The sequence below is a fragment of the Pelmatolapia mariae genome, linkage group LG10_11, assembly GCF_036321145.2.
Source record: "Pelmatolapia mariae isolate MD_Pm_ZW linkage group LG10_11, Pm_UMD_F_2, whole genome shotgun sequence".
Lineage (NCBI taxonomy): Eukaryota > Metazoa > Chordata > Actinopteri > Cichliformes > Cichlidae > Pelmatolapia > Pelmatolapia mariae.
Window position 1 is genome coordinate 19,469,075 of NC_086236.1, and position 255,376 is coordinate 19,724,450.

At 38.8% G+C, this 255,376-nt stretch overlaps 1 protein-coding gene across 2 annotated transcripts; it reads left to right on the forward strand.

Moving 5' to 3' along the window:
• Positions 1 to 33,466: 33,466 nt before the first annotated feature.
• Positions 33,467 to 232,931, forward strand: cadm2a (cell adhesion molecule 2a). 2 transcript variants are annotated; one of them, XM_063485532.1, is made up of 10 exons: positions 33,467 to 33,933; positions 167,184 to 167,210; positions 181,111 to 181,260; positions 195,235 to 195,387; positions 198,425 to 198,562; positions 210,072 to 210,233; positions 211,451 to 211,541; positions 211,658 to 211,836; positions 230,566 to 230,688; positions 232,522 to 232,931. In XM_063485532.1, the coding sequence occupies exons 1-10, from the start codon at positions 33,873 to 33,875 to the stop codon at positions 232,638 to 232,640; spliced, it is 1,203 nt and encodes a 400-aa protein (XP_063341602.1). In that variant the 5' UTR covers positions 33,467 to 33,872; the 3' UTR covers positions 232,641 to 232,931. The 2 variants fall into 2 exon arrangements, with proteins under 2 accessions (XP_063341602.1, XP_063341604.1); XM_063485534.1 differs by lacking the exon at positions 167,184 to 167,210.
• Positions 232,932 to 255,376: the final 22,445 nt, after the last annotated feature.

Here is a 255,376-nt window from a genome sequence, read left to right on the forward strand (position 1 = left end):
AGAGCATTGACTATAACCTACATTTTAAATAGGTCGATTCATCCCACCATTTACAGAAACAGAAAGAACCATTTGTCCAATTCGCCCTGCAAATGACTGAGATAAAAATAAAGCAATCTATATTCTCAGCTGATTACCTATTTTAACTAGCCTACTTCATGCACCCTATTACAAGATATTGTGATGCAATTACAAGATCAGTATGACAAAGTACCTGAGCACGTATTATTAATCAATTTAAACACATACAAAACAAGAAGAACCTTGAAATGAATGATACGCATGCAACAGGAACCTTCTTATTGCTTCTCATCTTTTCTCTTTTTTTATCATATAGGCTTTTCTTCAATATATGCCAAATTACACTGTTTATTTTTTTAGTGTACGCTCTACAATATTTTAGATTACTCTTCACGGTGGAATTAAAGGCAACGTTTTCTATGCGCTCTTCTCACTGAATTCTCCATAACTCAACCTTTTTTGCTGTGCATCAAATTCTAATCAGGTAAGCATCTGCTTAGGATTCACTAAACAACCTTTCATATTTACGCTGGGAAAAAAAATTAAAGCTTTCTAGGATATTGCTCATTTTCTCCTTCTGCTGTTTGGGATAAGGGCTATGATTTATTCATTTCTAACCATTTTGGGCTCTAGATGGTATTCAGAGTCAGTTTTCCCTTTTAATCAATGTTGAGATAAGCAGAAGTTGCATTTTGTAATTTATAGCGCTATCCCTGCATAACTCTATCTAATGTTTCTGTGCATGAGTGTGAGTATGAGCATGTGTACGAGTGTGATGCATGCGTCTTTGTTTTTGAGAGAAAGAAAAAGGCATAAATCCTGGCTTTTACCTGCTTAATATTTTTTGTCTACTTGTTTACATGTGAATCAACATGCATGTCAGAGTCCTCACATTCATGCACATTATTATCTATGTCAAAGCTGATGATATCAGGTATTGGTTGAGGCGGTGAAATTAAATTATAGCCAGAAGAGTATGTAGATGAGATATTGTAATGCATGCCTAAGGTTGTGGAGAGCTGGATGATTAAACAGCTTTAAAAATAGCATACCACCCGAGAAGGGACCAACAGTCAAACACACACACAAACAGATTGATGAGTAAAAATAAACCCAGACACTCTTTCAGTTTGATGTCATGATGTCACATGGCTATATGAAATTTTCAGAGTCTTAACATGTTGCATAAGAAAGCTACATCTTGCTGCCTCAGCCTGGAGTTGTGTTTTGACGTTCCCATTAAATCCTTCAAGTGTATGATGTGCTTGTACTCGGGCTCGTGGGTTGTGTTTTTATACCAAAATCTTTTTGACAGAGGCTCTTAATTGTCCCCAGGCCCGGCTCATCTTGTCTGTGACTACATTATTCCACTTGAGATAAAACTAATAAAGAGGCAGGATTTCAATTTTATCTGAATTTTTACTGACCTTTTCATCTATTTCTACATGTGTGAAGCATGACTGGTCTTTAGATACACACTTTGTAAAACAGATGCTAGCCTGAGAATTTTTGAGTGATCGTAAACAAAATTACGCGTGTATGAGTGCAAGTGACTGGAAGTTTGTCTGCAGTGAGATTAGATTAATAGACTTTTTAAATTCATATTTTAAAAACAAAAACCCTTCCAAACAGCACAGAGGCATTACTTCCTATTAGGCTGCAGTGTGTGTGTCGTGCTTGCATATGTTCACTGCCTATGGGGAGTTCCTTGCTAAAGCCTCAGTTTATGCTAAAGGGAGCATATCGTTCTTCAAACCCTGCAAAGGAAGAATAACCCACAACACACAGAATGTGATGTATTCACCATGAAAGGCAAAGCTTTGTGTTTCTCCACCTTCCTTCCTTAATTATTTAAATTGAAAGAAACAAAAAAACTGTTTTTTGTTAACATCATGGAAGATAACTAAACATATTCTTTAATTAAAAACATGAAAAATGAGAAACCACTAAGGCTTAAGAAGAAAACAACATGAGCAAAAGGGTGAATAAAATCAAAAATACTACATATTAATTTCATGTGACTTTTTAGTTCAATGTTCTTTTTACACTTTCTTGATTTTCTACACAGTTGGGTATTTTGAACTTGTTAATCTGGGGATTAGAATTTCTGATTTTATCAACAGCAGGCACAATAACCCCACATGGGTTGAGGCAGATTTATTCAGGACTCTGTAGTGACTATGGATCTGTAGTAGCATAGGGACAAGCCAGTCTGGCCTAAATTAAATTTGAACACAATACCCTCTGGTTTGGCATAATTACAAATGTTTCACACTAAATAATGAAGCGGACTGCAATGCTAATTCCACGGGAATGACAGAGCAGCAATACTAGGACAAAAAAAGACATTTCCCGTGTTCTTTGATTACAAAACAGACGCTCTCAGGTGTGATGATGGGCTGAGTAGTCTAGAATCTGAGAGAGATGACAGCTGACTGTTTATCTCCGAGTCAGGTGCTTTTTCCACAAGTGGAAGAGGTGTAAGATTTTTTTAGGGGAAAATCGCACTCATCCTCATAACATTGTAGAGTTAAAGATATACATTGCTGTTTCTTCATGCACCACAAAAGAACTTAAAATAGCACATTTGGAAAATTTATATATACTTAAAGAAAAAAATGGTGAAACATACTGTGCATTCATCAAAAAGTAATTTAAAGGAGATGACTAACATGCAGAGAACAATTTAACTACATTTGTGTTATTCCCAAAGGAGAATCCTGTGAAGATGCACCAATGGTGCTTCTGGACAAGTCACAGAAAAAGGAAGCATTTAAAATAACTTTCCTTATATTATTGAGATAGAAAAAATTACAATGAGAAAAGTAATAAAATAGGAGAAAACCATCCATAAAAACTCTCTTAAAAGATCAACATGCAGTATTGTTCTAGCTCGGATAAAAAAAAAAAAAAAAAGCTTTTTGTAGTATTGAGGAACATCGACTTGCATATTCCCATCAGTAGCCACAAACAGAGGAAGAAAAAAACAGGACACATTTTATTAAACTGTGAACATATAATGTTTTTGTATTCATATATATATATATATATATATATATATATATATATATATATATATATATATATATATATATATATATATATATATACATACATATATATATACATCGGAGATCTCTGTCCAGAAGAGCGCAGTCCTGGGAACAGCTAAGATACTGCGCAGGACCCTCAAGCTCCCAGGCCTCTGGTAGAGGACCTGAGCTTGAAGGATAAACCGCCCGCAGGGGCGAGATTGGTGTTTTTTTTATATATATATATAATACTGTTTGTCTATATAAAAAATACGGTTTGTCTTGCATATTTTGATTTCTTTCAGTACATCCATGTAAATACAGCGAGTCGGGATTCATCAGCAAGGGGGAAAAAATGTAAACGAAGGAAAAATGACAAATGAATGGACAGATCTAACACCTTAACCTAAGTCCAAAGAAACATGCAGCTTTGTCTTAAAACTCAACACTGGGTGAGAGAACAGAATTTAAAATGACTAACAATTCAATAAGGGGAGATCACTTTGAATAACTGAGCATCATAGAGATAGAGAGTAATGTATTTGGTGATTAGACTCCAATGATTCATCATGCAAGAATCCCATCGGTGATAGGATTCCGAACAAAACCCCCTAGAGTCTAGATACCGGTGGTGGGGGTGGTGAAGGTGAAGACTGAGGCTTGGATGGAGCTCTGACTTAGATGTCTGTCAGGTGGAGAAGGGGAGGAGGTGGGTTTCATGAATGACGAAGAGCACAGATTTAAACCACACAAAGCAGAGGCTGATTGGCTCGAAGAAGGCAGGCAAGAAGATGATTGGACTAGAATAACGATGTAGAGTAACAAGTAACGATTACTGAGATTGACAGCGTGTGAAATCGCTAGTGATGTAAAGAACAGTAAGGCAGCATAACACCCAGGAAAACAGGCAGATGAGTGATTACATATAACGCTTCAGAACTTATTGGCCAAACTTGTGCATGTCAGTTATGTACTATTCTCAGAGGTATTGAATGTCCCCAAATTAATTTATCTGTTCTGACTCTCTCATCCCTAGTGTGCGTGAAAATAAGCTCACCAAACACCTGTCAGAGGAGTCGGCTCTACCTGTTGTGCTTCATTTTGAACAGCAGGAACAGAATGGCATCTTATTTTCTTTGTTTGTTATTTTCTTAAAGGAAATAGTGAACTACATACATATCTGGATATATTTAATAGTATTCATTATTTAGATAAAATGCTGTATTTCATTCTGAGTGACTGAATCAGTGTCCACATCTTTAGTATTTAACGTTTGTCTCATGGAACACTGAGTAAAACAAATTATACTGAGGTCAGAGTAACATTTGTTTACTTTACTTTCACACACTAACTTTCACATAATCTTACAAAAGTTTTTAATGAAATTAAATACAATTTGTTTGAATTGGGCTGAAATAAGACTCCTTTACTGAACAATATCCCAATAATTAGCTTTGTGTTAATATCCTAAAGTGTGACATGTTGACTATTGGTAAAGTGCATTTCCAGGAGGGATGTGCAACACTAACACACTCTCCAATCATGACCCATTGATCGTTTTAGGCACACTGAGTACAACAAAAGAAAGAGAAAGTTACTCAAACTGCACCCAATCAACCATTTAAACCCTTGACATTAAAATACTTTGCATGTCAACAAGCATCTAGTGCCACAAACAAAAAGGATGAATTTTCAGTCAAGAGGAGACAGCATAGCAAAGGTCTGAGAGCCGATTAAAAACCTCAAACTCTGAGCCAAATAGGTTTGATATCTCGTGCTCAGGAGCACTGGGTTGTGTATTTACCAATCACTGTGCTGCTTGTTTTGTTGAATGTGCTGTCAGAATCCACAAGCTACGACTGAGCAGAGCCTAATGATCTTCAGCAGTCCCAGTTCATTTTGGGTTGAAGTGATACATGAAAATTATTGCAGTGTTTACTTGTACAAATTTACTAAACCTCTCTTCCACACTCCTATCAATTTACACCAAGGCAGCTTAGCGCAGGCTACCTCAAGCATGGCTGGCAACATACAACACAATGCAGTCAATCCTGCACAAAAAGGCAGCTGGGAACTGTGCACACACATAAACTCACCACAGAATATGGCATAAAACTAGGCTTACATAGCAATAAAAATGGAGACATTCATGCTGTACTCTGTACTGAATTTTTTTTTATTTCTCAAGTTATTACATTGGCCTACGTTTATTTAAGTGACACATCAGTAATTACTGCACCTCGATGTTGCGCCCCTGAATTTTAATTCCTACCCTGTCATGTAAATTTGATTTACCATATACCTATAGATTGAAGCGTTTATAGGTTTCCTGCTGTTTCCATTTTACCAGTTAGGCCTATTCACATAAGTATGTGCAAATAGTATGCTGCTCTTATAATGGCAATGGTAATTTTATTTTTATTCTAGGTAAACTCAATGTGCTTAACACAGGAGATAACAACATAAAAACTCATATAGGTTCACAATATTTTAAGGAGCTAAAAACAGGTAACTAAAACGACAACAACAACAAAAAGTAGCTGTAAGCTGTGTAGCAGCTTGGGTTACTCTAACACTAAAGAAACAATAAGGTCAAGTAAGCCTAAAGAACTGTGTCTCTCTCTGTTCATTTTGAATCAGTAAGTCACTGGTTCCCATTGTGGAAAGGGTTCAAACATGTGATGATTAAAGAAAAATAGCTGTCGGGGTGGCAACAATAAGAGAGTTCTGCTCAGCTTCTGTTACAAGCTGTGCAACAGTGGGGTGGCGATCTATCTCAGCTAGAATCTCTAGAAAAGTGTGTAGAAGCCACTGGGGGACTGATTGTGTTACCTTGCTGTGTGTTCCTAGTAATTTGATTGTGGTGGGTCTTTGGTAGCACCTCTAACAGGCTGGGATGGCAGCCAGGTGTGCGAAGTGATGAGCTGCCAACCAAGACTCTGGTGAGTCCCTCCTTCCATTTCCACATGTTTGGATGCTGTGCTCAGAGATATATATTAGACGTATTTGAGTATCCCAGTTGCATCTCTCTCCTGACCTAGTAAACTACATGTGTGTTACTCTTGTTGGTACATGCAGGATATAAAGCATCAAACATCAACTCATTTTACCACTGATGGCATCCTTTCTTTCTCTGCATTATATGGAAACTGCTGCTCATCAAACCCCACACTTAGAGTCTTAGCGTTTTAGGCTTTCATGTAGACTTATTTTTTTTGCTGGCAGACTGCTTGTTCTGTGTTTGCATTCACCATTTGTGGGCCAAAATATTATTCCTTCATGGCATTACAGGGCTGTGATAAATAAAAAACAACATAAGCCACTAAAACTCAGCTGGTCTACATTTATCAAGACACCTCCATCAGTAGTAATTATTTTTATACAACATCTTATAGTGGCATTCCCTTTTAAATTAAGCATTTATTGTAGTCAGATACTGACTTGGGTACAGTTGCATATAACAAAAATCAGGGAGCAATTTAAGAAAAAAGATTGTTGATGGCATTTTGTTATTTTAATTTTAAATGAAAAATGTTTAGGATAATGTTAGATTGCTGCTGTCAGTGTGACTTTAAAAGGGTAATTAAACACTTAATATAAACAAGTTTGGATGTTAAACATAACAGGTGAATTTATAAATATATATGTATGTATATATTTTAATATCTTTATTTAAAATTGCATTTACTTGTGCAGTCTCTGTCTGTTCTTTCCTCTTGCAATCAAACAAAAATCAAATGGTGAAATGTTATTTTAAGCACCATTTAGACAACTTTTGTACTTAATATTTAAATCATCCCAAAATGCCACTGGACAAAAAACAAAAATAACAGGCAGCATATTTTCAAGTCTTGGAGACAAACTCCCATGTACAACATCAGGGAGTATGATGGTTTGTGATGGACTGACCTTTTCACATAGGACTGTTGTGCCCCTATGTATCAAATGCAAAAAGCCTAAAAGCTGCAACCATAACATTTCTTCAGAGCTCTCTTAAACATCGCAGATAGGGTCCCAACGCATGACTGCAGTTTAATGAATGAAATATTTGCAAAGAGTAGTATAAGGTAAGATAAGAATTTGAAAATCTGTGGTGGAGTACTTTTTGCTGCTTTGCGGTAAACTAAAAAAATAAATAAAAAATAAAAATAAAAAATAAAAAAAGCACATTCAGGGTCTTAGTCAGCGTTACAGGTCTGCAAACACCAAGTGGAAAATTCACTTCTGACTTGTGTACTACAGGGTATTTCTATTTGTAGCTAATTTTGTAGAAATAAAAATTAAGATTTTACAATTTTATATTTTTATTATGCACCATTGTGCCCCTCGGACTAAGATGGTTTTGTTGTATTTGTGTTTGTCTTTTCTCAGTACTTGTTGTAATCTTTTCAATGATTTTATCTTGCTCTGTATGTACACATCAGTCTGTTTCCAAGCGCAGCAGAAACACTGTAAAACGTGAAGAAAAACTCAATGCAATGATCATTTAAATTAAAGTGCAAAAACAACATAAATGGTTAAACTTTAAACTTTGTTCTTTAAAAAGAAAATATTTTGTACAATTCAGTGCCAGCAAGATGGTTCAAAAGACTTAGATCTGGGAACAACAAGAGATTTGAAAAGTTATGCAACTGAAATAAATAATTAAAAAAGGAAAAATAAAACCCACACCCAATTAGATAATAGAATACTGGGAATAAAAAGCATCTTTACCAAGGCTGTACTAAAATACTGAGGTGCTAAACTGGTCTTTCTGAGGTTCAGACCTGTCTCCTATTGAAACCTTTGCACTTGGCGTTATGGAATAAAAAATACAACAAAGGAGGACCCAAACTGCTGAGCAGAGCGATGTCAAAAGAAGACGTGATGCAATACAGTAGTAAACATGCCCTGTCTACACTCTGAAATATGTTCTGGGATCAAATGCAAAACAGATTTTAAAAAAATAACAGTTTCAAAACTTTTTTTAAAATTAAAATTTTGCGTAGCAACCCATTTAAATCTTTTTTTTTAATGAGTCTCGGTGTTTTGTTTTGAGTGTTAATGCAAATGCATTAAAATGCTGTATCTTTCAAACTGCATCTTTGTTTGGAAGGATAAATAAAGATGCTGTTATTTGGTGTCATCATCCTAATATTGTGGTCATTACTTTCAGTGTGCTATAGATAAGCAAATGTGTTACAAACTGCCTCCACACACCTGCCTGTACAATTCCCACCATAATTACTGCTGAGGTTTATGAGTGTGTGTGTGTGTGCAAGCATATCCACAGAGTTTGTGTGTGTGTGTGTGTGTGTGTGTGTGTGTGTGTGTGTGTGTGTGTGTGTGTGTGTGTGTGTGTGTGTGTGCACGCATATATACAGTATGTAGGCCTATATATCTGTGTTGGTGCATTCAACTGTTTCATAGCAGATGGCCACTAAGTTGCAGGATTTATAACTAAGACATGGCATTTTGGGAGACTTGAGTAAGGCAGGAAGACGAGAGATCTGTTTATGTCTTTAATGCACATGCATCCTTATGTGTTTGCCTGCTTTTTGTATGTAGTTTCATTTGTTCTGCCTTCTGACCCCATGAGCATGACAGTGAATATTTGTACAGTAGTCCCAGCATCGCATTTTAGCTTGTGTAAATGTGTGCGTATTTCTAAATAGGAATCTCATCCTCTCTATCTTCCCCTACCTTTAATGCCTTCTTGGCTGAGTCACAGCCTCCTTTCATTAGCCAGTGGCCACAGCAGCTACAGTGGGTTTTTTTTTCTTTCCGATCTGCTCAGTTCAACAAGGAAGCTTAGCAACATAGTGGGGAATAGATGTGAAGCACAAAAAAAGGTGAAGATAAGAGAAGGATGGCTGAGCTCGATTCAGGATGGGGTAGGGACAGGCGATCTCTGAGAGCCGACAAGTGAAATGGGGCAAAGAGGGTAAGAATAGGTGAGGAGAGATAAACGGGTGGTGCGTGAGAGGAATTGGTCGATAGTAATAGACTGCATAAGACGAGCATGTGCTAGTGAAGAAAATATGGCTAACAGTATGGACCGTGTGAGGAAACATCACACCTCCATCTGAAAGGTGACATTGATATATGATTTCGACGTCATGTTGTTGGAACCTCTTCATTATTCTCTTCAGTTTCTGCCTCTTTATTTTGTCCCACTTGTCATGTTAGACTATTATCTGCCACTGCCTTCTCTCTTTTCCTTTCTCTTGCTATGAGGCTGCTTCTATCACTAACAGTATATTAAAGTGCAGTGTATTATGTCTGCCATTATCTCTGTTACAGTAACTGCCTGTCTACTGATAACAGTAATCAATTACATCTCTGTTCACTGTGGCATTGCGCACTTACTTTATGTAACACAGTCCTCATCTCTGCACTTTTTTGGTCATTTGTTCAAACCTCTCGCCTAACTCATTATTCTTTCTGAATCCTACTTCACTTCTTTAATTCATCCGAAATATGATGATCTCATCTTTTTTATCGATCTCAGTCCCTAAAGTTCGACCCCGTAATAAAATGTCTGCTGTATTAATTGTATCGCATGACTTTTTGCTGTTGACCCCACCCTATTGTGTATGCACTCAAATTAGAATTATATTAAAATATATATTGTTAACTGGATAAACCCATCATGGTTTAGTTCATTAAGATCTTTTCCCCTATAAGATGTATAATTACAACATTCACAAAAAAATGGAACATTTAAAAAAAATGACTGTCATGACTGGAATGACTGGATTAAATGCTTGAACAGTAATACCTGCATGGTCTGGTTTGGATGATGTAATAGTACATGTTTTTATACTAACCTGAGCTAACCTTTCATACTAACAACACCAGTCAGCAGTGTTCCAGAAGTTGTCCTCTTTAAGACAAAATGTGCTAATATATGGATTTTAATGTGCTAATTCAAAATATAACAATAAAAATAGCTAATTAGCTATCATTTCCAGGATATTAATTTTTGTTGTTGTTTTGTATTTACAAAACAAGCTGTAATCATAAACTTTGAGCTTGTGTGTTCTAATTTTTTTATAGTCACTTACTTCATAATGTAATAGTTTAAAAATTCACACACTATAATTTAAGATCACAACAGGATTACTCCACCTCAATTCACAAATGAGGAATTAATTTATTTGAATCCCAGCTTGCCAGGCCAGGTGAAGCTGTGTTGCGGTATTATGACATGTAGATATTCTGGTTTCATCAGTTTGTCTTGCCTGTCTATGGGTGTCTCCAAGCTTATTTAATCATTTATCAATGTGCCCCAGCAACAGAGGTAGTGCAGTGGTTATATGCATTTCACTCATGCAAGTCCTATGAGTTACTTTAGTTACTTTAAACAACATACTGTGAAAAAAGGAATTAAAAAATATTAGTTGTATCATATATTAATATTAATATAAATATGTAACTTTACAGCGTTACAGATTTCCTGCTATTGGGAAAGTCAAATCCAAGGTCAAACAGGTGAAAAGGTCAAATAGAGATAATCTAATATTTGAAATTTGATAGTTACAGTTCATACTTGATACAACTAGAATTCATCAGATTTAACAAAATTGGTTATATACATAAACATTTATCCTCCAATTTAATAAGATTTTTATTCATTTTGTTTTGGAAGCAACTCTCTTCTTTCTGGTATAGAAAAGTGCAAAAAGTCTCTCCAACTCCAACAAGATTCAAAATGTTAGTGTTCACAGGGCAATTACCAAATGGCATCATGTCACTCCTATTCTGGCTTATCTACACTCTCTACAATTTTTTTAAATTATTGTGGACATTTTAAGCTCACTATTAAAGGATGCTGTAGTCTAGAACTAAGATGCACATGAGAAATGTTGTCTGGTGACCATCCTGTAGTCAGAAGGATGGACACATTGTGACTTTCTTCAAGTCACTTCTAGAAACACAATTCATAAACTCCCTCTCTCTCTCTCTCTCCCTCTTTAGTTTTTCATGTGTATTTTTCTGTTGTGATTGTTGACAGCTTGTGTTTTTTTATTTTCTTTGCAATGTTTTCTCTGTCTCAGCTTTTTTTCCCCATTTTATTCTATTTTATTTCTGGCCTTTTGTTTGATTTTCTGTTTGAATTCATTATTGTCTGTCAAAGCACAATGAGAACTGTGTTTGTAGGCGCTATATACATAAATAACGTTACCGGCTATATACATAAACAAAGTTTTCAGCACTTTATTTGTTTTAAATGAACTTACCAATACAGTTATTATCGCAATGTTGACATGGCATTGGTGCAGTAATAATGTCTGGCCTGCACTAATGGAAAGAGAGATTTCCAGACCACTGAATCTGTCTACAGAGAAGGTGCATTTGCCTGGGCCAGAGAGCAGGACAGGAGAAACTTTGGCTAATCAACTATGATATTTTAAAGAGCCACAACTTGTTTGTTTTTGGCAACTCAGTGCACGACTATTAAATGACAAAAGGTGAAATATGCTGAACTTTTTTTTCTTCTTCTTCTTCTTTTTCTTTCTTGGCGTTGCTTCATTATGGGAACTTTAGTTAAAACAAGATGTCGCTTATGTAACTGTGTCAAATTAAAATGACTTTAAATTCCAGCAAAAAGTTATCTGGTGATTGCTTATGGAAAACCAATTCCCAAATTGCTAATAGGGAACTAAAGTGAAAACAAATTCAGACTGATGCTGAAAATAAAGTGTAATGAGGTTATTGTTCTTTCTGATAAGAGACAAAGATAAAGTAGCATTACCAACATATAATATCCATCAAATAATTCTTGATTTTTCCCTTAGCTGGTTTCTATTTTTCAGGTAACTACTGCTAAATTAAAAGCATGATAAAGCCATGAACATTGTTGTGCCTAATATATCATGATTACATTTCATATAAAGATAAATAAATACTGATTATCATTGCTCCCAATAATTAACAAGAAGACATGAACATGATATATATTGCTCTTGTATTAAAGCATGCACGACTAATGCTGACTCATATACATTCCTGGCTGTTCCTGAGGTTTTAAATTAATTGCTTGATGCTTTTTCATCAAGTATGGATTCATGATAATTTATGCATCTTTGCTAATGTTTGCTTTTTCAAAAAAAAAACAAACAAACTGCAAGCTTTGATTACTGCCACTGCTGCTTTCACTTCAAAAATACATCAGGTCTTGAAAAAGCGCTGCCTTCACCTAAGACCCCTCTGTAGGCTGTGAGTCTAGTTTCACCTATACTGGAACTGAGTATTGTCGCTCTCCACTCCTTGCTGATTTGCACTTGAGTGGGGAGAGACAAGGTCAGAGGTAGCAGCTATCAAACATTAATGCTGCGAATATTCTACATTTTACACACTGTAATAAACTATTCTATGTGAAGTGTCTGACTGGAATAAGATATTTGTAAAAACCATGCCATAGTACCTATGCACAGACACTGAAATAGAATAGAAAACTGGCCCTTACCAATGTTCTGCTTCCTTCACACGTGAAATATTTCACATTTGTTTTTTTCTTAGTAATTTAAGTGTCTGGCGATGTCTCAGCATGACCTCTTTATCTGGAAAATTGGGAATATTTATTATATAGAATTGGGTAATAGCTTTAATGGGTAGGCAGTTAAGATGCAGATTATTTCTTAATTTTAGCATATTATCCTGAGTCACTGTTGATGGTCTAAAACTCATTTCAATTCATAGATGATTTGAAAGTGACATTGGTGTACCTTTGCACTTAAGTATGCTGGAGGATATTTGTATATTTGGTATTAGAAATGTTCATACTACATTGGGAAGCCTATTATATAAGAAAAATTAGCAACCCTATAATATACATTACTGTAATATACAGTAGGCATATTTTACTAGCTCCTGATTTAAAAATCAGCATGAATCACAATATTTGATCTGCTCTGACCAGATCTGGATGAGACAAAAAAATAGCACTTATTTCTTTGCATTTATTGTTAGACAGTTGAGCATAACATGACATCATTTTATTCATAATGTGGGATGCCAGATTTAGACTCGAAGGCAGTGAAGCTGTGATACACTTTCACAAAGAGTTAAGGTACAGCAACCTCTAATTTCACGCTGATTTGTACTGACCCATTGCTTGATTTGCCTTTGCCCACAAGGCCAAACATTGCAAACCTTACTAATAATGAAACTCCAAAGGGATGCTAATGACTGTGTAATATAAACAAGGAAGCAGAATTCAGTATAATCTCCTGTAAGTGTAAGATTGGAAAACCTATGACTTTATCAGCTCCTCGTAGTAATATCCAAATAGACTGTGCAGCCGAACACGATGGATGTTAATTCATCTTAAAGAACTTTAAATCAATCATAACCTCAAAAAAAGATTGATGTCACTGATTTCATTGAACTTTGTTTTTGGTCATTTACTTAAACTCTGATTTGTATAAAAGAATTTGTCCCCTTAATTCTTCTTTTTGCAGCAGCCGAACACCCTCATTGCCTAAAATTTTCTCTCTCTGTGTGTGTGTGTGTGTGTGTGTGTGTGTGTGTGTGTGTGTGTGTGTGTGTGTGTGTGTGTGTGTGTGTGTGTGTTAGTTAATAGCACAGTGAGGGCCTGTAAACTCAGTGAGCCTGATGGCCAGAAAGTTTGTCAGCACCCAGGAACCCTTTAAGCCCATGATCATCTGGACCTCTGTCATAAACCCAAGGTTTATAGCAAATTCGGGCCCAGACATGCTCACTGACACCTTACTCTTAAAAAATAATAGAAGCAATTTGATGAAACAGTAAAGCTGAAGGATCCTGCAAGGAGACTTTTGCTTCAAAGGGTGCTCCCTTTAAATGGGAAGTAGTTGTAGTAACATGTTGGAAAATTCCACCTTATGTGATTTCCATTTGTAATGTTATTATCGCTGTGTGAGATCACAAACTTTAAAGCATGCTCTGGATCCAGAGACAGAAAACCCATTGCAACAACAAACCCATCAGCTTTCTAAAGCTGTCACTGTCCAGTGAAAACCACAAAATATCAAAAATTAAACCAAAAGACTACATTTTCTTTATTTTATTTTATTCACTGTCTTTCAAATTTTTTTAGAGCCGGCTTGGTGTTTCTTCTGTTTTTACTTGATTCCCATCCATCATTTTTCTTTAGTAAACCTGAAACGTGTTTCATAGAAGTAAGAGTTCATTTTTGATGTATCACATTGCTAAACCTCACAGTGAAGATCGTGTTCAAAATCGAATAAAAATGCAAGCTGCTGTGTAGCTGACACTTGTCTCTGGTGTTATTCTGCAGTAAAATGTCACATTCACTCCATAACAAAATGCAAAACAGTGACAAATAATAAATTAATTCTCCTGACACCACTTAGGAGCACTGGGGAAGCAGAAAAATATGGATGATCTGCTGCACATTAATTTGGTAAAAGATGAATAGTATTTCTAATAGCAGTGTCAGGTATGATGTTACCTCTTGGAACTAGTGTGCATGAGTTACTTTTAATATGCTAATTATAACAATACAATCAGTAGTAGACGTACTACGGTTTTGTAACCCTTCCCTTTCATTCTTGCTGCTATCCTTCTGTGCACTGTCCATTGCTTTGGATGGGTGATCCAAATATTCTGTCTCACTCTCTCTAAAAAAAAAAGCATATTAAATAAGTTAGTACAACTTCCACAGTGCTCTAGTTGCCTAGATCTAACCACCAGCATCAGTGTAACAGTTCACAAACCCATAAAAAGCTTTTGACTATGAAAAAGCCAACTATTACACTTTACCCACAATGAATTTTGAGAAATAAATATATAAAAACAAAAAGGTTGAACAAGCAGTTTTAGTTTCAAGATTCAGTGACTTGACCTACTGTACAAACATGCCAATGAAACAAGTACCACAGCAGTTACCAAAAGCCTTAATACATAAAGCAGAAGTCTGAAAGTGTCCTGCTTATGTTGCATTAGCTTGATAGATTATTAAAAGATAAAGAAACAACCAAAAGAAAAAAAGGCAATGGCTCATAATAAATAGATAAAATCACAAGTGAGTTAAAAGTTGCTGACAAAGAAATTCATATACATCACTACAATAAGATTTATAAATCATACAAAGGCACCCACAAGCAATTGCTTGCCATGTTTAAACATTGGCAAAGACTGTCACAACACCCTCACAGCAGTCCCAGAAGTTCAAAGCTGTTGCCTCTTTACTTTGTCATAAATGCTGCTCAGAAATTTGTCTCCTTTGCACAGTTCTTTTGTCTCTAGGCTCTTTAAAAACAGTGCTGCTGGGGATTAAATGAAGTAAGCCACAAATAATGACCTCAGACCATCATTGTTATAGTGCAATGTGACACAACTGAATAGATGCAGAGTCTGACCTGTGAAGGTTAATACCTATTGTTGACAGCAGATCAGTCTTGCAAGTTCATGGTGAGAAAGAAGGCAATGTGCCACTAATAAAGCGCCATTCTTACTTGCTTAGTTGGCCTGCAGTTCATTTAAATTTAGAATGTGTCTAAACAGGAACAACAGCAATAACACAGACGCAAACGGTAGCTGGAAATCTGCACATAAAAAAGTCTTTATAGCGTCCATTGTATGGGATTTTTAAGTGCTAAATGGAAAAAAGATGGAATTTGTGGCTAAGATCATCAAGAGTCATGTAAGCTACCAAACCAGGCTACAACTTCAACACGCAAAGAAGTATAATTTAGCAAATGAACCAGTGTGATGCTTCCAACCAGAGTTGGAGCTAATAAAAACCTCTTGACTACTACAGAGTTTGCCTCAAGAATGAAGACTAATTACACCCTTTTTCTGAAGGTTTTTATCCAGTGTGATAAGGGCATTACAAATATAACAATAGGAGGATAGTTTATCATCCGCTCTCACAACTGCTACTGATTAAAACCAGGCTTATAACTGCCATGATCCACAGCGTTTGTTGTTCTTTGCAGTTTTCTGGCTATTTTTGTGGGAATGTCTGGTTGGTTTTTCATTCTTATTCTTGAGCTTTAGTTTTGATTGTTACTGTTGGCTAAGTCTCATTATTGTTGGTTTCTGTGATTACTGTTATAATTGTTATTCTGCTTTGAATTCATTCATGCTTTCGTATTTATTAGCTTAGCCTCCCTAGTGTCTCCTGTATCTTGTTGTTAAGTCCTCCTCTCTGTTCAGCATTTCCCTGTTGAATTACTTCCTGTTTCATTTTGCTGGTTTCCTGTCTCATGTGTTTTGCTGTTAGTTATATTTCTCCCCAGTCATTGTTTTAATTAGTTGCAGCCATATCTCATTGTCCTCCTGCGTCCACTTCCTTTGATCACCTCTTGTGTGAGTATTTAAGCCCTCTCTTGTGCTTCCTCTGTGTTCCCGAGGACTTTGGTTTTGTATTTTGCTGCCCATTGGGCTTTACGTTTTTGTTTGTTTGTTTATTTTTTTGTTTGTTTGTTTGTTTGGTTGGTTGGTTGGTTGGGTTTTGAACCTGATAAAACATTTTATCCTGCCTGTCTTTGAGACTTGTGTTTTGTTCCTAAACCTGCATCCAATGACAGCTGCTGCATGGTAAAACATAGCCATGACCATGCTTGGGTTAATATGATTATGACTATAACATATTATTTTATAATATGCATAACTAGCACATGCAGTAGTTGGGTACATGCATTGCATAACACCTTAGCACAGGTGACTCAGCAAGACTTAGAGTTCAGCTTTTTGAATAAGAAATGTATCACGTTAAATGTCTTTTCTCCTCCTTCTGTTGTATTAGCTGAGAATTTTCCTAAATTGGCAGTGTGTTATAACTAGACCAGATCAATACTCCAGCTGTCCATATGAATCAGAACACAAAGCACAGGGCTGGCAATACCACACAGATCTTTGTTTTATATGTTAAAACTGTGTTATTGTCAGCTGAATGCCTGAATGTGTGTGATTAGCTACAGATACAAGCATGTATTTTTATTTCTTTTTTTCTTTTTTTTTACTAAAACTGTGTTTCAGTAAAGACACTAAACATCGGCTTGTGTGACTTTCTGTGAATAACCAAAACATTTTAAAGTCACTTGTAATGCAAGGACACCTTTGTATATGGAGTGGCCAGGGGGATTGAACCGCTAACCTGGCAAATCTCTTTTATTACAAGAAGGGCTGCGTGTATCCATTGTGCAAATCCCATCCTTTAGTTTTCAGTGAATGTACGTTTTTGCTTCTGCAGACAGACGGGATGCTTAGTCTGAGTTGGTCATTCCAAGAGTAGGTCAAGTGCCATGTAGTGCCCCTCTTCTCCCTGATTCTGATCACAGCACTTAAAAACAAAATTGGTTTCTGACAAGAACAGGCTTTTGCGGGATTTTTGGGGTATATGAAATCTTCAGACATCCAAAAATCCTGGGTATCACTTTTATCAAGTGTGATGAGCTGGCTGTCAGTTTTTCCCAAAGGAGCTAACGTTGAAACAATACCTGTCATTTAGGTTAGCCAACATTTTCTCTTGATTTCTTGTGAATAGTCTCTCTCTGTCTCTCTCTCTTTCTCTCTCTCTGTCTGGCTCTCTGAGCTAGCGCACACACATGCACACATGTACACATAGAGAAATGCGAGGGCTGTGGCCCATGGGGATATTTTTCTTTTGGCTGAGGGATCAGAAGGATGCGGAGCTGTGAATGCTTCACTCCGCTCTCCTCTAGTGTGTGCACTCGCTCACACTGTGTTGGGAATTAATGACATCTCTGTGGCCCATCAACAGCGCAAAACTCATGGGGAGAAAACATAAGAGATGGAGTTTGGAGGGAGCAGCTACGGAAGAAGAAAATGGCAGATAAACCTGGCACTTTATGTTGAATTTTCTGACCAGTACTGCAGCAAAAGAGGTGATAAAGTACTTGAGAGCAATAGGAATGATGAAAAAAAGAACAATAAGTTAGTGCTGAGTCAGATTGGTGATATTGCAGGAAGAGGTAATTTCATTTTGGCTTTCCACCAGAGACTTGCAAGAAGAAGAAAAAAATCAAGCTTTTACACTTTATGCCCTTTCCTTTTACCTTCTTACATTCATGCTGAGGTACATTGTTTTACTGAGTAATCTCATTCTCAAGTACACACAAATACAGTGTGTGTACCTGAGACAACATACACGTTGAAGTAAGAAAACACAGGAAATGTAGATGGGATTAAAATAGAAGTGAAAAAGTTAGAGCGATTGGGAGGGATTAAGGAAATGTTGTCACAAAGACTTTTAACCTTAGAATTTCTGTAGCTCAAGTGAGATATCAAGTTTCAGGACATTAACTGCCCTGACTGTCTGTTGTCCTATATTAATGTTTTCTCTGTTTTCCCCATTTGTAGTGGCTCCAATTCCCAATTTAATATTGGCAAGCTGTTGGGCACAGTAACTAAAAATGCTGCTGACAGCACGTTCAGTCTCAGCAGACAAAATCAGGCAAGGTAGCTCTCCTGAGTTACCCCATCTACGACATTTTTTGTTGTATTTCCGCACTTGTGGACATTTAGCAGCACAGCACCTGTCCCTGTATGAAACCAAGCATAACTGTCTGAAATTTTACATGTAGTTCCCTTTTGCTATCCTCCTCCTCTTTTTACAGTGTCCTTAAACCCCTGACAGACTCAAGCTCCCTTTACATACACACTGAGTCAAGTATAACAAATTGTGGCTTTTTGATGCCACTTATAACATGTTAAATTCAATTTTTAGTTTAAATTTGCTCTTAAATGTGCATGTGCCATAGCAGTGATAGAGTTTTTTGGGACACGGCAGTAAGCCATCGATTGCCTTTATGAGAAAGCCGAGCAGTGCTTGTGGCACCTTCCAAACATGGCCCCAGATGGTGGCAAATCCTTCCCATGATGTTCACCAGACCTTCTGGCACAAAGCCTCGGCCTTCCCATTCATGCTATCACATTCTTTTCTTACTCCCCTTGATGTTTAAGGGACAATAGGGTCTTTTTTTAACCTACTGGGTCACTCTCAATTATTCTGAGTGGATCACTCTATCAAAGGTAAGCCCCCCCCCCCGCTCGCTGATGTTGCCTGATGTCCAGTCATTTTCTTCACTTCCTGCTCAGCCTGTGCACCCATCATAATTAATTCATTATAGATGTTATGTTTTTATGTCTAATGCAAAAAAGGAATGGATATTGGTAAGAGTAGGTGTATTTATTTGTTTTTTAATTATCCATTATTGTCCACTATCTTATTGCTATATGATCACTAATTAAGGAAAAAATGACACGTTGTTTATGCATTATAAATAGATATGTGGCAGAAATTCTTTTATGAGGATTTTCCTTGGCTCAGATCAATACTGGCTTGGACCACACTGTGCATTTACAGAATATGAAAAGTGAGGATTAAGCTTGTATTTTGTCTGCTTAATAACAACTCTTTCTTTTTCTCTTTCTCTTTCTTTGACTGAGATGCTGTGGATGTCAGCCTTCTCAATTTATTTGAGTCTATGTATTACCTTGTGACTATCTCAGTGATTGTGTGGCATGCTGCTCAGCAGATTAAAAAAAAAACACTTATTTTGTAGTTGCAGAATGGCGCATCATAAAAATCAGGCTTTTATGTCCATCAGCATGAACAATCATTTAAAATGAAAGCTGTTGGCGGACACTGACACAGATATTGGCTTACAGACAGACACTCCATTACTATTGGCAGTAAATGTAGGAAGAGGGGAGGCATTCCCGCATAACTGAAAAGAAGTTCCCTCTGACATAATTTGTATACATATGATAAAACTGGTACCTTTATGATGCTTCATTTCTGTGGACACTGACAAAACAGGCACATGTCCACCAACTTACCGCATATAAAAATGCAGACAAGCATCTGACTATCTCACCAAAACACATCTATCTCCAACCATCCATTCTGTTAAACTCTTATCCAGTGTAGGGTCACAGGGGGACTGGACACATCTTATCTAACACTTCAGGTTGCACTAGATTAAAAGGGAGGCTTTTCTCAAACTCAGAGCTGATTGAACTAACTCTGATCAGCTGTCTGGGAAGCAATGTTGGCATTGCAAAACTCCCAAGTTTGTTGAATCTGCTTTTTTGTAATGACTTCATATTAATGTAGAAGCACAATCTGGTCATTTTTCAACAGAAGATATTTGGAATGATTCTTTTTGAGTTATATTCTTGATAATAGGTTGACAAAACCAGTGGAAAATGCTTCCTTTTCAGCTTTCCAGCAATGCCAACTACAAGGAACTGACATATATAATGATAATGTAAGTAGGCATGTTCAGTCAGCAGAGTAAAGGGAGTTTATTATGAGCAAAGTTTAAGCTCAACCTTTTATAAACTTTTTTTTTTTTTTTTTTTTTACTAGATAAGCTTCTAGTCTGAGTTATATCTAATAACAACCTGCAGTGATTTGTTATACCAAATGCCAATACTTTGCTCCAGTGTCCTCCCATGTGCCTCCATTACTGACTTGAACAAATCCTTGGCTTATTTGGGTGCGTTAGACACACTGAGTCAACATTTTCTGTTCATTTTCTCTAGGTCCACCGTCTTGAGTAAGATTGATTACATAATTGACTTGTGGTCACCTTAAGTACTAGAATTACCCTGGACTGCTGACTTTAGCTTGCTCTCCCCAGAATTTATGCCATCAACATTCATGGCCAACTTACTCGGCTTAGATAGCCTATAGGTTTCCATTAGTCCATTTCCACATTTACTGAAAGTGACATCTCTGTAGTTTGAAGTGGTTGTAGTTTTCTTAGTATGCCATCATGGTTAGAATAGATTCTCCTTAAAGTAGAGACGGTAAATAAAGATGATTATTTACTGATTCTTTATCACTGTTTGTAAAAGAAATACTAACAAACACAAATCACTGCGAACTAAAAGACGACCACTGACAAATATATAAAGGATTTTTCTAATCATCTTAAAGATCAACCTGACAAAGGTATTGTAATTAAAAAAGATTAATTAATTAATGAGATCAATCCAATAATTAACTGTGCTATACATCCATCCATAAGTTTTACAATAGAGGTAAAAATGGGAATTCTTGCTCACTATAAAAGCAGTGATAAAATATTTAAGATGTGTATTATTAAATCAAAACTCGACTTGTAATAACAAGACATGCAAATGTTCCCATGTTGGAAAGTAATATTTCATATCAAAGCGCTGAAAGGCTGAATTTTACCAAATACTTCAGTGTTCAATCACTTCACTGTTATCAAACAGTGTTATTAATGCAGTTTTTGTTGAGGAAGATGAGTTCTGGAGCACAGCAGGGCAGAGATCAGCAGTGTATTTGCACTAATGGGGTGATAACACCCACACAGGAAAGCACTGGCATCTTTAAGTGACAGCTCCTGCTGTCTGTTTTAGTGCTTACTGGTCTGAAGAGGTCACTGAATCCGTTTTGGATAGATCTGGCTTCCTCAGCAGGCCGTGTAGGCAGCTAGTTTGGTGCGGACCAGCTGGCTGTAATTCAACAAGATAAACAAAGAATGGCTCAGTACAATCCTAATCAATAGCTACAGAGCTGTTTTAATGAATTAGCAAGCAGAAGGAAGAATGAATTAAAACAGCAAATTGCAAAACAAGAGTTGTTGGCATTCATAGATATACGGGTTGGAAGAAAAACACAAAGCAGACGCAAGTGTGCTGCAAAAAAAAAAAAAGGAAAATCTTGAAGCCTTTAGAAATTTAAATTTTGATTAATGGGAAAATGGAAGTGCCGTGACACTGCTGCAAGAAATGATCCCTTTTTAACTTGACAGCACATTTCTTGGGAAAAAAAATAACATGAGATTAAATGGGAGTTTTAAGAGGCGTTGAGCGTAAATTCTTTAGGGAATGACAACTGTTCCGATACACTAGATGATTCAGCTGACGGTGAGGTTTGCTTTTTGACTCCAGGTTTTGGTGACCTGACATCGATCCTCCATCTTCAAGCTATTAGATATATAAGCACATTCTCCTTCCTTGATGTATGAACATCAAATGAAATCCGATCAAATCAGAATCCAGTATTTGCCACATTTTTCTGCTCGGTGTGCATTTAGTCAACAAAACATACAATAAAAGAATCTAGTTTATATCCTCAAATGTAAACAAACGATCTTCTTTTTAAAGCTACTTTTTCCTTTTTATTATTGTGCCTAGAAAATCAAATCTGAAAGAAGCTGTCATGCCGTCTCTCGAGACTTATTATCAGTGGGTTAATATCTGATGACCTGATGTTTCTATGGGCCTGTTTTTCACTGACATTGAAACACATTTCTGCTGACTGATGAACAACAGATATATCCAATTATTTTTGAAATTAAAGCAGTAGTCAGCTCTTCAGTGAGTGTTTACACCAGTGCTGAATCACAGAGCTTTCTTCTGTAACAGAGGATTTAAGTGAATCAGCTGCCAACCATAGCTAATTACTATTCAGTTGCCACTTACAGATGTGTGCAAAGGTTTCTGCACCCTCTGGGCAAATTACATGTAGTATCATCATTTATTTGCAGGCTGAAATGCGTCGCTCACAGCCTTTTCCACAGACTAATGATAATTAACTCAGCTTAAGTGAAGGTATCAGAAAGTAGCGTTCTTAAAATGCTGTTCTAAGAGTGGTACCTTAAATAAGCTCAAACTGCTATAATGAAAAACACTAGCTTGTTGTGGCCACAGGGTTAACAGAGAAGAGAGAAGTTTATGCATTTTCAAGGTCATTCCTACACAGTAAATGTGGACACTGACTTGTCAACATTTTTATGGGTTCTAGGGCTGAGCAAGCTTTACATATCAGCTGGCAAAGACAGTCTGACAACAGGTAAGAAATTATAGATTTAAATTGTTTGCTTTAAGTTTTAAGAGCTCATAGAACTCTATGCAGTCTTGTGAAAAACTAAGTTTCTAACCACGTTTCAGCAGCGTTAAAACCACTTTTAGCAAAAATACTTTAATCTTTTTCTGCATTCCTTTATCAGTCTCTCACATTGCTGTGAAGGAATTTTTCCTCATTTTTCTTTGCAGTGTTACTTCAGTTCATTGAGGTTTGTGATCATTTGTTTATGCACAGCTCTTTTAAGGCACCACCACAGCATTTCAATCAGGTTGAGGTCTGGAATTTGACTGGAGCGTTGCAACACTTTGATTATTTTGTTATTCAGCCATTCTGTTGTACATTTGCTGCTGTGTTTGGGTTCACTGTCCTGTTGCATGACCAGACTTCTTCCTAAGCTTTAGCTGTCAGACAGATGTCCTCCCATTTTGCTCTAGAACACTTTGGTATACAGAGGAGTTCATGGTTGGTGCAAAGACTGCAAGGTGAGCAGGTCCTGTGACTTCAAAACAAGCCCACATCGTCTACCAGCGTGCTTGACAGCTGGTATGAAGTATTTGTGCTGACATGCTATGCTTGCTTTTCATGACATGTGATGCTGTGTATTATGACCAAATTTCCACTTTGGTCTCATCCATCCAAAGAACACTGTTGCAGAGGTTTTGTGATTTGGTTAGAAGCAACTTTGCAAACCTAGGCCTTGCTGCCAAGTTTTTTTCAGAGCAAACATTTCCAAATGAGCCACACTTGCTCGGTTTTTGTTTTTTTCTGATTGTACTGTCTTTAACATTTAACCTGATAACATTTAACCTAACTAATATCTGTAGAGTCGGAGATGTAGCTCTTGAGTTTTATGCAGTTTCTCTGAGTATTGTAAAGTCTGACGTTGAGGGGAATCTACTGAGCCACTCCTGTGAAGACCGTGGCATCATGGTAACACAGGGAATGCTCCTGACCTCTAAACTCCCAAAACAGCTGCTTTTATGAAGGTGGTTACACTTACTGATTATCAATTAATCAAGAACATTTGATTAGCAGCACCTGGCTCCTACTTATCCCCTTAATTCCTATGGAAGTACTAATGATGCACTTAGTTTTTTAGAGGACTGTGAAAACTTTATAATTCACATGTCTCTAGGTAATAATACCAGACAGGGAGATATAAATGCAGATATTAGTAAATGTCCATCTCTTTCAACAGAGCAAAAAGAACATCCAACATAACCTTGTTAAAGTGAGTCATCAGTGAATTAGTAGTGTACAAAGACTGTTCTGTCCTAAAAAAAAAGAAATGTTCATATGTGAAGCAACAAAGATGATCAGAATTTCCAGCATAATAAAAAATGGTAACAGATTTTCTGATTCTTTGATTCTTTGATTGATACATTTGTATTATCTTGTTTTCTGCGGCACAATTGCAAAGATTGTGTATACTTTATAAGTGGACGCATCTAAATAGGGGAGTAAAACATCTGGATCGGTAGTTTTCTTACATCTTCCAGCAATAACTAAAACACACACAGACGCGCCCTCTTACACATACACACACATCTGTACATCTGTATAAGCTACAAGCTGAATTGCTCTCCACATAGAACTTCCTTTTGGCAAAATATATGAAGGTGACATTCAGGAGTGAAGGTAATTTAGACAAGATAGCACATTTAGCCAAGAATTTAGCAGATTGTACACACAGCTTCAACCCTGCAAGCAAAAAATAAATAAAATAAAATCCAACTTTGCTTGTAATTTTTGTCCTTTACTATGTGAAGAAACGGAAATAGATGAGTTGCCAAATTATCCATTTTCTTACATTTAGCTCTGTAGCTGTAGATCCAAATGGATTAAAACACGAAATATGATGAGAGTGAAGTTTGGAAAATGGTATCTGCTAATTAGTCACATACACCCCTGGGCTTTGATAATGTGTGAACATTTGTATGCTAGTTTGTATCCACATCTAGCCAGGTTTGGGTTCCAGGTTCCACATTTTTAGACTAAAGGCACATCTTACAATCAATGTTTAGTCCTTTATAAAATCTTTCACTTCTCGCCTTTCCCGTCATTTAAAGGGGGGTCTTTCAACTTAAAAAATAAAGGCCCGTTTTATGAAGATAAAATTTTCAATCAGGTGTGCATTTTAAATAAAGTTAACTCTAATTAATTTTCTCTAAAGAATAAAGACCTGGTTTATTTTATTTTTGTCCACATTACAGCTTCTTTTATGTGCGAAGCTGATAAATTCTCACTTTCAGCCTTTTATTTTCACCTTCCTCCTTTCTAAATGTCAGTGCCGCCAGATCACTGTGCCGTCGTTCCACCTCTGAACACCCAAACGGAATTGAGGGGAGCCAAGAGGAACCGGAACAATTTGGCTTGATAGCACACCCTCTGCTCAACATTGCTAAGCGACCACCGTGAACTCAATTTCGTGAGCCTTCCCTTACCTAGAGGCTAGAGCAAGTGAGGGAGAGTGTGGATGTGTATGCTTTTGTGTGTCTGTGTGTGTATTGAAGACCCAGCTCTCAAGTGAATCATCCCAAAATCTGTGCAAGTTCTGGTCTGTTGGGTTTTTGGTCTGCACTTGGTCGGTGTATGTTCATGTGTGTATAGTACTTGTGTGCAACTTTGCGTGCATGTGGCATTTGTGTGGTTCTGCATGACTGAGAGGTCTCTGCTGGCCCAACTAGATACCTCAGCTGCAGACAGTCACACTCATATTACAAATAAATGGCAAATGATGGAGCACATTACTCTCTCTCTCTCTCTCTCTCTCTCTGTGTGTGTGTGTGTGTGTGTGTGTGTGTGTGTGTGTGTGTGTGTGTGTGTGTGTGTGTGTGTGTGTGTGTGTGTGTGTGTGTGTGTGTGTGTGTGTGTGTGCGCTCAATATGTACTGAAGACCTTCTCAAGTGAATTGTCCAAAAATCTGTTTAAATTCTGAGAGAGCGAGTTTTCATAGAACTAATTTTATTTACTATGTGAATGTGCATATTTTATATCTCCATATAGCACAATGCACCAAATGGTTATTTCTGTTAATGTAAATGCTGTAACTTTTCATGGTATTAAATTCAGAATTTTCCTTTTTAGCTGCCTTAATCATCTTTTTCTGCCACCATCACAGAGTGTTGCTGGAAAATTGAAGCACTAGGAGCCTCTTTCTAGCACTTGATCTTAGTTTTACTCCCACTGATTTGGCATCACGAGCACTGCTTAGCTGAATATGGCAATCAAACACGGAAATGTAACTTAAATGGACTGGCTAATAATTTATCACTGACTGCCAAGAAACAGTTGGTGTATTCAGCTCTGGCTACCTCCCCCTAGACCGGTGCTGGATCTGACTGAATCAGATGATGTATTGTGTACAAGTGCATAGACAGACGTACAGGCAGGGAGAAAAAGAAGACATGGGAAGACAGACAGAGGCTGAAACAAAAATAAGAATCTTGGCTTTTATTTAGACTTTCTCCTTCAACACTCATTCTGTGCAAATGAGATGGAAAAGTGCTGCAAAGCTTTGTAGTCTTTTAATATAACTGAAAACAGTTTAAAATATGCTACAGTGTTATAGCTAAACTTGGCATCATTTCCACAATGTTGGCCAACAGAGTTAAACTACCTTCTTACTGCAATCAAATTTGAATATTCAAGAAAAAAAAATAGTGTGTGCGTGTGTGTGTTTTTGGAGGGGGGTTGAGGGCGTCGTTGTCTTTGAAATAACTATGCAATGCTGAACTACTAGCAAGACATAATGTGACATTTCACAGGCAACAAAACATGCCTTTTTTGACCTTTAGAAGTTTACATTTATCAATCAAAATGATACATGCACACAAACACACATAAAGCCTTTCTGCTTTTTGTATGGCACGCATGTTGCACTTCAACAAGTTTAGATTCAAAACAGTGTTTTGCTCCTGCAATACAATTTGGAAAATGGATTATCATTATGACATTTGGATAGCCAAACAATAATTGATAATATCACATGTAAAATATAGAAAATGTGCTGTGCATGAGGACATGAGGGGTGACTTGAGCCACCCCCCATGTCCTCATATTTTTCTTCCAAGGAGTCTGACTTTTAAATAAAATTTTTTATGGTTTTTCAGCAACAGTTTTCTGGGCTTTTTCTTTTCTTGTTGACTGTTTTTTCACTCTTTTTCTGTCCAGTGCTTGTAACTGATGATTTTCAGAGGAAGTACTTTTTTCTTTCTTTTTTTTTATTAAGCCACTTAACACTGACCCATGAATCGTTCAAGTATTAAAAAGACACCTAACTCAAGAGATGAACCAGTGTTGTCTCTATAAATAACGTACCACTTAGTCAGGATTTTAAAGAAAACTATTGTAAGAATTTTAAATTGTATCTTTAGGAATTAAAGTAAATGTATTTGAAAGGCATGTCCTTAAGAAAGACAGGCACGTCACTTTATCCATCTACTGTTCACTGAAGTCAGAAATGGTCTCAGTGGAAGACTGACTGTCAAGAAGCCATTTTTTTAAAAAGGCAAACAGGGAGTAAAGACTGAGGTGTGTGATATTAGAAGGTTTTTACATATTTAAAGCAATTAACATATAAATACTGAAGGTTGTTTCATGGATCAGGAAAGCAGTTCAAAAGAGAAGTGTAGTGCATAAAATAAAAGAGATATTCTATTGATACTTGGTATTGTAACGTACAGTATTAAAGATAAGTAATAATGATTAGTCCATTCATTCTTTATGGTACAGGATTGTAAGGAGAACAATATAGTGGTGCTGTGTTTTATTATGATGATCTGTCTGTGTGTGTAAAGATGCTGCAGGTAAATAACACATTGCCCTAGAGCCCCCAGAGTAGATGCTCTGTTCCTGAATATGCCCACATAGTAGCTCAAAGAAACAAAACTTTATTTCCTGTCTCAGTGCCTCGTATCCACTACAAATCAAATAGTAATACACAAAGAACTGTCAACTACAAGTAAATACACATACATACAATAGATCCTCTGAAGAATCTGAGTTTGAGACTGAATATTATGCAGGCGGGGCATCTATCTGGTCGTTTATACCTTTGAATGGATGTGGAATGCTGCCATTCTCATTAACAAGAGGGCAGTCCCTATCGTCTTTGTATGCAGAGTTTGGTCTAGGAACACTTTCCGAGTGAGTGGTACTGAAACAATTGGTGTGCCACTCTAATCTCAACACTGCTGCTGAGCTTTGGATCTGGTTGTATTTGGCAGACAGTCTCCCCTTGTGGTGTGGCAGCCTGCAATAGCTCTGCTCTTTGTGGCACTTCACGGTTGCCAAAATCGGAAGAAAAGGTCATTTATACTGCCGACACAGTGGGAGAAAAACACTCAGGTGTCTGCAAGAGAAGCAGGCTCCATGCTGAAGTTATACATCCATTCTGCAAAGTAGCAACTGTGCTGTAAAGTCTTTTCAGTTACTGGTGCACTCTGCATCTACATATAATTTTCCTTCCCCTCAGTTTCCTGTCTGTGCCGTAGCAGAACTTTTCACAGTGCTTTTCGCCTCCTACTCTGTCGGATGGATTTCACTTCGCAGTTTTGACATGTATAGCAAGTATACAGTATTTGTGTTGGCAGGCATTCTATTCTAAATTGCATATATTACCAGCTTAACACAATATTACTACTAATAATGTGATGAGATCCTGCAGTATTTAAATAGCTGTGATTTAGAATGAATTAGCGATTTCATGCTACAGGGTATTCCAGATTACTGAAGTACCAGGCTGTACTTTTTGCTCGAATTAGACAGTGAAAAGCAGGCAGACGGAAGCTGAAAAATGGATTGCAGGGGAGTGCTGCAGAAAAAGAGTGTGCTCCAAGCCCCTTAAGTCCTGGCAATAACATCAGCACAGTTCCAGATGTCACATCACGAGTCCAAAGAGTATCAAGAAAACACAACATGTAATTTTCAAAACTTACCAAGAGTAGTTGCATCTCTGTGTTTTAATTGAGTTTTGCAACTAAAATGAAAAACTGAGTTCATTATTAATCAGTAAATATGCATACATTTACATGTCATTTCTGTTTATGGTAAACATCCAGTTTTCTGTCAAGGATGTGGAATAGTTTAGGGTTTTTTTTTTCAGCTTTACTTACTTATTTATTTCAGTTTTGTTATTGTGAGTGGCTTTGACAAAGTAGGTCATTCATTTGAATATGCAGGCACATGGACACATGGCTGAAAGAAAATTTCAATATAAAAGGTGAGGTGATTTATGTGGTGCCCCGCCTTGTTCCATCCAAGCCAAAGTGCTAGGCCCTCAGCTAGCTTGGCAACATGTGTCAGCCTACATTAGGTGGACCAGTGAACAATAGTCTCAGCCAGGAGCAGGTGGTTGTGACTTGAAACTCTGAGAGGAGGGTGTGCACTAATGGCAATGTGTGTATGTGTGTGTGTGTGTGTGTGTGTGTGTGTGTGTGTGTGTGTGTGTGTGTGTGTGTGTGTGTGTGTGTGTGTGTGTGTGTGTGTGACAGAGAGAGAGAGAGAGAGAGAGAGAGAGAGTGAGAGAGAAAGAGAGGAAGCAGAGAGAGAGAGAGTGGTCTATCTGCCATCTGGAGCGCTGAGACAATCCCAGGTGAGGCGGAAACTTGAATGTGCTGTTTCTATCAGTTCACTGACTGGCCACTCTCCTGGATCCAAATGCTTTTTAGAGGAGACCCCCCTGGTTTCTTTGCTATGCCTCTAGTGATGACACACACCAATTCTGAGAGTGTGAAATGAGCCATTACCAGGTGTGCTGCAGCTCCTCTTAAAGTGGACTGACCCAAAAGAAGATCAGCAGGCCAAGTCAAGTCCAATTTACTCGTAGAACATTTTTCACAAGCTGATTGAAATATTTTACAGTAAATAAGGGGGGAAAACATGCAGTGTGTGTGTTTGTGTGTCTGTGTGTGTTTGTGTGTGTGTATGAGCAGGCAAGCAAAAGCTGTCTTGAAAGAAAGCTTACAGCAGAATAACATTTAAGGTCATTTTTAGCCATCTCAGCTCACTGATTATCAGTAAAGCGTAGAACGAGTTTGAAATCAAAAATTTGATGTCATTTTTAAATTACTGCAAATTTGTCACACTCGTGCACGCCATTCGCCCCAAATAATGAAAAGAATTCAGCAATAGAGATGGATTGTCATGTAGCACTTGCAGAGTTTACCTCGTCTTGTCTGTTAGCAGATAACACTTCCTGCTATGCAGCTTTAGATGTGTGATTGAAATTATGCTGAGTTGTTATTAGTATGAAAAGGCAACTTTGAATAAGCAAAGCTAATTTTATAAATAATGCATAGGGCACATTTATAATCAAGCTAAAGATGCAATCTAAGGGAGCAGCACTGTGCCTTTACCTCAGAACTGTGTCATGAAAAAATTAGGCATACTGTTTCAAAGTATGTGACTGACAAATTATTACATAAAACATTTGTTCCATAACTAATTTTGTTTTGCAATCACACCATATGCACTATCCAAACAGCAACTCCCTAATAGCTGCTGCATCAAACGTTTGATTGCAGAGCTTCTGGTTTCTATTCTATGATTAGTTTTATGATGCTTGAAATTGATTTATGTGTAGAGATCAGTGTTGTTTTGTGCACTTTATCCATTACATTCTTTTGATAGTTTCACAGTGGCCATATAGCCAAGTGGTAATATGCTCAAAGTGCTTCATGTTGCCATGGCATTTTAAAAGACTTGCTCGTTTTAATGTTCTTCGTATCTTCATATGGAATAACAAAGCAGTCGGTAGCCCTTTCTCAAAATGAGAACTCCTCGAGTTGCTCAGCAGGTTCAATTAATTTCCATATACAGTCCAGCAGGCTCTGTGTTTCAGCACTGTCAGGGTGAAATAAGCGATACCAAATGAAAGTACCAGGCTTCAGCTTTCTCGATACAGAAAGATATATGAGACAGGGTGTTTGCACTTTAAGACTTTTAAAACTAATCAGCCAGATACAGATGAACTCAAACAAAATCACCATGTGTGGTGCTTTGTAGAAGGACACAGTGACTACTTCTGATTTATTAATATCACCAAGCTGCACTTTGTTTAGTTTTTGCCTTGCAAACAGTTTTCTGCTTATACGCCAGGTCTGTCTTCTTATGTCTCCCAGGTCACAGACTTAGATTTCTAGCGACCTCATTTTCAACCTGTTAGTTTTACACTATTTTTGATATCTCGCATTTATTTTTAGCTTTTCTTATTAATATTATCTTTGCTTGCATTTTTACTTGTTGCCAGCCAACAGCTCCACCTTAATCTACATGAAGCCCCAGTCAATCATCAGCAACAGCTGCCTAAGAAATACATTTTACTATTACTACAATGTGTTGAGTAGTTTTGAATACTTGCAAATTGGCCACTGTGTTTAAAAAGCTGTCTTACATATAGCTAGTTACACATTAAATCAAACCATTGTTTTTTATTACCTTTGCCATGGGGGTCATGTTTGTGGTGGTGATTGTGTGTGTTTTATCATTATGTCTGTAAACTCAATAGCTCGAAAAGCTTTCACTGAATTCTGATAAAACTTTGTAGGGGTGTAGAGTAGGCTTACATCCATCAAGGTCTTCAAAGCCAATGTAATAATTTCGTGGTCAAAAACTGACATAAAGCCTTATAACTACAAGTGCATATTGTCAACATATAGAAAGTAGCATATAAATATTTAAAATATCATGCCATATTCAAGTTCTCCTTCAAGGTTACTAGATTGATCTGGAGGTCAAAGTGATAATAATGCTATATAAAGCTAGATAATACGTTTTTAGACTGACAAGAACACATAGGCATGGGATGTTATGAATTTGTTATGTACATTACAGTAACAGGTTATAACTGATGAAATAACAATATGAAAACATATACAATGTTCTAGCAATGTCTTTGTTTGTCTGTTTGTTTTCTTTTTCTTGGAAAACAAAATAAACTTGTGATTAAAAACTTTTTTTCACTTGATATTTAACACATTTAAACAAATTTTACTGAAAAATGAAATGAGTGCTACATATGTACTATGGCCATGTAAATAAATATAATAATAACAAAATTAAACTCAAAATTGTATGAGGTACATTCAAATGGAGACTTTTTTTCTGCACTACAAACTTCTTGTATGTTTAAAACAAATAAACAAAGAAAACATGATGACCATATACAAATTAAAATACTATTTCTTTAAAAGTAAATACCACTCCAAGAGGTATCTGCTGAAGCACAGAAGCTAAAGGGCAATAGATACGTCATATGGTCCTACCAGTACGCAAAAGCCTGTTTAGTGATAAACAATCCTAATTAATTTCTGTGTTACTTATACCAGACAGTATGGTTGTGACCTAACCGTCCAAATTCAGTTTCTCAGACCACCCTTTCAATATACAAGACTACATTAAAATGTGACGATCATACATGATTCATACTTCACATACCTCAGCCATGAGTCCTCAGTCCCGACATGTCAGTCTCACCATCACCTCGTATTGTGGGACCTGCTCTTTCCTTTCCTGTTTCAGCCTTAACTGCTTTTTCTATCTGTGTCCCTCATACCTATATGCTGCCTTGTCCCCTCACATCCCACTTAACCTCACCATCCGTCTGATTGTCCCCTGCAAGACAATCTTCAAAGCTCAGGTATTTGTCAACCCTAATACTTCACAGTTCTCTAACCTTGATCATCACCATCAACCGCGCGGAAAGAGATGAAACGTGTACGTGAGTTACCCAGTTCGTGCAGAAGGGCAGCTCACGCTCAGGAGCGTGTCAACACGCACCTTCTGTGTTTTGAATTCAGAGTCCATTCCACGAGTACACTGTAAAAAATGATCGGTCTGTGTCGATTAGGCAGTGCCCAGTAGCAGCATCCCGGAAACAATGCATTTCACGCCACACTTCAGAGGCTGAAATCACAGATCCCACTCAAACAGCTGAATCGTTTTACGAGTTCTGCAGTGGTTGATTCAGATTGTTTACAGGGAAATTTAAATAAGAATTCATTTACGAATTTCCCAGTGTTTCCGCCCCTTATGCTTCCTTCGTCCCAGCTTTATTATTCAAACTGTATTGGTCATCATCACTCATCACTCATGCAATGTATTCGTTTTACTTATAAGAGGCACAACTGCAGAGTTGCACAATTTTCAAACGTATGTTTATAGAGTGGTGTGTGACAGCGTACTTGCATATGGGTTATCTAGCTCTTTTTATTGTTCATATAATAAAACACACACACAAAAGAATTCTGCTACTGAGCGAGAGCATTCCAGGTCACCACGAAACAGCTGCCTTCAGACATTTGCAGAGATTAGTATCACTGACTCGACAAGCTTTGTCCACTTTCCTGTGCGGGGGGGAGGGGGATTAACTCATCTCACTGACCTTCCTTCTGCTGAGACTGAATCATATTTTAACAGTGAATGTCTAAAACCTTGTTGAAAGCGATATTTCTTGCAGTATGCATCGCGCACGCGCATGGCACACGCAAACGCACAGACGCTCTCCCCTCCAGCTTCCCTCCCCCGCGGGTCGTTCTGATTGGTTCACCTTTCATGTCCGTCAGAACCGTGTGGGCGGGACTCAAACAATCCACTCGTGTTCCCTTCGCTGTGGACTGTACGCCACAGCAGACCAAGAGCGGGGCAGACAGTAGTAAGGCAACGGCATTCATCCTGTGACCGGAGGACAACTCTTCTTGGTTCCTGAGGTTTTCGGTTCCTGTTCAGAGGACCGGAAACTAACTCTACACCTTACAGGCGGTGCATTCGTGAAAGAACACCCAAAATATTGTTTTTGATGACCGAGACTTTTTACGTATTCCAAAGCAAGACAGACTGCGGGTCGGGAAGTCGGTTTGCATTAACCCCGTTCCCCGTCTCCAAGAGACGCACAAAAGGCACACTCCCAAGTCTACCTGGATAAGCTGACAAAGCCGTCCGGTCCGGTAACAGATCCAGAATTGGAGAGGAGAAATAAGCGCGGAAAGACGGGAGCAAGACAAGGGGAAGACAGGATGAAACTCAAGAGTCATTTGATTTTCACCCTCTACACTATTTATGGGATTCTTCTTAAAGGTGAGCCTGGGACGGGTGGTGCGTACGTGCGTGAGTTGTCTATGTGCGTGATGTGTATACGCGCATGTTCCAGGCCAACAGCAGGGCAGGATAAACCCTCTCCGTTACACACACACACTCACAGATAGAGCTTCTCATTCACATGTGCTATACGTGTCTCTGTGCCTGCGCGTACACTGTATACGTGTGTTGAATGGATGCGCGTTTGTCTGAAAACGATAGGCAGCTAGAGAAGAAAGCGTGCCCTGTAACAGTCAGGTTGGTTGTTAATCTTCGGGAATTAGAATATCCTATTTTCATAAATGTATGCACTGGGCACGGGTCCTCAACCCAAGCGCGAAAGCCTAAAGTCATCTGTGTCTTTATGTTGATGTTGTGTCCTGTGCGTGATTGGTTGTCCCAAAAAAAAAAAAAGGAAAAAAAGACACACCTCAAAATGATCACAATAACCGTCCCCCGCGGTTGTTTTTGACTTGCAGCACTTAAATGAGTGCCGGAGACACTGGCAGCTTTTTACGCACCGAACAGTTTGGCACTGCTGGTTACGGCAGCTTTAGAAGCTCTTTCACATGCGGAGCTTTTCGTTTGCTGAGTGCATTTCCCTGTTTTAATTCATGATTGAGACTTATGTTTAGTCTGCTCTGTAGAGATATCTGCGTTTTTGCGCACGGTCAGCTCGGGCGGATTGTGCATAAGTAACGATTTAAGGAAGCCTCGATTGACGACCACACGTACATGGGTTGATATGGGATTGACAGAGTTCTTATGTTAAATTTTCAAAAGTTTTCATTCCGAAATGATTGCTCATAATCTTAATGTCCTTCACTCAGATTAAGCCTCACAGTGCCAATATAAAATATATTGTACGATTAATTTCCGATTTCAGTTGAGTCTTAAAGGTGTCTGATTTCAAAATATTCTGTTATTTCAACCTTATTTATTTTTGACAACTATAAACAGCTTGCAGCTGTGTTTAGGCATCAGATAATCCAACTGTAAACACATGAGTAAGGTGACATTGGGGGTCAAGGTCAACTGCTTTTACTAGGAATGCAACATTGGCAAATACTAGAATACAAAAGTAATCCAAACAAAGTGGCACTATATGTAATTTTTCAGTTTTTGTTTTGACATGTTAACTTCTTTTAAATGGAGACACACATAAATGTCCATAGATCCGATGGCAAATGCCATCTTTGATGTTATGATTATTAAATGTTTGTCGCTTTGGAATGTATATAAAAGAAAAAAAAATGAAAATGTGTTGTTGTGGTATTTTAGACTCTGATTTTGAGAATGCACATCATACTGAAACCACTGAAAACCTGATGCAAATTCTACTGTACATTTCCGCATCATTTTTACATAAATTCTCTGTAACCTCTATATTAAGCACTGGATGGCCTTCAGCCCTTTAGGCATCCAAATTGACGTTATAGTATTCCTATTTATGTACAAAGTAAAAGAGGGAACACAGGTTCTTGAGATTCTGGAATGGACCGGCAGGAGGGGGCATGAATTTACTTTGACACAACTGTTAGTCTCTCAGCAGGGCCACGTTTGCTCCACAAACCTTTTAGTCCACTTCACCCCCCCCCCCCCCCCCCCCCCCCCCCCGTTTCAAATGATATCATGATGTATTTAAAGAACTGCGTGGCAAATGTATCAACATGAAAGGCAAAATTAGCGACATCTTGACTTGAGGAAAAAGAGAAATCTCAAATAAGAGAGCATTTGTGCTTGATTCCCTTGATCATTTGTTGTTGTCTCTTTGAAGTGCACGTGTGTGTGTGTGCATAAGAGCGAAATGAGAGAGAGCAGTCCTTTCTTAATAACCGCATGATTAGAGCAATTCTTGACTTAATGAATGGGTTTGTAATAAGGTATCTTAGGGTATATCTGACAGCTTCCATTGCAGGATTTACTGATGTTCCAGAGCCTTTCTTTTTCCTGCTCATTCTCTTAAGGCTGGCATGCTCTGTGAGAATGTGTGCATTTGATTATGGGTATGTGTGTTTGCATATATTCCTATAAATGCGTGCCCTATGTTTATAGCTTATGTTTGAAGAGGCCTAAGCAAAGCCATAAGCATTCCGCCAACAGCAGAGCTCGTTGCATGTGTGGCTCCCCACCACACACACACTCACATGAGGCTCTTTCCCTCTCGTCCTAACCCTGAAGAGGATAATGCTAGGCTGCTTGATTTGAACAGTCATCTCTGGGTGCAAGGCCTATTATTGCATAGGTTTCACACAGCAGGCAGTTCAGCCTCCACCTGAATGAAGTCTATCAAGCCGAAGACATATCCGCGCGCTCCGTAAATGACAGCTGTTTCAGCCCCTCTGGCCTCGAGCCAGCTGGCATCAAGAGATCCCGAGACTCTAAATTTCTGTCACTGACGAGACCTGCGCCACATATAGCGCGAACGCGAAGTGTTGTGATGGAGGTCGTTGTTTACCAACAGCCCGAGTTGTTAGCATATTATTCTGTGTGTTTCATGTGCCCATGCCGTAGCCAGAGAAAACAGCCTGTTATGCAAATGGGTCTCTTACGTAAGAGCTCAGGGCTGAGCAGCAGGCGAGGGGAGATAGAGGCAGCGAGTGACAGAGAAACAGGGAGATGTTCTAGAATAGAGGAGTTGATGTAAGAGTAATGTGGGAGCAGAGGTGTGGAGGAGGAATGTGCAATCTCCTCAACTAAAGTGTGTGATATGTGCGCTGGTTGTTGTTTGCTGTTTGGATGCTTGTTTATCTTTGCTGCTCTGTCTGTTTCTTGTCGCTTTGCCTGCCTGGCAGTCTGTCTGTTTTGAACTCTGATCTTGCTACCCTAAATACAGACCCCCGCTGAGGGATGTGTTTATCCCTGCAGTGAGTCTAAGCTGCTGAAGACTGACCCTCCATCCCTCTGTACTTCCGTCCATCCCTCCCTCTCTTCATCCTCCCATCCTGGTGTGGAGCTTTGTACCACAGCAGCGTGGGAAAGCTTCTGATAACAAGCAGCCTTGTGTGTGTGTTTGCAGAGCCACTGATTACACGGGAGAAACAAGATTTCTGTCTTTCGTGCTCACTTGCACTTTCCCTCCCACTTCTGTGTGTGTGCGTGTGTTTTCACGGTCATGCTTTGACGCAAACCACATGTGGTGTACTCCCGTACCTTTTACCCGGGCTATGAAGCTTTGGTACTGAGAACACTCAGTCTAGCAACACTGGCACTATGTGCATTGCATAGTACACACACACACTTGGAGCTCCACTGTGGATTCATTGCTGCTCTGCCAAGGGATTTCCCATGATCAAAGCCAGTCTTTTGTTAGTCCAGGTGTTAAAAAAGTTAAAACAGAAAGGAGGAGGAGGCTGGAGGGGAACATAGTAAGATTCAGAGCTTACACGCTCTTCATGGCAGAGCAGAGATGTGCCACTCCAGAACTACTCCAGAAAAAAAAAAGCAAAACTATTGTGATCCTGCCACCTGTTCCAACTGTTTCCATATCACTAAACCAGTGCATGTGGACAGGTTTTGCTTGGGAATACAAAGCTATGATAAGTTAAATACAGAGACTCTTTTGCTGTATTTAAACACAGGGATAAAATGAGGCAAGAAGAGGCAGGAGGCCAAGCATTGTTAAGCTTAATACACATGTTGTCGCAGATGGCAGAGATTCAGAGGTGGCAAAAACACATGTAGTAAGACACATGGGCGAAATAAAATGTTTTTATGCAAATATCCTCCAGTGTGTAGAGTGCTAGCCAATAGCTCAGTTACTAAACCAGTCTGTGGAAATCTCTGAGGCATTTATATGAGCCTGCAAAATAGGATGCACCCACACCGAGTGACGCAGCAGAGACACCAATGCCAGGCGGACTGAGTGTCATTGTTAAACCACACAACTTCAGCAGTGTTTGTTATATAGAGGACTTTATCAAGCTGAAATTCCACTCAAAATTCCAAAAATAAAATGAACTGATTTTTTTTTTAAAGTTGTGGAATTCTTTCTGTCATGATGAAAACTGTAGAAAACATTGCCAAATTAGTATGTGCCCATTGCTAAGTATCTCCAGATATGAAGTGGTGGCATGACTCATCCTGCCTGTAGGATGGACTGGCTGTGGTTCCAGAGGTAGAACAGAGTGTCTGTGATTTAAAGTGTCCTTGGGCAAGATGCCGCACCTCAAACCTTAGTGTGTGTCTGTGTGTGTGTGAAGTAGAAAGCCCTGTATGTATTAAATGTATTGATGTGCATGAGAAAGTAGTAAATGTGGCTTATGTATGATGTGCTTTTAATGCAGCTAGAAAAGCGGTATATAAATGCCATTTACCTTTCACTGCATGTCTAAACACAGTGACACATGTGCCGACCGCTGATGTTTTTTATGTACGTACAATGCTTCCAGGTCGACCCATTTTGCAGGTAAACACAAATCAAATAGCTTTAAAGCAGACACGCAGCTTGTTGAATTCTATAATGCAGGGTTTTACAAATCCTGCTGACTATCACCTGAAATATAGAAATAGTCTTGAATGATTTTCTGTCTGATACTGTGGTCTTTTTAATCACTGCACATTTCAAGTGTAAATGTTTTTAAAAAAAAAAACCTTTGCAGTTATGCTGCCAGGCAGAAGTTCAAGAGCACATCATATTTAGAAGTAGTATAAGTGGTATTTTAATTTTAATAAATAGTATATTAGATTAACCCAGTTGATAGACGTTTTCGAGTAGATTCATATGCTCATGATGCTGTTAGAGAACTGAAACACAGAAAGTGCCAAACAAACCTCTTTCCCCACAAATAAACATCTTTGTAGTGAATCCGTGTAGAATAAATGTAGATTTGTATTTTGGCGTCAGGGCTGTGTTTCGTATCTCTTAAGCAAAGTGTAATTTAAAGGCAGCCCAAAGCGTGAGAAGGGAGAGATCAAATGCAGCTTTCCGTGGAGAATGGTGAAAATACAAGCCCACAGGTGGATTTGGCTGCAGCAGCGGCATCAGCAGACAGCAAGTTTGCACCCTAAATAGACCTCCCGGTAGGAGAAATAAGTGTGCAAGCTCAGCTAACATATCAGCTGATGGGGCTTTTCTTCAAAGTTAAAATGCTGCTTTTTATGTGTACAAGTAAGAAGATGAACTAAAGTGCTTGTGTCAATGTATGACGTTCATCAGCCTGCTCTGACCACAGCACCGATTCAGTATGATGCGTCATTCTCATAAAGGTACTTAAGGCTAGCTGTTTCATTCCATCTAGTAGGCAGACCTCTGTGTTTAGCTGCTTTTAGTTTGAGTCTGACTACAGAGAGCAGATATCATCTCACCCTGAAAATTAATCACACGCGCACCCATCAGGAAGGAGACAGACAGCGTTATTGGGTGTTAGTGTGTCTGTGTGTACGCATGCTTGCATATGTGATGTCTGTATTAGCAGTGAATTCCAAAGGATTAGCGAGTAGCTAATCTGAAGCTCCAGTCTTTGACAAACCATGTGTTACTAATCTCAAACACTATGGAATAAAGAGACACAAACACAATCACCTTTTGGATTAAAGCTCTCCCTACAGAGGGTGTTGCAGGGAGAGTGTCTTTTCACTTTTGCTCAAAACAGTACAAGAACATTCAGAGTGAAAAGTAAAGGAGAAATGAAAGAAAACTAAAGATAGCTGCATTATTTTCTGCTTCTTTATTTTCTTTCTTAATCTCACACACATACAAAGACCTTACAGAATCGAACGGGCTGATTTGATGTGCTTTCAGTTTAACCTACTGTGCTCTTCAGGTTATCATAGGGTGTCCTGTCTGAGAACTCTGAGCCTTGATAAGTTCTTTTTATTTTATTCCATGTGCTCTTTCATCTGACAGCTTCTTTTCCCACAATTCACAGAGGGCCAGAGTCTGTGTAAGAGTGTAAGAGTGATTTCCTTCTTCTCAACTTTGCCTACTTATATGTCGTGCCCCGACGGTGTTATTTGTTTGTGGACTCTGTTCCTAACAGACAAAATAATTTGGCCAGCAAAGTTAGCCCATATTATGTACAGAAAGATACTCACAGAGCCATATTTTCTGTATACAGTAAATAAACATGTACAAATGTGAAAACAAAAACCCGGCAGTGTGGAGGAAAAAAAACAAAAACAAAACCTGCCAAATCTCTTGTTTTCATGGTCTGCATTTGCTCTGATAATATTGACCCAACGTGGGATGCAGCTTCAAAATCTTGGCTTTTTTTCCCACTTTATTGCTGCTCTTTTGGTGGCAAAGATTCATCTTTCCCTGTCCGCGTGCACACATATTTGTTTTCATCAAATCTGAGTTGTCAGGAAGAGTTTACAGGCAAAAACGGCAAAACATTTTGGAAGCAGACCAAAACACAATAGAGTAGAGAGCGAGAGAGAGATGCAACTTCAGGCCTAAAGATTTGAGGCCGTTTTTCTAAATTCTTTTTTGTCTTCTTGTATAGTCTGGTCAAAACAGGAAATGAACCCGTATCCGTGGAGAATCCCACAGGTGCACTCACAATCTCTGCTTCTGTTTCATAAAGCAACCCCTAAAATGGCTCGCATCCCTTTTTGCATTTCCTCCTAATGATGATTCTACATTTTTTTTAATGGATGGCAGCACTTTATCATTTCTCATTGCTATAATTTACTTTTAAATCAGCGTTAAAATGCAGCTGCAGTAGTGGCAGCTGCATAAAACTTTCCGTGCGTATACTTCATTTTAATTTAATGGTTCTTTTATATTCTGCAAAACACCAATTTGGTCCTTAACTGCTTAACTTGTGCATATACATTAACAATATGGAAGTATTACATGATACTAATTGAAAAGCAGGATTTACGACATCCACAAATGCACAACTATGCACTTGTTTTACCATTATGGTCTCAAAGGAAAGCTAAAGCTAATTGAAATATAATTCCCCAAAGACACATGTTCATGTTAATTGACGCTATGTGCGCCTCTATTTGTGTGTGCGCGCACTTGAGTGTGTATGTTTTTTGTATTCGTCTTATCGCCAGAAGTCACTTTCTAGTCCCTTGTCTAATCATCAGCTGGAGGGTCTCCTCACATCTTAATTTAGTCTACGGGAGCTATTAAGCACCCTTTTGCATGATCACCATTCATAAACACATCTAATGTAGCAAAGTTATTCACTTAGAATCTCCTGATGTTGGCTCAGACTCAGATCAAATCGGTATTTTCACCGTAAATCACCGTAACTCAGTTTTTACCAAATTGTTATTTCAGGACTTTAGATCTGAGAACAAGTGGAGGACTGTGTGTAATTGTGTGCATGGGTTTCTGTGTGTGTGCATGTGTGTGAAACTGGAGATTATATTTAAAGGCTGTAATTCAGTGATTACTTTTGAGAGCTACAAGTGTGAAATTTCATCCGGTTAAAAAGATTTTACACCATAAGCCCATACACCTGTTTACAGACACACAATTACACAAAACACACACACACACCATCAACATCAATTGTAAAAAGATGTAAAGTGGGCCTTTGTAAGAAGACTTTTCTTCGTTGCACTTGGTACACTTCTATCTTGATATGTGTAAATGTTGACATTCGAATATCCTTGTATGCTCGTATAGGCTCTCTGTGTATACACAGGCCGCACTGTATGACATCTTGAGATCAGCTGGGGTCTGTGTCATATACGTTTTTATAGCAGTATGGATCCAGCTTGTGAGTATTTCAAAATCTTATGTGGCTTCTAAGTTTAGACTCTGGCCGCTCTGTGTGTAGAAATTGCTCCAGGCCTGTTGTACAGGGGAGGGAAGATGGAGTCAAGTGAGACAATTTATAACAGTTAAAAACCAAATGAACTGAGACCCTTGGCTTGGGTGAGCGAGCGGCAGCATACATAATGTGCCTTAGGGATTTCTTCTCCGCACACATTGTGCTATGCAGTGTTGCGAGTGTGCGTGTGTATGTGTGTGTGTGTCCAAGCTAGCAAACACATAGCACACAGAAACACACACCCCTCTCTGCCATCTGTCTCTGTTTGCCACAATGCAAATCCATTATATGCTACACAACATTATTCCCCCCATCCTAAGTGGCACACACCCCTAAGCTTACTTCCACTATGCTCCTCGGTGGAACAGTGACAATTTGCTACCACATACACATCTTTGTTAAAGATGCTGTGGCATGTTTCCAGCTGGATTTTAATACATATTTTCATGCTCCATTTAAATTTTTTCGTAACTTCGAGTTTAGCATTGAAGCGCTGAGATTTTACAAGCCTGTTTGCTTGTTCCTGCTGCCTCATGTGGAAATTAGTGTGGTGATTTATTTTTTTTATTTCCAATTGGTCCCTTTCGAACCATCGCTGGACCCTAATAATCCTGCTTCATCCAGTTATTAATTTTTGCATTTTGGCAGACAGACTGAACTCAAGCACATGCACAGACACACACACACACGGCATGAATCTGGGTAAGGCTTGGCTCAGTAGTTTTATAGCTAACTCATCTCCAGTTCTAATCAAAAAGCTTCCCCAGCCCTGAACCTCCTGCTGAGGAAACAAAGAAGTTATTATGTTTTTAAATGGTCTCCAATTACGGGTAATTTCACCGCCTATCTTAAAGCTATTTGCTTTTCTCTCACTTTGCTCCGGTTGGGTTGAGCAAGCATTGTGCTTTGCAAAAACAACGAGCAGACAAGTTCGACATACAGCAGATGCATTCTTTTGGAAAGCAGAGCGGTCCCCTTTTTTTGCAGCCCTTTCCCGGCTCTGCTCATCTCTTATCATGAGAAATGGCAAACACAGTCAACTCAATTCCTTCTTTATCTTCCTCGTTATTGTTTGGCTCACAGAACTCTCAATTACCCTGTCCATCTCTTATACAGTCAAAAGCTCCCACTGGCTGAAGCTGGTAAATATTCTCACGTAGTTAGAATCTAGTGAGTCTCATTTGCGAGTGATGTTAATATACATATAAACATGTACACATGCTGTGCTTGAAACAATTTTCAAACAGTGTAATCTAATCAGTTAGCAGCCTGGTGCTGCATTTTTATGTTTGAATAATTTTATGTTGCTGCACAGAGCCGTGCTGACAGTTTCAAATGTTAAACGGTGCCCCACCTGGGGAGTGAATTTGGTTTTGATGGATTTGGGTTTCATTTGTGCGTTGGGATTCTGGCAGTTTTCTTCTATTTTTAGTTTTTATGACGTTTCAATGATAGAGGCACTCTTCAGCAGAAATTTTGTCAATGCAAGCATTTGATTAGTACGTTGCACTCGCATTTTCTGACCATTTCACATCCAAATAAATTCTATATTTGCAGAAACTGAACTACACCGCACAGGCAAACAATTAAAACTATGAATCACAGGTAGCCAGCAGTTTCTGACGCAAACTCTCAGCTTTGCTATTAAACCCATTTATCCATGGTAACTGTTTGCTTTACAAGACACTGAACGTGTTTAGCAATATTCCTTTTTTGAAAGTATATTTTCTTCTTTTCTTACTGCTTCCTTAGCTTCCACTCTAAATTCGTACTATGGCTAAAATCCTAGACTCGTTTTCCCCACATGCAAATGCTGCTGTATGTGTATCCAGTTCAAATGGACCAGCTAATGCTAATCTCTGCTAATCCTCTGAGAAGCACCCTCAGAACAACATTATCATGCTACTCTGTAGCTGAGATGGATAGTGGGAGAGAGGGGACAAAAATGGTGAATGGAGACATAAGCGGGGTAAATATTAAAACCTTAACAGATGACTCACACACACAGACACACACGCCAATTCTCACGCCAGTGGTCACCTGACTGTGTCCGCCTTTGCACAGATGCACACACACAAAGAGAGAGAGAGAGAGAGAGAGGAAAATCTCTAGGTGCTGTAGTATTAATGAAGCAGTGTTAACCACAGTTATACTGAGGAGGTAAGGGGTAGCCTACTGTCCAGGACTAAGTGGTGATCCTAAGCCTTTGCCTTAATGCACTGACCACTCTAATCCTGACCTCATAAAAAATTCTGAGCCTCTAAACGACAAGAAGCCATATCTTTAGACTGTATTAGTTCCTTGACACAGGTGATCATAGTTTAGCTTGCTTGGGAGGAAGCCTTTAATCCTAGTACCACCTTTTAACCTCATCGGCATTATGTTTGTAAAACTGAAGTCCCTTAGAGTTACATTTGAATACGATAGCAACTTACTTAGCTAAGGCGATTCTCAGAAATGTACACTGTATGAATAGTACAGTGTACATAGATTTTTATATTGGTTGTGTTTTTATTGAGATTTACATGCTCGTGCCCGTATGGGATTGCGTTATTTTCGAGCCTTTAATCAAAAGCTGCAGTTTTGATACGTTTTCCTGACGTCAGTGCCTGTGCTTTCTTTGATGTAATCTTATGTCCCACGTAATGTAGCTCTGCTTGTAAGTAAAATGAAACTGATAAGTCAAAGATAGTCATGGAATTGATTAATTGCAGTCTTGCACTTGTACTTCTCTAGCGCTGCTCATTCGCACACTTCTCACACATTTGGGTTCATGATGTTTACGAGGAGACATTGCAGCATGTATAGGCATGTCCCTCCCACAGATAGCAAATATGACATTTAAAATCAACGCCACTTTTCCAGTTTAAATTAAGTGAAATGCTGAAATCACTGACATTATGGTACATTATTTCTATGCGTGGCACAGCACAGCAAGGCGCTGTTTGAAACAAAAATATCATATCATCCTCGGGAAGAAAAAAAAATTAAGCAAGACGTATCAGAGACTAGGGCTGAATTAACTCGAAGCAAGTAGACATTTACTTGTTAATTTGTATTAAATTAGGCCTTTTAAAGTATGACACTACACCAAACAGAATGATTGCTTGGACCGCTTGCATTGCTTTCATCCCTTTCCAGCTCGATTCTCAAAATTAGCAGCATAACTCCTGAAGTAGCAGCTCTCCTGATATCCAGTGGGTACTTATCATTCAAAGGAGGCCACCTCGATAAAAGAGATAACAAGAAAGCAGAACCGAGGAGGAAGGCACAAGCAAAGACAGCAGAAAATTCACCAGGGGAAGGTGATGGGTTGTTTTGAGATGCTATGCAAGTATTTGTTGTGCCTGTGGCTTGGCTGGTGTTCTGTATGACATGCTATTGGCCACTGCTGTGTCAACACTGTCTTTAGGTCTCACTATGATAAGATGACATAAGACAGGAATGGGGGTTACAGCAAAACACTGTGAGTGCCTGTGACACAAAATGGGTGGAGGGTGAGGGAATGTGAGAATTCGGAGGATGTGGTGGTAACAGGATGGATGAGGGGAGAATAGAGGAATTCCCAGTGCAGTGGGGGGGAAAAAATAAGAGAGCCCCAAAAAAAGAACAGCAGCCACGCATGAAATATTCAGGAAATGAGACTTGACACATCTTCAGACTTGTCCTCAAACACCTAAACTCAGGCACAACATCTCACAAACGCAAGTGGTATTCACAAAGAGTTTGACACATTTATTATATATCACAATGAAGAAATGGAGCCTCACAGGGTCTGTATCACTTTTGCCTTGTGAATGCAGAAAAAAAAAGGTTGGATTTTCTATTTAAGTTTCAGTAATGCATAAAATAAAGCACACATATAGCATATAGATTCTGATGTCAGTCATTCTTATATCTTTATGAAACATGCAGACCCCCGAATGTGAAAGCTGCTGGGTTGCCCTCCAGTTAGTAATGCAGCAATGCAAATGTGTTTCAGTCTAGAAAGAAAGTTGTGTCACATGTTTTCACTTCACTACTTTGTCTCTCTCTTTTTGCGTCTCCTTCCGCTCTTCTCCCGTCTCTCTCCCACTCTCCTCCCGTCTCTCTCCCGCTCTCCTATCTCCATTTCTCTCTCCTATCTGGATGTTTCGTTTCTCTCTTACCCCCGACACCACTCTCTCCAGTGTCACCCTTGGCTTTCATCTTGCCAGGGCGCTTCCTTTATAAGAATACTCCAATTGGCTGACAAGCGCCCTTGTCAGACACCATTCATTGCACTTGCGTAGATATGAAAAGTGTTTTAACAAGCACCGCTGAGTTTTGCAGTGTAGTGGAAACTGCATACCAATGGCAATGCAGATCCTGTGACCAAATTAAAGAAGCTGTGAAGTTTGGAAAAATTTATGTTGATGTCCTTGTCAGACATTAAAGTTTTACTGCAGCACCCACAAGGTGGTGACTAACTACAGTTGATTTTGTTTTGCTGTTATCCGTAGGTAATTTGGACAGCAGTGAACTGGATTCTGAGCACATTTTGTGAATTTGATTTACCAGAGACAGAGGTGGCAATTAAATTTTATTCTTAAAAAAGTGCACTCAATCACGGCTATCACAGAAGTGACTTCCACTGGATATTTATATACTGTGGCACATAGTGTATAATTAGGTGTGTTAATAGTTAATAATCATTAATAATTAATAGTTATTTTAAGACTTTCTTTCTCATTTATAATCTCCATAGACTGCTGTCTGGAGACTGGTTGACAAAAGCAAAAGAGCAAGGTACAGCAGCCATTTATTCAGCAAGTGACATCTGGACAGTTGAGTAAGAGGCATACCCATCTGATTAGTGATTCTACTTTAATTGGGCCTTTTTGATAGATTCACAGCTATTAAACCTGGGAGGACAAAAAGAGGTAAAAATAACAAAAAGGTGTTCCTAACAACAAATTTGAAGCTCTCAGATTATTTTTGTCGCATCTTGATGTTGCGCCTTGTAGGTAGTCGCCTGTCCACTTGTCTTGTGGTAGTCATCTTGTGGCTGCAGACCAGTTTTGTTTTTTCTTTTGTTTTTTGTAGCACCCATACTCACCAGAGTCAGGCCAAGTTTACTATTTAGGGATGTTTCAGGTTTCTCAGAACTAATGTGTGCCCATGTTATAGTATTGTTTCATCTGTGATTATAGACTGTGTGTTTAGTCTTAGGTGGTTGCTAGGCAACGCAATGGCGCCATAATATGTCAAGCATATTGAATGTTTTGTGGATATACATTAAATTTGATTGCTATTGAAATGATGCAAATGCTTTTTGATGGTGATATCAGAGCATGATGCTACAAATGGGTCATTTTAGCGCTGGTAGGTGGTTGCTAGGCAACACGATGAGACAATATCTGATTTAGATGAGAACCTTCATGGACCTAAGATGTACCTGTGTGCCAAGTTTGCTGTTAGTCTCAAATTATGTGTAACAGTATGAGTAGAGCAGCCCAGTGAAAATCTGGGCAGCTGTTGGAAATGACGATACAGACGCCAGTGTTTTGGTACCAGTGTTTTGTTGAGAGAATGATCCATTCCTTCATTAAAACACTGAACTCATTAATGTTTTTATGCTCTTTCACTTAGAAGTTATTTATCTGTGATGTTTGAATTTGTGAATATCTTTCCAACTGTAACTATGTCCTAAGTATGTGCACAGAATATTCGCAATAGTTTGTGCACAAACTGTCAAGGTTTGCACTGGCACACCGTGTGGAGGGAGGAAGAGGATCCAGATGCAGACACTTGGAACAAAACTATAATTTAACAAAAGGCAAGCCGTTTATTTGTGGCTGGGAAAAGATACAAAACAAAAGGTGGATGCACACTGAGGCAAAACTAACTAGAAATAAACTTGGAAAAACTAAATGCTAAACATAAGAGACAAAGAACAAAACCTTGGACATGATAAAAAACCTGACCATGAAAAACCCTGGAAACATGGAGGCATGGAAACATGACGAAAACTCAACAGACGACCTGGCAAGGATTGAGTGAAAACACACAGACTAAATGCACACAGGAGATGATCAGGGGAAGTGGAAACAAATGGGGAAACAGCTGATTAGAATGAACATAATGACGCCACAAGGGAAGTGAAACTAAACACAATGAACATGGGATGGACCTCTTCAAAATAAAACAGGAAACATAATGAGACGCAGACATTGACAACACGAGCTTGACAACATAAGACATGCGGACATGAAACACATGAAGGGCAAAATACAGGGGTGAAGACACAAGGGGAATCTAATAAACAATAAACTATAACAGGGCAACATAGGCAAAATAGAAATGAACTTAGCTAATGAACTTAAACATAAACCGTAAACATCAAAATATATTAAAACTCAAAACGCTGGGTCAAATGACCCAGGATCATGACACAAACTAATCCAAACATAATAATCAGCTAGTAAAAAGTGACCTTGATGTATATATTTGTCCCCTGTTAGTACAGTTTATTTTTTCTTTTTCTTTTTTTTAAATTATAACTATAATATCCTTGTTTAGCAGGATTATGTGATAGACAAACATTTTGTTTTGGCTCAAACCCATTTTCTGATCCTAAAAGAGTTATTTACCTCTACTATAACAGGTAGAGTTAGAATGAATAGGACACACCCACATACACGTGTTTACTTTGAATATTTGCAGCATTGTAGTGTAGTGTACTAAAAACATATTAAATAACACTTGCTGATTTATACAGTAAACAGAGCAAAATATTATTCATATTTTAGTTTCCTCAGAATAGCCTCTGATTGCCTTGAGCACTCTTTTTCAGACTAACGGCGATATCTTAAACAGCTGCAGGAGGTCTCTAACATAAATTGATTGAGTGACTAACCTTTTTTACTTTCTGCACAAGTTCACAGCAAGTCTTCAACAATCAGATAGGCATTAGCAGGATAAAATGGTACTTCACAGCTGTAAAGGTCTGCTATATCATTATGTTATTTCTGTTCTATTTTGGTTCACTGTCCTGGTCAAAATACGTAAGTGGAACTCTGTGTCCTTAAAGTAGCTTGATCTTTTGCAGCCATCCTACAGCAAAGAAACAAAAACACTGGCTGAAAAGAAGGGGATGACATCATGAGTGTTCTACATTGACCACATAATGATATAAGCCACAAGGATACTGTCTCTGAAAATAGATAGAGGGTTTGCTTTATAGACCATGACATATAATTTTCTTTGTTCTGAGGTATACATGCAGTGCTCTGTTTCTGTCAGAATGTACCCAGGCTGTACTGATGTAACTGTTACACTACAAAGCTATGTTCTCCAGGTTTCATTTTGTGTCCTTTACACTTGTGTTCTCTATCTGATTATCCCTGGATAAAGCAAGACTTGAGCTTTAAATCTGCACAAGGCCAGTTCAGCTGCGTAAAGGTTATGTGCATCCAAATAATTTCATAAGGCTTAGATAATTTACAGCTAGGCATTTTTGTGTCTTGCACTGCACAATATGCATATAGCCTATAAACACCAATTGTATTTAAAGCTTTCTAAAATAACTTTTGGATTTTGGCTTCTACCTAGATTTTAAATATATCATTGGCATTAATGAATTTGACTTAAAATATGATAAGAAGATGAAGGAGTTGAGAAATCTAATTAGTTCAAAATTTATAGTTGGAGCACCAAAAGGCACCCAACAGTGTGGAAAATTCATGAATGCATTTCAGATTACCTTATACCACATTAAATGAAATGACACATTCTTCTTAAAGACAGAAAGCTGTTTATCTAGTCAATAAAATGATGCAAGTTGGGCACGTCATTGCTTGTTTTGATATGGTTACGGTTTGATTTGAATGCTGCTAATTGTAGAGGAACAAAATAATAATAAACATGACATCTGAGCAACTATTGACTCAAATGTGCTGTTACCTTGTAGTGACAAAAAAAAAAAAGCATTACATGTTTAGTTCCCATTCATTGGCTTTTGAGCATGCATTCTACTAACTAATCCGTATACATATTTCTTCATTTTAAATTAGTGACCAATGAGCCAGGGACTGGAATTAGCCAATTTTCAGTGATCGTGTCCGGGACTGGTGACCGACAGGTCAGTGACCCATATATCAAATTAGGAGCCTGTCCATTCATGTGCAACATGCACACTCATAGACATGACATGACATTCTAACATGTCATTAGCATTGCAGCTCCTCACTGTGAGTGAAGACACAAAGTTCACCAAAGTAAACCGCCGACCACAGTGAACATTCCTGCAACAATAAACCTTTTCAGACATTTAAATCACCCTCACCCAGCTGAACACAGACTTCTTAAACAAGCTAACAAAGGAAAAGGAAAAGTGGTTAAAGGTACAGCTACCCATAACTCGGAGCTAGCCACAAGCCAGCAGCCTCGGTATAAGCAAAGCTTCAAATCAGTTAGTAGAATAATTATGGAGATGAGAAAAGAGAAGATTGCTGATGTCTTGTTAACTGGTGAATTGATAACGATTTTTATATAAATCTGTTGTGCCTGCTTTTATTTAGTAAGGTAAAATATGTCAGGTAAACACAGGTGGGTGTACGGCAACTCATTTTCAGTTAATAATTTTTTAGTTGAGCCCTCTTTCATTAGTTGTTTTGATGACAGTAAATATTATTATTATTATTATTATTATTATTATTATTATTATTATTTATTACATAGGAAAGTAGAGACCAGACAGGAAAGCATATTGTGGCATGTAATCATCAGCTCATACCGGAAGCTAAACTGACACCTGGAAATTCTGAAGTTTAATAACTTCTTTTTTTAATTTTTTATTATGAAAAACACATTTTTCAAAAAGTTTAGCATTGGAGAAAAAATATTTTTGTTTGTATATATGTCAGAAAGAAAATCAAACGTGGCAAAAATTAGTAAAGGCCACAGTAAATGTCACACAGGAAAAAAAAATCAGAAATCATAATCAGGAGAGAAAATTGCCCTTTTTAAAATCTCAGTTTTAAATGTGTAAAGCTCTCGATCAGTTTATCTGGACTTTTTATGTAATGGCCATTGAATGGAAAAGTTGTATTTAAAGTGGTGACACTGCGTCAGATTTTTAACACATACACTGATGTAGTCACAGCTATCAAGAAACGAAGAGGGATTCTTCATCTTTCTAACGTAACGCCTCTTCCTGTCTGTCTCACTGTGTACGTCTGCTTCCTTTTGCCATGTCTCCTGGCAGGGCAACATGACTTGTTTACAGTCTCTGTAGTGACAACAAAATGAAATCACATTTCCCATCAGTCAGTGGGCTAATTGAGGCTAGCTCTTCCATTAGTTGTCTGCTCACATCTGCTTTGTAGGGAGATAGACCGATCAATGCTCAGCCAGAGCTGAAAACTTGGCACGCACAGACACACACACACACACACACACACACACGTGTATTTACACATAGCTAAAACTATATGACTTGCAGGTGCAATCATTTTGCATCATTTTCTGTTTCCCAGACACACTTCCATGTTTTACTTGTGTAATTTCCATTTAACCAACCTTTTTATGTGCAAATGTTTTGCATGCAATCCAAGCGGAAAAGTACTTTCACTGCTGCATCGGGCTCAGGAAAAGAAGGTGATACAAGGATAATACTTTCACTGCTCTGAAAGTTTGTATCAGAGAATGGGAGAGTTGAGCAGCTCGTCCTCCATCTTTTGTGGTATAAGAAGGAATCTGGCTGTTCCCACAGTCTTGGCAAATTCTGCCTTCCCAAATCCTTTTTCTCAGTAATTCTGTTGTCCTGCCAACGGTGAGTGAAAGCGCAGAAGTGCATTATGGACTGGTCATGCATGAGTAACGAGGGGCCCCTCTGATTGTGTGTGTGTGTGTGTGTGTGTGTGTGTGTGTGTGTGTGTGTGTGTGTGTGTGTGTGTGTGTGTGTGTGTGCGTGCCCTGGGCTTCATCTACTTTTCAATCTCACATAAACCCCGCTATTATAGAGTGGCCATAAGTGGTCTTTTGCTCCTACAGTACACAGCTTACTAGAACCCCTCCAGGGAAAACAATGGAAGATAACATACATCCCTGGATTGATTAGAAACTTGCTTTTGCAGTTCACACCCACATCGTCCCTTAGCCCCTTGCTCCTTATCCAACCACCCGCTCCCACCCACTACCACATTGCTATGCATCATACATTTGTAGCAGGTTGTGAAGTGGTTGCCGCGAGCTTCTTTCACAATTGACGAATCAATCCAAGGAAAACGTGACTTTGTTAGTAAAGATGAAACCGTGACAACTTTTAACATACCGCAAGCGATCATTTTGCCCAGTTCGAAATCAGTGTTGTGAAGATTCTGTGGATACAATAGTCCGGTCTGTGCTGATCAGATTGTCAGACTGATTTTCGGCATTTTGTATTTGTCTTTAAATCACATCTGTTTTAGTCTAGTGTGCCTTGGCCAAAGCTTTTGAAAGCTGTACAATGTTTGGTTTTTAATAGATCACTTCTGCCAGTGCAGCAGAGAATAGTCATCAGCAGAGGCATGTGCTGCCAACATCTGATTCAGCCATATACATATATTTTTATAACCATAACAGAATTTATAACTGAATTAATGTATACCCTTATATTTAATGGCATTTTCATATGCATTATGCAGATGCTAGAAATAGCTTTCCTTTTTAACATTTCGTTAACCCACTTTAAAAAAAATTCTCATATATATACACATTTTTTTTAGCTTACTATTGCTGCTGGGATATTTCAAAAAACACAACAATTAAAAACCACTTGTGAATTATACTTATATACATATTACTCACTAAACACATATAATTCTTGCTCTCAGTTGCTGGTGTCTTTCTGATCTCAACCCATGTCAGTGTTTCAGCCACATGCAGGTCAGATGTAATCAGCGTGGATCTCACACGCCCACAGGTGGACACCTTTGACCAAGGTCACGTGTAACATGTTTGGCATGCTGTGGTGTATTTGCTGATGTGGCATCGCACTCTTTTCACCCTCCTTTCCTTTGTTCTTACAGAGCAGTGCTTGTGTGTGTGTGTGTGTGTGTGTGTGTGTGTGTGTGTGTGTGTGTGTGTGTGTGTGTGTGTGTGTGCGCGTGCATGTATGCAAGTGCTCAGACATGTCATTCTCCCTTGCTACGGGCACAGTTGTGGTTTGGAGGCTGATATTGTTTGGCTTTCTTTTAGTCACATTCTATTTTTGTTGTGCCTCAAATGCAGCATGACTCCAAGCCTACGGCACAGTATAGTGCAAAGTAACCGAACGCCAGTGCACAGGATTTGTGTTATATCTTTGTTTATGTTTGTTTATGTGCCTATATCGCCAATCAGTGAAAGCACTGTCACACAAGATGTATAAATAAATAATACCCGCAAATACTTAATGGATTTGAAAGGATCTTTTCTCTTCTTTGTGACTGCCTCATGTGTGAGTGTCCTCTTAAGTGCTTCCTTATGTGAAATTTACTGGTGAATGGTTAGATATTAACCAGTAGCGACAGAGACAGAAGCCTCTTTGAGGCTCTGGATTTGCTGTTTTCCTCAGCCTCTTGGCGCACTGTTAGCCAGAGCCAAAGTGGTTCTGCAGGGTCAGCTTTGGACCTCTGACAGGCTGACGAACGGAGTGCTGTCTGTAAGGGCCCAGGCCTGTTAAGTGATGAGAGACTACCTCCCCCTCATGCTGTCCTGGCTGTAAAGCATCAACCCTCTCTTCCAGGCACCCCGAGGTCTCTGTTTAAAATCCATAAAAAAATGTACAGTCTGTTTGAGAATTAGTTTTTTGGTTTTTTTGTTTTTACTTTGTGACTTGTGCTTGTATACCCTGTGTATTGTAATAATGGATTGAATTAAATGATCCAATGCATATTCGCTTGTATTTGTTAGAAAAACACAGCGAAGCAGACATATTAGAGTGTGTGTGGGCTGTGCTCACATGGTGTTGTCCTGTATCTAGTGCAGTAGCCCAGGAGCTAGATTTATTCCCACAGAGCCATTTTGAGCAGGCATAGCTGTGCAGAATTGTTTCGATGCTGGAAGACTGGGAGAAACCCTAAATTCCCTTTATCTGTCACTGTTGGTCATTATTTGATTATTTGCCAGCTGTTTCCTATTTGCACCAATAAACGCCCACAGATGCACATACGCAGGTTGCTGGTACTGGATAACCCTGTTTGTAGGAACCAGCATTGTATATTAAATTGGCAGCTTTTATGGACATTTCATGGAATTTTCTTCTTCTTCTTTTTTTAACAATAGCTACAGACAGCAAGTAACATGCCCTATATGTTGGAGCCAGGTAAGAAATGAAGTGGAGGCCAGGGTGTCTAGCACAAGTAAAACAATCCCTGCTAATAGAATAGCATTACTATGGTTGTCAATATATATGAGAGTTTTTTGGAAAATGCATGTAATTTTTCACCTAGCCTATTTATCAAGGTTTTTAAAGCCCAAGCGAGGCTTTGAATAGGATGCTCTGTTTGTGAAATTTGGGGGTGACGCCAGTGTTTAAAATACCAGTTTGGCAAATAGCCATTACTTGCGTATTTCTGTCTTTTATTCCCCATGTTGTAAGAGGGAAACACAGTAAGTCGTATCATGAGTAGAAAATCAATCATATAAAGTCTTTGCACTCAATCCCAGAAATAAGGAGTGATGGGACACAACAGACTGGTGACTGCCATCTTAGTTGCAAGTATGGCAAATACTGGCTTATACCATATGTGCACAGCCCTAGTTTTGAAAACCAAAAGATGCTATAAATCAATCCTTTTCATTTCTTTTAAAAATAATCAGTCTCTCTGAACTACTTATTCTCTACTCCCTTTCTGTCTTTGTTTTGATTTCACTCACTCTGTGTCCTTGTGGTTGGAAACCGTGGATTGCATAGACATTGCACAGACAGCTCCAGATTTCATTAGAAAAGCATCCACAACAGCATTTTATAATGACATCTCCACCACTATTGTGCTGTTTTATATCCTGTGTGTGTGTGCTTGTGCACAATTTCTTTCTCTAATGCTGGCTGATGAACGAGTATTTTAAAACCCTTACATTATAATTTAAAAACTCAACTCCATTGTTTATACGTGTGGTTTAAATATAATCACCTAACCATTAATGTTTAGAAAACAAGGCATATATTTCTTTCCCCTAGGAGCTTTAAATACATTGTAATTTAAGTCCTAATTATCTGGTACATAACAAATATCTCCTAGAGTATTTCTCAATTTACCTTTCACTCATTTTATTCATGTACCAAAGAAACGACACCAGAAACTGTGTGTTTATATAAAGATCAGAACACGCTGGACACAAATTTAGATGCAGTCATTCTTTTATCGGTACCCTACTGTGTCTCCATTCGATCCCTGACCAGAAAGAAAAACACTGAACCAAAAGCAAGATTATACAATAAAAACATTAACATTCATGCTCCCTGTCCCATAGGACTCACCACTGCAGTGCACTGCTAGTGCCCTGACTTTTCAGAACTACAAATCTTACTTCAGATGCTTCAAATCCAAAACGGCTCTTACTGTTAAGGCAGAGCACAAGACAGGTACACATCACCGGCAAAAATAAAAATAAAATGCATTTTCAGTAACAGATTAGAGAAACACGGTCAGAGATATTTTTTCTCACAGATTTACTAAAACTCAAATAGAAATTTCATACTATTTTAGAGCAATAACCCCTGTTGTGTGCTTTTACGTGTCTATAAAAAACGATCTGGTGAAACAACAGCAATGATGGATGGCTACTGATTCTTTTTAAGTTGTCTTCTTTGTAGTTTGTCTTATTTTTATTTGATTTTTTTTCTCTTTTTCACATATGTCACTTTGGGTTTTATGAGTTGGAGAACAGAAATTTTCCACAAACCAGTGGTAACCGAGACAGGTTGGCTTCCTCCCCCCCCCCCCCCCTTTATAGTAGTAAAATTAAATGAAAGTGAGATTCAAATGTGTTTATTTACTTGCTAAAGTAAACCTAGAATTTGAAAATATTCAAAAATAAATATAGTCTCACACATTAGGGAATGTTGTCCATTAATCACATAGTTGGTGGTTTTATCCCTGTCTCCTCCTACCCACATATCGAAGTGTCCTTAGGCAAGATGCTGAAACACAAATTGCATGGTTAGCCAAGTGCCATTCATGCTAGTTTAGTGACATCCATGAGAGTGTGTGGGAATAAAAAGCAAGATGAAAAGTGCTTTGCCTAAAAGGGATATGTCATATAAATGAAATCTGAAATGAAAAATGAAACATAAGCATCAAACATGAAAATTTTAAAATGGAAAAAAGTTTGTTTGAGGAAAAATCAAATCACTGGAGTGTGTGTGTGTGTGTGTGTGTGTGTGTGTGTGTGTGTGTGTGTGTGTGTGTGTGTGTGTGTGTGTGTGTGTGTGTGTGTTTGTTTGTGTGTGTTTACATTTATTGTGCATGCTCATGCTTTGGAGTGTCATTAATCAAATGGAGTATTATTGTTTTCAGCATCTCGCCCAAGTCTACACATTACCATTTTAATGACATTACTCTCCTATTAATCTGCTTACCACACAGCCAGTGGTGCAACTTATAAAACTATCAAAGAAGTACTTTGATAAAAAACAGAAGAAAAAAACAAGGCCATAAAGAGCGAGGGAACAGTAATTAAAAAGCCACTCTAATGAAAGAAACCTCATAAACAAGAAATAGGAGGAAAAGAATGGCAGAAAAAGTGCATATTCTGCAGTCTTGAATTAGATATGTGACAAATAAATGGAAGGCCTTTACAGCAGAGAAACACTTTGGTGTGTGGCGACACAAAGTCATACTCAGTGCCTCTAGCCATACCCGCTGCAATTTCAACTTATTAGAGCTTTCCCCAGAGCCTAATCAGATAACTAAATTAAAACTGCCATCAACATCTTGCAATCTAGATCCAGGGGCTTTTAAAAGTGTTTCCAAACGTTTTTAATGTCTTAAATTTAACTGTGCTACTTTTCTGCTTTCTCAAGCATCCAAGTATGAAGTGAAGATGTGGTCCCGTTGCTAGAATATGAAAAGATTTTTTCCTTTTTCGCCCGATGAGGTGATTAACATTGTTCACCAGGTCTAATGAATCTGTGAAATTCATTTACATGGGGTGACTTACAGACGACTTCCAGGCATCTACAGCAGTGAAAGGCAAGTAAGGCCCACTTGGACACTGAACCTCTTAAATCTTACATGCTTAATTTTCATCACTTATTAGCTTGTAGAAATATGATGTGCATACTTTTATACATTTGATAGAATAGAATATATGATGTAAAGACAGGGCTTCAGTTTAGCCAACCCAAAATGATGTGAACAGATGTTGCAAGATGGGACTGTAAAAAGGTTGTGTAGCAGTAAACACAAGTCACCTGCTCTTAAACAAAAGGCTGAGTATTTCCCTGTTTGTGACACAGAGCTGAAAAGAGACGAAGCTTTGCTCTTTCTCAAAAGCAAACAGGAGTTGGGTGTTTGGGATGAAAAACCTAAAACTAAGGATGTTCACGTCTTAACCTTTTACAGTTTGAAAAAAATGTCTATTAAGAGATCAAAGATACTGAATATCAAAAGAACAGCTCACACATGCAGTGTGATTGACATGCAGTACTGTGCAAAGTCATCCATCCAACATTCAAAGTTTTTCTTTGGACATTTGCTGCTTTTTCACTCATTTTCAATCCAGGCCTTTTATAGTAAACCGACTGGTTCTAATATAGCACTAGGGTTGGTATTTAGACTGGAGCAGAAGGGGTTAAACCACCAACCATCTGATTAGTAGAGGACCTGCTTTACCACCTGAGCTACAGCCGCCCAGCTTCTGACCAATTTTACAGAAATGTATTTTTATTTGTTAAGCCATTTAAAACTTAGCTATCTAGTTCGGAGGATGAACCAGTGTTGTTTCTGCACATATCAGACAATTTAGTAAAGAAACAATTTTAAACTCATTTTTAGCCTCTTTGTTACTAGCAGCCTGGTAAAATGCACAATTTTAGCAGTTTTTTGTTGAATCTTTGAGAAATGTAAAAGGTAACATATTCTGAAAGACAATAATATATATATATATATATATATATATATATATATATATATATATATATATATATATATATATATATATATAATTTTATTTTTTTTACCAACAAAGTAATGTCCAGAGAGCTAGTAGTCACAAACTTGGCATATCTCGATATAGTGTGAAATGTGTACAGAAAAAAAGAAGAGCAGAAAAAAAGAAATGGCAGGCCTAAAAAAAAAAAATTTAAGTAGATGAACAGCGTTTGAAAGCTATGTCCTACATGGTACTGTACCCATGTGCACCAGAAATGTTGTGATGCTCTCAAATGGTAGACATATCTTGGTATACAGTAATAGCAGGTGTAACTATTACAGCCAATATTTTTTATTTAATTGTTCTGGACTCCCAAAAATGTAACATTTTACACCACAGCGCTACCAAAACCTTTTTCAGATTGAGTTTTCACCCAGAAAGAATACAACAATTTGCTTCCTGTTCCAAAAACAGGAAGCAAGATCTGCTAAGTTGATTGTGATATTTCACTGTTTTGTGTTGTAAATGTGTCGGGCTGTTTAATTTTCCCTTCTATCTGGATAATTAGTCCTCTCTTTGTGGCACTTTCATCATCAGTTCTCTCACAGGAACATTGTGTCATTATGTCGCTTGTTCTTCTATTACAGGTTGGTGATGCAGGAATTAAAGCTTATCTGCTGTAAAGATGTTCCGATCAGACTTTTAATCGGTGATATTTATTGCTTTAAGAATTGGTCAGACCAGCGACAACACTGGACTCAGCATCTTTAACATCTCTAATTCTCTAAAATCTCCAGCCTATGGTGGCTTGGTGGCTCTGATCAGAATTAGTTGGTGGTATCATCTTCTAAATTTCTTGAGTCAGATCATTTAATCTTAACTTGGAGAATTCAATGCCAAAACACCATCAATTACAGATTACATAACATAACATAATTGTTTTTTTTATTAAAAGCTGATCTAAAAAAAAAATCCACATTTATTATTTGATCAGTTTCAGCATTAAAAGACCTCGCTTGTTTGAACTCTGGTTAAAACTGGTATTGATGTAGACATAATTATTAAGTGGAACTTTTGCTAATAGATAAGGATGAGGGAGAGAGAAGTTTTGCCAGGGGGGTGTAAGCGAAATAGAATGCATGTGAGATAGTGGATGTAAAAAAGCGACTGCATGAATGGTTGACATAGGTCCAGATAATATAGGGGAAAATGAATGTAATGTGTGGAGGTGTCAGGCTGTAATGAAAAGTGTCTCATTTTCATTTGAGCTGACCAATATGACAAGATAAACAGAGTAATAGTAACAGGAGCTGTGGCTACTGAATATCAGTGGTTAGACATGTGCAGCCAGCCTGACTGTAAATCACATACAGCCATTTGACTCCTCTCATCCTCTCTCTCTCTCTCTCTCTCTGACTCAATTTCCTCACTTTCATTTAGTCTCGCCACATCTTTACTCTGCATCGTTATTTTCACAGCAAATATGTGCAAGCCTCAGCTTTGGTAGATGCATAGATGGTGTGACTGAAAGAGGATTCCTAAAAGTCGCATCCCAGCAGCCCAAATATGCTGTCCAAGAAAAGGTCTTATTGGCTTATCTTGTGCTGAGAAGACCCATTCACATAATCCTTAAGCAGCTAGAATCCAGAACATCCATCCTTGTCAGCCATTGTTCTGTTCAGGAAAACTCTCCCTGTGTGTGTGTGTTTCCCTGAAAGCATGGCACATAGTATGTGTAAGTAGTGTTGCCTACCTGTGCATGGCTGCATGTATCATTGTTTGCTGTGCACCAACAATGCTATGTTTAGTTTTTTGTTTGTTTTTTTTTGCCTTTGTTTCACTTTGAAAACTAGTAATAATAATAGTCCTTTAAGCGACAAAGCGGGGAGAGAAGCGTATGTATTTTTAAAAAAATTATTGTTCATTGTCAAATTACCAAAAGAAAATTGAGCCTGTTGTTGTCAGTAATCTAACTATTCTCATTTCAAAAACAGAGCGCAGTGACTGGGATGGTGACAAGACGGCACATTACCAGTCATTTTGTGCATGTTGGATCACAGGACCATGTTCACATTGGGATGTGCCTGCAGTCAAGGGGCAAACTTCACATGGTACACTAGATAAAGTTGTGAACCCTTAATTGGGAATTATGCAGCACATCAGAACTGACCAATGTTGTTGTTGTCAGGGTAGAGCTTGATTTTTTTCCCTTTTTTTTTGGTGTGTGTGTGTGTTTGAGTGGACTGGGAAGTGGGAGGGGGGGCAGTTCCCTTAGCAACCTGACCAGGGTCAAAATGTCATGCTGTTTCACTGGCTGAGTGTGCTGCCATATGCAAATAAGGCCTGTGCCAGCCTTCAAACATTAGCATTAGTGGGCATTTGCATAATATCAACTTTTGCCGGTGGGAAAGTAGGGCATAAGAGAGAGAGAGTGAGAGCAGGCTGAAAGAATTTGGAATTGAAAAGAAAGAGTGGAAATCTTTAACAAAACACAGAAGGGGTATGAGGTGGCCTTTTCCTGCAAACAGCCATTCAGGACAAATGTGTCTCAGCCCTGAGAGTGCTCTATGTGTTAACAAGGTTGATACGCGCTAACTCTGTCATATTTGACATGATGTGCACAAACAAGGGCAGAATCTTATGTTTTCAATGTAAATTGGGGAATTTTTAGAAGAGAAGTAAAACAATACAGTTTGTGCTTCACTTTTGTGTTTGTTTGTTTTGTTCAGTTGTGTGTGTGTGTGTCTGTGTGTTGTTTATAACATGGATTTGTCTTCAATCAGCTTCCCCCAAACAAAGCCATTCTCCAGAGATCAAAGAGCCTGCCTCTAACTAGCTTACTTGTGGATCAGGTGTTGAGATTCCAGCGTGCACCGCGGATTGCATTCTCTCTGTTGCTCTGGCAGTTTTTTTTTTCTGTCTGCGTTGCAACATTGCAGCCTACGGTCTCTAGTGCAAATGTTGGCACAAAAGGACAACAATTTGCATAATTCCCAGCTTTTTATAATTACGTGCACATTTATTAATGATTGTTGGTACTAATAGAAAAAAAGGAAATGCGCCGATTAAAATGTATAAGCTTAAAAAAAAAAAAAATATATATATACGTTTTAACCTCAGAGTATATTAGGGTACCTTCGAGTACACTGCAAGATTATATTTGGTATAAATGACATTCATTGCAGCATAGTATCAGTGACCAGCTATTTTTAAACTATACATCTCAGCTCTCAATTTCACACCAACAAACACTGTACATATTACCTTGTGTATATTCTTGCATTTGTGTGTGTGTGTATGTGTGTCCCAGCCAACTCCGAGGATACTTGTTAGGCACAGATAAATGTCTGATGCTCCCTCGGGCTCGCTTTTAGCTCGCAGAGCGTAGTTTTTCACAGTGATTGGATATCGACAGAGGCATCATGCTCTATAAGTAGACCATATACACTTTCACTTTGACAAATAATTCACCTATGCAAGCACATGGGATAGTATAATGCATGGCTGTCAGACTATTTAAACTTCATCATATATACAAAGCAGTGCGCGTCACAAGAGATAAGGTTAGACTTGGCTGTATAAATTTTGCAAATGTGTTTAACATGCTGGAAAAAATTAGGTTACAATCTTCGTGTAATCATTCTTCACTGTTTTCCCTCCTCGTTTCTCATCCTATTCCTTGCTGCCACTTTCCTCACTCATTCATTCATCACTTCGGCAAAGGAAGTGATTTCCCGTACGCAACACATTTTATTTTAAAGATGAATCTGCTTGAACATGTTCCCCTGAAGGTGCCAGGGAGGAGTCTGCAACCAGCAGCTTTTCCCGACACTCACCCACTCCCCAAACCCTTTTCACTGTTTTCTGATCGCTCTTCTGCTTCTTATCAACTGCGGCCTCCTCATTTTTTTTGTTCTCTTACTCATATCTTATGTTTGCATTCTGAAACTGCCTGCTGTGAAAGCTTAGAAGAAATCTCCTACTAGACACACACATACAGTGCACTCAGTTAGAAAGGAAAAGCAGTTACAAACTTACTGACAAAAAAGGGCGTGCACAGACGAGAAGTAGAAGAAGGGATTAGATCTAATTTTCTTTTACTCTTCCAGGGAGAACTGTGCTTTCAACCTACAGCAGATCAATAAAGTAAAGTTTTTTGAACAACTGTATCTGTCATCTAATGTTTACATACTATATTTGTTATAGTTCTGGCATAACATATCTGAGGAACTGGAGGTAAATTATTATGTTCTTAGTGTTATGCAGTTACTACACTAAGAAACACTTTATGTCTGCTACCCTTTAATAAAAATGCTCAAACATTTTATAGCCGAAAAGAGTGAAAGTAAACGTTCAGGGGTCCCTGCCATTTTAATTGGCAAGCCCATTTATGGAAACAAAATGTGATGCTGCAAGAGATGGAAAAAAGCTAGTTCTTTACTAATGGTTTGATAGCTGCTACTGCTTCCATCTAGGCCAAGTCCATTATGAATTAACCCTTTTAACAAACACAGATCCATTATACAGTTATAACATTTTTTTCTACTACAAGAAAAGTACTGAGGCAACTGTATTTATCCGGTGCTCTTTGTGTTTCTGCAAGATTAAGTAAAAACGACATAGTTCATGTTCCAAATTGTGAAACCTGGTTTTAGAGCATATTCTCTGTAAAAGATGGATGTAGCTACTGTAGCATCCCCTTTGATTGTCATTTTTAAAATTACATTGTGTCTTGTATTTCCTCTTCACTCTCTCTATTAATGACTCAATGTTAAATATACTATATGGACAAAAGTACTGGGTGAATCCTCTTAATCTTTGAATTTAGGTCCTTTCAGTCCTGTGACACAGGCGTGTGAAATCAAGCACCCAGTTGTGCCTTTACAAACATTCGTTAAAAAGAAAAATTGTAATTAAAAAATTATTACTGAATTCAAGCATGGTGCTGTAAAAAGCCACCACCACTGCCATAGCAAGTCATTTTCTTTTTCTTCTGTAAGTGGTATTGAAGCAAAGTGGAAGTGTCACGAAGTAGCACGCCATGTAACGTTATAGAAAGGGTCAGCGAGTGCAGAGTGTGTAAAAGTTGTCAACAATCTGCTCACTGCAGACGTCCAAACCTCCTCTGGCATTAACATCAGAACAATAACTGTGTGCCGGGAGCTTCATGGCATGGGTTTCTATGTATGTGTAATGTGTAGGTGACTTAATACTTTTGATCATGTATTTAGTAGTGGCTTAGTTTTAACAGTACCTAATTTGATTTGCTTTGTATTTATATTAGGAAATTGTTTCTAATATACAGACAAAGCTGTAAATCTTATATACCAGTAACTGAAGTTCTCAATTATGTATGTTATCCAGAGGTTTGTGTGCCATACTTAATTGAAAACAGAGGTGTAACCATTGTGTGGGCACTGAGGAGTATTATCACACTACATACCTAAATACCCTTACTGTTTATGTGGTCTGCTACAAACCATATTCCCAAAAAGTGAAGATATCCTGTATGAAATGTAATTAATACAAACTCATAAACCCATATTTGAATTACAGTAAAACGTGGAAAGCATAAATATTTGCATAAATAGCAAAAATATTCAAACTGAGATTTTAATGACAATATCTACCAATTAGGATTCTAATCTGCCAAATAGGATTCTAGCTGCTCAGCAGTCTTGGATCTTCTTTGCTGCATTTTGTGTTTTGTGTTGTTTCAAGATGCACTAAAAATTTTTAATTGGTGAAAGGTCTGCAGCAGGATTGCTGTTGTAATAGCTGCAATGTGTGGTTTGTTGTTGTCTTGCTGAAATATGCAGCGCCTTTGCTAAAAAAGACGTCATCTGTATGAGAGCATATGTTGCTCTAAAACCTATACATACCTTGAGCGTTGATGGTGCCTTTCCAGATGTGCAAGCTACCTATTTTTTAACTGAGCATAATAAGCTGGATGGTCTCTCGTCTCTTTAATCCAGAGGGTGCAGTGTTCATGTTTTCCAAGAAGAATTTCAAATTTTGATTGGTGTGAACCCACAATAGTTTTTCTACTTTGCCTCAGTCAATTAAATTGACTGAATTGACTTTGGCTCAGTGAAGACTGCATTTCTGCATCATGTTCATGTATGTCTTGTTCTCTGTATGATAGAGCTCTAACCTGCCTTTGTAGATGGCACAGTGAACTGTGTACACAGACAATGATTTCTGGAACTGTTCCTGAGCCCATGCAGTGATTTCTGTAAAAGAATCATGCCTGTTTTTAATGCAGTGCTGTCTGAGGGCCCAAAGATCAGGGGCATCCAATATTGATTTTCGTCCTTGTCCCTTGCGCACAGAGATTAACCAATTAACACAGAGATTGCCAATTAAACTGATTAGTTGCAAAATGTTCCTTCAGCTGTTTCTGTTTTATGCCACTTATTTTTCGATCCTTTTGTTGCCCCCTATCCCAACTGTTTTGAAACATTTTGCTGTCATCATTACTCAACATTGTAGAATCATTTTCAATGCCTTACCACGTAAAGGCCCCAAAATCACAGGCATCCAGATTTTCAGCCTTGTCCTCTCTGCACATAGATTTCTTCAGATTCTGTGTAATGATGTTTTGTACTGTAGATAATAAAATTTAGAATTCAGAATTTTTAGAATTTCTTCAGAATTTTAAATTAAGAAACGTTATTCTGAAATGTTTCCACAATTTGTAGACACAGTCTTTTTGCAGTCCTTCTATACACGATCCTATTACTGACCTGTTGTGGTTCAACCTAATTATTACCATTTACTTTTCCAGCCATTTGTTGCTCCTGTCGAAACTTTCAACCTTCAAATAATCTAATATTTTTGATGAAATGGCAAAACGTCTCAGTTTGTAAATAAAATTTACATTTATGTGATTTGCAATCATTGCATTACATTATTATTTACATTTTACAGTGCCCTCTTTGACACTTTTTGAAATTGGGGTTGTATGTGACATTATAATAGTACTGCTGGTGGTAATTTCACATATCTTGAAAGTCATTTTTTTCCCTGCTAACCAGTAAAAAAGAGAAAAACAGAAAAAATGCAACATTCAAGATGTTTAAATATACACACACAAAAACTGCTCTGTTAGAACAAAGGGACAGGGGTGAAAAGAGTGCAATGCAACATCAGCAAATACACCCCAGCATGCCAAATATGTTACACGTGACCTTGGTCAAAGGTGTGCACCTGTGGGCGTGTGAGATCCACGCTGATTATATCTGACCTGCATGGGGCTGACACACTGACGTGGGTCGAGTTCAGAAAGACACCAGCAGCTGAGAGCAAGAATTATATGTGTTTGGTGAGTAATATGTGAAAAAACAAAGTATAATAAGTACATAAAAACCACTGTACAGTACACCTAACAAAAAAATAACAAAAATTATATATTGTGATGTGATTGAGACACGGCGGGTCCACAGATTGGTGTTTAGAGCCATCTTTATTATACATCACACCACATTCCACACCACAACAACCCCAATTCCCCATGTTTTAACACGCCGGGCGTGATTACGGATGCCGTGCAGGTGCGTCACCTGCATGGCACCGCAGTCCACGCCCCACCATATATATATTATAATATAATAAACAGATTTGACTAAACTTGTGATGAAGCTGAGGGCTCTATTCACCATCTGTACAACATCTGATTTAAATGTCGAACTGTGATTTGGAGTGCGACATCTCACTTGTTGGAAAAGTACAGATTGTGATTCGCTCTTAAGTCGTGACCAGTCCTGTCGGGAATAATAGTGATGAACAAAGTTATCCCGCATGCAAAAAATATTTCAAGATGCTTCTGCGTGAAGCAGTAGATATTTAAAATTCTTAAACAAAAGGCTGCCATAAGCTGTGGGGAAGACACAATCATTATTTCTAAGTGTCATTAACAGCCCCTCACAGATATTGTGTCGCGCAGTTTCTGTGATGTTTATGGCCCAAAATTGGGCCTAAAATATGGGAAAAAAATGTCATGTTTGCCGGTTTTTTTTCTCGTAACGGTTTATTTATTTATTTTTGCCTCTCATCTGTCTTCTCACTTCTCTGGCACCTTGCTTGGCATGAAACAAAGTTTTTCTTTACAAATATAAATAGAAAATAAATACGGCATTGCAAGATAGGTCCACTGACAGGGTAAGTAATGGATGAAAATATTTTCATCTTTTACACATTTCCAAATATCACACATTTTCTACTATATATTGAGGAGGACAAATTGGTATTTTAAGTAAAAGACCGAACCACGCAACCCCAGCCTGCTGAAGAAAGTGTGGTAAAGCTCTGGTTTGCATCTCTTTTAATTGCATTTATCAACATTGCATTCTATACTTCTTGGTTTCTTAGTAATGCACAATCAGCTTTAGGCAGCGTTTCAGATGAATGTCATGACTGGGGCTAATTTTTAAGATCATGCAACCCATCGTGTAACCCAAATGTAACTGTCATAATCCTGAGTGTGTGTGTCTGTGTGTGTGTGTGCACTGTACAGTACATGGGTGTATGTGTTACAGAGAATCGTTTAATCCCATATAGCATGCCACATATTTTGACAGGGGCTGTCCCCGCCCACAGCTTTGATTTTGTGCGAGAAAAGATAATTATTTCACCTTTCACTTGAAATTCATTATCAGAGGGAGAGGAAGAGACAGGTAAATGACAGGTAATTGCTTTTCAGAGTCAACACCATTCTTTCTCCAATATACCAGAGCAAGCGGGGAGATGTGAGGAATTGAAAAAGACCAGGTGAGAGAAGCGAGACAGAGACAGAGTGGGAGGAATGAGAAGGAAGGGCTAATTTCCATAATGAAAAGGTAATAATTTGTGGTGTTAGTGTTAGTTTCAGTCTAGTGTCTATGGCATGTCAGCTCCTTGCTCGAGGTCATTGTGTGGTACCACTCATGCATACTAAACCCACATGGCCTGTCCCTTCTCAAGAATGTCAGTTTCACCTTCCCTCTTGCGTATCATCTTTCTGAATCCATCAGCTCCCACTTTTCTTTTCCCACGTTTCCTTTTTTTTCATGTATTTTTCAGGCATTTCCTGCAATCCAGAATAGTAAAAAACAAAGAAATTGAAAAAAAAACCCACACAAATGAATTATATCCACTTGTACAATCCTACAAAGGCCACAAACTTTATTTCATGCAGCACTTCCTCTGACTCTCATTTTGGGACATTGATATGTGTCTTATTTCTCTTCTTACTTACACATAAACTCACAAAAACCACAATCCCTCAACCTAGCTACATGAATGATTTAGAAGCATGCACACTGACTATCTGCCACCTGCCTTGGGCTCTGCTCAGGCCCACCTAGCGGCTGCTGGCCCTGCATGTTAATGCCCAGCGGATAGGGACTTGCATGTTAACATGAAGCGGGACTCTAAGCGAGTTGACAGACTGACAGGGAGCAGACACTGTACACTATTGCTACTGCTTAAAAGAGTTGGAAGTTGGAATATCAAGAAAGCTCTACCTTGAAGTTGTTTTCACCTATGGCCACTGACGCATTCAGCAGAACTTACAGATGCAATGATTGAGCTTTTGGACACATGTTGGATTGCTATGGGCTTCCAGTGAATCCCCGAGGCGTTTAGACTGAATCTATTGTAAAGTGGTATGGAAATGTCAAGTTAGAGCAATGATAGCAAGTATTCTAATCATAGTCAGGGAGGTTTTGTTCTATTTTTACTACAGTGGTCCTTTTTAACAAATGCTTTAGGGAAGGACTGCCGATGATGGGTACTGTTGCTATGTGACTAATGGAACCATATTTGAAATGCACTTCCCTTTTTCTAGATAAGACTTTGCTTGTTTTTACTCCAAGCGCTGTAAACCATCTGATCACATGCTAAACTGTCAGTGCTGTTATGACTAAACAGGGTACAGTTTCTGCTGTAAACAGAAACGAGAGGTTCTTTGTGTTGGGTCACACATAGCATCAGTGAATCACAGATGAAGCCTAGGGACCATATTGCAATGGCCTTTGAGGTAGTTCTCACTACAGTAAGTGTCTCCACATTTAGCCACGATAACACACAATCACACACTCAGATAGCTACCAGCTATGCTATCACAGCTGGTAAATATCCCTGTTTGGTTTACATGTTTATATCTGTTTTGCATATGGCTTAAAAATGCTGAACAATGAATATAAACGACTGTACAACAGGGCAAATGGTGGCACATTTTTGTGGCTGTTTAAATGATTTTTTTTATAGGTTGAAAAGGCCGTAGGTCTGTGACTGCTGTACACTTCACACTGTAAAGAAAGCTGACACCATCAAGTCTTACAGTACTGATGTTGAATAGCATGATGGCCTTGGTGATTAAAAAGTAAGTCGTCCATTCGGTCAAAAAAAAAAAAGGTTTTAGAGAACCCATTCACTCTGCAAATGTTGTACCTAGCTTCTTCCAGTAAATTACGTAAATAGAGTGATTTAAGCCATTTTAAATCAGCTTACAATGCTTCTTATTGCACATGATTGTAAATTGCAAATTAATTATCTAATCTGGGAGTCTGAGAGGATAATGAGCTTTTCAGCCTTAAATAATCTTCTACCAGATTCTTACCAGCATATACTTTAAAACTTTTTATTTATGTAATTTTTGGAGTGGAATTGTTCTTTGTCTTGATTTCCATACCCAGTCAGTTTCTGTGTAGCAAGTGTCTCAGCTTAGGCAGCAAAGGAAGGTAATTGAAATTCATTATATGTGTATGGTCACTTTCTCCCCATTAATTTTTGTTTCCAACTCACTTGCTTTTCTAAATAGACTCCATTCTTTCTCAATATAAAAACATGTGCTTGAAGAATTTTAATGTCTAACTTGCAGCCAATTTTAAGAGGTTGAATACATCACAGGTTTGGAGAAGACTGTTCCTGAATTTTAATTGGCATTTTTATTAATCAAGCTGACATAATTCAAAAGGGTTTGTTGAATTTGCATCAGAATCTGCCATTCTCTGTGATAAATGTGTATTTGGTTATCCACTGCTCAAGCACAATATGATCTGTTTATATTTTGGTTATAACTGATATGCAAGGAAAAAAAAATCTGTGTAAAACCGAGTGCTGGGCCAGTTTTAGTTTTAAGGCCTAGAATACCTCAGTGCTAGGAAATGTGGAAACCCGGCCCACTTTTTAAGGTGTTGCTATTTGATTTATGCATGTATGTGTTCTCTAGGTGAGATTTTGGTCTCTGCGTAACTGTGTAACAGGATTAACCCAGCTGGGTTGCATATCTCTTTCCACTATCTCCCACTGGCAATGCAGAGTGCATCAAGCTGAGGAGGCTGTCAGTGGGTGGGCGACATATTCTCCACAACTAGAGGGGGATTTTATAGAGTTTGGCAACCGGCACAATAGGATACAGGGAGGCAGCTCCCCTTCTATCCACCTCCCTTCACCGTCTGGGCTTGTCACTACTAAAAGGGGAACAAAGGCGAGAGCAGCTAAGGGATTTGATTGTTCTTGTTTGGAGGAGAAATGTGTTGTCTGCATGTTGGTAGCATTTTCAGCAACATCCTAAACATGGGTTTATGCTAAAGGTGTACAGGGAGTTGGATGGCTCATCTTCCAGATAGTCAACTCCTAGATATTCTCTGTGGTGAATGTGGGTATGAAATAGGTTGTCTCTCACTGTATGTTAAAGCAGACAGGCACCACTGCTTATTCAGACAGAGGCCCAGCCCACTCTCTCTCAAATGAACACACAACACTTTGTGATGGACTACTCTGCAAATTGTATATGCAAGCAGTCTGTAAATAGGAAATGACTGCAGACGGCATCCACACAGTCCGACTTCCACACCGGATGATAATAATGAATGATTTTTAAAAATCAAAGGGTTAACGGGTGGAGAGGAAGTGTGGTGTAAGTAATCAGGCAAGAGGAAACCTGAGACACAGAGAAAATTAAAGCACCTACGCCATAGTTGGCTCTGTTGAGGTGGAGGCCTTTTTCCTGGAATCCAATGAAGTGGACATTAGTGCGTTGGAGCACCATGGTGGTCACAAGCCATTTCAGTTTGAGCTGTTGATTCCAGCCCTAGTCATGCTCAAAGCCAGAGCTCTCTGAGCTGGGGCAATGCAAGTGCTGCCATCTGCAACCATCACTAAGCCATATTTGGATCTGAAGAGGAAGAATGCACTCCAACCATCAAAATCAGTCTGATCCGTTGCTCCAAAATCGAAAAAGTGCAGTTATAAAAAAAAAAAATTGTACAAACTTGTGCTAAGAATAACTCTGTCAGGGTATTGTAAAAGTGCAAAAAGTTCAAAATGATTGCATATAATGTTATCACTGGCCTGTAAAAGCAGTGGCCTGCGTATATACATTTTCAAACCCTGAAAGGCAGAAAAGCTTTAAAAGAAATCTCAATATTGTCATCATTATGAATGCATTATTTCACAATTCCATCATTATTCATTTTCATCCCAAAAAACACAAGCAGTAATTCTTTAAAAAGATGTCTTTGTGTAATCTTTTTGGCTCTTAGCTGGACAAAAAAAAAGACTTTTAATTGGCTCATGGGAATACAGAAGCTGAAGTATTAATAGTAATAACAGTGTGTTAGTTGCAGCCATACACTACATGCACGGCAATGTGTGAGGCCATTGCCTGGGAAGATCAGAGATATCCCCTTTATCACATATTCCTTTAAGCAGAATATGTGAAATGCTGTGGCATCCAGGAGCATAACATTTTGCCTTATATGACAACCATTTTTTCTTTACATAACTAGGTTGGGAGCATGTGCACATCAGTCTGAATAAAAAAAAAACTTACAGTGTTTTTCTGTTGCCAACTGAGGCATGTATAAATATTCTACTTGTAACAATAAGCGGAGGAGACAGAGGTTGAGAGTGTGCCTCTCCTCTCCTCTCCTTTCCTCTCCTCTCCTCAGCTGAGGCCTATTGTAGTTTGCACAAGTGATGTTCAGACATTGCAGGGAAAGAGCTATTGTCTCTGTCTAAAAACAAATATGCCTTTTTATAAACTTTTAGCGCAAAGAAAGGGGCAAAAATAACTGTGCCGTATATACCATCATACATATAATGTCCTATATTGTTTGTTTCTAAACATTCAACACAGTTGGACTTTGCTTGTGATCATTATTCTAACCCCTTGTTCCTCTCAGACACTCTGTAGAAGATTCCGGTCTGTGGTACATCAGCTCCCTCAAGTCCGTAAAGTGTTGGTAACAGTTATGTTGATGATTATCACGACTTGATCATTGTGGCTGAGTAGTGACGGACATTGACTATTCCTTTGAGCGTTTAAAAGCCTGCGCATATGGCCACGCTGAAGTCATCCTAGTGTGTGGTGCAATGGTTACAAATTAATGGCTACGAGTGATGTTAAAGCAGGCTGAGTGACTCTTGTTGGACATGGGGATTTGAAAGCCAGCATGTTGTCTCCAGTGGTGGATGCGTTCAAAGCTCACTAGCTGCAGGCTTTACCTCTCCACAGGGAACTTTATGGAGGAAAACACACAGACATACACCACTGAGCATTTTTAACAAAAATATTTTGCACTTTGTAATACACACAATCCACTCTGTTATGCTGAATTATAACATTTATGCGGTTGCTTGCTTGGGGTAACATCTTGAACATGCTGTGTTGGTCAAAGTTTTTAGCGTGCATAAAACAGTTTAAAACTGTTTTTTTTCCCCCTTGTGCACATATACCACATCACAAGCTGTGTACAACATACAGTCTAGTTCCAATTAACAGCAGTGACTCAGTATAAAACTGTGAAAGGGTGGGTACCTTAATGTTAGAGGCAATCTTATTATGTGCGTGTGGATCCAGCGTTGTGCTGGGAGTTGGGTAATCATCCTGCCAGTTGGTGGACAGACAGAGTGGCTTGCAGGCCACTCAGGGGACACCAGACACTTTGCCTCCCCTGTGTCAGTGATGAGGGACAGAGAACACCACAGGAGGCCAGCTGACACATGGGTCACTCCGAGAGAGTCTGAACCTCATCTGGCCTCTTTGTTTCACTTGCCAGTCCTTAATGCTCCCCCTAGACATGCCGGGAATGCCATTTCTATGAAGTGCTGTGTTGCAGTAAGCCAGGCTTTCGTTCTAAAACTTGATATACATTAATGTTGACAGCTCATGCAATACTTGGGCACATCGTCTACTTAATAGGCGGGGGTCTACATTATAGGATCCCTTATATTGTGTTTGATAAATAAGGGCTTTTTGTTTGTGTTGATGCTCTCATTGATTGCAATGTAGAACTGTATCTCCTGGGATAACTGGCATTGAACTGCAACTATGCATATATTTCATGTGTTGAAATGGGCCTTGAGTAAAAGACAGCCCATAATAATAGCATCCTTGGCAGAGTTGAACCTGCGAGTTGTTGATGGCACATCATCACTAGCAACAGCTCTCTTTTTTTTTTTTCACATGCAGTTCCAAACATTTACTGCCTCAAACCTATGTTATTGTGTTAATCATGGATGAAACAGTGATGCTAAAAAGAGGTGCAGTTGATTGGAGCAGATGTGACATGTTTGTCAAATGACCTACTTCTGTCCCTATTACGAATTAAAATTGTATGATGGTGACTGGAGCGACTAATGAATGTTACATGTGGGGGTGGGGCCAAGTGTGCTAGTGGAGAGGGAAAACAAAGGTTACACGGGAGTAAGTGTGCATTTAGGTGTATGTGCATGCAGTGCCTATGTGGTTAAATAATACATTGGGGTTCATGTACCATATAGAGATTGCATTAATGTTGCGAATCAGCACAAACGCAAACAGGCATACTGACCAACGGGCCACCCCCAGAGCCTGAGTGTTAATGGCTCTTTAATTGGTTGAGTGTTTGCAGGGAGGTAGCTTTAGACAGATGTTATCTGGCCCTACTCTCTGTAGGAGGTGAGAGCGGGGCTCTAATGGTCTGCGCATATGGAACCGATATATGGACCTGGGGTGGAGACACAACCTGCTGATCTGGCCCTTTAGCTACTTAGCTTCTGAATTAGGGTGTGTGGGAAGAAAGTTGACTGAAGGAAGATTAATTTCCACATTTTGCACCAGGCCCTGTTGTGCCAACATCAGCAAACTGCATGTCCACTGCTTGTAGTAACAGTACGTTTGCCCTTATGGACAAACACGGGCTTTGAGTGGGATGCAGTTTTTTTGATAAATGGACACTGGCTTCACTCAGGAAAAGTTGTTTGTCTGTCTTGGCCCCAACTCTTGTTTCTCTTTCTTAGTGAATCCTTTCCCCCCATCTTCCCCCTCTTTGTCTCCTTCTTTTCTCTCCATCTTTTTGGCTCCTCTGGCTCAGCGAGGCACAACTGTGTGTCGTGAGAGATCATATCCTCTTGACCTTGCTCCAGAACTTCTGATATATTTCATCTTTTCATCGATTTTTCTACTCTCTGCCATTTTTTTTTATCGCCCACCCCCTCCCTTCCGTTGCCATTTTTCTTCCTCTCCACAAAATCATTTTCATCTCTCATCCCATACAAACATACTAACAGAATTTCTATTAGTCAGAGAAAAAGAATGGAAAAAGCAAGAGAGTAAGGGATGGTACAAGATTGCATTTTCCATCAGAGTGAACTTTGAGAAAATGTCCACAAACAAATAGAAAAATACAGGTATGCTAGAGGAGTAAAGATGAGAAAAGAGGTGGAAGGGAAAATCAATATACTCATGTGCATGCATGTGTGCGCACACACACACACACACACTCACACACACATAGACAATAAGGTGTGTTTTTAAGGTTAGGTGCTACGTACAACACAGCCATTTACCCCCATACGATAACAGCAGCACTTGACTTGAAGCTTTCTCTAAACACTTCAGTGTCACTACCTGTGAGATGGGAAAAAAGACACAAAGCAAGTTCTTTTACCAACTGACTTTTTGACCTTGATAACCCCCGCTAATGTGTTTTGACTAACACAGTGTGTCCCATTAGCATCCATGCTGTTGGGGGGGCCACAAGATCAGCCACCGTATGGTGTTATGGTCAGGGTTCAGGGTTATTGTTACGCAGGCGGCGCAGCCATCGTGTTTACTGTCGATGGAGATGACTTGGCTCATGACCCGCTGCCCTGTTGCATATGGGTCCTCCCAGTGAAATGGCTCTGTCGTTCTGAGCATCCATCCTGAGCTGTCATTCAAATGTTTTCATCAGCTCTCATTGCTGTGCTTTATGGCTTGTTTGGGATGAGTAATGAGGAAAAAAACAAACCAAAAAACAAAACATGGGATGAAGGACGACGAAACAAGAGACGTCTCACAGAGGAATACAATGGCCAGGCTATTTCCTGTCAAATCATTTCATCCTTCTCCTTCATTGCTTAATTGACAAACAGAAATGCACATCCCTGCAGTGAACAGCTCCCAAAGAGCAGTACCTTGAATGAGTCAACTTTTCTGGGGAGGAAAGTACAGACTAGCAACAGCAAGAACAGACTCCCAATTGATTTGTCAGCGCAGTTCAAAACAGGCTTATGTAATATCTTCCTCCATCTTTTTCACTCTTATAAACGTTCTCTCGATTTAACCATCAACAAAATTTGGTTTGTGTGTTTGCACTTGCAAGTGCTTATATAATCAGATGAACTCATGCACTGCCAGATATGCTTATTATTAATGAGACAGAGATTTGGACTGTTATCTGTATTAATAATGTTTCCATTAAGTTAAAATTAAAATCTTGTGCTTACATAATTCACTGTCATTATTTTCTAACCAAAATGTTTTCATTGTGCCCCCTCCCCCCCCCCCCCCCCCCCCCTTTTTTTTTGTCTGCTGGCTGTGTTTGTTTTCCTGCAACCAACAATGACAGTGGGGTCAGCTCGGTGTCAGTCTGTCATTAATTTTACACAGTCCCCATTTAAGTATATGGCCAAACATTAACAGGCAGGTTGAGTTTTTGAGGGAGGGTTTTGTTCTTTTTTTTCTCTTTGTCTGTCTGTTTCACAGCCTTGTCTTTGTGTCCCTCTGCAGAATGCTTAGCATACTTCCCAGTCTTTTCTTCTAACTGTTTATCAGGTCCCCTCATGGTCGGTGTAGGTACTTGGCCAATCCTGTAAAGTGTCTACAGTAAAAAAAAAAAAACAAATAAAAAAAAAAAATTAATTAATTAATATTGTGTCATATTCTTTTTATGCCTTGTATACCCTTTTAATGATCTTATTATAATGTAATTCAGATTAGTTTTAATTTGTTTCATCTAAAAGACCGTGTGAAGCAAATTAACATAAATTCCAGTGAAATTTTTTTTTTCTTTAGCTGTGTTATCTTCTGTTTAGTCAGTCCCATATCAGAAAGTTGTGTAGCCCTGTTTAAATAGGGAGAGACAACAGAGGAGAGAGTAGAGGTTTTCCTTTTCTGATACGATAAGGGAGAGGGAATGTTTTGACTGCAGGCTACATGTGGCAGCGAAAATAGCCGAGATACAGCATATCAGAAAAAATATCTCACAATATCTGAATACTTTTCAGGCAAAAGCTGATCATCAGTGTTTGTGCATTTTATCTGAGACTCTTGCAGAGGTACTGCAGCAACACTTCAACAGTTTTCAGCGGATGTCTACATTAATTCTGCTGTTGCTGATGACAAATTGATACATTGTCTGTTCACCAAGCAAGTCTTATGTGTTTATTAGACCAATTAAAGCTAAGAGGAGATATATTGACTAAATTGCACTGAAAATTTCAGCTGCCAACTTACCTTCATAAATGTAATTTTGTTTCATCATAATGAAACAGTTCAGCTATATCTAAGCTGTTCTGGTACATGTGCTTGGTTGTATTTGCTCGATTTAATGGTTTCATAATATTTTAGTATTTGATATGCCTACCTTTTCCAGTCAAGGTTGACACAAAACCTCAAAATCTGTGTTAATTGGCATGATTTAATGTTTTTCAGAAATGCTTGGCTTTCTCAGTTTTCACGCACTCCTTCGTTGGACTTGTATGTTTTCATTATAACATTAGTATAATGTATAGTATAGTGTCCGATTATGAGTTGCACCTTAATAGTTGATGTGTTATGACTGTTTTTACTTGAAGAAGACAAGAAGATGTGTGGTTTATTTTGGTTTTGTTTTCCAATGGGATAATTTTTTAATTTTCCATCATTACAGATCCTTCCCTATCACAGGAAGTAGAAAACTGTGTTTACTTAAACTAAAACTTTAGTTTTCTATTGAATAATGGTCAGTGGGGTACACTCCTGAGCTGGATTCAAAGTAAAATAAAGTCAGTCATGTTGTAGAGATATTATGATAAATATTAAGCTAAACTAGAATTTAAATTGAAATACAACATGGAAATTTGCTTGTATTTATTTCTGCAGATCATACAGTACTGTACCTCACTTTGACACTCTAAGTGTTTGCACCATTTTGTACTTCCTATGGGAATTCTTTCTCGTGCATCGCTTTCTCTGTATCAGGTCCACGGCCTTGCCTAACCCTGTCTATCTCATCAGAGAGAGTGGGGGAAGCATGACCTCTGTGTATTTTCATGGTTGACTGGAAAAAACCTGAGTCTACCAGTCCCAGTGGAGAAGGAGAGGATTGTAGAGTGCAGGCTATGACATTCTTTTCCCTGTGTGCTCATGGTTGGCCTCTTGTGGACAATCAGTTCCAAAGCTGACATTTACGCACAACTTGCTCTGCTCAGAGAGGGAGAGGAAAAAAAAGCTGAAGTGAGTGGGTGTGTGGGGAAAGAAATCTGACTTGCATTAAGTTACATCTTAAGTTTAAGAAAAGATCAAAAAGTCTTTCGCCGAGTAATGGCACGTACAAGGTTTTCTACTAAAAAATCTATTTCTGTGTATGACTGTGTTATGTACAGCTGTCACATGGGATACTATGGACTCATTGTGGGCAGTGGTGCTTTAACATTCTCCAGTTCTTACAGCATTTAAAACTGTTTTTCATGTACATTCTATCTATTTTTATTAATCTAGTGAAGACCGAAGTGTTTTTATGTGTACTTCTCCTCACTTTTACTGCCTACAATCCCAGCATGTCTTCATGAGGATAGATGAGTGGTTGTGGAACGTGAGCGTATTCTGACTGGGCTCGTAAATGCATCACAATGATTTAAGTACAAATGTGTTTATGTTTACAGGCAGTGTTAAAATGCAGTGTCTTCACAGGAAACTGTGCTGCATTTAGACTTTTCACACTGTTAACTGCTCAGAGTGCCTAACTGCCTTTTACACACTTTATTGTGTAATGGTGTTTCTTCCTGGCTCTGATCCCACTCTCCCTCTGCTTGTCTCTTCCTCCCTTAGGTGAGTACCAGGATCCCGGATGCATGTGTCATAGCCACGAGAAGGACTGGCTTGCTCGTCACAGTATGCGGTCTTGTTATATTAAGCTCTCTGTGCTTCTTAAATCCTCGCTGTAAATTTACTGTGATTCTTGATGGCATCTACACTTCCTTGAGAAATGGCTGATTATAGTTGCGGGGCGCTACAATAGATAATCATTAGCCATATGCACTGTGCACTGGCATCGTTCAAGATTTAGAGTGCTGTCCATGGTGCTGAAAACAAATCTATTGCTGCCAATACATTTGTGCTCAGTTGTGTAATAGGTCTATTGTGTGTGCAAGAATCTGTGGGAGCATGTGGCAGTGTGTACCCGTCCATCTTTACAGCATTTGTGTGTGTGTGTGTGTGTGTGTGTGTATGTACTGGTATGTGAGCGTGGCTCCATTATCTTTGCGTCTGAACAGTTTTCCCGTCCCATGCATCATCCACCCCCGTCTGTCTCCATGTCAGCCCTGATAACAGCTCCTATTGCCCACAGAGATGACTAATCAATAACACACAACCATGGGAACAACAGCTTGCTCTCCACACAGACATGTAAGTGCGCACACACAAAGCGGAAGTATTGGCTCACTGTCCGCAAACATTGCATTGACTGCTGTAAGCTGACAAAGAATCTGTTGTTTTCTGATTTCGGGATATCTGGAATGCTCACACTTCCACAACACCACCCACTGCTACCAACACTGCTCCCGCAGCTAAACCACACCTTCACATAAAAAATGCAGAAAGTGTGTGCCCACACACCCACACACACGCGCACACATTCCCGCACGCAGACACACAATTTGTCAAAAGACCCAGAGTCGGTGATGCTTTATCAGCCTTTATCACTGTGTGGTTGAGGATGTTTCTTCTTACAAAGAATCTTCAGTTTCCTTCTGCTTGCATCACTATTGGTTCTCTTCCCTTCTTATCTATTCATGTTCCCCACTTTAATGCTCTTCCAGTACAAGGCCTGTCAACCTCCGTAGAAGCGAAATCAGGGCTTCGGCTGAGTGAAACTGCTTACTGATTTTACTTGATTCAATGCCCCTCACCTTCAATGAGTATCTCAGTCAGCCTCAAAGGAATAACATAGGACAGATGACAATAAATGCATAAAAGCCTTGAAAGGCACTGGCAGAGCACCGTTCGTCCTTCCACTTTCTTTTTTATTCTATTTTCTTCCACCTGTCAGTGTGTTGTAATGCCCATAGACAGACTGGCCTGTTTAAAACCTTGTCTTCTGTCCTGCTCCCCCCACCCCGAGGTGCCATTCTGACCCAATAACTCCTTCATTCCTCTCTCATGCTTCATTCACTCCTCTTGCTGCTTCTCCTCCCCCCCATGCTCCTCTCAGTCTCTCACTGTTGCTTACTCTCTCTCCCTCCGGTGGCCAGAATGCTGTAATTGAGTTTTTTATTCAAGTCAATTAAAAGTGCAGGCCCAGTCGGAGACAAAACAAGTCTGCACAGTTGCTTTTTTCCTCCGGCTGCCTCATTTTTTATTCAGTCCACTCTTTATATCACTCAGTAGCTAAGAAAGCACGGGGTGTGTACTTTCATTTCATATGTGTCATTAAACTGTTTTGACATTGTTTACAATGTAATTTATCTTTCTGTATGACGCCTCCCCTTCTCCCAAAAGAAATCCTATTTAAATGGTAATTCAAACTTCCATTAAGTTGGGGCCTTTGTGAATGCCATACAGAAGTTGCTCTATTCCTCCCTTCTGCCTCAGCAGCCATCTGAGGCATGATTGTTTACTCCCAAAAAGCCAAATATTCATCAAACTGAAACACCAGCAATGTTGTCTTCAGTTGATAATGCTTTCCTGTTCACATTTAGCATCATATTTTCTTTAGCCACTGAAGTGATGAATGATGGTGCCAAGTTCATAGGGATCATCTGAGATGATAGAGCGTCATAACTGTGTGTCATCTGCCGAGGCATAATAACTTTGTAATCAGAGGGAAGGTTCACCAAGGTTTGAATGAGCTGGTCCACTTCAGACTCCGAGTCGAGTATTGGGTGCAAATTGATATGCAGATGTTGACACGAACCGCGCCGCATATCACAACTTAAATAATTTCTCTCCCTCATTTACTGAATTGTAATTGTGCAACGCGGAGATAGTGAAAGTGAAGGTAATGCTTTTCATATGCAAATGAGGAATGAAATGAGAGATTTGCAGCATTCATTAAAGAAAAGCAAGGAGATTTATGGTGGCTGTGCGGCTAATTTTCTTTAAATGCTTTAATCAGCGAACCGTTTGGAAGGCACAACTCTGAAATGGAACTTGTCCTCTTTATAACCACATGCATGCATGCTTACACACACGTGCACTGCTTGCAGTGTATTCTTGTTTTAGTGACGTAGTGGCGAGGTTGACGTAAAAAGCTATTAACACTTTATAATAACTATCATTAATAAATCGTAAATTGATGGGCAATTAAGCTTTATTTCACAGTTTTTTTTTTACTGTTAACAAGCAATTAAATTATAAATGATGATGTTTACTAAGTGGTTAATAATTAGTTTAAGAACATTGCTTATTTTTAATACTTAAACTGAAGGGAATTTGTAAATGAAGAAGAACATTTCAAATTGTTAATATAAACCGTTACCAGACATATTTGTATCCAATTTCCAGGTGAACTGTCCATCAGCTGATTTAAAAGCAATTCAGTCGGACAACTCACTTTTTAAATGATTTATGCAAGTGGAATTTAGGTGGTCTGGTATCCATGCTATGACCCTGTCACTCCCTGCAAATATCATACATATAGAAATCAGTGATGAGCCAGTATCTCCCCAGAGGCTACAGGTGGATGCCAGGATAATGGAAGGGTTGAAACAGCAGGCAGCAATGCAGGGCAGCATGACACTGATATGTCAGAGTGAGAGATGGGAAATTTTGAAGCCTAAATAGACCACCAAATTGGGAAGTTGTGTATGACGTGAAGAGAGCGCAGCATGTTTCATGTGTATGACGCAGTTCAGCTCGAGTTGAGAGCCTCAGATAACGACGTTTCATTAGGAAACAAAATTTAATATATTCTCTCTATTTCTTTAAAAGCTATTTGATTTTGAATAGAGGCATATTCTATTAAAAGTTGAAGTCATACTATTTTTTCCTCACGTCAATCAAGAGGATGCAGATTCTAAGGGTTTTTCTTTCACTGAATTATTTTCTGCCATGAGGGTTTTTGACATTTCTGATGCTCAGATATTCCTGTTATGATGCCCAAACCTGTAACAGCCTTCTGTACCAATCTGTGATCACCGGTGAAGGTATTAAATTGATATTTGAGAACAATAACATGACATGATGGATGTGAGAGGAAAACCTTTTTTTTTTTTAAACCATAATCAGTTTTATCAGAACAAACTTGCTGGAATGGGGGGAAATGATGATTTGATCATCTGCTGAATTTCTAAGTTTGCTCACTTACAAAGAAATGAACAGTCTCTAGTATTCATAGTACTTTCATCTTAGCGTGCCCATGTGGCACACAGACTCCAATCAATCAATCAGTTTATAACAAATCCTTCTGATCTCAACTCGTTATACGTATAAAGCAAACATGTCCACAGAATCACTTTCTTCCAACCTCTCCACCACCACGGACAAAACCAAAGAGCCACCAGAGGACACCAGGGACAAGATTATAAACCCATACACAGCTGGAATGAGCTACAAGACCATCAGCAAGATGTTTGGTGAGAAAGTGACAACTGTTGGTGCAATTAGTAGCCTAGCTAGTCTCTAGACCTCAATCCAATAGAAAATCGGTTTAGAGAGGTGAAACTTCGGGTTGCCAAGCAGCAACCAGGAAACCTAAATGATTTAGAGAGTTTAGAGGAGGAGCTGGGCCAAAATCCCTCCTGCAATGTGTGCAAACCTGATGACCAACTACAAGAAACATCTTACTGCTTCTTCACCAAGTACAAAGTCAGCTTTTGCTTTGGGATCAAAGACTTGGTTCACTCAGTGACATTCAAGTCAATTTAAAACTTTTATGTATTGCGTGGGTTGTTTTTTTTCCTGGATTTTTGGTTAATATTCTGTCTCTCTACATTAAAATGAAACTACCACAAAATTAGTTAATTTCTTAACTTATAAATTCAGCAGAGGATCAAATAATTATTTTCCCCACAGTATTTACGCATGACCATAGGCATTACATTACAAATGAGGGTAGTTTAAAAATTTTTTGGCTGTGTTTCTTTGTTGTAATGAAAACTAATTTTGACTTTTGAGTAGAGCTGGGCGATAGAACGATAACGATATGTATTGCGAAATAACTTTTTCTCGATAGAAAAATGAAACTATTGCAATAGACCTCATCTCTCTCTCTTCCTGTCTTAAAAAAAAAAAAACAGCCAATCCAAATTAAGTAGCGCAAAGCCGAACCAATCACAGCCGCAGCGTCACGTCACGTGACTTGTTACGTACAGCACAAGTGCCAAGCCGCACATGTGTATTTGTTTGGGAAGCAGCCAGCCGCCGTGCCGGCCAGGTAATGGAGAAAGTGAGTGTGCCCCTAGAGAAAAATCAACCGAGAGCTTGGGTGACCAGGTTACCGAAGAGAACACAGATGACGGTTCCAATTCCGGAGAGATTGTCGAAAGGAAGGGCCAGAGAAGTTCCGTAGACTGAAAGCGCTAATTCGTCATCGAAAATAACCAGGAGAATCCCTGCGAAGCAGCAACAGTCAATTGAGTCGGCTTTCTCCAGCGTCTTACCATATGACAAAAAAGCTAAGAGACATAGCGACATAACGAATGCCATAGCCTACTGTCTTGCTAAAGACATGCTACCAATAAACACGGTTGAAAATGAAGGATTCAAGCAGCTAATTGAGGTAATAGCTAAGCTATACAACAAGGAGAGATTGAGAATTTCCTTTTAGTTCTCAGTTTATTTGATATTGACAAAAGTTAGTCAATTTTGTCTGTTCTTCTGTAAAACAAACTAAGATTTATTTTTAGAATTAATATTTTGTTTCTAAGTGGAATTGACAATTTAGTAGTCTGTTTTGTTTGTTCTATTTTGAAACTTAAATGCTTTAGCGGCTACCTTTTGTGTAGTTTGTAATATTTGCCTTTATTTATCTGAAACTGAAGTCTCATGATCCTTAAGTACATCTGCCCTGTTGAACTTATTATGGGAAATAAATATTTAAATCAAAACAAGCTGCTGATTATTTCACATTTTACTTGTGAGTAACGGCACTTTTAAATCTTACAAATATAGTTATTTGGCTTATATCGTGATATATATCGTTATCGCCTGAAATGAAAAAAACATATCGTGATATGAAAAAATCTTATATCGCCCAGCTCTGCTTTTGAGGTATTCTTCACTTATCTGTATGACCGTGTGGGAAAGTGAACCATTTGACTGTTTCACTTATAGATGATTTACAGAGGTAAACCCAGTTTAGCATGGTGTGTGAACATTTACAGCTGTGGTCTGTGTGCTCTTTGTTAGCTGCCCCACAGCTAACACAGCTGTTGGCCTTTTCACAGCTATTGGCCTTTTCGTTATTTACAGTAGTTTTGCAAGGAAGCAGGGTAAATACCATGAAAAACTGAGGGAAGATAATTGACGTTGTCTGTACGCTGCAGAGGAGTATGTGTCTATTCAATCAATACCTGTATAAATACTGACTTAAATGATTCAGCTGTAAGAAATGGGGTTAATAGCATGTGGTGCAGCCTTAACTGGAGCTGGCTGTGAGATCATTTTGAGCTAACAAAATGTATTTTGAGAGCACAAATCAACTAGTGTTGCCTCCTTTTTTCATGAGTAAAATTCATAACCTTTAGATGGTAGGGCAGCTGGTCTAGTTTGAAATTATTTCTTGTATTTGGCAGATTAGAGAGAACGTCTTTTTGATTAAAATGGTAAACCTTTTTCCTGTCTTGTTGTCACACACGCACATCGGCAATACAGCATTTATCTCAGGTAGCTGGTTTTTGATGTACCTGATGATGTGGAGCTTCTGGTTCTCAGGGTACTCATTTGTAAGATGGTACATTCAAATTAGGTTTTGATTGCAAGCCAAAAATATGTTCTAGCACAAAAGGTTTTTACATTACGTCCTGTTTAATGCTAAATACCCTTGCACTCATTTTAATTGCTCTGGATGAGAACATCAGCAAAATAATAATAATGTTTATGGGCACATTTTCTTCCCAACAAAAACAACATTTACGAGGGAAGTTGGAGTGATTTCAAATTATTGGGATCGTAACATTCTAGATCCAGGACACAAACATACAAATAGGAAGAATAAAGGCAGGCTTCTGACAGTTTTTAAAAAGGCTAAAAGCACAAACACGGATTGATTCATTTCATCCGCTTTACACTTAAGTGCTGAACGCTTAAATATAATCAGATAACAAATGTGGCATGACATCTTATAAAAATATTGCTTAGATTCATTTCCAAAATTTATGCTTTTTGGACTGTTTCTTCTAAAAGGAAGAAACAGTCCAAATAGCGGTGATTGGACAGATGGCATGTTAAAGGCCAAACTAAAGCCTGCTGCTGTCAGATCCACATTATTCTTTTATACTCTTCTGTTAAGCTGTTTATCTGCCCGGGACTTGCACAGAAGTGAAGCACTGTTGAAAGTTTGAAGGTCCTAATGTTTGTTACCCTTTAATTGATCAAAACCTTCACTCAGACTTTAAACTTCCATATAATGTGGGCCTGTTACAGCTATAACACATATTAGTATACTGTGTGTGGATTTTGCAGATTAATTAATTCTGTATCTATTCATCTGCACTGTATGAGAGTTAGTATTCCTATTTCTGATACCTTTTTTCAAATCTCTCTGTTTCCATGGATACTGAGGACTGTAAAAGGCAGGTAGACGATGGATATACACTTTCAGGCTCTCTACTGTTTGGACTCACCAGTTACAAGTGCTGTGTTTAAAATGTCCTACCTGAATTGTCAACCATTTAAATTGTCTAAAGACGAGAATGTATGTGAGGTGTGGTTTCTAATGTGTTTTCATGGTCAAGACTAGACCACAGTCAGGTCTAATTTTCTCTGTTTCTTTGGCCTGTTTTTGTTTTTCAGACTATTTTTTTTATGTGTGTCAAGATTTTAAAAAGGTCATTGTACAAGCACTGCAGCGGTGAATCAGATTGATGAGGTCAATTTGTATTTATAGGGCATTCACAAGCTGTCAGTGTGCCAGCTACTGTAAACAACAGGCAAGACATGCATGAGTGTGCGGGCTGGTTTCACAACTAGATAAAAGGTGAACAGTTTCAGGTTTGTTAATTCGAGGTATTCTGCTGAACTGGGGGGCTAATAGGAGAAGAATGAACAGAAAAGATAGTCAGGTGCATTCACACAAGCATATATAATTCTTTTTTCATATAATAATAATAACAAAACATCAACTGGGTTTATCTGTGACCTTAGCGAGAACTTTTCTTCACCGCGCTGAACCAAATGTGAGTATTTTTTGCTCCTGCCTTACTTTAATATGAAATAGTTCTTTGGAGGAAGTTCAGTGAGAGGAAAACTAAATCACAAAATACCTTTAAAGAGTGTACAGGATGATTTACTTGAAAATTTTTACCTTAAAAGTTTAAAACATTTTTCACATTTTCCAAAATACTTTATGTGTATAAATACCTTAGCACACTGGCTTCATGTTCACTTTGGACAGTAGTCAAAGAGTTTCATTTTGTGTACTTGTGCATTTTAGTCTTTTGTATCTTTTTTATTACTAAACTTTTATTAAACAGATATTGGAAACATTCATGCCCTCAGGTATGCCCACACTTTTGACTGGTACTGTATGCTTTGTCGTTTGGTCGCTTATTTACAAGTTGTCAGTTTTGTCCTTTTACTGTCACAAGTTTTTGTTTTGTGATAGTAATGTCAAGAAAAAAATGTAGCAGTGATTAAAGATTTTTGCACAAATAAAAGAAAGGAACCATCAATTTTCTGAATAATTATTTAGTAAAGTCTTAGTGTAACATTTGAATTTTTATTATAAATATAAGTAACAGTCTGTTTTTTAGCACAGAGTCACAGATAGAGACAGTTGGGTGTTTAAAATCTTCAAACATGTCTTTTTGTGGCCTTTGTCTTCATTTGTAACTGTTTTTCTTTGTCTGTCTTGAATTCAAAGTGACGTTAAGAGTTTTGATGATGGATGGAGAGAATATTTCTAAAGCCCTTTTGCTCAAGCACGGTGTCTGCTTCAAATCTATACCAAGCATCTCTTTTTGTATCTTTTTTTATGATGAAAAATGGTAGTCTTCAAGTTCATACTCAGGTTACATAAAGTGATCATCTCAGTCATCTCAAGTTATTTTTTTTCATAGGGAACATTTTAAATGAACAAATGGGCTGCAAGAGAAAATCCATTTCAAAATGAATAATGCACTATATTTCTATCCTTATAAAACCCTGCATGCCCTTCCCAAAGACACATATTCTTCTTTCTCAGATCCATGCATACTGTGCTGGCACAGTGCAAGGTAGTGTAGATAGAGATCAGATACCTTTGTCAACTCACCTCAGCAGGTTGTAATGATATTGATGTCAGGAAGTCATCATGGAGGACATGTATCACAGCAGGAAATGTCTTAGGTGAAACATGTCCTCTCTGTACTCATCAATTCTTTAGCAACCTGCTGTCACCTCACTCTTCTGGATACAGCAACGCATCTCCCACCTTTTGCTTTTTTTTCTTCTTCTTTTTCTTCTTTTTTTTTGCATTTGTCCTCTCTTGCACTCTCTCTCAAACACAAGTACTGATTCATCCACACAGAGTGAGTTAGGGTGAGTTCTACACAACAACTAAACAATGCTTTATTCACACCTGTTTCTCTGACTTTACAGGATTTTCAAGGGAGAATCTCAGGCCATATTAGGGCTAAAAAAGCTAACAAAATAAGAACAAAAATGTAAAAAAAAAACATTGACACATTATTAAGGTTTTAAGTGTAAAGATACCGTAAAAGGCTAGATCAGTTTAGCAGGCTAAAGTAGATGATTCACTTTTGGTAATGTGATCTGTTTTGAAAAAAGGGGACATTGGGCTCAACATAAATCCATAATTCGAATCATCTTCGCCTCTCATTTTGATTGGCTGCTCGCCAGATTGATGGTGGTGCAAATGCTAACAGTGTTGTTTCGTCGCAGGAGAGCACATATGTTACTTTGTTTCTGCACAGTTTAACTCGGGAATAAACTGCGACCTGCTGGTGACTGCTTTTCCCCCGTCTTTTATAGCAAACAGGTCTCTGTACAGCTGTAAAGGTCAGAAACAGTAAGAGGGTCTAAGAAACAGCTGACTTAAACATAAATACTGCACAGGAAGAGTATGCACCTGCCATGTTTGTTTTTTATTGACTGTGCTACGTCCCTGCCTGCTCCACTGCTTTGCATAGTTCTCATAAAAAATGACATTTTTATCATAAAACAGATGCTGAATGTGAAAGTCCTGCATAAATGCAAAGGATGTGATGGATTTTTTTTCTTCTTTTTAACGTGGGTAGACTTTCTGCTACTCTCTGATAATAATTTAAGATAAAACGACACATAATTCAGATGCCACAGCTCTTTGTTCTTTAACTTTTGCTTTAGCTTGTGAGAGTCCTGTCTGCTTTTGCTGACATTTAGGCATGTTAGCATGTTGCCATGTTGTTGTTGAATATGCAGGCTTTGTTTGTGTTGTGTAGCTCTCTGCGGCAGGTAACGCTGATCGGTGGTAAAATACGTCTTAGTAGTACAAACGCTTTTTTTAAGCCTAATTTTTCTTTTATTACATCTATTACTATCTGACAGGTAAAAAAAAAAAAAAAATCCATAAATTTTCTCGCTCCCTGTGTTGCTCTGTATGTGTCCACATCCCCTGCTGAGCTGAAGAGAGTCTAGCTGTTCAGCTGAATCTACTAGTGAATTAACAGTTCTACAGCCTGGCAGGTGCCTCATTAGAAATATTTTAGAGCTGTTATCAGTAACCCAACGCTCCCTGTTTAAAGACCTACAGCCTTGTGTGGTTGGTTTTTTTTGTGTTTGTGTGTGTGTGTGTGTGTGTGTGTGTGTGTGTGTGTGTTTGAGACAGAGAGACGAAAGGGAAGGCGTTTGTGTATGTGTGATACTGGTTTAATTGGAGCTGTGTTAATTCAGCACAGTAGTGATTTAGCACAGCAGCTGAATGTGTTCATTTTCCGACCTCAGATTTATTTTTGGTGAGAAGTGCTTCTTGAGCAGCTGTACTTATGTGAGGTGAGTCTCCTGAACATCCTGAAACGTCCCAGAATCAGCCAGTGACACGCTGTTTGTGTTAATTAGAAAAATAATTCAAGGTTTTGAACTGTGACAAGCTGTGAACGCAAACATCAACTCGGTGGCAAAACTATATTGACTTAATTTTTAAGCCGCTGAATGATGAATTAAATGGTGCAAATACGGTTTAGTTGCCTGTTAATTTCGCATTTTGACCTGTGTCCTTGAGTTTTTATATGCTGACGCTGTTGTGTACTGTTAAAGAAACTAAAGACCTTAGAGAAGGTTCCATTAGTTTGAAAAACTGGAGCATTAATGATGATGCAGAATGGCTTTAATGTGCACAGTTTGAAAGAGTGCTGCTCATTCTTCGGTTTGTTTTAGCCAAATTTTAAGTCATCCGTTTGACATTTTGGTTTGCTTAGGATGAAATACTATGATTTATCTGTGTGTGATTTCCCGTTTTTCTCTGCACAGCACGCTCAGAAAATAATGAGAAACATTTTCCCAGAGGCTGTGGAAATGCTATTTAAAACCTATACCGTCATCATAACATAAAGCAATAAATACATTTAGCCTGCATCAGAAAAGGAAATCTATTGCAGTAGTAATATGTTTGCAATTGTTATTTTTCCCCTTTTACCAAATTTTTCATATCCTCTCCAATCTGATATAATAACCCAACTTTCAGAGTCACAAAAAAGAATGGAAAATAAAGTTAAAGATTTTTTTTTTTGTCAAAGCTCCTTCGTATTTTTCTAAAGCTTAAAGTGATGCATTTCAGTTACATGCTCTAGGTTGAAAGACACATTTTTTTTCCCGTGGTCATAATTAGCAGAACATTTCATGAGGAACGTGGAGTGTAAAACATTTTCTTTGCGGTCCTATTTTTCTTTTGACATCAAAAGACTTTTTATTTTTATTTATTTCTTCTTTTTTTCAGTGTTTTTTATGTCAGGGCAAAAAGGAATGAAGCTTTTGTGGTGAGAGGCAGAGAAACACTCGGTGAACTACAAAGTGTGGAAATTGACAGAGTTTAGTCTTTGGCTGCTGACAGTGTTGACTGGAGTAGAGCCGAGATTTTCAGGCTGCTTCCACAGACAGTAAGATCTAAATTAACCAAGATTTTCAGAGTGCAACATATTGCCAGGCACTTTCTTGAGTATACTGTACATTCGCAGGGGTAAACATAGAGTTTGAGGTTCTTTCTGTGCATTTGTGGAATCGCACATATTTGGAGGGATGTAAATCTAAATATTAGCCGGTTAACGGCTTCACAAAGCAGAATGTAAAGTGAACAATGGCATTTCGGCTCAAGATATATTGAGATGTGAAGGGGGGGGGGAGCTTAGTATGGTGTTTATGAGAGTGAAGATAATTTGTAATTATTTTCAGGAGCACAAAGACAAAGGCTTTTGACACTGAATGTTAATTGTTCAACTGGGTACACAACCACTTATCATTTTGCTCACAAACAAGGGAATATGAGCGATGAGACAATGTGACATTTAACATAATAGGATACTGGGTGTCTCCGGGGGTAACAGGAGTCTTGGTTATGAGATTAGAAATGTATGAAATATACCATATACTGACATTTTCTAATATGTGTGGAGGACTGTGAATAAAGTCTTGAGTCCCCCTCTCATTTTTTTAATATTTTGTTTCCAAGGACCCAGACTTGGTGCAGTGGTTAGCATTAGGTTGCATGTTCTTCCCATGTCTGCATGGTCTGTCTCCAGGTACTCCGGCTTCATACAACTTCATACAATATAAACAATTTTAATATTTGCACTGCACTTTTTTAACTAAACCCTATCTATCTGTCTAACTGTGAATCTGTCTCTCTGTCTGTCTAACATTTGATTAGCCAGCTTTTTAATTTATTAATACAGACACTGATAAAGTGAGAAAGTAGCTAATGTTAAAATTATTTGGCTATTGTGGTCTTCAGTGCTGCTTATGAAATACCACTCTAAACAACATGAGTCTTTGATTGTATTAATATAAAAATATTGTGATATTAGGAAATGGGTTTTAAAATTGGTAAACCTTTGATCTTCAGGATTGGAAAGAATGTTTTTAATTCAATAAATATGGATGGGTTCATGCTGAAGGAAATTTGGCTTTCATTTAGCTCTCAGTCTCACAAAGAGAAATGCAGTCCAAGTCAACAAAGTCTATTTTCACTTAGTCTGGAAAATATCCACAGAGAATCAGTTGAGCCTGGAAGAAGGAATGCTTTTGGCATGATACTCCACTTCTCAAAAGTCTCTCAAAACCTTGTGAATAGGCATCCAGGCTCATCCATTTCGCAGCCCGCTTTGCATGGCACCAGAACCAAGAAAAACTCATTGAGTGCCAGACCACAATACACAAAGTACAGTTTTCTCTTGGTTTTTTTTTTTTGGAGTTTTGAGACAGCTGATGTTAGCTTAACAATAAGTCTCAAATGTGCTAGAGAAAAAAAAATCCTGGATAATCAGAGAAATAATTAAAGAATAGTGAACCCAGACAAACTTGCTTTTGCTGACTTTCAGTGGCAACTCAACTGCTTCTTTTAGGTTAGAGGTGCAAAAGACCACATCCAACACTGTTAACAAGTGCAATCAGGGGTAAAACTTATACCGCTTAACCAGAGATTAATGCTGTTTAAATAATTAGATACGTGATTTATTCATTTTTTTGTAAATCAGAAGGGCAGTTATCATTTAGAAAGTTGATACTTTTAGATTACAGTTTAGATAAAGACATACTATACAAATAGAAGGTACATTAAAAAGGCTTGAGTACATGGTATGCCACTCCATCACTTCAATCCACATATTAGGTTTCCTCTAATTTTTTTTTCCTCTAAATTGCAATAACACCAAAAGTGTATAAAAGTGTATGTATATGTATATATATACAAATATAAATTTTTTTGGGGGGGGGCTTATTGATTAACTCGATATTGCAAAGTGACAACCACATGAGCACAGTAAAAGAACCACATTTTTTACGGTATAGCACTTATTCGTCTGCTTTTACACACGTGGGAAGGAGGGGGTGAGAAAAACTAGACTAGCAGAACGGACTGTTTCAGCCCATATGGAAAAGATATATATAAATCTTATAAAGTTTGTATCTGTCTTGTGTGAAATTTGTATGAAAAGCATACAAGGATGAAAACAGATATAAGATCCCTTGAAAAAATATATAATGAAACTTGTATGTTTTGGATACTTACTAAAACAATATATGAAAGTAATGAGAAAGTGGCCACTTTCATGAGTAAATCATATAAGTTTTTACTATTTCTTTTCCATATGGGAGTATTTGATTGTCGTGTTGTAAGGTGAATTTCTTGTATAGTGTGTAATAGCAGACTGACAGTTCCTTACTTCTCTCAGACTCCATCATTAGCTTTTCATGCACTTGATTTAACAACTGTAGCAGTTTCTAAACTGTCATTCGTCATTACATCTTGTATTGTGGGTATTGAGGCCAAGGCTGACTGGACTCCAGACCGTGCCTAATTACACTGTATATTATATCAAAGTGTAATCCACAGTCTAACACTTGCTCTTTGACCAGTGCTACATTTCCAGGCGGACGTGAGCCTCCAGAAAGAAAGATAAATAAGGGAAGGCATGCACAGATCTGACAGCGAGTAGTCCTTGTGATATTTCATGATCTCTTATAATAACAATAAAAAAAAGAAGAATTTGATAGGAGTCCTTTTTTCCCCTTCATCTCATTTATCACATACACAGACAAAGATGTTTTTCTTTCTTTCCTTGCTTGTATGCCTGACACCGTAATTATCTTGGGGATTTACAAGCAGTCACAAGGCAACTCTGAGGTTGCACCCAGACAAAAACACTTAAAGGCATTTCGGTCATTGTGGAGTGGATGAGGCTTTGAATGTGTTTGACAACAATATTGTTCTTGTCTTAGTAGTTGCTTGTCTGGAGATTCATCAGATTTTAATGAAAAAAAAAACATTGCTAGTGGACAGCCAGCACACAAGGCAAGCACTGTTCTTTCAGAGGCAAAAGGTTTGAACCTGCCTGGATCCTGTGCAAGTGTTTTCTCAGGGAGATCCAGATAGGAATGTTAGGTTAACTGGTGATTCTACATTGACTGTAAGTGGGGATTTGAGTCTAAGTTACCTCCCAATGTCAGCTGGCTCCAGCCCCCACACCCTCTCAACCTTTGCCCACTAATCCCCTTCCCCATGATCCTTGTTAGATAAGTTAATATATTTGTGTAGATTAAATATTACAGGAAAACAAAGGGCGTTGTGTGAGGTTGTGTAATGAGTGATCATATTAGCCTTTTGTACATAAGTATACACAGTAATAAAGTAAGGCAAATATAGATAAAGTTTGAGTTGTGTTTTGTGTGTCCACACACTTTACCATTTTTAGCTTGGGAAAAAAAATCTGTAGGGCAGCAATCCTACTTTCAGTATTTAATTATGGATCCTTTAGCTTATCTCCCTCTAGAAAGGACAGCATCATCTCCCATTTCATGCTACTCCACAAGCGGAGATTCACCCTGCCTGGCAGCTCTGCTTGCACTACAGCGTCACATAGAGCAGTCGCACACTTGAACCCACACATCCACTCCCACATGCACAGACACACACTCGCTTTCACCTTGTCAGCACTTGCTCCAGATGAATCTTGATGGATAAAGCTTCCATTAACACATTAGAGTGTCTATATCCATGTCAGTGCAGCTGCGCACCTCACGCATGTGCTCCCTCTGTACACACTGCTCATCTTTCCCCTGCAGGTGGAGCTGAGCTTGTTGCACAGCAGCAACAGCAGCAGGGTGAGCTGTGATTAGGCGTTTGCTCATGATGATGTAAAGTCAATTCAAAGTGGCATTAATGTGTTTACTGAAGAAAAGTAGCTATTTTCCACATCCTAAAGATCACTTTGTTCACTGAGGTGAGTTCAGCTGTCTAATGTTAGTTCTTAAGGTTCCCTCTTCATGCCTCATTAGCATTGCTATTGTGTGATTGGAGGAGATGAGCTTTTACTCTGCTTTTGACTTCAACCCAGGGCTCATTACTCCTGCACTCTCACTTGCTGTCCATTTTGACTTTATTTTCTCACACACATGCAGTTTGGGGCAGATTATTATAGAAACCTGTAGTTCTCCCATCATGCTGTAATTCTATTAAATAAATACAGGACATATGCTTAGTAACTTATTCACATAACTTAATTGTATGTAACTATTTACTCTGCAGCCCTACAGACATGTAATTTAGACAGCAAGTGGATTCAAGCATTTAAGAAATTTCATTAACAGATTTGTTGGACGTCATTTTTCACATCGCACAATCTGTCATCAATAGATGCAAATACAGTCAAACACAATAGAATTTTTAAAAAGCAGAAAACAAAGCGCCTTTCATAATTTGGAACTGCCAACGATTGCTGACACTGAACCACATCGCTCATCATTTCACAAGATGCCAGGATCTCATCCGCCCACTTGCACACATCCTTGGAAACACATATACACAATTACACAGACATGCATCTTTTTCTTCAAATAAACACACTCTCCACCCCCTCTATAATCTCCATCCGTCACTCAGCAGGGAAAGACATCCTGATCCTCCTCCAATGAGTTGCTCTCCATTATGGAAGGACGCAGTGTATCAAAGTGCAAGCATTTATCGATAGCTCTGTTTAAGCCTTAATAAATACGCATATAGTGCATTTCACAAATTTGATCTTTATATGTAGTATTAGAGTTAAACAATGACAAATGTATATTGCTTCTAAAATAATTAGATAATTCCCCAAAATAAGCTCAATGTACAAAAGTAGCTGCAATTTCATGAAAATTGTTTGGGGTTTTTTTTTTCCTCCCGTAGTTGCCTCATTTTCTGCATTTACATTTTCTCTTTCTCTGTGTCTCTTTAGGTGAGTCAGTAATGCAGTAGTGTGTGGTGAAACCTTCTTCTCTGAAGCACTGGGTTTGTAAGTGATGGGAAAGCATTCACGGTGTTTATTTTCAGTAATGACAGGTTCACACCTATTTTGGAAACTTTCTGAGTATGCCATCAAATCTCAACTTTTTCAGTTCCTCAAATTAATTCACAAAGTCAGAAAAAAAAAGTAAAGCCAGAAGCATTTCACCTCTTTCGAATACATATAAAACTGCAAACCTGGTCTCCCCAACCACTGCCAGGAAGGTTTTATAAGGTCTAGTAGTTCTGGCAGGTCTTGTTGACAAGCACCTGCACTGCTTCATGTTTGGTAGAAATGTTCAGTTTGTCTCTTTCAGCATGGGTTAACCAGGAAAGATCACCAAGCAATATCATGAAGCACACAGCTTGACATCTCAGCAGCAAATAAAACTTTATAAATCCTAGGAGATGCCACTTTTCTCTTACTGCCAACATTATATGCCCAAAAGCAAGGAATAAGAAGTTCATGTTTCCTTTTCTCTGTTTCCACATGTATTTGGGAGCTCAACTACTGTAAAGACTCTTGGTGTGGTTGGTGTCATCTAAATAAAAATCATTTAGTTCAAGTTGAAGGTGGTGGAGATATCCATAGATTTTAGTGACTCCAACCTGAAACTGTGTTTTAATTTTGATGTGATGATAGGCTGCATAGCTTCAGGATAACAGCTATTTGAGATAGTGCTACATGGCAGGTGGCATCTACTGTTTGAGCTCCTAGTGCTAGTTTTTCCAGTTCAGACATGGCACCCTAATCAGCTCTTGGAACAAACAAAAATACAGTGATAATTTCTGCCAAAATACATTTGTTAACACTTTGCTTCAAAAGTTTTCGCATTGTGATTTTTATCACTAAAGAATGTCGTGTGCAGGCTGTGACATTTACTTTCCTGTTCTCTCGGGGTTTGTTGGTGCAAACATGAAGTGGACTGATATCAGCTTAAAAGCCTCATGTGATCACTTACTGCTATTTGTACAGAGAACTGCACATGTATTACAAGGTTTCTCTCAGCCTATTTATAACTTTAGTAAATGCTATGCTCCATTAAAACGCTCATTTCTATTTTCCAATACCAGATCTTCCTTTCAGTATTATTTTTGTAAAAAAAAAATGTTTTTTACACTAACACAGTTAGTTTTAATAGCTTGAAAGTCAGTAATTGGTATGACCACCTGTATTCTTCAACGTCACCTGAACTCAGTTTGGCAAGCTTTTTCGTCATTTCTTTAGTCCTCCAGGGAGATATTTAAAGCTTTTCTTTGGAAGGTTGCTGCTTTTCTTTCCCCTTCTCTGTAAAATGATCGCACATTGCTTCAGTAATGTTGAGGTGCAAGGCTACCAGTCTGGAGAGGTCAATCCATGACCGATTGTGCATTTTTTCCCTCCGTGTATGCTTCTACTGCATTGGCAGTGTGTTTGGGATCATTGTCATATTAGAATTTAAGCAGTTGCCATTTCTGTATTCATAGTTCTGTCATTTTAGACAACATCCCCAACACCACTTGCCGACATGCAGCCGCAAACCTTGACAGAGCCTCCACTGTGTTTTGCAGATGGTTGTTGACACTTATTGTGTGTGCCTCTCTGCTGCCCTTGACAAAAACCCCTAACTTTCAAATTTGGATTCATCACTCAGTAAGACCTGTTGCTACTGATTTTCAGTCCAGTTTTAGTTGGGGGCGATCGTGGCTCAAGAGTTGGCAGTTCATCTTGTAATCGGAAGGTTGCTGGTTCGAGCCCTGGCTCGGACAGTCTCGGTCGTTGTGTCCTTGGGCAAGACACTTCACTTACTGGTGATGGTCAGAGGGGCCGATGGCGCGATATGGCAGCCTCGCTTCTGTCATTCTGCCCCAGGGCAGCTGTGGCTACATTGTAGCTTGCCTCCACCAGTGTGTGAATGTGAGAGTGAATGAATAGTGGAATTGTAAAGCGCTTTGAGGGTCTTGAAAAGCGCTATTTAAATGCAATCCATTATTATTAGTGTAATCTGGCATATCCCTGATTCCCTTCAAGAGTGGCTTCTTGACAACCTTTCTTCCATTAAGACCATCCCTGATGAAGCTTTGGCAGCTTAAAGGCCAGAGGGATCTGTCAGGTCTTTGCTGCATTTTTTCCTTTGTCTTATGGACACGACTGATACTGATCTTAAAAAAACATTCCTCTGAAAATGGGTGAAAAGGAAGCTAAGTGACAATTTTAAACAGACAAGAATTTGGACATTAGTGTTCACCACTGCAGCCCAGGCCCTCAAGACTCAATCTCCTCCACCTCCTTTGAAAGTTTTTGAAGACCCTGATAACTCCACAGCCAAAGGAGTTTCTTTGCCACCACACAGCTATGTGATCACAGCCTGTCAACATGCCCCTCTTAGCTAGTATGCTGTGCAGGGGCATTGCCCATGATAGACAGCAGTTTGTAAAAGGGCCTCTCTGCAACTGATCCCAGCTCACTCAGAGTCTACTCTCATAACCACGGTATTTAAAAATAGTAGGCCACTCTCAGAATGCTCACAGTAGAGATAATACATAATTTCTAAACCATATTTCATAATTATTTTCATAAAGATGAAGAGTAGCCACAACCAGTCCCATGTGGTCTTTGATGGATTTTTCAGTGATGAATAAAGACATAACAGTCATTCTTCTCCCTGTTTCTGCTTGTAAATTTGAGACTGTTGACAGCTGTTCCTCGGGTATTTGTCTTGATATCTGTAATACTAGATAGTATTGCTTATTTTAGATAGTAATTAATCCATACCACTAAAAATAAGGCCCTGCATTAATAAAAACTTGACATGTTTCTCCAAAAAACTCCAAAAATCTTTCAACTCTGCTCTGTCCTTGGCATTTACCAGGTAGAGCCCATGCATCAGTATTTAGAAAATGTTTTTTGTTTTTTTTACTTGAGGTTTTCTTTTCTTACATGCAAATGATGTTTGGATGTAAGAAAACTCTTGTTTTGTTCCATGAGCCCTCTTCATTTCTCTCTGGTGATAGTAGTATTAACATAGTTTGTATTCCGGAAGTTGCCACTTGCCTTTCTGCCTTACTAGATGAAAATTTGGAATCATGCTGTTTGTAGACTGTGGCCAATATTTATTTTTCCATGAATGTGTATTTCTTGTATGTCAAACACACACATCCACAGGGACTTAAAAAGTACAACAAGTAGAAAAGCTGCTTTCGACTGCTCCCTTATTCACAAGGGGTTGCCACAGCGGGTAGCTCCGCATGTTTGATTTGGCAGAGTTTTACACGGGATGCCCTTCCTGACGCAACCCCAAAGGGATTTGTGTCTCCTCCCAGAATCAAACTGGGGATCTTTCACTTGTTAGGCTCCACAGTGGAGTGCGTGTAAAATAAAAATAAAAAGTCAGATATACAATACAGTAAATTTCAGCAACTGAATCTTCATCGTCATTGAACTCTTATAAAGTTTCAACAGAGAGCAGGGAAAAAATAAAATAACAATGACGTTTTTTTGCTCCCCCAAAGGGGAGCAGGTTCCCCAGAGTGATGTGCGCAGGTTTATGCCCCCAGCACATGGGTAATTAAATGACAGACACACACAAAAACAAAAGTTTAAGCAGGCCTCATATTTTTCTCCTTTAGTCTTTTATTTGTATCTGCTTTTCTTTTCATTATCCCCCCTTCTCTTCACTAAGCCCAGCTTAATGATACTGAAAGGCTGAGCTCAACCCTCTATAACCTCATTCTATCCACCAGGACATTAGCAGCCCCTCCCAGTGCCCTCTGTCTTCTCTTCATACTCCTCTCTTCATCAGACGCTAAGGCACACAAGCACTTTCATAAATAAGCAACATTTCCCTTCCACATACACACACACACAGGCCGTTGGGCAGACACATGCACAGACACCTTCCCAGCTGTCTCTAGTAAAACATTAAGCACCCAGACTTTTGATCATGCAGAGTACGCCTGACTACTGAAATAGTAACGAATGAACCCTCAGCAAAAGTGAAACTGTTGTCCCATCTCAGTGTGCTTTGATTGGATCACATAGCAGGCAAATCCGCCATCCATAAAAAGGCTGCCGTGCAGTGAACCCCAGCTGTAGCAAAACACACGCATCTGGTTTGCATTAGCACAGTATTACTCATCTGGGATACATGTCTGCTCTTGCAATGGAGACCACCCTTCTGTTTTCTCCTTTTTTAAGTGGTTACTGGAGTCATTAACTACTGGTTTGGCTCATCATAAAATAGAAAGGAGAAAAAAAGAATGACTGACTGGAAAAGACCAACAAAAGTCATTTTAAATTAAACTTATTGGGAAGAGCTTGAAGGAGAAGGTGATGGGCTCAAGAAACTGGCTCACAGACTGTTTATGGAGTGTCACTTATAGCCTAGTGTTCTTTAATAAAGATAAATAGCATTAATATGTGCATGTGCCCTCTGTTATGCTGTATTGCTTCCTTTCCCCCAACTAGTTTCTGACCAAAAGAAACATCTTGTTTTGACTCTGCCTTTTCCATTGCTAGATACTCTAGACTGCCCTGATTTGCACAGGCCAGTGAACAAATACTGCGCTCAAAAGTCAGTGAAAGACTTGAGCACAGAGTTGTGCATTTCTTTGTTTTTTTTCTTTTGCTTTTTTATGAACACACGATATAATCACAGAAACAAAGAACAGACTTTGAAAGCTGTCAGATCTCATCGCCCTCTCTGCCAGTTTCCCTTCCTCCCTCCCTTTCTTGTGTGATGTGTCACATTCTGGGGTGTAAACAACCTCTACACTGGCTCAGGACTAGCATAGCCTCCCTTTGCAAGAGCTGTCACATCATTTTAGATGGCACATTAGATTGTGAACACAAGTGCATGCACACACACACACCCATACGCACACACACAGCAAACCCACACAACTCTCAGTTTATTGGAAAGACCTAACCCTATACAGCAGTTGGCGTGTCTAGACTGTACTAAAGCAGTGAAAAACCGCATCAAACACACTCAAATCCATGAAATGCACTAAAAAAGCAATTTAAGTACCCCTCATAAGTTGCCTTTAGTGCATCTGAAAAATTTTAAATTAAAAAAACAAAAGGAAAACCACTCAAAATTCAACTCGTATGTAGTTGAAATGAGAAGTGACTAACGTACTCAAATTTACTCTGTTTTAATGAAATGGAAATTATACTTAATACTTGAGTAAGCTCATATGTCAGTGTGCAAATTGAAATCAGCTCATTAAGTGTAGTAGGCTACTCTTAAATCAGTATGTAAATCAAGAAGCATCGCGATGGTTCCACATGCGCTTTTTGAACACACACCCTCATTCTTCATTTCACATCGATTATGCACGCCCTTTGACTCGGGGTATAGGTGTGTTGCTGAAATTAGGCTGGACTTGGCGCACAGAGCAAAGTGTTCAGCAAGAAGTTAGCCGAGACAGCTAAAGAGAAGAAAGGACGACAAGCACACAGAGCCAGAAAGTGTGTACAGTGTGTATGAACACAGCAGTGTCTCTGTGACTGTGTCTCAGAGGTTTACCTCAGGCTGTAAGAAGAAGCCAGCAATAACAGAGCTCAGAAACCCGCAGTACAGTGTCTGCAGCTCAAGCCAGCAAATAACTGGGCGATATTGTTTTGTGGGTGCACTATAGGGCACACGTTTGAGACATGACACGGAGCGAGATGGTGGAGCAGTCAGAGCGACTGTCCTGTTTATGAAAGGTCACAGATTTGAACCTTGCACTAGTCAGCTACACACACACCCTGCCATTCCCCTGCCTACTCACCGAACCCTGCATGTGCTGGGTTTTTTTTTTTTTTTTTCAGTTTTATTCATTTTACAAAAGCATTACTGTAACGGTTTCAAAACCTAAACTCCAAAACCTAAATGTGTATGCGAGTGCACATGTGTGCACTGATCTACACATAAACACACACACACTTATTTTTATCAGGTTTGATTTTTATAGTTATGTACTTTTCATCTTCTAGACTATATGAAATATTCTGCAGTCCACAGTTATTCCAAGAAATGTTCACGCCATGGAAGAAGTTAATACGCTGGTACCATTTTTATCTTGTTACGGACTTTAACAATATTATATAAAACATGTACACGCTTTATAGAATAGAAAAGCAATCGGAACAAAACTGGTCAGATTTTCTCCAACTAATTCTGTATTGCTATAATGAACTTTGGTATATCTTTTACTGAAGCACAAACCATTGTGCTTTAAGGTGTAGTTTCTATTTTTGTCTCTTGGTGGTTATGGAAGAAAAAAAAATGTGGCTGCTTCCCTTTGGACATACAGTCGTTGTTATTTTATATCTCTGGATATAAAACTGTACTGTAGGAGAGCACACGGGGGGTGCACAGCCTATTTCTCAACGCGTTTATTTTCCAGAATGGTCCCCATATGTGTCCCCGATGAATTGCTCAAGATAAAAGTAGAGCCTTTTGGTGGATGTAAAAAGAAGTTAGATTGAGTGGGTGGAAACTGTGGTCTGGACTCTTGGCTTTGTTGCTGTTAAATATGGGTTTGAGAAACACCACAAATTGAGAGTCCAGCCTTTATATTAGATCATTCTTGGGCTCACTGGCACAAAAGCATAGTAATGAAAAACACACCGTTCTATTCAGACACACGAATGCTGCACTTTGTTTTGCTCTGTCTCCTTCTTTCAGAAACAAATCTACATAAAGCAGATGCTTCAGACTTCTTGTATGACACTGGAGGAGAGCGTTGACCGAGCCTAGCCATTTTGCGGAAGCGGATGTATTATTTGGCTTCAGATCTGAATTGAGGTTTTTTTTTAAGTAACATATTATTAATTTGTTTATTCCATGAGCCCATGTTGTTCTGAAATTCTCTAAATCTCTCCCAAATTTGCTCTTAATTACCTCTTATACAACAAATGTACAGGCTAGCTCCTACACACGGACTGTAAAGATGTCAACAGCGTGCTGTGCTGGTTTCCCAATTTCATTGGTACAAAACTAAGATCAAACAAGGCACTGATAGGGATTTGACCTCAAGGGAGCACGGACTCCCTAGGGAGGATTTTACTGTGGTCCAAGTCACAGCCAATAAACTCTCCGTTCAAACAGGGCGATGACACTGACAGATATTTGTGTATGTTCTCGTATGTGTGTGTAAGCTTCCCATGCATGTGCTCTTTCTCACTGGCTCCAAAAAGTATTCTGTGACACTTTAAGATCAAAGAACCCAGAAATTGGCACTTGTGAGCAAGCATTTACCAGGCTTTGATGTTAAAAAAAAAAAGAAAAGAGCTAAAAAGCTAACAATCTGATGGGGTTAGAGATAGGTTGAGGAGAAAGCATTTAGTGTTTGAGGTTAAGGAAAGTGTTAAGGGTGGGAAAATGAACTAAAGTCAAACAATTGTCCTTAACAGAACAGAGGTGCGTGGGCTCGTACACGGTTTTTCTATTGATTTTTATCTTTGTGTAACAATCTCATGAATCCTTAGAGGGGGGTGTTACTGTCCTCTGCCCCACCAGGGCCCACATTGCCCTGCATGGAGAATGGAGGTTTGGGATTGAGGCCAAAAGGTTGATTGCATTAGTGACTTCTATCAGGATTCATTTGAAGACTGGTTTAGAAACAAAGTGATGGTTTTTGAACTTTGAGGGTGACCTTAACATTGGGGTGTCCATGCAATCTTATCCATTGGGACGTGTGTGTGTATGTATGTGTGTGTGTGCACGCACCCGTTGTCCACAGAAGTTTCTCAAGATCATATATCGGGCAATGTAAAGTTTTTTCTATGGCTCTTTATCTCTCTAACTAATTTCAAAATTAACTCATGAATTATTCGCAAAAGGAAGTTCAAATAGTGCAACACATTTGTTTAAGATGTGATCTGGCAAATAGATGATAAAAATATGCAAACTGAGGAGAAACAGATGACAGAGGAAGTTTTAAGGACACACAAGGAGGAGAACTGAATCAAGAAGAAGCCTCATAGCAGCAGAAGTGAAAAGAAGTGGATGAGGGAAAAATATAAAACACTGTAAATTCTCTGTCTTAACAGCGATCATAAAGAAGGCACTAAATTAAAGGACAGCAAAGTGGAAGTAATGTGAGGAATGCTCTGTTCCTTTGTTTCATGGTTGTTATAATGTCACTAGGAATTAAGCACTGCCCTGAATTTTGTTCTCATATTGTTACCGAAAGTCAAACACATGTAGTTCTCCTTGTTTGAAAATCAGCACATCATGCCTTCATATAACTCACAGTCTTGTAAAAGTCTGAAAAATCTGAAACCTGAAAAGTAAGTGATCAGTAAGCAGTGTTTCACTTTCAGGTCGTTAAAATCAGACATATTTTCCGCACCTTTTCCACACAACTCCTCTTTGTTAACCCCAGTTATAAGTGTTACGTGATGGAGAAAAAGAGCAAGAGAGGAAAGCGTGTCTCGGGAATAGTGTCCTACTTTGAAATATGCACTAAAACGCATTTCAGACTGCATCCATCCCAGCTCGTTACATCCCTGGCTTGCCTGGATGTGATAGGAAGCTGCGCTGGATTGCAACCTTCAGGTTTGTCCTTCACAAAACAATAGCTCTAACAATCTTGCTTTCCACCGCTAGGTCAGCGGTAACAAACTCCCTCTGTCGCGTGCATGCTTGCTCAAGTGTTTGCAAACACGCCAAGACATTTCCCTGAGACCGCAGATCAAAGCACGTGTCACAAGCATAAAATCACAGTTTAGTCATTGTTGCTGTTTAGATACATTGTTCTCAACTTGATTTTTTTCTTCATCCCCCTCCTTCCTCTCATCTCCTCTCCTACCATCTTTATTTTCTTGTATGTGTTTGATGGATGGGCTTCTGTATCATATGAATAATACTAATGTAGGCCCGTCTGCATGCACTGGTTCTATCCTTGAAAACTGAATGTGTCAGCGTCCCCTTTGTTTTTTTTCTAGGTTTTTTTTTCTGTCCTTTTTTTTAAAATTCACTCTCACTTTTTTCACTGTGTGTGTCTCTGGGTGTATGACAGCACTCTTTAGATTCTACACCCCCCACCCCTCTGCCTTCTAGGTTTATGTATAGACTTTTTGAATCATTCGTTCTATATTCAAACGGCCATTCATCACACTAGATCATGTCCGCTTTTGGAGTGAAACAAATAAATAACACATCTGAGCCCCTTTCTTATTGTATTCAGTCTTTATTTTACTTTTTCAAGTCCTAGCTCTTTTCCTTGTTATTTTTCTAATTCTCAACCCCCTTCTGTTTTTTCATGATATCCAGTTCCTAAATCGGCAGAACACTTACCCCTACCAAGTAGCTATTTCCAAAAAAAATAAACTAAAATAAAAATAGGCTCTTATTCTTTGTCCCTGATCCCTCCCTGACTATGTCAGTGTGTGACTCCAATACTAAATGAGCCACTTTTCATTGCTAGGAGATAAAAGATGGACAGGGACAAGTCGTACCCTGCTTTCTTGCTCCCTCCCTCCTTATCTTGTCTCTCTTTCTGTTCGCTCTCTCTCTCTCTTTCCCGCTGTCCTCCCCACTGAGCAGTAATCTGGCTGATGTTGAGTACACAAATTTGTTAAGTTTGACTGCGTTTCTTCTCATCTGTGTGTGCGCACATACACAGGAACAGGGTGCGCTCGCAGATGCATGCTTTGGCCAGGATGTGATCACGCATACACCTGGTGCATTTACACGTTGTTTGTCTCTCCGTCAGCCGTCCATGTGCTGCTGAGGGCGAAAGCTGTGTGTCATGAACCCTCCATAGCTGGCCAGCTGATTGTTGCCCATCTGCATTTTTGGAAAGTAGCACATTAACACTCGGGGAAACAACACAGGCCCCCAACAGCTCTCTCTCCTGCCTGCTATTAAAGGAGGACTGAAGCTGAACATATTTTTATCCGACCTGTAAAAAGCTCAATTTTTACAGCCTTTGGATCTTTTTATGGGTCATTTGCACACACTGTGGGTGTTCTTGTTTCTTGGTATCTACAGTATCTCTTTATCGCCTTCCCTCAATCACTCTGTCCGTTTCTATTTGTCTTTGCTACACCAATTACTGCACCTCTCAAATCCCTTTTGCCAGCCTTCCCTCTCTTAGCTCTGTCTATTCTCCTCCTTCACATTCACTTCAGTCCCATCAACACGTTTTTTTCCAGCCGTTCCTTCCCTCCAGTGTGTTTTCTCACCTATTCTTCACAACACCATCTTTCAGTTTTCTTTCTCTCTTCACTCATCTCTCTATCTGCTATGGTACAACTGTCCCCTTGGTCTTTTTGAGCCTATCATTAGGGTCCATTAAGGTTTCGGCTGTTCCGCGGAGAATCATGAAAACACTCTGTCACCTTCAGTGGAGAAATCTGGTGGAAGATATTAGGGAAGCGAGAAAATATCAGATGGAAATAAGAGAGAGCAATTGAATTGAAATGTGAAAAAAAATCACTCTGCTCTGTTATGACCATTGTGAAGACTTAACAAGAAAGGTGCCTGTGAACTGGCTGATTAAGAAAAGGGATTACATCAGTGTGACAACAGAATGATAATGCACATTTTGTGTTAAACGTGGCAACATAATGGTGAGGTGCACATTATCATCTGGGAAAGCATGATATTGTGGTCTTTGTGTTTTGGTGTGGCCGTCACTCCCTACAGATTATGCAACTTAGCGACTGTAAAATATAACTCGTGGATTTCAAACACATGACTGCTTAACCATTACATTTGTTTCCAGCAGCGCTGAGTCAATGCACAAACAATGCTGTCGAGCTGCACTTGAGTTACAAGCACGCACATAAATAAATAAATAAATTGCATTTATGCAGTGTACTATGTCTGTAGTATATGTCAGGTTACATGAATCAGTATGTGTGTCTGTGCAAGAGAGAGAGTGAGAGAGGGAGAAAGAGATCTATCAAAATGACACTTAAAAGCTTGTAGATCCGTGAACTGCTCAGCCAAAGTGGAGCAGAAGTCCCTTAGCTCATGCCTGGCACTCACACATCTATTTTAATTTCGCTGCTCACTGTCAGTCTTGCCTGACTAACATGTGATCAATATAGGCAGACACCCATGTAATTATGATAGATTGGATTTCTCAGAGCATGAAACTTGTGACGTGGGGCAGGGGGATTGTGACATGTTCAGTGTGATGGTAGGTCTGTTCTCATTAGACAGCACATTCTTGTTTCCAGAATGTCTGCGGTTCAGCATGGTCTCCTCCTTCTGAACATCAGATCAGTCACACTAGTCTAGCTGGATAGTCTATGGTCCAATTACAAAATAAGGGCCCAAAAAAATGGATGCTCTCAGGAAAGATTTAAACGTTCCTGCTCACTTGCATATCATTCCGTCGAGTTTTCAGGTGCAGGTAAACGAGGTAGTGATTTGTGAGTTTATTCCATGATCTAGAAAGAGAAATGAACAACAAAGCAGAAGGATAAGACAACAACCCAAATTTAGGTACAGTGCAGTGTTCACAACCATGTTGTTTAGGATTACCTTACATATTTATCACCTAATGTGAGCTCAGTTGTTTTAGGTCTTGGATGAGAGCATGAGTAAGTGAGTCAGGCTATTAGACAGAACATGCTACAGTTGCATCGGAGTTCAGAGCACAATTCAGGGAAAGTCATAGGGGAGAGCAGTAAATTCAAATCTTTTTCGCTCATTACCCACAGTAACATACTTTAATAGATTTGTAGAGCTGTTGGGGAGGAACACATACAGGAGCTATGTTTACACATGACGCCTACCTTTAACAAACTACCTGCCTCTTAAATACACACCTGACATGTTTGCTTGGTCCTTTGGGTATCCTTCATAGCGTGCAAGTTCCATTAATTTGAATTGCTTCAGTTGCTGCATGAGCTTGCTCAGCAGTAGTGACATTATAGCTGAAAGCCCCTTAAGTTATGAAGCCAACAAAAAGTTCTAAAGGCAAAAACTTCCATTTGTGGTTTGATAAAAAAGAAATCCCCAGGAAGCACTCCTGATATTTAGAGTCAGGTTGTTGCGCGGTCTACGCTCAACCTCCAAATACGTGATTCCCCCTTTGTGTATAAGTCTAGACACAAAACAGCAAACTGTTTTAGGTCAGATGACCCAATCGATACATAGGCGAGTAATGGGGTTAAAACAACAGAGATGCTGTGACAGAGCCGTATCATTAAGCGCCATACAAAGAAACGGTAAGATGTTAAAATCAATTATTTTTTTCAACTAGAAAAATGTGAGACTACAAACTGTAGAATTTGGACAAGTTGCAGACATATAACAGAAGTGTAGATGAGATGATGTATTTTACTTCAAAACTGTTTCCAGATCATAACCAAATTATTAATAAGAAAAAGAGTTCTAGCTCGAGTATCGCTTTACCACGTTGACGACATCGATGTGGCCTTATATTGAATTCATACAGCTTTATGCGAGTGTGATATGGAAAGAAAGCAGCTTGAGCTGTGTGGGGAATTTGACATTTTCTGTAGCAGCCCACCTCCACAAAGGCAGAATGTTTTTGTTGTGTAGAGTTTGATAATACAACAAAAAATGCAACATTTCCTATGCTGACAAGCAAACATCACTGAATAATTCAAGCAAAGCATTTGCCAATCAACACACAGTAGCGCCAGTAAAAACATGCAGATTATTTCCTCTGTTTGAGTGGACTCCAGCAGGCACTTTTGATGCTGGGTTGGCACTGAGTGCATTTATCCAGTGAATAACAAGCAAGTCACACTTGTTTAGTTTACAAGAAGTGCAAATCAAATTTCATATGTCAGTCACAAGCGCCCAGTTTAAACAATGTTCAGTACTCAAATAAATTTTCAAACTACGTTCATTTGCGCTGCACGGCTAGTCACTGGTGGCCCAAATCAAGTGAGAACTTCACACAATTAATTTGCCCTGGCTGCTGTAGAAGTTACAGATTTTGGTAATTATAGTAATTAGAATAGTGTTAGAGGTTTTTAACCCGGACCTAAAAAAAATCTGGTTTGCCCGATGAAATACAGAATAACATTTTGGTAGTCTTAATAAAATAACACAGTGGAGAGGAATGAATGTTATTGTTAGATAAAAACTCAAATTACTGCCTTGCCAATGTTCACCAAGCTGTCATGTTTCAGATTTTGAGTCTGTCCATAATCATCTAATTTATGTAGTGTAAAATTTCTTGCAAGCTTACCTTCCTTTCCCGAGTTATGGAGTTCAAAACAATCCAGAAAGTAATTTTTCACAACATTTTACTGCTGACATACTGAGTTATAAAAGTGGCCTTAATCTAATTTTCCTGACATATTAATGTTAAAATAAATTATTGGAGTTTCCTTGTCTTTAGCGCATGACATCTATCCTTGTTAACAATTCATAGATAGCTAGATTTCACATTTAAAGTTATTTTATGTTTTTATTGTCATGCCTGTCACTGTAGTACTGTAATTGTTTTCTACTGCTTTTGCTCTGGTAGTACTGAAGCGACAGTCTATTGTAGAACTGGCCAACATGAAAGCAACCATATTTTTTAAAGATGCAAAGAAACGTGAATTTCGTGCCGAGTGCCTGTGTAGCACTCATCTGTGAGGAGGCAAACGTATTCATGTGTAGTTTTAGTTTTAAAAGAATATGAAAAAGCATGTCGCTGAGCTATCTCTGTCTACATGATTTTGTTTTCTATCACTGATATGTAGTGGGAGGTAATTCTTTTCATACAAATGTTCCTGACAGGAGAAAGTATAAAGCAGTACAGTAAGGATAATTTATCAGTTAACATAATATAATATATGTGTAAACCTTTGTGTAACACTATTTACTTCTAAAGCACTTCTTCTATTTTCTTAAAGTGGACTGTGGTAAAAAACATGTAATATGTATCCATATTGCTTCAGGCTTTTTCTGTGGAAAAACATGGATCTTTATCACATCATCCTTCAAATGTCACAGTTTATTTTGTTGCCGTGTGTGCTACATAAGTGCCCCCTAGCACAACCATACATTTCGCGAGTATATACTTTCCTTTGTCCTTATTAAGCAGTTGTTGTTTTAGAAAAACTGCAAAGTTCACAAGAGTGGATACGGCAGGTTAAGGGAAAGGGTGAAAAAGCGATTCAAATACTCATCATGAGTACGGGAGGGCGAGGAGAGCTGAGCTGAGGTGATGCGTCAGCTATGCTGCCAGACAGTGAAGGTTCACCTCAGCACCCCGCTAAGAGGGTGTTGGGCACAGGTAGAGAAGCTTGCTGTTCCCCTGTCTGACTCTGTCACAGCCTCCCTATGGGAATCTGCCATGTGTCAGCAACCTTAATTACTACACCTCATCTCCTCAAAGATTAATGATGCCTCTCTTCTCCCAATATTTATCATCTTATCCACTCATTTACATTCTGCTGTATGCGTACTGTATGTTTGTGGGCCAGTAGTTGTAAATGCGTGCCATTTCGCACAACAGTGATATGCGTAAACTCGATTTTGTTTTAATGTAGTTGTGATTGTCTGCTAAGATTATTTGTGTGTATACGCAGTAAAATTAAGTGAAATGTCTTGAAGATGGAGCATGCTGTTAAACTCATTTGTTTTCTTAATTACCTGCCGTGCCCTAAAGCTCCAGTTTGCTTCAGTGCTTAGGTCCTGCCTGGTGAGGCTTTGTTTCAGCTTTTGTTAGTATTATTCCTTGTTTTATTATTAGTCTTTCTGTTTCATGCTGCTTGACATTTGTGTTTGAGTGTCAAATCTGTCTCTCAAATGTGTGCCAGTATATACATGTTTAAAGACGCTGTTTTGTGTATTGTCGACTCTTGGGGATTGATGGCGTGTGTGTTTGTGTGTCAGCTACAAATAATAATACATGCTGTTAACTTCTAGATATCCCCAGTGCAACAGCTCAAACTGGAGCAAGCATTCACAAACCATTTTTAGAAAGAGAGACCAACAAAAAAGAACAAGGCATAATGTCTAAAAGGTCAAAGGGGTGTCTCTGTCTCTATCCACTCCTGCTTGCTTTATGTAATATTTATGTTGTGGCTTCCCTAGCCTCTCCCTGTCTAATCCACATACCATGACCAACCAGCCAGATCCACCCATGTTGCTTAAATGCCAGTAAACTACAACCTAGTCTGGGGACACTGCTCTGTTATGTAATTGTTCAGTTTAAAGGGGATCAAAAGCTGGATTTCCTTGTCTTGGTTACCTTTATACGGCTATCTGAATGTCTAATGTCGGTCAATCGCCTAGTGGTGCATTTTCTTTTAAATAATTGTTCAGATATCATTTACCGTGAAAATAAGCCCTGATTATCATGCATAACTGCAGTTTTATCATTGAATTCCCCCTTTCTCTTCAAGTCAGCAAGTGCTCATTTTTTTTCTGAATGATGTCACAAATATAAACAAAATGTGAAAATAGCTGGGCAAGCTGCTGCCAGCCAAATCACAGTTATTAATATCAATTTATTCCCAACCTCTCGTCTTTCCTACAGTTTCTGCATAATCAAGCTGTCATCAGGCAGAAATATTGAGATGGGGAGGAAGGGGGTGGAGGGTATAAAGGGAAAGGGAAAAAGGGAGATAAACATAGCTGAAACCTCAGGGAAAATGTATTTCTCTTTAAATTGCTCTGCAAAGTAACTCAGTGCAACACTGTGTGGAGTCTGTTAGGAGTTTGGGAAGTATTTGTGCTGAGTTGGTGTATGTGAAGGCGCGTTAACAATAATCTTAAGGTATGTGTATACATAATGATAACAGGCACATTGCTGGATTTATAGATTAAGGTGGTCAGTATGTTTGATAATATTGAGAAAAGCTCAAAATTTAGCTAAGGCAGAAAATACAAATGTCCCTGCTGTCAAAGATGACAGTTGTGTATTGTGCTTTTTAATAATTCTTATCTCTGATTATCTAAAGCACTAACTGAGAAGGATCAGTGTGTTAATTGATTGAAGAGTCGCTAATTTACATGATAATGTGGCGGAAAAAAATACAACCCCGTGTGACAGATGACGGATGATGATAGGCAACTTAATTGCTGGGTAATTAAAGGAAGCAGCAACATTTTGGGTGACGCCGTAGCTGGATTCGTATCTCTTCTCCCATGATTAAGCCCCAGATTATGTTTCTGGATGGTCATTTGAGTATTGTTTTCCAGCTTTTTGCACATTCTTTGGATGTCTTATGACAAAGGGTAGTGGCATATGTGTTAGCACAGCTCAAAGTTCGGTGATCTTATTTTGTTATTTATAATCACAAAGCTTGTAGAGTCTGAATGTGCAATATTCAAGATATAAAAAGACTTCAAAGTTAAAGATGTATGAAAATTGTTATCGCTATGTCAGAACTTTGAGTCTGAGACACCAAGCGTATGCAGGTGCAGGTGTAAAAAATTGACATTTCTTCTGGGATTTACATTTAAAATTTACTTTTTGAAGACTATTCATACACATATTTACTGAGGCATAGATTAAACATGTACATTAAAACAAATAACTGAAAATGGCAGCTGTTCTTTACAAAGTCACTAGGTGATGTAGAAAAATATTCAGCTGCCTTATTTTGGGCCCAAGGAGTATTTACTTTAGAGCAGCTATTCCCAAAGTCAGGAAGTGCTGCGGCCTACTTAAAAACCAGAAAATCCGATCTTCACCCTAATCATAATACAAGAGAGAGTGATGTAATTACTTGAAAAATGTATTCAGAAAACATAAACAACACAGGCTGTTGGCTATAAATTGCTAATGCTAACCAGACATATGCAATGCGTGATCCACCTGCCGCTTCTGGGACAAAAACTTCCACACAAAGCAGTGTATTTAGGTCGGAGTAATATCACAATCAAGCCACCTTCTTTACCAGCTTTACTTCACCTAAAAATACACATTTATATAAATATATAGTGAGTAATTTCAAAATACATTTCTGTCATACCTTCAGAGCCCACCAGGGCATCCCTTGTGGTCACTTTGCTCAACTGAAGAACACAAAGTCAACAATTATGCTTTATTTGAAGTGTCTTTAAAAGAATGTGCTAATAGTCTTTTCCACAGAGTGATGTCTTATGAGTTTAGGTAATAAGTTTCAGATAAACTTGATTGAACATTTCCAGCTTAACTAGAGACAACAGCACCTTAGACTGGTGCATCAGTCACTGGTGCAGTGCTACACAGCCATCACTGTCTTATATATTAAGTCCAAGATATGGTGTGAGATTCGTTTGGCTGTTGATATGGCTGTTCACCAAATTTTAACCAAGTGGACACATCCTATAGTTTGATATTCTAAACTTACAACATCCAATAGAAACGGTCTTACTGGCTGAAATAGTCTTATTTGCCTGTGATCGTACTTAATGAATGATGTGTTCAGTGGAAATGGGCTATAATATGGTGCTTTCTAATGATGCAGGTGATGCCCTGATGTTGACACAAAACATGTTGTCAGTTATTATACAATATAGTTCTGATGGGAACTATTATCTGTCATCAAAATCTCAAAATGAGTACACGGCAGTCATTATTATTTTTGGATAATATTTCTTCGCTGTAATTGGTTTTTTTGCCACTGCTTTGGATTTGGAAGTGTTACCTCTATAGCAATTAATTTTTAAGTGTTTCTACATGAAACAGCAAAATAAATGAAACTGGAACAAAGCTCAGTTGTGAATTACATCTATTGTAGTCTTAATTGCAGCTATTTAAAAATCATAATAATGTGGTTAATTGATTGTAGAAACATAATCCTTGTTTAGCCATTGGAATTCTTGTGTGAAGATATTATTTGCCAGTTTTTCTTCAAATTGACTGCCACCATATATCCTCACAAGACACTTTAAATCAAGTGCATGAGTACTTAAAAATACAATCTTGGGCTCATGGTTTTTTTAGTATGGTGCAGTGGTATATTATGGTTCCAATATTCTTATGGAAACACATAGCCATTTCCAACTAACCTTGGGCGGAGAAGGGTCTGAGGAGGGAAAGGCAGTAGCAAATAGGAGTATTAATCACTAGACAACCCCCCTCCACACACACACACACACACACACACACACACACACACACACACACACACACACACACACAAGTATCTAACAGGAGGCAGGAGCCACATATATGGAACACCCAGCCAGAGAGAACCAATCATTCCCCGAAAGGCAATGAGATCCCTGATGAGCAGCATCAATAGTAATCATAGAATTTGCCATGATGGTGATGGATTTTTATGCCTTTTTGCCCTCATTACTGGCCAGTCTGATAGCTTAGCTAAGCTCATATTAACTTAGCTAAACTCAAAAATAGTAACACAAGTAAGCTAAAGCATATTTAAAACAGAGTTTGGTAATAGAGTGAGTGGTAAATACAATGGTAAACAAGATTTATTTATTTTTTAGCTTGGAAAAAAACACCATTATTATCATTACTGTATTGTTATCTGGTGTTATTTTACTGTAACTAATCGTTCCTCATATGTGTGGTTGGGAATGACTGGAAAGTACAAAAACTTGGCTTTGTGTCTGCAGTTTTTGTAGTGCATTGCACTTTACACCTCTCAAACTTGGTAAATTCCCCTTAGCTACAAACATAAAGTTGATTTAATTTGAACTGAGTGGGCTGTTTCACTGTCAACAGGCAACCTTTCTTCAGTCCAAATCTGCTCTGAAGGTACATTGACAAGAAATATCTAACTTCGACTCTCTTCTGAAGTTAATGTTGGACTCAAATTACAGTGCAGTAGCAGCTTGCCTTAAGGGAAAACTTAAAGTAGTTTAATTTGCCATTTACACTGTATAGGGAAAACTAAGAGAAGAAATCCAGCGTGAAAAATGCTGAGGAGTTCTTGCCTGCTATTAGTCCATTAGATACCATTTGTCTGAACCTTTGAAATACAGGCCAATCGTTGATTTAATTTCTAATTGACAAAGTAAAATTAGATTTATCCACCTTGATTACATGCCAGTAAATCATTCAGCCCTGCCTGTTGAGGAGGAGGAAAAAGGGGGGTGAAAGTACTGATTCTTTGTTCTTTTTTGGTAAATTGAAGTATATCAACCTCTATTGTTCTTAAAAAACTACCAATTTAATGTTGTATTTAATTTTTTTTTTTTTTAAGTGTTAACATGTTAAATAGAATAATCAACGAATAAAAATTTTGTCATTTTTAGGCAAGTATCTATCTATTCTGTATCTATCTTCAGTTAATTGTTTCCTTATTTGAACAGCATTACAGAAATAGTAGTGACATGAAGTTGGTGAGGGTATGCAAGGATGATGGAAAGGAGCAACAGCAGTGCGAGAAGACCATTAGCAGGTCACAGAAGATTAGAAAGGATATTTGAAGGTTAAGCTGAACTGAACTCTGCACCAGTGTTTTTATGAGCACAGAGTTAAGTAACTGTTTTGTTATTTCCACAAAAATACAAAGATTTTGTTGCAGTATTAAACTGTTTGGTCATTTGGTTGCTTTTTTTGCCACATTATGTGTACAGACTCAATTTTACATGCTGAATGTGAAGCACCTGAGACCATGCTTTGGCTCTACCCATGCTGAGTGGAAGTTTGCCTACACATATGGAGCTTATGGGCTACGTCTAAACAAGCATATGGTTTTACCATCTTAGCAACATAGATGTTTTTAGTCTTCACAGTAGTTTATGTCAGTCTTCATTCTGAGGTCATGGGTGCGCATGCACCATGCCACAGTTGGTTTGTTGTGCATAGCACACAAAAGCATACACATGCATAATTAGAGTCATTAGTTGTAAACATGAGGTAATCGTTAGTAGTGGACATATTTTTAGACTCTAATTAAATGCTTTTCGTGTCAAAAGAGCACAGCTTGTCATGCTTGATGAGTAAGATCCATTCTAGTAGCGCTTTTATATTTTTAGATGCTAATTATTACTTTTTAGGTTCTTCTTATAATGAGATGTAATGTACATATGCTAAGTCTTGGTCGGACCTTGTTGGTCCAAGAATTTGTGAAAAAGTGAAATTCCATTGGAAATCTAAACATTTCAATCTCTTGTCTTAGGCTGTGGTCTTTTCATGGTAAAATTGTATTCTTTTTCATTATTGCATATTTAGGAACAGCTAGTAAAAATAAATTAGCGGTGAAAATGTTTAAACATTTGGATTTGGACCCAGAGAGAGCGAGAGAAAGAGTTTATTAGGCTGGTTGTTATAGACTCGCTTGCTGTTGTTTCCAAGGGAACAGCTATGCTGTGTGTGGAGGTTGCTGTAACCTCTGAATTCTCAAGCATTACTTTCGGCTATGGGTTGAAATTGGCTGGGATATAACAGGATAACATCTAATCTCTTCAATTAGATCCACCAGGAGGCTTCCCACTGTGTGTCTGTGTATTAGCTTGCATGCCTTTGTGCATGTGTGTGTGTGTGTGTGTGTGTGTGTGTGTGTGTGTGTGTCCATATGTGCAAACACATACAGTATGTGTGAATATGTGTATCAATCTGCTCTTACACAATAAGCCAAAAAAAAAGAAAAATCTAATTTGTCATAGACATTGTTTGTCCATCATAGCCATATGTATCATCCACTAACAGAATACCAGCAAAAAAAATCTATGGTGTGGTGGGAAAATGATTCTTTACATGAATGGTTCTCTCTGTGTCCAATATATAAGCTTTTAATGTCCTTTTCTCACACTCTTCAGTAGCCATCTAAGTACATACTTAATACTCTTTCCTTTAGCATATATAATGTATAATTATCTATGCTCAGCACTCCTCAAAGAGCTGCACTTCAACCAATATTCAGTTATAGCCTCCTCTATCCTCTCTCCCATCTGTGCTCGGGGCAGAAAATATGTTCCTCTCATCTCTCGTAAGGCATAATTTTCTCTTTCTCACATACTTTCTTTCTATCTCCCATTCTCTCTGCCCCCCTGCACTCGTTTCTTGCAACACTGGGTGCTTTTTTTTGCATTAAGCAATTGCATCTTAACCACTGTAAAATGATTACAGTGTAAGAAGTGAAATATTGAACACAGAAGCCTATAGAGCAACTTAAAGCTGGTATCTATCTATCTATCTATCTATCTATCTATCTATCTATCTATCTATCTAGCCACACATATACATATATATATATATATATATATATATATATATATATATATATATATATGTATATATGTATATGTATATATATATATATATATATATATATATATATATATATATATATATATATATATATATAGATATATATATATATAGATATATAGATATATAGATATATACATACATACATATAACATGTATATTATAATTTCAATTTGTTTATGCAGTCTTGTATCTTATTTGTTAATTATGTCATTATTATTATTATTTTTTTATTTTTTTTTTATTTTTTTTATTTTTATTATTATTACCTAGGTCAATTAAATTAGCACATGGGGGGAAATTTCTTAAGGTGTGGGCTCATTGTTAACATATTTGGGGTACACTCTTTATTATTATTTATTTATTATTCATTACATAAATAAGGAAAGCAAGATAAGAAACAATTAGAAGATACATTTGAAACTAAAATGTCAATGATGTAGTAGCTAGTTTGTATCACAATCTATCAGAATTTTCTAGGTTGCTGCCTGCAAAACAACAAATGTGACTTTGACCTTGAACACAAGGTGGGCAAAGACTCATTAGTCATGTGTAAGTTTGACTACTTTGTCCAGTACTGCAGGGATGGCAGTGATTTTTAGGAAATTATAGAGACACAGAAGAACAACAGAAAACTTGCGGCGGCCTACGCTCATCGGTCTTTTGGCCAGATAAGATAAAAATCATAAAAAAACAAATAGTAGTAGGAGATAGATGAACAGGTTACAATAATTTGTTCACTTCTTCAACCTCTGTAGGCATACCTATTCAGAATAGATCGATAAATGTCTACTAGTCTTAAAATTGCCATTTGTTTGCCAGTAAACCATTCATTTTCTTAGGTGTGCACAGCAAGAGTTTAGCTTCATTTTGGAGCTCACAAGTTCAAACAGGGTTAGCTCTAGATTCTGTCTCTATTAAATATATATATCTTTACTTTTGTGTGCTTTTTCCAGCTATTTTTTTTCTCCGTGTCTATACTGAGTCATGGCACTGCAGACCTGCAGGAGTACTTAGAATACCACTCGGTGTTCTCACCTGTTTGGGTAGAATATGAAAAAGTTTGAACTTTGAAACTGGAGCTATACGGTAAAAGTGAAACTTTTCTTTCAAGTGCAAGAAAAATCAAACTCACAACGTAATTGGTGATAAAAAATTTATACAAGCTGCCCCACCCCGAGAAGGTCAAGCTCCTGTGCACCTCCTTTCTTCCTAATGCTTACACAGACTGCCCCCTCTTGCAGAAATCTCTCAATCAAAAATTTCAATCAAAGATGATTTTTAAAAAGACAGAAAAAATATTTTTAATTAATACTCTTACCTTTTATACATGTATATTTTTTTCTTTCATTTTGACTTGCTTTTTGTTTGGATGAGCACCCTGCTTTGCGCCAGTGGGGGAGTTACCGTCTCACTGCAACATGTCTTCGAGAAACCACCTAATGTTAGAAAATGATGACAAATGGTGTAGTTAGAAAGGCTTAGGCTCTTCAGTTACTAAACTGCCTACAGTTTGCTAGCTAGCCATACCTTCCTCTTGTTATCTGTCATTAATGCAAACATTCGTAAAACAGCTCAGGCTTATATTTAAATTTCCCAAGAATTATTAGCTGAAGAAGAGGTGGATTAATTTTGCGAAGATCCACATTGTTGGAGAGCTTAAGCTCACCGTCAACAACCTCCTCAGCTGTGACCATTTTACTCCTTAAAGTTTAAAAAGAACCTTTATTAGAGAAAGCTCATGAACAATGTACTTACTTCTCTTTTCCTACTGAGAATGCTTTTTGTCCTTTAATGATTTGTTGTATATCATTAACGTAAAAATAAACAACAATTTTTAAATATGGTGCTAAATTTACCATATCAGCCTGGCAACAGCAAAGTGAAAAAAGATATTCAGTATCTAATATCAATATCCCCCTCCGTCCCTGGTCCCTTTGCTCACTTAAGCAGCCCATTTTTAGCTACATGAGGGCTGTCAGTAATCACCCTGACACCTCTTGCATTTTATCACATTTCTAAAACCTCCTAATATAAAACTTGCTGACTTATTTACTTATTTTAAACATTCTAACAGATTTTCTTCTGTGGTGTGAGAAGCTTGGAGTGCATATTTATTACTGTTTTTCTATACTTTCAAACTCTCAGTAGGCAGAATCTATTGGTTTTCTCTCCATCGCTGGATCTGGTTTGCAAAAAAGTGCAACATTCAGATCACAGATAGTGAGTCCAGCATACCTACACAAAAAAACAAACAAATCAAAACATATTATACTATTCAATGGCACAGATGTCATTAGCTATTAAAAATAAGAATCCTAATAAAGTACACAGATCCGTGGAAATGAAAAAGCATTTGTTTTGATAAATATAGATTAAGGGTTTCAACATGTTCAATGAGAATGGCTCTTCAGGGAGTATGTCATACAGTCAGCTATGTGAAGTATGTTATCAGCTTTGAAATATTCATAAATATCTGTATTTGTGATAGTCTTTAGCTATTAGAGCTCCTTTCTTTTCCTCTATGATGCTGTTAAAGTCATAATTTTTTTTAACCAAGTAAAGCTCTTAACAAAACAGGAAAATTTTTTTTATTGTGTTCTGGTTCAAAATCATTAGCCATTTGCATTACTGGATTGATGAGCTTTTCTTGGAAAATATGCACTTAGTGTTTTTTGTCACATGAATCTCACATTAATCCAGAATACCCCCGCAAAAAAAGGGAGCAGCTTCGGAAAATTTCCAAGTGATCTTGTTGAAATGTTCTACTTATCCACAGGGAGCCAAGTAATTTCAAAATGCTGCAATTTGAGTAAAAGCTAAAACAGTGTTCCAGCAAGAAAAGGGCACTGGTAACACACTTTCTCTTAAAAAGATAAATAAATAAGTAAATTTTTAAAACAGGCAATAACCGTAAGGAAGAAAAAGGCACACTAGATTGTTTTAATTATTCAATTTTACTTACAAGAGAGTGCCTCAAAAGGTCAGGAATAGAAGAAATGCTCTGGGAAAAAAATAATGCTGAAGGAAAATAACTATAACGTTCAAACAAAGTACTCAAGTAGGAAAATCAATTAACCTGTGCAAAATCTACTCGAGTACAACTAAATGTGAGAAAAGGACAGTACATTTATTTTTTTAATACTATGTAAAATTATGATATTTTATATGATAGCCTAATAACATAAAGGTACTAATTATAATTTAGAAGGTTTTCAAAGTAAGATGGTAGCAACATGTCTCAAAAAATTTTGATTGAGGGGAACAAAAGACTGGAAAAATAAGTGGAACTATTTAAAAAAAAGAGTTGGAGGAACGTTTTTGCTACTAATTATGTCAGCTGGCAACAGGTGAGTGACATGATTGGATATGAAAAAAAGAACATTGTAGGGAGTTTCTCAGAAATAAGAAATGTTCACCAATTTGTGAAAAACGGTGTCTACAAATACAATTTTAGAATAATGTTCCTCAGTGTAAAGACTGGATGTCAAGACTTTGAACAGCTCATCTTCTACAGTACACAAAATTGAGAAAAAAAACTCAGTGCATGGAGAAATCTCAAGATACAAACTCACAAGAGACAAGGTATAAAATGAGACAAAGCTTTTTTGGTATGGACTGAACAAATTGAAATGTCAAATTATTTTTGGAAAATATGGATTGTGTGTCCTCTGAAGTAAAGAAGCCAGGAACCATCTGATGGTATGGGGGTGTATTAGTGCCTATTAAATTAACAGCTTGCACATTTGGAAAGGCACCAATCGGTGCTGAAAGGTATATAAGGTTTTAGAGCAGATATTACAACAACATAGCTTCATATTCAAAAAAAGTCCTACTGAACTGGCCTGCCTGCATTCCAGACTTTTACCGCTTGAGAACATTTGGAGCACCATGAAATGAAAATAAAAAGAAAAGAAATCTCCTATATCAGACTGGAATGGGAACATTTCTCTCTCAAAATTCCAGTAACTGTGCCAGCATCAAATTCAAAATTAGAGAATATTTTTCTTAAAATGGTTCATGCAAAGTAGATGACATTGGAACAGAGAGGCACTTGATTGCACTTGATTAATGGAGCACTATCCACCAACCATGATGCTTAGTCTGTGGCACTAACAGAATAAGTGCATTGGTGCTAGCTAAATGTTTTGCTTCTGTGTAAATACAGTTAGTGGCAGAGAAAGAGAGTCTGAGGAATTGTTATGTATTGTTAACTTGTTGGACTTTCCTCCCTTAACCTATAGTCAATGACAAAAAAAAAATTACTCGAAGAGCAACACCTCTATCATAGAATTTTTTTTTTTTTTTTTTTGCAATTTGTCTGACAGAAGCACTTTTTTCCACACTTATTTGAAGCACAAAAAAATGACACTGACACAGAATCCCCTTGTGAAACGGCAGGTCTATCACATGCATTTGCATGATACTACTAAGAATATGTCATGGTACCCTGTGGGATAATATCACACCTTTTCCTGGTGGGAATCTCACCACCAAGCACTTTAGGATGAACAATAAATTCCCTCATATTCTGTAGACAGACGTTTGCAGCCGTTGCCTACAACAGATTACAAATGTGTATTCTATTTGTGTTGTAGAATTACTAAAAAAAAACTGGGACAAAATTCAGACCGTGACAAAAAATTTAGCAATGGTAAATAACCTGGTAGCTAAAGCAAATACTCAACTAACACTTGTCCCACCAAAGTATTGTTTTCAGTTTACAGGTGACTCATTTATCAGTAATCATTGAAGAGCAGAATATTTTATAAAAATTAATTTCAAAAGAAAGGTCAGTAAGTTGGATTTTTATTACTTTTGCATGTTCTCAGATGTGAAAACACTGGTTGCTGGAGTATTTCATCACTGGCAGGGGTAGCGTTAAGCTACGTTTAAGCAGCCACTTCAGAAAGATGCATTAAGGAAATTTGAATACTCTTAGATACTGCTTATACTGGTGTATAGCCAATATATGGAAGGTGTGTTTACACAAATGATCAAACTATATTATAAAAGCTGTTATTGTGTAAATGAAAACAGTTGAAACCTTCAAAGTTTATTGTGCTTTGAGTAAAATTTCTTCGGAAAATCTACCTCGATTTCTTGAATGACAGTCTATTCTTGCTTATTTTAATCATTGCCTGGAAAATAAATAAGAGCTCAAACTCGTGACTAAAAAAAAAGGTATGTATATCCAGCCACCCATTCGCTTCCGCTTATCCTTTTCAGGGTCGTGGGAGGTATATATATATATATATATGTATATATATATATATATATATATATATATATGTATATGTATATATATGTATATGTATATATATATATATATATAAATGCAATCTGAAGAGGAAGGCAAGTGAAGAAAAAATGACAGCAGTTGTCAGGGGTGGTTAAGGATGCAGTTTGAAAAAAATCCTAGATAATTAGCAAAACTGAAATCCCTTGCCGGAGAGATTTTTTTTTTTAAAAATTTTCCACAGAAATAAATGGCCAGCATTACAAAATGACAGACTAAGCTGTCCGTAATAAAAACTGAGGCAGCCTGTCTGGTGGAGCAGTCATTAGGTTTTTGAGCAAGACAGATCTTCTATCTATGCAAAGAAAAAGTCAATCTGGCAATATTCTGTATTCTGTGAGGGAAATGAATTTATGTGTGGATACTTCTTTGCAATCGCAAAATTGTAAAATCTGATTAAAGATATACACAAGAGACATAACTGCCCCACTATCTAATTGAAGAATATGGTGAGAACAGAGTGGAAGAAAAATGAGAGTTGTCACTCACCTCATAGCTCAGCTAGCATGACATTATTCTCTTTCAGAATCACATGTCTAAACAGATGAGCTTCACTGGTCTTGCATTTAGAATATTTAATGTGTTTCGGAAATATTTTCATGCTTGTTTGTTTTTTAATGCTGCTTTTAATGAGAGAAAAACAAAAAACATCACGGATTATTTTTTCCACGTTGGTTTATTATTCCCTCTAAGGAATTGCCCACTATTCCTGTAAAGCCATGTGACCGTTAAGTGTAGGCTAATCTCTGGGTGCTGGGCTTTAATCCACTGACACTTTTTATTCTTTATTCAATCTCAACCCTTAAGAGTCCCACACTAGTCTTTATCCAACAAATATTACATGTCAGTGTTCACTCTCTTATTCGTCCTCACTTTCTCTCTCAAGTCTCATCAGTAAAGCACGTGTGTCATACAGCAAAAACAGAAGCTTGTATCCAGAGGCTTTTTCCCAAATTGATTTAGGACTAACGGTACATATCTGTGGAAGCCCAGGATTACTAAATGAGGACTATATATATATGGATTTTTTACATACACTTGTAGAGCTATGAAAAAAGTCAAAAATCAATTTAAAAATTACACGGTAGTTGTGAGATTACGATGGGAGCGATAAGTAGGAGAGCTTTTGGATCAACATGCTACAGCATGTAGATGCTCGCACACTGGGAGAGCTACAGCGAGGTCAGGAGAGCTGTTCACATAGCATGTCTGCTGCATTAGTAAAAATAGCTGTACTATGCCTGTGTGCATGTTTGTCTGTGTATCTGAGTGTGTCTGGAGATCAGGTGCATAAGCAGAGTCTTGTGTGAGTGTCGGACTGTAAAACAGCTGTCTGAGACAGTGACTCTGACAAAGATGGATGAGATGGCTACACGAGGAGCTGTCCACCAGGGCAGAGTAGACATTGCCCTAAAGGACGAAAATACCAAACACGTACACATATATTTATTATGTCTCTCTTTTTTTTCTCTTACACATAGACCAAAATTGTGTTTGTCCAAAAAGAAAGCTGTGAATTGCCTCTGTATTACTATTTTTGCTGAACTGGCAACTAGAAAGAATGGCTGCTCTGAAATCAGATAAATGTGAAAATACGAATGTCATGCTTGTCCATGCCAGCTGACGCAAGACCAGACCAGGCATACACACACATTCGCGCACGCACACAAACACACACACATAGTCAGACTTACATGCTCTATTTCCTGACAGATAACATATTCATTGGATTTTTTTTTTCTTTTCCATCGTCAACATGGTGTCACTCAGCGGTCATCAGTTGGAAGAAATTGTACACAAACACACACACAAACAGAAAAGTAAAGAAACACATACATAGATTTAAGAATGACATACTAATTAACAAACCAATATTTCTGTGTCAACATTTTTATTTTATTTTTTTGGACAGGTATTAAGAGTGAACGAATGATGATGAGTCCTCCTCATAGTCCACTATCCCAGCTTTGGTATTTTTTCTTTTAGTTTTGGAGGGTGGGATGTTTGAGTGTTAGTAGACAGTTATATGGATAAAAGGAGTCAGAAACAGAGACAGAGAGAACAGACGTTAAGAATAAGGCCAGTAGCACTTGCACACAGTCTTCTTCAATGCAGTCGCAGCCTTGCAAGCACATACAAACACAAAGAAAGAGAGAAGAGCTGTCTCTTGTCAGTGCCAGTCACTTAGTCACAGTGCCATGGACAGCCACCTTGTACAGAGTAGTTTTTTTTTTATGGAGAGAAGAGAAAGACAGAAAAGCAGCTAAAGGCTAGAAAGGGATAAAGAGATAGAGGATTAAAAAGCAAAACACATGGTAACAATGAAAAAATACCACCAGATGAAACAGAAATAAATACTCAGGCGTGAAAATGTTTATTTGCTCTTCAATTAAAGGTTAAATGCAGGAGAGGTCTCTGGAGAGCCTGAACTTGTCCAGCTGTGTTTACATGAGCATTTCCCACAGCTTTTTTTTATTTATTTAGTTTTTCTTTGTTGCCTACTTCAGACCCAGCCAATACACTCAGACAAAAACTGGCTCATCCCAAGGACAAAACTCCCAAACACAAACTAAACAGCGTAGTGTATACTGTGGCACAATGTAGAAGAGCCACCTCGACAGGACAAGACTCAGCTGTACTTCTGCATCTAAAGGTCAAAGGTCATTCTTTTGAGGATGTCAGTGTTCACATTTTTGACAGAGAAGACAGACTGTTTGAAAGAGAAGTGAAAGAAGCCATCTATGTCCACTGTGAACTGCCATCTTTGAACAGAGGGGGTGCTTTACAACACCGTCTGCCACTTACAATCCAGTTTTTAACACCCACTCACATATTGCATCAGTTGATCTTAATAAGTCACACGATAGGCAAGGTCTCACTCCCTTTTTCACACCTTGTCTCATGTGATGAAGCACAAGATCAATGGTGGGTCAACGACCCTCTAAGGGGGCAACTCCCACTAGGCCTTAAATACCTGGGACTGTCCAACATTTGGTCTGAGAACTGAAGAAGCTTCTCACATGTGAAACATCTTCAAGAAACTTAAAGAAGTTTAGTCGCTTTTCTTTCCAAGGTCTTTAGATCTTCAGTTACTAAACTCCAAAGAATGTTCTCTACAAAATGCTGACTAACTAATTTAATTATATATAAATTGTCTGTGTAATTTGAGTACATAAGTGCAGTGTAAAATGTTAAATTTAACAGAAATAGTAATGAAATTTACTTGATTGGTATACATTCTGTTTATACCGAGCCCGAGCATATTTTCCTTAAAGATTAAGTATTTAAATAAATAAACCTTAGATTTGATATATTTCCATTTCATTTTACTCAGAATGATCGGTTCATGTTTACTGAGGGTGAAAAATCATTTGAGTGTAGAAACATTCTGGGAGGATGTGCACTGATTAACACCTATTCTGTACATCTTCTGTGGGATGTGTTACTTTCCTTCAGTGGCCACGGATTTACACATTTAATCCCATTAACGGCAAATTGTGTAGGTATTTAATTTCTACCAGCCATTTCCCAAAGCCTACCTCCACCTGAGACAGCCTTGTGTTCCAATTCATTCCGCTGGAGTTTGAAAATCAGCACAGAGTGACTTAAAATACTAAATGGTACTGATTGGTTTTCATCCCAAAAAGGAATTCTGAGCCAAGCTTGAAGTTGTTATCACTGTCTATCTGCTAGCCCTCTACGAAGAAGAGAAGTGAAGAGATCAACAGAAGAGAACTTTATAAAGTTTTAAAAGCTGCAATATTTCTCTTAATATGGGGACAATAAATCCACTTAATTCCTGTTTGAAAGTTTTAGCTGGTATTTTGTGATACAACTGCACGTTTTTTAAGCAACTGGCCAAAAAGAAAAAGAGAAGAAATTGCTATGACAAGGTCATTTTTAAAATTCTCTACTTCTGAAACCCAAAATGGTGATACTCATAGGCGTGTGCCATGTCATGTCACCTACAATAATAGTGATATAAAATGTTCATATTGCAGTGTAATTGCTATACCAGCGCCATGTATTTACATTCCCTAGTGAGCAGCAACAATTTCAGCCCAGGCATGTCTGAGAGCAAGAGCCGCATATCAGCCTCCAATAACAATTTAGTATCTAAAAAGGAAGGTACTTCAACATCATCCAGCAAAGTACAGTACTTGCAAAATATGCAAGCAGATTGTTCCCGCTAAAGGTGGCAACAACACACTTGTTTACCACTTGAGACACAACAGACCATCGAGGACAAGCAGGCTATGAAGAAGGCGATACTAGCAGCTGGTGATGTGCTACCAAATGTAAATAAATGACTCAAACAAACATGGCTGGAGTACTCAATAGCTGCACTCCATATGACAGGAAGAGCTGGTTCAATCAGCTGGTTAAGAACCCACAATGCAACATCCCAGGTAGAATCATTTTCAGTTTCAATATTTGCCGCAGCTGAAGAAGTACAAGGTTATTTTAGTTATTGTTAAACTAAAATGTGATCTGCACTTATTTTAAACTTAGATTGTCCAGGGAAAACACTACCTAGGTTAACTTTCTGCTTACATTTGACTTATGCTGCGTCACTGTGTATAATGCGATGTCAATCCTATTGCACTGTAATGTTACTATTGCTGCTGGCACCTTGTTTCAATAGATTCACACTTTAAATTAGGAAGTGTGTCATCAGTGACGGTAGCTCATTGGAAAGGAAGGATGGAAAATACCATACATCTGCTTACACTTTTAAATATGATTCCTGTGATTTGTAAATACAATAAAAGATTCAGTATTTTTTCCCTATATCAATAGCAATAAAATCTTGATATTAACCAGTAATCGATGCTTGCATGGAAGCAGCCGTTCCAACTGCAAATAGTTCTTCCATCCTTCCAAGTTTGAAGTTGATCTTGTACTCTGCATTAAGAAAGTCTTTTTTTAGATACTGACGGGGCTGCAGTGCCTCTGACTCATTGAGGGAAGAATGTTTTTATTCCATTATATGCATCCTGCCTAGCTTTGGTTAGCTATTCAACTCTCATGGTCATTACTGTAGAGAATATCAATGGTTGCCACTACATTTTATACATTAAGTTCAGTTGGTCTTCAGTGATTGAAACCCAATAGCCACAGTAAATGATTATTCCTGAACTATGGTCTTTATTTAAGATGAAATATTGCTTTACCATTAGTGTAGCAGTTTCATGTAGTCTGGAAAGGCAAGTCAAAGCACTATACCATTCTGTAGCCTCAAGGACATTTCGACATCAGCTTAAACTAGTCTATTTTTTTTCCATTTTTATTTGTCTTTATAATGGGGAAAAAGTATTGTTCTGCAAACTTTGTAAAAAAGACAAAAACAAAAAAACCCCATCATAATATTATAATGAAAATAAAACCAGAGCCATTGCAGTGCTTCTAAATACACCCAGTAGACCCCACAAATGCTACTGTCAAATGAAATCAGATATGAGAGGATATTTAAAAGCAGATTGAAATTTCCTTGTTGAATATCTACACTTATTCCTGCTGTAAATGTGCTTTGTAAAGATCAGCTTGCGTGCCCCTTTATGTGTTTGTGCTGCTTTAGTCGTAACAAAATGTCTCGTGTTTTCTATCTTTTGCGCTGCCATATTGTTTTGTGTTGTCAAGTCTCAACTGCCTCTGAACCTGTTAGATCCATTGTATTGTTGCCATCCTCCTCTCTTACATTCACCAGCTGATGTGAGGCAAGGCCGCCTTGTAGTGCCTGCTGTCTATTTACTCCCATTCAGGGGATTCACTTGAGAGGCCACAGCTCAAATAAATTCACTCAACAGCCACTGCTCAGTAGGGACCTCTTTCTCCCTTCCCCACTTGCTTGCTCATTCTCTCCCTGCCTCTCCCCCTTACTTCCTCTGTTCTTTCTCCACGTCTTTCCCTGTCTTTGTTCATTTCTTTTTCTTTCCCTGTCTTTCTGCCTCTCTGGCCTCACGTCGATTTGTCCATTTCTCCATGGCCTTTCTGTTTTTCTCCTTCAAACTGATGAGGAGCACTGGTTTAACACTACAGCAATCAACCAGCACCATGGGAAAGCATGCATGGTGCTGTAGGACATAAAACCTGGCATGCTGAGTTGCTTTTAAACAAGTACCCAAACAAATGCAATTTGATGACTTGCTATGTGAAAATGCACGAGCGGCATATGTTGGATGCTCGTTGTTAGTTGGTTACCGAAAGGTAAACCTTTTCCTGAATACATTTTTTTTCTCCTTCAGAGCGTTTGACCATTGATTATTCAGTAAATTTTCAAAAGCAGGATGCCCTCCTCTGGTGATGCACACAGATTTTCTTTCTTTCCTTTTTTTTTTTCAATAAAGCTCGTAAGGGTGAACACACAGAGACACTATGTGTACATAAGCTCGAGAATATACACACATCTGCACACACAGACACGTAATCTTATGTTTCTCCTTTCCAGAAGGAGCATGAATAAAACAGGAGTGCAGAGACTCAGTGAGAAGCAGTGAGAGACGTGGGGTGTGCTGGCAGATCTCTCTGCAGCAGTGGCAGTGTATTCGTGCCACAATCTCCGTGTCTGGACTTACAGGATTAGCTCACTCTTGGACGATGTCTGCTCTGAGAATGCGCACTCTTTTGCTAACCTTTCTGTACAAACATGCTCGCGCAGGCACACACAAACACACACACAGACACACATTTAGACACCAGTGTGCACATGCAGCTCCTGTACCCCATTCTTGCAATGCAATACACTTCCAAACTGTTTAAAAAAGCAAATTAAAACACTTCATATGCTGTGCAGTACTTCCTAGAGTGGGCACTTCTCTCTTCTCTTTTCCCCTCCTTTTTTCACTCTTTCTACTTCACGTTTCTTTGCGTACTTCATTGTCCGTCTCCGTTATGTTTAGAGTGTGTTCTGAAAACCACTTCTTTGACTAAACATACAAATGGTACTTATTTATACAAAGCTGTTTACTGTCTAAGATTTCGACTTTGCCTTTCCTTTCCTAAACGATGTCCCAGTATATTCTATAAGAGTCACCTTTCCTTAGCAGTTAAACAGCTCAAACAGCTTCTACGATAGGTCCCACTTAGACTATTTGACCATAGCCGTTCTATTTTTTCCGCATTTGTTTCTTCTCCATCTTCTTTATTCTCTCATGTGTCTCCACGTAGAAGTTGCTTTTGCTTTAAATTGCCTTTTATATAATTTGCATGTCTTTTATGGACTTACTTTTGTTCATTTTTTTCCTGGCTTTAAAGTTTACTTTTATTTGCTTGAGCACTATATTACTTTTTACCTCTTATCACTCACGCAAAAAAAGATTGTAGAATGTGGTCATTTCATTTATTTCAAATGCTATAATTTTCTAAACAACCCAATCTGATCTGGTACCTTTGAAAACTATCTCTATGCGGTTTTTGCTTGATATTCAGTACTGCTTTTTGCAGGTAAATTAAAACTAGTTTTACCATTAGAATATTTGAAGGTGAAGTATTTAATGTGTTCTTCATGAGGAGGCAGTTGGAACCAAATTAACTCAAATGAGCAATTTGATTATTTATAAGAAATAAGACATCCTCTCTTTCTAGGCAGTAACAGATTCTGTTGGTGGATATATCAGAAATCCAATTCCGTGCCATTCCTCCTTAAAAAATATTGATATCAGTAGTAGACCGAAACCTTGTGTGTGTGTCTATCTCCTTGCTCTCTTAGCTGGTCTCCAAATCAATACTTCAAAATCTCCAGGGTTTCTTTGCCCTGCTAGTGAAGCAGTTATGAATTCTGAAGACTCAGCTGACTGAACCTCTGACCCTGAAAAACGCCCACTGAAAAGAAATGAATGCTGCCACTATGTTATTTCAGTCGCAGTAAACAAATGGAATGTGGAATGTGGAAAAAAAATGCAATGCCTCTCAGTGCTTTTAATATTTGATTCTCTTGAACGACCTCAATTCTCAGAAGGTCTGGAAGAAGAGCCTTATTCCAAAATGAGGTATCCACTATTTGGAAAAAGTGGTGACACCTACGCTGAAAGCAAGACTGATGGCAAAAGCTAAAAAATAAAGAAAGAAAGAAACTGTCATACTTTTTAATGGATAGTTTGTTAAAGACCTTGGCTGAATGTAACTTTTGCAGACTGGTGTGGCTACAAAAAGACGTTGCTATGTGATTTGTAAAAACAAAAAGACATATTAGGCCCCAAAACCTTAATAAGCTTTATGATAATTTTCAACAAATTTTAAGTTTTAAAGGTTTGGGCTACATTAACTGCATTTCAACATAAACTCAACAATCAAGCCTCCTACTTCCAGCTGTTTAAACTTTAAAGGATATGTATATACAATTCCTGTAAGTTCATGGTGTTGTTAACTTGCACAATAAGAAAAACAGAATGAAATATTCTTATTTGTTGTGTATGTGTATCTGTGTTTGACTTTCCTCTGGGTCTGCGTGCAGCTTGGCTCACTAGTTTTTCAGATAAGAGGAGCAGTGGGAATCCTATGAAAGCTTAATGTGCAGCTTCATATTTAAAAGGAAGTGCATTAGGGGTTTGGTGCCCCCATCAACCTTCTCACAGCAGAGCTCTCCTGCCTGCAGCTCTGCTCAAACTCCTCTCAAAGCCAGTGACCCACCAGATCAGTCCACCTCTGTTGCAGCAGTGAAATTTAGTCCTGAATAAATGAGTTTGCATTTAGTTGCAAAGTCCTTTTCTCCTGCAGTAGCATGGTTCAAGTTAGCGAATCTAACACTAGAACAAACCACCGTTACTGGAAGTGAAAGTAGTTACAAAAACATATATAGAGTAGTTAACTTTAAGGTCAAACAGACTGGCTGTCCAGCACACGAGGCTGAAAACAAAAGGCGACAAAGCTTTTGTAACTGTGGCCCCCAGATTGTGGAACTCTCTCCCTTTGAGCCTGAGATCTGTGGACTCAGTGGTCGCTTTTAAAAAACAGCTAAAAACTCATCTTTTTAAACTTGCTTTTGGTTGATTTTTATTTTTAGGTTTTAGCTTCTGTGAAGCACTTTGTGATTTTTATCTTGAAAGGTGCTATATAAATAAAGTTTTACTTACTTACTTACTTACTTTATGTTTAAGTTTTCACCTCGATTAGATTTTTGATCCTGCATGTTTTTGAGGTTGTTTCACTGCCTTTACTGTAAATATGTCCGGTTTACATTGATTTTTTTAAATCTAAAATTCTCTCGCCTTCAGATTTTACCTGTTGCATTTTGCATTTTACAATATCCATCAAATGACGGTTTCAGTGTTTGCTAGAGAGAACGAATCTCCAGTAGAAGGAGAACTTATTTGGGTGATATTTCCCTGATTACCTTCACAGCAGAATTATCCCTGTATACACGCTGACTCAGAACAAAGTGCCTGCACATTATTTCAAGCAATGTCAGTGGTTTCCCAGCACATTATTCTTTAAAGCACCATTATTGACTTAAAAATTTTATGAATATGTTGTATTCAGGAGGCACACTTATGTTTGTGTCTTTTCTTTTTCTTTACTAAAAGCTCTTGGAGTTTATGTCGGGATTTGAGCCTTTTAAAACCGACTATATATAGCACCTGATGTGAAATACTGGATAAAGCAGCCTACTTTTGTTTATTTATTTATTTATTTCAGTCCTGAATCATGGATGGAAGTGCTCTAATGTTTCTTCCTGGCTATACAGGATGACAAAATAGTCGTGTCTCATGTTGTGATCCATTTTCCAGTTGGTCTGCTGTTCGTTTGGGTGTTGTTGTTCTTCTAAAAATGCAGTCAGGCTAGCAGCAGGATCCCAGAGCTTGTTTGAGGTGGCTGTGTTTCCTGTCATTAAATCCCTTTTTGTTGTTGTCCACCTGGTGGTGTAAGGTCCAGATTGCTCCCAGCTTTTCTTCCAGTGGATGGTCCGAGCAAAACAGGTTATACTAGTTTATACTTGCAGGTTTTCACATTTGTCTTGTTTGATCAGGGCGAATGCAGAGTTTCAGGAAGGACAGTCATTTCACATCTCTCTCTTACAGCTGATACAAAAGGATTCATGTCTCATTATTGTTTCAGACCTCAGATATTTTACATAAACAGAACTGGCTTTTACGTGACAGAGCAAGGTTAGCTCTTTGTTTCCCAATGTGTTGATTGAGGTAGAAATACAACAGTGAATAACAGTGAGAGAAGATAATGACAAAGGTAACAAAAGATAACAATGAAGAAAAAAGATGCTGTGAATTTCTGGTAAACTCAGGCACTGACAAGTGTAAGTTCTGAAGACTGTGTCGTCTCTGCATTTCTTTCTTTTGCATTTTAAAATTCCATTATAAATTCTATTGTAGTAGCTGCACGTAGAATATCACATGCTGATGCACCCTTCACTGTATTTACATTGGCTCTTATCCATGCTAAATAACTGCCCATATCTCCATGCTTTTCCATCTGTCCATTTCTGTCTCGTATTGCTTATTAATGTGCTGGAAGAACTATTAGCATTCTTCATATGTGAGTAACGCAGTGACTTCGCGCCCGCCAACCCCCCCTTCCAAATTTGTTTTTAACATGCACTTTTACACTTTTTTTTCTCTGTGTAACTTAGAATGATTTTTTTTCCGATGGTGATTTAGACCAAGAATGAATTCGTTCCCTCTGTCTCGGTCTCAGACACACAGTATTAGCCTCACACTCAACGCTTCCCTCGTCCTGCATCATAGTCTCCCAATTACTCAGAGTCAGCGTGGTTCAACGCAGAACAAAGGCTAATTTGAGGCATGTCACTAGCTAATTTGTGACATGTGGCTAGTGCTTTGAAATGATATCACACATAGCCTGTTGAAACAGCTCTCCATTTTGATCTCATTAGCAGCCTAGTTGCATATTGGTGCTGGCCTCACTGTTTATCAGCTCCATAAAAGAAGTCGTTTGCGAAGAAAGACTCTTTAACAACTGATCACATTCTGATTTGTATATAATAATTATCTTCAGTCCCACATGTGGTCATGACCGCTATTTATCTACAAACAAGGAAAAAAGGAAGGGCCTTTAACTGAAGCCTACTACTAAATATCATAATATTTAACGACATAACCGTGGGAACATCAGCTAGTCAAGTACATTTGGCTAGTGTAATGAAAATCCACCTAGACCTACTGTATCAAAATTAACTGTCAGTTCAGTATTATAGTAACAAAACACCTCTGCTATGAATTCACTCGGTTTACACCCCACCCACGCCCAACCTCAAGATCATAATAATGTGCAAACATACTTCGTTAAACTACCAAGTGTCTATTTCTTGATTAATAGATCACTTACTCACACTCAAGCAAATCCAGGAAACTTCTTAGGTCCCTCTGAAGTGCTTTGCACTTTGCAAACTTTTCTAATCAGCACTGATCTGAACAGCTAACCTTGCTGTGTGGTTCCAGCCCACATAGCATCGTTGGTGTTTTGAGCGTCGGTGGCTTATAAATGTATTTCGCCAGACGAGACAGGTTTTGTTCTTCCCTCTCGTTTAGCTCAATAGGCTCTGTAATTAGCTGGCGGAGTGTGTCTGGGAAGAGGAAGAGCACAGAGGCCTTGATACCCAGACGTGACCATGAAAAGCATTTTCTTGTTAAGTTTTAAAGACTAAATGATTGATGTATTTCCCCCCACGTGGGCCTGGCGACCTTCCGTGCTCTGATCTGAGCCTGCCTTGCCCTGATTGACTCCTGATGAAGTTTTGATTTTTAGTAATTTCCCAGTGCACCTCGTAGTTGAAGGAGAGGTAAAAGGGTTTTGTGAACAGGTATGAAAATATTATTTTCAGCAAGAATATACTGTACGGGTAATGTGTAGTACCATGCAATTTCTCGCTAGAGGTTATTCATCCACATATTAATATTTTGCTGATGCAGATTTTTGCTGTGTAGCTGTTGTGATCCTGTGTTAAATACTTCTTGTGCAGGTGTATTGATCACAGCGAGGACATTACGTAATTACACAAATTCAGTAAAGTTTTTCTTCTGCAGCAACAGTATAAACTTTGCCTAGATTCTCTTTAATTTACTTTCTCTTTCAAATACAAAGAAAACTGATTCCAGGCTTTTGAGTGATTAATTAAAATGAACTTTGTAGCCCATGTAAAATTAAAAACCGTGGGCTTTTCTTTCTATATAATACATATGGTGTTTGTTTGTCTCAGCGTATTAAAGTTTTCAGATTTCACATCATCAAACTTTTACCATCACAAAACTCATTAGAAAACCAGGTGTGCATGTGTGTGCATACGTGAGTGTGTGTCTGTCAGTCCTATTAAGAAAAACCCATCAGTAAATCCGAGTGAAAGGATTTGGACATTTGGATTACAGACACTTAACTTAGGGATTTAACACTCGCACAGTCTGAAAGCAGCAAAATCATTATTAGCTGTCTGAATGAAAGGTCACTTATATAGAAGATCATAAAAATGGATTCTCTATCGGTTCTTTCCCCAATCTGCTTTCTTTACCTTTTCAAAAAAAGTTGGCTGCAAAAGGTTTACGCTCCAGTGTTTTACAACCTTCTAAATCTAACTTTTCTAAATGTCACTCTCTATGGGCTTAAAATATGACACGTTGATGGCGTTTTAATTGGTCATTAATTGTGCAGCTACTGTATAACTATAGTAATTAATACATGCAATAAACCTACGTTATTTTTCTGTCAAAAAGGTGGTCTTTTAGTCTTAGTGCTGCCATAATTTGCAGATGTTTGCAGGTGTCTCACCCTAACCACAGGTAATTCTTAGCAGCACTGGAGCTCCATATGTGTGGAAGAAGCTGATATTCCTCCACACACCATATCTATGGCGATGTCGGATATTTCTGTTGCTGTGGTTCTCACACATTCCTCTATCTGTCACATGCTTCACGTTTCCATGTAAACACTCGTTCCTGTTGAGCTAATTCGGATGTTGTTTTGCTCTGACCTCTGTTTGACTACTGTGGCACAAACACTGAACACAGTGTTCCTGACATCATGAAATGGGTGTCTTTTCTTACTTTAGATATTCCAGCTGTAACTCTTTGACCCGTACGCTCCAGCTACTGTATTGTGCAGTGCGTCACTGTTGTGAAGGAGTCGCTGCAGGTTTTCCAGTCACAGTAAATAAAACATCCTCCCCATAGTGGTGAAATATTGAACAGAAGAGGCACTGAGATGCTTGTCTTGTCTGAGGTAGGGGGGTAGAGGGCCAGGGCGGTTGTGGATGCAGAAAATGGAGAGGAAAAAGCACCATGGCTAGGGTGAAGCAGTGAAGATATGGGTGAAAGCGCATCACCACAGAGAATTCAGTTGGAAGAAATGGTTCTGAAAGACAAATATGATGGGATGGTAGTAGAAGCTGATAATGGACTGTAGGCAGGGTTGCTCTTCCTTTCTGTTTCTTTTGGTTGCTCAGATTGAAGAATTCATACATAAACTGTGCATAAAACAAAAGTAACTGCAGGTCATGGTGACTTTTCTTTTGCCTTAGACACGTATGGTCTCCTCCTTGTTCCTTCATTAAGCTCCTGCTCAGTCACCCTCCATAAGCTGCACACAGCCTCACACCAAATATCACACTACACTATCTCCATTGTCACATCACCACTAACACATGCCTGCAAGGCTGCACTTGCAGGAGAAAATAACATAACTCTCTGCTTTGTGAGTCTTTGCACACGTGTAAAAGGGAGGGTTGTTATTCATGACATGGGCTGCTTGCTGGTGTATTTGTGGATTTTTGGTTTATTGAATATGTTTGTTGATGTTGGATGCAAGAGTATTTAATAATTAATAGGATAACAACTCCTCTTCTTACAAATCTTACATAAATTCCACATTTTTTTTACATGATTCCTTCTGGCCAGTGTCAGATTGGTCAAAGTTAGGCTTTTTCCTTATTTTCTGTTGCAGTGGTGGATGCTCAAATTAAACATGGCTAAAGCATACAGCATGTGTGAGGAATCACTGTGAGTAAATGCTTAGATTTCAGATGGCTCTTTCAATCTCCAAAAGTTTTTTTTCTACTCTTGCCAAGTGCCAAGAGCATCAATATGTTTTAAACATCTGGCAGTTTCATTGTATATTAAGAGATTCTGTTAATTCTGCATAAGTTGGTCTTTGTTTTAGAATAGCTCATTCTTCAGTCTGGAGTTTAAAAAATATAGTAAAGTCATCATTAATAAATGAGATAAAACATCCTTCAAACCTAAACATTAAATAATCTTCTCTAGCTAAATAATTTAGCTCCATTAACAGAAATTAAATATTAGCCACATGAAGTCAGGCCTTATCAGAATCCCTGTTATAATTTTCTGATAGATGTAAGGCCACTTTTTGTTGCTAGCATTCTGTCATCAGGAAAAACACCCATCGGGGTTGACTAACACCTTACCTCACATGGTTCCCTGTCTCTGCGTCTGATCTGTCTGATCCCTGTCCACAGTAAAAGTCTGGGACAGAAGCAGCATGAAAACAAAATATAAACCTATTTTATAAACATCAAACAGCTTCCTAACAGCAGACATAGCTCTTCTCCTGGTCGCAAGTTATACTGGTCCATCCTTGGCTTCTTTTCATTATCCTTCATTTGTCTTTACTTTTCTTAGATGTAGTATTGGACCCCATCCCAGCTGGTAATGGACTCTTATGCTAGATGTAATTACCCACAATACCATTTAGGTGTATAATTTCATAAATGCACAAATGTTAGTGTTATAAATTATCTTTATTCCACAAATTAATGTTTTCCATGATATTCATCCTGAAGGCTGTTAGTATGGAATCTATAAATGCCTTATATTCGTTTTTGCATCTTATGATAAGAACCATGAGTAAAAGCAGTTTTAAAGCATTAATATAGGTCCCCTTTCACACTGTCAATACCTCACATAAAGCTTGTGGTAGCCAATATGATAACACATTTAAACCCTCAAAAGAATCAAGGTGCGTGTGTTGTCTGTTCACTGGTATAGGAATATTGGAAACATTCCTCTCATGCATGAAATTAAAGCAAGCCAGTACAACTGGTATCCTGCTCTACCCACGGCTCTGTATGATGCCACTGAGAAGGAATCCCCCTAAAATTAAGGCTGTGAACGAAGTTGCCCTACCCCCTTTGTATCCAAATACCTGTATGTATGTATATATGTATGTGGAGGCAGCTAAGCAGAAGTAGAAGGAAGAGAGCTGAAGTTACTTATTTAAGAGAAGGGATGAACTGTGGAACTGCACCAAGGCCAAGGACAAACAAATAATTCTCAAGCTATACTTCAGAGTTATATTCATATTTATTATTTTCAAAACCAGTAGAAATTCTAAAAATTTACAAGGTAACAGACCTCTGGTATACAGATGCAAGTATATATAAAAAAATATACCCACTTCATGCACACAAAGTCAAAATATATTTGTTACTTAAAGAAAATGGAAAAAAGTAAGCTGTTGGGGTTTCCTGCTGTGTCTAAATATGTAATTTTGTCAACCCCTTTCTGTGCATCACGACTGCACCGCAGACACTAATTACTACTTTTCAGCTTGGAATCACAAAGGAAACTACCACCTATAACAAACCTTAAATCAAATGCCTCAATTATTTCGATTGGCATTTGTATGAAAAAGTCGCTTCACTCTCTGTTTTAGATATTTTAAGTTGTCAGTCAAAACTCAAAATGCAGATAGAATAGATACAAGAAAAAAAGAGAGAAACGTTAATTATCACAACAGTTCAAGACTCAACCCCTTCATGTTTACATACCAGACGTTTGCATGAGCCTAACCTAGCCTAATCTATCTTTGTCATAGGAATTGTTTTCTATGCACATCCATGGTGTGACTCAAATATGAACTCTGACCCCAGATCTCACTGATTTATCATGACTTAAATATTCTGTGGCCATACCAGAAGAAGAATTCATATGCTACTTATTACAATATTCCACACAAATATCAGATTGGTTAAAAAATGATACATTTGCAGTGTTTTACATCAAAAGGTCAAAGGTGAAGTTTAGACAGGCACTAAAATGGAAACTGCAGTTGACCGGTTGCCAGAGGCATACAGTTGCAAAGCCACAATAACCCCTCTGTCCAGGGCAAATTTCACCCAAGGGAGACAAATAAAGAAACTATGACTTTGAATAGTCAAAAAAAATCTAACAATTCAAGAACTAGCAGATTAGAAGGAGTTTGTTCAACAAGGTAAAGTGAGCAATGTGTGAGGTTTAATGGGCAATACAGTATGGTTAAATTATCTGTTTATTTATTTTTAGTATTTCTCAGAAAAATGATTAACAAACTTCTAACAGGTCAGAGATCGGGGCAGGTCATCTACATTGCAGAGTAGATGCAATATTTCATGACAGGGTCTTAGTGTCTAAGATGCAATGTATAGAACTTCATGGTATTGCAAAACCGAGGTTCTGAAATATATATAGTGTGTGATAAACAGTCAATATTTTTAGATAGTTATGATAGGGTTTTGTAAATACCCAACACTTGGAGAATTGCAGTATCCTTTCTGCGAACATCAACACTGATGAAGATGAAGATGTTCCAGCACTAACAATCAACAGATACAGCTCCAGGAATACAAAAGAAAAGTGCCGTCAAAAACACATTTTGTCGTCTTTAAGTTCTTAAAATTGCTATATTCAAAATTTGAGTGCAGCAGAATTGCTATCCCAGAGAGGATTATATTTGAGAAAACTGGAATATCTAACACACCATTTGACTGATAACCTTCTTAATGTAGAACAACAAATCCTCAATTAAAATCATTCTCTTTAGCTCAGCTTAGATATTGGCAGTTTATTCTCCTGAAAGCCACTGCAAGTATGAATTTAAAATCCTAGCAGGGAGACCATCTGTACACTACACTCAAGTCCAGTAATGAGAAATAATAAGCAAACAATAATGCCTGCTTTTGTTCGCTTGTTTGGATATAGTACATTGATTTAACTTTCATACCTCCTTTAAACCTGTTAATTTTACTGAAAAATGACTTGATACTAAAATTTATTGCTAAAATGTTTTGGGGGGTTTTCGGGAATACATAAGTAGCCTTTATAATAGCATATAAAGTACTGGCATATGTGTTTTTTTAAAGATTTGCATTGTGTGACTAATTGTTAACTATATTTTTAATTGTGTATATGCTGTCAATACTGCTGAATGCATGTGAGCTTGTTGTGAAGCTAAAACCAATTTTTTAGAGTTTCTGAAAACACATTGTGCATTGTGTAGACAATGAATAATCTGATTATTTATTTACAATCCCAAACCCAAAAAACTCAGGACGCTACGCAAAATGTAAATAAAACAGAATGCAATCATTTGCAAATCTCATAAACCCATATTTATTCATTCAGTAGAGCATAGAAAACATATTAAATTTTTAAACCTTGAAAATGTAGCAGAAGAAAAAAAGTGATCTACTTCACAGCAAAGTTTTCCACTTTGCTTCAGTCTGTTTTAAATGAGCTTTGGCCGAGAAAAGATGGTGGTGTTTCTAGATCGTGTTCACATATGGCTACTTGTTTGCATGACAGACCTTTAACTTGGACTTGTAGATGCCACGCACGGTCTGTGAACTGTGTTCACAGACAGCGTGCTCCTGAGCTCATGCAGTGATTTCCATGACAGAATCCTGTCTGTTTTTAATGCAGTGTCGCCTGATGGCCCGAATATTATTGGATTTCAGTGTTTGTTTTTTTGTTCATTCGGCACATGCACATGAATTCATATTTAAATTCTTCACAATTTTCCATTGAGGAACATTATTCTGAAATAAGTCCACAATTTGACCCACACCCACAACCGTTAAATCACGAATTAACTGTGATTAACCACAATTTCGTTGGAAAGCTGGTATCAGTTTCACTAGCTGTATGTGGGTCTGATTGCTGCCAGACTTGTTGAATCAAGAAATCACTTAAATAGAACCTGTCTGTAAAAGTGAAGTAGGCCAAAAATCAATAGATCATGCTACGATCTTAAACAACAACTGAGAAAAAAGCCATCGACGTCAGTTGGCCTGGAAAGGATTACAAAGTTATTTCTAAGGCTATGGGGCTCCAGTGAACCACAGTGAGAGCCATTATCCTCAAATGGAAAAAACTTGAAACAGTAGTGAACCTTCAGAGGAATAGTTGGCCAAAATTACTCAGTACAACATCCAAAGAACTACAGGCCTCACCTCAGTTAAGGTCAGCATTCATGATTCAACAACAAGAAAGATGCTGGGCAAAAATAGCATCTATGTGAGAGTTCCAAGGTGAAAACCACTGCTGACTAAAAAGAACACAAATGTTTGTCTCACATGTGCCAAAAAACATCTTGACTTATCTTTTGGGAAAATATTCTGTGGACAGAAGAGCCAAGAATCAAACATTTTGGGAGGTTTGTGTCCTGCCAAATCTGGTATTATACTGAAGCAGCATTTCATAAAAAGATCATCATAGCAATAGTTAAACATGGTGGTGGTAGTGTTACTGTTTAGGGCAGGCGTCGGCAACCTTTAACTTTAGAAGAGCCATTTTAGCTCCTCCTACCAAACAACAGGACAGACAGGTGGCTGATGGATGTAATTGGGAGAGCATAAATTAATACATTTGGTATATGTAATAACAGGGTTACGGTTAAGCTTTATCCCAACCTGTGGCTCGTGAGTCACATGTAGCTCTTTAGCCACTGTTTTGGAAACTGTGACAGACAGACAGAAGGACAAACCGATAATTCTCCCTTCCTCTGGGGGGAGAATTAGGGTTTTGGGGGTGGTCTAGGAGTTTAGGGAGTAGTGGATCTTTGGCCTTTTGTTACGGATTTGGTCCCTGTAGAACCATAATACGAGCTTGGTTTGCACTGCGGGCACTAAGTCAGACCTATTCCCAGTGGGTATTGGCTTTTCTAACCATAGTGGCAGTCCGTACAAGTAAACAGATAAAGAGCTTGCTGGGAAGTTAATGCAATTTTATTTTCTCTCTTTCTAAACAGTAAAACTTCAAAAACGGTGTTGCCTCTAGAACGTGCAGCTTGTTAATGACAGCTGATAAGTTTTACCTCTAGCTCAGACATTTGCAAAATTACTTCTGGAAATGCAAAACAACACAACAAACAAAATAGAAAAATTGCGTTGTCTACAATGTTCCCACAGATGATCACACAAACACGAACACTAAAGCATCTGGTGGTTATATTGTATTTCGCTTTTAAGTGACTAACAGCTGTCCCCTGGTTGATTTCTAATTAGAAAGCTATTGATTACACTCAATACCAAACTTCCACTAGGCCTGATAAGCAAACACAACAGATGTTTCAGAACATCAATATGGGAATCATTATTTAATGAATGCCATATTTTCACTTAGTTTTAGTATCCCATTTCAAAACTTAAGTACCAACACATTCCTAAATTAATGAGCTGCAGGCAGCACCACAGTTTCAGACCAATATAACAGTTTTAACTTTTCTCTGGCAACTGCACAGGAAGCAAAAAAATAAGTAGACAAGTGGTTGTCTGTTTTTAATTGTCAAATCTGCTATATGGAGCTTTTGTGTTTCATCTTTCAGCCCCATAATTATACCACAAAAAGTGGATTTGTACAGTAGTTTAGCAAATATCTTACCTCCATTCTAATTTATTCTGTACCTTTTTCTACCCTAGTCTGGCAAACGTCGACCTGTATTTAGCAGCACTAATTAGATCAGTTCTGCAGCACAGTGGGAGACAAGTTGGATGTCACTGGTGGTTATATTTGTGCTCACTGGTTAGAATTTGGTAGTTCTATTTCTAATTTTGTTTTATAACAATCTTATCATAATAGAAATGCAGAATGTAGCCACTCAAAACAAAAAATCAGCCAAAGGTCCCAGTGGAGATGTGATATAATTGATAATGACAAGTATATTGATAGTAATCTAACATGCTTTTGTACGTGCTTGTTCATTATTTTATTTGTAAGTCAACCTGAGAACACAGAAGAAGGTTTACCAGTGTAAACAGCATTTTCATGCTAGAATACAGATGGATGGACGGAGGGACAGACGGATGGATAGATCAGATAGATCAAAGAAATCAAATCTTATTTTTTTCTTGCTTTTGCCACGTGACAGTAGTCTGGGGTCAAGAAACACATGGTGCAAGAGACTGCTTTTGATGTTGAGTGTTGATTTACAAGTTTTGACAGCTATTAAACATGCCTCAGGTTCAAAGTCATGCTTCAGCAGAGTGCTTTAGTCACGTCTCTGCCCCTGCGGTTCACCCTGAAGAGGGTCCCCAGTGCCAGTTCTTCTTCCCAACTGAGGAAAAGACAAAGGGAGGCATATGGCAATAGAGACACTATTAGGAAACTTTCCACTCAAAATCTCTGCACCCATTGGTCTTGGCTAACTTTTGATGTCTTAGAAGTACTGTTCAGCTCCATTTCATTAGTTCAGGCTTGGAGATAGATAGTTGGTCCTCTCTCCTGTTATGACAACTGTTATATTAACCAGCTGAACCTGCCAGGTGCATACACTACTCTCAAAACAGAAACTCTTTTCATAACACACAAACATACCGCCTGACCATACTTGCACTGGATAATGCTGGTTTAAAAGTCACGCAATGCGATCTTGCTGTAATGAGGAACATTGTGATCCAATCACGAAACTGGTTGTGACTGCAGCTTTTCAATAGTCCCGCGTGACACAAGGAAATGGCATTATCTGTTAAATGGAACTATTTCTCTCCAGAGGAAATAGAGTTGAGGTGCACTGCCAAGACTGTAGTCAATAGCAGTCCTAGATAATCAACACAATTTATAGAGAATCATTTTGTTGTAGCAATTTTTAGGATGTGTAAACATAAAGATTTGTTTGTTAATTGACTTCACCTGTAGCAAAACTGCCTACAGAACCAGATTTCCATAAACATTATTTGTTTCATTTACTGTTTAATTATACTATTTATAATCATTCTTTCTCCTCAGTGAGTGTCTATAGATGCGTGTGTTCACGCATGCACGGTGTGCCTGTTTCTGTGCGTGCGTATGTGACATCACACTCAGCAACCCTCACTAAACCCTCTTATCCTTCCTCTGGGGGCACAGCTTAGTGTAAACAAAGGGAGAGAGCGCAAAGAAAGGGGGAGGCGGAGTGGATTATCATCCCTCTCCTCTTGAATCCGGGGGAGATCAGCGAGTCATTTACACAACATAATTCATTTAAGATGTATTATTCCCCAAAAACTAATGGACTTAAACACAACAGCTGTTGCCAGCATATGACACACTCCAGTCGGTTAAAGCAACCAATCAAGGCTGGGCTGTCAATGCAGTTTGGTTTTCCAGCATTGAAGCTTCCCCCTTTTGATGCCTTGGGAATTGCGATGTGTGTCTCTCTTCGCCTTCAGCCATGAACTTCAGTTAATGAGAGAGGCAGAAATTCTATAGTGGATGTACTTAGTTTTTTACAGGCTCTTATACACATACACACCATTACCTCTTGCAAGCCAGCTTCCTAACAGAGCTCAAGCATATACATATATATTACTTATCATCCTTGTTATAAATTTGTTGAAATGCCAAAAAAATCATAGATGCACACACACGAATATACAAAGAAACCTGATACACACACACACACACACACACACACACATATATATATATATATATATATATATTTTTTTTTTTTTTTTTTTTTTTTCAGCTTAGTAAAGTAGCAGCAGAGAAACTTATAGTATTGCCCACCTTAAGAATAGCATTAGCGGAAATGAATGACTTAGTAGATGCATTATTTTCTTGTTGCAGTGGTCTTTTAGTTTTGCAAAGTGCTGAATTGTGTTGCGCTTGACATGTTTTCGGAAAACAATCATCTATACTCAACTCTTTTTGTTTTTTGTCATTTTGTCTTTCATTTCCTCCTCCTGCTGGACTGACTGTTACTAACCGATGTTGTTTCATCATCAGGTAAGCAAACAATTTCCTGTACTCTGACACAAGTCTGTTGTGTGACTTGGTTCCACATCCCCTTGTATCCTTTGTCCTCTACTTGTTAAAACCATTTTTGCCTGCCAGTTTTCTGGTGATACTATTTTTTTTTCTATATTCAGTCCTCTGGAGTAAAACTAAAGGCCAAAATTATATTTTCTTGTTGGATATAATATAAAGCTATTGGATTTGCGATGCAGAAGTTCTTATTCTCTTTAAATCGAAACTTGCTGTTAACCATAGGGACATTTATATGTAATACCAGCTCTATCACCTTCTGTATTCAGATATAATATGTCATTTCTTATAGAGTTGTATTGTGATTGTATAAGATATTAGGGTCAATCATTCAGAATACTGTATTTTCAGTAATTTGAAAACACCACCAGTGTATTCACAATATCAATATCAAATCCTCTGCTGCCACTTCTACAATTTCCCTCTAAAAGTTTCATATCTTTTGTTATTAAATCTTCATTTCTCCTCCATTGGAGTCATAATATTATGTACTTATTTTCTAAAGCCTGAACATTTTTTACTGAAAGTTGCAATATAAAATTGAGAACATAAAAGAAAACCTAATTTAAGCAACATACTTTAGTATTATTGTTTGGCATTGCCCGTTGAGCCTGTTGAGGCCGAACCTTGGACAGATCAAGCTACGCAGCTTAGCAGGATTTACTTTCCTTTACTTTAGCACTGTGTATTTTGATTTAAAAACATAAACTCTATAATAAAAAAAAATCAGACTGTCCATTTCATTACACCAAGTAGTTAGAATATAAATAAACAATATGTCTGCTCATTATATCGTGCCTACTCAAGCTGTTTACAGTATGGTGTGTTTAAATGCCCATAGGTTGTGCCTACAGGCATAAATATGATTAAGGATACAAATCACTGTTGAATGTTTTTGAAAGTTAATCCCGTGAGTATGCACAGAGTGCCAGGTTCAAGCAATTAAAAGTACAGATCTTTAAGCAGAAGCTGACGTTCATTTCAGTCCTGTACATCTCCAGAAAAAAGCAGCAAACCGAGCATCTTTAACAATGGTATCTCAAAAAAGAGGCACTCTGCAGAGTCAGGGTTAGGAGTTAGAGGTTACTGGCAAGCTTTAAGGGGTCAACCCAGTGATGGTGGCTGTAGTAAATATCTGTAATGGCCAATAATAAACAGAGAACATATAAGGTCCCTGCTATTGTCAGCAGAAAGCTTGGTACTATACATCATTCTAATGGCATCCCAAATGGACAATGTCTGCCATTGTCTCTAAGCACCAAAGGCAAGAGCAGCCACCACCTCTTTATCTCTTTAACTACCCAAGCTGTGGAGAAATACATGTTGTGGTACCTCATAAGATCTAACCATCCACCACTATAAAATCCTGTCCAATGAAAAGATCTAATATTAGTCCTGTGCTGCCAGTTTAACTAGCTTGCTTTAGTGTTTGATGGGACCAGTGTGTGAGAAGCTGAGCAGTAAATCTTCCCTCTGTTCCGGAGCTGTTACCCACCTGCACCTATCCCACCAAAAAAAGGTATGGATTTAAATCCAGATGTCGACAAAGGGTTATACTTCATTTAGCATGTCAGATGTGGTATTACATTGCATAATGTGATATAATACTGTATTGAATTGTATTGCATTTGACTGCAATTTGTACATGGACGATTAATCTGCCGTAGTACATTGTACTGCCAGAAAATGATTGTAATGCCCAAATTCTCACGTATCTGTGCACTGCACTCAACCAGCACACCATACATGTGCTGGTTGTAGTCTGAAATTGTGGTGCACAGCCTGCCAAATGTTAATGTTTTTCTGTACTTGAAAATTCTGTGTTCCGTGGAGGATACTGAATGTTTAACAGTGGCAGTGAGCTAAAAGAGAAGCTTCCGCACCCCCCAGAGAGATGTTTAAGCTTAAAAGTCTTTGTGTAGGTCTTTTCTGCTAGCCCTGCAAAAATCTGTCCCATCAGTGAAAGTGAACTGTGCATCTAAAAATGTATTATAAATGAAAGAAACCAGTGCTTTCCTGTTGTGCACTTTTGTCTCTTAAATAAACCAAGTGAGCTATTATCGGTCACCTGAATAGACAGTAGTCACAATAACATGCAAGTATGCAAATATATCAAATTACCTACAAAACCAGATTATTTTGGTGTTGTCATAGCGATACCTTTGTGTTGATATGACAATGGGTGTCTTGTTATAGCTTGTAAATTTGGAGACTTGCTGGCGTTGCCATAATGAGAAACTATATGCTTCTGTTTATGTTCAACATAATGAACACAGTGCTACTTTCAGAGTTACAGTTGACATAGTCAGTACTTCACACCCAACACTGACAACGATTTTTTCATAGACCTCGGAAGATTAATTTGTGGGGGGAAAAACACTGACAAAAAAGTGATGTGGAAAAATCAGCTACTTTTGCTTTAAGTGTGATTTGTATCATCCTAGATCCAGCCCTGCCACAGCTGTTAGCTTTCTAAATCATTTCTGGATGAAATAACTGGCGTAGCCATAGACAAACATAATGAAACTAACACTATAAAGCATTTCTGTTTGAATAGGAAGCCTCTGATTAACCATTTATATAATCGAACAATGTGACAAGTGACTTATGAAGTTTATTTCATGTTTCAGGTTTCAGTGTGTTGACATTGTCACAGCGTGAATAGCATATTGAATATACATAGCACACGGTAGATGCTGTTTAATTCAGCATCTAACCATCGGCTGCCAGCGCCTGGTCCCTCATTACCCATCAGCCCATTTGCCAGCTGCCTCATCATTACCCATCTCCCCTGGCGGCCCCTGTCACTCAAAAGGCTTGGGAAAAGCTGGAAAGTCAATTAATGTGTGTTGTATGCAAGCATAACTGTCTGCCTGTCTGCTCGCCTGCATGTGCGTCTGTGGGAGCGAGAGAGAGAGAAATACAGCAAGGTGGTTATGTGTAGAGTTAATAGTGCCTGGGTGAATAGTGTGCAGTCAGTACTGAAGGTGAATGATTCATGTCCTTTGAGCCATATTTTTGAAAAATGTGACCAATAATTTAGACCCATGCCAAATGCTAGGTAATGTGCAGAGAGGGAGAGAGAGAACAACATACGCTTGATATTACTTTTATTTTACATGTGGCACACAATGCTTTGCACTTGTCTTTGGATTATTATTTTTGGTTATTTGCTTTCCTCTGAGCTCAGTCTGTTTTTGCTGTGTTTTCCTGTTCCCTTGTTACTTTGTTCTTCCTACCTGCCCGTGCCCATGTGTCTTGTGCCTGCATTTGGGTCATCTGTTGAATCAGACTTAGTGAATCAGTGCGTAGCTGCTATCCTTTCAAACAGTCATATTAATTGTCCCTTACTTTCCAGTTTTCATTAACATTTTACATTTCTCAAAGGTAGTTTGTCTGTATGAATATAACCAAACACATTTTGTGGAATCCTAAATTCAATAAAAGAAACCTGATTTCGCACCAAGTTTTTGCATTTATTTGGTAGAAGTGTTTATGCAAGATTTCAACAAATGTACTGTAATCCCATTGCATCTGCATTCACAGGAATGCTGTGCTGCATACGAGCCAGCCTTCAGTTGGCTGTAGGTTTCAGTGTTCTGAAAGGCAAAGCCTTCATTCTCCCGATAAGCAGTTTTTTGGTTTAGCAGAGAATAATAATAGTGAGAACAATCCTTTAATCCTCAGAATGAAAATTGGATTTTTATGTTAATCTGAATATTTCTTCTCATGTATAATTAAATCATCCCCTTGCATTTGCATCAGCATTAATCTGTAGTATCTAGACATTCCTGCGCTTGCTTTTGGACCTTCTATAGCCATATCAGGTGTAATCAAGTGAGTAGCGTGCTGAGTGGTGAACGTGTCTTATCAGAGAAAAGTTTTGCCTAGTTTTGTTGTGTGACTGCAAAAGGTTGCCTGCAAAAAGACAGCGCAGTGTTTCACTTTTTTTTCCTTGAAATGTATCTGAAATATTGACTGCAGAGGGACAAAAAAGCAAATTCCTAAGAACAACAGTACAGTACATTCAAGTCACAGATATTTTGTAACCAGATGTTTTTGCCAATTGGCTCCATTTATAAGTAGCTGGTGTACCTATTTGAAATTCAGTGGGAGGTGTAGCTTGAATTTCTCAGGTCTAATGTGTTGGGCTAGGATGAAGTGCGTGTGGGCAGTTGAGTGTTTACATCATCCGAAAATGTCAAAATGGATGATACTGAAGTAGAAGCAAATGAACAGATGATAAGAAATGTAGGGGTGAGAAAGGAAGGAGGGAAGAGAGAAAGAGAAAGTTTTTTCAATGCCAGATGGAAGAGCAGTTGGCACCTCTCTCATTACTGTGGGGATAGATTTTCCTCTATCGCACCAACACACATACAATCACACAAACACACATGCACACACATGCAGAGCTACCTCCTGTCACTCGATACCACCTGCCCAGCACCTGGTCATCAAAGCAAGACCAAGGAGGGCTCTTATCTTTAGTTGAGGGAGAAAGAATTAGACCAATGGAGAAGGCGTGGAAGGGCACTAATGCCATATGCTTTCACTTTTGGTTCTTTATTAATGCCTTATTTGTCTGTGTCTAATTCATCAATTTACCTGAATCAGCTTTCTGTCATCTCTATGCCATATTATATCTGCTTCTTTCTCTCTGTTGACGTCCAGACAAGTAGATCTGTGTCACGCCCTCACAATCAAGGCAAGCGAGGCCTGTCGTGCCTGTGATAAATTAAATGTGACACAGATGGGTGGAGTAGTTTCCCCCTTTGATCCAAGCAGTGCAACAGAAGGACAGACCCTGACCAACACATGTCAGACAAAACTGTTGGGCACCACCAAAGATAGCTTTATGGTCCCATTGGATCTGAGCCAGGGGTTGAAACCACAGAGAGAGTTGGCCAGACACACACAGAATGGCACCATGGACAGAAACAAAACTGCAATTATTAAATTTGAGGAGTCACAAATTCTGTGGTGTATGGTAAAATGTGCGAGGGTGATACAATGCGTGATTGTGTTGAAAGAGATGCACCAAGTTTTGAATAAATCATATCTGCAAGTGTGAACTTCTGTGTCTTAGCCTGTCAAGCTAGATCTCCTCACAAGCTAGTTGCAAGGTAACAGTGTGAGTCACAGCTGAAGAATGTGCAATCAAAATGCACTCAGCCTCATTTTCTGGCAGATATGTCACTCAAAAACGAGTAGGCAGCAGCACTGACTTGCTTTAGATTGAGAATTATCTGATGTACAGCAAAAAAGTGGATGTCGTTATTGGCGTTTGAGCTCAGAGTGTTCACATTCATTGACTCCCACAACCGTACCCGGGCATTCTGGGGTCTGAAGTTGGTAGGAATGCGTTACATTTACTCCATTCTTTGCATTCAACATTCACTGTCTGCTCATCTGTCTACTGCCTGACTTCATTCAAACTCCTGTCAACTTCAGCAAGAAGTCAGACCAGATATGGCATTGTAGTCAAGTATGACGAGTACCACACAATACAATAACATACCATTGATCAGGATTGTGCAAGTTCCACTAAAATGCACTGACTGAAAATGACAGGTATACATAATACTGTGTCCAGTTTCCATATGCAGAGAAGCAGGCAGTATGCATTCAAGTGCCAAAATAAGATTTTGGCACTTGAGATTATATATCCCCTAACCAAGCCCTTTTGGTCATAGGGCCCCAGTTTGCTACACCTGTGGTTATGTTAATGTTAGATATACATTGTCATTTAAAATCACAGTTGTAATTGCCCCCATGGAGTGACTTCATTCACACCTGAATTTATTAACACTGGGATATTATGCAAACACGATTTCCTGACAGTCAGGAGAAAGTTTGTCAGTGCTAAAACATTCTATTGATATCACAGTGGCTGTTTGATTGTAATGCATTACATTAATCTAAAAATGGCATACTCATGGCTATGTTTAACTATATCGACTTGAAATGTAATAGTTAATATGAGATTGTGTAGAGATTGTGTGCAGGGTAAGGAAAATAATTTTGCTCCTGCCCCTATGTGTCTGTATATAATAGCCTATTAGAGCCTTGCTTTTAAGCACTGGTACAGTACTTACACCAAACTGTCTTGAGTAGACCTAGGTCATTCAGGTCATGCTTGCAAATCTAATGAGAACAATGACCTTGTTTTCCATTTGGATGGGTGTTAAGTCAGTCTATCTCTGTTCCCCACAACCACAACCATCCTTCCCCTCTATGGACATCCATCTTTAAGAATTTCCCCTTTCTTCATTCTTCTTCTTCCTTTTATTTCCCTGGCCATGTTTAGGCCTCCCTTTGACTCTGCTTCTATCTCTTTTTGTCTCTCTCGCTCTCCTCGTCGTGTACTCCACTGGGCTCTGCACTGGCATCCTAAATACAATTACAGTCTACAGCTGAATGGAGAGGAAGGGTCCTCAGGGACCCCTAGAAACAGGAAATGGTCAGGAGGGTTGGACTGAGGAGGGAACGGCAAATCCCTAATTCAATTGGCTGAACCTTGGCAACAAGCCCCTGGCGACTCTTACTGTGGAATCAGTGGAATCAAACAATGCGGCTCAAACCACAAGAGAGATTTTCATCCACACTTGCAAACACACACACATGCACACACACCAACTGACACAAATGCATCTCATTTCCCTGTTTCGTAGCTCTACGTTTCTTCTTTTCCTTTGTATACTCTTATAATGCTTCATATGAACAAAAATGTTACACCAAACCTCTTAATCTTTCAATTCAGTTGTTTTCAGTCCCTCTGGCAAAGGTGTATAGATCAAGTACTTAGCCATATCTGCCTTTGCAAACATTTGTGAAAGAATGGGCCGTTCTAAATAGCTTGAGTGTGGTGGTATAATAGGATGCCACTGTTGTAACAAGTCACTTCATGAAATTTCTTTCCTCCTAGATATTCCACAATCAGCTGTAAATGGTATTACTGCAAAGTGGAAGTGTTTAGGAACCACAGCAACCCAGCCACAAAGTGGCAGATCACATAAAGTTACAGAGCGGGAGAGCTGAGTGCTGAAGCGCATAGTGAGTAAAAGTCGGCAACGCTCTGCTGACTCAATAGCTGCAGAGCCCCAAACCTCCTCTAGCACAAAAACTGCACCAGGACCTTCATGGCATGTAGCACCTTGATGCAACTGTTGTTGTGTTTTGGCGCTATATAAATAAAATTCTGTGAATTGAATAAAATGGTGATAATGTGTAGGTACTTTTGTTCATATAGTGTAGGACAATACTTAATTTTTAATCACCAATATAATCACTTAACTCTAACGCTAGCTTAAAGGTTCAGAGTTAGCTTCTTTGACTTTTTGTAGTCTCCCATCTTGCTGTAAACTCTATTGTTGCCCAGTTATCATAACTGGGAAAGTGATCAATAGCTGCTCTATCTGTCAACTCTGTTGACCTAGAGCCTAGAGTTTATGAGTAATTCATGATTGTAGAGGAACTGCACACTCACACATGTTCAATACACTCACAAATATAGACGAAGGGGAAAAAAAATCAATCCGTAACAACACTAATCCACACTGTGGGTGTCCATCAGCAACCTGGAGAGAAGACCAGTCACCGAGGCACATGCGCATAAGCATTAATAACTAATATCGCAAGGGAAAAAGGCAGAAGTGATTTTATGGAAATCACAGTTTTGAGACAATTTCAGGCTTACTGGCTGTGCTGAAGACTACTTTGAGCTCTGTAACCTCAAAACACATCATTTTAAAATTAGTACTTTGAATGTCTCCATCTCTAGTGCTTACTGAAAAAGTCCCTAATGCAGTCATAACTGCAACCCTTTGTTAATGTCATATCATGTGACTGTAGCTGATGATCTGTGGAAAATAAACTGGAGTCATCAGTAAGCCCTTAAAAACATTTTCAAAAGACTAAAAGCATAGCAAGTTCTTCTGTATAACAAAGGATTTGTTCGCCTATTTTGAAACCTCTGTGTCAGATTTCATATAGTGGGAGAAAGAAGTGTATATAAAAAATGTATATTGTCCAATTGAATAACTCACCATCAGATGGGAACGCGTTGTGCTTTTTTGTAGCATAGAAACTGCCTAGGGATTCCTCTTCTAACATGGAAAAACAGGTGCACAGAAATAACTTGAAATATTTATTTATTTATTGCATCATGCTTTCTCGTCCTTCTCCCTCAGCTTTGCGTCTTCTGCTTCTTCCGCCTCTCTCTACCTCCTACTCCCTTAAGCCTCCGTTCTCAGATTCGGTTGCCTCTGTTGCTCTAATGCTTGTGTGAATAGTACTATTAGGCCCCAAAACCTTACTGATAATTGGAACAAAGTGGGGGATCGATGCAGAGGGCACACACATATACAACAATATAAACAATCACATTTCCACACAAACACATACTGGTGCTTTCGCAGACACACAGTGGACTGGAGCCCTGGAATCAATACAACTCAAAGGCAGGATTTTTCTCAGCATTTACAATGCATGCTCAAGACAAGCTACCGTTGAACATTTTGTGCAACAGATACAACAACACTGTGTTATCATTATTATTTGATTTGTTTTTTGGGGGTATCCTACAGAACTATGCACTAAAATTTATGCAGACACAAAACACACGTTAAATAGTAAAAGCTTTTTGACTGAAATGCCTTGAACAGTTTCCTTGAGTCTGAAGAATCATCTAATGTCATTATTTATGTGTATATTAATGACAAAACGTGTCAATTTTTACAAATTCTAACTGTGGAAAAGCCTTGCGCTTCTTTGACATTTTACTTACTTTTATTCGCCATAGCATACACATATATTTCTACATTACTCTTTTGAAATGTGCCACTACAAACCAGTTTTCAATGGCACTGCTCTTGCTAAGACAGAAATAAATTCAAAAATCTCTATTTCTCTGTGGTGGAATGTCTGTCTTCATTTATGTGTGTGTCTGTGCACGCTTTCAGCATGCATGGATGCACACGCATGTGTGTATTCCCCTAAATAAATGTCTTGTGTTTTATGGAGTTTTTCCTAGGGGAGGAAGGAGCAGCCAACTGAGACTAACAGGCAGGTCTAAGTGGAAGTGTGCTGATGGGTCTAAGTGGAAGCGTGCTGATGTAGGAGGTTACTACATCCATTAAAACAGGAAAGATATTTAATCATGGCCTTCAGTTGTCCTTCTTTGAGGGCAACAGCATCATAAATGTCCCTGTTCTTTCTTCCACAGGTCGCTTGTTGCCCTTTAAGCAGTAAAAGTAGCAGAGATGTTTAAGATATTAAATCCCTTTAATGTCTTTAAATTATTTGGAGCCTAATGGGCTCTTGTTTGCATTCTTTTTTTGGTTTTGGTTAATTTGAGTTAAAATGTTTTTTGCTATAGCCTAATCTAAGGTTCATTGGATTTTATTTCTTTTATATCTTGAACAGCAAGGACCTCGTGCAATATATATCCTTTTCTCTACACATGAAACAAACACAAAACAAGAAAAGAAGAAATTACTGATGTTATTTCAAGTCAACCTATTGTTGAATCTTACAGTTGGGTTAAGGAATCAGAAAAAATATGACTAAGTGCATGTACTTTCTATTATTTTTTAATATCTACAAATCAACCTGTCCCATATGGTTAAAGGTGGCAAAAAGATTGAGTAAGTAAACAAGCGTTGAATATTCCTCCTATATCGATCTGATTAAACTGACATCCAATTTTAAAATTACTGTCACATTAAAATTCCATATAGATAAATAGCCCATCTTTAGCCCATCACACAATGTCTACACTCACATACTCAAATGCGACTTCATCGTTTTGCAAATAATGGAAAAATAACCATCATGAACTCTTTCCTGTCGTCTTACAGCTCATTTAATCGGAGATTGACCACACATGCGTGTTGCTCTGCCCTTTGTTTCCTTGGTATTTTTAAGTCATTTGACTGTTTACAAGACATTTTAGAGACGTGCAGGAAAATGTCAACAAAAATCAGACATTTATCCACATTAACTACACAATTTCCTGCCCGTTTTCCTCCATTCCTATTGACTTCAGATCATTAGTTTAGGTTCACACAAGTTCACCTTTCTCAGTTCTTGCGGCGCACCTGAGTTCAGCTGCAGTAGACAGCAATAAACACAGTAGATATTAAAGGGCTGTTAAAAAAAGATTTATTTGACTGCTACTTGACTGCTACTTAAAGCTTGAAGTTATGTGCTTGAGACAGACATTTACAGCAGTTATGATCTCCCATATGTGAGATAGAAACCAAGAACAAAGTAATGTAAGCTTAGTAGTTAATATTATTTGTTTCTTTATGTGCCTGTGCGCTTCAATTTCTGTCATACTGATACCTGAACAGGCTTCCAACTTATCTATACACATAAGGTGCTCCTACTCTTTTCATAAAATTACCCTTCATATTATATGACACCATAGATATAAGGTGTCAGATCAATTATGTAAGATGTGCCGGGTGTTAATAATGGTAAATGGTAAATGGCCTGTATTTGTATAGCGCTTTACTAGTCCCTAAGGACCCCAAAGCGCTTTACATATCCAGTCATCCACCCATTCACACACACATTCACACACACTGGTGATGGCAAGCTACGTTGTAGCCACAGCCACCCTGGGGCGCACTGACAGAGGCGAGGCTGCCGGACACTGGCGCCACCGGGCCCTCTGACCACCACCAGTAGGCAACGGGTGAAGTGTCTTGCCCAAGGACACAACGACTGAGACTGTCCAAGCCGGGGCTCGAACCGGCAACCTTCCGATTACAAGGCGAGCTCCCAACTCTTGAGCCACAATCGCCCCTGCTAATAATGGCATCAACATGCGTACTTACAGACGTGCTTTGCTTACATGAGGCTGTCAGATTCAACCTTGATTAGCTTTTCTACACTAAAAGTGTTGGGTGTGTCTTGAATTAATATATTTTTATTAAACAGTTAAAGATATACTTTGTATATAAATAAATATTGATGCAGGTGCTGCCTCTACGCAATATTGCAGTTGACTAATCCAGTGTAACTTTATGTGGGTTTAACTTAATAAGATTAATAAAAATTTACAATTGACAAAACATAAAAGTTCTCAAAGTTTGACGAACATCTTCTCAGGAGTCATCACTGTCATCATAAAGAAAAAATAAAGAATATTGAAAATGAAAACCTGGAGTGAAGCTGTAATAAGTACTGAAACAGTGGTGAGGTTATCAATATCAACATTTCAAATCATGTCAAAACATAACAAACCATCTTTTTTTTTCTTTATATGGCATCATTTTTTGAGCTATTGCATGGTGAATGTAAACTAATATTATGTCAACATCACAAGGAGACTCTGATGTCTAAAAAAGCTAAAGTTTAACATCAAAATAACAATTATTAACCTTTTTATTTTTTATACTACAATAAAGAACGTTTTTGTTATTATATTTATATTACATTTTGTTTACAATAATGAATAACAATGTCAATAACTGAGGAAGGTGTTGTTTATAGTTATAAATATTGCAGTTAAGTTGCTGTAAGCAATACACTGTTGAATGTCCAGGTATTCAGCTTTTCCATACTCTAGAAATACAACCACGACGGTCAGAAGAAAAAAGGCATAACTGCCGGTCACGACAACAGCTCGCATTAACTTTGGTTTCATTTTCTGAAGGAGGGCAGTCTCAGTTCTTGGTATCAATATTAAATGCCATGGAGCCTGTGCACTGTGAAGTAGCATACAGTGTAATAGTTATATAACACCATTAGAAACAAGTGTGAATAATTTTACTCAACAGGTTTGCCTATACGCCATATTTTCTCAGCTGAAATTTAGTTTTACTCTGAGTATATCACCAGGAAAATAATTTGGGAAAACATGGTGCTTTTTTTTACGGACAGATTTAATCTACAACACCAAGTATAGACTCCTCTATAGCAAATATAGCAACATCTGGTTGTAAACTTTACAAAACAAACAAATCATCAGCAGCAGTGCAGAAATCACAAATGACAGTGAAACCGAGCTGCTTCTTTATAAGAACTGAATAATTATGGCAGTTTTGGTAAGGTTAAGTTAACCAGCTATGCTTTTTAAACACTACTTATCCTAAAATTAACCTGTCAGAAAACATTTTATTTATATTTTCAGCAGATAGAGATGTGCATAAAAAGCTACTGTATGTGTTTTTATAGAGAAGTGTCTTTCTAAGGTCATCTTGTCTGTGGTCTGTGGTGTCCTTGGCTGCTTGGCCAAACCATCACAGTTTATTTGTCTTTAGGTAATTGAAAGATTACAGAGATTATCCCACAAACCCAACTCCTGCTTTTGGAAAACTTCTACCCCTCAACTCTCTCTCTAGCTCTCTTTATAGTTCATCAGTCAATCAACCAGTAGACCGTGTTAATAGTTAAAAAAGCATCTGTCTAAAGTCGATATTATTTATCAGTGGCTCTTTTTTGACACCATAATCACTGTAATAAATTGTAAATGTGTATTTTATGCAGATATTCACATACTTCTGTTTTCAGAAAGCTAAATGTAGTACCAGAGTATTGGACTGTCATTATGTCTACGTGTATCATTAAAGCCTGGCTGCACCACAAGTCAGGATAAATTTGCATTTTGGTCTATTTTATCCACTTAAAAGAAATACAAGACAATAACTGTAGAATTTAGACAATGTCTTCATGCATATATTGGAATAGATACAGTTCTTTTTTGATATGGTAAAAGATTTAGTGGGAGTAGTGTGAAATTTTGCACATAAGGTGTGAAACCTTGTAATTCAGTTCTCTAAACAATAAACTGAAGTATAACTTTTATTGGATCCTGAAAACAGTAGTGAAGTTTGGCAAACTCACACCTAACTGAACAATCCAAACGCGACTCCATTGTGCTTTAGCAATAACCTTGTCATTTTCATGATGGCTGATTTGCTACGGTTGACAGGTGGGATTGTACCAAGTGAGCGCTTACCTCAGAGGATGAAAACGTATTCATTCAGTAAACCTCTGTGGATTTATTTTAGACTTTATATATGCAGTGGCCTTTTTCTAGAGTTACCAACTGACAATCACAGGTTGCCACCCATCTATGAGAGCATGGCTATGTGTCAGGTAACTGACATTTGAATGGTCTACTCACTCACTGTGTGGTGTTGAGGTGTCAACACCTTTGTCTGGACTTGACAGAAAGTCAGCTCTGATGGATATGACATTGCAGCTCCTTGACATTATTGCTCCCATTGAGAGGTCTGTAGGAGTCCACAGGATACAGGATACAGAATCCCTCTTTCTTTCTCTGTTTCACATACACACTCAGACACATAGCCACGTGCATTCGCACGCACACTTGCGTGACGTGACGATACAGGCTCAAAGCCAAATCGCATAATCCTTCAATGATCCATCAAGTGTTTGAGCACCCATTGTGTCCTGACCATTAACTGGGCAAGGAGAGCATCTTTGAGATGGTAATGTTGCCGCTGTCATTTAGCACATGGCCAAGACAAAATGCCAACTGCTAATCAGCCATGTGTGTTAGAGGAAGGGAGAGCACAAGAGAGAGAGGAACATTAAGGCTTTTCATAAATTCACATAGGCATTCTTCCTCATTATTTGTGTGGAAAACCTATCACAATCCAGCCCCAGCAAATAATTGGGTTTTTGTTGGGAATCTTGTGGAATGCAGTGAATGCTTCGTATTTATATAAACTTTCCATCAGCCGTGAACAATTGCGCCCATTTGGCAAGAAGTGGACCACAATTAGTGGGTAACTACTGACAACAAGTTCCAGCCAAAGGTATAACTACAAGGAAGCTTGTTTGTATGTATTTTTTTTTCTTTGTTCCTTACTCTTATCATATTATCCTGATTAATCTTTCAGGTCAGAAAGTACTAAAGTACCCTGACTAATCTTTAGTACCGAATAATACTTTTTTGTAACCTAAGTTCATATCAGAATCTATGTAACATGTGAGAGCGAAAGCCAGAAAATTTTACAGTAATAAACTGTTTGTTTTTGGGAAATTTCATAAATTTTGGATATTAAAATAATTTCCTTTAGTATTGTTCAAATACAGATCATATTATCTTTGAAACAATATGCAGTACCTGCACCCACTTTACTTGGAGCAGCACGTGCATTCCCACACAAATGTGCATCATGGTGCACTGGGATGTTTGGGCACATTGTGTGGTACACTGTGATGTTGGGGGCGGACATTTAACAGATGGTGCCAGCTACCTCCCAGGATAGTAATGTTCAATTGTCTGTGTCCAATTTACACCTTTGAAATGGGCGAAGAAGACAGGGAGAGAGGGCAGTGAGAGAAATGGTACAAATGAAAGCAGGGTTTAAAAAGATACATGGAGTGTATTTTTTTCTTTCTTTTTTATTATTTGTAACTTTTTTAATTATCACATGGATTCTGTTCCTTCTTTTCCAAAGCTGTGTACACTTTAGCGTGCCTGTGTCCGCCTTCTTCTTCTCCCACCACCCCCTTAGTTACACAGCTCCCATGGACTCGTGCCTGCGGAGTGCTATAATAAGAGCGTGTTGAGGTCAACTTTAATTTGATAGGGAAAAAAGCAAACAAGTCACCATTTTATTTATTTATTTAGTTCAATTGCCACACTCGGAAGGAATTAGTTCCAGTTCAATTTGTTCAAAATGACCCAGATGAGTTCAAATTTGTCTTTGGTAATTGAACACAGTTTTTCTTTTGTTCTTCTGTAAATATAAGCTGAGCCATGAAATGGAATTATTCATAGCTCCCAGCTTTGGTTGGAAGGTAATGGGTGAAGCAAGGTGTGTCAGCACCTGGATATTTATTTTCCTTATTGAGTTTGGGGCTTTTTAATCATCTTTTTTGTACCATACAGCTTACAGTGAATGAATAAAAAGTTATGTATCTAATGCCTGACTAAGTCGGAAGATATTAGGGAGAGAGTAAAATGCCTTTTTCCAAATACATATAAATACATTTAAAATGATACATTTAACTGTTTGTCACGGGTTGTGTGTTTAACAAGTATTTAGAAATGGAAAAGCAAGAGAATTGGTAAAAAGTAGACACTTTAGTCATGACTTTAGTCATGTCAGAGAAGCAGCTTGAACATGATACTACGTTCATATGGAAATGCATGCAATTTTAACGTCCTAAAAATATATCTATTCTGAAGATAAGCCTATTTCAAAAATAAAGCTTGTCAGGTTTTATGTAGATTGCACTGCCTGGGGTTTAGCTCCTGTGGGGAACCTGTGCGTTGCAGCGCTGCTTCGTTTACTACAGTAGCTTCATTAAAAACTCTGCTCCATTTCTTTGTCTCTCTGTCTTATGTGTGTTGATACATCTCATGTGTGCTCGCTCTGTCTTTGATTAATGTGAATCCACATCACCCACACTCACTCACTTGAGTTTTTCTTTAGAAACACCAGATGGATAATGGAAGTGTAATGAAATCTGTGTACAATACAGACACACAGTCAAGGTTAGCCATTTTTACCTCTGTTTGCCTCCCTCTGTCCTCTCCTACTCCACTCTACTCCCTGCTGTCTTCTTTTCTAGTGGCCTGCCCAGGGATAGAAGAATACATGATGCATTTTTGACTATTTTTGGAGAAGGAAAAGACACTTAAAACCATTAAAGTCTCGATCTGGATGTAGAAATAAAAGCAGGCAACTGGAATACAAAGGCGAGAACGCTAAAGTCACAGACTTGAAATATATCTTAGTCCTTTTTTTCTTTTCGTGATCCCGTCTTCACTCTCCGTTAGGCTTCTTCCCGCTGATTATTGCCATCATTAGAAAAGGCCATTTGCACTGCTGTATTCCACCCATGCACACGCACACACTGACTTTTGCTTTTAAACATGCAATGGTGTGCAAAGAACAAAAAATGTTTCTTCAGCTCACAAAATATTAACCGTCACACACATGTGCTCACACAAGCTGCAACATTCATTAGGTGTACATAGCCCTGCAGGACCGAAGCTTTCAGTCTCTCTTGTTAAGAATCTATTCTCTTCTCAACCTGCTGGAAAGCAACTGTAACACAATGCCCTAAATAGAATGGGATATAAAGGTGATGGTTTGAAAATATGAGGTAACAGCCTGGCTATGACTGAAGCATTAACAATCACAGGGAGCTTGTGCTGTTTGATGCCAAATGGTCCCTTGAGGGTGAGGCTCACCGGTCAGCTCCCTACAGAGACGCAGTGAGCACTTTGCCAATTTACCATCATTCTACCCTTTGTAAGGCAACACAGCACAAACATGCCTTTGTTCACTGACCTTTGAATAATTCAGCTCGAGCAAAATGCTATGACACATTTTTGATCAAAGTCTCACTATCAAGGGGAGGAGGCATTTTCCAGACGCTATGTGTTCCTCTCCACTGAGGATAAAAGCTTCACTCCACAACACAATCACTAACAGTAAGGATAAAATGACAAAACAGAAGATCCCTCAGAAATGTAGGACAGTCCATTTGTTTAAAATAATGAGAGCACCTGACGCTGGATAAAGCATTACTCCCACGTAACTCTTTATCCTCTAGGGATTTCACCTCTGCGTGGGGTAAAAAATTGGAGCTTGAATTATCTGGAAGTTTTCCATGGAAATTTCCTGTCCCTTCACCCTTTGATAAATGGTTGCAGATTACAGGTTGGTGACCAGGCGTACAAATCCACTTCAAAGCTTTGTCTGGTGGAAGTCATTTGTTACCCCCAAGGCATCGATCACAATATAACCTCAACTTCTAAACAATTCATTTGAAGAAGCAGAGGAAACAGAAAGCACCTGCTGAGTTATAGGCTAGAGCTGGACTCTCCATCATCTAATGACAGTACCTGTTTGACAGACTGCATTTTTCTGCGTATGCGAGCACATGTATGCATTTAGCTGTGTCTGTCATCCTGTAGCAATATGTGTTTGACTTTTCTTGTTGTTGAGATTCATAATTTTGTTACCGCCTTCGGCATTTTGCGGAAATTGAAATGTGCTTCTCGAATTCAGGGGGAATTTCTTTAAGGTTTTAAATGGCAAAACTAATGGGCTGTATGTGTGTGTGGGTGCGTATTTGCAAACACATAGCTATATTTGTTTTCTGCACTCGAATATGATCCTGGTCAAATCTGCACTTTTCTTTTATCTCTCTCTGCTGTTGGGACTGTCCGTACAGCACTAGTCAAGCTCCCAGAAATATGACTGCTACTGCACGCAGACTTGATAACATATCAACATGTATAAATCACAACACACAAAATCAATCAGTTCTCATTAAAAATAGTCCTGCCATTCTCAGAAGTTGCCACGCAGCATGGGATATGTCAATAGTGAGAGTAATAGTTTTAGAGGCTGTCTGAATCCTGACAAACATTAACAAGAGATGCAAGTTCTCAGTAGAAGGAACTTTACTCTTCCCATCATTTTTTTCCTACTGGCAACACATTAATTTATTGGAATATGCAATTGTAATTACAGTCACATCTATCTGGGCCTTAATGGTGAGGCAATGATTGCTAGCTGCTGGCTCTTAATTGCAGTTAACTGTAAGTCTACATGCAAGTGAGGCAGATGTCCTTTGTTACAGTATATGCTGCACACTGTGCACTTGCATCTTATAAAGACTCACATCACAGACAGATGTTGTACTTTCAGTTGTGGATTTATTTGGTTTTGCCTCATAGGCATGTATTTGCTTCCACATTATTACTGTCAGTTTCTGGCTTGTTATTACACAGTTACAGACATTATTTAGCTATAACCACTGTTAAAAGGTCATTATTTGGATATTGATTTGGTAATTGAGTGACAAGAGTTGGCTATTTCCATGTTATTAGTGTCTTATTTCCACCTTATTTCCCCACTATTTGAACTGTAATAGAAAGTGCTGCTGGTTTATCTTCTTGTAAAAGGGGAAAACAAAGTCATACAGCCTTTTTTAAATATGTGTCAAAGTTGTAAATAAATTGATTATTTAACAATGATTGGCACCAAAAGTATTACTGACGCTGTGCACAATATATAATGTTTGTTTTTAGCCATGTTTCAAAGCCTTCTGATTCAAAGGCAAACTGTTTGAGTTAAATATTTAAGAAAAACCTATTGTTTGCAGTCTGGGATGTCAGGTCTTTGATGTTTAATATCTCAGAAGTGTGCTCCATTCTGATTAAACCTGATAGTTCCAGGCCTATTATTTGTCTAACAGTTTTTTCAGTAAATTAAATAATGTTATATCAAACTACTCAAACCAAGGAATAAGATCAGTAGAGATTTCTGCACAATACAAACTGCTTGATGTTTCTGATTAGTCCTGGAGGCAGAGCATTATATTTATGGTAGCGAGAATGCTTCATCTGAATTAAACCTTTACCATAAACCAAAGTATTTTTTTAGATTTACATAGGTTATATGTGTGCTTCCAAATGTGCAAGAGTGTGCAGTTGTAGTGAGCAGTGACTGTGTTGTTTTGTGTTGCTGTGTATGCTGTGACCTTTCCTATAGAACCGCTGTGAAGTCAAGTGACAGAGGAGCTGTATACCAAAATGTCCTGACATTAAAAACACGATGCCATGGCCACTGAATCCTTTTTCTAATATACTAACTCTAGATTGTGACCAGAGTGTGTGCATTTTTTTATAACACAATAAAGTGTGGGGCTTTTTCGGTCTCACCTTCTGCACCACATCCACCACTGACAAAAGATTACTAAAGATGACTTTTCTCACTGCGTTGAATTTCTGTGCTAAAACTTGATCTAAATTAGTATTTGTTCAGTGATGAATCACAACATCTGTCAGCCAAGTTATTTCTAATTGCGTGGCAGATGTCCGTACAAAATCTTTATCACAGTTCTAACATAGTTGTCACAAACAAATTGCTCAGCACCACAATAAAAAAATCAGTGAGCTTAACTTTATGTGGGAAAAATTTGCAGTTGAACGAACATATTAATGATCTATTGAATGTCGGCGCGTGTCTGATTATTCTTTTTCATTTTTTTCATATATATTGACTGTACATGTTCCATTGCTTCTACTTCAGAAACAATCAGTATCATACAGTCAGTACTACTTCCTCTATCTGTTATGCAGGTATCTAAATGAGAAACATCAGGTGGATTTCTATTTTAAAAACAATGTAAAAATGATCTGAATGGAGCAAATAAAACTAGCTTAAATATATGCAATGCAATCAGTATGACATGTACTGTATGTTGCACCATGCCTCACAACTTTTCTTCTGTGTACAATTAAATATGTTGCAGTTGGCAACAAATTTTTACTATTTGGGTTGTTATTTGCCCATGTACTGTATTAGTGTAAATTAGCTAACTAAAGCACATCACAACTAAAGCAGTCAAATCACAAAAGCTAGCAGGTGGTGTGATTAGGTGGAAACATACATTTAATAGGGAAGACAAACATCGTGATGTGAACTGGATCCAAATAAGAACCACAGAATTACCAAAAGCTTAGACAAAAAGGGATGTCATTTTACTGGGTCACCTCTGTGCTCGACCTGTGCCAACACAAAAATGAAGCCCAAAGAGGTGGCGGCCTGTCATCAATAAGTAGTGGATCCCTTTCTTTCCACTTTGCCTCTAGGGCATGCAGAGTCACAATAACACAGCATATGTTCTTCAAAGAGGTAGAGAAAGAAAAACTACATCTTCTTAGATTTCTTAATATATTTTCAAAGATACCCAGGCTTTCACAAATTAAATTGTCAACCTCTATTAAATCCCCACTGCATACAGCACTGTGCAAAAAAATCTTGAGCTACTACTCATTTCTTTATATTTTGCTTCCAGTGAGTCAGACTTGAGCAATAGTCTTGGGCAATGGTTGTCCAGGCTTTCTGAAGGTCTTTGAAAGGGTTTTCTTTACATTGGCTGCTTTTTCATTAATTTTGAGTCCTTGTGAAATAGGTGAAAATACAGCAGACGACTAACCCTAACCCTGGACTGAAAATCAGTGGAAACAGATCTTATCTGGAGTTTTTAGTTCAAACAATTATTAGTATGTGCAAAAGAGGTCAGGAGAGAGGTGTCTATATCCATCTGTAAAACACAGTGGAGGCTCTGTCATGGTTTGCTGTATTTCAGCCAGTGGTGTTAGGGATCTTGTCAAAAGTGATGGAATTCTGAACACAGAAAAGGACTGTCAGATTTTAATCTACCATGCGTGTACCATCTGGAAAGAATCTGATTTGCAGCAGATTCATTTTTCAGCATGAAAGTGAACACACTGTCAGTGCAGAATACCTGGATAGAAATACACACAGTGGAACATTATCAGTCATGGACTGGCCTCCAAAATGTTTGGACCTCAACATTATTGAAGCAATAATGCTTCAACTATTCCTGAAGAGTCATGAAAGAAATCAACATATACTGATTAATAAAAGTAATAATGCCAATATTGATAGTAAAGCTTGTTAGATTTGTACAAGCTTATATGCTGTATTTTCATATATGTTTGTATATGTTTCAATAAATTGCTCCGCCTATTTCACATGCTCCTGCCAAAACACAAAGAAATATGTAGGTTCATTCCTTCAGATTGCTGCCTTGCAGATAAAAGTGTTTAAAAAACACATTTTTTAAAGTAATGTACTGAACTGTACTGTACGTACAAGGGTTGGTCACTCTGCTGGCAAACAGAATGTACGCAACTAAACAGAAGCTCTCGGGGCCAGATTGTCTGGTGCCATTCACACATGGTCTGGTGATGGTGATTCATAAGATTTTGTTGCAATTTCAGAAAAAAAAAATCTGGAAGGCATTCAATCTGGGACCATAAACACCGCTACAGATCATCATCTAAAGATGGAGCAAGTGTTATGAAGAGCATGTACGTGTCATCAACATGTGTGCCTCGTGTGCCCATCTTTGTCTCTGTTTTATGGGCATTCGGTTTATGAGCGCATGATTCAACCGCAGACAGAGTATGTATGTGTAATTGTGTTAAGGAGTGGAAATCAAATATGCTAGATTAAATGACAAAACAAACAGATGTGTGTCTCTCTGTAATGGGAGAAAACATGGGTGTGGTAGACAGATCTAATAAAGCAGGCAGTATGGTGGCAATAAGCTGAGTTAAGTAACCTTGATTCCATCTATTAACACTGTTTACCATATCCTTTATTACAAAGAGATGAATCGCAGCCCTTAGCTAAAGCAGTGCTAAATCAAATAGGATTTAAATGCATTTGCTGCTAACTCAAATGAGATTCAAATGCATTCACTTGATCGCTATTTTGAAGCTGATTATTTTGCTTTGAATAAAAACAGCCACAAATGTGTGTAGGGCCCTCTATGAATATGTCACAGTGTACATGTTTTTTATGCTCTCATGAGTATGTGACGATTGATCGTTCTATGTACAGCCAAGTCATAAGGTGACAAAGAGTGTGTTAAGGTTTTACAGCAATCTGCTCACCGGTGGAATATTGGTTGGATTCCAAAGGGCCGGGAGTACATCAGACATATGGCAAAACAGCTGCTGCTGTACGAAAGATAAGCTAAACTCTCCATCATGCCATGTGACACCTCGGAGAGCCTCGCTGCACACATCGATCTCCATAGGCTTTTTACTGCTTGTCAAACTCTGAATATATCTGCCACTGTGAAAAAAGGTAGCCTGAGGGGATAGGCAATGCAAAAGGGCAGAGTCAGACGCAGGCAAGGAAAGGGTTAATCAGGAGGCAGAATGATTTGAAAAGAGAGGTGATACAAACTCCTGAATGTGCATAAGTTGAAGGAAGACGAATGTAGACAGAAAAGAGGAGGAAAACAGGAAGGATGTTGTATTGCAACATCCTTCCTCACGTCCTCCCAGGAGACTTATACCCCGAGGGAATACTGTGATCACTGCTATGTATGTGTGCATGTACATGCCTGCGTGTGTGTGTGTCACAGTAGGTGGTTTCAGTATGAACTATCACACAGTTTATTCATGACAGCTCCCTGCTGATGGGTACAGAGACACCGAACAACCTGCTTGCACCTCAGTGCTTTCCTGTGTCACCACCATGCAGTCACTCACTTTTCATTTTCTTAGATAAAATGTCATTGTTTGCACATTACTTAGACAAAGATCCTGCTTTAGATAATACTTGGAAAGAGTGATGGCATGCATGTGCATCCATCTGTTCATATTACAGTTATATTTACACAGTTTGAAAAAAAAACCCACCAAATGTCTTAAGACGTGATGTGTTAATGACTGTCTTTTGTAATAGTATATAACATGTATCCAAGAAGCATGAAGTTCATTTAATGCAGATTACTTTCACCCTGCAGGACAGACCCCATTTTTACTACGCACTGTTATTTGTGCACGCAAGATGCCATGAAATGAAGTTAAAGCTGAAGTGACATGGGTGGCAGACAAGTTCCAAATTAAAGCAGTTGAGACTCGATACAGACAGTGTTATTATCTTATGGCTATCACGCCTAGTTACACATTCAGCAGAGACACAGAAGCATACTAGGTTTCTAACAAGTCTGAAACCGTGGCCAAACCCTAATTCAGACAAACCGAGAGGATTTACGTGATAGAAACACATCAGAAGGACAGTGTAACAAAATAAGGGAAGGGCTGCTTAATTGCTTCAGTTAACTGCAGGGATACCACTGGTATGTTAGCTAAGCTTTGTGGTGAAAAATACTTTAACGGGTGTCTGTTTAGCAATTCTTTATTAAAGGCTTGTTTTGTGTTGGGGTAAACAACGTGTGTGTATATATATAAGTAATAGTAATTGCATTATTTAATGGTTTTCTAATTAGATTGTGTTTATTATGCTCGTAGTCATGTAGAACTGTTAATCCCCAGTCCGGTTAGTGTTGCGTCTGGTGAAATCTATAATGCAAGTTTTCAGGCATAACTTGAGCTTAAAGACTGCCGAATAATGCAGTCTGTTTTTCAGTCATGATCCAATCTTGATTAGGTAATCATGAATATAATATTGTAATATTTATAGTTAAGCCCCATTCACATCCATAAAAGGGACTTTAGACATACACACGTAATTAGCTTATAAATACTAGTTACTGATGTAGTAAAATTATTGTCTTTCCCATTCGTTTTCCCTCTCCATTTCATTTCCAGGTCAGTACACACTGTGCTTTACTCCCATTTATAGTGGCTTCAAAGTTGAGGTTAATTAAACATGGTAACTCCCTGTTTCTCACCACTAACAATTATTTTGTCACCAAATTTTTATTGACATTCCATTAGCATCACTGTTTGTGCCCTCTCGAATATCAAACTCTGCTGCAGCCTTGGTTTGGTACACCGACTAAAAGTGCTGGCAAAGAAATATTCATAAATAAAGTGAAGTGAACTCTCTTCTGAACATGAAACAATGGAAAGAGAAGAGCTTTTGTGTGTACAGTAAACACAAACAGCCAAACTTAATCCAATTCAGGTGTTACATCCTTATCTCTCTCTAGTGGATTCTCTCCAATCAGTATGAAGTATTGAGAGTGTGTAATAGGTGGCCATTGTGTAATCAACTGGGGATACTATGCTCACTCCATGGTAAAATGGGGGAATGAGAGAACGGGATGAAAAGCGTTTTATGCAATTTCAGCTTGACTTACAGAACTGTTGTGTCGGTTGCCTGGTAACTGTAAAACTGAGACGCAAGTGCGGAGATGCTAGTGAACAAGTCTCCCTCCATTTCTTTTTTTCTCTTTTCTCAGCAGCTTGTCCTTTATGTCTCCCTATCAGCCGTATACACTGTATATTCCTCCTTTGTTATGAGTGAAAAGTTGTAAAAACCCACATGTTTTTTTCACCTTTTGTCTGCTTTTTTTCCCACAGATTTTGACTTAGAAAGATCACAGAGGCAGAGTTGTGACAGGGAACTCATACTTTGACAGCAGGCATGAAAAGCAGGGATATAGAGAGGTCAGACACGGCTAAGGAAATATTTCACAAAGCCATCAGTCTCATGTAGAAAGCAGCCCTGGTAGACATGTGACATCCACTGCCCTTTTGTCTGTTGGGCCCTCTCCCTCTTGACCAGTGACACAACAACAAGGTGTGAAAATTTCAAGTGTCTGTGTGTGTCTGTGTGCATTTGTGTGCATGTGTAAAAGAGGAACGACGTGCCACGTGGTCACTTTTTTTGCCCGATGAATATGACATGTAATATATGTTTCTTTTGTAGCACTTTTTCTTGCATTTTCTTTTATCTTTCATATTCTCACTTCCCCACGCTACCTTGCATCTTGGCAAGTTGTGAAATAGTACTAACAAAGCGTAATCATCTCTGTCAGCCACTGAAAATTGGCTATCAGGATTTAATGGCCCTCAAATATAAACAAAACAAAATCCATGTGAGAGTCAAGCGAGTGTACGGACTGTTTAGCAGCTGGTTTGTATCTCCGGGCCCGCATTCAAGGATTACTTTTTGCTCCCTTTCTGATAGTGAATTTAAAATTCTGTATGAAATTTCCATATTTGTCATTGACAGAGAGCGTGGTTTATTAATCTGTAATCGAAAAGAAACCACAATAATTTTCATAACCTGCAGACTCGGCACCTGCAGTGAGATTCTCTTTGTTCTCCCTCTCCCTCATTCTTTTTCAGGCCCTGTCTCTTAGAGCTGTACACGTTTTCAGGCTCACTGGAGGCATTCCAATAGATCCATCAATTTGGCAAAGCAGTGTGTGTGAAGCATAAGAGTCATTCCCTCAGGATACACACACAAATACACAGACACACACACACGCACACTAATAGACAATCTATGTTGTTTATTTGCCTCTCCTCTGTGTTTTTACCCGCAGGATGTCTCAGAGGTGATGCTCATGTGTTGGTTAGGTCCTCTATGTTGTGGTTCCATTTGTTTTTCATACATGGCTTTGCTGGCCTGTACTGAATAAGCTGCTAATTGAATACTCCCATAGCGTGCCATACACTGGTTTGGACACCATCCCTGTATGTCCTTCACTCAGTCACAGGATGATATGATGGTTCACCGGTGTCGGAATGTGTCACTGCATCCGAACATATAAATCATTACTATGAAACAAAATCTTTATTTTCTACCCAAAGTCAAATGACGCACGGCAGCACAAATCCACAACATGATACGTACAGTATGCGCAAACCCATATACTGTAGGTCTGGCAGTTAAAAAACCAAAAGCACTCTTGCATGATCCACATGATGTGTCTCGACTAATTAAAAGGTGTCACACTCTAAGGTCTCAATTTGCTGATGAGCTAAATCAGGACATTCTCTTTCAGGGTTGACTGATCTGTGCGGGTGGGGGGTTCAGCACTTGTGACTGACATCCGAGATAAAGACAATGCTGTTTCTGCACATATGCGACAGATGCAGACACGCTGTTCTTCCTACAGTTATCTAATCAGTTGTTCTGTCTTCTTTCTTTGTTCTTTTTCCTCTGTATTCTGACATCTGCCTCTCTTGCTGTCCGTCCAACCCCACTTGCCTACTTGGGGACTTCAGTGATGGCTTCAAAAGGCAAAGTTCGAGGTGAGTGGTGGCTGCTGCTGCTGCTTTTCCTGCTGTGCCTCAAACTTGACCTGACAAACCAATATCAGAAAAAAGACTTAACCTTTTATTTTAAAAAATTAATGGACGAATATTTTAGTCTATTTGCTTCTATTCTTTTTTGTGCGTGTGTGTCTGTGCTGCTGTTCCCTGACTATTTTGAGAATAGTCATATTTGTGTATTTGAGTGAAAGGGTTTTGTTTTTTTTTTCATTTCAGATTTCTATTGCAGGGTTTTGCCATAGTGGGATTTATCACTATCCCAACACTGAAAAATAATGTGGAAAAAATGATTTGCTTGAGAATAAAATTAGACAGTTTGTTTCAACATAGATTTTAGATTTGTAAATTAGTACTAGGGAAATCATTTAGGTATGTATATACTGCAAAGACAGCCCAAGGTCATGCGATTATTAATCAACTATTTAACTGTGTGATAATGTCCTTTGCCATTGCTTTTATTGGAAAGGTGGCAGTAAATTAAAGAGATCCAAATCTTCTCCATCATCTTCTGTGTCTCCGCTATGGCAGCGAGAACGGATTATAGATCAAAAAGTGAGTCAGAGAGGAGAAGCAAAGTGTTTATTTGAGAGCAGATAACCTGATTTCATTCTGCGTGCCTCAGCAAATATGCTTCTCAAAGACTAAGAATTTATTCAACCGTGGTTATAATCCCTTTCTGTTTAGTTACCATCTTTGGCTAATGATTACAGACACACACACACACAACAGTCACTTCCTAAGCAGAGATGTGATCATAAGTCAGATGAAAGGATTGGTATCAGCTAAGGTTGGCATACCTAATAAAAACACTCAAACTGTATCAAAGCATATTTGGCAGAAATGAAGCTCCTTTTTTTAAATTTTATAGATGTTTCGCAGTGATTATGCAATAAATACATTTCTTCAAGAATCATAATCTGAGCCAAACTTTTAAATTAAAGTGGCAGAACTTGAAAGTGTTTGGCTTTTATATAACTCAGGTTATTATGATGAGATCGCTTTGGAGCTCAGTCCCAAATTCATCCTGCAGCGTGACTGTGACAACAATAGGGTAGTCAGAACCAGAAAGAACAATCCTCAACAACAAGAAGAACATGGCTCCCGCAGCAGATGGCATGAGCCCTGATCACAACTTCATGGAGTCAGTATGGAATAAAATGAATAAACAGAGGCAGTCAAGACAGAGGAAATATGGCAAGTTGCTCATTATTTTAAATAAAATAGCAAATTAGCTCAGTTGAACAGCTTTTATCTTAATCGAGAAGCCTCCTGTAGAAAAGCAACATTTTATATAATTATTTCTGTGCTCAGAGTTCGTACGGACCTTCTACACAGGTCCTTCCAGTGTTTGTTTCCTTATGGTGCATCTTAACATACAGTGCCAAAAAGCTGTATATTACTAACCCAGCCAGAATGTAATTTCAAGTGAAGGAAGTAACACTTGTTGTTCTCAGAGTTTGCCTGCTGCCGAATGGTAGATTTGGTATAATCCTCATGTTAAAACCCTGTCATCGCCTTACGTCCTCCTTCCCTGCTATCCTCAGCCGTAGTGATAGTAGTCACAGGATCAACATCACATTCCCCCTCAACACTTCGCTACAGTTTTTTCTCATTTTCCCGCTGCGTCTGAATGCATAATGAATTTAGACCACCTCTTTCCTGATCAGCATCCAGCTGCATGTGTTTAGCTGTATCATCTCTGTCTCACTCACTCTTGATTCCCTCCTCTCTTTAAAGGCTACCCTAACCTGACTATCATCCTTTTCTATCTTACCGCAGCAGTATAGGAAATCCATTGCACTCTTTAATAGGGGGAACAGAAGATGTGTAGATCAGAGTCGAGCACATGTCTCCGGCCTGCCTCTCTTACCCTTATAATGAGGCTACTGGTAGGAAAACATAACAAGCCAGATAAGATTCATGCTGATCAGTGGGTGGATAAAGGCTTAGCTCACCTCAAAGTATCGGTTCATCGGTATGTGTGCGACTGAAGGACTGAGTGGATGGTTAAGGGTGCCTTTATTCTTTTGTAAATGTATATATAGCATCGCCAATTACTGCATACAGCATGAAATATTAATTCAAAGATGGTTTTTTTTTCTGTTCTTCTACTTTTTTCTTTTTTTTAACTTGTGGAAGTTTAAATCGCAGTTATATTTCACTGTCAGCATTGCAAATGAGCACGAAGAACAAAAAAACAGCACAAAAAATATATATATGGCACTTGTATGTGCACAAGTGACACAATTTCTAACTAAATTTAATTAGTGTTTTTTAAACTTTACAAAATCATTATTTAGAGTGAGTCTTGTACATGCTTCACTTGCACCGTAACCACAACACATAAGTCGATTGGCCAAAAATATTTACAAAGGGCTGCTGATAAAATACTCAAATAGTCACTGATAAAATACTGTCTATATATTATGTAGATGGCATGTGGGTCTCCTCACTAATTCATAGTAACACTGCAGTGGTGGTGTTTCTACAGAGTCACATCTGAGAAAACATCTGAGAATAATTCAGTGTGAGCAAATGAACGTTTATTTTCTGCTCAAATGTTAAAGCTATTAGCTGCATACTGTAAATACACAATCATAACATCTTTTAATAAGTTTCACTCAATTTTCCTAATTTCCCTTCCCAGCATCCCAAAGCAGCAATTTTGGCATAGTGGCCAAACCGCATTACTATAACATCTGTATTCATCAAGTGATGCACACTGGCCCAAAAGCATTCATCCAGTCAATGGAAAAAGAGTCAATGCGAAACTGAGTGTTAGAAACTCTGCAAAAGGCCTCTTCTCATTATAAAAAAGACTCACTCTAAGACATAAAAGATGCGCTGTTAACATCTGGTACTAGATAGCAGGGTCTCTCTCAGAAGCTGTGTCAAAGCTGTTTTTTGACTGGCACACAGTTTGGGCTTCTCAGTCTACTTAGCTGTAGTGCATATTAAACAAAATCTAAAATCAGTCAATTTCTTTTCTTTCCATTTTTTATCTTATATCTATTTAAAGATAATCTTGCCCCGAGCTTTTGGAAGCACAAAGCTGTGAAGTTTAGTAAGTTTGCTGCAAGCCACAGGTTGACACCCGTTTTCTGCTTTTCCATACATTTCTGTACACAACTACTGCAACTCAAAGAATACAAAGTCACAAGCAACTCTTGTTTGCAGCCTACTCATGATGTACAATGAGTTGTTCACTTAGATGAAGAAAATTGTAACTTTAAAAATATGCATACCATCAGGAAAGTTGTGATAATGATTTTTGCAAGCAAAAATTATAGCACACATGGGAAATTTAGTGTGGATCCAGGCTTGCAGTCCAAAAAGGAAAACCTGTAAAAGCTGGAACCTCAGCACGGTGCATGCATATGCCACTGGAGGCACACCCACATTTTTAAAATATATATCAGAAAGCTGTTTTCCTATAGACTTCTACAGGACCGGAAGTCTTTTTGCAACCATGACTATAACCTTCTGATGTCCTTCACATGGATTGAAAGTTTTTAGGCACTTCCATATACTCTGATATTATTAACATGTAAGATAGCTACACATGTGAAACCGTTTCATTTATGTCACCTGCCTAAATTCATGGATTTCAGCATATTTCTTCTCTTTGTATGTCCCGTTTCTGTTTGTGTGCAGCCCCCTGCTTGTTGTCCACCCCTCCTATAGTGATACATCCATTTTACTGCATTAAAACAAGTTGAAAATTATTACAGTGACACCCTGACCTCTGATATTGGCCTACACAAATAAAACTGAGTTGACTTAATTTAAGTTATTTGGGGGCATTTTAAAATTCAATAAAAATAAAGTCTAATTGTTATCAGTAAACTCCACCACATTCTTGTTCAACATAACACAAGGAAAGTTTCAAAGGGACATAGTATACCAGGAAATTTAATATAACGAAGTTGCTAAAACAGACAAAAAAAAAAACAAACAAGCAAAAGAGAATTAAAAAAAACATATAAAACATACATAAAACCTCGAAGAACAGACAAAGAGAACTTTTGAATCTGATCTGTAGCAGGATTGATAAGAAGGAAGTGCACTTGTTAAATTTTGTATTTACATTTATGTAAAGTATCAATCTAGCTTGCTTTCCTAATCTTTTGAGACAGACGGCTCTCAAAGTTTAGGAGCATTAACGACGAAAACTGCATCCCCAGACGAAAAAACATTGGATGTCTGTGAAAAATATTGGCTGTCTTCCAGTTTGGCAGTAGAGGATCCAAGAGTACAGGGGCTAGATTTACTAACAGTCTGCGCCAGCGCAAAACCCTCTTTTGGCATTAAAAAGCAACGACTGGGATTTACTGAAGAGGCACAGTGTCAGTTTTGCAACTGACAGGTGTGGATCGAGGTATTTTTGCAGCTGGACTTATTGCCTATATATTTCTAAGAGTTTCCCTCTCAGGGCTCAAACTGTTTTGGTTCTACAGAAAAAGTGTGAATGTGTAACTACAGCAGTGCATGGTGTGCTGCCTGACAAGGTTGGCAAGTGGTAGCATGTATAATGAGGAAAGTAATGGACCAAGACACCTGCCCTGTGCAACGCCACAGGAAATGAGGGCAGTCTCTGTGGTATTATGTGCTCTACTAAATGAAGATGTGATAGTGGCCTGTCTCTACTCAGTATTCTAGTATCTGAGTTCTGACTCTTCTTCAAAAGAGGCTGTACTACAAGTGTTTTGACTGTGGATTTAAAAACTCAAATAAAAAATTCAGTTAGTGCATTTCACAATAATAATAACTGGATTAAGTTATGAGATTTAAGGTTTTCAAAGAGTGCGAAACAGAGATGGGAAAGTTTGATACAATTTGGAGGTTTTATGCAAGGTAAGACTGTATGGAAACCTAACGTCCATGGGGATGCACTCTTCTCCATGTGTCAAAAATGTTAACTTCCCATCTATCCATCCGTTCATTTTCTGCATCTTACCCAGTCCATACTGCAGGGGCACCAATCAAGGCAGAGCTGCCCAGACCTTCCTCTTCCCCAACCACCATGACATAATCTGAACTGTTGATTTGTAAGATCGGTAATCGTCAATTGGAGTGATTTCAGTCAAAATGAAAAACGTGTGACTGTAAGTGCAGCTCGTATCAGCCCTGTCATTGTGACTGACTAATAGCTGTGGCAAAAGTGCTTTGTGGCAAAGTAAGTCTGACACCAACCAAATGATGAGAGCTGTTTCTTTTTTTCTTTTTTTTTAAATTAGTACTTTCTGCCCACTGAATCTTGCAGGTCCCCCTGGGGTGACAAGCATTTCCCCAGATCCTTCTTAAATGAACAGAATCTGTCAACACATCACTACACATTAGAAAATCACACTGTGTCATGTTGATTTGGGGAATTTGGGAATTTTTGGTGGCAGCAGTGATTAGTTTGATTTCCCTCATGAATGCCACCCTAGCCTGCGATTATCCTGCTCTCACCCTGTATGAAAGCATAAGAGATGAAATCCTTCCTGTGATAAAAAAAGAAGATGAAGTCAAGTACACTCTTCCTCCACATCATTTTGCAAGAAAACACAATAAATTTGATTTCCCTGCCCTTATGCTTTTATGATATTTAATTTGAATGACCTACTAAGCCAATAAACGTGTGGATGCCTGCTAATATTGCTTGGCCTTATATTCAAGAAGAAATCTAGCCAAAGTTTTGCCTTCATGGCCTTATAAAGTGAATAATTCAATAGATGAAGCTGTGATCTTGCTATTTTGAAAAACACTAAAGTGAAGATAACATTTGGTGGATATTGCACCTATTACTATTACATATAAAGCACACAGCAGTATGTATAGCACAAAGAGGGTACACAAAGATATGTATTTAATAGTACTTGCTTAAATTTTATGTATAAATCAGGACTGCATAATTTTTGAATGTTTCCAAAGTTTCTGCTTGACAGTTCAGAGAATTTAGCTGTGCAAGAACTGGCTCTTTGATGGCTAGAAGGAAACATTTAAGATATTGTTCCTTTGTTTCTGCTCTAGCCTCAGTTGTTTCTCCATTCTCTCCTTTTTTCTCCTTTTTTTTTGCATGTCAAAATATGTGCTTATATCCTTTCCTAATTGTCTTTTGCTCTCAGCTTCGTCTTCTTCTTCTTCTTGCTTGTTTGCTTTTGCTAGCTGGAAGAAAGCACTGTATGAAGTATTTATGAAGGCCTGGTTTACCTCCGTCATAAAACCGTGAGATGTCTGACCTTGGCTCAGAAAGGATAGTGAGATCCCTGGCCATTCTGGACTGAGCAAGCTTGAACTCAGGCAGCTTACATGCTGAGAATGGGCAGAGGTTTATATCTCTGCCCTTTAAATTGATGTGGCTGAATCAAGGGCAGAAAATACTGGGCAAATGGTAGAAGTGTCTGGAAACATGTCTGGTCACCAATTTGAATTTGGGTTGTGGGCTTTTATAAATTTTGATGTGTAGGTTTGGCTCCTGAAAAGTGGCATCACAGAAAAGTTCAGCTGTGGCAGGTCTTTGTCATCAAAAACAGAAACAAAAAAATCAAGAGGAGATACGTGAGCTGGCATGTTTGTGCTTAGTGAACTCGAGAAACACCATTACTTCTTCGGTGTTTGCCCTTATATCATATTAAATGTTATTATTGTCCTTACATGAACAGCATGAGCATGTATTAACATTATTCACTCAGTGGAAAAGGAAAAAACATACACAAACAAACCTGGACTCTCTCTGTAACGCTGCTCTTAAACAACACCTAACAGCACCATGGAGAAGTAGGTGATATTTTGTTGATCTGACTCCAAGGGCCAAGTTGGATGTCAAGTTTGCAACGGCAGCACCAACAGCTGCCCAGTCTAATTACTGTATGTAAATGACAACAGCACTGCCGTAGCCAGCCTCTCTGGTGCCGAATAATTAATTTCATATCTCCAGATCAAAAATGACTGTCCTGAGGTAATTGTATGCCCATGCTGAATACAAAGGTAGCTCCACCCTCTGCAGGGGTTGCATTCAATTTGCTCACAGCAAGAAACTTATCATTGTCAAAAGAGCAAGCTCAGATTAGAAATACTCACACGCGGGCATGCTCGCTTGCAAGCGCAATTTACATACGCCTCATTTGCCAAGAGAAAAAGAACAAAGCTGAAAAGTGAATGTTTATTCTGTTATAAGAATGAAAACAGAGAGAGCCACTATAACCCAATTTATGACCATTTGCATAACAATATCATTCATATACGGACAGGTGACAGATTAAAGTAAACACCTGAACTGTAGACCCCTACAGAGAGGGGATCAGGTGGCTCTGTTATGCTGTGAGGGGCATAATGATGGCACTGTGTGGGACCACTTGCCCTCTTAGAGGGAACTATGGCAGTTCTAAGTGATTACCTTGGCGCTGTAGTGAAACATTTCAATCCAGATGGGAATGATCTCTTCCCGGATGAAAATAATATGATCTGTAGGTCACAAGGGATCACCTATAAGAAACATCGAACTGAGATGTCCGACAGCACTCTCCCCTGCCATCATCAAAAGCCCAAATTAAAGGCACATCCACACAGGAAGCGACTAGCAGCAACAGGCTGACCAGGAGCCACAAAACGTCAGTGACATACAGCGACTTCAGGTGATGGCAGGTGATATAACTTGTGGTGACACAAGGCGGGCAGGTCCTGAGCTTCTCAACCAGCGATTAAAAATAAAAATGAAGAAAACCACTGATTAGTAACTATATAACTTAGGCAACCAGACCCTACAATATCTGCTAGTAACTGACTATCAGCTACAAAGTGATGGGCGATGAGTGTGGGTGCTTCTTAAGGGAATATCTTTGGAAAACCTGATAAAACAACACCTTACTAATGGTCTTACTTATTTTAATAAAGATGACTAAACTTAGATATAGAATAATAGAATGTATAATGATATGTCAACTGTATAAATATTTATTGTCAGGTATTAGTTAACTGAAGTTTGGATTATACATTAGAAAAAGAAAGGTTAGCCCCAAAACACAACTGAAAGAGGCAGAGGTGTAAAGATGATAACAACAATTAGAACTGTGTGAAGTCTTCACCAACTATACAAGGTTTTAATGGATAAATGCACACAGGGAGAAAAATGGAAGGCAGATTTTAAATATTTTCACTTATGAGCGTTTTGGCAGCAGTGAAAGTGCTTTAAATCTAACTGTGCCTCCCCTTTCAAGCAGTACCAGTCTAAATGCATTCAATTGTGTTTTTATTGCCGGAGATTTCACTTTGTCTTCTCTTTTCAAGATATTCAAAAGATAAATTACATATGGTGCTTTAGACTCCACTCATACTCTTGTTCTTAAAAGCTGCTATATACTTTTTGTCACAGTGGTAATTACCCTCTTTTTTCCCACAGGAACATGCAATTTCATTTCATAGTGAACGCTAAAGGCTGGCTTTTTATGCCAGGCGTAATAGTGTTATGAAATGTTGATAAATCACATTGGAGATGCAACATTGATTTAGGATGGATGTTGATAGAAGGCGTGAAAAAGGTCACCGCAAAAGAGAAAAGAGACAACGCCGTGTACGCAGCGTGTTCTTGAGAAAAACGAAGGAGAGAGTGTGAAAATTGTCACAGTTGGAGGGAGAGTCCCAGAGTGAGGGCAGTGAGTGATGATGCTCTTCTCTGACATGTTAACTTCTGTTCCAGGAAGTTACTAACCACATTTTGTGCTTCATGTGATCGGCCCTAGCCTTTCCTTCCTGGAAATGACAGCGTATTCTTATTTTTATTTTTATTTTTTTCCAGTTGCGTGTTCAATATTTTTTCTGATGCTTTAAACGAGTGAAGAGGTTGGAGAGTTTTTATTCTCAAGGACGCTGTGACAGGATACATCCCTGGCTGATGAATTCACACCAGCTCTTGAGATGATAAAACTGTTGACCTTGTACCATCTCTCCAATCACCAGGCCACCCTGCTGCCTGACACTTTGAGAATTACTCTGAAAACCTTGTGTACCCAGCTGCGTAGCCACCTGTGTAACCTTATAGACACTAACTGGTCATGGCAAAGCTGTCATGTCCTATGTAATCTTTTGCCTCTCATTCATTATCTTCTTAGTGGGATGCCTTTTTTAACAGTGAGCCACTTAAAGGCCACGCTTTATAGTGTCAGAGCATCTGAGAATATGCTTTGCAGGGTGGCTAAACCTTCGATGCGGTTTCAAATGCACATTTTTTAACACAGGATTATTGGAAAAACATCAGCAAGTGCTCATAATACATTTATTCTTGTATTATAACGTATAGCGATAATGGGAAATTCTTCTCTAAGACCCTGCAGATCTAGTTCAGGTTCAAATGATTAATTGCTCTGAGCTTAACAGTTTAAATGCAGTTCTACTGTGTTACATTGTGGGTTTTATTTTTGTGCTTTTGACTATTGTTCTTACTTGCGGTAATAACATTGTGCCTCCTAATTCCAAGGGAGTCTCCCAAGAGCTCCCACTCAGTGTTAGAACTTCTCTTTTCCCAGCGCTGGAAATAAAATGAAAGTTTTAAACAAACCCAGAGATTAACCTAACTTGTGTGGACAAGGAAACAAAGGCAAGCAGAAAAATGTATACACATATTTATTATTGTATTTAACGTGGTAGATAATAGCCAGACTTAACAAGCTAACTCTTAGCTCTTTGCCAGTTCTCACATCTTACTTTTCATAACCCACACAAATTATGGACATGCTCTGCTAATCTGGAATTGTCCTTTAAATTTTAAGTGTGATCCCAAGCCTGCAATTATCACTTGTGCTTGACTGGCTTAAAAGGTGACTCGGCTAATCAAAACTGTGGCCTGCCTCTTCCCGTCCTGTAATCCTGTATTCTCGGCCATACATCACAGCTCTACAGCTCAGTTGAGCTCCAGTCCTGGTATAAAGGTCAGTAGCTCCAGGCTGTCCATCTGTCTGCTGCATCTCTCTCTTTTTCTCTGCTTCTTGAATGCCTAAATAAGAAAGGTTAGTAGACTCGGCTGCTCTTGCTTGAAAGGTCATGTGGGGGAGCAGACAGGAAGCACCCAGGATACTCTTATATTCGTATCAGTGTTATTTGTCCAGTCATTTGCTTGGGCAAGAAGCGGCTGAATTGGCCCGTGCATTTTTCTATAATGCCTTTCATGTTTAGGCACTAAAAGTAAAGTGGGAGCTGTGTGGGGGCTATAGCATTAGTTCCTCCTGTCACTGAAGTTACCGCAGCTTCGTGTGTGCTTGCAGGGTTCTTTTGATGCTGCAGAATGAATTAGGAGCCAATCAGAGCCCACCTTTATGGTAATTTGTGATGGATAAGAATCTACAGCTAAAGTGTCTGAAACTTTTGCACAGTATAGTAAATGATCTAATTCGAACTAAATAAAGCAGAGCTAATTTCATTATGTCATTACTTTATAATGTCATGTAGATGAGAGGATTGTTGACCTGTCTTAGCCTTAGCATGTCAGTCAAGGTGGAGGGCAATTAAAATGACCCCATTCGCCATGACAGATAGAGCACAATTGAGCAACAGAAAAGAGGTAGGATCAAGATAAACTTTAAAGACTAGGGAGCAGCAGGAGACAGAGAGAATATGAAAATGAGAGACAAAGCAAGTGGAAATGCCACCCTTCAGGGATCAACTAGAGGAGAAAACGTGACAGAGAGGGTGGAGGGAATTGAGTGGAATGGATGTGAACTGGAAAAGACAGAGCAAGAAACTGAAAGTAGGAGAAAGAGTGGAGTTGAAGTGAGGAAAGGGCCTAAATTTAGACATGGAAATCAGGAGAGAACAGCTGCCTCCTTCCCTCAGGAGATACATTTAAATCAGGTCTGGCTGGCCAGAGGGGAGAATGGAAGAACCTACTCCACTGGCCAATTAGGCGCAAAGAACACTACGCTGTTCTAATATAACCATCATTGTGGCCCCTTTGGCCCTTTCAGTCCCAATGGAAGTGTAGCACCAGACACTGACGCAAAGCATAGACAGAGGGATCCCCGGACTATTGTAGAGCTGTGTAGGAGAGGAGAGGAAAGAAGAGGAGAGATGAAATGTAAACGCTAATAGTTTAGCGTGTCTAGCCAAATTAAACCTATGGCATAAATATCTTTACATCGGCCTGATAGACCAGTGTGCCTCTGCTACCAGTCAGTCACTGACCAAATAGCTTTACATATATCCAATTCTGGAAAGGAACTGCAAACCAACTTATGGTGAAAATGTTATGGAATGTGGCAGGCTTTATGTCATTCCATGTTGACCTGCAGCAGGCTGACGTTTCCCTCTCACAAAATGCTGCACTTCGTAGCAGAAAACTACAGCTCTTATTTTGTTTTGTATCAATACGCTATGCAAACACCCATATCAGTTTAAACTGCATACAGATTTGAATAAAGCTACATTCAAAACAAATTAAAATGAGGTGTGTTACACAACATATCTACAACATAGTGCTAACGCAATGCCGAGTAATTAGCCAGGGTATCCATCTGTTTCTTTGTTGAAGTAGCTGTTGTTAAAAAATAGTTTTATCAAATTCCAACAGGATCAGCTCAGTCAGTACGAGGCAAAGCTGCAAACTAGCATTTTAAAGGTGTGATAAGAGAGCGATGTGGGCATTTAAATGTATTAGGTGAAGAGTCACACTGGATCTTGGGGTGTTATATTTTGAGATTTGATTGAGTGGGCGTTTAAGTTAGCCATGTGCACTGGTGTAAACGTTATTAAATGTGTGATTTTACAAACGGATAAATGTTTGAATATAAAGAAAACAAGTGATTTTCACATATCGATCAGATTCCGCTGGTAAGACTTAAAAATTTGGAGCCCAAAACCAGTGAAGAAAATTTGATCTTGTTGCATCGTAGTCAAAATGTATTAGAATCATAGCACAGTGACTATGTATCTTTTTACACACACACACACACACACACATATATATATATATATATATATATATATATATATATATATATATATATATTTGATCATTTTCTGATATTACAATTCTGATGCTGTGATACTTTTACATTTGGTTACTCCGTAAGTCTTTAGTGAAAATCTGAATGAGCGAGCCACATTTTGGAAACGCTCATTTTCCCCCAAGACATACGTGGCATTTTGCCATACTCATTAAATCACTCAATTCTTCCTTGTTTGTCATAAGCAGATAATTTGGAAAACAAACTCGTCTATTATATTTTAAGATATAAGTGAAGAGTTGGCAACACAACAAGCAAGCGGCTCCCCAGACACATCTGCTGTGGTAATGAACTAAAATTATATTTTGCAAAATCTCACTCACAAAACATCATTGGTACCATCGGGTATGGCGGTTAACCATTAACTTCTCTTTGTGGCCAGCACAAAAGAAACAAAATGTATCACACTGGGCCGCATGTCGCTCCACTGCGTGAGCGAAAAAAATGAGAAAAAGTAAGTGATTTAAAGAGAAGGAGTAATAAAGAGAGTGAGGGCAGGCGCAGCAGAACGGTAAATCGCTGGCAGATCATGCCTCATGCAAAACTTTCATGAATAAAACATATTCCTAGCCTCCCATAGCTCACATCCATTTTTCCTTCGTTTCCCTCCTCTTCCCGCTCTATCTCTCACACGCATGATTAACCTCGGGAGGCCTTAATCAACACTGGAAATGACCCGTGCTCCATGACTTACCTCTCGCTTCCTCTCTTTCTCTCCTTCACCTCACCTTCTCCTGTCTCCGCACATCCTTCGGCGTGGGTTTCCCCTGCCTCGTCTGCTCGCCCAGAAAACAAAACACCGTCTGCGGGTTTGTTTATGCTATCTGTGCAATAATTAACTTGTGTAAGAAAACTCCATTAGCAACGTTCAGTGGATATCATGGCGTTTAAAATCTCACAAATTTGAATTTTTTTTTTCGCCTTATATATGTTTTTCTTTTCTTCAGTGTTTCCTAATCCTCGCCTGGGGAGGAATGGCGGTTTAAGACGTGAGAGTTAGCTGGGGATGAATAATCTTTCTTACCTAAGCCTTCATTCACACAGTCTTTAAAATCTGTCCTCCGGGGATGGGGACAGGGATAGATTTATGGTTATTATTATTTACTTGCTTACTTGCTCCCTCAGCCTTCACACGAAAGCGTACGCAAACACACATGTACACCCACACGAGCAACAGTGTGAGCTGTCCAGAGTTCTGAAAACTGGCAGGCGGCTATTGATGAACTGGCTCCAGAAGTGACCTGTCCGTGGTCCTGAAAACTCCCTCTATTCAGCTTAGAGGTCACCCAGAATGATATCACTCAGTTGAGCTCTGCGATTCTCTCTTTGGATGCAGGCTTAACACAAATTAACATCCATGCATGCACACGAGTCCACAGAGAACAGTTTTTAATTGGTCTTCCCTGTGTAGCTAAGGTTTCAGGGTTGGTACCGCGGGCTAAATGCCTCCTGTGTGTTCAATGTTAGGGTCCAATTTAGCACACAGTAGTGACTGGCCAGTCTGCCTGAACATTTGCTTTGTAATTAGGCTGTTAAGCTTCTTTTTTTTTTTTTTCAAACACACAAGACATTTTTGTTCTTCCCTTTTCTTCCCTAGTGAAGACCTGATTTACTCCTCCAGTGATATTAAAGTATTTTACTTATTTTTACAAGCATCCTTATCAACCAGCTGGATAAAAATCGAATTCCCAGTTTACCTGCAGAGCTTCTTATTTTATATCGCCATCCTTGTGCTGAATTGAAATTCATCAAGAGAATTTAATTACCAAAGCACCCTTACAAGTTGAGCAATCGCAAATGTGCCATCTGTCTGACTCTGTCTGCCCCTGCAGCTTTCTCTGTCCCCCACCTGATGCATCCACATCCTCTCTTACACGTTTCTCGTTTGTGTCATTTTGCAGGGATGAGCGGACAGTATCCTCTGGTTCAGAACGTGACTGTGACAGAGGGTGGGACAGCGAACCTGACCTGCCGTGTGGAGTTTAATGACAACACCTCCCTCCAGTGGTCAAACCCAGCACAGCAGACCCTCTTTTTTGGGGACAAGAAGGGTGAGTTGGAGATGGAGCAGACACCAGCCACCACATGACAAATCTGGTCTTTAAAAGTATATGTTGGGTTTGCAGAGGAATGCATCAAACGGGACTGAATCTTCTTTTTTTTTTTGTTGGTTGGAGATTGACCTAAAAAACAAAAAATCATACTTTTTCTATGTGTCTGTCTCTGCTGTGTCTCAGCATCTGTCCCACATTTCTCGAGTGTGTGTTTTCATGTCTGTGCAGCACGTTCTTTCACAGTAAGGAGAAACAGATACACTTGTGTCCCAGCTGCTTTTCATGATGTTTTTTGCAAAGCTTCCCTCTGTGGATGTATAGTATGCCGTTGTTATTACTCTTTTACTTTGTTACTGTTCATCCTTACACACATAGATAGACACACATACCCCACTACAAAGAAGCCGTCAGTGGTGAGAGTAGATGTGACCAGCTCTATTTTGAACAGTATAACCAGTGCTGATCATCACCTGCCATTATCAGTTTAAGGGCTTTAGCTTCTCTGTCAGTTTGTGTGCAGTTTGTTTTGCTTCACTGTAACGGTTGTCTGTGGTGAATGATTGGAAAGTATACTGAATAAGTTAAGTGGGGGTGTAAGAACAGGCTAGTGCATTTTTCATCCATCCTATCTGGCATTTCAAGCACAAGCATGATCAGTGCAAACCTTGGACCAGATTAACCACCGCCAATAAAAAAATGATGTGGTGGATCAAATCCATTTTTATTTTCTATAACCCCTCAATCTAAATTTAAAACGGTGCTTAAAAGTTTTAAATTGATGTTCTGGTCAAGTTGGAAGATCAGATCATCCCACACATTCTGTTGGTGCTTAGCTCGTACCAGCATCAGCGTCTGCAGCACACAGCATATTAGGAGTGATGCAATATTGTTGGCTTGTGTATAAGTGAGAGCAATAAAGTTGTTGCTGATATTCAAAGACTCATTTTCACATTTTGTGGTATAGCCTTCATCAGCAGAGCATACCTTGCTGGAGTATCCAGTTAGCTATTTAGTGGTACATTTTTCCCCAGGTATTACAATGGGTTCTCGGACCCAAATGACTGCCGTATAACGCAGAAGCGAACAAAAACACTTTGGAGCTACAGTGAAATTTCATAGCACATAAAAGCGTCAGCAATGAAAGCCACATCTTTGTGCCTAAAGAGTGACAAGCAAAAAGTACAGACTTCACTTAAAGTGCGTGGGTGAGGGGCGTGTTTAAATCCAGTTTAATGATTTAAAAATGTTGAATAGGAAAGATTTCACACGTTTTTTTAATAAGAGGTGTTAATATCCGTTTAATCAAACTCATGCTTCAAATGTATGGGTTTGTAAACATTTTGCAACTGTGAGGATATGCTGCAGTGTACAAACAGAGGAGAGAATGTTTAGCGTTTTGTTATATAGGACTTTAACAATCTCATCAACACATCCCACTTTCAGGGAGAAAACAACCTGGTAGTGATTTGTCTGCAGAGAAGAATCGAAGCTCTGTATAAATAACAGTTTATATACCAGAGATCTGCATATTCCCACACAGACATTTCTCCATTAAACAAATGCAAGCCCTTGTTATCGTTCACACATTCACCGACGCACGCAAACACAATATCCTGCGTGCATACACAAACTCTAGGTGTGGCAGGAAACTACCATTGTTTTAATGGCTAATAAGTACAGAGGGTTTATTCCTGACCTTTTACACCATCTTCAGTAGTGTCCCCATAAAGAGGATTCATGGGCCTTATTTAGTTGGTTCATGCCTGCTGGAGTGATTGTGCCCTGCGCATCTCTCAGCTGTATTATTTGAGTGTAATAGAGTATGAATCACACTCTCTTGTAAGTGTCTGGATTAAGCACATATGGGATTTACACAGTCTTTTTCCATTATCCCGCTGCCCACTGGGCTTCCTTGTCCGTTTGGGTGTTCATGCACTGTACGCGTGTGTGTTTTCTGTGTTGTTGTTTGTATGTATTTTTGCATAGGGTAACTGAATGCATGCATGGGGCAAAGCATTTCAATTTTCAGTCATTCACGTTTTCACTTACCTGCCTTTTTTCAGAAAGAGCAGCGGTAAAAAGCTGCATTGAACATCAAATTCAACAGTTGATGTTCTCCGCAGGTTATTCCATATCACACCAGGGGTCGGGCTTGGGGGTCTATTTCATGGCATTTCCAGTGCAAGGCTCTAAGATTGGAAATGAAAAACCAGCCAAGGACTTTCTTATTATCAGAAAAGCAGGGGGATACTGCTAAGGCTCCAGAGCTGTGTTGCTGTTTTGGTTTGGGTCTGTGTTTGTGTATGTGTGTGTATGTGTGCTTTGGGAGTTGTCTTGCTGAACGTGGCAAATTCAGATGCACATGCTGATGGGAGCACAGAGATGGTGAGTGTTTCCAAAGTGCCACTGGCAGTGTGTGAAAGGAAAGATGTCTCAGCTGCAAACGCCTTTGAGCACAGTAGGTTTCAGATTAATTTTCCTTGCTGCCTGTTGGGAAGAAGAAGATGGGGATTAGGGCAAGCACACAGTTGCTCAAAAATACAACCCCAACTCGGCAACTTTTTGCATACTTTGCTATGTCACAGTGGTTGAAAAAACTATTTTTCCCTCCGTCTCTTAATGTACAAGATATTTTCCATGCAGTTTAGCATCTACCTTGTTTGAACTTGCAGGTTTACTCCGTCTAAACGCAATTCTTCTTTAAATGTTAAAGGTCTATTTCAAAGTCAGCTACCATAAATATCACTGTGATGAATTGTGTTTTTTTCCCCACTCTAATTTAAACCGAAGGAATCATTTCAGATTTCCGTATTGATGCGCGTCTGCGCAACAGGTTGGTGACTTTGCACCGCACCTGCATGAGCATGTGTCGCATCACAAAAGAACGTCACTTGCATCCGGGGTTAAATCCAGTCATAGAGCATTAGCATAAACATATTGCTTTTGGAAAGACAAATGCAGCAACTGACTCCATCGCAGTCTTTTGAGTGGTGCCGGTTTCTCGGCTGTTGTTGTTTAATGTCAGCGCTGAGATTCACCTCTAAGACATTTAGTCAGATGAAAGAGACTCCTCTTGTCTCCCATCCTCTCAAAGGTGCTGGCTGTGAAGAGTTGTTTGAATTTCAAATAAGTCATTGTCCCGATGTAGCCAATTTTGTCCTTTCCATCACTTACCACTAAGGGACTTAAGCTGTGCTTTGACAGTGAGAGAGATGAGCGCTGGGCAAGAGGGATTCTCTCTTTTATAAGATTCAAAAGAGGCTAATATCTCCTTACAAATTGCTCTTTTGGTTGACTTGATAATAGCTTTATTTCCTGGATGGAGAAATTCTGCAATGACCCATAATTACAAAATATTCGTTATTCCCATACTAGAAAGAGCCTATGTATAATTACTTTCCAGGCTAAATTTGCAAGCCTATTTAGTGGACTCATCATGTGTGAGCGCTCGCTATGGTATGACATTTAAATCACTTACTCAACATGGTTGCTGTAATTCGCTAACCCTTTTACATACCATTTCTTTCTTTCTTTTTGAACACCCACATATGGGTTTTCATTTTCAACCTACTTCCTTGATTCTTTTCCCTTCTCTTTAATTATCTGTCCACCCCTACCTTCCAGACTATGGCAGGATCATGGTTTACCTGTCTTTACATGCATCATAAAGCGTTTCCCTGCAGCACAAACTTGGCAGAGCTGAATACATAGTAACAGAGTCCATAGAATACATATAGTTATGTTCAAAATGATACTAAAGCGGCAGGCCTTTGTACTGGGAGCTCTGTGGCTAGAAAAGATGCTGCACATATTTCTCCAGTAATGTAATTAGTGGTCTGATATTTGGGTTTAGGTCATGTTGTCTTTGGACAACCTCCAGGAAAAAATAGTGACATGCCTTGCTGTGTGGTGGTGTAGTATTTCTTCAGGGTCAGAAATAGTACACTTTATTCTGGAACTGATATCATTTATATTTGCTCGTTTAGTTCCTGAAATAGTTTCCCAGCTAGATAAGCGTGCACAAGTACAGGGAAACTATCGTGTTGCACTATGAGAAGATTTTTATTTAAATTTTTTTGCCATTTTCACCTTCACTGAGTAGATGTGGCAGAGGCAGAAAATGTGAGGAAAGCGAGCAGATTGACATGCAGTAAAGGTCTGAGTTCAGCGTGAATCAAACCAGGGACTCTTAAAGATCCTTAAAGATATTTGCACCCATGTGGCATTCACTCTGAACACTCAGCTATTGAGTTGCTCTGTTTACAGTAGAAAAAGATAAAAATGGATTTTACAATAATAGTTCTCAGAAAAAGATCTAAAAGAAACATCTTTTAGATAAAAATGCCATTGAATACCGTTCTTTTCATGTAAATGCTACAGATTCAGCAAATCCTCATGAGTGCTGTTCTGTATATGTATTTGTTATGAATATATAGGCACTGAAATTAGTTTGACATCTTTCCAGCTAAATGCTTTATTAATGCTTTGATTTTGAGAGATTAATGCAAATTTTAAAGCATTTTTCATGCTCTTCAGTTACTCTGGTCTTGCCTCATGCTGCTGAAAAGGCAAACTGACCATTAAAAGGTCACGCTGTCTTTGTAACTTCTAATGCAGTGTGAACTCGGGGAGCTACCTGAGTCCCACGCATATGCGCTGGCATATTAGAAGAACAGTCAAATTAAAAACTGCATTCTAAAAATGGGCAAATTTTTCAGATCTGTTTGCTGCAGAGGTTATTTGTAGCATTTTTTGATGTACATATGAGCAATAGTTTGTTAATGGTTCTTGAAAAATTACCAAGTGGTGAGTGCACCTGTGGTGGACAACTCTGTCTATGCTGTGCTATTTGCAGATTGATTGAATCTGTTTAAACATTAAGATTAGTGTTATGGGTGAACAGCTAAGGGCCAACTGCTCATTTTTAGGCCCCCAAACTGCTGAATATGAAACTATTCAGGTCCTAAGATATCAAATATTCAGCTGTCTGAATCAATTTGCTGGCTGTTTGTGGTTGTGTGAGCGTGTGTATCTGTGCTTGTAAGCCCATATATACGTGTGTGCATGTGGAATGTCAAGCCTTCCACCTCCCCAGTATGCAACCATGAAAGCTTTGATGCATTCAGAGTATCTGTGCCTGAGCAATTTAGGGGGATAGGCTTTTAAAAGTTTTCCAAAGTAAATAACAAAATAAGAAATGCCTGACAGACTTTTTATTAAACAGATAGCAGAACTTTCTCTCAAAACTTAATCTTAGCTAGAAAGTTAAACTTTTGAGACAGCTGTCTTTTTTCCCCCTGGTAGAGTACCTCTATGAAACATCCTTTCATATCGGGCTGAAGATTGGTACGGTGTTCTCTCTGATAGAAAAAAAACTTGACTGTAAATCTCCAAAGATCCCTAACAAGTCCCCTTTCTCCAAGACAAGGACCATAAAACATGAGAGGAAGAAAAAGAAGGAAAAGGAGATGGAATGTAGGCCTTGGTGGGATAAAGGAGACGAATTAAGGAGGCATTTTATGAGAGCTTTCAGATGCAGTTATCACCTGTGAAAGAAACAGGCAAACTTTTTCTCTGACCTTGAGCATTCTGCGTCTTCTCTCTTTGTCATTTCACTTTGCGCATGTCTGTGTTTGAATGTAACATTCAGCTTTTGATTTGAAAAAAGGGGGAAAAAAAACCCTGCTTTTGTTTGCAGTGCACTTAGACGTGCATGCGGGTATTGTAATTAAAAGTAGCGTTCTGTATAGTTGTCACTGTGGATTGGAGAAACTGGTGTCAGACAAATGTCATTTCTGCTCGTTCTGATGTAAAACAGGCTGAGGTGAGAAAGACAGTGCACTGTCAAATGAGGCAACAGATCCAGTTATTACTGTCTTTATTAGTAGAGCCACTTATCATTCACAGGGTGTAGAGAAGAATACCGGAGGCAAATGGGAATAATTACCTCACACTTATAGTGTCAGGCTTATTCTTTCTGTCTTTAAGGAGAAAGTTCTGGAGTGCAGAATTGGGAATAGGAAATAATTTCTCTCTCTCGCTCTGTCTCTCGTTTCTTTTTTAGAAAAAGAAATACATTTTTTAAACTGCAGCCTAAAATTAAGAGTTGTTTGCAGGGAACCTTTAACACTATAAAAACAAGGATACGACACTGCAGACCTTTTCCACTTTCTTTTAAATGCTTTGCAAAGTCATTTTGAAGGATAGCTGTAGTGGATACCCCAGTAAAAATATGTAGCACCTTATAGACACCCCGCTCTCAAGCTGCTGGGGAAAATGTATTCCTCTGCAAAATACAGTAGAGTTTATGGGCAAGAGCTGTCTCCTCGCTGACCCGCTTCTCACAAGGACTTAATGAAGTAGGGCTGGCGAGGGTGTCCCACTGAACTCGACATGGCAGGTAGAGACTGATGAAAGAAAATCATTTCTGTCACAGGAAAAATCTCCACAAGCCAATTACTCTATAGAGTATGGCACATTTTACATTTTAAAAAGCCAGTATTCCACCGAAAGCTATAACAGGTAATGGAGGCTGAGGAATGCCTGAGATAGAGAATATACATTAAGCAATTCAATAGGCATTGCATTCTGTTTGCTTTTCCCTATCAGTCCCTCACACACACACATTCGCGCAGACAAATTCAAGTCCCCAGATGGGTTGTTGACAAGGAAAAGAGAACAGTCACATCCAGACACAGGCGGCTGAATGTATATTCTGAAATTTGCACTTTTCTCATTATAAAACTGTGTCACTTGAATGAACAAACACCTGCCAAGGTTCCATACTAATACATACTGTCCCTGGATAGATGAAGGGACAGGGAGGTAGAAGGAAGGAGGGGGTCAGTGGAAAGAGGGAAAGAAAAGGGCAGAAGAGAGAAGAAGAAAAAATATAAGGAAGCAGTAAAATGTGCAAACATGACAGGTTAAAAGTGAGTAGTTTGAAAGTCCTGGCTATTATATGGACTCTGTATGTCCATACAATAAACACGTGTCTAGTGTAAAACAAAAAAAAATTTAATTACCATCCATTCACATATACATGTTTCCTTACCTGCCATTTTTAATGGTTCCACAGCAACACAGGAAAACTGGAAAACTGCTACAGTATGTATGCAGTCTAATTAGATATGTGCTGGACTCCAGTTGCACACACACTGTGCATGTCACCATATATAAACAATTTGCTGGCATGCTGTGGTCATCTACTGTGATATTTGCAATTTTAGTGCGGCTCACCTAACATATTGATGGAGCACAAACCCATCAGCTGTGTGTGGTAACAAACTTACTGTAGGGTTACCCTGGTGGAGCTGGACAGAGCTTTGAATACTCAAGCCGTCTGTTCTCTGTGGGAACAAAGGAAAAGTGATTAAATAGATACCTTTTAGTTTCACTGTGGTAACACATTTTTAAAGGTGAATGCTGACTATAATGCAGGTTTGGGTAAGACACTGGTCGGACTGTGCCATAGTCAGATTTAGATACTTAACATGTATTGTGCCATTGCTATTTTCTGTGTTCTTAACTAATTATTAAAGTCAGTTTCATAGCAAAACCAGGAGGTGAAAAATCTCCATGACAGGCAGATCATACCTTATGTTTTGAGCTTTAATGGTGAAATGTAAAGATAATGTCAATAAGTGGAATAAAAGCTTCCCAATACGTGTTAACAGATCAGAGGTTTACAAGAATAGTGGCGTCAACACCGCTACTCCACCTGTTTATATTAAAATGTTGACCAAAGGTGGTAAATGTCTGTGTGAACTACTGAAGATGGACTATTTTAATTGAATCTGTTATTAAGGATCAAAAATTAAAATTGCACTGAACAAACAGAGCATGTTTGCCTCCATACACAGTTTCCCACCCATAATAAAAATGTCACTTCAAATATTTATTAATTTTTAAAAAAGCATCTTGCACCTTCTGTCTGTGCAAGCTTTGCTTTGTCTTAGCTTTCCATTTCAAAGATGCGCTTTTCTTTTCAGAGTCTTGGAGCTTTGGTGTTACGGCCGTTTACTGTTATCTGACGTCAGGGCTGCATTCATGGGAACCTCAGCATGGATGCTGTTCTCAGCCTAAGGCCATCAGCGGTTGTAATTGGATGAAGAGAGAATCACAAACTTGGGCTCAGTGAGCAAAAAAAAAAATGTGGTTGTATTCCGTCAGTAGTTATTGTGGAATACAAATCTGCCACTCTTTGATGTTGACAACAACACCGTCCTCCACGAACACATTCAGGGCTGTCGGCACTAATGGTCTATAATGGATGGCATGCAGCTGCAGCACCTTCGCAGACAAATAGCAAAGGATGCATTCCTCTTCTCCAATCTCTCTGTCAATATACAAGCTTTCATGTGAAAGACTAGTGGTCGACTGTAGTTTGTTCTACATGCTGTGGAAAAATGTATGTCCTGTGTACTGTTTATGTCTGCGTCTGTTAGCTTTTATGTTGTATATATCATGTATAATTAGTATATAAAATTTGAACCCTAAATAAAATCCAAATGTTAAAAAATATAACCTACATTCATTGGGTGTTTCATCCCTTAATTGTATCCGTCTCCATCTGGCGGGCCAGAAGTTGATGTTGTAATGATGCGGTCACATGAGCTTCTGGTCCCTCCAGCTTACCCTAACCCAGTCAGCGCTCTTCTCCCAGCTCTGCCCTCTGAGAGATCTTGCTCTTGGTCTTCCTAGAGCTAAGTAGCTTCTCCCCTGCCCTGATCAGCTGGGTGGATGGTGCTGATGTCCCAATGGGTTTGCAGTTTCATACACATCTCCTGCTCAGAGATATGTGCTAGATCCAGGAGGACCGTCTCTCTTGGGTAAATGACATATTGCAACCTGACAAAGGTGTGGGCCAAGATGCTTTTGTATCCACAGAGCATGTCTCAATTCCCAAATGTGCAGGTTAGCTGAAGGGAAGGGTGCCTCAAACTACACTGATAGAAACAGTGAAAACATTTCTCCAGAAGCCAGTTTCACCGCCTTTGTCCTTTGATTGTCTTTTGCCTTCTGCGACCCCTGTAACTCAGACTATCTCTCTAATCCTTCCCAGTTAAGTAGTTAGGTAAGCATTTGGACAATAGCACAACATTTTAGTCTTAATTCAGATAATACTAAAAGTATTAACTCTTTAGGAATTAAAGTCGTTGTTATAAACAGCCTTTTCAGGAGGTCATTGGACAAACTAACATCATTTTAAATGATTTTAAATGGTTTGTGTTTAACACTTGTGTTGAAATGCTTTGCAACCGGTGACCACTTGAAGTCCAGAACCCATGGACGTCAACAAATGTTGTGTTTCCTCAAATTCACTTACAGGCCTTTAATGCTGCCTGTGTATATTTTTTTTCTTCAATAACTGAAAAGCATGCTCTGTTGGGCTGAGATCAGATGACTTTTATTCCATTTCTATTCTTTGAGAAACTTTTTGGTTTGCATCCTGTTTCATCTGTCAGCAGTCAAATCATCAGTAAACACTAGTGACACTGTAACACTTCCACTTGCAGCCATACATGTTCATGCCATTGCCTTCACCGTGTTTGACAGATGAGGTGATATGCCATCATTCCGCTATAAGTTAATTTTAGTTTCTTCTGTCCTAATCTTTTTAGAACTGTTTTGTTTAGGGCAATTCAAATCTGGCCATTCTGTTCAGGTGCGTTACCAGTGATTTTTCTTTTGCTGTAAATCCTCCGCGTGAAAGCGTCACTGGATTGTAGACTCTGACAATGATGTGGCTACCTCAGCCTGAGATCGTTCTTAACTTAGTTAGAGCATATGAGTGGGTTTTGGAAACTGTGCAATGATTCATTTTAGCTGTCTTCTGCTGTCTTTCAGGATGTTTAGTGTTGCTGATCAGCCTGCGCATTCCTTCTTCTTCTTCTTCTTCTTAAAATGTACCTGATTGTTGATCTCTTTGTTTTGTATTTTCAGCCTAATGACAGCCTCATTTACATAAACATGTGTTTGGACCTCATATTGAGAGTACAAGTGAAAAAAATAACCTAAGAACAGGCCTGACCATGACAATGACTTGCCAGTTAGATGTCCACTTTTGATTAATTGTTTTTGGGCACTGGTATAAAAGTGGCTTTAATTCTTAAACAGTGAATTTAGTTTTGTTTACAACCTTTTTTTAAACTTTAATTACTTTTAATTATTTTATTCTTTAAACTTTTGTTAAACTCCCCTTGATTAAATATGAAAATCTTTATGTCACACGTTGATTATTTGATTTACAGTCCACTATATTGGTGTACAATGCTAAAATTACAAAAATAAATGGACTCATTGTCCAAAAACACTACACCTTACTACATTTCTAGATAAGACAGACTTTATTTGTAACTTGCTGATCTCTGGTCTGATTATGGAAGTGGGACTGAAATCTAAGGGTATTTTTACTGTTAGCAGTATCCTTAGCAGCTATGTTATGATTTCATGGTTATATATAACAGCTTTCGTGTTTCTAAACCCAGCCTGAATCCCCTCCTTCCAGGGGGCTCAGGATGATCCTGCTTTTTGGCATCAAATCTATCCTGATCTTTGCCTGTAACTACTGGAGGAAAAAAAAGCAAAAACACATGACTGGATTACAAAATCCGGATTATGTATCGAATAATAAGAATCATATAAATTCAGTATTCGAGGAGTATTTAATCGTCTTTCTCCATTTCTTTATCAAGAGGTGATTGACAGGAATTTCCCACTGATTCAATCAAGTTTTGTTACAGCTGAGTCACTTTACAATTAATCATATTTATTATAAATGTAATGTCATCACAGCAAGTCAAATCATTCTCATTTCTTTGCTTAAGTAAACCAGCAAATCAGAAAAGTCTATATGCTTTTCAATGAACTCCTCATGCCCCTCATTCTCTCTCAAATCAAATCTTAGAGTGGGATTTCGAAGAGAGGACAGGATGAAGGCAGAGTTGTATCGCGACAGCAAGCGAGCCAGCAACAGTAAATGTATTTCCTGACATTTGCCTGCTCGTACTTCCTTGCCCAAAGCAAATAAGACAACAGTTGAACTGAAGCATTGTTTAACTTTTACACATTCACAGGTTAGTGGAGCTGCCTGAGTAGACAGAATGAGGTCTTAGGGTGGGTGGAAAGAGAGAAACTGAAAGACTGACAGAAAGATAGATAAACAGAGACAAAGAGCAGTCTTTGTCGGGATTTAATCCATATTTGCCTTATTTTATTTGTTGGGACAGTCTATGCATTTGTTTGTATAGTTTGATGACACGCGACAGGAATCCTAACTATCTGTTCAGGAGAGCTTTAACCATCAGCTGAACTGGCAGTGTATTAGACTGAAACTAATTCTGTGGTCTTGCATTAATGGGCATGTGAACTCATACAGACACTCACAGAAACAGCAGTGTACTGTCACTACACTGGAGCCTACAGATATGTCATGTGCTCATATCAACTTGTCATGTCTGCTCAGGCTCTGTACACAACGTGTAGCGATAACCGGTGTTGTGAAGAACGGGAAAGGACAGAACAAATGCAATAATAAATGAGACAGAGCAGCTGTCGTTTAGCCAAACCGATTACAACACTTTTGCCATCGACGGTAGATGTTTAGCCTGGAACCCACAAAGCAAAGCCTTCATGTCTTGGCAGACCAAATGACACAGCATTGCTCACTGACATTTCTCTTTATTTTTCAGCTCTGTGATCACAGCATGCACACATAGAAGCTTCTAAAATAATGCACCTAGAAAGGCTAGAAATGTGCCACTGTCTGACATTTACAAAGGTACAGTTTCCACTACGTATAGATTATTACCTGTGCAACACTGAATGCCTTCTGCGTCACCCATTTTTAATGAGAAAACTACACGTAAATCCCCAAAATTATTATAGTGTACGGTTTGAAAAAAATGTTTTGCAACACATAGATTATTACCATTAGACTTTCCAAAGTTATGAGCAATTATCTGGCCCAGTTCCTCTGTTCTTTGTTACACGTATTCTGAAAATTCCCAGAAGAATTGTTTGGTCCAGGTTCATTTTGGTTCTACATGAAATCTTTTCAATTCAGATTTACAATATCCCCAGTACCGTTGTCTGCTGGGCCAGTAGTGTGAAGCAGTACAATTATTTCTTACATCTCATGTTTTCATGCTTGGATGCCCATCAGCAAAAAGAGTAACATATTGATGAACTGTAAAGAGTGCAACTATCCAGCTTTGCAATAAGACGCCAGCTGAACCAGTTAAATACAAAGTGAGCGCCAGCTTCTTTCAAAGAATTTGAAATGAGGCCTGATCTATATCTTAGCCTTATTAAGGTGCCTATTAAAAATATCTAATTATATATTACTCCATTAATAAATTCGAGTGACTAGGAAATTACATCCATCCATTTTCTTAACCACTTATATGTTTCAGGATTGCAGGGGAGGGCTTGAGCCTATTCCAGCTATCATAGGTCACCAGTCTATCGCAGTCAAATTGCATCCATCTCTAGTAAAATTACATCTGATGGTCTAGCTGCAGGAATATAACAAAATACAATTACAAGACAATGTATATTTTTGCCTTACATTTAAAAGATGTTTCACCTAGTATTGCGTAGTATATAAAAATTAATTAAAGTTTGGATTGGAGTTTGAAGAAAGGCTGAAAAGCTTAACGCTTTATGATGTTATAATTGATGTATTAGATACCTTGGGTATCATTTCTCATAATTCTGCCAGCCAGACTTTAAAGTACTTCTCAAACAGACTGTGTAATAGCTTTTACTTTTCAACCCTGTCTAGAGAGGCAACAAAACCCAGAGTGTTTTTTAAAATTATCATAAGATACAAATACGCTTTCAAAAGCTGACATGAAAGAAAATGTAAACATCTGTACAGAAATAGTCATGCTATCTTTCTGTTCTTTCCTTCAATCCAAACATACTAAGTCACACATGCACACACACTGTACTTGAACAAGGGGAGTTCTGAGTCACTTTCATGGAGATTAAAAGCAAAGTAGCCTTGGCTGCTCATATTAAATAAGGTTTGTAGAAAGGCATTATACTAGCAAAAGGAAGGCTTGACTAAATCTTCCCGACAGCCAAGGCCACAGAAACAGCAGGAAAGAAATTTCTGCACACTTAATAGTTCACACAGCCTTTTTTTTAATTGCAAATTAGTGTGTAGTTTGTCGACTGCTATTTCCAAGGTGTCGACGAATTTTTTTTTATTTTTTTTTATTTTAGCGCATGCTCCCGTCCTATCATAGACGTGAAGTCTAGTTTGAAGAGCCCTCTTGTATCTTTAAACTGGCCATTCAATCACAGCAAATCTATTTCTACTTGCACATCTTGCCAAATTCTCATTAAGCCTCACTCTCTGCCTTTTATTGCAATATTGATCCCCACTGCATTCGGTTATGTCTTTTGGAAGATTACATTTTCATATAAGTAAATGTCTGCAGTGGTTTACAGCAGTGAAGGCTGTGTGGTATAGTTTAATGCGGTGGTTTGCTGATGCATTCATTTTTAAAACTAATGGAAGAAAATCAATTTCATTGGTACTGATAGATGATTTTATAGAGAAGTTCATCTAGGATATGCATTAAGTAATACCAAGAGCAGATGTCGAAACTTTAGGGCTTCTGCTGTTGTTTTTTTCAGAACAAAGAAAATGTTTAGAACCAAATAGCAGGCAAATATTTTTTTCTTGTTTGTTTTTTTTCCAGATGAGATGATTCTAGATTGGTTAATCTCTCTCTGCGTGCTTTTTAAACTCTCTTTCTCTCTATCTGTGGATGCAGTTTATTCCCTATATGGACATCAACACTGATGCATTATAAGAACCACCGTTCAAATATTACAGCCTTAAACCCTGTGCCTGTCACCGCACTGTAGAAGTCCACAAGTTTCTCCCACAGCTGCTAGTTTACAGTTATTTGAACATTTTTCTAACTATCTGCCTCTGGTTATCTGTGTTTCCAGCTCTAAGGGACAACAGAATCGAGCTTGTGCGTGCAACATCATCAGAGTTGACCATCAGCATCAGTGATGTCACGCTGTCTGATGAAGGCATGTACACCTGTTCTCTCTTCACCATGCCTGTAAGAACGGCCAAAGCTTACTTGACTGTTCTGGGTGAGTACAAGATCCAAAGCAAAAGCAAAAACTCTACCTCAAAGGAAAATTTCATAGATGGATGTTACAGCAGCTCTAATGTGTGTAAAATCTGTAGTAAAGTGATCTAAGTACATGTTTTTCCTCTCTCTCTCATTTGCCATGGCTAAAAAATAATATATATACTTTTTTTTAAACTCTGAACGGTGTTTTAAAAAATAGAAAAACAGCTTCCAAATGCAACACATACCCTTTAGGTTTCCTTTTACCTCAAGCAGAAATTGTCGATTAGTGAGAAAAAGACGAAAGAAAGCAAAAAAGAAATTGCATACCTTACTCAGATGTCTCGAGTGGCTGTATATCCATTTCTGCTCGTGAGGTTGCTGAAGATACAAAATGCTCCAAATGGACTTTCTTTTTCACTGAGTCTCAGGAGCTTTTCAAATCCAGTAATAATAGTTTGGAAATAATTTGCAAATCTGACTCCCCATTTGAAATCTTTATATAAACATATATAATTATTATAATTCACAAAATGAAAATAGTGAAATTGTCGAGTATAATAATATTTATGTCATTATTTTGTGAATTTGTTGATTTCAGAAGATTCGGAATTACTAGTAATACAGCATAGCTAGATTTTGCAACCTTACTGGAGCCTTGCTTTTCTTTTTTGAGGCTATCAGCTTATTGGTTTGCTGTGATGCTATGTTGTTAGAAATAGCCTGTTGCTTATGCCTGCAAATGCAGATAAAAAATAGTGTACACTGTTAGTACCTCCCTCCCCTTAGCAGTGTTTGTGTTGTGATCATGGCCTCACACAAACATTGTCTCATTTCTTGCCACTGGGCTTATTATCTTGCCAATTAGTTTTTGCTAATCTTAATAGATGTGCTTGTGCACTCCAGGATCATTAGCTGGCTCTCTGTGTTAACAAGCATTCTGAGAATTAGACATTAAAGGCTACTGCTCAATAAGGATATGGAGAAAATCATTTTGCAATTTTGAACAATAGTTAATGGTGCAAGCTAGAAAACAGAGAGGGTGATTTAATAAACACACCAAATAGTCTGGGGATGGCCTGGTTTATTTGCTACTGCTTTGGGACCATAAGCACTGGGGACGAATAAAAGAAAACACTGAAAATGATTTTGGGAAAAAAAAACTGTAATACTACAAATATGCAAGCTTCGCATTCAAATGATTTGGCGCTTGAATAAAAATATGTGCTCATCTGTTGCCAGTGTGTAAAGCTGATGAGAATGTCATCAAGGAAAGTAGTGTTCAACCTTTTACCTGATGGCACTCTAGATGTTACAGATATTTTGAGATAGAGTTCAGCCTACAGGTAAAATAAATGTCTGTAATAAATTTCATAGCAATCCATCCTATAGTAGTTGAGACATTTCTCTAAAAAATGTGAAACTCCTCAAGGTAAAGTAAAAGTAAGAGCTCTGAATAATCAGGAATTCGTCCACCAAGGGCCATCAATACTGGCAAATTAATGCCTGGTAATCTTTCTTAAGTCTGAGTCATCAAAGTAGCAGGTTTACCAACAGACTATTTCTGGAGCTTAACTATGGAATGCATCATTAGCTGCTAGCATTGCCACTAATACGGCTAATGCTGATGCATGACTTGATGTGCTTAGTATTCGATCAGTAATTGAAAAAGTATGCAAAAGTTCAGTAAAGGATATTACCTTTAGCTCTAAATACCTTATGATGGACCTTAATTCTCAAATGCATATATATTTATGTGTTGATCAGCATAGTAAGCACTGTAATCACACACCACCACAGAAATTTGTGGAAACAGTGAAATCCAATTTCCCTTTTTTCCATGTATCAGAAATTGAGCTCTTTTCCGCGTGTTCAAAACTCGGCTTTATAGAGAGAGGGTGTAAAGCTGTACAGCCTATAGCCACCCAAGGGGAACGTGACTGTACACGATGAACAATGCACTTGATCTGCTTTTATTCAGTCTGGAGGAAAATCCATCAAATACTTTTCTGAGTCAACCCACACGCACTTATTCGCACACCACCATTCTTAGCTGTTGTGGCACTCTTACTTTAGATACTTCCAAACTAAGCAATTTGCATTAAAAAAAAACAGGCACATTAAAAATTACATGTATAATATTAACACATGCTTATCACTAAATTGTGCCTCTGCTGAGTAGCTTCTGTTGTTGGGATTACGTATGCAGTTTACACCTTCAAACAAATGGGAAACATAAAACAGGAGGACCTTTAAACTGTGGCAATAAACCTTACAGGAGGTGGTGAGACGGACAAGGCAAGAGTCAGTCAATGGCATTGACTGACAGAACCTTCAGTCACTCAGCCGGAGGCAGACTTATTGCTCATTGACAGTGGAAGGGCAGACACCACACATTTAAAACACTCATTATGGGAAAGGCCAGTGATTAACATTTTCTGTAAATAGTAATGGCCTTGTCTGCGGTCACAGCCTTGTCACACACAGACCTACAAAGCATACTATTTGTCAGCGTACAGTTTTTCCTTTGATTGATTTGATGATATTTGGGGTTTTATGTTTTCACGGGAAGTGTAGTAGTGAATAAAAACCACAGGAAAAACTGTGGAATTGTTCTTTGGTTGCACATTGATGTGTTTTTATGTATTTTCTAATTCTGTGAGCATCAAAAAGAAAATTCCTCTCTGCCTCATTGTATTTGTTTTGCAGCAGAGTCAGTGTTTTATGACCTGGAAAAACCAAAGAAACAAAACTAATGGTGAAAAATTATGTCTCTTATAATATGGTTTGACCTAGCAGTAAAGTAGGGAATGACCCAGTGGTTAGAAAAAAAATCCACCCACCCATGTGCCAGCACGAATCTTCTGTGATGTACCGTCGAGCATGTCGCTGCTTGGTGAATCTCTGTAGTCTGCTCTCTAATCTCCCTGCAGGTGGGAAAGCTAGGGGGGCGGGTGATTTCCAATAAGGCATACTAATATTATTGTTGTGTAATGACACCCTGCTGCGCATGAATTAGTTCTGCCATCGCTGTGATCTCCGTTTCCATCCTTCAGGTGTGCCAGAGAAGCCAGAGATCGATGGCTTGACAAAGCCCGCCATGGAGGGAGACCACATCACTCTGACCTGCATCACACAGGGCAGCAAGCCCGCCGCTGACCTGCGCTGGTTCAGGAATGAAAAGGAGGTCAAAGGTATGTAACGTCATACCTGCGTTTACACGTGCATCACATCTATGGGTAATGTGGCTAGAAAACATGCCATCATGCAAGCAATTCTAAAAATCCCAATCAGAGTTGGTGAATAAAAAAAAATTGTAAGGGACATTATGATTGTATTCACCAAAAACAGGCTGATGATTCATTCGCTTTTGTTCAAAGATTCTGTTATTTTAAAACATGATCAACTTATTTTATAAAATCTAAAATTTAGGCTGTTCTCTGTAAATTAAAGTAAAACAAAATGTTACTTTTTTATAAATGAAACTATTTTGTTACTTTCTTTGTATTCCGTACCTATTAGCTGTGCTCTAATAGCATCACTTTCTGTAATTGGTATCTGCTGATTTACTGATATTTTAATACTCCCCAGTTAGCCCCACAGTGATATCTTTGAAAAGCCATCTCGCTGTGTTGTCAGATACAAAAAATATTGGCTATCACATTCACAATGGCTCATGATTGTGCTTTGTGATAAACAAACGGAGCAGAAATGTGGCAGAAAGTACTCATTTGTATTTCAGAATGGATTTAAAATGGGTATTTTCTTTTTCATAAAACTATTGCCATAAAACTGCCGCATTGGATGTCTCTACAGTGTATTCTTGTTCCGAACAAGTTGTTTCTAATAGAGCAGATTCAGCATGTGTCCTCTGGCCTGAGACCGATACATTAACCTCCCTTGTTATTAGAGGGCTGTTCTAAATCTCACTGACTGGACTACATACCTCATTTCCACCCTGCTCCCGCTCTGTTCTACTTGATGAACCGTCCGCTTTGTAATTGAACGAGACAGCGAGAGGGGGAGAGAGAAGGAAGGAGAGGAGAGAGAAAACTGATAAAAGAGATTTGGACATGAAATGATGAAATAAAGTTTTTCAGGGAGAGGAGGAACAGATGCAGTTGTGTATCAAATAAAGCATATAACCCAGTTGGACAGACTGTCACAGATCATCACAGCTGAAGAACTCTTACAAAGGTTTCTCTGTTGATTCAGAAGGCAGATTAAAGTCAGATATCAAAATGCAAATTGCCCTTTTTCTAATTTAAATGACTGCTGAATTGGATTGAAAATCACACATTGACTTTTTAACTGCCAGAAAACAATGCAAATTTCTAGGAAGGCGCTGTCAAAATCTTTGTATAACCCAACAGATCACTGAAACCTAATAAGAATAACAAGCAGGCAGGTGTTACACATTCTGAATACCCAATTAAATGTAGCAGAATATGCTTTATGAGAAGGATTTGGGATGCGCGAGACAGAAACTCCCCAACATTAATTTCCCTCCTAATACAAAGGATTATTAAACCACATAAAATGTTTTTTGCCAATGCAAAGATAATTTTTTTGTCTTATTAACTCAGCGTATTAATACTTTTATTTCGGCTGTTGCAGACTAAATTAGTTATGTCTGTCATGTCTCTGGCACATATTTCTTCTTGTAACTAAATGGGATGTTTTTTTTCTTTATGTGTATTTTTTAAAATTACTTTATCGATAGATGCTTCTGCTTCTGCTGAGACACCTTATAAATCACCTGGTAAAGTGTTGTTTCCTGCAGAGCATGCTAACTTCTTTAATTATTATAATATTTAACATGAACATTTAAAGTAAAATCACATTCCTTCAATTAATGTTGTTGTTGGGTTTTGGGGGGGGGGGGTTTGGTTTTTTTTACTCTTTTGTAATTTTACCCACTACACTTAGTATTTCTTTTGTTCCTCTTCCAAAGAACAAGCATATAGCATATAACAGATTACAAACTAATTAGCAGACTGAGAATTTTTTCCTTGCAGGCTTATTGTGTCTCTACGGGTGATTATTGCTACTCCCAGTGGCCAACTACTGAGAGAAGAGCTCCCTGTAAGGCACTGCTAGCCAGGACATTATGTTCTTTTAATTTACCACAGAAACAGGTAGTCAGTGATATCCTTTGTGGCTTAAAGTAGAGAAAATCTCAAGAGGATATGCTCTCTCATTAAGGTCAGATGCTATAATTTGCTGCTGAACATGGGCAGCAATTGTCTTTATTTCAGTGCTTTAAAAATTGTATAACAATATGTTGTTCACTGTAGTTGTTTCTAAAATGTGCCTCGGAGCCGCCGTTTATAAAGCAGAACCTTGAGAAAATATAAATGTCAGATTAGAAATTTGTTGTCAGACCCGCAGTTGGACTCGTCAAGAATTTCAATCCCAAAGGATGTTTGGCCTACGCTGAATTTACTGAAAAGCTCCCTGAGTTTCTGCCGCTACACCCTTTCCACCCGTGTTTAAGTCCAGACAGCTCAGACTGCTATCTGGCTTTAGGATTTTCTATGGTGCAGACATGCTCTCAGATAAGACTAAATCAATGCTGGTTTTCTACACAGTTTTAAGCAGATATCATGTTTATCTTTCATTTTAATTAGTTTGCTGATGAGATTGAATCTGTGTCATCACTTTTGTTTGGAAATGCTCAGAACGAGGTCTCTCCTAAAACAAGCTTTGTTAATCTCGCACACTGGATCTGAGCAGAGTGATTCACCAACACCTGAAAAAGTCACCTCTAACCAAACAAATTCATGAATAGTAAATAGAAAACTTTGAAGAGTGCTGGACTCAAAGGGGGAAAAAACATTGATCCCTTATAATAATCTGTCTTCTTTGACAAGTACGTGTCCGTCCATACAGAACTGTTTCATAAAAAGCTGACAGATTTCAGTGTTTTGAAAATGTTATGTTTTGTAAAGATAACATAAAAAGTGTTCAAACTTAAATGTTTGAACACTTGGTTGTCTTTTTTAGTTTTGTTTTTTTAATTAGATGCCTGCAGTGTAGTTGCTTTCTGCAATTTATTTATCAGACATATTCAGGACATGTTTGGTTCAGGGAAAAGCCAGCGCTCAACAATATGATTGACACAGGCACATTTACATATTTAGTTCTGCTTTGTCAATCACTAAAGTATGTCTGCCACTAACTGGACCATTTCTTGTACAAATAAGAAGGTGTGAATGGACCCAGTCGGTCTAACTTGTTATATATGACAACTTGTTATATAAGACACTGAAAGGCTGCTGTCATTCACAAAACATTACAATATATTTATTTCCTTTTATATATATAAAGAAACTGTGTTGCATTTAAATGGTTAAAATGAAATGAAACCAATAGTATGCCTCTGATGGCTGGTGGTCTGGGATGTCCTCCAAAATAACAGACTAAAAAGAAAAAAAGCACCTAAAAGCAAGCAAATAGAAAACAGCATGTGTTAATACACGATGTATCTATGCACGTGTAGGTGGATTGGAGTGCACTTCAAGTGTTCATCATCCTGACAGGATCAGGGTGTGTTCAATGTGAAAAGCCATCTGATTGTGAGCGACCATGCTGGGAATAAATGACAATTGTGACATATTGGTGTGGGATCTGGGGGAATAGAGAAGATTATATTACTGGCAGAGCCACTGGAGCAGTCCATCACCCATTCGCATGCAGTTAACAGACACCCTATGCTAAATGTGGGTGTGTACATCTTTGTATACGTGCGTGCCTGCATGAGCAAAACAGACAGATGGAGCAGACAGCGTGCATGTAAGGACATAAGCTTGTGTGTGTGGAACAGAATCCAATATTCTTATTTCTCAGTCTCTTTGTCCCTCAGATCCCCTCAGTCCCCACCCAGTAATGATATATTTCTATCTCAGTTACACACCATAACCCAGAGAGACCTCTTCCAATATCACCACATGTAGAAGTTGTTTACACACCGCTGAACCAGGGGGAGCTGTGTGGAGACCAAGCAAGACAGAGATGAAATGAATATTTATTTCAAATAAGGGTGGGGATGTTCTCTATCAGACTAGCATTATCATACTCTCTGACCTAAACTGTAGAGGTTATTGCTCCATCATGTAACGCAATAGCTCTATTCCAAGGGGGCTTAAGGGGAAAAAACACAGAGATTTGATTCAAATTCGTTTGCAGTCGCATCCCTTTTCAGTTGTCAAACTTGTTAGTCAAGGACAAGGTCTGAACACTATTTAAGGTCATTGTGACCTCACTTTTTGCTACACTATCACTCAAATACTACTGACTGTATTCATTTATGGTTAATTGTCCAGAATTTGGTGCTACTCACTATTCGAACATTCGAATGGGGTTGAAGAGGTGAAGGGAAAGAGGAAAAAATGTGAACACTGTGAACATTCCACTATGAATCAAGTTCAAGAATTTAAAGTTTTGCAGTTAAAATAAAAAAAATACTTTTCAGCTGCTTGGGCAGTGTTAGACAGCTTTGCACAATACATAAAAAAGTCTGCGTTGAGACTACATTTATACTATCCAGCTCCCCGGGGTGCTGCGGATCAATGACCATTAAAGATGTAATTTCAAGATGGCTCCTGCAAGTCACGGTGACATGAATAAAAGATGCGTTAGATGCACACACAAAAATGCCTCTTTACCCTCTCTATCCTGTTACATGTGCGCAACAAAGTACTTGCAAACACGCACATCTGACATATGATCTGTGGAAATCTGTTAGGTTTCTATATTAATCAGCATTAAGATACAGGACTCAAATGGATAAACAAGATGTTCCACCTGTTTTGTTATTTTACAATTTAGGTGAGTTTTTTTCAAAGCTTTAAATAACAATATGTTAAGAATAAAGAGCGTAAGTGCAAAAGGTTTCCTTTCTTCTTTCCTTCGTCTTTCGTTGAAGGTATATCCGACTCATCCTGTGAGTTTGAGGTTAACAGATTTAGACTTGCGCACAGAAGAAGAGATCATATTGCTACGCCCACTGTCTGTGCCCATTAAAAGCCACGTCCTAGAGGTGGAGCACCTGTCCATTTTTTTTAAATGTCAAGACACTGAGACTGACCAGACCGCTCCTTTTGGAGTGGAAAACCGTCTTCACAAATCCACAGTACACGCTTCTTCGCTGTGAATGCTCAGGGAGTTTCATGTCAGAAAGGACATTATGATACTGGTCTGCCAGGCAGTGATAGAAAGTCTCCTAACATTTAACAGTGCTCCCCCCGGTTGTAGTCACACGTCAGTTAAGCACAGAGTCTAGCTGGTAAGGCAGATCAGTCAGGGGAAGACGCTTACAGACAGCCAACAGGCAAGCTCCCTGAACGCTGCACAGTAGCAGGAATAAGCGAGAAGATGGTGGACAGCACGATATATCATCTCCACACCTCGCTAGAGCGGGAGCTTGCTGCATATTTTTGCTCTTGTTTTAAAGTTTATTCATCCTTATTGTTATGCAGCTCATCTGGCAGGCAAAGGGAGCAGCATACATAGGTGCTAACCTGCCAATATTTTCTGGTAATATTGTGTATTTCAGCGAATTTAAATTTAAAATAGTGTTTAGTCTCGCATATACTTTGATTATTCTCACTCTCACCTGTAAAAGATTTGATATTGTTCTTGCTTGTGCAAGTTGCTTTAATTCTCAGATGGGATGCAGCTCAGGGTATGTTGAGTCAGCCCTCGGACCCCTGCCGCCAGGATTAGTCAGGTCTGGCACTGTTGCTCATGATTCCTCCACAACCCCAGCAGACCTCCTCAGTCTCTCTTGTCGGTCCCTCTATGTTCTCTTCTTCGGCTTCAACTCTCTCCTGTGAAATCGCTTAAAGGGGTCAGATTCTCGCTTTGTACGCCTGTCATTTCCATTTCTAATCCTCCGAGGCTCTGTCTTGGCTCACACCATTGATACAGAGCCATGAGCACCCACCCACAAAACAACCGCATTTGTAGCCAAATACTACCAGGCTATTTGCAGAAAAGAGGTACCACAGGTGCATATGGCAGTATAGTGACATTTTTTTCTCCTTTTTTATTCTATCGGGTCTACAGAGTGTGTTTGTAATGAGAATAAATAAAAAATGAATATGATTTTTTAAAAAAAGCTAAAATTTGCTACAGTATTTTTTCACATTATTTCCAGTTATCCCTCCATTTGCTACTGCTTATTTGGGTCGCGGTTGTGGTGTCAGCAATCTAATCTGAGATGCCATTGCTACCCTTTTCCCAACCACCAGCCACCTCCAGCTCCTCTGAGGGGACACCAAGGCTTTCCCATGCAAGGCAAAAGAAATAATCTCGCAGGGTCAGCTCCAGGGTGTCTTTCTGACATGCCAAAACCACCTCAACTGGCTCATTTTAATGCTGAGGAGCAGCAGCTCTACTCTAAGCCCCTTCTGAATGACTGAGCTCCTCACCTTATATCTAAGGATGAGCCCAGACACCTTTCAAAAGAAGCTCATTTCTGCTGCTTGTATCCAAGATGTTATTCTTTCAGCCACTACCCACAGTTCATAGCCATAGGTGAGGTTAGGTAGGAACATTTAACAGTGACGCTTCGCCTTCACCTTCAGGTCAGTGGATGCTGTGTTCACTGCAGTGCTTTCCTCTACAGAATTATTTCTGTTGATAATATTTGCCACCTGAAGACCCTTTTTTTACTTACTTCTTCCTTGTGCAGTGTTTTCTCAATGTTCTTTGAATCTTTAATTGATTTAGTGCTATGTTGACAATGTTTTTCAGTTCAGCATTTTTCTAAAATATTTGTAACTTTCACAGAATCTCTGACACGACGTTTATATCCAGTCATTCCTCAATTTCAACACTGAATATCAACATAAATATTTTCTGTCAGTTAAAAAATGCTTTCTGGTTTTATTTCCTTTGTAACATTACATATACATGTTAAAAAACCCTTCATGAAAAAATTTGCTGAATCTTTTGCAACTTTTCTTGCTCAAGCCACTGAATATATGTCTGTCATGTAACAGTTTTTCTTTCTTCTTCGACTGACAAGCCAGAGCTTTAATGGCACCTCAATGGCAGCTGCTCTTTTCAGCTGTGTTTAAAATGTGATAAGATACTGTATTTATGGACCAATTACATCAACTCTTATCCAAACACTTCCACACACACACTTTTGTGCATGCTGATTGCTGCTCTTTATTGATGAAATCTTACTTGGTGTTGGACAACTGTGATTATGTTCTCGAAGTGGATCTCGGAAGACTCGGGAATTATAATGTTAATGAAATTAAACTTTGAGCGAGCATGTCAGTTTCTGTGCTCTCATCCTGAATCACACGCAAGCAATCAGAGACCATTTAAAATTCCATGACGAAAAAAAAGCTAAAGGAATCCACACTCTTAAATTAAACGGCCAAATTATACACTAGAGAAAGTCGTTTTTTGAGTCTTTCCAGCAGTTTTATTTCAATGCAAGCATATTTACAATCAAAGAACTTCAAAAATAGAATTACAATGAAAAAACTCAGATATAGTAATATTATAAGATAACTAACTAACTTGAAAACGCTAACTTTTTTTTGCTGGAAGTCTACTGTGAAAAATAGAACATTAGGAGCATCGCCAAGTGCGCATTACAATGATTGAAGTACTTAAATTTGCGTCTTTAGCAGCCTAACTGTGTGTATAATCAGACTGCATAATTCAAGATGATACCTTCAGTTTATTCAGCCATCACAATCTTTTGATTTACATAAAATAGTTTTTATAAAATAAAAACATTGTAACTTCTTATCCTCTTTGGAAATGTGCTATAAAATACCATCATGTCCATATGGACCAAAATCTCAGAGGAATGTTTCCATGACCTTGTTGAATCAGCGATGCTGAGCGTTAGAAATATATATTATACTCACCAGCCACTTCATTAGCTACGCCCATTTAACTGCTCTTTAAAACAAATATCTAATCAGCCAATCATATAGCAGCATCTCAGTGCATTTAGGCATGTAGACATGGTCAACAAGTTCAAACCAAGCATCAGAATGGGGACAAAAGGTTTAAGTGACTTTGAATGTGCTTTGGTTATTTGTGTCAGATGGGCTGGTCTGACTTTTTCAGAACCTCCTGATCTACTGGGATTTTCCTGCACATATGGACTATAATCTCTAAGGAATGACTCCAGCATCCCGTTGAATCTATACCACAAAGAATTAAGGCAGTTTTGAAGCACTTCAGTCCAACACACTGACACAAATTCCAATCCTAATGAGGACACACACAAGATCGTTCTTTTACTCTTTAATTATGAATACAAAGCCAACAACACAAAGCAAACTTGAAATCAGCCCAGAGGAACTTCAAAGCAAATTCTGCTTCAATTCTACTGTAACTGAAACATGTATAAGTAGAAATAGAGGCTCCACTTTTACAAGTCTTATTCTTCATTGCTGCCTTACTGATGAAGTTCAGGCTCTGTTGCCATACACTCAGATTTAAGATCACACTGGGTTCTTTGCCAGTTTTGTGTTAGCATGCTGTCCACACAGATGTTTGCAAAGTGCAGATTCTTTGCCCTGGATGCAATTTGCACTTTACCAACATACTCTTGTCTTCCCATGGCATAAAAATAAAAGTAATGTTTATATATCCATTCCTCAAAAGGTGCAGACCACTCCATTTTCCTCCTCTCTGCACACAGACTGAAATCAGCTGACTGTAGCACAAGTGAGCAAGAAGAAAAAGACGATTGACTTTTTTTTTCTTCCTATCCACCCATCTTGCAGATATCTGAAGGACCTTTTTTACGCATGTCACTTCATAATTATGATGTGATTATTGAACTTACTACAATAGTGGAATATCTTTCTGAATTACCAAAAAATCAAAAAGAGCAAAAACAGATATAGCATGTTTGAATTTTTAAAAGAGCATTTGTGTAGAAGGAACCTTCTAGTGTTGCAGACAGGAGGAGAAAGACAGGTTGGACTTGTGTATTGACAAAGAGGCAGGGAGTATCAGTTCATTAGAACCTGCCATAAGTAATAGAAATGGAAAGAAAATGTTTGCACTCCTAAAATAAACTATTGATATTACAAGTTAGATGTAATTTATTTTAGCCGTCCTTTTTTTTCTCTGTCATCTCCTGTATCTTCTTTGTGAAATGCAGCCATTTTCTCTCTCCCCTGTTGTTCGCATAGATGTTGCTAACGCTGCAGACCTGTCAGTCATTCATCTCTAGGGGAGGCGGGCTCATTGCCTCAGTTGGGGGAAGTGGCTGAGCAGAATAGTTGATTGGCAGAATTGAGAGAGAGAGGAGACAGTAGGGTGGTATGCTTGGAAAGTGGAGCAGATGAGCACAGAGGAGAGAAAGATGTGGAGCGTAAACAGTCTCTTTAGGAGGTACAAACAAAGGCGGTCAGCATGAGAGGTACGGTACATACAATACACTTATGATATATATAAAAACTGAAAAAGAAGGACATATTTTTTGACAAAGCAGAGCAATATCTCAATGCAGAGATAAGCCTGGACAGTTGAATACATTATAGGAGGGAATTCTTTTCTTGTTTGAAAAGAAACTCTGAGTAGGATGTAGCAACTTGATATGATTTTTAAAAACTGGCCGCTGGCGTAATGTAAACAGACCAAACACCTTTTGTTGACGACTGGCTGAAGAGATTTTACTGAGAAAAAGGTTTTAAAATAAGTCCTTGGAGGTGGATATGTTTAGATAATTATCATCAAGTAAGACAGCCAGTAAGTAAAAAAAAACAAAAAAAAACAACCTAGTGGCGTTGAATTGTGAAAGACTGTTGAGTTAAGTGGGAGATGTGTGGTCTGAAAGAGGATGCTAATTTGTATTGCATAATGCATATATAACAGCTCCCAAGTTTTTAGGAACACGTATACCTTATTTTCCAGTTGCAGCACAAACATTCTGAGAAAATGTTTGTGACTAATGTCATCATCTGCTCTCGGTTCTGGTGTCTAATTTCTCTAAACACTAGCTATTTCCTGATATATTGTAGTTTTAGGTGAGATCCTTTAAGAGGGTGCTAAAGTTTCAGCGCAATAGTAATTTTCTTAAACTTTAAGTTTCTAGAAAAGGTAACAAAAACATTAGCAGGAAGAAGAATTAGAAGCATTAGAAGTTACTACTTCTGTGATGTAACTGTGGTCATGTAGAGTTCACAGAGAACCACTGATCTACTAGGTCAGGGTACTCAAGGACAGCTTGACAGAGAAAGGGAAAGTCCGTGGTTCAGAAGTCTCATTTTCCACTTTGAAGGACATCTCTGCCTTTGAGGTACTTTGCTTTTAGAGAGGAAGGTTTATCACTAACTGATAGCCTTTCAAGGGCTCTGATATGGCAGTCATAAACTTGAGGGCAGGTTATGACCTGTGAATCAAACACATTTAGTTTATCAAAAGTCTACAGTGGCAGAGAAGAAATGACGGAATGTGGAATATTCCAAATTTAAGCTGGTTGTAGGATTTTTCCGCTATCTTTGCAGTGTCTGGGATATTGGTGGTCACAGGGAGATGCAACAACTGATTGCTTAGGATAGCAGGTGTTGCTGGGATATCTCTGAGAACAAATTGTACTGATAAAGAGAACTGTGCATAATGACACTTTGCTAACAGGCTAATTTAATTACTGCCAATTACTGTCTGATTTCCACTGGTAATGTTTTTTGAAGTAGTTGTCAGGCAGATGAATCAGACCAAAAGGTCGGATAGATATGAAGTGCATGAAAGTGTTGATTTGTACAAGCTGAGTGGGAGCACATGCAGAGATGACAGGTGAGGCCACACGTAGTCAGAAATGTTAACAGTGTAAATATATGCATTCAAAGAGCCACAACTTAGAGTTGAGGCAGCTGGGTTTCATTTTAACACTGCCTGCAGCAAAATCCAGGTTGAATTCGTACTGAGGTAACCTAGACATGCAACAAAGTGAACTTACAGAACAATAACAGTAAAAGAGCTACAATAGGGTAGCTTCCAATCTATTGTACTCTTTTGCAGCATGTAACTGGAGTATAGTAAGATGATTGTAACATTACTAGAGCATGTTGTAGCTTTAAATACAAGCAGCTCTTACGATACATTTCTTAGTGCTTAGTAAGAGCTCTGTTTGCATATTTTGTATATTGGATTGATTGGCTGTTAGCATTAGCCATATTCTTGGCTAATGCTAACTCAATATTCAGTCACCAGCAAATCAACATGAGTAATGCAAATTTGGATAATTTGATATGTAAATATGTATTCTATTCTATAAATTAATAAAGAGAACACTTGAAATTGTTGCCGTTTGTTGTAGAAGAGAGGGTTTTTTTTCTTAAAACAAAGGATTTTTTTTAACCTATATTGCAAAACTAAGACAATCACAACAATATGACGGGTCAGTGCAATGTTGATCCTGTACATTGGTTGAGTTTTAAAAACAACTTAATCACCCTATTCATATGGAAAAATGATCCTTGCTCTTAAACTAGTGAAATGTGACCCGTTTCAGGTATACCTGTAATGAAAATCACTATGAAGGTACATTGAAATTTTAGGCACTAATTGTTTTGCATGATAGGCATGTGTTCTGTATGAATCGAAGACTAGGGTGGAATCTGCCAGTGGTTGTAACACATTGGTTCGTAGCTATCTCACCTCACAAGATAAATGTGCTGCAACCGTGACAGAATGCAATTCTCTCCCAAGGTGCCAAAGAGGTGAATGCAAGTGGGAAGACATTTACAGTACGGAGCTCTCTACAGCTGCAAGTGGACAGAAATGATGATGGAGTGGCCTACACCTGCAGAGTGGACCACGTGGCACTCACACAAGCACCACAGCAGGCCACTGAAGTACTGGAGGTCCACTGTGAGTGTAGACGCAAAGTACAGCACTCAAACACATATATGAAGTGTACACATGAGCATAATGGATAACAGAAAATTCAAACCAATAAAAGGCAGTAACTACTGTAAATAGCCATGGTAATGGGTGCTTTTATGGCTGTTGAACCCAGTTAGAGAACATTTCAACTAATGAGGCCTCCATCATTGTATGTAAATGCACTATTTCAGAGCTGATTTTCTGTGATCTTGCATTTATAATTTTACATTTAGGCACTAGTATTTTATTCAATCAGTATCCTTTGGTCTGGGCAAAAATTTATTGTCCAATTGTCCAAATATATTTATAATATTTATATCACCCCCTGGGATTGTATGTGTGTGTGATCCAAATGCTGTGTTTTTGAGGGTTCTGTTCATTATCCAAGAACTGCACTCTTTTGGACAAAGACCTTGGATGTTGTTCCTGGAATCTGCTGGAGCTACTTTTCTAGTTTCGGGTTTATAGCTCCTATTGCTCCTATTATCACTGGGACTACTTTGGACTTTACCTTTCAGATCTGCTCCAGTTGTTCCTTCAGCTCCTGATACTTCTCTGTTTTTTCGTGCTACTTCTTCTTGATCTTGCTGTCTGCCACATCTATCAGAACTTCAGTCTTCTTCTGCTTGTCAGCCACCACTATCACCTGGTTTGTTGGCCAGCAGCGTGTCTGTCTGGAAGTTGAAGAACCATAGGAATTTACCCCCTTTGTTCTCCTCTGACATCGGGACTTGGGGACTTCTAGTCCATATGCAGCACAGATGTTCTTTGGTTGTTCCTTGGTTGTTGTTGGATCTTCCAACAAGATGGTGCCAGCTTGGATCTTACACCCTGTACTATGTGTTGGATAGTCTCTGGGGACCCTTTGCAAAGTCAGCAACTTGGGTCCTGTTGTAGACTCCTGCTTATATAGATCTGGTGCTTAAGGCCTGCTCTTGTGCTGCCGCTACACAGTCCTTTAAGCTGTCCTTTTCTATCAACCAGTAGGGTTTCCTGATGTCAGCCAGTTACACATGTGGGGGCTTGGTTGTCTAGGATAGTTCCTCTTCCTGTTCCTCATTACCATCTGTCTGCCTGAGGCATGCTTAGAGAAGCTCATCTCAGGGGAATATATATATGTATCCCATTTATGTCAAGAAAATGTGAAAACAATGTTTTATATTTTCTTCCCTCAATTTCAGCCGTCTCTCTGTTTGTCTTAGATGCTCCTCGTGTGGAGATCACCCACTCCCTTGCAGTCCCTCAGGAGGGTCAGTACTTGAAGTTGGAGTGTGTGTCCAAAGGAAACCCTTCGTAAGTCTCTAAAAATTTTCATTAATTGGTTGACATCATGCTTTCATATAGTGTTTTATAGAGTAGACCTAGATGTAACATGCTTTCTTTCTCTTACATATTCTCTTACCTTTTAGGCCAGATCCAGTGACGTGGACAAAGGATGGAAGTGAACTTCCTGACCTGGACAGGATGATTGTAGAAGGAAGAGAGCTTACCTTTACGTCTCTTAACAAGACAGACAACGGGACCTACCGCTGTGAAGCTAGCAACCACCTAGGGACCAGCAGTGCTGAATATGTACTCTACGTCTATGGTGAGTTCAGGGGAAGCATTGATATATGGATAATTGCATTTCATGTCACAATATAAAAAAGTAAGTCAGTCAGTTACTAATATGACACCACTGGAAAAAAAAAAAGCTTCAAGAGGAAAACTTGGTTTCCAACAAAGCTATGTAAAAATTGTGAAAAGTATGAACCTCATAGGCATGAGTACAAAACACCATTGAAAAAATACTGGATTATAATACCTCCTGATCTGCATACTGTATCAATGCTAATAGTGATTAGTGGTACCATCCCTCACAGGGAGAATAAGGGCCTCAGGTGACACAAATGCCACCAACGCCTTTCCTTAAATAAACCTGTGTCCCAGATACACACACACACACACAACACACACACAAACAACACACTAGGAGGGAAATGTGTGAGAGAGGCAAAATTTAGTGCTGCGTTGTCAGGAATATCACCAGGAAGGATAAGTAATTCCTAGTAACGCCAGAGGAGGTGGAGGATAAAGGGACTCAGTGTCAGGGAAAACAGATAGTTCTTCCTCTCTTCCGCTTCTTCACTGCCATTTGTCTCTTGGCATTAAGCAATAATGCTTTAAAAAATAGCAAAGCAGTGAAACATCTCTTTTCACTGTGTTATAGAAACAGTGCGTGATCATTAAAAAACATTTCGTTCTGACGTTAAGAAGTGGAGATGAAGAAAAACTTCTCGAGGTTGATCAGTAAAACATAGCATTAATAATATTACATGAGCTCTTTTATTTAAAAACAGAAAGTAATGAAAAATCTAATTACAAACTTTTGAGTATAAACCCGAGCTACCCAGGTAACACAGGTTACTAGGAATAGGTCATAAAGGGCTGTGGAAACCTCAAGAGTGATGAATGACAGAACAAAATGAAATACTCGTCCATGCAATTAGATTTATTTCATGAGAATGCAATGAATATATAAGCCATTCAACCTTTCTCTAAGTGAATGCTGTAAATTTTTAAATATAACGCAAGTCCACGCAAGCAGATGTTCGGGGATGTAAAAGGCAATACAAAATATGTTTATTTTATGCAGAATGCCATGTGATAAAATCAAGGTAAGGATTAGGTATAGAAACCTTACATTTTTCTAATTACTCATATCACTGAAATTTAAACTTAGTACGCACACGCAGTACCTACTGAGACAAGGTTACTGCAAAGATGCAAATGAATTTCATTTGCTATATATATTGTGCCTGTCAGATTTTTGCAGATCATTGCTGATGCTTTTAAAATAACGTTGGCGTAGAGTATATCGCTCAGGTATTTAGTTAAAGATTCCTTCTTTGAGTTCAAAGCCACAAAATAGGATGAGTGAAGACTAATTATGTATACCATCAAAAATGTATGATACTTTTCAGCTTCAAATTCAAATCCTGTGCATAGGTTTTATTAAAGGAGGCGATTCTGAAACAGTGCTGTTAGAGACCTTTAGAATTTTTTTTTTTAATTCATTCCATCAAACACTTTTTTTTACTAGTTGATTAATTGTTTGAGCTGTAAAATTATCAGAAAATCCCTTTCACTGTTTGCTAAAAGCACCAGGAGATGTCTTTACATTCTTGTCTTTGTTTAAACCCCAAAAGTGCTGAATTCTTGAAAATTCTATGATTAATTAAGCAATTAGCTGTGGCTCTTATTTAATTAGTGGATTGCTCACACTTGTCATGGCGTGCTGCCGCACCTAACAATTTCTTCTGAAGCTGCAGCAAGAATAACCAATGCATGTAATGACAGTGATGTTATTAAACTGACAAATTCTCTGCCAGAAAAAAGACAATTGGGTGCGGGAGGGTCAAAAAGTCCTATTCAGATTCATTACTTGTTCTCTTGAAATGGCACCCAGTCTGTTCCTATCCTTCATTAGTGATTATCACACCTTTTAGCCTTTCACAATTGCCTCCATAATTCTTGGAAAATACCTTTTTAATGGTTCCCCTCGAACAAGGGGACATTTTCTCTCTTCCCTCTTTCCCGAAGACATGCAGTTAGCTGCTTAGTGAGTCACGCTAAGGCTGAAATGTCACCAAGACACAGAGGACAGTTGGCCCAGAGAAAGACTACGAGAGCCAATTAAAAGCTTCTGGATCACCATAAAATGCAGAGTGACATAAACATAAAAGTCAAGGTGGTAATGTAACCTCATTAACTTTGTCACCCAATGTTTCGCTCTCACTTTTTTCTGTAGCTTTAACATGTGACAGTGAGAAACGATCAGTTTTACCATTATCCTGTAGCGAGAAGCCAAAATTCAACACGGAAATGAGAGCTTAACCGATTATTTTTTTTAATTCATTTGTCAGATTACGTTTTCAAATCATCAGCTGTCTTCCCTCTCACATGTTGAAAGGTTGCTAGTGCAGGGTCTATCTCCAGAGACAGTCGCCAGCATTAGCAGATTTAAGGTTAATTCTGCTCTTTTGCTAAACAAATTGCCCTCACAATTCAAAGACAGAATACTTGAAATCAGAGTTGACAGAGAAAATGTAGAAGATTGGGACTCTTAACATCGCTGATCATTTCAGAATCAGTGAGAAAGCCTTACTGGCCCACTAAAACAGGAACAGTAATGCAATCAACTCATGTATGTTGTTAAGGGCATCACATTTCATTATACTGGAAAAGGCATGCTTTCTTGTGCTGTGATCTTATGTTATATGCTTTGAATTGTGTCATAATTTTCCCTTTGTGTTTCCCATCACTGTATATTGTTTTTTTTCTTTGTGTTCTTTTAACTTATCTAACTTTCCCCATGTGAATTCATTTTGCTGTTGTTGTATTTTGTGTATATGTGTTTATCTGTGCCCTCCACCAGACGCCCCCACCACCCTGCCTCCACCCACCACTCCCCCCCTACATCCCATCACTCCAGATCCTACCGCACTATTAGGCTCCCACGCCTCAGACCCCACAGTCACTGGCAACAGAGGTACAGTACCACCCCACGCATCTCCACAGCATGCTACAGCATAGTCTAACTTCCCTCTCACTTTCATATCTCCTCTGTTACTTCTTTCTCAGCTACTTCTCTACCTCAGTCATTCATATTCTTATTTCTTGTGGGCATAAAACATGTGAAGACACTTATAGGTCATCCTACCCAATTATTGCCTTTAATCTTTGATACTTAAACTATTTTCTCAGCTGAAGGACTGTAAACATTTTCTTTTTTATGAGCAATGATATATTTTTTTACACTGGGATAGACTTTTCGGAGTTTCAGAGAAACTCCAGGTGTTCAAATACTCTGTGTGCTGTCCCCTTGGTATTGCAAAGACTCCAGCACTTCTGTGCCCTGAAACCTCAAAGAAGCAAATGTCATGTCCAACTGAAAATGTCTGGCCACTGGAGATATCTCATCATGCCTTCTAATGCTGTGTTAACTCTTAGAGAATCCTAACTTGACATAGTCCCTTTGCCACTAAGACTGCATATTTGGTGTTTTTAAAGTGGTCCCTGTACAGAACTAAGGCTTTTTTTATTGTTCATCTTATGCCCTTAAACATAGATAAGACAATGCTAATTCCATCATGCTTGTAAGCAGGCCAGCTCCAGTAAGCATATAGCAAGCTTCATTAAACTTTGTGCTTCCAATCATGCATGAACATAGGCGGGCTTAATGCTGCATTTGATAGCAACTGGGAACTAAGAATTTCCTGACTCTATCGAAAACAAACAATACTTTTGCACTTAGTAAATTGGATACTGTTTCTGAACACTGACTCTGCATTTTCCACGCATAAAATCTTGCTTTTAATATAGTAAAACTGTGATTTTTGCTTCTTTTTGGCTTTTGTGTTACTTTAGATGAGTAAACTACACTACATTCATGACCTTTTTGCTTTCTGTAGGGGAAAAGAAAACAAAGAAAAGGTTGGGGTAGCCATGTTTTTTTGCCAGTTTGTGCACTAACTTGGCAGAGGTTGAAAATGTTTTCATTTTGGCGTCTGAATTCTCACATACAAGGTAGATCAAATGCAGCATAAGGCCGTGCTTCCCTTATCCCTGTGTACAACGGGGGACGGCAGCATCCTGTTCCAGCTCTAATGCGGCTGCCAGAGCCGATCGCTCCCACTCAAGACAATGCTTGCGATTCCACCAGACATGCTGCAGCCCGTTTCAGCAGCGTCTCAGAAGCAGATTACAGCTACTGATGACACAAGGCCCTGCAGCAAAGGGCTGGCATAACAATCTCCTCCTGCTAGCTTTTGGCTGAGTTTTCCACAGAAGTTTTCACTTTGCTGTCTGCCTTTCAAAAACAAGGGCAGCAGCAACCAGCCAAGGTTGCAAGCCACGTGAATTATAATGCACTGAGTGGTGAGTCCCAGGTTCAATTCCAGCTTGACATTTGCAGCTTGTTGATCTCACGAGTAACATGATGTGATAATTAACAAAGTTAGTCTGTTTTGACAGACTTAATTACCACTCGCGGCATCATAGGCTGCCGTTGCCACTCCTCAGTATACGATGCATACTCTCGCTTCAAAAGGAGTCAGTCCCACTTGAGGTCCTCTAGCACGTCCAGCTGAACTTGTTCAAAGAAGCCAGTTGAGTTTTTTTCTTATTTCTTTTTTAGTTCTTTGGTTGTTTTCTGACCAAGATCCCTACTGTATTTTTTATGTTTTTCCTTTTATTTTAGGAACAAAGTCTATTTGCATTGGGTAATTACACTGTGCTTTTCCTGAGGCCATACAGATCTAAGCAATACAAAAGAAAAGAAAAGCAAGAGAAAAGGAAAGAAAACAGAGAGAAGAGGAAAAATAAAACCAAGGATGTGTGTGTAGCAACTAATTGTAGTGTATTTTATACGACAGTTCTTCCTCTCTTCCATGAAATCTGATCTAAATTGTTTAATAAACTCTGTCCGTACTTTCCAGTAATCATCAAACATGTCCACCCTGAGTCTCAAATAAAATGTCAGTTTTTCCATTACAAAAATATCATGCATCACATTAAATCAGTCTTCTCCGTTGAGGCACTCAGCCCTATACAACAGGGAGGTGACCCTCAGGCGGACACAGAAAATGCTGAAAGGAATCGCATATCCCACCTGTCTAGGGAAAGCATCAGGATCCTTCAGGAGGACACGGCTATGGAAAAGGATGTTTCAGCACCCCTGCGACACATAACTGGCAGTAAACAGATGCAGTAGATGAAAAGGATATGGCGAGCCTCTGGGAAGGTGTAGTTGCTTTAACCTATTTGCCAGGGCACAGATGCTGACATGGCACCACATCTGCTACAGTAGATTGATATGTCCACGTTTTTGAGTGACACGTCAATTTAAAGCTAATGTGCTGTGATGGCCCGTATGCAGAAGAACTTGCTCACTCATATATCATCTTCATCGTGGTTTCCAAAGCTGTTATCAGTGTGTGACATGTTTTCCTGAAGTGATTGTGTAAACAATCCATCATAGTGTGATATCGGTAATAGCACATAAAATAAATTTTGTTAACATATTTATAACGCTGTATATTTTCTCACAAAGCAACATATTTAACACTGTATATTTTCTCACAAAACGTTGTACAAAATATGAGCTTTCAGTTCAGCTGCAATTAAATATACTTACATGATCTATGCATTCATACATTTTCTGACACTTATTGAGGTCTGGGTCACTGGGGCAGCAGCCTAAGCAGGAGTCTCCCCCTCGCCAGACAACAGCCACTCTTCTGGTGGGAAAGGGAGGCCTTCCCAAGCCAGTCAAGAGATATAATGATTGGAGGGTTACTGGGTCTCCCGCTAGTAGGAAGTACCCAAAACACCTCGCTTAGGAGGTGTCCAGAAGGAATTTGAGTCAGATAATTTAACTACCTTAGCTGGCTCATTTTGATGTGGAGGAGTAGCGGCTGTACTCTGAGACCCTTGCTATCTCTAAGACTGAGCCCAGCCAACCTCTAGAGGAAGCTCATTTCCACCACTTGTATGCCACAGCTCGTGGCCATAGCTGAAGGTGGGAATGTAGGTCGACCAGTAAAGCAGCAGCTTTGCTTTCACACTCAGCTCTCTCTTCACTGTGACAGACTGGAACATCATCCACATTACTGCAGCTGCTGAACTCACGAACCCCAGAATTCTTGAACTCCTTAACTTGGGGAAGCAACTCTGTCCTTACCTTACCCTTTTCCAACTGAGAACCAGTATTTCAGACTTGAAGTGTTAAATCTCATCTCATCCGTGTTAGGTGGTTGGGATGAAAGCATCTCATTGGCTGAAATCGCCCTAATGGCAAGCTGGATGAAGTCAACAGAGCGGCATCATCTGCGTATAACACACAAGATTCCCAGACTGCCAAACCCTGCACCCTCTGCTCCTTAGGTGTGCCAAAAATTTCTGCCCATTATTTCAAATAAACGGTGAAATATAAGAGAAGAGAGTCACTGATCCTTTACATGCAGTTCACCCAAGCAGCTTTATTCATTTCCATTTATGTGTGTATGGTTTTCTTTTCATCATATAGACGTAAGCAAGATATCATCTGTCTTGTCTGTGCTCTTTTGCTCCCTCTCTTCATTCCTCTCAACATCATGGTCTCCATCTCAAAATAATTTCCTCTCATCACTGCTGCTTTCTGTAAATTACCATCTTTAAAGTCCTTTGGGAGGCTTGACTCCCCTTCTACCTTTCCTCCGCTTTAGTCCCTCTCTAAGCTTTTGTTCAGTTATTCCTCTCCTTTCCGCTTCATCTCTTCTGCCCCCTTACATCTCTCTGAAGGCCCTGTTAGATAACAGTCTTCCACACATTGTTGGATGTTCTTCATCAGTGTGCCTCAGTTCTTCTCTGATGTCTGTTTGTGTAGTTCAGAGACACAAGAGGAGCTGAGCCTCTCAGTATATCTACAGGGAATCTAAATATCAGACTCCTTCACTGCGTCCCTAGTCACAGGATACTACACTATCTGTTTTCATGTGTCTACTTGATTTATTACCAGGTTTTTCATGGCCCTGGATGAAAGCAAACAACTGTGGAGCTTTACCAGCCCCATGACGTTTTGTATTTTTGCATAATGAAGTTGTCTTCCTCCACAGGCATGCTGTAGGTTCAGCACTATAGCCTGTATGCATTCTCAGGTTTCCCTTTGTCTTTTCGGTGATCTTTCCTTCTGCTCTTTTATCAGCGTATGGGGTTTTTTTTTTGAAAGCGTACGACTATCCCTTTATGCATTTATCTGGATACCAGTATTAGGGTTGTGGTTTCTTTGATTGGCTGTAGATGATTACTCTATGTAAGCCCTCACTTCTGCAAATTGCAGTCAATAAATTGGATGGGCAGTTATGCTGTTGGTACCTTTTGGAGCATTTCCATGGATATGGCTTGCTGTGTGGTACAGCTGTTCAAGGCGTTTGTGCTTCAGATTTCACGAGTGAAATATTAATATTTTATCTACCTATTGGTGTGCAACTATACAGTAAAAGGAGTACGCTTGTCAATTGAGCTTTCTAGTGTTAAGTGAAAAACTGGCTCTCCAATCTCTTATCCAAATGTTGACACTAAAACCAATGGGTGATGTCACAGTGGCTATGTCCATCTTTTGTATACAGTAAATGAAAAATGCTGTCTAACTCATGTTGCACAGCAACTTTAAACTGGCTGCAGATATGAATTTCTTTCCTTTCAGTTGTTAAAGGATTTCATATACCGTATTTACAAAAATGTGTTCCCATAATGATAAATGTTATTGTCTAGTAGGATTTCACAGTAATGGCTTTTTTATGTGTTACTTTGCTGACACAGTCTCACCGAGTTTTAGTGGCCAATATAATCATGTACCGAGACATTTATTTATCCTTGTACGAATATTAGACAATAAATATTTTATCGTACACTTACTGGAACTAATAGGAAATTTAGATTTGATAAAACCCATGCCTTTACTTGTCTTGTTGACCTTTAGAGTGCTGGTAGTGCACAAAAAACCAAGAGATTCCTCTGGTTTTCATTTGTATTGTATAATGCCAGAACTGATGCATTACTGCAGTCTCTAATTCTCTTTATTAATGATGTGCTGGCAGGTATGCCCAACACTCACACTGCTTCAGTAGCCCAGCCAGTCTTAATGGCTATAATAACTCTTTCAGTAAGTATCAGAGGTCTATGTAATGTCATCAGACCTTCACATTATGAATACACACACGCACGCACACTGACGCACAACACACGCACACATGCACACACATCTACACATTCTCTCTCTTGAGTTCTCTAAAATATGCCAAATGCTTTTTGTGGCTTGCAAATTAGCATTGACCTTGTGATGCTAAAAGGTGAATCATGCACAAGGGTTTCTTTGGTGTTTAAAACATTTACTATTCACTTCTCATAATAAGCATTCGTGTGGCCAACCCCAGCCCCTGTAGCCTGGTGTTGCTGCAGAAAAAGGCCCCACTGCTGGGAAGACAGCAATTATTCATGCCTAGTGTCTTCTCCTGTGGAGAAGAGAGAAAAACTAAAATACCCCTATACCTGATTGTAGAGTAAAGGTCTTGTTGCCCACGAGGATAAGAAGATAAAAGTCAAGGAATGCAACAAGAACCTTGGGACTATTAATCAAAGTGTAGTTGTCTTAATTGATACAAGAGGGATGGTTAGCATTTTTACTGACAGTGGAGGTTATCATGATTCTCTGTACTTTTTTCCCTTTTTTGTGGCTGGTGCTCCAAAGCCAAATCATTATTCTTCTCCTGTTTAAACTGAAACCAGTACCTGCAAACTTAAGGAGAATTCAAGAGCAGAGACAGGTTCAAAGATCATGATTAGCCTCTAAGCTTTCTCCATTCTGAAGTGTGCACTGGCCAAAATGCTGCATGCAAATAGTAAGGCAAGGTTGTTTGCAGTAAAACCAGCTTGAGATGCAGATTGCTGAATTTCCACTTTTGGCCAAAGAGTTGGGCATAACAGATTCAGAATAAGTCAAAGTCTACAAGCCTATTTTTACCAACTTCTGTTTGCAGTTACTCTTTTCTCCCCAACTTACTGTCCTTGCAGAAGAATTAAAGGAGAGCAATAGGTCTTTACTTTTTCGCATTTATCGTGAAAAATGTTATTACTGGAAACATTACTTTCCTTTAAAAAGGTCTTTTGATGAAATGTGGCCAGAAACATTATTTTCCTCAGATATCCTATAACTCTATTCATCCTGATTATCTCAGGAATCCCTGGAGATGATTTCTTCATTTTTACGATCAAAGATCTTTGATCTTTGATCGTAAAAAAAGATCAGTGTTACTGCAAACTCTCAAAATTTTATTTCTGCATGTAAGTAATCATGTTATAATTATAATTATAAATTGTTATAAAATTTCATTTTAACAGCATATTTTATGGTCAGTCTGTCGGTCAATCCAAGTCCCAGGAGGAGCCACGAATCCCTGGGAAGTGCTGTCAGGAGGGGCATCTGGTGTAAAAATCTGCAAAATTAAAGATTTGGAGCTACCTGTTGCAGTGACCCCTTGTAACAAGTAAACAGTTGAAAGTAGCATTAATTAGGAATATTAATCTAAGCACTCACCAGCCATTTGCTTATGTACATCTTTTCAACTGCTTGTTAATGCAAATATCCAATCACTCAATCACATGGCAGTGACTCAAAGTTATAACTGAGAGTTTTGATTTTTACTGCAACATTCAGATGGAAGTCAGAATTTGGCAGAGAACAGACGAAAACATGGCTCCATCCTGCCCTATATCAATGATTCAAGCTGCTGGCGATGTAATGTTGTCGGGAATATTTTCTTGGCAGACTTTGGGCCACTTAGTACCAATCAAGCATTATTTAAACACCACAGTCTGAGTATTATTGCTGACCATTTCCATCCCTTTATGGCCATCGTGTACCCATCTTCTGATGGCTGCTTCCAGCAGGATATCACGTGCCGTGTCACAAAGCTCAAATCATAACAAACGGGTTTCTTTAACATGACATTGAGTTTGCTGTACTCAAATGAGCTCCACAGTCACCAAATCTCAATCCAATAGAGCGCCTTTGTGTGTGCATCCTACAAATCTGCAGCAACTGTTTGATGCTTTCCTGTCAATATGAACCAAAAGTGCTCAGAAATGTTTCCAGCACCTTGTTGAATATGTGCCATTAAGAATTAAAGCAGTTCTGAAAATTAAAAGGGGGACAAGCCGGCCATTAATGAAAGTTTGGGATGTCACTCCACATGGCTCTGAAACTGTACACTAAGCCACACTGCAGTTTCTAAATGTTATGATGCTAAACATGCTGAAAACTACATGTAACCACACAGTGAAACAACAAGCGGCTTTACCTCAGCTGTAATTGCTGTCATTACTAACGTCTGTTTTTGCTTCCTGAGAAAGGAGAGGGAGAGACAGCTCTATCTGCTCCCCGCGGCTCAGACTCTGATGGCAGCTTTGAGGCAATCATCATTTACCTAAAAAACACACACACTCACACTCACACAGGCCATTATCACACTACATGTAACGTATGTAAACTTGCTTATGTTTACTGACAACCTGTCACCTGATTGTTGACTGTCATTTCATGTTCCTTCTGTGCTCTGGCATTGCAGTCACTCCAGATTGTGATTGCCTGCATAATTCACAAAATACCCATAGACAGTTTAAATATAGACTGTATTCACATTCCAAAATAGGTTATTAAACATCATTTAGCCTATTTGTACATGTTAGAATATAATATATAGACTATAACATATAACATTCAAGCTATTTGTTTTAAATCTGCCTTACATAAATCTAAATTATACATGATTTTGTAACCCAAAAAGTGAAAATAGGTGAGAAAACATGCATTAGAGAATACAGTAATTAACCTTACTAATGATCTCAAAACTAAAAAATAAATAATTGGGTGGTTAATTCAAGGTCTTTAATAATAAGCTTTGTGTATTTAGGGAGATTGTTCAAATTTCAAATCATTTCTTTTCATCGCTGTCACAAAGTGTTTTGAATTCAAAAGAGCTGATTGTACTCCACAGGTGACCATTTTCTGGCTATAACCACACATTCTATTCAAGCTTATTCAAGCTTATTCAGGCTAAGGACAAACCTTTTGTAAAAACTCAATAAGGGAAAATCCTTGGAGGGATTTGTAACTGTTTTATTCTATTGATATCGATCTTGCTTTTAAATGAAGGACACAGGTAGGCAATGTGATGACCAGAAAACATATTTTCTGGAGGGCAAGTAGCCCGGACAGCTCTTTAGTCGCTGTGCTTAAACCAGAGAGGTACAGGCCGCTGCATCCCTGGGGTGAAATGGTTAAATATCGGACAACGGAGATCACCTTCACACCGCTCTTTAGACGATAAAGCTTAGGAGCACTGGAGAAATTAAAACATAATGCAAAGGTCTTTCCACTTATTGCCAGGAAAGCTTATTGATGACCTGTCACATTAACTCGCTTTGGGGAAGAATTATAGCAACAATTTGGAATAAAGTGTAGAACAGAAAAAGAGAAATCATTAGATCCTGGGGCTACTGTTATGAATTACATGTAATAGCCCTTCTTTTCATTAAATCCCAATGGCAGAGGACACTTTTGGCAATCTTGAAGAAACACATACACACAGAGAAGGCAGTCCAATTTTCATTTATTGACATGAAGTGCTATTTGGTCCTTTTATAAATTTTTCCTTCCTTGTCCCCCACCCAACCCCCCAAGTTGGGTTCGTGGTGGCAGCTTACTTCATCCAGAATCGCTCATTTCTTTAAGCCATTATTTGTGCTGTTCCTGTGCTGCAGTTGGCTCACACAGCGCGGTTCTTTCGTCAGAATGTAGCAATGTCGTTTGTGGTGGAAAATATTTGAAAAGCAGCAGCAACACAGGCAAGATTAAGTTACCACAAGTGTAACATTGATGCTATCTTTCTGCTTCTTCCTTTGGTGGATTTTATTGCTGTTTTGAAGAGGTTATGGATTTTGCAGAACGTAGAGCTGCTTTGATAGATGATTCTTGCATGAGACTTAATTAATTCTTATGATTAATTATCTTGCTTTGCTTATAACTCCATGCTGTTACCCTGCTGACCACAATTTCTTTTTATTCCACGAGTAAAAAAAAAGAAAACCACTGGGTTGAATATTCAAGATAGTGTCCACATGTGGGCTTTATTGAATGATTAGCTGAAGTAATTTGTTTTCAGAATCTAATTAATCCGCACGACCCAGCAAGCAGTAATGTGCAAGGACACACACAAACACAGCAACACACACATCTTGGTAACATCTACTCTTTTTTTAAATTCTCTCATGGGCTTGGGTGCATGCATTCAAAGGTGGACACACAAGTGTCTTTCGGCCCTCTGCTACAGCCTCCAGGGACTCTTTCATCTTGGCAGTAGAGCCAGCATTAGATGCAGATTGGTGAATTTCCAGTCTCAGCCAAAAAGTTGGGCATAATTGACTCACTGAACAAGCAAAGTCTGCAGGCACTTTTCACCACTTTCTCCCCTTTACTTTCTGATGGTAGACACTCTAGCTTTTGTATCGGTGGCTTTAACTTACCATCAGTGCAGAGGAATTAACACAAAGTAATTCATTTCATTTTTGTTTCACGTTAAATCTGAAGTGTTTTCAAATACTGTTGTAGAAAAGACTATTACTAGATACATTATTACCCTAAAACACACAAAGAGGTTTGGAATTAGCCTGTTCACCTGTGTAAATCTGCATGTATTCTGAATACCCTGGACTGACATCATTTGTCCATACATGCAGGTGTATTCCATTCTTGAGAAAATGAGAATGTTTAATTGACTGAGGATGTGATTATAGTTCGATCTCCAAAGGTCACTTTTGCAAGAATGAAAATGATGATGAAATGATCAAGTTTGGATAGACATGGATGTAAACTACGGGTCGATTTGTTTGTGGCAGCACACAGGAAGTTTTGTCATGAAGCTCTACCTCAACATGTAGCACCTTGCCATGGAAACAGCACACTTTTGCTATGCTTACCCAATGATGTTATGGTGTGACTTGTGTTACACATATAACACATGGGCATGAATCTATGGAAACATCCCTCAGAGACTTTGGTCTTTATTGGCATGATAGCATCACACAGTTGGCTGCACATCCATGATGCATGTTTGCGATAATTAGAGTTTTGTGGCATGGCACATGATATCCTGCTGGGAGCAGCCATCAAAAGATGGGCACACTGTGGTCATTAAGGGTTGGACGTGGGGAGTAATAATACTCAGGTGGGCTGTGGCATTTAAATGATGCCCAGTTGATACTTAGAGGCCCAAAGTGTGCCAAGATAATATTCCCCACACCTTACACCGCCATCAGAAGTCTGAACCATTCATACAAGGCAGAATGAATTTCTGACTCTACCATATGAGTGTTGCAGGAGAAAGTCCTCAGACCAGGCAACATTTTTCCAAATTCTATTGTCAAATTTTAGTAAGCTTGTGGGAATTGTGGTCTCAGTTTTCCTCTTCTTAGCGTACAGGAGTGGCACTGGGTGTGATCTTCTTCTGCTACAGCCCATTGTTTTCCGGGTTCAAAGGTATGGTCATATTTCGCAAACAGTGAACAGGTGCATCTAAAAGAATGGCTGGTGAGTGTGTAAACATATGGTGTGACAACAAGCTGCTGTATTTGCTGTCATTCCTAATGTCTGGGCTGCTACCTGTAGATAGAACAGTTTAGACTGAAAGAGCTGTATCTGAGTCCTGCAGAAAAAATCATGGTGGCTGTGAAACAATCAGCATTTGGCAAAAAATGTAAAAATAAAAAATTTTAAAAAAGAAAAGTGAACACTATAGCGTGTACTATACAGCCTGTCAAAATCAGGAGGGGTGATTCAAATGTCACAAATATAGGCTGGCTTCAGCTAGCCAGTATAATATAAAAATATAATAAATATATAAAACCTGAGTGATACAATGTATTGAAATTATTTAGTCTATTTATGGATCCACTGCAGCCTGTGCAATAGGATTCTGGCCTTTTTCTGAATGCTTACACTAATGGGCGCTGACAGCTTTACTATGAATTTCTTTTCACTTGCACAAAACAGCCTCTTTGTGATCATAAAAATCTGTTTTGTTCACCATCTCTAATGTGGGAGTTCAAACTCACAGTATATTCTAAGTTGTTGTTTTGAGTTGCTTTTTTCTAATTTTATATCAAATGAAAGTAAAAGTTTAAAAGGTTTCCAGACAGGCGTGCCAAACAGTGTGCAGGCAAATATCAAAACACATTTTAATTACACTTACTAAATGGGTAATAAAAGGAGAACAGATGTGTGTGGTACATTATAAGCACTGGTGTTTTTGCACAGACTGTTTGGTTTTATGATGAAGAGGCAGAGGTGGTCGCATATTTTTCTTGCAGCACCTCAAAGCAACAGGCATCATTAACCAAAAAAGTAGTCCCCAAGCTAATAAAACGTATAAGCTCCATACACATACTCTTTTAAACTTACTGGCATCTCATTTGGTAATCATTCCATTAATGTACAACAAGTTTCATATTACCTGCTAAAATAGCATCCAATTTATTTATGTATTTGTTTATTTTTATGTTTCTTATGAATGAAGAAATATGTTGAGTTTCAGTTGCAAACTAATATTCTCTGTTCTGCCACACCGAAAGATTCCCCGACCCGCACCACAGATACAAGGACACTGCAGCTCTATAAGCAGCCCGTGCTTAAGCTAGCTTCTGCTCTATTGATCTGAGCTGAAACCACTGCTTCACAGAGCTAAATCTAAAACTGAGAACGAAAAAAGCATAACACAAAAGAAGAAAAGGTGCCTGTGGGGGATGAATTTTAATATTCACAAAATTACGACCGAGAGGGAAAGAGAGGGAGAAAGATGCGTGTATGTTAAAGCAGCAGAATGGAAAGGACATTTGAATAGCTTGCACTGTATGACGAATTAAAGGATTCTGTCAGTGCAGATGAAAGGCGGCGTGGTGGATGGTGTACAGCTATAACAATAATTTACACGTGGCAAACATTTCTCGTGATGTTCTTCAGACACTGACAGCAAACGGTGTTTGAAAAGTGAGATAAGGACATGCAGTTGACATGCAGTGTGCTGCTCTAAGAAGCTTTCTTTGACGCTTAAGCTGCACACGTTTCTTTTGCTTACGTGCTGTCTGTGGAGATAGCAGCCCTGTTGAACCAAACGCAAACTACCTTAGTGTTAGATACATACTTGTCAGCTGTGAGTGTCAAAGGAGTCTCTGTAAGTCACAGTTGTAGATAAAGTGTTAAAATATCTGCTTTGGATTTACAGCACTTAGTTCTTAAGTACATCAATCCTTATATCACTTTTTAGACATCATGTCATTAGGTATATATGCTTAATGCATACACATTTTTATTTCCAGCCTTTACACAGTCTCTTAAAATGTGCACAGTATCTTTATTACATACCCTTCCACAGTAACCCCATATGGAGCCAGCATCAATGGAAGAGATCAGATGAGCAGTTACACTTTTGGCTCTCTGCGGCCATACAGTGGTTCACAGAAGACCTGAACCCTCTTTAATTTATTAAACAAGCCCAACTCGCAAGGCCAGGCGACAAGGAGGGTGTTATAAATATTAAAAGAAGAGTTTGCTCTGCCACACTCTCATATTAAATCACACAGAGAAGAATGTATCTGCCCTTATTAAAAGATAATGTGTTCTGGAGCCATAAAAATGTATAACCCACAACTCTAGATCCCTCTCCTCCTCCCCCTTCTTTCCTCTTTTGTCTTGGTCCAAGTGAAATTTCAGCCTTTTTGTGTGCATCAATCTCTATTTTGTCCCTTTTTACTTTGTCTCTTTGTACAGCCTTGTTGTATTTTTTTTCTCCATCGTTGAGTAACAGCAGACTAGACCAGAATACATAAGAGCAGAATAGATGATTTTTTTTTCTTTTTTAAATCACTCACACAAAAGGCATCTACACATTGTAAATGTTGCAAGCTTTTGACGCTGCATGAATATCAAGTTAATAGAGTACTGGAAAATTTGGTCTTGAATGTCACATAGTCTTCCCTTTATCTTAAAAGGGGCTTGAAAGGTTATGAAATTTTGAACATTAATAAAACAACCAAACAACTACAGTATGCAGATAAAATCAATGGCACCCTTAGCCCAGAATGAAGTCAGACTCCCTCTGCATTGTACCCTCAGCCCATTTGAGGTCCCAACTTTCAAACTGTTGGCCACTTACTGTGTCTGTAGGGAGAGTAGAACATTTTCACACATGTTCTGTACTTCTCTAAACATTACACATCAGGACCTCATGTGAGAATCCAGAATCAGCTGGATCTGACGTTAACCACCCACCTCCCTAGCACAAAGTCAGAGAATGTCTGATTGAGCTCGTGTGAGAAAAGAGCCGGTAATTACCCAGGTAATTCAGAGCAAGTGAGAATTACGTGTCCTGCAGCCTGCAGGCTCTACCCATCAAAATGAGGATTTCCTCCAGTGAGGATCTTCAGTCGAGAATCTCCTGCAGTATTCTTTTTTTTCTTTTTTAAAGAAGGACAACTTCAGACAAGGCCTCAACTTGATTATCTCGACAGTGTATGGAATTCATGTGTAAGAACGGCTGAATAGGGTGACCACTCACGGCACATTGTAAAATCTTTGAAAAATCCTCTGTATGCGTGGTGCAGTGAAAAACACTTGCTTAGCAGAGTGGATTAGAGGCAAGAGGAGAGGAAGATAATGTTGGGCTCATGGTGGTCAGATTGATCCAGCAAAAGCAGGACCTTCTTATTTTTGTCAAAGCCTATCCACCAATGCAACATAACCAGCTACAGTTTGGTGAGAGGCTAAGCTGTTTTTTTGTTGTTTATAATGTCTAGGATCTGGCTAGTATGCTTCTTTCTAATGCCACATCAGCAGATACACTGATTTTCTTTTTTTTTAAACCTCTTTTGTTCAGCCGCAGATGACAACTCGAATAATATCACTTGAACTCTGAGCAGCTCTATATGTAGCTAAAAAGGCATTCTGCAAGTTTTTTTCAAATATGCAATAATACTCCCTAAGCTATCGCCAATAAATCAATAAATGTGTAACTCTTGGCATGGCCTTGGAGCTATGAGGGGGCAGTAGCACGATGTATGACTCGTGTTATGAAGATTGCATTAATGTTTCAAATGTTTGAACATAGTCAGTAAGGACCAAATGGGTTATTCTTCTATTTTTGAAGCCACTGAAAGCGCATTTTTTTCAGGATTTGAAATTTGCATTGTAATCTATACAACGATCAGACATCCAGTTGGCTTGTTTGTGGCTGACTTGTGGCTGTATAATAGCCAAACCAGAGTGGAAGCGGTCAGACGGTGATAGTGTATGATGTGTGTTTAAAAAAAATAATAAAAAAAATACTCACAGTCCTGACAGGTGGAGGTGAGGAGACACAACCATGTGTGTAACTTAATGCCCTAGTCCTCGCCCTGCTGGGTCCTGCCAGGGGAACATTCCTCTACTCTTTGCTCCACTGACCAAGCAGAACTGCGGCGCAGTGAAACCACAAACGTCTGTGCGTATGCGTGTGTGTGTGTGTGTGTGTGTCAATTTGAGTGCGTGTGTCCACTGGGAGGCAGTGAAGTCTGACAGCCTGGTCACTCGGACCATGGAGACTTATGGAGCGAGAGCAAGCCAGCTGTTCAATTTGGCCACATGGGCAGACAGAGAAAGAAAAGGAGAATACTGAAGAGAAACAGTGTCAATATACGACGTGTGTTGTATGGCTAAACCATCCTCCTATCACTGCCTGCCCTGCTCTGACATTGCTGTATTTTAGCTATCAAGAGCCCACACACTGCACACAGACTGGGGCAGGGTTGCATGTGGCATTTCTCGGAGAGGATAATGAGATAAGTGCTAATTTCTCAGGTGTCATAGACTGATATGAATAATACAGGCCATTCCGTTACCTATCTTCCCCACTGCTGTCACTGTCACCTTCTTTTTTTTTTACATCCGCCTACAACGTGTCCGTATGCTGTCAGCGCATCGGTGTCGTGTCTTACCTTGAATAACCTGAAAACCAGACTTTGTGAAAAGAGGAAGTCAGTGCGAATAAAGGAAATAAGCTTTTGTTAGAAGAAAGGGAAACCTTTGATGAGTTTTTGCATGAGGTGTGGACAGGCAGATTCCTTTCTCTTTCATGACTATCATCTCTACTGCTTATCCAGCAGCTGGAGACCTGTATTGACTCCTTATTCATTTTCCCAACAACAATTTCTGGCTAAGAATCAGAAAGAGATTGATCCCCCCCCCCCCTTTTTATTTTCCAAGTGATGATTTATTTACTGTGTACTGCTCTTCCACTACTGCCCTGGTTTGCATGTTGGGGACTCTTACGGCACTGTGGGGGTGGTCCTGAATTATTCACTTCTTTTCTCCAAGTCCCTCTTTCATTCTCTTTTTCCTTCATTTTGCAGGGCGAATGTGTGCCTGCTTGTCTCTTTGTGTAAATCTGGTGTCCGTCTCTCTTCCCCTCTCTCTTTATTTTATTATTCTCAGACAGCTACGAAGCTCTGCTCTGACTGCATGATGTGAACCAAATGATAGCAGCTTAGAACAATCGTTAAAGCAGGAACGAGCTGGAAATAATCATCTCCTTCCTCTTTGCTCTGTTGTGTACTGTCTGCCTTTCGCTGTTCTCTTCTCTTACTCCCTAACCTCACCAATTGGCACTTTCATCAGCTCTCTTTGTCTCTCTCTCTCGCCGTCTCTCCTCAGATCCCAATGCTCTCGGGCAGCACGGCACTGACCATGCCTTGATCGGAGGAGTGGTGGCTGTAGTGGTCTTTGTCACCTTGTGTCTAATCATTGTTCTGGGAAGATACCTGGCCAGGCATAAAGGTAAAATCCACAGTGGACCAGACCTACGGCTCTCAAGGCTCATGGAGCTAGTGGAGCATGTCCTTCTTGTCCCATTAGAATACAGTCCTTTCCCAATTCCCAAGTTACACCTGCAAGTGTAGAACAAAAGTGGGAAAGCTTACACCATCCACACATCAGAAATGTTAATGAATATGTGCCTTTAATATGCAGCACAAAGTAATAGCACATGTTGTTATTGTAATTCACTCTCTATCCATGTATTTATCAATAATTTGAATGGAGTTTTTTAATTGCGCAGAGGGCCGTAATATTATTTTTAATTTAGTTGTGATGATGATGGGAGAAAATAAACATTCATAAATCCACTTTGGCACCACAGAAAAAAAAGCATTTTATTCCCAAACAGTATTAGACAAACAGTAATAATGTGAGGGAAGAAATTCGTTTACGCAATAGGGCTGGGCCATATCATACTGTTCACGGTAATACCGGTGTAATTTTGGGCAACGATAGGAAAATGAAATATCGCGATAGAATATGGGTAAAACACGCATGCGCTGTGCTTATGTTTACATAGGCACATGGCGGCGACGCAGAATGAGAAGAGCGAAAGGGGATCGTTAAATGAAACGGATGAACCAGAATTGGTTTGTAAAAATGCTGCAACTTCAGTGGTGTGGAACTGGTTTAGCTTTCGTCCGTCAGACACACAACAAAGCACTATTTTTGGTAGAGCATGCTAGCGGGCCGTCGTTATTACCGTGTTGTTTGGAAAATACGGCACACTTAAAATCAATCCTTTGATTTTTCTGAAAAAACGACAGTGCCCCTTATAATCCAGTGTGCCTTATGTATGAATTCTGGTTGTTTACTGACCTCGAAACGATTTTATGTGCTACACGGCGCTCGAAAATCTGTCAAATGTTTTAGTACGACTTTGCTAAGCTACGAACCTGCACCGCTTGATGGATTGTCGGAGCATTACGGCTATCGTAGGGAGGCGCCTCGCGGAGTGATACGTATTGTGCTTCAACATAATATTACCGTATTGTGTGTGTATAACCTCTTTTTAAGTTTTGTGGATATTATACATGGTTATGCTGAGGATATGTCGGCCAATTTCCACTGGAAATGCCTTTTGGTTAAACTGTCAGCAAGGAATTTGCACTGTTACATTTTTATATAACTTTAATGCACATAAAAACAGCTGCTTGTTTAAGTGAAAATACATTGATGGGTTTTTTTGCACTAATAAAGTTGTGGAGTTGTAAAGTATTTTGTCTAGTGTCAGTTATATCGTCAGTTATATCGTTATCGCAAATTTTCAAATGTATATCGTGATAAATATTTTTGGTCATATCGCCCTGCTCTATTACGCAATTAAATGTGCTTTCTGTATGTGTAAATGTAAATCACTTCTCAAACAGAAAGTGATCGACTGATTCTCAGACTAACTTGTTACAGTTTAGCTCCAAGTTCGCAAAGAAGAGTGGAAATAAAGTGAATTCCAAGTTGCTGCTCGGTTTTCGTCACTAATGCCACAACATTAACTTCTAAGTTTAAGCTAAGAGCTCAATTTGGACTTGCAGCTGTGAGTTCTGATGGTCGTCACGCGCAACGTAGGAGGTGTTGATGCTATTCTGCTGTATCGGTGCAGGGTCTCGCAAATTTTGCTCTGCTTTATTTAAATACTCCACTACACTATCCCAGCTCCTCATTGTTTTAGATATGAATAATGTAACACTACTGATGTTGTCTTCAGATGTGTTTTTCGCCTCAGGCAGCCAACACCATGCAGGGCTGCTTGGTATTTGTTTTCCTCAATAGAAGTTTGTTTTTTCGTTGCCACAGGAACATACTTGACAAACGAGGCCAAAGGAGCGGATGATGCCCCCGATGCCGACACAGCCATCATCAACGCTGAGGGCAACCACGCGCACGCGGAAGAAAAGAAAGAATACTTCATTTAGACTGCAGGGGGAGCTGTGCAGCTCTTGCCTTCTCATTTCCTTCTTTTGATCTCTGTACTTCTTATTCTCTCTTTCCGTCTCCCACTTTTCTTGTTCTCCTCCGGCCACTGGCCCCCATTATGTCAACAAGGAACCCACAGGCAGTCCACAAACAGACAAGTTCCCAGTGTGTTTTCCTGTTATTTCCTTCTGTTGAAACGATTTCTGTCATTTGCATCTTGTCCTTTATTGTCCCATTGGTTTGGGGTTTTTTGTTTGTTGTATTTTGCTTTTGGCAGATGTTTTTCACTGGCAGCTTGCTGTTGCTGCTGAAGTTGCCCCTTTGTCACTTCCTCATCTTCAACATGAATACCTAGAAATCTGTAAATCTACCATGACTGCTCCTTAGCCCTCTCGTTGGTCTTTACTCCTCTTCCCCACCAAGCAGACACCCAAACACATATTCCTGTTCACACACATCCACAAACACATATCATCTCTCACATCAACACGGTGCCTAAAAATACAGACGCCATTGAACTTCTGTCAATGCCTTCATGTATCGTCTGTCAGTAGCAATGTAAATGCTTTGTAGATGGTTACCTTGGCCATCATCCCATTGCTTAGCTCACAGCTTTTGATTACGCATCGAATCTTTTTTTCTCTCTCTTTTCTTTTTCTTTTTGAATGACGATTTGTGCTATTTGCGCCTTATACATGTCTGTCACACTAAATATGGTACTTTTAGGTGATCCACCTTTCCCTATTCCATCTCCCTCTAAAAAGAGTTGTAATTAAACCGTTGACCCTTGTAAGATACGAAGAAGGATTTGTGTAACACTGTAGCAAGGTTTATCAGATACAGTAAGTGTACAATATGAGTTGCATTATTAGGGTAGGAGTAATAAAGGGTAGTGTGGTATTGTTTAGAGCAGAGAAAAACACACCAAAAATATATGAAAGATGCTAGGTCAAGCGTTCCTTTTCAGCAAGCATAATCAAGTATATAAAACCACTTGCTAAATCTGCTGCCCAGGTACTTTTACCTGTATAGTCCTGCACCGTCCAGGCAGCGGTTTAGCAAAACACCATCACCTTCAGTGTCATCTGGACAGCTTACGGTAGTTTTCCATGTGTTTTCCATAAAGGGTTCAGGTGTGCAGAAAGAGTCACTCTCCTCTCTCTGTATAGGCTGTATAAATTGTATTCAAATAACTTTACCTTTTCACTTTGAATAATTTGGTTATCGTTTGTCACATTGAAATTATTTTAAGGCTTGAGGAACCCGTGAAATGTAAACTCAACCATAAGGTGTCAAAACAAGACCAGACCAATAACATCTGTTTGATTACTGTCATTTTTTTTATTCTGTCACCTTCAAATTTATTTTTAAATAGTTTTTAATAGTTTAGTGAAGCTGCCCTCATCAGCTTGTCATGCTTTTTATGCCTATTTTCCCAGTCTGTCTCCATTAGCTCAACTTTAATTTCCATTTCACGGGGTCTTCAAGAAAAAAAAGAGAATAGAAAAAGAAACAAATGGTGTGAGTGCTGGGTCATGGATCTGCAGGGGCCTCTTTTCCAAAACTTAAAAAAAACTGAAAACAAATAGAAAAGCACAAAATTGTCTGAATGAGTTACTGTGTTCATTTGCCAACAACTAGATCGCCTTGTGAACGGTTCTTTCATTCAAATGGGTAACGAGAAGATGACAAGGCTGTCTTTGATTCAATTCTGAAGAAAAAAAAAAGTGCAGTGCATCTTTTTGAAAATGTAAGCTAAATCATGTTTTTATATTTAAAAAGAAAATGTTTCTAATATTTTTTTGGTTTTAATGGTTAAGCTCCCTGCTGTATATTGTGTCTGCTACAATGTGGTTGGTTGTGAAAATTGCTGTTAAATTCTGGATTCCTGTATTTGCTCAAATATGTATATTAGCCACCTTATCTAATTACTTTTTTTTCCATTACATTATCCTCATTAGAGACATTTTAAAACAAATGTATTTTTGTTTTGGCACAAGGCATGTATATAATGTGTGAGAACTAAATTTTGGTAATACACATTAGCATGTTTTTGTTTGGTTCTTTTTCATGTTTAATTTATTTGAAATTGAAATTTATTTAAGAGAGAACCACAATGAAGATGATATATTTGTACCTTGATTTTGGGAAAACGGTGGCTTTGTGTGTTTGTGGCCTGACCCTAGTTGCTCCAAATCTGAAGAAGTTGATGTTCTAGGACATCTGGCAAATCAAACACGCAAAACTCTGGAATAAGCTGCGGTAATAGAATTTGGAGCTGAAATCAAAAGAAACAATACCTCCATGCCGGTGGCAAGAAAGTTTCCACATATTAAGACAGCCATGACGCGTCATAGTCAGCAACCTTTCATCTTTCATAAGTTTGGAGAAGTTTGGCTTTGAAGGAATGATCCTAAATGCTTAAAAGCAAGGCACTAGTCTACTACCAGGGAGCAAATTATAATCAAGGGCAATAATATTTTGGGCCCAATTGTCTCCATTTTGGTGGTCTATTTACAACATTATGCAAATAGGGTCAGCAAAAATCTTTTGTCTGTATTTTGTTACTCAAGCGCTGCTCGAGTGAGCCACAAGTTGGGAATAATGAGGTCAATCTGCTCAGTTTTACCTTTCATCATCGATGTAGGATTTAGGTTGTTTTTGACATTTTAATACATTTTAAAAGCAATTATTTGTTTGTTTTGAAAATAAAGAAGCTTTGCCACAGTTTCCATATCTCACACTTTTAGTGCACTGAGCATATCACTATATACAGGTTCAACTTCAGCGTCACCACAAATGCTCTATACAAAGTGTTCTAGACTAACATGGTCCTAGCAAACCTTGGGTTTTACATGTGTAGATACATTTCTTACAATGATTTAACATCTTTCTCTTTCTTTCTTTTTTTTTTTTTTGGTTTTTGTATCTCGTTCTATTCATTGTGTCTTAAATCACTGATGGTGTCGATCACACTTGGTGTTGCTTTACAACTCCAACTTTGAAACAGGAAAGTAGTTGAATGAATTTGTTGATTCTGAAGTCAGAGAAACAAGTTAGGCGGTTTCATATCAAACACACTGAGAATCAACCGGGTCTGCAGTGATGAGTTGATGCTGGCATTAGTAATAAAACAGTTGCCATTTACTCAAGTATGCACTCTGACCAATGTGGTGGATATTTCTTAGTAATTAGTAAAATCTGTGCTTTGTTTTGAGGTTTGTTTTTTTTTCTTTCTGAAACTCACATGTAAATATTTGTTTTGACATAATAGTAATGAGCTAATTTGTTGCAAATGGATTTTTATAATCATTAGACCAAACCTGAATCTTGTTTAATTTGTTATTTTAGCAGCCTGGCACATACGACCATGCACTACGACAGGATCAACTGTAGCTCCGTTATATCTTGGCTATCTTTGTTTTATTTCTGTATTGTTGTCGGTTGAAAATAAGCTTTAAACGTGTTGCCTCCTTGATTTTCAACGTTTATCAGTTAGGTTAATATTCACTAGATCACAAGCCTTTAATTTCATCCTGGCAGCAAGACAGTAAAGGCACTAACAGAGCCGCAGTGCCATTTTCATTGGGCACAAGTCCATTTTGTGGGATTGTAAGTCTCTAATTTCCTGGCTCCAAACAAACCCGCTTTCTTCAACTGAAGGTGCGAGTCAGGGAGCTGCGGTTGTGCATTTATGCAGATTTAACAGTGCAATACTGGCAGTAATTTCGACATGAAATTGCACCCAGTTTTGTGAACAATTTCCAGGTTGGCGGAGACACAAACAAGCCTGTGCAAAATCACATTAAAAAAAAGTTTCATGTATAGGCTACAGTTTTGCCTAGGATTTGTCAGGTTGAAATGCACAAAACGCACACCTTTTACGGGATGTAAGCTGCTTGCAGTGGGTTAAATTGGAAGATTGTTTATAGTTTCACAGTTCCTCGTGGGTTTGTGAGACCATTCGCTTTGAGTTGATAAAACTTTTATCTGTAATCATCTCGTGTGTTCTGTTCTGAATGCAAAAGACGGTAACTGTATGATCTCAAATTACTGTTACTATTAACAATGTGGGCTGATACAGTATATTGTTGCCTAAAAAATGACCAGATTACAGAGTATCTTATAAAGTCACATTAAAACACATATTTGAAAATCTTTATATTAGTGCCTTGTGACTCTGCACCTGAATTTTGCCACTGAACCACCCTCCTGGGCTCATTTAAAGAGGAATCAGACAAGTTGATGCGATGTGTGATTAATAAAGCTTTACAAGCCTGCTAAAAAAAGACACTCGCTTCATCGTACCACGCTGACCTCGAAGCAAATCGGGTCACCAAACATCGCAGGCAGTAATGACACACACATATTTTTTTAACTTCCAGGAAATTAGAGGCCCACGTTAGTATTCAAAATATTAAAATCCGCTTAGAATCAGAAGCGAGCGTAATGGACACTTTGGGTTATAGTCTGTCAGAAATTCTCCTTTTTTTAATCTTATGGTTTATATTTTTTTAATACATGAGTTTAATGGCAAATGTGTTCTCTACAGTAGTGCTTGTAACATGACATGGCCTGTTCCTGTCCCATCTCCCTTCCTCTGGCTCTTCAGATGTCCTTGCTGTACAGTATGGCTTCAGTGCACTTCTCTATCACTCCGCAATAGTGACACAAGAATCAATCAGCCCAATTTCTTTACTGTCACACCGATGACAACATGTGACACAATCGCATGTAGTGATGTTTCTTTTTTATTATTATTATATCTGTTTTTTTTGTTTTGCATCTCAGGAATATATTTCATTTAGATTTTGTTTGTTTGTTTGTTTGTTTCCTGTCTTAAAATGGGGACTTGTGAGCACTTTTCACTCTGCTAGTCCCTGTGTGCTGACACCATGTATTTTTTGAGTTTTAAGATTATCACAATGATAATAAAAAATGATTCAGTGACTCTTCAATAATTCTGTCACCTTGCTGTCATTGGAATATTAGACTAAGGAAACCTTTTTTTTTTCTTTTTTAATTTTCTGATCACTGACTTGAAATACTGAGATTTAGAAATATGCTGCAAATTACTGAGTTTCAACGATGATGGAAGGTGTCTTTAACAGAATCTAATTTTAGCTTATGTAAGCGGTTCAGTGCTTTTTGTCCTTTATCATGTTTCCCTTTGTAGCAACACACATCTTTATGTATATCAGTCTTTAGGTGGCAGGTGCTGCAAGGCACTGTCTCTCACTAAATACAAAATATCCACAGTGAGGCTCAGTAAAGATCAGGATTAGAGCTAGACAAATGTTAGTTCAGCCTCTGATGTACCTTGGTGAAATAGGGGGTTTGATATCAAGCTGTACTCCGAAAGCTTGATTTGATATATAGCACCGTAACGGAGGTGTTTCTCTCCCATTGTCTGTGGGATTTATTATATTTAATTTAGAGGTTCGTATGTATGAAATGAAATTGTTGAATAAATAGTTGCCAAAACATCTGTTTAAGCCTGATTCCATTTTTTCAGTCATCATTTTCCTCCTGAAAGCCTCTTACCTCAGTATTTCTCAACTGAGCGATAATGATACACAATAAATACGCTGGAAACATCTGAATTTGTCCTCATGAGGATCAGTGCACAAGCGCACCCACACAAACACATACATATACACATAGTTGCAAAAAGACAAGAAAATGCATGCACAGATACGTGTTCATGAATTTTTATTAACAAGAATAATTCATGTTGTGTTTTTGCGCCCTATCTGAGCTCTGTGGTTGTGATGGTACTATGAAATCATTCACATTATAATGTGGTATCTTTTTGGCTCTCTCTGGTATTTTTTCAATATTAATAAATCCCCAGTTCGAAAAAGGTCGGTACATTAGGTAAACTGTTAATAAATACAGAATGCGATGATTTGCAAATCTCATAAATCGATAATTTACTCACAACATAGAACACAGAAAAAACATCAAAAATTTAAACTGTGACATTATACTAATAGTAACACGCTATGAATTTAACGGCAGAAAAACATCTAAAAAAAAAGATTGTGGTGGAAAAGTAAGGGGGGCTAAAGTGGTGGAGAAACATTTTTCATCTGTTTAGGTTAATTGGCATCCGGTCAGTAATATGATTGGGCATAAAATTGTAAATTATAATTGTAAAATTGCATCGATTTTGAATCTTCTACAAATTGTGACAACAACAAAAGATTCAGAGAATCTGAAGAAATTTCTGTGAATAAGGAATAATGGCAAAAATCAATATTGGATAGCTATGATCTTCACTCCATAGAGTGGCAGAAAAATCCAGGAGCTCCACTCTTAAGTTTCCAGATGTTTACAGACTGTTGTTAAAATGTCAATGTTGCTGCATTAAATTCAAAATGTACTTTTTCCTTAAAATTGCAAAAATTTTCTCAGTTTAAACATTTGGTACGTTTTTGTGTTCATTCTGTTTCTTTTTACAATTCCACTTTTGTTGGATTTGAGGTTGTAATACTCCTTCAAAAGTATCGCTATTTGAGATATGCATGAGGAACTTTGAAATTAGTGTCAGTAAATCAGAAGAGAGCAGTGCATGGAAAAGTCATTGAAAAGAATGAGGGAAACCTGGTGATTTATTTCAAGTCTATGTTGCTGGGGAGAAATCACTCTAGCTTGAAAGACACTGAGGGAGATGAAATACAGAGGAGATAATTCTTAAAGTTTCTAACCATTATTGAACTGCTGGTTATATCATCCATCTATTTTTCTTGACTGATGAGCCAACTATGGCCTGGACCATGCCCCAGCTGTCTGGAAAGGCAGGGTACACCCTGGTTTCCAGTCCATGTGGGCTGCTATATAAAATAATAATAAGGTGGAAAATATGTAAGATAAATTTGTGCCAGGAAAAGTCCATATGAAAAAGAGGGGTGTTCATTAAATGACTCAGTGTATTTCACCATAGATAAGGCTGAGAAAAGCTCTTTTGTGGTGATTCTACTGGTAAAATTGTAATAGCTGACAAAGTGTTAAGAGAAATAAGGAAAATAGAGACTCCATGTGTCGTTACACCCTTGACTGAGGCGCATCTCTACTAGCTTCTTAGTTACTTGAATGAAAGTTTTAGAAACGGTGCCCAAAAGAGAGAAAAACATTCACAAAGAGCAGAGTGCTTTAATAAGTAATCCATAATTTTCTTCAGATCCTTTGAATTAGTCAAACCCAAATCCAAACATTTGAGCAGGCAGAGTATTTTATTGTAGTAATGAGATCGGCACGTACATTATCCTCTTTCAATACTTGTGAAAAGATTAAGGTTTGCTTTCTAACTGCATCAGGAGAGTGAGAAATGGGCATAAATGAAGGGAAAGATGGAGCGCATAAAGAGGAATGTAAGACTATGAAAAGGGAAAGACTGGGAGGAGGTGTGGATGCAATGGAGCCTGAAAGACAGGAGGGAGAGGTATCCACCTCTTTCAGTGAGTCAGGAGATGATGACTGAGGGGGGAATTAAGTAATGGCAATAAGATGTCATGTTAGACTGAAGAAAGCAGCTGCAATCAGCCCATCTGTCAGGAATAAATACAGCCTGGAGTGGGTTGCATTTGTGCCACCGAGGTATGATTCTTCTCCTGATGAAAAGTGAGGGGTCAGTGAATGACTCAATTACCACTCAATCTGTCAGAGGAGTCTTGTGAACTGGCACACTGAGAATGAGGAAGACCTAACAGGACCAGCAAAACTGCGTTTTCTTGCAAAATGTTACTAAGCGGACATGTTTTTATTACTTCCTTACTGTCAAGCAGGCTTTGTAGCCAAAGGGGTTGTATCCCATGCGAGAAATATGTCTTCTTCTTCTTCTTTTAGCTGCTCCCTTTAGGAGTCTCCACAGCAGATCATCTGCTACCCCATCTCTAGCATCCTACTTGTTTACACCTGAGTTGATTGTCTCTGTGGTCTTTCCCTATTCCTCCTGTCTACAGCTCCATATTCATATCCTTTGTCCAATATATCCGCTACCCCTCCTCTGCACATGTCCAGATCATCTCACCCTTGCCTCTCTAACTTTGCCCCCAAACCGTTCAACTTGAGCTCTCTCTCTGACATACTCATTTCTAGTCCTGTCCCTCCTGGTCACTCCCAATGAAAATGTTAGCAATTCAATTCTGCCACTTCCAGCTCAACCTCCTGCCTTATTGTCTGTATCACTGTCACCAAACCACTCATCACAGCAGGTCTAACTGTTGTCTTATATACCTTAGCTTTGTCAAATTTGCTGAAAGATTTAAATCTGTAATATTATTGCTTTGATAGGTGTGATGTGCAGACGTACCAAACTGCTGGATCACATGCAAATGTCTATATGAAGTATATTAAGCTAGATCTAGCCATCCATTTATTTGTGAACTTCAATTACAAAGCATTGATTTTACCATTTTATCTGTAGCCATCTTTATTTTTTTGGAGTCAGATACCATATTTTAATCAAAGGATGATTTTTTTTCAGCCCAACAAACCACATGGCTCCATCTTCCTGTGTTTCCAACATCCACAGGAAGTCAGTCAGTGCTTTGTGGCTTTAGGCATGGAACGTCACCTCTCTTGTGGGGAAGGAGGGATACTGGTTAAATTTATTCCGATTCCACTCTGAAACCAATTTCCTACAAACAGGCTGGACTTTGTTCCACTTTTTGGTGTCCCATTGCACATCAAGCAGGGGTCGCTATACTTCTATCCCTCCTGATGATTAGTTCCCTGCACCTTCAGGTTACTCACCAAGCCGCAGTTTAGAGTAGCGAGGAAGTTCAGTGTTAACTTGGGCGTTGAAAATGAAACCTGGAGGGGTATGACTGGGAGGAATGGCCACCCCAAGTGTTGTTCTGTTTCTGTGGGACTCAGGAGGCAGCTGACAGATACTGGCAGAGTGTAGCTGTGGTGGTGAAGCAAAAAGTTTGAGAGAGGTTTGTTGGTGCCATGGAACATGGCTTTTGGTCAACCTCAAGGCAATTCTAGCAAAGTGTCATAAAGAGTAAACAGCACACGGTGAGGATGGAGTGATGCCTGGAGTGGAAAATAGAGGTTGGTGGATTGATTCGATAGTATCAACATCAGTGCTGGTATTGGAATCAGATTGATACTAACACGGGGAAAATGAGCTATCAAAAATGTCTGAACCTGAATTTATTTTATTTATAGCCTATAGGATATTTAGACAGCAGAAGTTGACTGCTTTAGAGAGAGACACATTTACATACCAGATCTCCAAAAGACCCTGTTTTAATATGCATAAAAGCTGAAAGGTGTGATTTATTGTTTTACCTAAGTATTGTGGAAAGTAAAAATCAGAGTGATTTAGAGTTTAGAATTTTCAAATGGATTATGATTCATCTCATAAATCGTGACACACTGCTCTCCTCTATATAAGCTGCCTTTACAGGTTAAGAGTAGTGGTACCTGTACTGATATCGGCAATTTGCTTGGTATCAGATTTATACCAAATTTCCAGTACTACACAGCACTACTGGAAAGAATACTTCACTGGCACACCTTTCATTGAGCAAGCAGAATCTTGGGATGAGTTTAATGATTTTATACCTTTTATTCTTTTATGTATTTATATATTTTAGTCTATGTGGCATATATTAAGTCATACTGTTGGACGTCAAGCATTGTTTCCTCTTCCCTAGCTTCTAAAGGACTCACTTTTAATAGGGGCCTGTTTGTTACTAGTGTCGATGACGTCGTACACCTTGTTTCTGTAATCGGGTCTTAAGAATACTCTTTTCATGTTAACCTTTTCATGTTAACATGATGTGGCGGGCAGCCCATGCCTCTCCACACATGTTGTGACAGCTGTTACTAGCCCCTGGTGGATGGATGGATGGATGGATGGATGGATGGATGGATGGATGGATGGATGGATGGATGGATGGATGGATGGATGGATGGATGGATGGACTTTTGAGCTAACCTTAAGTGGTCATGAGTTGGATGAATTTTTAGTATTTCACAATAAAACACACTACCGAACTGTCTCATAATCCAAATCCAACACCCATCACTGTATCCATTTTTAGATGGATATATATTCTCTTTATATCAGAAATAATTAGATACTTCTTCAAACCTTAAGCCTTCGAGGTAGACTTTCAATTTTCTCCAAATGGAAGATTTACGTTCTCAGTTATTTTACTGGCAATAAGAAATATTAGATTTGTCAATATTTTTCTCGGTAAAAGTTGACATAGAGGCTTTATTGAATGTTTCTAAGCCTTTATTTGTTATTCTTTTCACAAAAGAAAACAAGTGGGAATTTGGCTCAAATATTCCCCCAAACATGATTAATAAATCATGAATAACTACGATTTTAAACCTGTTATAAAAGTGACTTAATAATAAGTTAAAACACAAAAGCACAACAAGCCAGGATACAGAAATGTTATATTAAAGTAAAAAAGGATTGCAATACACGGTATACATTCCAATTTGTGCAGCCTATTTAAAATTGCTGCTTTGTTGCCACCAGAGAAATGACAAGGGAATAAAGCAGGAAGGGAAATAGGGGTATTATTGATTGATGCATTCATTTAAGTTTGTCAGTGCAAGACTGTTTCAGAATAAAGAATAGCCCACATATTGCCAAAGCAACCACGTTAGGGCACGTTAAACACGTTCATGTAGGAAAGTTTAATTTAATAAAAAATAAAGCCCTGAAATCAGTCTTGAGCATAGACACAAATGTCTGGAATATGAATACAACACATGAATGTTCACTCATGTGTTTACTCAGTACAGAATTTTCCTGCCCCTTAGTTTAATGTTGGAAGACGCACGGGAGAAAACTGTTTGGGGGGGGGGAAAAAGCAGCAATTAGAAACATGGATGCAGATGGTTTTGCTCAGGAAAAGAGTGATCTCATAGAGTTTATCTCTATTTTTGAAGGCTGCTGCACAAAAGGCTGTTTAAGATGAATGGTGCCCCGCGCTCACACACGGACACACAACTCTCGTTAAGTGTCACTTTCTGAATGTGCCACGGTGTCGAGCCTCACACCTGCCCAGCGCTGTCAGTCTGCCAGCTGTGAGAGCTGGAGCTGTCTCGAAGGTATCAGCCGCTCCATATGCAAATACATTCCTCTTCTTTATGATGTGGATTCACTAGCCCACATATCTCCTTCTTTCAGTCCTTTTAGGCAGAGCCACTATATTCTATCTTTCTATCGATGCTTATCTTTTTCTCTTTTCCCCTGCTCTAAACACAGGACTCTTAATTCATCTTCATTTCCCTCTTCATCTTCCTTAATTCCCCACTCGTCTGCAGGATCCTGTCCAGTAAGAGCTCCGTTGACCTTGCAAGATGATTCTCTTCAGAGGATGACAGAAGATATGTTAGTAGCCTTTGAAGTTCAGTTATTGTGCTGACCATGTGAGGCCAAAGCTTCGCCAACACATTGCCTAGATACATGTGCACACATTCTCACACGCACACACACACACACACAAAATGTTTGCTGTGCTTCGAGATGCCATCAGAGAGGAAAAAGGCTTTGATGTCTACATGTTTTACTTTGAGGGAATTTTCCCCACATGAACCACTGAGGTCCTCTTTGACTTTCGTAAAGTTCAGGCCAGTGAACAGAGGTGATGAAGCAGGGGACTGCCAGTCAACACCTTATACCCGACACCCTCCCATGTCACAGAGACATAGTGAGAACATATATTTTTATATTGTAACAACAATACAAAAGAATAAAAACAAAGAGAAGCAGAAGTTTAGACACTGGTAAGTTATATATGAAATGATTAGATTTGTGAGAAAATACTAAATTTTGAGTGCATATTTTACTCATCAGACCCTGAATGCAATTATATTTGATGCAGAACAAGAGAACACAAAAAGAAAAAGAAAAGTATCCGATGTACTTCAATGCATGTACATTGAGAAAATAATAAGATAACTAATATTAATATATGATCACCAAACCACACCAGATATGAAGTTATAGATGAAAGTTAGATCAAGCAACATTGGTGATGTCTAACTTAATAATTATGGAGTATGTATAACTTCAGATATATGGATGACATTAAGCTGTATGCCAAGAGTGAACAAGACATCTATTCACTGATCCACACCACCAGGATATACAGCAATGAAATGAGAATGTCGTTAGGCCTGGAGAGATGTAGTCGGATGATAACAAAGAGCGGGAAGGTAGTCAGAACTGAGGGGATCGAACTACCAGAAGGCAACATTGCAGACATAGAGGACAAGTACAACCCACATAGCAAGGAAGTCTGGCCCAGATCTGGTATCAAGCCGGCACTGCTGGCTGACTTCTGGCATGATAAGACGTATGTCATCCAGATATGGGCCAGGCCTGGCATAGATGGCACTGTCTATGTGATGGCATGCCATATCTGGCTCGATTGTGGTTTGGTTTATGTGGTCCAGGCCCATAGAAAACAGGTCTGGCCCACATCTGGCATCAAGCTGGCACTTCTGACTGACCCTTTGTCATAGCAGAGTGTATGTCAACCAGATGTGTGCCAGGTCTGGCAATGATGCCACCATTTATGCTATGGCATGCCATATCTGGCCTGATTGTGGTTTGGTGTATGTGGCCCAGGCTCATAGAAAACAGGTCTGGCCCAGATCCGGCATCAAGCCGGCACTTCTGACTGACTGGTGTCATGGCAGGGTGTATGTCAACCAGATGTGGGCCAGGTCTGGCAATGCTGGCACTATTTATGTTCCTATTTTCCTATTTGAGTTAGAAGATCCAAATGCCATGTTGCAATACTATACTGTTATGGTAGCCAACGTTTCAAATGCCGGTTTGACAGGTTTGTGAGTGTACACTTTATCCAAAACCTAGTGACGGTTTACTCATACCCACCCAGTGGGTGGCTGTAGCTCAGGAGCTAAAGCACATCACCTACTGATCGGAAGGTTAGTGGTTCGATCCCTGGCTCCTCCAGTCTGAATGTGTAAGAATGTAGTTAGGAAGCACTCAGTTTAAAGAAAATGTGTGATATGTGGAATGTTGTATAGAGCACTTTGAGTACTCCGGGAGACCAGAAAAGTGCTATATAGGAGTCAGTCCATTCACTGTCTGAACAGAGTTTCGTCATGTTACTTTTGCACTATTTTGCATGTTCTGGCACATGTTGTTATTACATGGCTTGATTAATGTACACATTAGGCTGACATCTGGGTCCAGAGCTGAAACTGTTCTGGGACAGCCCAGGGCCAGCAGTGTGTCTACAACTGGCCCGTGGCTGCACATAACTTACACATGGCCCACATACCACAAAGAATGACGGCCCTTTGGTGGCCCAGATTAGGTTTGCCAGAGGTAATCCACATATGGGCCAGCACAGGACCACCAGTGTGTCTGCAACTGGCCATGTGCTGACCCATGTGTGGGCCACATCTGGCAAACCAGATCTGGGCCACCAAAAGGCCGTCATTCTTTGCGGTATGTGAGCCATGTGTAAGCACATTGTGTGGGCCAGGTCCGGGCCATACCAATTTTGCTATATGGGAAGTACCTCGGGATCCCACAGGCAAATGGGAACCATGAAGAAGCTGCTAGGAAAGCTGCAACTACCAAGTACCTGCAGAGGGTCAGGCAAGTCCTGAGGAGTCAGCTGAACGGTGAGAACAAGATCCGGGATATCAACACATACCTGTGATCATGTACCCTGCTGGGATAATAAGCTGGCCAAATGAGGAGATAGAAACCACTGACATCAAAACAAGGAAGCTTTTGACCATGCATGGAGGGTTTCACCCCAACTCCAGCACCCTAAAGCTAAATGCTAAGTGGAAGGAAGGAGGCCGGACTAGTGAGTGTCATCACCACGGTCCAGGATGAGACAATGAACATCCACAAATACATCAGGAAGATGGCCCCAACTGACCGCGTGCTCAGTGAATACCTCAGCCAGCAGAAACCCAAGAAAGAGGAGGAAGAGGAGGAACCATCATGGAATGACAGGCCCCTGCACGGCATGTAGCACCGGCAGATAGAGGAGGTGGCTGACATCCAGGAATCCTACCAGTGGCTGGACAAAGCTGGACAGCACAGAGGCACTAATCATGGCAGCACAGGAACAAGCTCTGAGCACAAGATCCATAGAGGTTGGGGTCCATCACACCAGGCAAGAACCCAGGTGCAGGCTGTGTTAAGATATCCCAGAGACAATCTGTGTCGAGTATGGCCTGGAAGTCCGAAGTCAAAATGGAAGAATGACCGAGCTAAGATCCTGTGGGACTTCCAGATACAGACAAACAAAATGGTGGTGGCTAACCAACCAGACATAGTGGTGGTAGTCATACAGAAGAAGACGGGCGTAGTGATAAATGTAGCGCTTCCGAATGACAGCAACATCAGGAAGAAGGAACACGAGAAGCTTGAGAAATACCAAGGGCTCAGAGAAGAGCTTGAGAAAATGTGGAGGGTGAAGGTAACAGTGGTCCCAGTGGTAATCAGTAATACATATATATATATATATGTATTACTGATTACCACTGGTATATATATATATATATATATATATATATATATATACACACAGAGAGAGCTCCTAGAGAGAGCTTCTGATGCTCATGCTTTTGTGTCTCTGTGCAATCGCACATTTATTGTTCACTCTACGGCCCTTGTGGGGGGAAAAAAGGTGTGTTCTAGCGTTTGCTTTCCATATTTTTAAAACAAATTGGCATCCACTACATTGCTAAAAAGAGCTGAAAACTTTGCGATTCTAACAAACAATAATACATTTGCGGCACAGGGGGAAAAACTACTTTACTGGCCCTGGATAAAGTTGTCAAAACATGGCAGAAGTTTTCCAACTGCTTATTTCATGTGAGAGAACGTATCCATTAAAGCTGACAGCCTGGACATGAAACTAATAGCAGCTGTGTGGTTTCACATCAAAAGTAATAACAGCACAGAGCCAAACATCACTGTATGGCTGTCCAAAGAAGCTCATTTTATGTGAGACACCAGTGTAGTAGGAGTATATCATGGTGGAATGTGAGCTTTATGGTGGACTGCAAAGCATTAGTCCGCCTTTGGCTGGATGCTGCCATGGTTGCAGTGGTACCGCTAATTTATATCTGCTGCACAACTAATGGAGGATATAAAAGGCCTGGGGTCTGTCCATTCTAGACTGCGCGTTTTGGGGCACAGCTCCAAATGATGAGAAAGCACAGTGGTTAGTGTGTGTGTGTATGTGAGTGTGTGTGATTGGGTGCTGTGAATGGTGATGCCTCATTAAATTGCTGCAGTGTTATCATAGTTTATTATAACAGATTACACTCTCTTTGCATTTTTGTCTGTATTTCATGCACAGACACTGCAGCTAAGTACAAACACAAACACACACACCACTTAGCAGCAGCTCTGAAAGCATGCGTTACGTAATTGCTGCAAGTATAAACCAAAAAGTATTTCTTCTTTTTCTTTGGCAGGGGCAGCCATTCACTTCTGCTCTCCATCGTCTCCGTTTTTCTCTGTGCGATAGCAAGAACATGAGCCATTCGTACTGAACCATGATGCTTTGAAATGTATTATCATTAATTTTTATTATTCATTCGCGTGTACTACCTTTTAACCTTATTAATCAATTTATTAATATTTACTCTGTTGTTGTGCTCCTTGTGCTTTAATACTAATTGTAATATAGCATGTTTTTGCTCAGTGCAGGTGGTCTGTCCATGGCTGCATCAGCAAGCTGACTCTGTATTCTTAGTAGGTATTTGGTAGCTCCTCTAGGGTTGATTGCTTGGGTCTTCATTTGAAATCTGTTTGTCTGCATTTTCATCCATCCATCTGACTTCTTCTGCTCATGCAATTCAGGGGAGCTAGTGCCTATTCTAGCTGCCATAGGGAAGAGGTGAGGTACATCCTGGACAGGCTGCCAATCCATCACAGAGCTAACATACAGAGACAGACAGCCATTCATGCTCACATTCACAGCTATGACCTATTTAGAATCATGATATAACCTAACCCCGTGCAGGTCTTTGGACTGTGGTAGGAAGCGTGAGTGCCTGAAGAGAACCCACGCAGACACGAGGAGAGCATGCAAACTACAGAGAAAGGCCCCAGGCTGGATTATAACCTACGACCTTCTTGCAGGGGTGCAGTGATACTAACCACTGCACCACTGTGCTGCTGTTTTGTTTTGTTTTTACAAAATAAAAAAATTACGGCATACTAAAAGAATTATCTAGCTGATGAGATTTGGTCCCTTTGGTCCCAGAAGAACAGTCAAAATTGATGTCACAATGTGGAGGTTATATAGTGATGACACCTATTGTTCAGGGAAGACTGCAGCAAGCCTGGAATGCCTGTAATGCTGGTATAAATGTTGGCAGGCCTGTATTGAGGGGTACATACTACTGATCTAGGTACATTTTTAGTTGGAATCAGATGTATGTATTATTATAATATGTTCTGGTACATTTATCTGAAAGTAAGAATTGTTTGTTGCCTTTACAGGTTCTTTTTACAAGTTGGATGTGGCTTTGGCGTCTAAAAAAATCTACCCTAATTGTGGCATATAAGTACTTTAAACAGGTATTATTTTTTTAATAGTCAGCGGGAGTGACTCCTCAAGTTCTTTGACAATAATAAACCCTTTCAAGACTAAATTCAAGTCTTAATGAATACAACATCAACTTTATTTTGAAACTCCTGTTCTCAGCTACAGACATCAGACCAACATTTTCAGCCCTTGACTTTAAGAAACTGTTGATGTCAAGGTGGCTGGGACCATCGTTTGAATACAGTCTTTGGGTACATTTCATTTATTTTAGATATCTGCCATAAATGTGAATATTGTTAGCATATTTCTACATTTTACATTGTTCCATAGTCAGTATAATAGTTTGCTCCTTACTAATACTTATTAAGCAGGGTTCAATGATTCTATATTGAGGGATTTGCTTTCTCAGTAAAATCCATGTCCTAAGGCATTAATATTTCCCTCAATCTGCAAAGCAGCTTAAAAAAAATTCTAACTATATAACCATTTTCTAAAAGTTGTTACTATTTATTTTAATCAGACATGTCTAAATGTAACTATCAGCATGCTCTTTAAAAGGCTAAGCAATATCTTTGATTTGATATACACCATGGTATTTTTTTAATAATCTTCCATCAAAGTTACATTATTAACCCACAGTTAAAATTTACCTTTAAATATAATAAAGTTTAAATAAAGATTATAGACTATGTATGTGGGTTGCTATTTAGTGCTACAGTTTAGCGCCCAAGGACAACAAAGTCTTGGTTATCTGCCTGGTTCTAGGCACATAGATGCGGATTTATTATAAGAACAGGCCACAGAATCCATCTTATTCTGCATTTTCAGAAAGAAAGAAAAATCCATGCCCTGAATAGAAATAAATTACTTTAATTATTTCCCAAATCAGTTAGATTTTGTGTTATGCCTTCCGCAGCTGCATTCTCAACATTTAGTGCATTAACTGGCACCATGATTTCAATAAATTACAAATACTTGAGTCAGATATGAAAACTCACTGTATAAGGCCTACTTCTCTGTTAAGGAAGTCAAGATATGTGGCCACCATCAGTGGCGGTCCTAGCCTGTTTGGCGCCCCGGGCGAACACGCCCTCTGGCGCGCGCCCCCGGCGAACACGCCCTCTGGCGCGCCCCCACACACACACACACACACACGCACACACACACGCACGCACACACACATATATGACCCTATATATGAAGAGAGAGAGAGTATGCATAGTATGCAAACGGCTACCAAACAGACATCATAATTCGTCATACAATGAGAACAGGACAAATCAACAATTGACACTGACTAATTAATATTATATTATTGTATATATTGTTTGGAGTTTAGTCTCTTACTGTTACTATTTTTACCATTTCTTCTTGGAGGAACTGTAACCCACATAATTTCCTTAGGGATTAAGAAAGTATTCTGATTCTTAATGTTTTTGGATACATGACCTGCCATTATCCAATGACACATCTGCTTACCTGTATCTTTTGCTCGTTTCTCCTTGTAGGAGCCATAATTAAATGTATTGAATTTTAATGATCACTGGGTTTTCATTTGTTTGGTTGCTATGGTGATGTGTAACGGGAGTCACGTGGGTGCTAGCGGTGACATTAAGAGGTCGTTGTCAGTCTGTCTTTCACTGGTTTGATTTTGACAGAGAGGAGGGCTGGGTAGCCGTAGATTTTGTTGACCGCAGCACAACGAGTTTCCCCTTGTTGCATTAGAGCTGTGATGTTTTAAGAGTTTGAATTGCGAGCCGATCACATTGCTCTTTAAACTTTTCAAGCACTTTAATAAACAAGCAAGCAATTCCACCTCTCGCATCATTGCGTACAGTTGACAGCGCGTCAGGCAAATAGGCAGGCTCAGTCCCCGGCCTCTAGCGACTGTGGAAGTCGCTACACTCCTCCTCTTCTTTTCTCTTTTTTTTAAACTTTAAAAACGGGTTGTGTGAGACTTTAAATCAACAAAATATAAAATATACATTTTAAATTGTTATTGATCCCTTTACCCCTGGTCCTAAAGTGTATATTTATTTTCTTACTCTTCTTATATTTATTGTTTTTTTACTTGCACTGCTGTAACTGGAGCCTCGTCGTCTCGTCTCTCTCTATACTGGACTGTATGTAGCGGAGATGACAATAAAGTTTACTTTGACTTCAGCAGCGAGCAGGCGCACCGAGGGCTCTCGCGCTCACTTTTCGCTTATAGAATTTCGAAAAAACATCGGTGCAAATTATAAGTCTGTATCATAATGTCTGGTGTTTTCGTGTTGTTGGTTTGTTTTTATTTTGTTTTATTTTGCAAGTTGGTTATTAGACGCTGCTCCAGCCACCCAGAGAATCCCCCGCCGCCCCGCCCTCTCCTCCCTGTGCCGCAAGCAGCAGGCGCACCTCGCAAACGGAGGGCGCCCTTACTCCCAGCAAATGGGCGATAGAAAACCGATATTGGCCATTCCCAATATGCGCTGGCATGATGTCGGGGCAGCATGAGTACGAGCATTTTTTTTTTGCCGATGCCCGTGATGCCGCCCCCCACCACGATGCCGCCCCGGGCAACCGCCCGTGTCGCCCGTATCTAAAACCGCTACTGGCCACTAGAGCTGCACGATTTTTTTGCTTAGGATTGAGATCACGATTCTCTCACGATTTTCTTTTCCAATATAAATATTTATTGCACTTATTAACTGCACATCAACTTCGTAACAGTTGAAACTGAACATAAAAACAATAAATAAACATAAAAACAATAAATGCCTCACATTTTGTGGTTGCCGCAAAATGTTGTACTGCTTGAAATTCCTCCTCCACCGTTGCTCGACACTGCATGTATAGAGCAGGTAGTGCAACAATAGAAAAATAGTTGCGGGACGGCACTGTGTAGCGTTTGTCTAGGGTGTTGATCATTTTCCTAAATCCCTCGTTTTGCACAGTGTTGATATATCTTTGGTCAGGTGATAAGTAATAGCCTCCGTAATTTCTTTGTGCCTGAGGGAGTTCGACGGGTATGGGGAAGCGCTGTATAAGGTTCCCGTTATTGATGTTTGGGTGGTTGACCGGGACGAATTTTCTCCTGTCACTTTCTCGTCATCCCTGACGTGTTCTCCGTTGTTTTTTCCTGCCAATTTGAGCATCACGGCACAGCTTCTGTATCACGTGGTATAAGGCTCCGCCCTTGTCATTTGTTGAGCAGGAAGAGTGAGCGCTTGTTTTCATGCAGATTACGTCCCGGATCAAAATGCGGTACAATCGTCGTCGTCTTTTTTTTTTTTTTTGAAATCGTTGTCATTTGGAAATGAGATCGCACATAAGTATGAATCGAGATCGCGATTTTCTAACGATTAATCGTGCAGCCCTACTGGCCACCATATATTGCGGCTAAAGAATTCCTGTAAGTATGAAGATGTTAAGCCACCAGAGGATTATTATAGTTTTATTGTGCAGTTCTTAAGACCTATATGATGACAGTAACTTCACCTTGCATTGCGTTGCAGGCAGTCACCGCCCAGGTGAACAAATTAAAAACTGTTGAAAAAGCTGTAACTTTATCAGAGGTTGCAGAAAGGTCACGATGAAGCAGGTGTTTTTCACTGAGCTCTGACTCCACATGCTTCTCTGTTCACAGACACTACCCCCTCTGGTTTGGCCAGAGGTAATGATCTATGTCGAGAGAAAGGTACAACTTTACACCAAGGTGCCACACTGGGGTCAGGGTCACCTTTAAACAGATGTTATGGCAGAGGCAGCAGTCAGAGCATCGGGATATGGGTCAGTATTAAGCAGATGTTGCAGACCGGGAGGGATTAGCATGTCATATCCTCTATGAGCTGACTAAATGCTACCTTCTCTGTGAAGAGACCTCCTGTTTGCGAGTGCAATAGCAAGAGCGAGGCTTTTATGCTGTTGTCATGGTGTTGCTAAGAAAAGATCGTTAAGGTTGTATATCGTGAGAATGCACCATCAAAACACGGCTCTCTGTCACGTCATTCAGTCACTGTCACTTATACTTCTCTGTGATGAGCTTTAGTCCCCTTTTAATGTCATAACTCAGGAAACTTGTTTTGTGTAAGAGAATGTCTGGGTTGTTCAGTAAAGAGGATTTTTTTAAAAAGAGCAGTGGAGGTCAGCTGTTCAGTATAGGCTGTTTCTGTTTGCGTGTGAACAGAGAAATACAAGAAGTCCAGGAGTGATTACTTGTTTATCAGTGGTTGTTTTTATGTGTGCGAATGAAAAAAAAATGTTCAACAGATGTCACCGTGGTCCGAGGTAAGTGAGGTCCTGCTGTCCCCTGCAGTTCTGACTCACTGCTTTGCTTGGACACAGTGGGTTAACACGCACAGATCTTAATCAGGGAGCAGAAAAACACATGACTCACACAGATAAAAATGAATAATCTATTGCAAGACTTGTTCACTGTTAACTTCTCTGTTAGCAGTTAAATGTAGTTTAAAGATGTATTTTTTTAAGAGGTAGAATAACTTAAATATTAATAATGTTGCTGCTGTACACTTTGGCAATGATATTTAATTAAATATATGCTGAGAAAACACACAACAAAACAGCAAAGCCTTTTGAATGACATGCTGAACTTGTTTAAGACTGAACAATAACTTTTTCCCTTTATATCCAGAGGCTAGTAAACAAATTTGTTTTCAGAGCTGAAAATCTTGAATGTAGGTTATTGGAGTTCAATTTCAAAACATCATTGAGCAAGAACCGCAGAAAGCAGCGATGGCACAGTGGTGACCCGTTTCACTGCTTTTTGCAACCCAACTATGGATTCCATTGACACATGTTTCCATTTTTCCTCTAGAACATTATGTTTGGCTTCTATGGAAACCAATCAGCAGACAGATGAAAACACAGAGACTTATTGAAAAACTACAGACATTCTTTTCAACATCTGACCCAACGTACCTTACTCTTACTTACTCTTTATCCACGCTGAGTTGTTGAATAAATTATAGGTTTTTGTCTCCAGAATCTGAGGTCTGAAAGTGTCTAGGTGAATTACACTGCTGTGTTTGCTGACAAAGTCACTTAACCCAGTGCTGTGAGATGTCATTTGTACTTTCAATGACTATACTATACACATCCTTCAAAGCCTGTATTTTTTTCTATCCCTTCACAAGACAGCAAGAGGGGCATGTTTGTGACTCTTAATTTACAATATTTATGATTATAAACACCAATCCCTCTATTCTATATCAGTGTTATACCCATGCAATTACCCAGCTACACAATTAAGGTTAAATTATTATATAAGTTTTTTTTTCCACTTTTTGCCATATAGTGTAATGTCATACTCTGTGATGCTACATTACTCATTCACCAGATACTTTATTCATTTATTTTGAGTCATTTTTCCATGTGTTTGAATCTTGAAATCCAACAATCAGATTAACTTTGGTTTGTCCTGAATGAATCCTGAACGAAATTCAATAATGTGCAAAGAGTCAACCCTAAATTATTTATATTCCTATATCCCAGCTATGACGATAAAGTTTAACATCCAGGCAGTCATGAAAAAGAGGATTTACAAAGTTGAACGCAGTTAGAAGAACGTTAGCTTACTAGTTTCCATCTAAAGATGATAGAACATGTGGTAACTGACGGATTTCTAAATAACTAAAAAGTAAAACCGGCAGCTCTATCACTTTAGAGGTAAATGGAGACAGAGAAGTAAACAGCAGCAGGTTTGTGAAGTTGGGCTAGCTGACTTAAAATAGGGTGCTATCTGGTGACTAGCTGCAGAGCCATGGTTAGCATTAGCATTAGCAGAACAGAGACGGAGGATAAACACTACCTTGTTCCCTCAATAAAAGTTAATGTGAGGGGTCCCCAAGGTGCAAAGACAAAGACAAGACCTAGACTGAAAATCAGAGGTAATAGGTTATATCTTTATTATATAAAGAGGAGTTCGGGAGAGATACGCAGTGAGTGTCTAGAGCCATTTTTAAAATATGAAGGAGAATCAGTCATGGTCAAGAAAGACATTTAAACTCACACCAGAATCGCTTATAGCAGCAACCAAGACTGCATTTAGCAATGCACACACAGAGATTCACAGAAATACTCTGTTGTGGGAAAAATACATCATTTATTGATGATACGAACACACCCCACAACAACACTGCAGTGGCCTTACATCTAATGTCAACAGGTTGCATGCATGTTTTCAGGAGAATGTGTATAAG

Coding starts and splice junctions, on each gene's coding strand:
- cadm2a (XM_063485532.1), top strand. CDS start 33,873: ATGAAACTCAAGAGTCATTTGATTTTCACCCTCTACACTATTTATGGG. Junction 195,388..198,424: donor AGCTTACTTGACTGTTCTGG/GTGAGTACAAGA, acceptor TCCATCCTTCAG/GTGTGCCAGAGAAGCCAGAG. Junction 198,563..210,071: donor GAATGAAAAGGAGGTCAAAG/GTATGTAACGTC, acceptor TTCTCTCCCAAG/GTGCCAAAGAGGTGAATGCA.